Source organism: Dryobates pubescens, chromosome 21 (assembly GCF_014839835.1).
Source record: "Dryobates pubescens isolate bDryPub1 chromosome 21, bDryPub1.pri, whole genome shotgun sequence".
NCBI classification, from domain to species: domain Eukaryota; kingdom Metazoa; phylum Chordata; class Aves; order Piciformes; family Picidae; genus Dryobates; species Dryobates pubescens.
In genome coordinates, this window is record NC_071632.1 from 20,793,435 (window position 1) to 21,051,172 (window position 257,738).

General features: G+C 62.7%; 18 protein-coding genes across 20 annotated transcripts; 6 read left to right on the top strand and 12 right to left on the bottom strand.

The window, feature by feature from the left end:
- The first annotated feature begins 3,828 nt into the window (after positions 1-3,828).
- On the top strand, positions 3,829-14,797 carry ELP6 (elongator acetyltransferase complex subunit 6). Its single transcript, XM_054171470.1, has 7 exons — positions 3,829-3,908; positions 6,227-6,305; positions 8,917-8,987; positions 11,392-11,525; positions 12,261-12,453; positions 13,243-13,389; positions 13,933-14,797. The coding sequence occupies exons 1-7, from the start codon at positions 3,855-3,857 to the stop codon at positions 14,059-14,061; spliced, it is 807 nt and encodes a 268-aa protein (XP_054027445.1). The 5' UTR covers positions 3,829-3,854; the 3' UTR covers positions 14,062-14,797.
- Positions 14,798-17,454: 2,657 nt separating this feature from the next.
- On the top strand, positions 17,455-51,010 carry SCAP (SREBF chaperone). The gene is made up of 23 exons (XM_054171468.1): positions 17,455-17,646; positions 25,163-25,300; positions 28,888-29,008; positions 30,293-30,450; positions 32,302-32,522; positions 33,784-33,889; positions 35,083-35,255; positions 36,244-36,370; positions 36,920-37,032; positions 37,975-38,069; positions 39,237-39,335; positions 40,224-40,442; positions 41,643-42,052; positions 42,717-42,911; positions 43,407-43,608; positions 43,865-43,980; positions 44,098-44,662; positions 45,541-45,626; positions 46,006-46,088; positions 47,262-47,428; positions 48,409-48,489; positions 49,188-49,394; positions 50,730-51,010. Exons 2-23 carry the CDS (start codon positions 25,179-25,181, stop codon positions 50,973-50,975), a joined length of 3,912 nt encoding a protein of 1,303 aa, XP_054027443.1. The 5' UTR covers positions 17,455-17,646; positions 25,163-25,178; the 3' UTR covers positions 50,976-51,010.
- A 1,613-nt stretch (positions 51,011-52,623) lies between these two features.
- Positions 52,624-69,381, bottom strand: PTPN23 (protein tyrosine phosphatase non-receptor type 23). Its single transcript, XM_054171467.1, is given in 26 exon segments — positions 52,624-53,167; positions 53,240-53,356; positions 53,444-53,582; positions 53,671-53,775; positions 54,072-54,256; positions 54,559-56,532; positions 56,534-56,723; positions 56,929-57,108; positions 57,426-57,577; positions 58,959-59,113; positions 59,214-59,534; positions 60,032-60,177; positions 60,489-60,554; positions 60,997-61,111; positions 61,286-61,365; positions 61,836-61,894; positions 62,322-62,378; positions 62,528-62,575; positions 63,303-63,434; positions 63,575-63,655; positions 64,058-64,189; positions 64,545-64,594; positions 64,724-64,800; positions 66,161-66,288; positions 66,915-66,989; positions 69,270-69,381. Coding segments are annotated over 26 exon segments (5,355 nt in total). The 5' UTR covers positions 69,354-69,381; the 3' UTR covers positions 52,624-52,660.
- An 839-nt stretch (positions 69,382-70,220) lies between these two features.
- Positions 70,221-81,439, bottom strand: MYO1G (myosin IG). Its single transcript, XM_054171469.1, has 22 exons — positions 81,345-81,439; positions 80,482-80,690; positions 79,206-79,299; positions 78,923-79,088; positions 78,765-78,818; positions 78,355-78,450; positions 78,152-78,268; positions 77,507-77,713; positions 76,793-76,938; positions 76,226-76,340; positions 75,823-75,993; positions 75,684-75,754; positions 74,846-74,920; positions 74,622-74,754; positions 74,167-74,333; positions 73,707-73,914; positions 73,035-73,258; positions 72,437-72,581; positions 72,239-72,343; positions 72,025-72,138; positions 70,538-70,692; positions 70,221-70,442 (listed from the first exon to the last, which is right to left on the bottom strand). Exons 1-22 carry the CDS (start codon positions 81,437-81,439, stop codon positions 70,286-70,288), a joined length of 3,024 nt encoding a protein of 1,007 aa, XP_054027444.1. The 3' UTR covers positions 70,221-70,285.
- A 2,076-nt stretch (positions 81,440-83,515) lies between these two features.
- LOC104306792 (gastrula zinc finger protein XlCGF57.1) lies at positions 83,516-94,718 on the bottom strand. Of its 2 annotated transcripts, XM_054171463.1 has the most exons (6): positions 94,399-94,718; positions 93,108-93,234; positions 92,891-92,989; positions 92,634-92,744; positions 89,054-92,386; positions 83,516-84,579 (listed from the first exon to the last, which is right to left on the bottom strand). In XM_054171463.1, exons 1-6 carry the CDS (start codon positions 94,588-94,590, stop codon positions 83,561-83,563), a joined length of 4,881 nt encoding a protein of 1,626 aa, XP_054027438.1. In that variant the 5' UTR covers positions 94,591-94,718; the 3' UTR covers positions 83,516-83,560. The 2 variants fall into 2 exon arrangements, with proteins under 2 accessions (XP_054027438.1, XP_054027437.1); XM_054171462.1 differs by lacking the exons at positions 89,054-92,386; positions 92,634-92,744; positions 92,891-92,989; positions 93,108-93,234; positions 94,399-94,718 and adding an exon at positions 85,161-85,213 and having other exon boundaries at positions 83,516-84,924.
- LOC128898306 (zinc finger protein 517-like) lies at positions 85,287-86,387 on the bottom strand. Its single transcript, XM_054171465.1, has 3 exons — positions 86,307-86,387; positions 85,635-85,761; positions 85,287-85,516 (listed from the first exon to the last, which is right to left on the bottom strand). Exons 1-3 carry the CDS (start codon positions 86,322-86,324, stop codon positions 85,293-85,295), a joined length of 369 nt encoding a protein of 122 aa, XP_054027440.1. The 5' UTR covers positions 86,325-86,387; the 3' UTR covers positions 85,287-85,292.
- Positions 94,719-95,929: 1,211 nt separating the features above from the next.
- Positions 95,930-116,509, bottom strand: LOC128898295 (uncharacterized). The gene is given in 19 exon segments (XM_054171289.1): positions 95,930-96,162; positions 96,165-98,369; positions 99,401-99,511; positions 99,658-99,756; positions 99,875-100,001; positions 101,029-101,658; positions 102,037-102,151; positions 102,852-105,414; positions 105,662-105,772; positions 105,866-106,146; positions 108,160-109,687; positions 109,924-110,034; positions 110,181-110,279; positions 110,398-110,524; positions 111,552-112,168; positions 113,185-113,295; positions 113,298-115,937; positions 116,185-116,295; positions 116,442-116,509. Coding segments are annotated over 19 exon segments (11,862 nt in total). The 5' UTR covers positions 116,503-116,509; the 3' UTR covers positions 95,930-95,947.
- Positions 102,257-105,706, bottom strand: LOC104299225 (zinc finger protein 850). The gene is given in 3 exon segments (XM_054171457.1): positions 102,257-102,772; positions 102,775-105,414; positions 105,662-105,706. Coding segments are annotated over 2 exon segments (2,688 nt in total). The 5' UTR covers positions 105,350-105,414; positions 105,662-105,706; the 3' UTR covers positions 102,257-102,659.
- LOC128898305 (zinc finger protein 517-like) lies at positions 110,041-110,891 on the bottom strand. The gene is made up of 2 exons (XM_054171464.1): positions 110,398-110,891; positions 110,041-110,279 (listed from the first exon to the last, which is right to left on the bottom strand). The coding sequence occupies exons 1-2, from the start codon at positions 110,549-110,551 to the stop codon at positions 110,056-110,058; spliced, it is 378 nt and encodes a 125-aa protein (XP_054027439.1). The 5' UTR covers positions 110,552-110,891; the 3' UTR covers positions 110,041-110,055.
- A 397-nt stretch (positions 116,510-116,906) lies between the features above and the next one.
- On the bottom strand, positions 116,907-118,682 carry LOC128898296 (zinc finger protein 586-like). Its single transcript, XM_054171290.1, has 3 exons — positions 118,502-118,682; positions 117,617-117,778; positions 116,907-116,912 (listed from the first exon to the last, which is right to left on the bottom strand). Exons 1-3 carry the CDS (start codon positions 118,652-118,654, stop codon positions 116,907-116,909), a joined length of 321 nt encoding a protein of 106 aa, XP_054027265.1. The 5' UTR covers positions 118,655-118,682.
- Positions 118,683-128,528: 9,846 nt separating this feature from the next.
- Positions 128,529-130,036, bottom strand: LOC104299224 (zinc finger protein 620-like). Its single transcript, XM_054171466.1, has 4 exons — positions 129,972-130,036; positions 129,576-129,702; positions 129,206-129,283; positions 128,529-128,641 (listed from the first exon to the last, which is right to left on the bottom strand). Exons 1-3 carry the CDS (start codon positions 129,978-129,980, stop codon positions 129,222-129,224), a joined length of 198 nt encoding a protein of 65 aa, XP_054027441.1. The 5' UTR covers positions 129,981-130,036; the 3' UTR covers positions 128,529-128,641; positions 129,206-129,221.
- A 26,820-nt stretch (positions 130,037-156,856) lies between these two features.
- Positions 156,857-161,005, bottom strand: LOC104299220 (zinc finger protein 777-like). Its single transcript, XM_054171291.1, has 5 exons — positions 160,797-161,005; positions 159,475-159,585; positions 158,333-158,515; positions 158,113-158,247; positions 156,857-157,765 (listed from the first exon to the last, which is right to left on the bottom strand). Exons 1-5 carry the CDS (start codon positions 160,915-160,917, stop codon positions 156,879-156,881), a joined length of 1,437 nt encoding a protein of 478 aa, XP_054027266.1. The 5' UTR covers positions 160,918-161,005; the 3' UTR covers positions 156,857-156,878.
- Positions 161,006-162,222: 1,217 nt separating this feature from the next.
- On the top strand, positions 162,223-176,603 carry LOC104299219 (uncharacterized). Its single transcript, XM_054171292.1, has 13 exons — positions 162,223-162,737; positions 162,933-163,059; positions 164,174-164,281; positions 164,540-164,650; positions 165,645-166,637; positions 167,104-167,154; positions 168,508-168,681; positions 168,954-169,472; positions 169,588-169,689; positions 170,720-170,818; positions 172,040-172,141; positions 172,287-172,400; positions 174,762-176,603. The coding sequence occupies exons 1-13, from the start codon at positions 162,357-162,359 to the stop codon at positions 175,772-175,774; spliced, it is 3,894 nt and encodes a 1,297-aa protein (XP_054027267.1). The 5' UTR covers positions 162,223-162,356; the 3' UTR covers positions 175,775-176,603.
- A 4,770-nt stretch (positions 176,604-181,373) lies between these two features.
- Positions 181,374-219,340, top strand: LOC104299215 (uncharacterized). Its single transcript, XM_054171293.1, has 37 exons — positions 181,374-181,620; positions 182,958-183,377; positions 183,473-183,599; positions 183,988-184,101; positions 184,592-184,702; positions 184,788-184,907; positions 185,556-186,285; positions 186,589-186,611; positions 187,908-188,054; positions 188,161-188,788; positions 188,981-189,486; positions 190,265-190,408; positions 191,584-191,885; positions 191,968-192,538; positions 193,551-194,075; positions 194,246-194,359; positions 195,206-195,326; positions 196,367-196,841; positions 196,953-197,263; positions 197,382-197,541; positions 197,619-197,869; positions 198,196-198,292; positions 198,381-198,755; positions 199,062-199,220; positions 199,433-199,831; positions 200,711-200,837; positions 202,534-202,647; positions 203,197-203,307; positions 204,091-205,003; positions 208,410-208,497; positions 208,586-208,720; positions 209,020-209,640; positions 210,385-210,777; positions 213,058-213,184; positions 213,958-214,071; positions 215,177-215,431; positions 218,069-219,340. The coding sequence occupies exons 1-37, from the start codon at positions 181,393-181,395 to the stop codon at positions 219,160-219,162; spliced, it is 11,250 nt and encodes a 3,749-aa protein (XP_054027268.1). The 5' UTR covers positions 181,374-181,392; the 3' UTR covers positions 219,163-219,340.
- LOC104299217 (uncharacterized) lies at positions 187,807-194,104 on the bottom strand. The gene is made up of 4 exons (XM_054171461.1): positions 194,060-194,104; positions 191,720-192,354; positions 190,227-190,430; positions 187,807-189,337 (listed from the first exon to the last, which is right to left on the bottom strand). The coding sequence occupies exons 2-4, from the start codon at positions 192,255-192,257 to the stop codon at positions 188,304-188,306; spliced, it is 1,776 nt and encodes a 591-aa protein (XP_054027436.1). The 5' UTR covers positions 192,258-192,354; positions 194,060-194,104; the 3' UTR covers positions 187,807-188,303.
- LOC104299216 (tigger transposable element-derived protein 3-like) lies at positions 195,654-198,684 on the bottom strand. 2 transcript variants are annotated; one of them, XM_054171460.1, is made up of 3 exons: positions 198,425-198,684; positions 198,059-198,184; positions 195,654-197,917 (listed from the first exon to the last, which is right to left on the bottom strand). In XM_054171460.1, exons 1-3 carry the CDS (start codon positions 198,456-198,458, stop codon positions 196,143-196,145), a joined length of 1,935 nt encoding a protein of 644 aa, XP_054027435.1. In that variant the 5' UTR covers positions 198,459-198,684; the 3' UTR covers positions 195,654-196,142. The 2 variants fall into 2 exon arrangements, with proteins under 2 accessions (XP_054027435.1, XP_054027434.1); XM_054171459.1 differs by having other exon boundaries at positions 198,059-198,684.
- Positions 219,341-222,315: 2,975 nt separating the features above from the next.
- LOC104299213 (E3 ubiquitin-protein ligase TRIM7-like) lies at positions 222,316-227,445 on the top strand. The gene is given in 8 exon segments (XM_054171294.1): positions 222,316-222,432; positions 222,435-222,745; positions 223,669-223,755; positions 224,805-225,035; positions 225,312-225,334; positions 225,625-225,740; positions 226,009-226,041; positions 226,964-227,445. Coding segments are annotated over 8 exon segments (1,392 nt in total). The 5' UTR covers positions 222,316-222,323.
- A 1,849-nt stretch (positions 227,446-229,294) lies between these two features.
- On the top strand, positions 229,295-242,581 carry CDC25A (cell division cycle 25A). Its single transcript, XM_054171295.1, has 16 exons — positions 229,295-229,446; positions 231,715-231,800; positions 232,397-232,451; positions 233,565-233,600; positions 233,730-233,766; positions 234,097-234,195; positions 234,816-234,926; positions 235,902-236,021; positions 236,874-236,948; positions 237,687-237,839; positions 238,139-238,231; positions 239,021-239,083; positions 239,177-239,275; positions 239,932-240,062; positions 240,911-241,022; positions 242,376-242,581. The coding sequence occupies exons 1-16, from the start codon at positions 229,295-229,297 to the stop codon at positions 242,514-242,516; spliced, it is 1,563 nt and encodes a 520-aa protein (XP_054027270.1). The 3' UTR covers positions 242,517-242,581.
- Positions 242,582-257,738: the final 15,157 nt, after the last annotated feature.

Below are 257,738 nucleotides of genomic sequence, written 5' to 3' on the forward strand. Positions count from 1 at the left end.
AGCCTGGCCTGGAACACTCGCAGGGAGCAGCCATCCAGGACCCCCCCCTGGGCAGTCTGTTGCAGTGGCTAACCAAAAAAAGGAACCCAAATTGAGGGAGGAAATCTGACTGAGAGACAATGCAAAGCGGGGGGGAGGTCCCAGCAAGAAGTAACAGCAGCACCTCTCCTACCACAGAGGTGATCAGAGGAGGGCAAGCCCAGTGGCTTCTCCCCAGAAATAATCACATCAAGAAGGAGGTTGGTATCAGGTGACAGAACGAGAGGAAATGGCCTGAAATTCAAGGAGGACAGGGAACTGCTGGAGAGGGCACAGCACAGGGCTGCAAAGGTGCTGAGGGGACTGAGGCCTCTCTGCCAGGAGGAGAGGCTGAGAGGATTGGGGCTGCTGAGCCTGGAGGGGAGCAGCCTGAGGGGGATCTCAGCAATGCTTCAGGGGTGGCTGTCAGGAGGATGCCACCAGGCTTTGTTCTGTGGTGCCCAGGGACAGGACAAGGGGCAGTGGGCACAAACTTGGGCATGAGAAGTTCCATCTGAACGTGAGGAGGAACTTCTTTAACTGAAGGCTGCTGGAGGCCTGGAGCAGGCTGCCCAGAGAGGTGGTGGAGTCTCCATCTCTGGGGAGATTCCAGCCCCACCTGGTTGTGTTCCTGGGTGACCTTCTCTAGGTGCCCCTGCCTTGGCAGGGGGGTTGGGCTGGCTGCTCTCCAGAGGTCCCTTCCAGCCCCTGCCATTGTGTGACTGTGAAACTGTGCCAGGGGAGGGTTAGGTTGGATATGAGGAAGAATTTCTTCGCTGCAGGAGTGGTCAGGGACTGGCACAGGCTGCCCAGGGAGGTGGTGCAGTGCCCATCCCTGGGCACTTGGGGCCATGGCTTGATGGCCATGGTGGTGCTGGGCTCACAGCTGCATTCAATGACCTTAGAGACCTTTTCCAGCCCAAGCCATTGTGCAGGAAGTGTCCTCTCCCTAACCAGCATTTTCCACACGCATCAAGCAGCCCTCCCCTGCCACATGCTTGGGCTGGGCCTCAGGCACCACAAGGCTGTTTGGCTTTGTTCAGCTGGGGGTTGGCTTTTTATTTAATGCATGAATTGCCTTCCCCCCCTCCCCCCCCGGCCTGGCAGGGCAGAGCAGCTCCCCTGCAAGCAGCTCTGTCCCCTATGGATGCCATACAGCTCCTGCAGGCAGCGCTGGGGAGGTTTGCTGCATTGGGAAGGCTGCAGAGGAAGCAGGGAGCAGATGGGAGGGACAGGGGCAACAGTTTTCTAGCAGCGAAATTCTCCCTGCCTTCGCAGGGGAGCGAGTCAGGAGATGTGAGAAGGAATACATTAAGGAGGACAAGAGGTGTTTTGAGAGATGCAGCTGTACTTTGCATGTGGGTTTGGGCCCCTTCCCGCTGCAGAAAAGGAAGAGAGAGGATTTCACATTTCCTTTGCAAGGCTCTGCAGCTCCTGGTGGAGCTGGGAGGGGAGAGTGCTACAGAGAGCAATGTGACAGTGCAGACAAAAGGTGGTCTGAACGAGGCACATTCGCCAGCATACAAATGCGGCTCCGCAGACAGCTCCCAGGTAGGGACATCTCCAGGCTCTTTTCCCTCTGTGAACTCCCTTTGCTGTCATCTGTGCTGCAGAACAGGGCTCTGCAGGCAAACCCCGAGGAGCAGGAGGCCAGGAGCCAGACTGTTTCAAAGGGCAGGGAAGGAATTAAAGCTCTGGCTGCACCGACACAGAGCAGGGACTTAGCTGGTTACTGGACTCCCTGAGACCAGACCCAGGTTCCCAGCTCTCTGAAAGGGGAGGGAAACAAAAGCCAAGAGATTTGGAGTTTTAAAGAAGCTTTCAGCTCAGCTTTTACAGCAATGAAGCCATCAAAGGGTGAGAGAGGAAGTCCTTTCACAGCTGAACAACTGCTTGAAGGACGGGAAGCAAAGGGCTGACACAAACCATCAATTTCTGCAACCAAGAGGGATTTCAGAGGGGAGATCTGGGGGTCTGGGCTGGGAGCTGGTTTGTCCAGCCTGTTCCTGAGACTCCGGAGAGGGGATGGGAGGTGTGATGATAGATGTCACAGATGATACACACATGAAAGGCACACAGCTGCCACAGCTCAGCCAAACATCCACACAGCTTTTCTACCACAGGCATCTTAGCCACGAGGTGAGGCAGGAACCATGCCAAGGCAAACACTCCTTCTGTTCCCACAGCTCTTCTCCCAGACCCCTGCACTTTGCAGCTCAGGGACTGCTCAAGCCGGGGCTGGCCCTCAGGACGTCTCTCTTCCATGGACCTGGCCCCTTCTCCTCCCAGCTCACCCTCTTGAACCTTCCAGAGTGCTGATCAGTGGTTCTGAAGGGCTGAGCCACGGGGCCATCTCTCTCTAGCTTGGGGCTTGCCATTTGTTAGCATCGTTTGATGCCCCCTAATGCTCACAGCGGATGAGGCAGTACCAGGCTGGTGCCACCTCCCCCCCAGGTCCCCTGGTACAGCTCCAGCACACCTGTCCCCAGCTGGGCAGCTCGTGTCTACAGGAGGAAAAGCAAAGGTTAGAAAGGCTTAGCTGGGGCAGGGAAAGTGAACTCAGTGCTCCCCAAAGTGCAACCCCAGGCAGAAGGGCAAAGCTCACAGGAGTCGAGGGGATTCTTGTGGGTACAGGCTGGAAGTTTGCTGTTCCTACTGGGCTGCCGGTGCCAAATGAATGCTCAGCAGCACCCAAACGTGCTGGGACAGGACAGGGAACATTAGCAGACTAACTGACCCCTCTCAGGTACCCCACTGCCCCAAGGTGTGTGCTGTCTGCCACACCAAGCCGTGGTACAGAGAGGCACCTCAGGATGCTGACCAGTGCCACCGGGTCCAGCTGGGGCCGGGGACTGGGATCCAGTCCCACTCTGTACCTTCACTGGGACAGGGGCCATGGGCTGGAGAAATTGACCTGCAGGATTCCCCTGGAGCTGAACCCCAGAGGAAAGGCCAAATCCTGCGACAGGATGAACCCAAAGCACCAGGAGGGCATGGAGGCTGTCCAGGGGAAGCTTGCTGCAACCTGGGGTGGGGGTGACCACCCATGCTGACCACACTCTGGGATGTCTGAGGGGGAGTGTGGCTGGCTGGGCTCAGGCACAGCAGCACAGGCTGCCCTGGAAGATGGTGGCAATGTCCTCAGAACGGTTCAGAACCCGTCCCAGGGCACTGGCTGGGGCATGATAGCCATGGGCAGCCCTCAAGGCTCAGGCAGGCCCTAGAGGGGTGTGGGAAAGGACAGGTTGAGGTGATCTCAGTGTGTTGAAGGTTATGGAGCAGATACCTTGAGTGCTGTCATGAGGTATGGAGGTGCTGGAGTGTGTCCAGAGAGGGGCAACACAGCTGAGGAAGGGGCTGGGGAGGAGCAGCTGAGGGACCTGGGGATGTTCAGCCTGGAGAAAAAGAGGCTGAATGGAGGCTGGAGCCAGGTGGGGTTGGTCTCTCCTCTCAAGGAACATGCGACAGGACAAGGGGAAAAGTCCTCGAGCCGCCCCAGGGAGGCTCAGGCTGGACACCGGAAGGGAACTTCTTCACGGGAAGCGCTGAGCCGCTGTGCCAGGCTGCGCGGGGCAGTGCCCAGCCCCGCAGGGAGCCGTGGTGCCGAGGGGCACGGTTTCACATGGGGGGCAGGGTTTCACATGGGGGGCAGCGCCGCACTCGACGCTTCCGAAGGGCTCTCGCACCCCAAACCCTTCCACGCCCCCACGTGAGCCGCCGGCCCCGCGGCTCCTCGCCCCTCCAGCAGGCGGCGCCCTCCCGCCCCGCGCATGCGCCGCGCCGCCGCCATATTGCCCCCAGCCCCCCGGCGCGGGAGGCTCCCGCTCCCCTCCGCCATGTTCGCGGAGCTGAACCAGCTGCTGGGCGCTTCCCCGCAGCGGCCGGACACGGTGAGGGGAGGTGGAAGGAGGAGGCGGGGGGCGCGGCGGGGGCCGCGGCGGGGGCGCAGCGGCGGCGCGGGGAGCTCGGGCGGGGGCCGCCGGCAGGCGCGGGCCGCGCTGCGGGGGCCGCCGGGAGCCGCGCGGTGCATGCTGGGAGGGGCGGGGCCTGCGCGGGCGGCGGGGAGCGGCGGCTGGGGGTGGCGGGAACCGGGCACCGGGCACGGCGGGAGCGGGGCTGGGGGTGGCGGGAACCGGGCACGGCGGGAGCGGGGCAGGGGGTGGCGGGAACCGGGCACGGCGGGAGCGGGGCTGGGGGTGGCGGGAACCGGGCACGGGGCACGGCGGGAGTGGGGCTGGGGGTGGCGGGAACCGGGCACGGGGCACGGCGGGAGCGGGGCTGGGGGCACGGCGGGAGCGGGGCAGGGGCACGGCGGGGAGCGGGGCAGGGGATGGCGGGAACCGGGCATGGGGCACGGCGGGAGCGGGGCTGGGGGCACGGCGGGAGCGGGGCAGGGGGTGGCGGGAACCGGGCAGGGGGCACAGCGGGAGCGGGGCAGGGAATGGCGGGGAGCGGGGCAGGGGGCTCTGGGCTGTGCCCGGGCGCGGCTGCTGCAGCGTGCTGAATAAAAACCAGAGAATCAGTCAGGTTGGAAAAGGCCTCAGGGATCCTGCAGGCCAAGCTGTCACCCAGCACCTCCTGGCAGCTAAACCCTGGCTCCAAGTGCCACATCCAGTCCCCTCCTGAACACCCCCAGGGATGGGGACTGCACCACCTCCCTGGGCAGCACATCCCCAGGGCCAATCTCTCTTGCTGGGAAGAACTTCCTCCTCACCTCCAGCCTAAACCTCCCCTGGCACAGCTTGAGACTGTGTCCTCTTGTTCTGGTGCTGGGTGCCTGGCAGAAGAGCCCAGCCCCCCCTGGCTGCAGCCTCCCTTCAGGCAGTTGCAGAGAGCCTCCTCCAGGCTAAGCAACCCCAGCTCCCTCAGCCTCTCCTAGGCAGAGCTGGGAGAGAACCTCCTCACGCAGGGCTCCTGGGCCCCGGTGGTGAGTTGCAGAGGTTTCTTGAGTGGCATGGAGGGAAGGCCACTGAGCAGCTCCAGGCCACCCCCTGCACTGTGTGCTGCTGTGAGCTAAACATCCCCCGAGGGGGAGGCTGTGGAGCACTGCAGCTGAACAGTTAATGCCAGAGGTGCTTGTGGCACCGTGCCCCCTGGGCGTCCTGCTGGGTGCTGGGAGAACAAAAGCAGGCTCAGGGTGGTGATTTATTGTGTAAGCCTCAGTTCCTCCTTCACTGGGGAGTGGAGCAGGGCCAGAGAAGGGCAACAGAGCTGGGGAAGGGTCTGCAGAGCAGGGCTGGGGAGGAGCAGCTGGGGGTGCTGGGGCTGGAGAAGAGAAGGCTGAGGGGAGACCTCCTGGCTGCCTGCAGCTCCCTGGAAGGAGGCTGGAGCCAGGGGGGGCCTGGGCTCTGCTCCCCAGGAACAAGGGACAGGAAAAGAGGAAATGGCCTCAGGTTGCCCCAGGGGAGGTTTAGGTTGGACAGGAGAAGTTGTTTGTTGTGAGGCTGCTGGAGGCCTGTCCCAGGCTGCCCAGAGAGGAGGTGGAGAGCTTCCAACTCCCCCTGGGCATTGTGCCCCTGGGCACTGTGCTGCTGGGCTGGGTGCTGTGGGTGCCCTGCTGGAGCAGGGCTGGGGCAGCTCTATGGGAGGAGGTGGCTGCTGGTGGGCACAGGGTGGGGGCTCAGGCTGGCACCAGGGCCTGCAGCTGGTGGGCACAGTGTGGGGGCTCAGGCTGGCACCAGGGCCTGCAGCTGGTGGGCACAGGGTGGGGGCTCAGGCTGGCACCAGGGCCTGCAGCTGGTGGGCACAGGGTGGGGGCTCAGGCTGGCACCAGGGCCTGCAGCTGGTGGGCACAGTGTGGGGGCTCAGGCTGGCACCAGGGCCTGCAGCTGGTGGGCACAGTGTGGGGGCTCAGGCTGGCACCAGGGCCTGCAGCTGGTGGGCACAGGGTGGGGGCTCAGGCTGGCACCAGGACCTGCAGCTGGTGGGCACAGGGTGGGGGCTCAGGCTGGCACCAGGGCCTGCAGCTGGTGGGCACAGTGTGGGGGCTCAGGCTGGCACCAGGGCACATCCCTCCTCTTCCCCTGGGCTGTGTCTGGAGGAGCCCTCTGGTCAGAGGGCTGCCTGGGGCACTGCTTGTCCACTGCTCTCTCGAAGCCCTGCAGCTCTTCCCCCAGCCTGGGCAGACACTTAGCCTCCTAGGGCAGAGCTGGGAGCTCTCTGTGTCCCCTCCTGCCTCTGCTACCTTCTGTCACTGCTTCTTCTGCAGGGGAAGTTCACTCTGCTGCGAGACACCAGAGCAGATGGCAGCTTCCTGGTGCACCATTTCCTCTCCTTTTACCTCAGAGGTAGGGCAGCAGCAGGGGCCCCAAGGCAAAGCTTTGTTCCTTGGAGGTGCCTTCAGAGCCTGAGGCACCCATGGGTCAGCACACAGCTTTGGGTCAGGATTTGGCCCTGGGGGTGGTGAGGCCCTGGAAGGGGTTGCCCAAGAATGTCCTGGGTGCCCCATCCCTGGGGGTGTCTGAGGGCAGGGTGGGTGAGGCCCTGAGCAGGCTGGGCTGCTGAGGTGCCCCTGCAGAGGGCAGCAGGGCTGGGCCTGGCTGCCCTGGCCCCTTCCAGCCCCAAGCCTGCTGTGATTCTCTGATCTGTGAGTCCCAGTCCTGACTTGCTCCTGGCAGCTGCTGCCTCTCCCTGGTCCCACCCTGCAGACTGTGCACCCTTTGTCACAGCTGCTGTAAATCACCTGGGTGCCTGACAGCAGGGTGTGGAGCTGCCCTGCCACCACCAGCTGCCTGCCTGGCATGGCAGTGAAGGCATCAGGCACAGCTGAGTGGTGAGAGGAGAGCCAAAGGGCCTGCTGAGCTGCCTGCCTGCTGGGCTGCCTGCCTGCTGGGCTGCCTGCCTGCTGGGCTGCCTGCCTGCTGAGCTGCCTGCTGAGCTGCCTGCCTGCTGAGCTGCCTGCTGAGCTGCCTGCCTGCTGAGCTGCCTGCCTGCTGAGCTGCCTGCCTGCTGAGCTGCCTGCCTGCTGAGCTGCCTGCTGAGCTGCCTGCCTGCTGAGCTGCCTGCTGAGCTGCCTGCTGAGCTGCCTGCTGAGCTGCCTGCCTGCTGAGCTGCCTGCCTGCTGAGCTGCCTGCTGAGCTGCCTGCCTGCTGAGCTGCCTGCTGAGCTGCCTGCCTGCTGAGCTGCCTGCTGAGCTGGCTGCCTGCTGAGCTGGCTGCCTGCTGAGCTGGCTGCCTGCTGAGCTGGCTGCCTGCTGAGCTGGCTGCCTGCTGAGCTGCCTGCTGAGCTGCCTGCCTGCTGAGCTGCCTGCTGAGCTGCCTGCCTGCTGAGCTGGCTGCCTGCTGAGCTGCCTGCCTGCTGAGCTGCCTGCCTGCTGAGCTGCCTGCTGAGCTGCCTGCCTGCTGAGCTGGCTGCCTGCTGAGCTGCCTGCTGAGCTGCCTGCCTGCTGAGCTGCCTGCCTGCTGAGCTGCCTGCCTGCTGAGCTGCCTGCCTGCTGAGCTGCCTGCCTGCTGCTCTGCTGACACCCTGTGAGCAGCCTCTCAGCACTGGCAGAGCAGGCTGCTCACAGTGTGCATGGAGCTCTGGAGCACTCCTGCTGGCCAGGCACCTGCTGGGTGCTCCAAGCCTTTGGCCTCTACTGAGGGTTCAGAGAAGGCTCAACTGGAGCCACTGATTTGTGCCACTGCACATCCCTGCCCTGCTCTGGGAGAGGCAAACCCTGTCACAGGAGGGAGTCACAGAATGGCTTGGGCTGGAAGAGACCTTTAAGCTCATGGAGTCCAACCATGGCCCTCAGCACTGCCAGGGCAGCCCCAACCATGGCCCTCAGCACTGCCAGGGCAGCCCCAACCATGGCCCTCAGCACTGCCAGGGCAGCCCCAACCATGGCCCTCAGCACTGCCAGGGCAGCACCAACCATGGCCCTCAGCCCTGCCAGGGCAGCACCAACCATGGCCCCCAGCACTGCCAGGGCAGCACCAACCATGGCCCTCAGCCCTGCCAGGGCAGCACCAACCATGGCCCTCAGCCCTGCCAGGGCAGCACCAACCATGGCCCTCAGCCCTGCCAGGGCAGCACCAACCATGGCCCTCAGCACCACAGCTCTGAAACCCCTCCAGGGCTGGGGACTGCACCACTGCCCTGGGCAGCCTGGGCCAGGCCTGGACAGCCCTCAAGGGCAGAAATTGTTCCTCATGGCCAACCCAAACCTCCCCTGGGGCAACCTGAGGCCATTTCCTCTCATCCTGTCCCTTGTTCTTGGGGAGCAGAGCCCAGGCCCCCCCTGGCTGCAGCCTCCTTGCAGGGAGCTGCAGGCAGCCAGGAGGTCTCCCCTCAGCCTCCTCCAGCCCCAACCCCCCCAGCTCCCTCAGCTGCTCCTGCCCAGCCCTGTTCCCCAGCCCCTTCCCCAGCTTGGTTGCCCTTCCCTGGCCCTGCTGCAGCCCCTCTTGGAGTGAGTGACTCAGAACTGCCCCAGGGTTTGAGGTGTGGCCTCCCCAGTGCCCAGGCCAGGGGCCAGTCCCTGCCAATGCTCATACCCACCCTTCAGGCCAGGCTGTCACCTGCCAGCTTCCCCCCATGCCCTCCCTGGGGCCCTGGGCCAGGCTTCTCTCTCCTCTGTTGCTCCTCTCAAGGCCTCCTGCCCTGGCAGAGCCAGCATGGGGACTGCTGCCCCCAGTGCCCCTGGGAGTGTCCCTCCTGGCTGGCTGTTGGCCTCTCAGTAGCAGCAGCCAGTCGTGGCAGTGGTGCCAGGGCAGGCTGGCACAAGGCAGAGAGTGGCCTCCCCCTGCCCCCTGCCCTCACAGCCCCCTGGGGGCTCCCTGGGGGTGGCAGCCGAGAGCCCGGCCTGGGGAGGGGAGGGGCTGCCCCAGCCAGGCCTGGGGCCCGCTGCTGGGGTCTCTGCTGTGCCAGGGGCAGCTGGCAGCCTGGCAGGGCTAACCTGGCTCCTTCCTCCCTGCCCAGCTGGCTGCAAGGTTTGCTTCGTGGCCCTGCTGCAGTCCTTCAGCCACTACCGCAGCGTCGCCCTCCGGCTGGTGAGTGCCTGTGGGGCTGAGCAGCCCTGCCCTGGCTGCGGGCAGGGGGCAGGGGGCAGGGGCTGCCCAGCACGTGGCCCCCTGCCCCTGCCTGCACTGGCAGCCCTCAGCCTGCTGCTGGGCAGCGTGGGAGCACAGGGAGCTTTGGGAGACCTGAAAGGCCATCTGGGGCCAGCCCCATGGGCAGGGACAAGGCCTCAAGGCCTCATCCCCCCTGGCCTTGACCCTGCTGTCCATGGCCTCCACGGGGGGAGGGGGCAGTGGTGGTGTTTGCCCCACTGCAAGCCTGGGCTGGCTTTCAGTGCTTGCTGAACAAGTGCATTCCTGCTCACTGCTCACCCTCCAGGAGGAGAGCAGTGGTCTGAGAGCTCAGACCTGGGCCCCCAGGGAGCAGGATATGGAGAAGGGTAAGGGTGGAGGTTCTTCTGCCCCTCCACTCTGCCCTGCTGAGGCACAGCTGGGTGACAGGGTCCAGTCCTGGGCTGCCCAGCTCCAGGGGGCCAGGGAACTGCTGGGGAGAGCCCAGGGGGGGCTGGGGAGCTGCTGAGGGACCTGGAGCAGCTCTGGGAGCAGCCAAAGGCTGAGAGCCCTGGGGCTGAGAGCCTGCAGAAGAGCAGCCCCAGAGGGCAGCTGAGCAATGCTCAGCAAGAGCTGAAGGGAGCCTGGGGGGCAAGAGGCTGGGGCCAGGCTCTGCTGAGTGGTGCCCAGGGACAGCACAAGGGGCAGAGGGCACAAACTGGAGCCCAGGAGGTTCCATCTGAGCAGGAGGAGGAAGTTGTTTGTTGTGAGGGTGCTGGAGGCCTGTCCCAGGCTGCCCAGAGAGGTTGTGGAGTCTCCTGGTGTGGAGAGCTTCCAACCCCTCCTGGGCTGGGTGCTGTGGGTGCCCTGCTGGAGCAGGGCTGGGCTGGGGGAGCTGCAGAGCTGCCTCCCAAGCCCTCCCTGCTGGGATCTGGGGATCCTGTGGCTGAGCAGGGGGAAGCTTCAGCTCCCAGGCAGCTGCTCCTGGTGGGATGCCCCTGCAGAGCCAATCCCTCAGCTGAGCCAAGCCAGGCTCTGCAGCTCCACAGCCTCCTGGCCTCTGTGTGGCAGAGAGGAGATCCAGTGTGGGATCCCTGCCTGCTGTGGCAGCAGGGCTGGGCCTGCTGGCAGGTTGCTTCCCTGTGGAGCTCCCCAGCAGGAGGCCTTGCTTGGCCTAGGGGCTGCTGCCTCCTGCCCCTGGGGGAGCCTGAGGAGGGAGAGGCCCTGGGGCCGAGCTGGTGCCTTGCAAGTGGAAGTGATCTGCTGCTTCATCAGAAGGGTGCCTGAGCTGAGGGAGGTGCTGGAGCCAGCCTCAGAGGCTTCCAAACCTCCAGGGGCTGCCCCAGGGACCATGGGAGCTGCTTTCTCAGGCTCCTTGCTTCTGGTTCCCTGCCCCTGGCTCTCCTGCTCTGCCAGTCAGGCAGTGCTGCAGCCAGCTGCCTCCTGAACTCTTTCCAGGCCTCCTCTCAGCATCCTGTCCACCTCCCTGCTGCCTTGCTCAAGCAGCTCTGGGGCCAGGCTGCTGAGAGGCTGCCAGGCCTGGCAGCAGTGCTCCTTGGCTCCATCCTGGGGTGGCTCAGGCCCCTTGGGAGCTGAGCAGGTTCACACTGCTGCCTGCAGGGAAGGGCACAGGCTGGCAGAGAGAGCTTGGGGTGGTCATGGCAGCAGCAGCCACCAAATCCTCTCCTGAAGGGTGGCTTGGTGGAGCTAGCAGTGAGGAGAGTGCTGGCAGAGGTAGCCCTTGCTGGTTGGGAACAGAGAGAGGGTGAGGAAGGACCTGAGGAGCTGGGTCTGCAGCTCTGCCAGGGCATGCTCTGCCTGGGCTGCATGTGCCCAGCCCATGCCCAGCCTGTGGCTCTTGTGGGTGCCCTGATCACAAAGCAGAGCTGGGAGCTGGGCAGCTCAGCTGGAGTTGGAGTTGCAGCCTCAGGCAGCTTGCCATGGCCCTGCAGAGGGCAGCCAGGGCTGAGGCTGCTTCCCATGCCCTGTGCTGGGCATTGCACAAGCAGCAGGGTGCTCAGGGGTGGCTTGGGCTGGGAGTCATTGCCACAGAGGTGATGCAGAGGTAGGGAAGACAAAAGAGCTTTGCCAGCCAGGAAGGGAGGTGAGGAAACTGCTCCCAGCAGGGCCCCAGGTGCAGCTGCAGAGGTGGGGCAGAAAGCCCCAAGAGAAGTCCCTTGGCCTCTTTGCCTCTCTTCTGAGCTGAGGTCCAAATGAGAGCTGAGGCTGGGGCCAAGGTGGAGGCTCTGAAGGGTCTCCTGGCCCCCCCTGCCTGCAGCTCTGCCTTGGCACATGCAGAGCAGCCTTGCAGCAGGCAGCTGCTGAGCTGCTTGGGCCTGTTTGGCCCAGCCCTCCACAGCTCCTCATCCTCTTTCCCCCTCTCAAGGGAGTCAGTCTGACAGCTGCCAGGGAACAGGGCCAGCTTGTCTTCCTGGAGGGGCTCAAGTCCTGCCTTGACCTCTGCTTTGGAGAGGAGGAGCAGGAGCAGTCAGCAGGGCCCAGGCCTCTGCAGTTTCTCAGGTAAGCCTGAGTGCTGATTCTGCTGGGGGCCAGCAGGACAGAGCTGGGCTGAGCCCCAGCAGTGGGGACCCTGCCCCTCCGCTCTGCTGAGACCCCCTGCACTGCTGGGGCAGCTCTGGAGCCCTCAGCACAGGCAGGGACCTGCTGCAGCAGGGCCAGGGGAGGCCACAGCAGTGCTGGCAGGGCTGGAAGCCCTCTGCTGGGAGCCAGGCTGAGAGAGTTGGGCTTGGGCAGCATGGAGAGGAGAAGGCTGCAGGGAGAGCTTCTGGAGGCCTTCAGTGCTTCAAGGGCTGAGCAGAGAGCTGGGGACAGAGTTTGGAGCAGGGATCCTGCTGGGACAGGACAAGGGCTGGTGGTTTGAGCTGAGAGAGGGAGGGTCAGACTGGAGAGAAGGGAGAGGTGTTTGACACTGAGGGTGGTGAGAGCCTGTGCCAGGCTGCCCAGAGAGCTGGGAGCTGCCCCCTGCCTGGCACCAGTGCAGCTCAGGCTGGTTGGGGCTGTGAGCAGCCTGCTCTGGCTGCAGCTCTCCCTGCTGGCTGCAGGGACTGGGACTGGGGGAGCCTGAGCCTGGGAGCAGGGCAGGAGGGTTCCATGCCCACAGGAGCAGTGCCTGCAGGCCCTGGGCACTGCCAGCTGGGCAGGGGCAGCAGGGGGGCTGCAGGCTCTGGGTGAGGAGGGGGTGCACAGTGTGCTTGTGGGCCAAGGCCTTTCTGAGCCCTCCTCTTTCTCTTCCAGTGGGAGCACCTCGGACCTCAAGGCCTTGTTTGACTTCGTGCAGACATCCCTGAGCCCTGCTGGCAGCGCCCCCTGGGGGGCTCCTGTGCTGCTGGTGGATGACCTCAGCGTCCTGCTGGGGCTGGGGGCCTCACCGCTGGCAGTGCTGGACTTCATCCACTACTGCAGGGTGGCAGTGTGCTCCCAGCTGAAGGTGCTGCTGCCACAGCATGCCCCAGGCAGCCTGCAGCAGGCCCTGCCTGCCCCCTGTGCCCCTGCAGCAGGCCCTGCCTGTGCCCCTGTGCCCCTGCAGCAGGCCCTGCCTGCCCCCTGTGCCCCTGCAGCAGGCCCTGCCTGCCCCCTGTGCCCCTGCAGCAGGCCCTGCCTGCCCCCTGTGCCCCTGCAGCAGGCCCTGCCTGCCCCCTGTGCCCCTGCAGCAGGCCCTGCCTGCCCCCTGCCCCTCCATCTGGGCCTCTGCCACCTGCACTGGGCACTTCCCTCTGCCCTGGAGAGGACCTCAAATCCTGGGCTCAGTTTTGGGCTCCTCACCCCAACAGGGCCATTGAGGAGCTGGAGCAGGGCTGGGGAGGAGCAGCTGGGGGTGCTGAGCCTGGAGGAGGCTGAGGGGAGACCTCCTGGCTCCCTGCAGCTCCCTGAGAGGAGCTTGGCTCAGGTGGGGCTTGGGCTCTGCTCCCAGATCAGGTGAGGGAGTGAGAGGAAATGGCCTGAAACTGCCAGGGGAGGCTTGGGTTGGGCATGGAGAAAGATTTCTTTGGTGCAGGAGTGGTCAGGGCCTGGCAGAGGCTGCCCAGGCAGGTGGTGGAGTCCCCCTGCCTGGAGGGGGTGAGGAGCTGGGTGGCCATGGGGGGCTGGGCTGGTGCTTGCACTGGAGGGTCTCAGAAGGCCTTCCAAGGGAGACAGCTGTGAGAGTCTCTCCCCTCCCTCCCCCTGAGCTGCCTGGGAGCCAGCCAGGAGCTCAGGCTGTGTGGTGCTGTCCTTCCAGGGCAACATCGTGGTGCTGGTCCACAGCCAGCAGGACTCTGCAGATGAGGAGAATGAGCTGCTTGGGAGCTGCCTGTGGCACCACAGTGACCTCATCCTCTGGGTGCAGGGGCTGGCCACTGGCTTCTGCAAGGATGTGCATGGGCAGGTGAGGAGTGGGAGGCACAAGGGGAGCCCCATGGAGTGTCCCAGCCAGCACTGGGGGCAGGCCCCTGCCTGGGCAGACCTGGGCCCTCTGCCCTGCTGCAGGTGGCCCAGGGCCAGCTGGCTTTGAGGCAGGGCTCAGTGAGCAGCCTGGGCTCTGCTGGGGCACCCAGGCTCCTCTGGCTGGGCCTCAGGCAGTTGTGGAACTGCTTTGCTTGGAAGAGACCTTGCAGATCATCAGGCCCAAGCCTTACCCCAGCACTGCCAGGGCCCCCCCAGACCATGGCCCTCAGCACCTCATCAGCACAGCTTTGGAACCCCTCCAGGGACCCCACTTGAGGCCATTCCCTCTTGTCCTGCCCTTGTTCCCTGGCAGGACAGACCAACCTCCACCTGGCTTGCAGTGGTGGGAGGGGGCAGGGGGCTGCCAGCACAGGGCTGGTTAAGGGCAGCTGCTGGTTGGCATCATCTGCCCTCCCTGCAGGCCCAGAGGTGTGCTGGGGGAGGGGCAGCAGAGAGCTGATGGCCCTGCTCCTTTCCCTTGCAGATCAAAATCATCAGGAGAGTGTCCCTGGAGCTGCTGGGGGAGCAGGACCAGGTCCAGACCTACCAGTACAAGATCCAGGACAAGAATGTCTCCTTCTTTGCCCCAGGGCTGTCAGCTGCTGTCCTGTGAGCTGCTCTGAGGCCACCATGGAGCCAGGCTGGGGGTTCCTCTGGAGTGGACATGAGGGCTGCAAAGGTGCTGAGGGGACTGAGGCCTCTCTGCCAGGAGGAGAGGCTGAGAGGATTGGGGCTGCTGAGCCTGGAGGGGAGCAGCCTGAGGGGGATCTCAGCAATGCTGAGCAATGCTTCAGGGGTGGCTGTCAGGAGGATGCCACCAGGCTTTGTTCTGTGGTGCCCAGGGACAGGACAAGGGGCAGTGGGCACAAACTTGGGCATGAGAAGTTCCATCTGAACGTGAGGAGGAACTTCTTTAACTGAAGGCTGCTGGAGGCCTGGAGCAGGCTGCCCAGAGAGGTGGTGGAGTCTCCATCTCTGGGGAGATTCCAGCCCCACCTGGTTGTGTTCCTGGGTGACCTTCTCTAGGTGCCCCTGCCTTGGCAGGGGAGTTGGGCTGGCTGCTCTCCAGAGGTCCCTTCCAGCCCCTGCCACTGTGTGACTGTGCTGTGCCTCCAGAGCAGGCTGGGCCATGAGGGAAGATCCAGCACATGTTCACCTGCACCCCAAGGAGGGAACTGCCCTGCCCAGGGCTGGCTGCATCCCTCTGTCCTCCCACCCCGTTCCCAGGCCAAGAGGAGTGCCAAGGCTGGCCCTTGGAGCTTGTCCATGCAGGCAGGGGCTGCCCCTGGGCTGGGTGTGCCTCACCTCCTCCAGTGCAGCATGCCAGGCTCACCCCACCCTGCCCCTGGCATCTCCTGGCATTTCACTGGCACTGCAGGAGCTGAGGCACCAGGGGTGGAGGCAGGGGCTGGCAGGGTGTTGCCATTCTCAGCTGGCTGCCAGCCCTGGCACTGCAGAGGTTTCTTCAGCTCCCATCCAGAGGGCCATGTCCAGCCTGTGCTGAGAGCCCAGCTGCCCTCTGGGGAGCTCTCTTGTGCTGTTGCTTTGCCTCTGTTCATGAGCCTGGGTGAGGAGGGGGCTGTGGCCCTTGGATGTGAGGGCAGTGCCAGGAGCAGAGCTGGGGGCTGCAGAGCTCCTGGAGCTGCTCTGGCTGCAGTGAATCCTAGCTCTTTAGGGTGGCTGAGCCCAGCCACTCTCCAGCTCTGCCAGGGCTGCTGCTCAACCTCAGCACCACATCCCTGTGGCTTTGAGGTGTTCCACCAGCTCCTGTCCTGAGAACCCTTTCAATTAAGAGTTTCTTCTGATGTGCAAAATAAACCTTCCCTGGGGCAGCCTGAGGCCCTGCTCCTGCTCTGGGATCACTCAGCCCCCCTCAGCAGAACATAAGCTGAGAGTCCCTCTGTGGCTCCAGGTCCTGTCTCCATCCCCCCTCCCTCTGCCCCCTCCCAGCTCGGGTGGTACCTCCTGGGCCTCAGCCCAGCTCCAGAGTGCTCTGGGCCCAAGTGATCTTTGTTGGGTGAGCCCCAAGTGCCTGTGTGGCCCTGGCAGGCAGCCAGAGCCTGAGCTGCTGGAGAGCAGGTGGGTCCAGACCTTGTGGTGCCCAAACCTCCCTGTGAAGACAAAGCAGAGGACTCCACCACAGCCTGAGGCCCTGGGGTGCCCCTGGGCAGCACCCAGCCTGGAGCTCCCTGGGGAGGGTGCAGCTGGCTGGGGGTGGGTTCAAAGTGCTGTCCCCTGCTGGGGCTCAGCCTCCCCCTGTCCCCCAGCCCTCAGGCTGGTGCCTGCTGTGCAGTGCTGGGCTCAGGCGTGCTGGCTGCCAGCTGTGGAAGGGGCAGTGCCCAGCTGCAGTCTCCAGGGCTGAGCAGTCAGGCCCTGGGCCCTGCCCCTCTGCTGGGTACCTCATGGTGTGAGTGAGCAGCACCTGCAGGCTTGGCTTCCCCTGGGAGCCATCCCCCCCTGTCCCAGCTCCCTCCCCCTGAGCTGCTGCCTTCTGCCCAGTTCCTTGTGCTTGCACCCCAGCAAGAGAGCAGAGCCTGCCCTGGGCTGGGCACCACAGGCAGAGCAGTGCCAGATCCTGTCCCCAGGCAGGGGCACGTCGCTGCAGCATCCAAGGGCCTCCTGAATGAGCCTCTCTGTACCTGCACCCAGGACAGGGCAGGCAGCATGGACCTGGGAGATGCCTCCTGGAGGCAGGGAGGTGAAGTCTGTGGTGGCTTCTGGTTCCCAGAGGCCCAGGCCCAGAGTTTCATCCATCCCTGCCCACCCCCCCTGGTGCCATCAGGCAGGGAGTGTTGCAGGCTGGTCTGGCAGCTCTGCCCAGCCAAGGCCACCCCCTGTGGCCATGACCAAAGGCAGACCTTGCTCCAGAGCTGACGTTGCAGGGAGGCAGTGGAGATGAGGGACAGGGCTGAGGACAGAACAGGGTGGCCTTGGTTAGGGTCAGCCAACATCTGTGTGCTCAGAGCTCTTTGTTTGCAAGCCAGGAGCTTGTGCAACACCACAGCCCAGCCCAGAGGAAAGGGAGCACTTGGCCTGAGGTCTGGGGGCAGCAGCCTGGGCAAAGGCTGGCACAGGTACCCTGGGAGGGGCAGGTGTGGGGGTGGCAGGCAGGAGCTCAGAAGTGTCACAGCCTGACTCGGGCAGGAAAGGCTCCAGAAGAGGCACTTCTGTGGGGGGTGCTGAGCCCCAGGAGGTGACTGAGCTGGGGCTGCCTTCTGCTCATCTCTCCCTCTCTGGTTCCCCACCAGGAACCTGGCTTCTCAGGGCCACCCCCTCGCCACCTCTGTCCTCACAGGGCTCTCTCGGGATTTCAGGAGGGACAGTGGGAGCTGTGCCAGGGGTAACCCACCCCCGGCCCTCTGTGCCAGGAGTCCCAGTGCCTGGCCTGCTCCTGTTCCCAGCCACCTCCGGCCACGGGCTGCCGGTGCAAGGTCCCCTCCCTGCGGGACAGCTCTTCCCAGCTTGCCCCATAGCTCCCAGCTCATGAGCTGCCCTCCAGCGCCGCTCCCTTCCCCTCCAGTGCTCCTCTGCCCCGGGGCCCTCGGCCTCCCCGTGCCCGCTCCCCCGTGCCCAGCTCCGGGGGCCACTGTCCCCTCCTGAGCCCCCCAGGGCCCGGTTCTGGGGACCCCCCCCCCCCCGTGCTCCAGAGCCTTGCCCTTCCCCGGGGCTCGCTCTGACCCCTGACCCCCACTCCACGTGCTCCTGCCGCGAGCGAGCCGCTTCCGCTCTCCCACGGGTGCGCGCCGCGGGGGGCGTGGCCAAAGGGACAGGGGCGGGGTTGACAGTCAGGAGGGCGGGGTTATGCAAATAGAGCTCCAGCGGGGACCGGTTATGATAGAGCTTGGGCGTGGTCAACCAGCGAGGCGGAGGGAGCGGCGTGGTGACGTCGGCGCCGGGGGCGTGGTGACGTCGGCGCCGGGGGGGCGTGACCGACGTTCAGCGCTGCGCGCGCGCCTGGGGCCCGGCGGCGGCGGCGGCGGTGGCGGCGGGGGGAGGGCGGGAGGGGATGGGTTAGATCGAACCGGGACCGGAGAAAAAAGCCCAGGCGGAAAAGCAGCAAGAGCCTGGGGCTCGGGCGGTAGAACCTGCGCCCCTGCCCCCCAGGAAAGCCGAGGGGACCGGGAACGTTAATCCCGACCGGACGGACGGATCGGGGGGAGGGTCACAGGTCAGGAGCAGCCGATTCCCCGTCGGTAAGGTGAGGAGGAGCGCGAGCGGTCTGTGGTGGGCACCGGATTGCGCCCGGTGGTCCGGGGGGGGGGCGCGGATCCCCCCGCCACCCCCCGGGGGGGTCCGAGGCCTTTAGGCCGCTCCCCGGTGGGAAAGGTGAGGGCAGGCTCCGGGGGGTCCAGCCCCCGGGGGTGGGATCGCGTTTGGGGGGGTGGGCCGGGGCTGCCCTGTGAGCTGCCAGGCTCGCGGCGGTTCGGGGGGTGTCCTGCGGGGGCTGTGCGGGTCGCGGCTCCCTGGCGCTCGGAGGGCCGCGGGCTGTCAGCAGCAGGGGGCTCCCCCTCGGCAGCGCAGGGCTCCCCCTCGGCAGCGCAGGGCTCCCCCTCGGCAGCGCAGGGCTCCCCCTCGGCAGCGCAGGGCGCCCCGCGGAGCGCGGCCGGACGGGCCCCGCTGCCCGCCGGCAGGTGCGAGTGCTGCCTGGGGGCTGCCGGCTTGGGAAGCAGCCGGCAGCCAGACAGGGGGTGTTTAGGAGCCGGGAGTCAGCCTGAGTGTCAGTGTGCTGGAGGAGGCAGGAACGGAGGCAGGAACGGAGGGAGGAAAGGAGGCAGGAACGGAGGGAGGAAAGGAGGCAGGAACGGAGGGAGGAAAGGAGGCAGGAACGGAGGCAGGAACGGAGGGAGATCCTGAGGAAATGAGTCAGAGAGGTGGGGGGAAAGTTTTGGAGGGTCACTGGCGGTAGAGTGGGACCAGAGCAGTAAAGGGGCTGCGGTGCAGGGAGCCCTGCTGCAGAGTCAGCAGGACAGCCTCTGTGGGAAGGGAGCCAGGGCCCCCTGCTCCAAGGAGGACGTTGAGGTGCTGGAGCCAGCTCCAAGGAAGAGCATCTAGGCTCAGGAAGGGCCTTGGACAGAAGCCTTGTGAGGAGCAGCTGAGGGCCCTGGGGCTGCTTAGTCTTCAGAAGAGGAGTCTGAGGGGAGCCCTCGGCACCCTCTGCAACTGCCTGAAAGGAGGCTGGGGAGAGATGGGAGTTGGTCTCTTCTCACGTGGAACAAGCAACAGGACAAGAGGAAATGACCTCAGGTTGTGCCAGCTTGGGTGTGAGGAGCAATTTCTTGCAGAAGGGGTTCTCAGGCTGCCCAGGGAGGTGCTGGAGTCACCCTCCCTGGAGGCATCTAAAAGCCATGTGGAGGGAGGTGGTGCTGAGGGATGTGGCTGAGTGGCAGTGGTGTGCAGTTGGACCTGATCTCCAAGTCTGCTCCCAGGCTCAACAGTTCTGTGGTCCTGGGGTTCCAAGTGCCAGGGGTGAGTGGAATGTGGAGGGAAGGCCTCTGCCAGGGGGGCTGTGCACACCAGCAGCTTCCTGCCCCCTTGGGAGCCACAGCTCTGAGAGCATCACAGAAGGGTTTGGGTTGGAAAGGGCTGTAAAGATCATCTGATCCCGTGGGCAAGGACACTTCCCCCAGCCTCATCCACCCTGCCCTTGAGACCCTTCATGCAGAGGGCAGCCACAGCCTCTCTGGGCAGCCTGTTCCAGTGTCTCACCACCCTCTCCCCAGTCTCCAGTTTCAGTCCCCCCTCTTTCAGCTCCAACCCATTTCCCCTCACCCTGTCACTGCAGGCCCTTGCCCAGAGTCCCCCCCCAGCTCTCCTGTAGCCCCTTTCAGGTACTGGAAGCTCCTCTAAGGTTTCCCCAGAGCCTCCTCAGTGCCAGCTCTCTCATCCTGCCCCCCCAGGGGAGGTTCTCCAGCCCCCTGCTCACCTTCATGGCCTCCCCTGGACCCTCTCTGACCATCCCCTGCCCTTCCTGTGCTGGAGGCAGCAGAGCTGGACACTGCTTGCAGGGAGCTGCACTCTGGTGGTGCTGCAGGGACCCTTCCCTTTGCCTCATCCCCCTCATGCCTGGGGCAGTGTTCAGCTTAGATGAGGCTGGATGAAGGCTGAGGCTGTTTCCTGCTCTGATGAGAAGGAGGTGTTGGACTCCTGGGGTGCTGTGGTTGTGGGTTTGGGTTGGGAGAGCCCTGAGGAGAGGCTTGCTGCCTGCCTGCCACCTTCCTGGGCCCAGCCTCCACCCCTCCTGTCAGCAGGGGCTGCTGGAAGGCAAAACCTGAAGCTCCCCTTTGATGAGAGAGGCAAAGCTGAGGCATGAGCTCCCTCCCTGTGAGCCCCAGAGCTGTTGTGGCAGGGGACTAGGCTGATAGATGTGGGATTACAGGAGCTGTTGTGTAATGCAGAGAGGAGATTAGCTGGCTGGAGCTCAGGAGGAAGGAAAACACCCTGGGATTTGCTCTTCAGCCCAGCTCCCTCCAGCAGCACAGCTCTGCCCTTGCCAGCCTGCCCTGCTGCAGGTGCAGTCTCAGCACCAGAGCAGCAGGGCTCAGCTCTCCCCCTGGGGGTGTCACTGAAGGAGCTCTCTGAAGGCAGCTGCTGAGCTGCTCTGTGCTGGCCTCATTCAGTGGGCTGCCAGGGCCTGTGTGTGGCCTGGGCTCAGGTCATGATGGACAGAGAACTCCTCTGCCCCCTGGGTTTGAGGAGGAAAAGAGCTCTAGAAATAGCACAGCTACAGCAGGAGGGAGCTGCTGGGTCAGGAGGGAAGGGGAGGAGGGTGGCAGGCCAGGGAAGGGAGCAGCAGCAGTGCAGTGGTCCTGGGACCCCTCCTTCCTGCTGCACTTGGCTGATTGGTGGGGACAGACAGCTCTCCCCTGTCTGTCTGTCTGTCTGGGGAGGTGCAGAAGCCTTCTCCAGTTTCACAACAGGCTCCCTCCAGCTGGCTGTGGCAGTGTGGAGCCCTGGTGCTGGGCAGCACCACCCTGCCTGCCAGCTGCTGGCTGAGCCAGCAAGAGCAGAGGGCCTGGTCCCAGGTCCTGAGTGTAAGGCAGGGCTGGAGGCAGGTGGAGGCTGAGCTCCAGAAGTGTTCCTGGCTGTGATGTCTTCATGGAGCCACAGACTCAGAGCATGGCTGGGGGTGGAAGGGACCCCTAGAGATCAGCCAGCCCCTGCAGCCAGCAGGGAGAGCTGCAGCCAGAGCAGGCTGCTCACAGCCCCAACCAGCCTGAGCTGCACTGGTGCCAGGCAGGGGGCAGCTCCCAGCCCTCTGGGCAGCCTGGGCCAGGCTCTCAGCACCCCCAGTGGAAAAAAGACTCCTTCTCTGCAGTGTCAGTCTCCTGGCTTGGCTCAAACCATCAGCCCTTGTCCTGCCAGCACTGCTGTGGCCTCCCCCAGCAGCTCCCTGCCTGTGCTGAGCCCTCTGAGCTGCCCCAGCCCTGCAGGGAGGTCTCAGCAGAGGGGCAGGATCCCCTCCCTGCCCCTGCTGCCCACCCTGCTGGGGCTCAGCACAGGCTGGGCAGGCAGTGCTGGGTGCTGGCTCCCCTCCAGCTTCTCCCCCCCAGCACCCCCAGGTCCCCCTCCTCAGGGCTGCTCTGCATCCATTCCCCAGCCAGCCTGGACTGAGCCCAGAGGTTGCCCTGTGCCAGGTTTGTTGCTTCTGCAGGAGTGAGAGGAGCAGCAGGGGAGGCCTGGGGCATCACCAGGCAGCCCTGTGACCTGCTGCTTCCTCCTCTGCTGGACCTTCTCAAGCCAGAGAGTTGAAGGTGGTTGTGCTGAGTCCTTCTCTCTGTGTCCTGGGCTGCTGGCAGAGGCCTGGTGGCAGGGAGCAGCCCCTGGCCCCCTGCAGGATTCCCTGGGGGGAGCACAGCCTGCTGAGGCTGCTGCCAGGGGCAGTGGGTTCCAGCTGTGGCAGAGAGCTCTGCTGCAAGGGCAGGGCAGGGCAGGGCACTGTGGCCTCTCTGCTAACAGCTGAGTGAATCTTGTCTGGAGCCCTGGGAGGGGGATGCTGAGGGAATAATGGGGGCTGTTTGGAGGGGACAGTGTTGGAGCCAGGCTCTGGGGCTTGGCTGAGTGCCTTGGGCACTGTTTGGCTGCAGGGAGGAAGGAGCTCAGTGCTTTGCTGGTCTGAGGCTTCTGATCAGAGGTGATGAGAAAGGAAAGCATTTGGTTGTGTTGGTGGTGGGGATGACAGAGGCTCCCTCCTGGGAGGCCCTGCTGCTGGCTCCCCAAGCCCTGCTGCTGCAGCCTGGGCCCTGCTGAAAGCCAATCCCCCTGAGCTGAGTCACCTTACAGCCTCTCACCTTCCCCTCTGCTCTCAGGGAGCTCCTCCAGCTGCAGCTCTCCAGCTGCAGCTCTCCAGCTGCAGGCTCCTGTGTGAGGCAGGCTGCTGAGGTGGGAGGTTGGAGCCACGGTGAGGCTTTCATCTTAACTCCTGCTTGCTGCTCCCTGGCCTGAGCCACCAGGGCTGGTGCTGCCTCTGCTCCTTGTCCTTACCTCTGTCAGCATCAGCATCCTGCCTGGGGGGCAGTCCCTGCTGGCTGGTGCACACAGCCCAGGCCCAGCCTCCAGCACCTGGGGGTCAAAATGCCTCAGGAGCTGTAGGGAGGACTCTCTGGAGCAGGAAGCACAGTTCCTGAGAGCCAGAGGTAGGCTGTGGGCCTGCTGCCAGCCCCAGAGGCTTTAGGAACTGCTGTGTTGACATCTCTCAGGAGGAGCCCAGCAGCCAAATCCTCTTCCTGAGCTGGGAGCCCTTGGAGAGTGCTTTGGGTTGTTGCCCCCAGGGGTTTGTCAGGAAGATGGTGATGAGGGAGGCACAAACCTCCCTGGCTGCAGCTCTGTGTGCAGCTGCTCAGGAAACTGCTGCTGGGCTCTGGGCTGTGTTCTGGAAGCCTGCTGGAGCCTGGCAGTGACCTCAGAGCTATTTCTGAGCTGTGAGGAGGGTGGAAGTCTCTTCTAGGAGGCAAACAAGCCAAGAGAGGCTGGGAGCCAGCACAGCAATACTTGTGGTGCATCAGGGCTGATCTCCACAGCTCACTGCTGAGCCCAGCTCAAAGGGTGGTTGCAGAGTGGTGCCAGAAGGCACTGGGCAGGAGGGACCTCCTGCATGGCAAGGCAGCTCCACAGAGAAGGACCTGGCAGTGCTGGGGGACAGCAGGGTGCCCAGGAGCCAGCACTGAGCCCTCCTGGCCAAGGGTGTCCTGGGGGGCAGGGAGAAGAGTGTGGGCAGCAGGTTGAGGAAGGTTCTCCTCCCCCTCTGCTCTGCCCTGCTGAGGACACAGCTGGAGGACTGAGGCCTGTTCTGGGCTGCCCAGCTCCAGAGAGCCAGGGAGCTGCTGGGGAGAGCCCAGGGGAGGCTGGGGAGCTGCTGAGGGGCCTGGAGCAGCTCTGGGAGCAGCAAAGGCTGAGAGCCCTGGGGCTGAGAGCCTGCAGAAGAGCAGCCCCAGAGGGCAGCTGAGCAATGCTCAGCAAGAGCTGAAGGCAGCCTGGGGGGCAAGAGGCTGGGGCCAGGCTCTGCTGAGTGGTGCCCAGGGCCAGCACAAGGGCAGAGGGCACAGCCTGCAGCCCAGGAGGTTGCAGCTGAGCCAGGCAGAGTGGGAAATGGATGGGATCCCTCCTTGTGGGGCACTCTGCACCAGGCCAGACACTCCCTTGAGCTGAGAGGTGGCCTTGAGGGGAAGCCCTGGTGCCCAGCTCCTGTGGTGTTGCATCAGCCCTTTGGTGTTCTTAGGGCCCGGTGGTTCCCCTGCTGTTGGCTGTGGAGCAGCTCCCTGGGCAAACAGGCAGCAGGGGCTGGTTGCAGGGCGAGCATGGGAGGCTGCAGCAGCACATCAGGACAGTGCTGGCCCAGGCTGCTGGCCTGGCAGGGCAGTGTCTGCTGGCTGAGCCTGGGCAGTGTCCAGCCCAGGGCCAGAGTGCGAGTGAGGGAATGCTCTGGGTGCTGGCAGCCGGCGGTGTGTGGCTGAGGGGCTCCCAAGCCAGGGAGTGCCTGGGCCTGGCCGGAGCTGGGGCTGCTCCACTGCTGTCCAGCTGCTCCCTTCTCCAGCCCCCGTGCCATGGGCAGTGTCCTGGGGGAGAGACCTCCACAGCTCAGCTCTGTGTGTCCTGAAATCTCCCTCCCTGCTCAGACCACCGCCCCTCGTCCTGACCCAGCTCAGCCCCTGGAGCACTGAGGGCCTCAAAGGTCTCCCTGCAGCCTGCCCCTGCTGCACACAGCAGCATTTGCTCCTTGCTGTCTCACTGCCTCACCCTGGGCCCCTCCTGGCTGCACACAGTGCCCGAGCTGCAGGGGCTGGAGGCAGGGCTGCAGGGAGGGCTGCAGGGAGGGCTGCAGGGGCTGCAGGGAGGGCTGCAGGGCTGCAGGGGCTGGAGGCAGGGCTGCAGGGAGGGCTGCAGGGGCTGGAGGCAGGGCTGCAGGGAGGGCTGCAGGGAGGGCTGCAGGGGCTGCAGGGAGGGCTGCAGGGCTGCAGGGGCTGGAGGCAGGGCTGCAGGGAGGGCTGCAGGGGCTGGAGGCAGGGCTGCAGGGCTGCAGGGAGGGCTGCAGGGAGGGCTGCAGGGCTGCAGGCCCCAGAGGCAGGGCTGCAGGGCTGCAGGCCCCGGAGGCAGGGCTGCAGGGCTGCAGGCCCCGGAGGCAGGGCTGCAGGGCTGCAGGGCTGCAGGCCCCGGAGGCAGGGCTGCAGGGAGGGCTGCAGGGAGGGCTGCAGGGCTGCAGGCCCCAGAGGCAGGGCTGCAGGGCTGCAGGCCCCGGAGGCAGGGCTGCAGGGCTGCAGGCCCCGGAGGCAGGGCTGCAGGGGCTGGAGGCAGGGCTGCAGGCCCCGGAGGCAGGGCTGCAGGGCTGCAGGGCTGCAGGCCCCGGAGGCAGGGCTGCAGGGGCTGGAGGCAGGGCTGCAGGCCCCGGAGGCAGGGCTGCAGGGCTGCAGGGCTGCAGGCCCCGGAGGCAGGGCTGCAGGGCTGCAGGGCTGCAGGGCTGCAGGCCCCGGAGGCAGGGCTGCAGGGCTGCAGGGCTGCAGGCCCCGGAGGCAGGGCTGCAGGGAGGGCTGCAGGGAGGGCTGCAGGGCTGCAGGCCCCGGAGGCAGGGCTGCAGGGCTGCAGGCCCCAGAGGCAGGGCTGCAGGGCTGCAGGCCCCGGAGGCAGGGCTGCAGGGCTGCAGGCCCCGGAGGCAGGGCTGCAGGGGCTGGAGGCAGGGCTGCAGGCCCCGGAGGCAGGGCTGCAGGGCTGCAGGGCTGCAGGCCCCGGAGGCAGGGCTGCAGGGGCTGGAGGCAGGGCTGCAGGCCCCGGAGGCAGGGCTGCAGGGCTGCAGGGCTGCAGGCCCCGGAGGCAGGGCTGCAGGGCTGCAGGGCTGCAGGGCTGCAGGCCCCGGAGGCAGGGCTGCAGGGCTGCAGGGCTGCAGGCCCCGGAGGCAGGGCTGCAGGGCTGCAGGGCTGCAGGGCTGCAGGCCCCGGAGGCAGGGCTGCAGGGCTGCAGGGCTGCAGGCCCCGGAGGCAGGGCTGCAGGGAGGGCTGCAGGGAGGGCTGCAGGGCTGCAGGCCCCGGAGGCAGGGCTGCAGGGCTGCAGGCCCCGGAGGCAGGGCTGCAGGGCTGCAGGCCCCGGAGGCAGGGCTGCAGGGCTGCAGGCCCCGGAGGCAGGGCTGCAGGGCTGCAGGCCCCGGAGGCAGGGCTGCAGGGCTGCAGGGCTGCAGGGCTGCAGGCCCCAGGGCTGCCCAAGGCCCGAGCTGTGTGTGCTGCCTGCAGGTGATGCTGCTGGAGGATGCCCCTGACGGAGCGGCTGCGCGAGAGGACGTCGCGAGCCTTCTACAGCCACGGCCTGCGCTGCGCCTCCTACCCCATCCCCATCATCCTCTTCACTGCCCTCTGCATCCTGGCCTGCTGGTGAGTCACAGCCCCTGGCCTGCTGCTCCCTGCAGGGCTGCAGCCTCGGCAGCGTTCCCCTCCTGGCGGCTCCCGGAAGCTGCTCCTTGGTTTTCAGCCCGAGGCCGGAGGGGAGCTCCAGAGCTCACCCAGCCCAAGGCCCTGCCAGAGCACAGCCAGGCAGGTCCTGAGTACCTCCAGAGAGGGAGACTCCACACCCACCCTGGGCAGCCTGCTCCAGGGCTCTCTCATCCTCCTCCTGCTTCCATGGAGCTTCCTCTGCCTCAGCTTCCCCCACTGCCCCTTGTGCCCCTTGGGCATCCCCCAGCAGAGCCTGGCCCCAGCCTCTGGGCGCTCCCCCTGCACAGCTTTATCAGCAGCAAGGAGGTCACCCTCAGGCTGCTCCTCTCCAAGCTGCAGAGCCCTCAGCTCCCTCAGGCTGTCCTTGTGAGGAAGCTCTGCCCCTGCCTGCAGCATTGACAGACCTTTGTCTTTTTCTCCTGTGGGGCAACAGGGAAGGAAGGCAACTGGAGGCCATTTTCCCTTCTTCTGTGCCTTGTTCCTGGGGAGCAGAGCCCAGGCCCCCCCTGGCTGCAGCCTCCTTGCAGGGAGCTGCAGGGAGCCAGAAGGTCTCCCCTCAGCCTCCAGCCCCAACCCCCCCAGCTGCCTCAGCTGCTCCTCCCCTGCCCTGTTCCCCAGCCCCTTCCCCAGCTTCATTGCCCTTCCCTGGCCCTGCTCCAGCTCCTCACTGTCCTCCTTGGAGCAAGGGCCCCAAAACTGCCCCCAGGCCTCCCTGGTGCCAGGACATTGTGGGTGACATTGATCTTCATCATCTCACTCCCAGGGATCTCCCCCTGGCCTTTGCAGGGACTCTTGCCTGAGCCTGGGCTTTGCTTGTCCCTGGTGAGGTGGCCCAGAAGGAGCTGCTCCTCCTCAGCTCAGCTGACACCCAGCACTGCTCTTGGGCTTCCTGTGGCTCTGAAGATGACTTTTTAGCTGAAGAATGTGAGATCCAGCAGCTGGCTGTGAGAGGCAGGGCTGGGAGCCCTGCAGGGGCTGAGCCTTCCCTGGTGCTCATTGCTTGGCTGGAGCTCCAGGTCCTGCTGCTGAGGGCTGGCTGGAGGCAGAGCCCTCTGTGTGTGCACTTCCCTGGGGGTGCAGGCTGGGGCTGCTGGTGTGACAGCCACAGGGGCTGAGGTGCTCTCAGCCTCTCCAGCTTCCACACAGAGCCTCCTCTGGCACCACCTGATGAGGCCAGAAGGAAGCTCTGTGCCATGAGGCTCCTCTTCTGCTTGGCAGGGAGCACAGAGCACAGCCCTGGCAGCACAGAGCAGGGGGAATCTTCCCTTCCTCTGTGCAGGCTCTGCAGGGTCAGGGCAGAGCTCAGGAGCAGATCTGGCAGCATCACTAAGGTTGGGAAAGGCCTCTGAGATCATCAAGCCCAACCTTGTGTGTGTACTTAGCAGGCTGCCCAGGGCACTGCTGCTGCCAGGCTCTTCCCTCCCCTCTGCAAGGCTCCCTGGATCACTGCAGCTCCCTGGGCTCAGGCTCTGCTGGCTCTGGGGCACCTGGGCTGGAAATGGGCTGAAAGCTTCCTGCCCAGTCTGCAGAGTGGGGGTGGTAGCTATCTAGAGGCAAGATACCATCACCTCCCCTCTTACCTAAGACTTGGCAGCTCTCTGCTTCCCTTCATACTCACCAGCAGAGACTATTCTGGGGTGCTGGAGAGCTCAGCTTTGATTCTGAGGAGGAGGAGGAGGTTTGTAGCTCTGTGGTGTTGCCAGCTGCCTGGGGCTGACCTGGCACTTCTCCATCTTGGCCCTCTAAGCTGTCTTGGAACTATGTAAAGTAGCTGGGTGAACATTTTTGCTGGAGCCTGCCTCATGCCTGGTAACTGAGCTGCACTCCTCTGGCCTGCAGCCTGCAGCTCCAGCTGGGCTGTGTTCCCTTCAGTGTGGCTCTGCAGGAGGCTGGCAGGCTTCACTGCCCAGAGGCAGCCCAGAAGGGCCCAGAGCTTCCCCCTGAGCTTCCCTGCCACCTGCTTCAGGTCCAGCTTTTCCTCCCTGCTTCCTCTGGCCTGGTGACCAGCTCCTGTTCAGGTGGGAGCCTTTGTTCCTCATGGCCTGGCACAACTTGAGGCCACTTCCTCTGGGTTCCTTGGGGGAAGAGGTCAAATCCTCCCTGACTGCAGCCTCCTCCCAGGCAGCTGCAGGGCCTGTGGTGGCAAGGGAGCAAGAAGGAGTTTCAGAGCTGTGGTGGTGTTGTGCTGCTACTATCAAAAGCCCTTGGAGGCCCAATGCAAACCCTGGCAACAGTTCCAGTCTTGGGGGGAGATGAGGTGGTGAGGCTGGGGCTTGGCTCAGGGAGGCAGCCAGCTGAGCAGTCCTAGGATCATGGAAGGGTTTGGGTTGGAAGGGACCTCCAAAGCTCCCTGCACTGAGCAGGGACATCCTCCACTAGAGCAGGTTGCCCAGAGCCCTGTGGGGCCTCACCTTGACTCTCTCTTGCTTCCCTGGGCAGCCAGTTCCAGTGTCCCACCACCCTCCTGGTGCAGAGCTGGCTCCTGACATCCACTCTCCATCTGCCCTGCTCTCCCTCCAAGCCATTGCTCCTCATCCTCTCACTGCAGGCCTTTGCAATCAGTCCCTCTGCAGCCTTCCTGTAGCCCCCCTCAGGTCCTGGCAGGCAGCTCTGAGGTCTCCCTGGAGGGGAGGCTGAACAGCCCCAGCTCCCTCAGCCTGTGCTGGGGGAGGATGGTTGAGATGTGGCTGTGCTGGATGTCCCCAGCACTGCTGACTGAGGGCAGTGCTTTGGGGAGCTCCTGCAAGGGAGCAGCCCTGCTCCTGCCAGGATCCTGCCTCTCCCTTCCCCATGGAGGCAGCCCAGCTGCCCTGGGGGCTCAGCCCCTCTGCCCCTGTGCTGGGGCTCAGCCCCTCTGCCCCTGTGCTGGGGGCTCAGCCCCTCTGCCCCTGTGCTGGGGCTCAGCCCCTCTGCCCCTGTGCTGGGGGCTCTCAGCCCCTCTGCCCCTGTGCTGGGGGCTCTCAGCCCCTCTGCCCCTGTGCTGGGGCTCAGCCCCTCTGCCCCTGTGCTGGGGCTCAGCCCCTCTGCCCCTGTGCTGGGGGGCTCTCAGCCCCTCTGCCCCTGTGCTGGGGCTCAGCCCCTCTGCCCCTGTGCTGGGGGCTCTCAGCCCCTCTGCCCCTGTGCTGGGGCTCAGCCCCTCTGCCCCTGTGCTGGGGGCTCTCAGCCCCTCTGCCCCTGTGCTGGGGGCTCTCAGCCCCTCTGCCCCTGTGCTGGGGCTCAGCCCCTCTGCCCCTGTGCTGGGGGCTCAGCCCCTCTGCCCCTGTGCTGGGGGCTCTCAGCCCCTCTGCCCCTGTGCTGGGGGCTCTCAGCCCCTCTGCCCCTGTGCTGGGGGGGCTCAGCCCCTCTGCCCCTGTGCTGGGGGGGCTCAGCCCCTCTGCCCCTGTGCTGGGGGGGCTCAGCCCCTCTGCCCCTGTGCTGGGGGCAGGGTCTTGTTCTTCACAGCCATGCATTGGGGTTTTTGAGCTCTTCTGTCTACAGGCCTCATTAAGCCCAAAGCACAACCTGCCTTGCTTGTCTCCTACCCCCAGTTACCCCCTGCTGAAGCTGCCCCTGCCTGGCACAGGCCCTGTGGAGTACAGCACCCCGGTGAAGGACTACAGCCCCCCCGAGCCCGGCCCGCAGCCCGGGGACCTGGAGCGGCCTGACTGGGTGAGTGCTCTGCTGGGGCAGAGAGCAACCTCCTGAAGGTCAGCAAGGGCAGGTGTAGGGTCCTGCATCTGAGGAAGAACAACCCCAGGGGTCAGTGCAGGCTGGGGAAAGGGTCTGGGAGTGCTGGTGGCCAGCAGCATGGCCATGAGCCAGCAGGGTGCCCTCGGGGCCAAGAAGGACAATGGTCTCCTGGGCTGCATGAGGAAGAGTGTGGCCAGTGAGTCCAAAGAGGTTCTCCTCCTCCTCTAACACTGGTGAGGCCACATGTGGAGCACTGGGTCCAGTTCTGGGCTCCCCAGTTCTGGGCTCCCCAGTTCAGGACAGGGAACTGCTGGAGAGGGCACAGCACAGGGCTGCAAAGGGGATTAGAGGACTGGAACCTCTTAGGAAAGGATGAGGGACTTGGGGCTTTTAGTATGGACAGGAGAAGGCTGAGGGGGATCTCAGCAATGCTGAGCAATACTTCAGGGGTGGCTGTCAGGAGGATGCCACCAGGCTTTGTTCTGTGGTGCCCAGGGACAGGACAAGGGGCAGTGGGCACAAACTTGGGCATGAGAAGTTCCTTATGAGCATGAGGAGGAACTTCTTTAACTGAAGGCTGCTGGAGGCCTGGAGCAGGCTGCCCAGAGAGGTGGTGGAGTCTCCATCTCTGGGGAGATTCCAGCCCCACCTGGCTGTGACCTGCTGAGGTCACCCTGCCTTGGCAGGGCTTGGACTCTGAGCTCCAAGAGGTCCCTTCCAGCCCCTGTCACTGTGTGATTCTCTGACTCCCTGCTCTTCCTTCCACCCACAGATACAGCAGGGGCTGGGAGCCTCTGCCTCCCCAGCAGGGCAGACTGATGGCAGGGTGCTCAGTGGCCTCCCCAGCAGGGCAGACTGATGGCAGGGTGCTCAGTGGCCTCCCCAGCAGGGCAGACTGATGGCAGGGTGCTCAGTGGCCTCCCCAGCAGGGCAGACTGATGGCAGGGTGCTCAGTGGCCTCCCCAGCAGGGCAGACTGATGGCAGGGTGCTCAGTGGCCTCCCCAGCAGGGCAGACTGATGGCAGGGTGCTCAGTGGCCTCCCCAGCAGGGCAGACTGATGGCAGGGTGCTCAGTGGCCTCCCCAGCAGGGCAGACTGATGGCAGGGTGCTCAGTGGCCTCTCCCTGGGGAGCCCTCTCGTGGCTCACCTCAGCCCCAGCCCGGGAGAGCAAACCCAAGGCTGCCGTTGCCCCTGCTGAGGTCGCCCAGCCCTGCTCTGGCTGTGCTGAGCTCCCCTCACTCTCCCTCTGCTTCTCCCCACAGTATGTTGGTGCTCCTGTGGCCTACATCCAGCAGGTCCTGGTGAAGGCCACGGTGTCCCCCTGGCAGAAGAGCTTCCTCGCCGTGGACGTGTTCCGCGCGCCCCTCTCCCGAGCCTTCCAGCTGGTGGAGGAGATCAGGAACCATGCCCTGAGGGACAGGTGACTGCTGCCAGCAGGCTGTGCTCCCTCTCCACTCCTGCTCACGCTCACCTCCTCAGTCACTGCCTCCTAAAGCTGCTTCTCAGCTTCCAGCTGGGAACATCCCCAACCTGAAGGGAGGATGGGAGCTGCCTGCTGCTGAGTGGCCTCCTGTCTGTCCTGCATGGGCAGCTGGCCTGCACAGCCTCTGTGCTGACACCTTGCCTGTCCCCTGGGCACTGCCAGCCACAGAGTCACTTTGCTTGGAAAACACCTTCAAGATCATCCAGCTCAGCCCCTCTCTAACTGCCACAGCTGGTGCTAAGCCATGGCCCTCAGCACCACTGGCACTCTGAAGGCCCCCCAGGGCTGAGCACTCAGCCACCTCCCTGGCAGCCTCTTCCAGCTGGAGAATTTCTCAGTGAAGAAATTTCTTCTGATGTCCAAACTTAGCCTCCCCTGAGGCAACCTGAGGCTATCTCCTCTGGTCCTGTCCCTTGTTCCTAGGGAGCAGAGCCCAAGCCCCCCCTGGCTCAACCTCCTTGCAGGGAGCTGCAGGCAGCCAGAAGGTCTCCCCTCAGCCTCCTCTTCCCCAGGCTCAGCACCCCCAGCTCCCTCAGCTGCTCCTCCCCAGCCCTGCTCTGCAGACCCTTCCCCAGCTCGGTTGCCCTTCCCTGGCCCTGCTCCAGCTCCTCAATGTCCTTCCTGGAGTGAGAGCCCCAAAACTGACCCCAGGATTGGAGCTGTGGCCTCCCCAGTGCCCAGCCCAGGGGCACAATCCCTGCCCTGCTCCTGCTGTGAGTGTGGAGCTTGTCCTAGCAGCTCACAGAGCCTTGGCACTGCCATGCAGGCTGCTTCCAGCTCACCTTCCCCTTTACCATGTGTAACTAGGGAGTAATCTCTGCAGGGGCACCAAGTACCAGCTGGAACCAACTTGCTCCAAGGACCTGTCTTGTCTCCTCATCAGCTTCCCCTGGAGCTGGCCTTGGTGCACATGGAAGCAGAACTCAGCTTAGCAAAGCAGCAGCAGAAGCAGACCTGGGCCCTGGGCCTCGGGCTCTGCTCTTGGGGACTGCCCCTAGCTCTGAGATGAGTCCTGGAGGCTCAGGGTGCAAGGTCAGCTTGGATGGGGCTTTGAGCAGCCTGATCTAGTGGAAGGTGTCCCTCAGTTGGAACTGGATGATCTTTAAGGTCCTTTCTAAGCCAAAGCATTCTCTGGTTCTCTGGGCTGCAGGGATGCTGGTGTCCCTCCTGGCAGCTGCTTTGGGCAGGCTCCAAGTTCAGTGCTGCTGATGTCCTGAGCATGGCAACAGTGATTCTTTCAGACTCAAGAGTGGTCAGGCACTGGGATGTGCTGCCCAGGCAGGTGCTGGAGTCACCATCCCTGGAGGCCTTCAAGAAGCCTTGGGACGTGGCACCTGGGGTCGTGGCTTGCTGGCCACGGTGGGCTGGATGGGCTTGGAGGTCTCTTCCAGCCCAAACAATTCTGTGGTTCTGGTCTCTAAGAGCCCTCTGCACACCTTCAGTACTCCACCTCAGGAGGGCCAGTGAGGATCTCTGTAGACCTTCTCCTTGCTTGTGTGGCAGGCAGTTTGTGGAGGAGTTTAAGGGCTTGGAAGGGGAGTTGCAGGCAGAGTTTCTCTGGAGGCATCTTAAATGTGCAGCTGTGGCACCGAGGCTGAGTGCAGAGTGAAACCTGAGCAGCCAGAGGGCCTGCAGGGAGCTGAGAATGGAGCCCTGGAGCCTTCACCCTGCCGGGTGGGGTCCCGGCCTGGGGCTCCTGGGGCTCGGCTCGGAGGAGCCCTGGCAGGGCCCAGGGGCATGGCCCGGAGCGCCCCGGCCCCAGCGGCCTCTGCAACCTTTGCCTTTCAGTGCTGGTGTGAAGAGCCTGGAGGAGGTCTGCCTGCAGGTGACAGATCTGCTGCCTGGCCTCAGGAGGCTGCGGGGCCTGCTGCCCGAGCACGGCTGCCTGCTGCTGTCCCCGGGCAACTTCTGGCACAACGACCGCGAGCGCTTCGGCGCCGACCCCGACATCCTCAGGACCATCCAGCAGCACGAGCCAAAGGCTCTGCACACCTCAGCCACTCTCAAAGGTGAGGCCTGGGGCTGCTGCACCGCCTCTGGGGTTGGCCCCCGCTCCCACAGGGGCAGAGCAGGTGTGGTGCCCTTGGGTCCTGAGGGAGCTTTGCAGGTGTCGGGAAGCTGCTGAGAGAAGAGTGAGAGGAGAGGGTTTGGAGCCCTGCAGGCAGCTGCTTTGAAGGTTATGTTCTGAGCATCCAGAGGTTCTCCTCCTCCCACTCTGCTCTGCCCTAGGGAGGCCACAGCTGGATGACAGGGTCCAGTTCTGGGCTCCCCAGCTCCAGAGAGGCAGGGAACTGCTGGGGAGAGTGCAGGGCAGGCTGGGGAGCTGCTGAGGGGCCTGGAGCAGCTCTGGGAGCAGCCAAGGCTGAGAGCCCTGGGGCTGAGAGCCTGCAGAAGAGCAGCCCCAGAGGGCAGCTGAGCAATGCTCAGCAAGAGCTGAAGGGAGCCTGGGGGGCAGAGGCTGGGGCCAGGCTCTGCTGAGTGGTGCCCAGGGACAGCACAAGGGGCAGAGGGCACAGATGCCCAGCTGGCCATTGTGACCCTGGGCAAGCTGCTGGGGGTGGATGGCCTGGCTGACCTCCAGAGGTGCCTTCCAGCCCCACCATGGTTGTGGACTCTGTGAGAGCTCATGGGCTAGGATTGGAGGGCAGACCTTGCCTGCTGCAGGCCACCCAGGCAGGAAGAAGAGGAGGACAACATCCCCACAGACAGCAGTGATTAAAGGGAGTTTCCCATGGTTTAGGTCATGCCCATTGGCTCTTGTGCTGCCACTGAGAAGAGAAGGCTCCAGGGAGACCTTAGGGCAGCCTCCCAGTAGCTGAAGGCTGCCTACAGGAAAGCTGAAGAGGGACTTTTTACAAGGGCTTGTGGTGGTAGAATGAGGGGGGATGGATTGGAGCTGGAAGAGGGGAGACTGAGGCTGGAGCTGGGGAAGAAATTGTTGAGAGTGAGGGAGGTGAGACCCTGGCACAGGTTGCCCAGGGAGGCTGTGGCTGCCCTCTCCCTGGAGGTGCTCAAGGCCAGGCAGCCTGGGCTAGTGTGAGGTGTCTCTGCCCATGGCAGGGGGGTTGGAACTGGATGATCTTGAAGGTGCCTTCCAGCCCAAAGCATCTGTGATGCTTCTTCCCCACCATCAGGTACTCAGCCCCACCAGGGCTCCCCAGGCACTGTGAAGGTGCTTCCTGTAAGACCACAGCTCTCCTGCAGCTCCTGTGCCCCATCCTCCCTGTCTTGCTGTGATCCTGGTGTTTTGCTCATGCTGTCTGGTTGCAGATCTGTTGTTTGGGCTGCCTGGGAAGTACAGTGGGGTGAGCCTCTACAACAGGAGGAGAGTGGTGTCCTACACCGTCACGCTGGCCTTGCAGCGCTACGATGCCAGGTGAGCAGCTTCAGCCCCGCTGCCTCAGCGTGGCCTGGGGGCTCCTGCCCGTGCTGCAGGCCACCAGGATGCTGCCTGGGGGGAGCACTTGCTGTGTTGTAGGGCAGTAACATACTCCCAAGCTGTCAGCTGCTCTTCACAAAGGTACAGAACACCCAGAGCTGCCCCTGGGGCTCCTCAGGTGATGGCTCCCTCTGCACAGAGCTCAGTGTCGCAGCCAGGGTCTGGCTGGTCCTGTGCTGACCCAGTTCCTGGAGCACAGAGCAGTTTGCTTTCCAGTAGGCACAGATTCAGCTGGTACCAGCTGTGAAAGCCCTTCAGCACTGCTGGCAAAGCCACTTGGATTGAGTGGCTCTGCAGAGGAAACACTGCTCAGGATTCCCCACGGGATGCCTGGGACAGAGTGGGCAGCACAGGCACTGGGACTTGCTCTGCTGCTGCTCCTGCAAGAGCCCTTCAGCCTCCAGGACTGCCCTGTAGCACCTGCCTGGAGAAGAGGAGGCTGAGGGGAGACCTCCTGACTCTCTCCAACACCCTGATAGGAGGCTGGAGCCACATGGGGGTTGGTCTTTTCTCTGAAGGAACAAGTGACAGGATGAGAGGAGATGGTCTCAGGTTGCCCCAGGGGAGGTTTAGGTTGGACATGAGGAGCAATTTCTTGTCCTTGAGGGCTGTCCAGGCCTGGCCCAGGCTGCCCAGGGCAGTGGTGCAGTCTCCAGCCCTGGAGGGGTTTCCAAGCTCTGGAGCTGTGGTGCTGAGGGCCATGGTTGGGGCTGCCCTGGCAGGGCTGGGGGCCATGGTTGGTGCTGCCCTGGCAGTGCTGGGGCCATGGTTGGTGCTGCCCTGGCAGTGCTGAGGGCCATGGTTGGTGCTGCCCTGGCAGTGCTGAGGGCCATGGTTGGTGCTGCCCTGGCAGTGCTGGGGCCATGGTTGGTGCTGCCCTGGCAGTGCTGGGGCCATGGTTGGTCTCAGTGAGGTTAAAGGTCTCTCCCAAGCCAAACCAGTCTGTGATTCCATGGTGTTCAAATGCTGACAGAGTCCAGGGCTGGGAGGCTGCCCCAGCACAGCTGTGTCGAGTGCAGCGTGGGCCACAAGAGGCCTGCAGCAGGGCCTGGAGACAGCTGTCTCAGTGTGTGAATCCCTCAGCTGTGTGCTGGGCAGGGTGCAGCTGAGCCCTGTGCTTGCCTCCCCAGCTTCCTGGGCAGCCTGCGCGCTCGCCTCAAGCTGCTGCACCCCAGCCCCAACTGCTCGCTGCGGGAGGACAGCATCGCCCACGTCCACTTCAAGGAGGAGATCGGCATCGCCGAGCTGATCCCCCTGGTCACCACCTACATCATCCTCTTCGCTTACATCTACTTCTCCACACGTAGGTGTGGGGTGCAGAGCCCCGAGGGGCAGGGGCAGTTGTGCCCGGCCTCGGGGCGCGCGCCGGGGAGGCCCTTCCCCAGGCCGGGGAAGAGAGGCTCCTGGCTGGCAGCCTCCTGTGTCAGCAGGGGAGGTGCTGCTGGTGGGATCTGACCCTCACCTGCCACCTGGAGAGCTGGCAGCCCCTGTGATCTCTTCTGAGGGGTCTTCTGCCAGGGGCAGCTTTAAATCCCAGAATGATCACGTTTTGTCCAGCTCAGGGGGACTGACTCATTGTCAGATCAAACACATCTTCTGGCCTGGTGGTTCAGCCCTGACCAGTCCCAGCCCTGGCCTGGTGGTTCAGCCCTGACCAGCCCCATCCCTGGCCTGGTGGTTCAGCCCTGACCAGTCCCAGCCCTGGCCTGGTGGTTCAGCCCTGACCAGCCCCATCCCTGGCCTGGTGGTTCAGCCCTGACCAGCCCCATCCCTGACCTGGTGGTTCAGCCCTGACCAGTCCCAGCCCTGGCCTGGTGGTTCAGCCCTGACCAGCCCCATCCCTGACCTGGTGGTTCAGCCCTGACCAGCCCCATCCCTGGCCTGGTGGTTCAGCCCTGCCCAGCCCCAGCCCTGGCCTGGTGGTTCAGCCCTGCCCAGTCCCAGCCCTGGCCTGGTGGTTCAGCCCTGACCAGCCCCAGCCCTGGCCTGGTGGTTCAGCCCTGACCAGCCCCATCCCTGACCTGGTGGTTCAGCCCTGCCCAGCCCCAGCCCTGGCCTGGTGGTTCAGCCCTGCCCAGCCCCAGCCCTGGCCTGGTGGTTCCTGTTGGGGTGCCCTGGCAGTGCTGCTCTGGCACCAGTCTGGGCCCCCAGCCACAGGCTGTCCTCTGCCCCGTGTTACGAGGCAGGTAGAGCTGCAGAGCGTGAAGCTGGCTGCTGCAGGCAGGCAGGCAGGGGAAGCCTTGCTCCTGTGCTGTGCTGCTGGGTGACCAGGCCTGTGTGCTGCTCCCCAGGGAAGATCGACATGGTGAAGTCCAAGTGGGGCCTGGCGCTGGCGGCGGTGGTGACGGTGCTCAGCTCCCTGCTCATGTCCGTCGGGCTCTGCACGCTCTTCGGCCTGACGCCCACCCTGAACGGAGGGTATGCTTCCCCCTGCCTCCAGAGGGGCCAGGGGCTGGGCACAGCGGTGCAAAGCAGCTCTTGAATGCCTCGAGGTCACAGAACAGGTTGGGAGAGACCCTCGGGGTCACCGAGGTCTTAGAGGCTTCGCCTGCAAGAGGGGAGACTGAGGCTGGAGATCGGGAGGAAGTGCCTTGCAGTGAGGGGGGTGAGGCACTGGAACAGGGTGCCCAGGAAGATGCCCCCTCCCTAGAGGTCTTCAAGAACAGGTTGGATGAGGCCTTGGGCACCCTGGGCTAGTGGAAGGTGTCCCTGCCCGTGGCAGAGGGGTTGGAGCCAGAGGTAACTCCGATTCTCCCAACCCAGAGCAGGCAGCAGGTGCTGCAGCTCTGCAGAGCTGTGCTGTTGAAGCCCAGAGCCTTCCCTCGCTGTGCAGTGCTGCTGTCAGCAGGCAGCCAGATGCCTGCTCTGGCTGTTTCCTCACCTGCACTCTGTGTTTGCTGCTCAGCTTCTTCCCTCTTGTTCTTGGGCCACAGATCTCATTCTCCATTCTGGTTCTCTTCCCTCCAGAGAGATCTTCCCATACTTGGTGGTGGTGATTGGCCTGGAGAACGTGCTGGTCCTCACCAAGTCTGTTGTCTCCACTCCTGTGGACCTGGAGGTGAAGCTTCGCATCGCCCAAGGTACTGCACCTGCTCTGGGGGACCTGCAAGAGACAGCCAGGAGAGCCCTGGGGCTGGGAAGTGGGGAATGACCTTAGTCCTGTGAGGGAAGCCAGAACCCTGTGTGCTGAGGGGGAGCTGGTTTGGTCTGCCAAGGTCTGATACAGCCTGGAGCTGTGGGCACTGCTTCCTCAGGTCAGTGTCTCGAGTTCTGGCTAAACAAGCTCCAAAAAGGGTTGGCAAGAGAGGCCTCTGGGCCCTGCTGTGGACACTCAGCACCTTCTGGGCCCTGCTGTGGACACTCAGCACCTTCTGGGCCCTGCTGTGGACACTCAGCACCTTCTGGGCCCTGCTGTGGACACTCAGCACCTTCTGGGCCCTGCTGTGGACACTCAGCACCTTCTGGGCCCTGCTGTGGACACTCAGCACCTTGGCCTCTCATGTCTTGAGGTCAGAAGTTCTGCTGAGTCTGTGATAAATTTTCTCAGTGCACTCTGTTCCTGCATAAGGATTTGAGTGTGCTCAAACCATGGATAATGAAGGTTGAGGGCTTAAAAGATGTTTCTAAACATGAGAGGAGAGAGATTCTGGAGTGATGTGTAGAAAACCTGCCTGCTTCTGAAAGGAGCAGTGGTTTGTGTCCAGGATCAAACCTCAGTGCTCTGCCAGGCTTCCCAAGCTCTGTGTTGCCCTGTGCAGCACCCTCCTGGCAGTGCTGGGAGCTGAGAGTCCTCCTGAGCTGCCTTTGCAGTTAGTGACAGTCCCACTAACAAAGGCACTGGGAGGTTGTCCAGCCCCTGGGCTTAGATGTTCAAAAGAGATCAGAAGGATTCCAGCCTGGAAGTGCCTTTTGGGGCCTGGTGTATCCAGATGCCCAGTTCTGGGGCAGGGAAAGTGCTGTGCTTGTGGCTGTCCCCTGCTGACCAGCCTCCTCTCACCTGGCTCTGCACCTTCTTCCTCCAGGCCTGAGCAATGAGAGCTGGTCCATCATGAAGAACATGGCAACAGAGCTTGGGATCATCCTGATTGGGTACTTCACCCTGGTCCCAGCCATCCAGGTGAGTGTGGCTGAGCAGTGCAGCCAGGCATGGCTGAGTGCTGAGTCACTTAAGGAAGGGACCTCTGGAGATCTCTAACAATGAGAAATGGGAGGAGGATCAGAGTCCCAGCAGGGAGGGGTTGGGAGGGACCTCTGGAGCTCACCCAGTCCAAGCCCTGCTCCAGCAGGGCACCCACAGCAGCTTGCCCAGGAGCACAATGCCCGGGGCGGGGTGGAAGCTCTCCTGCCTCTGTGGGCAGCCTGGGACAGGCCTCCAGCACCCTCACACCAAAGAACTTTCTCCTCCTGTTCAGGTGGAACCTCCTGGGTTGCAGTTTGTGCCCTGTAGTGTTCTGCCACCTGTGATGCCACCCAGCCTCTCTTTCCTCGGAGGCAGAGCTGCACAGGGATGCTGTCTGTTAAAGCCTGGTGGCAGCTGTGCTGCAGGCTGGCCTCTGCCCCTTATCCTTGTCCCTGAGAGGGAAGGACACTGCACAGATAAGGTGCTGCACAGATAAGGTGCTGTATGTGCCTGGCAGAGTCCAAGGAACCTGGCAGGAGGAGAGCCAGGCCAGGAAATCCAACAGGGACCTCCCCTCCTGCTGCCAGGGGCAGCTCAGGGGCTGGGGGCTGCAGGGAGCAGCAGGAAGGAGGCTTTGTGCTGACAGCCCAGAGGGCCAACCACATCCTGGGCTGCAGCAAGAGATGCATGGCCAGCAGGTCAGGGAGGTGATTCTGCCCCTCTGCTCTGCTCTGGTGAGACCCCAGCTGCAGAACTGCAGCCAGCTCTGGTGCCCCCAACACGAGAAGGACCTGGAGCTGTTGAAGAGGGTCCAGGGGAGGCCATGAAGATGCTCAGAGGGCTGGAGCACCTCTGAGAGAGCTGGGGCTGCTCAGCCTGGAGAAGAGAAGGCTCCAAGAGACCTTACAGAGGCATTCCAGTAGCTGAAGGGGGCTGAAGGAGAGCTGGGGAGGGACTTCTTACAAGGGCTTGTAGTGACTGGATGAGAGCAATGGACTGGAGCTGGAGGAGGGCAGATTTAGACTGGAGATGAGGAAGCAATTCTTCAGAGTGAGGGTGGGCAGACACTGGCACAGGCTGCCCAGGGTCCAACCTTTAGTGTTTGCCAAGGTCCCCTTCTGCAGTCAGAGCAGCTCCCAGCTAAGCACTGTGTCCTGCCTGCAGGAGTTCTGCCTCTTTGCTGTGGTGGGGCTGGTGTCTGACTTCTTCCTGCAGATGTTCTTCTTCACCACCGTGCTGTCCATCGACATTCGCCGCATGGAGGTAAGGAGCCAGGGCCTTGCCTGGGGGATTCCCTCTCTGCTGGGGGGAGAAGGACCAAGCTGCTGAATCTGTGTGCTGGTTACACCCCCGGGGGTGGGACGGGAGAGCTGCTGGGACAGCACACCCCCAGGCACCGGCACCGCGGAGGGCTGGGGCAGAGGTGCTGCAGGGAGCCAGGAGTGGCCGGGTGGAGAAGTCTGTGCCGGAGGGTGGCTGGGGCTGGGCTGGGGGTGGAGCTGTGCTCTGCACCTGGGATCCATCCTGTGCCAGGGGCAGCTCCTCCAGGGCTGGGGGTGGAGCTGTGCTCTGCACCTGGGATCCATCCTGTGCCAGGGGCAGCTCCTCCAGGGCTGGGGGTGAAGCTGTGCTCTGCACCTGGGATCCATCCTGTGCCAGGGGCAGCTCCTCCAGGGCTGGGGCTGGGCTGGGGGTGAAGCTGTGCTCTGCACCTGGGATCCATCCTGTGCCAGGGGCAGCTCCTCCGGGGCTGGGGGTGAAGCTGTGCTCTGACCTGGGATCCATCCTGTGCCAGGGCAGCTCCTCTGGGGCTGGGGGTGAAGCTGTGCTCTGCACCTGGGATCCATCCTGTGCCAGGGGCAGCTCCTCCGGGGCTGGGGGTGAAGCTGTGCTCTGACCTGGGATCCATCCTGTGCCAGGGGCAGCTCCTCCGGGGCTGGGGGTGAAGCTGTGCTCTGCACCTGGGATCCATCCTGTGCCAGGGGCAGCTCCTCCGGGGCTGGCCTGGGGGTGAAGCTGTGCTCTGCACCTGGGATCCATCCTGTGCCAGGGGCAGCTCCTGGGGGCTGGGGGTGAAGCTGTGCTCTGCACCTGGGATCCATCCCGTGCCAGGGGCAGCTCCTGGGGGCTCTGACGGCTTCCTCCCCGCAGCTGGCGGATCTGAACCGGCGGCTGCCGCCCGAGGCCTGCCTGCCGCCGCCGAAGCCCAGCGGCCGCCCCCCGCGCCACGAGCGGCAGCCGGCCCTGCGGCCTGCCACCCCCCACACCATCACCCTCCAGCCCTCCTCCTTCCGCAACCTGCGCCTGCCCAAGCGCCTCAGGGTCATCTACTTCTTCGCCAGGACCCGGCTGGCCCAGAGGCTCATCATGGTATGGCCGCCTGCTGCGGGGCCCTGCTCCGGCAGCACAGCGCTGGGGAGGCAGCTCTGCAGCTCCCCCAGCCCTGCCCCAGCAGGGCACCCACAGCACCCAGCCCAGGGGCACAGTGCCCAGGGGGGGTTGGAAGCTCTCCACACCAGGAGCCTCCACAACCTCTCTGGGCAGCCTGGGACAGGGCCTGGGACTTCCTCCTCCTGTTCAGGTGGAACCTCCTGGGCTCCAGTTTGTGCCCTCTGCCCCTTGTGCTGTCCCTGGGCACCACTCAGCAGAGCCTGGCCCCAGCCTCTTGCCCCCCAGGCTGCCTTCAGCTCTTGCTGAGCATTGCTCAGCTGCCCTCTGGGGCTGCTCTTCTGCCCCAGGGCTCTCAGCCCCAGGGCTCTCAGCCTTTGCTGCTCCCAGAGCTGCTCCAGGCCCCTCAGCAGCTCCCCAGCCTGCCCTGCACTGTCTCCAGCAGTTCTCTGGCTCTCTGGAGCTGGGGAGCCCAGAACTGGACCCAGTCATCCAGCTGTGGCCTCAGCAGGGCAGAGCAGAGGGTGAGGAGAACCTTCCTCAACCTGCTGTCCACACTCTTCTTCCTATGCCCCAGAGGACCATCAGCCTCCTGGGCCACAAGGGCCCACTGCCGGCTCATGGGCAGCTTCTTGCCCACCAGCACTTCAGTTCCTTGACAGAGCTGCTTCCCCCAAGCCCTGTACTGGTGCTGGTGTCCCTCAGCTCTCCAGTCCCCAGCCCAGTCAGTGCCTGCCAGCAGCTGGAGCTCATTCAGCATCAGTCAGCCTGAGCCGTGGCTGCTGCAGGCCTGGCAGACTTCAGGACATGCAGTCACGGTGCTGAGGGACATGGCCTTGTGGTGACCTGCCAGTGCCGGGGTAATGGTTGGACTCCATGAGCTTTCCAACCCAAACTATCCTGTGGTTCCTTGAACCAGAGCCCTTCAGCCCCGCTGAGGGCCGCAGGCAGAGCCCAGCTGCCAGCGGGGAGTCTCGTCCCTGCCGTGGGAGATGCCAGCTGCTGACCCTCGGCTCGGGGAGTTCAGCGCCGGGGCCTGCGGTGCAGCCTGTCCCGGTGCTCTCAGAGATCAGTGCCTGCCTGCAGAGGGAGCATAACAGTGTGGGGTGGGTGGGAGGGTGCTGGTGAGCCCTGCCAGGCTTCGGAGGCCGGCTGCTAACCGGACTTGTGTGGTGCCGGCAGGCCGGGACGGTGATCTGGATCGGCATCCTGGTCTACACGGATCCTGCCGGGCTCCGCACCTACCTCACCTCCCAGGTCACCGAGCAGAGCCCCCTGGGGGACGCAGGTCTGCCCCCAATGCCCGTTCCTGGAGGGGTCCTGCCTGCTGGAGACCCCAAGATCGACCTCTCGGTCTTCCCGTCGGACTCGGTGCAGCTGTCGCAAAACCAGACGCAGCAGCGGGAGCAGAAGTCAGGGCTGGAGCCAAACCGGCACAGCTGGGCCCAGGAGGGCAGGGGGAACGGGCAGGCAGAGCTTGGAGCTGAAGCAGAGGTTACCTGGGGAGCAGAGGATGAGGAGATCTGGAGGAAGCTTTCCTTCAGGCACTGGCCATCCCTCTTCAGCTACTACAACATCACTCTGGCCAAAAGGCAAGTGTGCTGCGGTCCCTGCCAGGGCGCTGGGAGTCCTGCAGCTGGCCCCAGGCTGCCTTCCTGCTCCGCAGTTGAGTCATTGGTGTTCCACTTGGCTTCCTCCCGGTGTGTTCAGGAGGGGACCTGGGTGGTGTGCCCAGGGCTGCCTGCCCAAGTACCAAGGTTGTGTTTCTCTCTGTGCTTTTGGGGGTGTTTCTTGCTCATTGTCCTCCTTTGCCCTGGAGGCGACATCCAGAGCTTGGTAAAGCAGGATGTGGTCAGCTGTAGGTGTGGGGATGGTGCCTTGGAGCAGTGGAGACACCTGAGCCAGAGGCACCTCCTGGTGAGATCTTCTGGCCAGAGGATTCCAGTGCCCAGGAAACTTGACCTGGTCATTATATCCTCACTTTGATCCATTTGATCTCACCAGCAGTTCATTCTGCTGCTGGCTCTGACCCTCTCCCACAAAATTCAGGGTTAAATTCTGGGAGATGCCTTGAGAGGAGAACATTTCCTGGGAGCTCTTTGGCTCAGGGTGTCTGAAGCTGCTGGTCTGACCGTGCAGCCTGAGGGCCTCCCTCGGCCGCAGCGTTCGCCACGATCGGCTGGCTCACCTCTCAGGACCCGAGTGTCTCTTTGTGGTTGTTGTCCCTAAGCTCTTGTCACCTTTCCCTGCCTGCAGGTACATCAGCATCCTCCCAGCCATCCCAGTCACCCTCTACCTGAACCCTCAGGAGGCCCTGGAGCTGCGGCATCCCCAGGAGGCCAACCGCTACCAGCCCTTCCTGCCTGCCGGCGCCGGGAAGCTGGACGCTGAGCCTCGGCCTGAGCCAGCCCAGGCCAAGCTGCAAGGCCACCAGGATGTCACTCTCTACAAGTAAAGGCCTCCTTCTGACCATGCCTTACCTCCTGGGGACGAGGCTTGCTCTGGGGGCTCTTCTGGTGGGAGACCAGAAGGGCTTTGTGACGCTTCAGAGCAAGGTCCCACGGCGCTCAGGACGCTCTGGCTGAGCTGAGGCCTCTGCTGGCAGAGGCTGAGGTTGGGCACAGGTTGTGTGACCCTGGTCCCCATCCACTGCTGTTGCTGCTCTCTGAGTTGTGATGAGCTTACAGACAAGTCTGGGAAGCTGGGTTTTCTGCACATCCCCTTGGGTTTGGCAGCTCTCAGCAGAGAGCTTCAGACCACCAGCAGCAGCACCACGTGCTCAACTCTCACAGCAGCTTTCAGACTCCAGCCCTGAGCGAGGTCTCTCAGCCTCCCCTTCCCCAGGCTCCGCTCCCTCAGCTGCTCCTCCCCAGCCCTGTTCCGCAGACCCTTCCCCAGAAACGGGACCCTTCATCTCCCCTCCTTTGTGTGTGTGTGTCCCAGCAGGGTGGCTGCTCTGGGCCTGGCCTCGGGCATCCTGCTGGTGCTGCTGCTGTTCTGCCTGTACCGGGTGCTGTGCCCCAGGAACTACGGGCAGAACGGGCTGGCCGCCGGGCGCCGCCGGCGCGGCGACCTCCCCTGCGACGACTACGGCTACTCGCCGCCCGAGACGGAGATCGTCCCCTTGGTGCTCAGGGGGCACCTGATGGTGGGTGTGCCGCTGGGGCAGGCTGCCCAGGGAGCTGCTGCAGCCCCCGGCCCTGCAGGCGTGCCGGCAGCCTGTGGCCGTGGCGCCTGGGGGCAGGGCTTGACGGCCCTGGTGGTGTGGGGCTGAGGCTTGGGCTGGGTGGTCCTGGAGAGCTTCTCCCACCCGGGCGGCTCTGTGGTCTCTCTGGTTCCCGGGCCACGTGCAAGGTGATTGCCAGAGCCCAGAGGCCTCAGCCATGCTCGTCCTTCCTCCCCAGGACATCGAGTGTCTGGCCAGCGATGGGATGCTGCTTGTCAGCTGCTGCCTGGTGGGCCAGATCCGTGTCTGGGATGCCCAGACCGGGGACTGCCTCACTGTCATCCCCAAGCCAAGGTAAGTGGTGTCTGCTCCAGGGCACTGAGCTCCAGGCAGGTCCCTCAGAGGCAGCTGGAGCCAACCCCCTCCGTGGGGCAGAGGCAGGAGGGCTGAGCTCTTGTTGCTGTGCTGCAGGTTGCGAAGGGACAGCAGTGGCATCTTTGACTACCAGGAGAGCTGGGACCACAGCCCAGATGGGAAGAATGGGCTGGATGATGCCTTTGAGAGCAGCCACCAGCTCAAGAGGCTGCTCAGCCCTCCCCAGCCTCCCCTCTTCTGTGACCAGCCAGACCTCACCTCCCTCATTGACACCAACTTCTCGGAGCAGGTGAAGGTGGCCGAGTCGGAGCCGCGGCTGCGGGCCGTGGGCGGTCGCCAGAAGGAGACCGGCTACGACTTCAGCAGCCTGGTTGGCAGAGCCTATGAGGAGCATGGCACCTCCAGCTGCAGGAGCTTCTCTGGGCTGCCCTCCCTGCACGGCCAGGCCGGCTTCTGCGTGGGGAGCAGCAGCCCCCGGGGCTGCGGGGCCGAGGAGGGGGCCTGCGGCGGCCGCAGGAGGAGCCTGGGAGACGACTCCCTGGCAGGCTGTGAGAAAGCCTCAGCACCTCCCAGCTGGGGAGGAGACCTGGAGAGCTCTGTCTGGAGCCTGGACCTGCAGGGAAACCTGATCGTGGCTGGCCGGAGTAATGGGAAGCTGGAGGTGAGGATGAGGTCCTGGGGCAGCCCAGGCACAGGGGGAGCTGCCAGGCTGAGGCAGGGTAGAGATTGCTCTGTCCTTAAGTACAGAGGCATGGAACGGTCTGGCTTGAAGAGACCTTTGAAGCTCATCCACTCCAGCCCCCTGCAGCCAGCAGGGACATCCCCAACCAGAGCAGGCTGCTCACAGCCCCAGACAACCTGAGCTGCAACGGTGCCAGGCGTGGGGCAGCTCCCACCCGGGCCAGCCTCTCCCCACCCTCATGCTACAAAAGTTCCTCCCTTCTGCCCAGTCTGAAGCTCCCTCTCTCAGTTCAGACCATTCCCCCTCCTCCTGTCCCAGCAGGCCCTGCTCAAGACTCTGTCCCCAGCGTTCTGATGATCCTTGGAGGCGCTGTAAGGCCAGCAGCAAAGCCATGCAACAGGGCAGAGTTCGTGGCAATCCATGGGAGTGCTGCAGCTCCCCAAGCAAGCTGCACTCAGAAATGTTAATCTGCTCCACTGAGAGGCTTGCAGAGTTAGTTTAATTCTTAGTTTCCAGCCTGGCAGTGTTCAGGGTCAGGTGGTTTGGAGCTCTCAGCAAGCTGCTCTAGTTGCAGCTGTCCCTGCTGACTGCAGGGGGGTTGGAACTGGAAGACCTTCAAGGTCCGTTCCAGCCCAACCCTTTCAGTGGTTCTGTGGCCACCTGAGGACTCTCTGCTTCACTTGGAGGTGGATGGAAGGATGCTGGTGGCTGGAATCCCTGCTGCCTGCTGGGAGCTTCCTCCAGGCAGAGAGCTGAGGGGACAGGGAGTGTGTGGCACAGCTCAGCTGTGCTCTGATCTGCTGGGCCTGGGAGGAGCTGCTGGTCAGGATGACAACACTGAGCTCCTCTCCTTCCAGGTCTGGGATGCCATCGAGGGCACCCTGCGCAGCAGCAATGAGGAAGGTCAATCCGGCATCACAGCCCTCGTGTTCCTCAGCAACAGGTACCTGGGGGGCAGGGCAGGACCCCAGCCTGGGCCTTCTGAGGTGCTGGGGCTGGTCAGTCTGGAGGAGGCTGAGAGGGGATCTGATCAGTGCTATAAACACCTGAGGGGTGGGGGGCAAGAGGAAGTCAGTGGTGTCCTGAGATGGGACAAGGGGCAGGGGACACAAACTGGGACCCAGGAAGTTCCACCTCAGCGTGAGGAGAAACTTGGCTGGGAGAGGTCTGCAGCAGGCTGCCCAGAGAGGTTGTGGAGTCTCCCTTCTCTGGAGACTTTCAGGACCCATCTGGATGTGTTCCTGTGGGACCTGCCCTGGCAGGGGGCTGGGGTGGGTGATCTCCAGAGGTCCCTTCCAACCCCCCCGTGCCGCTCCCCTCAGGATCGTGGCCGCGCGGCTGAACGGCTCCTTGGACTTCTTCTCCCTGGACACACACACAGCCCTCAACCACCTGCAGTTCCGAGGTGAGCTCTGCTGCTCCCAGCCCCCCCAGCCTCTGCCTCCTCTCTCCCCCTCTCACTGACTCCTCCTCACACCCACTTCATGACGGTCCCTCGGAGCGCTCCGCTCCAGGTCACCCGGGGGCAGGGTGCCCAACCGGCCAGCTCTGGGAGCTCCCTGTGCAGGGAGAGCGTCCCAGGGGCTGGTTGCCTCCAGCACACAGCTCTGGAGGCTGGGACTGGGGCCCAGAGTCAGCTCTGCCCCACACCTCTGCCCTCTCCCACTTCTCACTGCTTTTCTCCCTCAGCAGGCTCTGTTCCCACCAGGGCCACGATGCAGCTCGGGGCCTCGGCCGTGCCGGTGCTCCTCTGCTCCTGGTGGCCAGGAGAGAAACTCTGGCAGTGCTCCAGCAGAGTGGTTACATGCCTGGAGGGATGTCCTGGGGCCTGCAGCATGTGGAGATGGGGAGCAGGCTCTGCTGGAAGGGAGATGCCTTTCCCTGTAGGGTGCAGGGTCTTGTGCCCAGCCTCTGAGGAGGGGAACCACAGCTCGTGGGCTTCAGGGGCCTCAGGGGCCAGCAGTCTGCAGCAGGGAGGTCTGCAGGGCTGAGGATGAAGGTGGCATGAGGCCAGGCTGGGAGAGTTGGCCTTGGGCAGCATGGAGAGAAGGCTCCAGGGAGACCTTTGGTGGCCTTCAGTGCTTCAAGGGCTGAGCAGAGAGCTGGGGACAGAGTTTGGAGCAGGGATCCTGCTGGGACAGGACAAGGGCTGGTGGTTTGAGCTGAGAGAGGGAGGGTCAGACTGGAGAGAAGGGAGAGATCTTTTGTAGCATGAGGGTGGTGAGAGCCTGTGCCAGGCTGCCCAGAGAGCTGGGAGCTGCCCCCTGCCTGGCACCAGTGCAGCTCAGGCTGGTTGGGGCTGTGAGCAGCCTGCCCTGGCTGCAGCTGTCCCTGCTGAGAGCAAGAGGTTGCATTGGATGAGCTTTAAAGGTCCCTTCCCACCCAAAGCAGTCCACGGTTCTGTGACCCTGCCCAAGACCCTCACTCCAGTTGCTCATTGGTGAAGCTGCAGCTGCTCAGGGCTGTGGAGCTGCTGCTGGGCTGGTTGGAGCAGCAGGTTGAGGCTGCTGCTGCAGCCATCCTCACCCCAGCCCCTGAGGCTGCAGCAGCCAGGCCTCAGCTGGGTGTCTCTCCACAGGAGCCCCGAGCCGCGGCAGCATCCCTTCCTCCCCTGTGCTCAGCAGCAGCGACCTGATCAGCTGCCAGCTCACCCACACCGTGTCCTGTGCACACCAGAAGCCGATCACGGCGCTGAAGGCCGCCGCCGGCCGCCTGGTGACCGGCAGCCAGGACCACACCCTGCGGGTAAGGCAGCCCTGCCCCCGCTGCTGCCCGCCCCGGGGCAGCTTCTCCAGCCCTGGGGTTCTGCTGCACCCAGGGCTGTCCCCTCAGGGGGAAGAGGGCCGAGCTCTGAGGTGTCTGAGGGCACAGAGAGGGAGGTGAGTGCGTGGAGGCCACCCCAGGGCGTTGCTGGAGCTCCTCGTGGGGTGAGGCTGCTCCCGAGGGTGGGAAGCACAGAGGTCACTGAGCTGCTGAACCCCTGGAGATCCTCCTGCCTCAGGGCTGGCTGACCTCGGGACTAGCAGGGTCTGGGCTCTCCTCTGCCCTGCCCACAGAACCATTTGGGTTGGAAGAGACCTTTAGGAAGGCCAACCACTAAGCCAGCACTGCCAGGGCACCACCACACCGTGGCCCCAGCACTGCCAGGGCACCACCACACCGTGGCCCTCAGCACTGCCAGGGCACCACCACACCGTGGCCCCAGCACTGCCAGGGCACCACCACACCGTGGCCTCAGCACTGCCAGGGCACCACCACACCGTGGCCCCAGCACTGCCAGGGCACCACCACACCGTGGCCCCAGCACTGCCAGGGCACCACCACACCGTGGCCCCAGCACTGCCAGGGCACCACCACACCGTGGCCCTCAGCACTGCCAGGGCACCACCACACCGTGGCCCTCAGCACTGCCAGGGCACCACCACACCGTGGCCCTCAGCACTGCCAGGGCACCACCACACCGTGGCCCCAGCACTGCCAGGGCACTACCACACTGTGGCCCTCAGCACCACAGCTCCACGGCTTTGAAACCCCTCCAGGGATGGGGACTGCACCACTGCCCTGGGCCTTGAGAGCCCTCCAGGAGAAGAAATTGTTCCTGATGTCCAACCTAAACCTCCCCTGGGGGCAACCTGCAGCCCTTTCCTGCCCTCCTGTCCCCTGTGAGCTCAGGAGGTGTTGCTCAGCAGCCCCAGGGACACTCACTGCTGCTCCCTGCCCTGCAGGTGTTCCGGCTGGAGGACTCCTGCTGCCTGTTCACGCTGCAGGGCCACTCGGGAGCCATCACAGCTGTCTACATGGACCAGGTGAGAGCAGCAGGGCTGCTGAGCCACTGGGGCAGCCAGGGGGACCCAGCTGGGGCCCTCTTCTCTTCTGCATCTGGGGGAGTTGATCTGTTGTCCTGTGAGGACTCAGAGGGCCCTCTGTAACCATGTGCTCACCCTGCCTGACCCCCTGAGCCCTGCAGCCTGTCCCCAGCCAGCTGGCTGGGAGCCCTTTCCCTGCAGCTGCTTTGTCTCCCTGCCCACACTGTGGAGCAGGAAAGCCCTGACCCTGCTGGACCCAAGCTGCTGGGTTGGGCCTCCTGACCTCTGGGAGCAGGGGGCTGGAACTGGTTCCTTGCCCCAGGGACGTCTGACCCCCTGGAGGCCAATTGTCTCCCGTCCAAAGCATGGGAAGGCACCAGGCTGGCAGTGGAGGTTTCCACCCCACGCTCCTGTGGCCTCAGGGGCTGGCAGAGGCTGCCCAGGGAGGTGGTGGAGTCCCCATCCCTGGAGCTGTTCCAGAAACCTGTGGCCGTGGCACCCGGGGCCAGGGCTTGACGGCCAGGGTGCTGTTGGGTTGAAGGCTGCACTGGATGGTCTGGGAGGGCTTCTGCAGCCCAAACAGCTCTGTGGCTGGGAGCTGGGAGCGCCGGAGCCGCTTCTGCTCGTCCGGCTGAGTGCCATGGCCGTGGCAGCGCCGTGCCGGCAGGGCCCCGTCCCTGACCTGGCTCTCCTCGCAGACCATGGTGCTGGCCAGCGGGGGGCAGGATGGAGCCATCTGCCTGTGGGATGTGCTGACCGGCAGCAAGGTCAGCCACATGTACGCCCACCGCGGGGACGTCACCTCCCTCACCTGCACCACCTCCTGCGTCATCAGCAGCGGCCTGGACGACGTCATCAGCATCTGGGACCGCGGCTCGGGCATCAAGCTCTACTCCATCCAGCAGGTGGGGGGCCAGGGAGCAGCCCAGGGGAGCTGCAGGGGCTGCCTCTCACCTTCATCAGTGAGCTGCAGTGACCCTCAGCAAGGCTGCAGAGGGCACCGAGCTGAGCACTGCAGGCTCCCAGTCACCTCTCCTGAGGGTGGGATCCAGCCAGAGGGAGCTGGACTCAGCTGGTGCAGTGGGACCCTCTGAACCTCCTGAGGTTCAAGGCCAAAGTTAAGGTCCTGCACCTGGGTCGGGGCAGCCCCAAGCACAAATCCAGGCTGGGGATGAGGGGCTGCAGAGCAGCCCTGTGGAGGACTTAGGGATGCTGGGGGGTGAGAAGCTGGAGGTGAGCCAGCACCCAGCACTGCCAGCCCAGCCTCAGCCTGTGCTGAGCCCCAGCAGGGTGGGCAGCAGGGGCAGGGAGGGGATTCTGCCCCTCTGCTGAGACCTCCCTGCAGGGCTGGGGCAGCTCTGGAGCCCTCAGCACAGGCAGGGACCTGCTGCAGCAGGGCCAGGGGAGGCCACAGCAGTGCTGGCAGGGCTGGAAGCCCTCTGCTGGGAGGCCAGGCTGGGAGAGTTGGGCTTGGGCAGCATGGAGAGGAGAAGGCTGCAGGGAGAGCTTCTGGAGGCCTTCAGTGCTTCAAGGGCTGAGCAGAGCTGGGGACAGAGTTTGGAGCAGGGATCCTGCTGGGACAGGACAAGGGCTGGTGGTTTGAGCTGAGAGAGGGAGGTTCAGACTGGGGAGAAGGGAGAGGTGTTTGACACTGAGGGTGGTGAGAGCCTGTGCCAGGCTGCCCAGAGAGCTGGGAGCTGCCCCCTGCACCAGTGCAGCTCAGGCTGGTTGGGGCTGTGAGCAGCCTGCCCTGGCTGCAACTGTCCCTGGCTGCAGGGGCTGGGACTGGGGGAGCTTTAAAGAGCTCTTCCACCCCCAACCAGTCTGTGACTGCTTCCCTGACCCAGCTGGGGAGCTGTGCCTGACTGCCTGTGTCCCAGCCACGGCCTGGGCTGCTGGGCACGGCCTGGGCGGGCTGCTGGGCACGGCCTGGGCAGGCTCCTGGGCACGGCCTGGGCAGGCTGCTGGGCACGGCCTGGGCAGGCTGCTGGGCACGGCCTGGGCAGGCTCCTGGGCACGGCCTGGGCAGGCTGCTGGGCACGGCCTGGGCAGGCTCCTGGGCACAGCCTGGGCAGGCTGCTGGGCACGGCCTGGGCAGGCTCCTGGGCACAGCCTGGGCAGGCTGCTGGGCACGGCCTGGGCAGGCTCCTGGGCACGGCCTGGGCAGGCTTCTGGGCACGGCCTGGGCAGGCTGCCGCCCGCGCCGGGCCCGGCTCTGACCCCGCGCCGCTCGCACGCAGGAGATGGGCTGCGGCGCCAGCCTGGGCGTCATCTCCGACAGCCTGCTGGTGACCGGGGGCCAGGGCTGCGTCTCCTTCTGGGACATCGGCTACGGCGACCTGCTGCAGACTGTGTACCTGGGCAAGAGCAGCGAGGCGCAGCCGGCGCGGCAGATCCTGGTGCTGGAGAACGCTGCCATCGTCTGCAACTTCGGCAGCGAGCTCAGCCTGCTCTACGTGCCCTCCGTGCTGGAGAAGCTGGACTGAGCTGCGGCAGAGGGACGGGCCCTGCAGCCTGGGGGGAGGAGGGCAGCGGAGCGGGAGGGCCGAGCCCCTCCTGCTGTTGAGGGCGGGGAGACGGCGGCTCCGTGGCTCTGCGGTGCCCCTCCTGGGAATGTTCTGGCGCAGCGCTCTGCAGGGCTGAGCCCTCCTCCTCTGCCCCCTCCCGCTGCAGTCGCAGCGGTGCTGCTCCCGGGCGAGCTGCAGGCACCGAGGTGCTGAGCTCCACCCCAGCAGCTGGGGCCTGGGGGGTGGCGGCTCCGGGGAGCTGCCTGAGGAGCTGCGGGAGCGCTGCTGCGGCTGCCCCTGGCCCGGCTCCGGCTCGGCAGCTTCCAGCTTGTTCTCGCCCCCAGCCTGCTCCCGCCCCACCTCCACGGGGGAGACCCAGTGGTGGCCACCCCAGGCCAAGGCTGTTACCCAGGGCACAGAGAACACCCTGGCACGCCCCGAGAGGGGCTGCCGGCCCTGGCACCGAGCACAGCGCTCACCGCAGGCCGGCCGCAGCCCCTTGGCACCGGCTCCTGCCAGGACAGGGCTGCCCCCAGCCGGGCACCGGGCTTGGCCTCCACGTGCCTTAGGGTGCAGGCAGGGTGCCCCCGTGCCGCAGCAGCCCCCTGCCCTATTTATTTATCTGCTGTAAATAGTTATTTATTGTGGCAGGAGAGCAGGCAGCAGCGCCCCGCGCCCAGGCCTGCTGCCTCCTGGGCCCCGTTTGCAGCAACAGCGCCACCCTCCTCCTCCTCCCAGGGGAGGCTTGTCTCAGGTTGGCAGGGGGCTGGCAGCCCTGGCTCCCATCCTCCCTCCAGGGACTGGGAGGAAGAAAGGTCCTTGGGGTGCGACACAGTGGGACCAAAGGGCCCTGCCACGGCCGGTGGCACCCCCCAGGTGGGGCCTCTCCATCCTGGGCCAGGATTGGGCAGGGGGCCTCAGCTCCCCTCCCCAGTTGCACTACAGGGCCCTGCTGCAGCCCTGGGCAGAGGGGTGGGACACAAACCCTGGGGGGGTGCAGGGCCTCAGGGTGCCCTCAGCTCGTGGCCAATGACAGTAACCCAACCCTGCTGATTGTAGAGGCGGTGCCACGGAGGGCACCGCAGGCCTGGGCGCTCCCTGGGCTGGGGGCGGGGGGTGGGCAGCCCCCAGCCCCTCCTTTTTGTTCATTTTAACCTCCCCCCTGCCTCCTCCTCGGGTGGCCTTAGCCCAGCTGTCCGCTTTGTACGGTACAGGGGACGCTTTTGTACCAGACTGTTTTATAACCTCTTCCCGGAGCCCATAAATGCAACTAACCCCAGCCGGCCTCTGCCTGCTCCAGCGCCGCCGCAGCCCCCCGCGGGCCCCTCCCCCGCGGGCCCCTCCCCCCCGCGGGCCCCTCCCCCCGCGGGCCCCTCCCCCGCGGGCCCCTCCCCCCCGCGGGCCCCTCCCCCCCGCGGGCCCCTCCCCCCCACCAGCTCTGCTGCAGATCAAATTCTCTTTATTGTGGTAGCAAAGAGCTGCAAAAGTCAGTTCCCAGTGGAGTCCAACTGCAGCCAGCTGTACAAAGCAGAGGGGCTGGGGGGCACAGGGAAGGCAGAACCCCCCCAAGGGCCCCGGGGGTGCTGCCAGCCCCAAAGCAGGGAGGGCAGGGCTGTAGGGCTGGGGGGGTGGCTCTGGGGTCACCCCCCCCACGCCCCCTCCCCTCACGTCTTGTTGAGTGTCCAGAGGGGGTCGAGCATGCTGAGGGGGTCGTCGCTGGGCCGGGGGCCCCGCAGCCCCTCCCCCAGCTGCGCCTGCAGGAAGTTCTGTTTGTTCATCCGCTGCTTGCCCCGCAGGGAGGCGTCCAGGCTGAAGGCCTCGGGCGTGAGGGAGGCCAGCAGCTCCAGGGAGGAGGAAGGGGCGGCAGGGGGCGCCGCCGGCTCCCCCCCCGGCGCCTCCGGGCTCTCGGCTGCTACGTGGCTGTTGCTGGGGGCGGCCGCGGGAGGCTCTGGCGGCGGTGGGGGCGAGGGGGCGGGCTCGGGGGCAGCGCCCCCCTCCGGCAGCCCATCGGGCAGCGCCGCGGCCTCCCCCGCCTCGGGCAGAGGGGCGGCCTCCAGCTCCCCCCCGGCCCCCCCGGGCCTGATGCTCAGCTTGGCGATGGTGGCCTGGATGGAGCTGATGGGCATGTCCCCACCCAGCACCAGGTCCTGGGCGTCCTGCTGGGAGTAGAGCTGCGGGAGAGAGGCCTCGTCAGCCCTCCGGGGGGGCTCCCCGCTTGCAGCACCCCCCAGCCCCGCACCCACCTTGGGGGAGGCACTGTTGGTGGCCTTGGGGAGGGCGGGGGAGCTGCCCGCGCCGTGGCGCTGCAGCACCTGCTCGGCGTGCAGCAGGACGGCCTCGTAGCAGAACTTCAGGTGGAGCTGCGAGGGAGAAGGGCAGGGTGAGCGCCGCAGCAGCGGCCCCCAGCCCCAGGGCAGGGCCCTCGGCCCCGTGGGGGGCAGCGGTACCTTCTCCTGCAGCATGTGCTTGCGCTGCTGCCGCAGGCGCTGCACCAGCAGGCCCAGCTCGGGGATGCCGTTGCCTGCCTCCACCTCCTGCACGGCCGCGTAGAGCAGGCAGAAGGCGCCGGTGCGGCCCACGCCGGAGCTGCAGGGAGACCCCGAGCCCAGAGCTGTGACAGGCCCCGTGGAGGGGGGCACCCCCCCCCCAGCTGCCTCCCCCAGCCCCTGCTCACCTGCAGTGCACCACGATGGGGGTGTGGAGCGGCCGCTGGTGCAGGTAGTGGCCGTGGACCTCCTGGATGAAGCGCAGGAGGCTCCCCTTGCTCTCAGGCAGGCCCCTGAGGGGAAGCGGGAGATAGTGGGTGGGGTCCCGGCCAGGGTCCCACCCCTAACCCCCCTGCAGGGGCAGTGCTACCCCAAACCCCCTCCCCACATGGGGGTTAGAGTCCTGAGGTCCCCACCGGCAGGCAGAGTCCTCATGAGACCTCCCACACGGGGTCTGGAGCTGTGAGGTCCCCACCAGCAGGTGAAGAGCCACCACGGGACCTTCCCACCCTCCCCAGCTGCAGCAGGACCACCCCCCCCACACACACATAGTTCTCCCAGTGCCCCCTAGTGCCCCCTAGTGGCATACAGCTCTGGCCAGGAGGTGAACTGGAGGTGGACGACGGTGCGCTTGAGGCTCTGGTCGCGGTACTGCAGGGTGATCATCCTCTCCACGTGGGTGGGGGTGACCTTCAGGCTGGTGAGGAGCAGGGTGACTGCTCCCTGCACCATGGGCTGGCCCCGCTCGGCGGGGAAGTACCGCAGCACCTTCTGCTGCGGGGAGGGAAGGGGGCACCAGTCAGGCAGCCCCCCGGCACCCCAGCCAGGGCCGCCGCCACCACCTCCCCAGGGGCCCCTCCTGTCCCCCGTGGAGCTGCCACAGGGTGACATCAAGGCAGAAGGAGGGCTGAGGACCCCTCTCCCAGCCAGCACCATGGCCCCAGGGGGCATTTGGCTGCCGGGGGCAGCGGTGCTGGGGCGGAAGGGCAGAGCAGGGGAGCTGGCAGGCGCCGTCTGCGGCCCCCCCAGCCCCAGCCAGCTGCAAGGAGCCAGCAGGTGCCCAGGGCAGGTCCTACCTTGTCCAGCTCCTGCTCCGACACCAGCATGACCACGACAGAGACCTTCTGCTCGTAGATCATCAGCCAGAAGTCGGCGGCGGTGCCCAGCAGCGGGGCCTGGGTGGCGATGATGGAGGGGCAGTAGGGCGAGAGGTCCTCCACGCGGCTGGCGTTGATGTAGTCGTCCTTGCCCGAGCGCAGCAGGACGCGGTTGCGGTCGTAGGGCATGATGTCCTGGTGCCGGTTCTTCATGGAGTAGCAGCGGGCGATGGCGATGGAGAGCTGCCGCGCGTCCCTCTCCTGCGCCTCCTGCAGCTCCTTCCACAGCAGGTCCAGCTCGGCGCCGCCGCCCGGCCCAGGCCGCTCCAGCCTCTCCACCAGCCCCCGGAAGCGCTCCAGCTCGGCCAGCAGCCGCAGGACGCGCTCCGGCTTCTCGTAGGGATCGGCCTCGATCAGCTGCAGGGCCTTGGGCTTCTGCCCCTCCTTGGCGTCCGCCTTGGTGGGCTGCAGCAGCCCCACGGCCGCCTTGGAGCCGCCGTGCTGGCTCTCGGGGCTGGAGGACAGGAGGTCGTCGGTGGAGGAGCTCTGCCGCTGGAAGGAGGCTTCGCTCGGCGTCAGCGAGGGCGGCGGCCGCTGGGGCACGCTGCCGGAGCTCGGCACCGGCGCCGGGGGCTGCATGGGCAAAGCTGGCTGCGGGGAGGGGGCTGGCGAGGGAGCCAGGGGGCCCTGCACCACTACTGTGCCTGGCAGCTGGCCCAGGCCAGGGCTGGGCGAGGGGGGGAGGTGGTGGGGGGCAGCCTGGCTGGCAGGGGTGGGTGGAGGGGGGCCCATGGCCATGGTCCCGGGGGGCAGCTGGCTGCTGGGGGGAGCAGGGCTGGGGCAGAAGGGCAGAGCAGGGGAGCTGGTGGGCACCGTCTGCAGCCCCCCCAGCACGGTAGAGTGCAGGGGCTGCCCAGGGGGGCCACTTGGGCAGGGTGCTCTCTGGAAGGGCAGGGTGCCCGGCTGCGGGGCAAGACCCTGAGGGGGCAATTTGTCCTGCCCTGGGAGCTGGTAAAGCTGTGGGGGCAAGGGGGGCTGCCCTGAGGCTGCGGGGGGCAGCTGCCCCCCGGGGCCAGTGAACTGGGCAAACTGGGGCTGGGGGGGCCTCTGGAAGGGCAGTGGGACCTGGGCTCTGCTTGGGGACATGAAGGGGGCTTGGGGGAACTGCTGGGGGCCCTGGGCCCGAGCAGGCACCTCCATGCCAGGCTGCAGCTGCGCGGTGGAGGTGAAGGTGTGGGGGTGCTGCCCAGGAGGGAAGGAAGGCTGAGGTGGCTGCCCAAAGGGCTGCAGCCCTCCCTGGGCATAGGGGAAGGCGGCTGGGGACACCCCTGGGCGCTGTGGAGCCAGGAAGGGGCCGGGGGGCCGGGGGGGAGCAGTGCAGCTGGAGATGGGGCCCTGGATGCTGTCCACCGTGGTGGTGGCTGGCCGGGGGCCCGCGGCCAGTTCAGGGGCACCCATCGGCAGCTGGGCACCCATGGGTGCCGCGGGGCCCAGGGCAGAGGGTCTGAGGGGGCTGGCCGCGGGCACCCCGGGCTGGCCTAGGCCATAGGAGGCAGTAGGAGCAGGGCTGGGGCCAGGGCCGGGGCCGTGCTGTGGGGATGAGCGGGCAGGAAGCACGTGGGGCCCCACGAAGCCTGGCTGCACCGGCACCGCGCCGGGCTGCACCGGTGCCCGCATCAGTGGGGCAGCCGGGAAGAGCTGGGGGGCAGCAGCTGAGATGGGGGCAGGCCCGGTCACCTGTGGGGCAGAGGGCTGCAGGAGCGGGGCTGGGAAGGGGCCCGGCCCCGAGGCAGGCGCCGCCGGCAGCCGGTAGTGGCCGGGGAGGGAGGGGGTGCCCGGGAAGCGGGCAGGGGCAAAGGGCGGCAGCGGGGCGCTGGCCAGGAAGGGCTCGGGGGGCCGCGGGCCGGGGGCCAGGGCCGGGTTGAGGGCGAGGGCAGCCAGGGAGGGGGGGGGGCAGGCGTGCCAGGTGCCCGGCCAGCACGTCCGGGGGCAGGCTCCGCAGCTCCTCCGGCAGCTCCGGCAGCACCAGAGAGCCCAGCGGCAGCTCGCCGCCGTCCAGCCCACCGCCGGCTTCCGGCTCCAGCTGCTTCTTCTGCAGGGGCTTGGGGGCCGTGGGCCGAGGGGGTGGCTGCTTCTTCATCTCCCTGCCAGGGTGGGGGGCGGGGGGCTCAGCACAGGGCCACTGGCACCCGGCAGGCCCAGATGGGTGCTGCCCCCCCGGTCACCACGGTGACACCGAAGCCTCCAGCCACAGCCCAGAGCCCCAAAGGTGCCTCCCCACCTCCCAGGGAGCGTGACTCCCCCCTCAGCCCCGGTGAGAGGCTGCAGGGCAGGCCCAGCACCACCTACTTCTCCAGGATCTGCTGCCTGTGGGCCTCGGCGGCTCGGCAGGCGGCCCGGGCCTTCTCCAGCAGCTTGGCCGCTTTCCCCTCCAGGTCGGTGTAGAAGTCCTTCCCCTCCTGGGATTTCTTCATCAGGTCCTCATAGGCTTCATAGGAGGCCACCAAGGTCTGCACAGTTGTGTTCCACCTGGGGACAGGGCAGAGGGGCGGAGCAGAGATGCAACACCAGGCCGAAAGTAGGTGTCCCTGCTCCTGGGCCCCAAGGAAGCCAGCTGGGGTCGGCACTGCCGGAGCACCAACAGCCGCCAGCGGCCCCGGGGCAGTGGGGCAGGACAAGGGCTGTGTCTTGGCCCCACGTCCCTTGACTAGAGAAGCCAGCGGCGACCCCACCTGGGGTGGGGTAAGGGCCGTTCCCACGCACCTAGGCCCGACCAGGGCACCCAGAGCCCACCAGGGGCTGCCTCTCCCCCCCGCCCTGACCCCATCCGGCCCCACAGCACTCACTTGTGCTCCACCTCAGCCAGGACCTTGCGCACGGCTGCGTACTTGACGTTGGCGTCCGTCAGGGCCTTCAGGACGTTCTCCTGGGCGGCCAGGTTCTGCTCCAGGTACACCTTGAGCTGGTCGTACTTCTTCAGCTGCTCCTCAAAGAGTTTCTGACCAGGGAAACGAGAAGCTGAGGGGCCAGGGCTGCTGCGGGGCCGGGGCTGCTGCAGGCACAGCTCTTGCTGCGGGGCCGGGGCTGCTGCGGGCACAGCTCTTGCTGCGGGGCCAGGGCTGCTGCGGGGCCGGGGCTGCTGCGGGCACAGCTCTTGCTGCGGGGCCGGGGCTGCTGCGGGGCCGGGGCTGCTGCGGGGCCGGGGCTGCTGCGGGGCCGGGGCTGCTGCGGGCACAGCTCTTGCTGCGGGGCCAGGGCTGCTGCGGGGCCAGGGCTGCTGCAGGGCCAGGGCTGCTGCGGGCACAGCTCTTGCTGCGGGCAGAGCTCTTGCTGCGGGGCCGGGGCTGCTGCGGGGCCGGGGCTGCTGCGGGGCCGGGGCTGCTGCGGGCACAGCTCTTGCTGCGGGGCCAGGGCTGCTGCGGGGCCAGGGCTGCTGCGGGGCCAGGGCTGCTGCGGGCACAGCTCTTGCTGCGGGCAGAGCTCTTGCTGCGGGGCCGGGGCTGCTGCGGGGCCGGGGCTGCTGCGGGGCCGGGGCTGCTGCGGGCACAGCTCTTGCTGCGGGGCCAGGGCTGCTGCGGGGCCAGGGCTGCTGCGGGGCCAGGGCTGCTGCAGGCACAGCTCTTGCTGCGGGCACAGCTCTTGCTGCGGGGCCAGGGCTGCTGCAGGCACAGCTCTTGCTGCGGGGCCAGGGCTGCTGCGGGCACAGCTCTTGCTGCGGGGCCAGGGCTGCTGCGGGCACAGCTCTTGCTGCGGGGCCAGGGCTGCTGCGGGGCCAGGGCTGCTGCGGGGCCAGGGCTGCTGCGGGCACAGCTCTTGCTGCGGGGCCAGGGCTGCTGCGGGGCCAGGGCTGCTGCGGGGCCAGGGCTGCTGCGGGGCCAGGGCTGCTGCGGGGCCAGGGCTGCTGCAGGCACAGCTCTTGCTGCGGGCACAGCTCTTGCTGCGGGGCCAGGGCTGCTGCAGGCACAGCTCTTGCTGCGGGGCCAGGGCTGCTGCAGGCACAGCTCTTGCTGCGGGGCCAGGGCTGCTGCAGGGCCAGGGCTGCTGCAGGGCCAGGGCTGCTGCGGGGCCGGGGCTGCTGCGGGGCCGGGGCTGCTGCGGGGCCGGGGCTGCTGCGGGGCCGGGGCTGCTGCGGGGCCGGGGCTGCTGCGGGCACAGCTCTTGCTGCAGGGCCAGGGCTGCTGCGGGGCCAGGGCTGCTGCGGGGCCAGGGCTGCTGCGGGCACAGCTCTTGCTGCAGGGCCAGGGCTGCTGCAGGGCCGGGGCTGCTGCGGGGCCAGGGCTGCTGCGGGGCCAGGGCTGCTGCGGGGCCGGGGCTGCTGCGGGCACAGCTCTTGCTGCGGGAGGCGCAGCAGGCAGGGGCCGCCCCGGCGCCGGAGCTACCTTCATCTCGGAGCGGTCGGCGGTGACCAGCGCGGTGGTGATGTCGTCCTTCTGGATCATCTCCCGCAGCTGCTGCTCCAGCGTCGCCCGCTGCTCCCTCATCTCCTGCACCTTGGCCAGGATTCTCTTCAGGTTCTGCAGCACCTGCTTGTCGTCTGGGAGCGGGGGGCGCACCCCGGGGGTCAGCAGCCAGCCTGCGCCCCGTGTCCCCGCACCGCGGCCCCCTTTGGCCCACGGGCCGGGGCCCTGCCTCACCTTCGCTCAAGGAGGGGGAGGGCAGCGCGGCGCGGACCTGCTCCAGGGGGCCGCCGAGCAGGCGCAGGTTGCTGATGTGCAGGTTCATGGCCTTGTGGAGCTCGGTGTTGGTGAAGCTGGCCTTCTCGTGCACCTCCAGGTACTTGGAGCACTCCTTGCTGACCTCGGCCAGCCCTGGGGACGGCGCTGGCGGCGACCCCTGGGGGGCTGGGACCTTCCCAAGGAGCTCCTGCAGCTTCCGCTCCTGAGCCTCATCCTCCTCAAGGAGGTCTCGGATCTCCTTCAGGGAAGCCTCCACGTCAGTGAAGACCCCAGAGAGCACTGGAGGGGAGGGGAAAAGAGAGCTGAACCACCACCTGCCAGCAGCTCTCCAGGCCCCTGCCTGCCTCCTGGAATCACTGAGGTTGGAGGAGACCTTCAAGCTCAGCCAAGTCCAACCCTTACCCCAGCACTGCCAGGGCAACACCAACCACGGCCCTCAGCACCACAGCTCCAGGGCTCTGAAACCCCTCCAGGGCTGGGGACTGCACCACTGCCCTGGGCAGCCTGGGCCAGGCCTGGACAGCCCTCAAGGGCAAGAAACTGTTCCTTGTGTCCAACCTGAACCTGCCCTGGGGTAATCTGAGGCTGTTTCTTCTCACCCTGGGCCTTGTCCCCTGGGAGAAGAGACCAACTCCAGCCTCCTTTCAGGGAGTTGCAGAGAGCCAGAAGGTCTCCCCTCAGCCTCTTGCTCCAGGCTCAACAATCCCAGGTCCCTCAGCTGCTCCTCACAAGACTCCTGGCTCTAGACCCCTCCCGTGCCCAGGTCCCTGTCTCACCCTGCATGGACTGGACGAGGTTCTTGACGGTGTCGGGGCGCACGCTGAGCGCCGCACACTTCTCCATCAGCACGGGGGGGATGTGGCTGTACATGTCCAGGTTGTCCACAGTCTCTGGATCCAGCTGCATGGAGTCCATGAACTGGCTGCAGGCAGGAGAACGAGGCCCTGAGCAGTGGGGAGAATCTCCCCTACCTCCCTCTCCCTGCAGGTCCATCCCCCCCCAAAGCATGGCCAGCCCTGGGCCCAGCACCGCAGGATCTCCCCCAGGGCCCTCGGCAGAGGGAATCTGGGGATCAGTCACTGGGACCGGCAGCCCCTAGGGTCAAATCCCAGTTCTGGGGGGGACAGGATGGGGATGTCTGTGCCCCCTTCAGTGTGGGGGTGGGGACAAGCCTGTGGCAGGCCAGAGGGAGGCCAGCAGCGGGGCCTGGCTCCGGGCGGCGCTCGGACGTACTCCAGCACTTCGTTCTTGGCTTCGATCTTGGCCATCACGTCCCTCAGCAGCTTGGCCTTCTCCTCACTGCCAGGGGGGAGGAAAGACATCCTTCAGTGCTGTGAGAGGGCTTGGGAACCTCCAGCCCTGAGCCACCAGGGGATGGGCTGCAGTCTCCTCCACCCCAGGCCCTTTGGGGCAGCTCCAGCTGCTGGGAGGGACCCTGAAGCCTGGGACAGCCTGGGGCTGGCGGTGGCTCTCCAAGGACACCACCGTGGCTGGCTTCACAGACCCACAGGCTGCCCTGGGTTGGAAGGGACTCTCAAGGGTCATCTTGTTCAACCCTGCTGCAGTCAGCAGGGACACCTCCAATTAGGTCAGGCTGCCCAGGGCCACATGGAGTTGGATCTTGAGTGTTTGGCTCCCAGCAGCTCCTGGAGAGGCTGGGCTGGGGGCTCCTTGTTGAGCTTGGTGCGCCCCAGGCTGTGTCCATGGCTGTCCTACGCCTACAGCACAGCCCAGGACTCACCTGTAGAGGGAAGAGGCCTCATGGGCAGCCATGGGCACCAGCTTGGCAAAGATGTCTGGGCCAGTAACAGCTGGGTCCGTGGGGTTGACCGGGAGGGCTTTGACCAGCGGAGCACCTGGGGGGCAAACACAAACACTGCCTGAACCCCCCAGGGATTCCTGCTCAGCACCTTCCCTGCTGCCACAGCCCTGGAGACCACAAAGCTCTACCAGCCCTGAGGGCCCCAGAGCCTCCTGGATTCCCCACAGGTGCCCCCCTGCCCTCAGGAGCTGGCACTGCCCCTGCTCACCCTTCACAGACTGCAGGGTGTCCAGGGCAGGCACAGCTTCGTGGTAGATGAAGTCGTTGTCCTTCTTGGCCGAGTTGTACCTAGGAAGGAGCAGGGAGGTGCTGGGGAGGAGCAGATGGAGCCCCTGGCCCCTCCAGCTCGCTCCCAGCACTCTCACAGGACCACAGCACCTCTGCACATCAAGTCCAAGCCCCTGCCAAGGCAGAGTCACCTAGGGAAGGTCCCAGGGGGACACATCCCAGTGTCTGGAATGCCCCCAGACTCCACCACCTCTCTGGGCAGCCTGCTCCAGTGCTCTGCCACCCTCAAGCAAAGAAGTTCCTGCACAGGTTTAGATGGAACTTCCCATGCTCAAGTTGATGCCCACTGCCCAGGGTCAGGCCCTGGATCCCTCAGGGGAGAGCAAAATGCAGCTCCCACACCCCCTGAGCCTCAGGCAGGTCAGGGTGCTCAGCTCTGCATGTTGTGGGGACACTGAGGATGCTCCCCAGGCACCTGTGACCCACAGGGCAATGACAGAAGGCCCAGAGGTGCCCAGTGGAGGACTCACTTGCCACCAATGACATCCATGGTGAATCTCAGGGCTTCCTGGACGGTTTCTGGCTGCCCCTGTGGAGGTCAGAGCAGGTCAGAGCAGGCAGGAACAGGCATCAGTGGCCCAGCAGCCCTGGCCACAGCCCCAGAGTGCCCAGGAGCCAGCAGCAGCTGAGTCAGCCCCAGAAGCTCTCCTTGTGCCCCACAGCCCCAGATCCTCCCTGTCCAAGCCTCACACTGCCCTCATGGCACCAACACCAAGGGCCCTGAGGGGAGCCCACAGTGACACAGCCAGCCCCCTGCCAGAGCTGCCAGCCTGCCCCTGAGTGGTTCTCACCACAGCCACACAGCCCTGGCAGACCAAGCAGCCAAGAGACACCAGAGCCTTGGCAGAGGGAAGCCACCAGAGGTTGCCAAGCTGCTGAATGGCACAGGCTGACATCTTCCCAGCCTGGCAATGCCAAACCCAGGCACTGCTCCACCAGATGGAGTGGGCACAAACCTTTGCCAGCTTGATGGCTTCGTTGAGTTTATCCAGAGCACTCTGGAAGTAGATGACCTGCAAAGAGAGCAGGAATTAGGCTGCCACATGAGCAGGTGCCCAGGAACACCACCAGCGGTGCCTGAGGGACACACTCCTGTCCTGCTGGACCTCCTCCTTCCCCCCAGGGCAGGCCCCTGCTGGGAGCCTGGCAGGGCTCTGCTTACCCTCTCCCCAAACTTCTGCTGCTCCTCAGCCTGCTTGCCCATGTGCAGCTGCAAGAGAACACAGGGGGTGGTGGCAGAGCCCCTTGGCTCTGGGAAATGCACAAGAAAGCCTCAGAGTGGCCACAGCCCTTTGCTGGTTGTGGTGTGGCTCCACAGGGGGTCAAGAGAGGCTCTTCCCTCCCCCCCTTCTCTGCCCTGGTGAGACCACATCTGGAGTATTGTGTCCAGGTCTGGGCTCCCCAGCTCAAGAGGAACAGGGAACTGCCAGAGAGGCCTCCAAAGGAGGCTATGAGGATGATGAAGGGACTGGAACAGCTGTGTGACAGGGCAAGGCTGAGAGCCCTGGGGCTAGTCTGGAGAAGACTGAGAGGAGATCTTATCAATGTTCAAAAGGATCTGCAGGGAGGGTGGCAAGCAGCAGGGGCCAGGCCCTGTTCAGTGCTGTCCTGTGACAGGGCAGGGGGCAGTGGGTACAAACTGGACCCCAGGAGGTTCCACCTCAACGAGGAGAAATTCTTGGCTGTGAGGATGCTGGAGCCTGCAGCAGCTGCCCAGAGAGGTTGTGGAGTCTCCTCTGGAGAGATTCCAAACCCACCTGGCTGTGTGACCTGCCCTGGGTGCCCCCGCTCTGGCAGGGGGCTGGACCCAGTGATCTCTGGAGGTCCCTTCCTACCCCTCCATTCTATGACTCTGTGAGCAGCCCAGCCCAGGGTGGGGCAAAGGGCAGGTGCCCCCCCAGTCAAGCAGCACCCCTCAGGCTGATCCCCCCACTCACATGGGCCACAGCAGCAAAATAATAGATCTTCATCTGCACCAGCTTCTTCCAGTCCTTCTGGATCTTGCCCAGCAGGGAGGCCGTCTCCGAGTTCTCCAGGGCCCGGCAGGCCTCCTTGTAGTAATCCACCACCTGTGGAGAGAGGGATGGGTGCTGGAGCCCCCTGAGAGCCAGCCCCTAGGTGCAACTGGGAGCACTGGGGGGAAGGAGGCTCCAGCACCGGGGCAGAGGCAGCCAGAGCTCAGCACAGCAGGAGCTGCCCAGGAGCTCACCTGGGCGCTGATCCGGGCCACGAGGAAGCTCTTCCTGTTGTCCAGCATGGACTTCTCCAGCAGGCACTCCTGTGCCTGGCCCTGCCCAGGACAGGGAGGGGGCAGGCTTGCTTTCCCTGCACCTTGCCACAGCCCCTGGCACCCAGCGGCTCAGCCACTTTCTAGAGCGGTCCCAGCAAACAGCAGCCCCGAGGGAGGGCTGGGCCACCCCAGGGGGGGCAGAGCGGCCCAGAGCCTTCCCTCTCCCTGCTGAAACCTCCTTCCCTCCCCAGGAGAGAGCTCCTCAGGCTCACAGCAGCCCAGACCCACGGACCACAGCCCCCACGGGGCACCAGGGCCCTGTCCCAGCTGTCTCCAAGCACCAAGACCCCGCAGGGAGCACCCAGCCCTAGCAGCACTCTCTGGCAGGCAAGCAGCAGCTCCCTTCAAGGTGCCACGGGGCAGTGAGCAGTGCCCCAGCAGAGGCAGAAGCCCAGCTCCTACCAGCATGAGGTTGATGTTGAGGTTGAGGATCTGGTGGCTCATGTCCACGCTGTAGGAGTGGGGGAAGTGGTCCCGCAGGTAGGTGAAGGCGCCGGCGGCGCACTGGAAGTGGGTGCAGGAGACCTTCATGCCCTGAGGACAGAGACACAGCAGCAGTGTGGGCAGCCTGCTCCAGCTGAGGGGGACTCCCCTGGGGCCCTGAAGAGCTCACAGCTTCCCCCAGGCTGCATCAGAGCTCTCTGCTCCTGGCCCTGCACGCTGAGGGTGGAAGTGCAGCAAGCAGGCAGAGCCTTGCTGGAGCAGGGATGGCAGTGCCAGGGCAGGAAGGGACACAGCCATGAGGGAGGTGACCCCTCCCACCACTCTGCAGCAATCCTGGGTGACAGCAGGCACCCAGCCTGGTGTGGCATGCCTGTGGCACCCAGGTGGCACCAGCTCCTGGCTGTAACCACGGAGGAGAGGCCGGGGCGGGCCGGGGCACGGTTACCTCCTCGGACACTCGCTTGTCCATGGCTCCCAGCATGGAGTGCAGAGCCCCTGTGGAGAGAGGAGACCCTGCCAGCCCCACTCACCACACCTGCAGCAGCCAGCACCTGTGGCAAGGTGGCCACAGACACCCAGCAGGGAGGGAGGGGGAGGGCTGTGCAGGGGGCAGCTGCCTCTTACCCAGGTTGTAGAGGATGCAGGCCTGCTCGTACTTGATGTCCTCGTGGGTCACTGTCTTGCCTGAGAAGATCTCAGTCCTGCAAGGAGGGAAGCTCAGACACTGCTGCAGGCACTGCTGCTCCTGGGCATGGGCCAGGGAAGCACTCCCAGCTCCACAGCAGGGCTCCTGCACCCAGACCCAGGTGCTGGAGGGGGTGGGAGCTCCTTTGGACACCCAGGCATCGTTTACACACAGCCATGAATCTCTGCCCCCACAGAGGCCTCAGCACTGTCACCTTGTCCTTGGGCAGCTCGGAGCCAGCCATGCTGCCTGACAGCTTGCCCCAGCTGTCCCCAGGGCAGCACATCATTTCCCAAGGGATACCCAGGGACTGCTGCTGGGCTTCAAATCCTGAGGCCAGTTTTGGGTCCCTCACTCCAAGAAGGACATTGAGCAGCTGGAGCAGGGCCAGGGAAGGGCAACAAAGCTGGGAAGGGTCTGCAGAGCAGGGCTGGGGAGGAGCAGCTGAGGGAGCTGGGGGTGCTGAGCCTGGAGGAGGCTGAGGGGAGACCTTCTGGCTCCCTGCAGCTCCCTGAAAGGAGGCTGGAGCCAGGTGGGGCTTGGGCTCTTCTCCCATGGAACAAGTAACAGGATAAGAAATGACCTCAAGTTGCCCCAGGGGAGGTTTAGGTTGGACATGAGAAGCAATTTCTTCCCCTTGAGGGTTGTCCAGGTCTGGCCCAGGCTGCCCAGGGCAGTGGTACAGTCCCCTTCCCTGGGGAAGTTTCAAAGCCCTGGAGCTGTGGTGCTGAGGGCTGTGGGTTGGTGGTGCCCTGGCAGTGCTGAGGGCCCTGGGGTGGTGGTGCCCTGGCAGTGCTGAGGGCTGTGGGTTGGTGGTGCCCTGGCAGTGCTGGGGCCGTGGGGTGATGGTGCCCTGGCAGTGCTGAGGGCCCTGGGGTGGTGGTGCCCTGGCAGTGCTGAGGGCCCTGGGGTGGTGGTGCCCTGGCAGTGCTGAGGGCCCTGGGGTGGTGGTGACCTGGCAGTGCTGAGGGCCCTGGGGTGGTGGTGACCTGGCAAGTCCAACCAAAACCATTCTGTGATTCTGAGGGTCTAGGAAGCATCAGACACTGCTGAAGGAGATGGGCAGGGGAGCACTCACTCTGCTTTGGATCAGCCTGAACATTTCAGGAAGCTCCTGCTGAGCTCAGCATAAAGAGGAAGTTCTGTAAGGGTCCCAGAGCCCTGGGCCAGGCTGCCCAGAGGGGTTGTGGAGCCTCCTCTGGAGCCTTTGCAGCCCCCTCTGGATGTGTTCTGTGTGACCTGTGCTGGATTCTGAGCTCCAGCTCTGGCAGGGCGTTGGACTCCCTGATCTCCGGAGGTGCCTTCCAGCCCCTAACCGGCTGTGATCTGTGGCCCTGAGCTGAGAGGCAGCCCCCAGCGGGGCAGGAGGCTCTCACCAGGCGATGGGGATGGCTGCCTCCTGCTGGGCACCCATGGGGATGCGGCTCTGCAGGTAGTGCAGCTGGCCGAAGTACTTCCGCAGCGTGCTGCAGCCCTCGAAGTCCCGGGGCACGTTGACAGCGCTCTGGAAGGGAAGAGGGGAGAGGAGGGAGAGGAGGAGGAAGCCACCCCAAGGAAGTAAACAGGAGGCACTGGGGAATGAGTGCCAAGGGGGTGTCCTGGGAGCTGCTGCTACGGCAAAGCTGTGCTGGGAGCAGGAGAGCCCCGCAAAGGCCTCTGGCCCCTCCAGGTGGTTTCCTCACCCATGGCTGAGGCAGCTCCGAGCTGCTCAGCAGCCCCACGCTGATGTCCCCAGTGACTAACAGTGATGTGGGCAGCAGAGCTGAGAGCAAAGGGCTGATTCATTCCCTGAGGAGACCTCAGGCACCAGCTGGACAAAGCAATTCCTTCCACCCAACAGGGAACTTGGACTCCACACAGAAGCCCCCAGGCCCGGGGAAGCAGACGCAGCCGAGCCCCCCGCAGCCTCGGCACACTCCCTGCAAGCTGCAGCCATCTGGGGAGCCCAAGGCTGCTGAAGGCCTCACCCGTGGGCCAAGGCGAGGGACAGGAGCAGCCCCAGCAGCCCCAGCACAAGTCCTGGCGCAGGGAGCCGGAGGGAGGCAGCAGACACAGCCTCAGGCACGGGGTGGGAGCTGCCCCAGCCCCAGTGTGGCTCTGGCCGGCGCTGGGGGCCGGAGCGCAGCTCACCTGCCGCAGCAGCTCCAGCTTGCGCAGCTCCTCGTTGTAGCTCTCGGGGTTCTCCCCATAGTTCTTCAGGACAAACTGCAGAGGAAAGAGAGGGGATGAGGGGCTGGCCCTGCCCAACACCCCCAGACGCCCTCCCAGCACTGGAGCTCCCCAGGGAGAATCCCCACAGCCAGCCCAGCAGCACGAAGCAGCTCAGGGCCTTCCTGCTCCAGAGCTCCCCCAAAAGCCCCAGGTCTGGGCCGGTTCCTGCTGAACCCCAGCTTAACACAAAGCCAGAGCACAAGGTCCTGCAGAGACACAGCCTGGGGACAGGGACCTCAGAACTGGGGTGGAAAAGCTGGAGCCAAGCAGGTGTGAGGTCCTGAGGCATCAGCGGCAAGCAGGAGAGGCCAAACTGAAGTCACTCCGGATTCACACCCCATGCCCCAGGGTGAAAACAAAGCCACTTGCCAGCCACTGGGGGCTGCCCAGGAAGGCAGCTCACAGCAGCAAGGGCCAAAAGGGAAGCAAAATGGGGCAGTGCAGAGCAAAGAGGAACAGCACAGTGCCACAGTCCCCACCAGAGGCTCTTCAGGCAGAGGAGCTGGCCTGGGGCTTGGCCAAAAGCGTTCAGCATCCCTGAGGAAGGTGCTTGGTGATGAGCTCCAGCTCCCCACCACCATGGAGGGAGCTGGAGGGACCGAGTTCCCCAAGCCTGCCCCAAGATCCCTCAGATCACAGCGCTGTGGGGGAGCACAGCACTCCCCAAGCTTTCATCCAACTTCCCTGGCAGCAACAGGGTGGAGCTGGGGATCCACAGCCCCTCTGCCCCAGCTTGAGGGTTTGGTCCACCCCAGCAGCTGCTGTGCACACCCCTAAACCACCCATTCTCGATGTCACCATCCCCTCTGCCACAGCTCCCCGTGGGGTGTCACCCCGAGGCCCGCAGCCCCAGCAGCCGGCCGGCAGAGCATGACTCAGCTCGGCGCTCCCGCGGCACCTTCCTCCCGCCGCAGGGACGGCCCCGCCGACCGAGCACCTCTGCCGGGCTCCAGCAGGACACCAGCGCCCCTCGGCACCCCAAAACCAGCGGGGCTGGCACAGGCGGTGGCAGAAATACCAGAGGCACCACCCCCCTCCCCCAGCACCATCCTCACACAGCCACAAAGCCCGACTGGCATCTGCGGGCGGCACTCGCAAGGCCAGCTGGAGGTGCAGCCTGTCTACAGAGGCTTCATCGAGCCCTTCCCCTCCCCGAAGCCACCAGCTCGGGGCAGCAGCAACAGCTCATGTCCAGAGCCCACTCGCGGAGGAAGGCTCCAGGGATTGCCCTCCCCGCACTCCTGCTCCCCAGCAGCAGAGTTTGTAGGCACCTGCTGAGCGCCCTCCGGAGGCAGCGCAGGGAGCAGGGCCGGGCTGGGGGTGACAGCAGCACGACTGCGTTTGTGGCTTGCTCCCCCTGTGCCACCACACAGCCATCGGGTCTGACCCCACTCCCTGCTCCATCGCACCAAGAAGCCCCCCAGGGCCCTGCCCCAGCCCTCCCCATCTTCACACACAGCCTCCCTGACCCCCAGACATCCCCAGCCTTAACTCCCTGTTCCCCCAGGCCCCCTCAAGGCACCCCCCCCAATGCTCCACACACCTCAAACATCCCCCCACAGAGATCCCCAAGTCTCCCTGCCCCACATCCCTTGAACTCTCCTCCCTCACAGACCCCAAACATCTGCAGAGCTCCTCTAGCCCTCCTCAAGCCCTCCTCACCCTCAGAGACCCCACATACTCTCACTGAGCCACTAACACCATCCCCTCTGCTCCACACTCCAAGCCCTCCCTTCCCCTCACAGCTCCCCTCAAAGCACTCCTTTCCCTCAAAGACCCCAAACACCCTTCACGGAGCCACTGGCACACCCCTGCCCCACAGTCCTCACGAGCCTCACCCACCCCTCCAGCTGTCCTCTCACCTACCTCACACGCCCACCCAGAGTCCACGACACCCACCCCCCGACACGCCTCCCCTCACAGGCTCCCCATATCCCCTTTTCCCCACAGCTCAGGCTCTCCCTCACAGACCCCGTCTCCCACCCCTCAGTTCCTCTCGTCCTTTCTCAGCGACCCCCAGGTCCCCTCACAGATCCCTCCCCAAGCACTCTCCTTCCTCCCAAACCCCTCACGGAGCCACTGACAGTCCCCAAGCCCTCTCCTCCATCACCGATCCCAAATTCCCCTCAGAGATTCCGCTGCTCCCCCCTCCGCTACCCTTCAAGCCCACCCCTCCCTTGCCAGGCCCCTCCCGCTCCGCCCCTGCCAGGCCCGCTCCGCCCCTCCCCGGAGCCCCACTCCGGGCCTCAGCCGCCCCCTGCGCGTTCCTTCTACCTTTTTGACGGCAGGGTTGAACGCGAACTCCCCGGCTTCCTTAAGGTCGAGCCAGATCATGGGCATGCGGGGCACGGCCTCCATCCCGGCCTGCGCCCGCCGGAACCGCCCGCCCGCCGCCGCCGGAAGTGAGCGCGGAGCCTCACGGGAAGCCGAGGCCGCGAGCCGCGCCGCGAGCCGCGCCTGTTCCGGCGCCACGGCCACGCCTCCTCGCGGGGCCTGCCAATGGCGATGCCCCCGGCCCCCCCCCCCGCCCTCTCGCGCCAGGGACGAGCCCGTCCCAGGGGCGGGGCAAGAACTGTTCCCATGGCGACGCCTCGCTCTCTGATAGGGCGAGTCGCGGTTGCCATAGAGATGTCCCGCCCCCAGCCGGGGAAACCGGGCGGTTCCCATGGCAACGGCTGTCCCCTGTCGGGGCTAGCCCGGTGCAAGCCCCAACTGCACCGGGCCCGGGCGGTGCTGCGTCTGGTTCGGTTCCGAGCGCCCTCTGTCCTCGGTGTCCCCCCACGGCCTGCCCCGGGCCTGGGCTGGAGCCTGAGGCTGAGCCCCGGGAAGGACAGGGGGCAGCTGGGAGCAATTTGGGAGCCATTTGTGAACCCCTGTGGACTCCACTGCTGCCCAGCCGAGCCCATCACCCTCCTTCCTGCTCCGGAGAGCACTTCAGTAGTTAATCAGCTCTCTTAAGTACCCTTTTCCCCTTCATCTCCTCTGCTTTCCTCCCAGCATCATCCCACTGACTTAAATTTAAGGTCCCCGGTCCACAGCCCACCGGTGGGGTTCCCCCTTCTCCCCTGGGACACCACCACCTCTGTTCTAATAATTATCAGGATAATTAAAAGTTTTTTCCCATGCTACCATCTGCAGCCCACCTGCCCCTGCCAGCCGGCTCTTTATTCCCAAAGGCTTCGGCATCATCCGGGGGGGAACATAACGTTGGGGGTCACGGGGTTTTGGCGGGGTCAGTGGGACAGAATGGGGCCAGGGGGTGACAGGGCAGCTGCGTTTGCCCTGACACCTCATCTCCCAGGCCAGTAAAGCACGAAGCCGTCTTGGCTCTTGCCAAAATCGGGGCCGGCCGCCTCCGGCTGCGTTTTCACCGTCAGTACCTGCCGGCGCCTGCGGAGGCTCAGCTGGATGCGGTCGGAGACCTGGACCTGCAGCTCCCGCTTGGTCCTACGACATTCCAGCATCGATGGGGAGGGGGCTGGTGGGGTAGCAGCACCCCTCCAACCTCACTCCAGCTCCCAAACCCGAGCCCCCCAACTCACGCTCGGCAGTGCTCCAGGAGGACGCCCACCAGCTCGCCCACGCGGTTGTCCCCCGCCGGCTGCATCTTGTGGAGGCACACGGCCAGGTCCTCCTGGCTTTGGGTGTGGAACACCACCAGCTGTGCCAGGCAGCTTGTCACACTCAGCCCTGTCACCTGTGGGGACAGCGAGGCGCCACTGCTGCAGGTGTGACTGCAGGGGGTCTTGAGGTTACAGTGTGAGCAGTGAAGTCACAGAATTAACCAGCTTGGAAAAGGCCTTCAAGATCATCCAGTCCAACCTATCCCCCAGCACCATCTGATCAACTAACCCATGGCACTGAGTGCCTCATCCAGGCTCTTCCTAAACACTTCCATGGATGGTGACTCCACCACCTCCCTGGGCAACCTGTGCCAGTTTCTCACCACCCTCATGGGGAACAACTTCTTCCTGACATCCAATCTGAATCTCCCCATGTCTAGTTTTGCTCCATCCTCCCCCCGACCTATCACTCCCTGACACCCTAAAAGTCCTTGCAGGCCCCTTCCAACACCAACGATTCTATGATTCTAGAACAATTGTGTAGTTTGGGCTGGATGTGAGGAAGAAATTCTTCCTAGAGAGGGAGATTGGCCACTGGAATGTGCTGCCCAGGGAGGTGGTGGAGTCACCATCACTGGAGGTGCTCAGGAAGAGCCCGGATGAGGCACTCAGTGCCATGGGTTAGTTGATCAGATGGTGTTGAAGGATAGGTTGGCCTTGATGATCTCAAAGGTCTCTGCCAACCTGGTTAATTCTGTGCATAGTAATCAGAGGACTGTACCAGATAAGGCAACCTTCCCTTTCACATTCCCTTACAGTCCTAAGTCCGGCAACTTCCTCCTTCGGTTCAGCCACTAGGTGCGAGCAGCTCGGTTATCTGCTTCGCCTAATGCAGGTGGTGTCACCACCGCCCTCCATTCCAAGCGCCAGGCTGCAGCACTCTCTGCAGCCAGCTGCCTGAACGTTCAACCTCAGTCTGGGTCGATACAGACCTTGTGAAAGCAGCTTTACGGCGAGTTGCAACCATCCCTGTCCCTGCCTGTGTGACCGAGCTGGGGAACCCTACAGCACCGAGCCGCCGGCACCCAGCACCTCCCCGCGGCGCAAGCGCTGCCGCTGCAGCAGCCTGCGCCCAGCCGCGCCGGCCGCTCGGGAGGGGATGTGCCGCCCGCCGCCCCGGTCCTGCCTCGGGGCGCTGCAGTTGCAGATCAGTGTGGCGCAAGGCGTCATGGACAGGGCACCAGGGCCGGCATGGAGGGAACAACAGGGCACGGCCGGCATGAGGGGACAGCATCCCATCTGTCCCAGGACATTTCGCCCCATCACAAACCCATGGAGACCGGGGAGCGCTCTTCAACCTCCGGGCAGGAGCAGGACAGCCACAATATCTGGGCCCCCCTAACCCTAGCCCACCAGGACAAAGTGCAGGAGGTGGCCTTGTCCCCCCATCCCCTGGGGACACTCACGGTGCTGAGGGGCACTGCCCGCATCACCCGGTACTGCTTGCGGGGGTCCAGCTTGTAGAGGTGCTGGTCCGTCACCAGGATGGCCCTGTCCCGGCTCTTCCCGAAGCGGCTGATCTGCAGGGACACCAGCAGGGCAGGAGGCACCTCGGGGAGGGGACACCTCGGGGAGGGGACACCTCGGTGCTGGCTGTGCGGGGCTTCCCCTGCCCCTCACCTTGCGGACATGGCAGGAGAAGAGGACGGAGCCGAAGTGCACCTTGTCCTTGAGGGTCTGGAGGCGGCGGGCGAAGGAGAGTGCCAGCCCTGGGTTCTCCACGGGCTGTGGGGAGCCATGAGGTGGGGTCAGGCTGGCAGCTCAGCGTAGGGCCGGTGGCACCCTGGGGTGCACCCCCAGCCCCCCACCCCCGCTTACCGAGGAGAGGTAGTCCTGCGCCCAGGCGCGCCGGCAGCCCCAGTCCTTGCGCAGCCCCCCCAGCGCCTCCATGGCTGCCACCTTGGCACGGATCTGGCCCATGGCCGAGGGGGGAATGTTCTTGATGATCTGCCGTGCCCGCCACCTGCAGTGCACTCACCTCAGCGTCCTGGCCCCTGCCGCCCTGGCCCCTGCCGCCCTGGCCACGTTCCCATCCCACATCCCTGTCCCACGTTGCCATCCCTCCTCTACGTTCCATGCCCACATCCCAGTCCCGTGTCCTTGTCTCATGTTCCACATCCCCATCCCTAGTTCTTGTCCTGCATCCCTGTCTCCATCCCTCGTTCTCATTCCACGTCCTCATCCCATGTTCCCATCCCACACCCAGTGTCCCATGTTCCCATCACACATCCCCATCCTGCTCTGTGTCTCCATCCCTCATTCCAGTCCCACATCCCCATCTAAAGTCTCCATCCCACATCCATGTTCCCATCCCACATGCCTGTCCCACATCTCCATCCCACGCGCCAATCCCATCCCTATCCCTGGCCCGCGCCCCGGTGCCCGCGCCCCGGTGCCCGCGCCCCGGTGCTGGTACCTGCGGAAGAGGCCCTGGCTGGCCTCCTGGAATCGCTGCAGCACTGCGGGTGGCTCCGGCCACGGCAGGCTCTTGCCGAAGTCGGGCAGGCTGCGGACGGGCTGGAAGCGCCGGAGCAGGTCCCACAGGTAGGCCCTCACCTTGTGCCGCTTGTAGCAGGCCATGATGGTGTAGGCGGCACGCAGGGCCCGGCAGCGCCGGCGTGCCAGGGCACCACGCCACGCCTGCCCAATGCCGACGGTCAGAGCGGGTGCTACCCCATGGATCCCCCCCAGAGCGGGGCTGGGGCACCAGGGGTAGGCACCATGGGGCCCCCAAACGGTGAACCCCACTGGTACAGCTCCAAAGCAATTCCCTGTGCCAGCCCCATATCCTGCCCCGTGGCATGCCAAGGCCCAGCAGTGCCCTATTCTCTGCCCCATGCCATGCTCTGTACCATGCCCTATGTCACCTCCATGTCATACCCCGTCCCCTACCCCACACTACACTTTACCCTTTGTGCCACCCTGTGCCCCAACCCCTGCCCCATGCCGTGCTCAGCACCCCTCCAAGACCACCAGCAACTCCTAGTGCAGGCAGAGCCTCGGCTGCCTTCTGGCCTTGCCGCCACCACGACTACCCACCCTGTCGCTGGCGTGTCCCCAGGTCACCCTGCCGTGCCACGATGCCCACCTTCTGCAGCAGCAGGACAATGATGGGGATGAGCTGTGCCCGCTCCTGCTCGAGGCAGAAGAGGGTGCGTGGCGTGCGGATGAAGACCTTGGTGTGCCCGTAAGCCACGTCACCCTGGAAGCCATGCTGCTCCAGGAGGGCTTGGGTGGCCTCCTGGTCACTGGCCATGAGGTGGTTGGGCCACGTGTACTCACAGGTCATCTTGTACCTGCAGGGCACAGCAGGAAGAGGCGGCTGGGAGGAGCACTGCGTCCCAGCATCCCTGTGTCCCAGGCTCCCTCTCTTCTGGGGCTCAACATCCTTGGCACTTCATGGCCTCAGTCTTTATGGCACCAATGTCCCCGGACACCCAGCGTCCCCATGGCCTGGTGCCTCCATGTCCCAGCTCCCAACAACCCTGACACCCAGCATCCCAATGTCCCCAGTCGCGGTGCCCCGGCGGCGCCGGTGCCGGGCGTACCGCTGGAGGAAGCGGTGGTAGGGCTGGCGGTAGGCGAAGCCGGCGCGGCGCACGCGGACGTTCTCCAGCAGCCCCAGGTAGCAGACTTGGTGGCGGCAGAGCTCCCGGTCGAAGAGCGCCGGCGACTTCTGGTCGTTGGGTTTGATGCAGCGCACGTAGTAGGGCTCCTGTGGGGACGTGGGGGTGGCACTGAGATGGCAGCCACCAGTGGTACTAAGCACGTGGGCATCCTGGGCTGGGAACACCTTGGCTGGGGTAGGGATGTGCCAGGATGGCTTGGGGACATCTTGGCTGTCTGGAGATGTGCCAGGCAGGCACAGGGATGTGACTGTGTGGCTTGAGGCCATGCCCAGCTGCCATGGAGGTATACCAAGATGAGCTGGGGACGTGCCCAGTTGGCACAGGGACACACCAGGCTGGCACTAGGATGTGCCCAGCTGTCCCCAGTGCCCTACCTTAGAGGCGAGGTTCTCCACCAGGGCCACGATGGAGTTCTTGAAGAGCGTGGCAGTGGTCAGGGGGCGCTTGGTGACCTCGGTGATGCTCTGCTCGCCCTCGGGCCACATGGCACGCAGCACGGGGTCCTCGCTGGGGACAGCATTGGTGTGGGGATGGTGGCACTGGGCACCCTGCTCCCGTTCCACAGCTGTGCCCCCAGTTGCCCAGCCGTGCCCCCAACCTGTTGTAGAAGAGGCGCTTGAAGTCCTGGAAGAGCGTGTCCTTGTTCTTGTCCAGGAAACCCTCCACCGAGTACCTGAGGGAGGAGAACATCACAGTGAGGCCTTCTCCAGCCACCTTGGGGGCATCCCAGGGGGCACCCATGGAGCGCAGGGGACTCTGGGGTTCAGTGCCCATGAATACAGAGTCCCCTTGGCCCTGTCCCTGGGCTAGGGGTGTCCTCCACAGCCCGTTCTGCTGTGCGTGGCCTCTGGGGACGTCCCAGACTACATGAACCTCAGTGGACCCTCGATGGCCTCACGTGGTCCTAAATGACTCCACACAATCACCCACAGGTCCTCAAAGCCCCACAGTCAACCAAGGCCACCCCACGGTCCCTCAGGGGCCTCTATGACCCCATGGCCCTCCGTGGCTCCAGGTGGCTCCCACACCCTCCCAGCGCAGCCCCAGGGCCCTCCGTGTCCCTCCATGGTTCTCCACAGCCCTCACAACTCCACAGCCACTCATCATGACCATAGCTCCCAATGGCCACCCACGCTCCCATGGCCCCAAGCACCCTCTGCCAGTCCCCCATGGTGCCCACGATGCCCACAGCCCAGCGGTGCCCTGTGAACCCAGACCACCTCCCACAGGTCCTCACTCCCCCTCCGTGCTTCCACACAGCCCCCTGGGGTTCCCCAAGGCCCTGTGGTCAGCTGTAGACCCTCAAGAGCCCCTGGAACTCCGTGGTCTCAGGTGGCCCCCCCATGCCCCCTCCATAGCCTCCTAAAGTCCTCCACGGCAGCCCACAGCCCCCCGAGGATGCCCGCAGGGCACTGCCGCCTGCCGGCTGCCCTCACGTCACGTCTCCGGCGTAGTGCTTGACGCGGAAGTCTCGCTCGAACTCCAGGCTCTTGTCTGTGGGGCAGAGCTGTGGGGCAGAGTGGGGTCAGTGCCCCACCCAGGGCCCCCCCCGCTGCCCCCGGGCCCCCCAAGCACCTTGCGGCTGGTGTAGTGGGGGTGGTGGCCCAGGCGGGCGTCCATGGAGGCCAGGAAGAGGGCATCGGTGACGGTGCCCGCGGCCAGGCAGGCCTCGTCCAGCAGCGCCAGGATGCCGCGGTGGGGCTGCTCCACCAGCTCCACGATGGGCTCGTTGCTGAAGTACTCGATCTGGTGGGGAGAAGCAGGGGGTGGGCACCACGAATGGCACACCCCCGGGGAACCAAATTCACCCCCTTGCCCCCCGGATCTCACCACGGCAGGCGGTGGCATCCGCGTCCCACCACCACATTCTTGTCTCCCTGTCACGCTCGGCCAGGTGATGGCCCTCGTGTCCCACCATATCCCCTCACATGCTGCCCTCCTGCCCCCACCATGTCCTCGTGTCCCCGTGTCCCCTCACGCTCTGCCAGGTGATGCCCTCCCGTTGGTACTCAGCCTGCTCCTGCCTCAGGATCAGCTCAATGAAGAGCTGCTGCAGCTTCTCGTTGCAGTAGTTGATGCAGAACTGCTCGAAGCTGTGGGCAGGAGGTCAGCACAGTCATTGCAACTCCACCATGTCCCCTCTCCACCTCCCCCAAGCCACACAGCCCTTCTGGGGACCTCCTGCTGCAGTCCCTTCAAAGGCTTCCTCCTGGTCCTGGCACCTCCACGTGTCCCTTGCGGCCCTGTCCCCTTCCACATGTCCCTTGGGCATCCTCCCCTCCGTGTGTCTCTCCCAAGCCCTGTCCCTTCCATGAGTCCCCTCCCAGGTCTTTTCCCTTCCTCTTGTCCATCCTGGGTCCTGTCACCTCCCTGTGTCTCTCCCAAGCCCTGACCCTTCCATGAGTCCTCTCCTGGTTCTCATCCCCCTCCTGCATCTCTCTCGAGCCCTGTCCTGTCCCTGTGTCCATCCTGGGTCCCAGCCCCTCCCTGCGTCCCTCCCAGGTCCTGTCCCCTCCCCACGACGCCCAGCCCTGGGCCAGCTCGCCTGTTGGTGTCGAAGATCTCAAAGCCGTAGATGTCGAGGACGCCGATGACGGTGCCCTTGCCGTGCCGGCGCGCGTCGCGGCCCCGCGTGGCGATGCTGGCGTTGATGCGCCCCACGAGCCAGCTGAAGAGCCGCTGGTAGATGGCCTGGGGGACAGAGCACAGGGCACAGCCTGGTGCCAGGGCATCTCATGGGTTGTGGGGGGACACAGAACCATAGAATTGGTTTGGTTGCCGATTGGGTCCAGCCTGCAACCCAGCACCACCCTGGCCATCAAACCATGGCCCCAGGTGCCATGCCCCAAGGCTTCTTGAACACCTCCAGGGATGGGCACTCCGCCACCTCCCTGGGCAGCCTCTTCCACTCTCTGACCACTCTTGCAGCGAAGAAATTTTCCTTCTGATCTCCAACCCAAACCTCCCCTGGCACAATTCCAGGCCAGTTCCTCCCTTCAGGGAGCTGCAGAGAGCCAGAAGGTCTCCCTCAGCCTCCTTTTCTCCAGGCTGAGCACCCCGGCTCCCTCAGCTGCTCCTCCCCAGCCCTGTTCACACCACTGCTGATCCAGGCCAGGCTGTTGGTGGCCTCCTTGGTGGCCTGAGCGCACTGCAGGCTCATTTGCAGATGGCTGTCAATCAGTACCCCCAGGTGCCATCTGCTCTGCCCCCGGCCCGCAGGTTGCCTGGAGCCATCCATCCCCCCCTGCTGCCTGCTCACCTTGGCACAGGCGTCCCGGGCGTAGGCAGCCTCCCTGGGGCTGTGGCCCTTCTGGATGAGCTCTCCGCCGCCGGCCGCCACGGTGCGGCTCAGCAGGGCCTGGCGCAGGGTGTCCGGAGCCGTGGCCGTCAGCTCTGCCAGCGCCAGCAGCTGCCCCGCGTCCGCCACCGCTGCCACCTCGCCCTCCGCCACGAACTCCACATTGCCCTGAGGTGACCCCAGCCGGACACGGTGCTGGGTGAAGGTGGGGGGACACCCAGGAGACCCCAACACGGGGCTGGGGTGTCCCAGCACCAGATGCTCACACACCCCAGGGCTGGGCTGGGTCACAGAAGGCGGTACTGGTTTGTACTGGGCTGTGCTGGGTCATACTGGGCTGTACTGGTTTGTACTGGGCTGTGCTGGGTCATACTGGGCTGTACTGGTTTGTACTGGGCTGTGCTGGGTCATACTGGCCTGTATTGGTTTGTACTGGACTGTGCTGTGTCATACTGGGTCGTACTGGGCTGTACTGGGTCGTACTGGGCTAGGTTGGTTTGTCTTTGGCTGGGTCATACAAGGTTGTAATGGTTTCTGCTGGGCTGTGCCGTGCTGGGCCGTGCTGGGCTGCACTGGGGACGGGGTCTGTACTGGCAGGGCTCTCACCAGGAGCAGGACAGCGGCCAGGATGCGGTGCAGGGATCCAACCTCCTCCGGGGAGAAGCCGATGGTGGCCATGGCCTCCTCCACTGCGCGGTAGCCAGCCACGTCATCCCTGCAGGCCTGGGGGGCAGCAAGGGGTGGGGTGAGGGAGGTGGGTCCTGGCCCTGCCCCACCCTGCTCCACCCAGCCCCACCTGCCCCACTCACAGTGTCCATGGTGCCCCCCCGGGTGTAGCGGTAGGTGCCAGGGTCGCGCTGGAGGTGCAGTGAGGTCAGCAGCGCCTCAGGGGCTCCCAGCAGCAACTGGGGAGTACAGGATGGGGGTCAGCACCTGGCCCAGCGACCTCCTGGCCACTCAGTGTCCCCACAAGCTGGAGAGTCCAGTTCTGTTCCTCCCCATCTCATCCTTACCCAGTCTACCCCAGAGCCCATCCAGAGCCACCCTGGTTATCCCAGCACCCCATCCCATTCACCCATCCTATCCCATCCTGTCCAGCTCACCCATCTCACCCCACAGATCCCATCCACATCCATCCCACAGATCCCATCCCAACCTTCTTGTCCCACCCATCACACCTCACTGATCTCCACCCCACCCCACCCCACCCCCAGCTCACCTGATAGAATGCATGGAAGTTCCTCTCTCCTGGCTGCTGCTGGAGGACTCGGGACTGGAGGAGGGAACAGGGGCTGGGTGCCAGGTGGTGCCCGGAGGGGCCAGCACCCTCCCACCAGTTGGCCCCACCCACAGCCCCACCCACGGCCTTGCCCACACCTTCTCCAGGAGGTAGTTGTGGATGTGGCCACCGGTGGGGTCCCCCTTGAAGTCGAAGTTGATGTCCATGTAGCGGCCGAAGCGGCTGGAGTTGTCGTTGCGCTTGGTCTTGGCATTGCCAAAGGCCTCCAGCACGCAGTTGGACTTGAGCAGCACGTTCTTCACCCTGGGCAGGGTGGCACCACATGGCATGGCACAGCATGGCACGGGTAAGCATGGGATGGGATGGGTTCCTCGTGCCCCAGCAGCCATCCCTCCAGTTGGCAGCATGGCCAGGGCCTACCTCTCGACCTCCGCGCGCTGGCTGGGGTTGGTGATGGCAGCGATGTACTGCATGATGTACTTGCTGGCCTCTGTCTTGCCAGCCCCACTCTCACCTGGCACAGGACAGAGCAGGGGCTGGGCTGAGGCACCCACCTGAGGGTGACCCTCAGCCAAGCACCACAGAATCATAGAACCATGGCACTGTCCTGGCTGGAAAAGCTCTCCAAGATCACTGAGTCCAAGCATCAACCCAGCCCTACCATGGCCGTCAAACCATGGCCCCAGGTGCCATGGCCACAGGGTTCTTGAACACCTCCAGGCATGGGGACTCCACCACCTCCCTGGGCAGCCTGTGCCAGCCCCTGACCACTCTGGCAGCAAAGAAATTGTTCTAATCTCCAACCTAACCCTCCCCTGGCACAATTTCAGGCTGTTTTCTCTCATTTTATCACCTGATACTAGGGAGCTGAGCCCAAGCCCCACCTGGCTCCAGCCTCCTTTCAGGGAGCTGCAGGGAGCCAGGAGGTCTCCCCTCAGCCTCCTCTCCTCCAGGCTCAACCCCCCCAGCTCCCTCAGCTGCTCCTCCCCAGCCCTGCTCTCTAGACCCTTCCCCAGCTTCGTTGCCTTTCTCTGGACCCACTCCAGCCCCTCAGTGACCTTCTGGGATCAGAGGACCCAAAACTGAACACAGAATTCAAGCTGTGGCCTCCCCAGTACCCAGTCCAGGAGGACAATCCCTGCCCTGCTCCTGCTGCCCACACCACTGCTGATCCAGGCCAGGCTACTGGTGGCCTTCTTGGCCCCCTGGGCACTGCTGCCTCATGTTCAGCTGCTGTCAAACATCACTTGGGTCCTTTTCTGCTGGGCAGCTTTCCCAGGCCCCCAGCCTGGAGCCTTCATGGGGTGGTTGTGACCCAAGGGCAGGACCTTGGTCTTGTTAAACCTCAAGCAGCTGAGCTTGGCTCACGGATCCAGCCTGGCCAGATCCTTCTGCAGAGCCTTCCTGTCCTCAAGCAGTTCAACTCTCCCACCCAGCCTGGGGTCTGCACACTCACTGAGGGAGCCTCAGTGCCCTCATCCAGATCATTGATAAAGGCATTAAAGAGCCCTGGGGAACACCACTGGTGGCTGGCTGCCTGCTGCACTCATCTCCATTCCCCTCCACTCTTCATGCTCAGCCACCCAGCCCCTTCCTAACCCCTCCAGCTGCCCACACAGCCAGGCCCCAAGCAGCCAGGGGCTCCAGGGGGATGCTGTGGGCAAGGGCAGCGCTGGCTGCCCCGGCAGGCCCCCACCTGAGATGACGATGCAGGTGTCCTTGGCACGGCGCTTCATGGCCTTGTAGGCGGCGTCAGCCAGGGCGTAGAGGTGCGGAGGGCGCTCGTAGAGCTCGCGGCCCCGGTACCGCTCCACCACCGGCGGCCCGTAGAGCGGCAGCGCCCGGTACGGGTTGACGGCCACCACCACCTCCCCGATGTAGGTGTAGATGCGGCCCTCAGAGAACCTGCGCACAGGGAGGCTGTGGGGAGGGCTGGAGGGGGGCTGGCTGGAGGGGGGGTGTTGGGTTATGGGGTGGCATCCTGGGCCACGGGGCAGAGCAGCACCATTTAGGATGCTGTGCCATGGGGTGGCACCCATAGGATGCAGCATCGTGGCGTGAGGTGATGCCATGCAGAGTGCTGTGCTAGGGGGTGGTCAAACCCCCCTGTGCCATGGGGCAGGGTGATGCTGTCCATGGGCTGGCACCCTGTGGGGTGACTCTCCATGAGCTGCTGTGTCACAGGGCAGGATGCCACCCTGTGGAGTGCCGTGCGGTGAGGCAGCATCCTGTCGGGCTGGGCGGAGCTGTGGGGCAGCACAGGACAGGAAGGCCTCATCCGCACCCTCGGCCTCCCAACCCACCCCACGGAGCAGAACTGCCTCGGTGGCCTCCACGGCAGCAGGGCACCACCCAGATGCTTCCTGCAGTGCCAGGGTTTGGTGGCCCTTCCAAATCCCTTACTGGGCCTCACATTCCCTGCTGCCTCCCGTCACCAGGACACCACACCCCAGCTGCCACTGGGGTGATGCCGAGGTCCTTGGTCACCCCAAACCCAGCCGGAGGTGCCGAGGTGGCCCTTGGGGTGCCCGCTCCCTGTGCCCCCAGCAGTGCCCATACCGCAGGCGCAGGTTCTCCAGGAACTGCTCCATGGTCACCTCATCCAGGAGGACAAAATCTGCTTTGCCCACCTCAGGGCCCTCCAGCTCTGCCATGTCGCCCTCACCGCCGCCGAGCACCCACTTCCCCCCTTCGCCCGCAGCTTCCTGCACCCGCCTGCGGCGCAGGCGTGTGTCACTGTCACCTCCCATGCCGCTGGCTCTGGGGCTGGTGACACCCAGATCTGGGGGGTGGGAGCCCCACAGCATCCCCAAGGGCAGGGATTAAGAGGCTGGGGACAGACTCTTGTCGGTGCCCAGTGCCAGGACAAGGGGCAATGGGCACAAACTGCAACCCAGGAGGTTCCACCTCAACACGACCGTTGCCCCAGGCTGCCCAGAGAGATTGTAGAGACTCCATCTCCAGAGAGATTCCAAACCCCACTGGGCATTGTGATCCTGGGCAAGCTGCTGTGGATGCCCTGCTTCAGCAGGGGGTTGGACTGGATGATCCCTTCCAGCCCCATGCTGGGGTTCTGGGATGCTCTGAGGGGTATAACGAATTAGGCCCCATCAGGACGGAGCACGTGCACCGAGCTCGATGTGATTTTCAGTCACAGAAGGGTCCTAGCAGGAGGTGACCCTGCCCGTGGCAGGGGGGTTGGAACTGGATGATGGTTAAGGTCCCTTCTGTCTCCAGCCATTCTTTGAAATCCTGTCTGCAAGACATCCTGACACTGCTGCTGTCTGAGCTGACAGAGGCTGAGCTGTGATTTCTCTGCCCTGCAGAAGCCAAGTCTCAGCTCTGGGTGTCAACTGGCTTCACACACTGGTGACAAGCACCCTTCTTGTGGGCACTACACTGGTACCAGCTGGGAGGGCTCCCAGTGTGCTCCATACATAAGCCCCATCCATCAGTGCCTTTGCTGTTGGCTGGGCATCATGCTGGATAAACTAAGCAAGAGCTGAATCCTGTGGGCCTGAATACTTGGGCCTCAGAGGCTGACAGGGCTCAGTCTGGCTGGGCTTCTCTCCTAACAGCACAGCTCATGTTTGCAGTGACCTGATCAGCAGGACCAAGGGGGAGAAGGGGAAGAATGGCACCATGCAGCCACCATCTCACTCCACATTCCTCCTCGGTGCCATGGAGACACGGAGCACGGCATGCCCGGCCAGCCTGTGCCCGCTCTGCTCACCACGTTTCTCAGCAGTGTTCTCTGCTCCCAGCAGGGTGCACAGGGAGCACTGGGGGAAGGATTCTCCAGCATAGCAGCAGCAGAGTGTCTTGGTCCAGTGGAAGAGCAAGACTTGTTCTTTTGGAAGCACCCCTGTGTGTGAAATCAAGGCACAAAGCAGGCCCAAGATCAAAAGCCAGGCTGTTTATTGAAGGACAAAGTGAACAAACAAGAGGAAGGGAGAAAAGGGAGAGAGAAAAACTGGAGAAACAGAGAGAGAAGGAAATTCTATTACCAGCTTTGGCCAGAGCAGAGAGCAAGCAAGGTCTCAGAGTTCTCCTTTCCAGCTTGTGCTGTTCAAGGGTGTGGTGTCTCCAGCTGAGAAGAGGAGGGGGAGACATCCCAGGATCCTGTCCTCCCTCAATGGGTTTCCTCCTCCGGTGTGTAGTGTTTTCAGCGGAGCTCTCCTCTCAGCAGGCTCCAGCAGGTCCTCCTTTGGTGGGGGGAGCAGGGAGAGATGTCCTGGGCTGCTGCCTCCAGCTGGAGATGCCTCTGGTGGTTTCCCCTGCAAGCTGCTATAGCTCAAGGCTTTTATTCAGTTCTTTAATCAGAGTTTCCTCCTGGCCCTTCACCCTTGTGATGTGTCCAGGTGTTGCCTCTAAGGGCTCTTGATGCATATTCCTGTGTGCTTGAAGGGGTCTGGTGCCAGGGTAGGCCTCCACCCCCTCCTTTGTCTCCTACCTGTTCACACACCACTACACATCCCTGGGCTTACCAGGCCAGGGGGAGCTCTGCTGCACAGCCCAGGGGTCTTTCCACCATCCCCTCTCCCAGAGCAGCTGTGGTCTTGATGGACAGAGAGGATCTTCTCTTTGTTGAGACATTCTTGAGCTGCTAATGTAATCGCACGGTGAGTCACACCCAGACAGAGAGGACCTGGGCGTGCGCGGTGCGGCGCACCGTCACTCCTGCTGCGCCCAGGGCAAGGGCAGAGTTGTGGCTCTGCAGGGCCGAGGTGCTGGGCTGAGGCTGGAGCTGCGGCACAGCGGGGGCAGGCAGGGTGTCACTCGGCGAGGTGGCTGCGCCGATGCACGAACAAGCGATCGACGCGGTTGAAGCCCCTGCCGCAGTCGGGGCAGGAGAAGGCCTTCTTGCCGGTGTGTGTGTGCTGGTGGGTGACCAGGCGGTCCCGGCGGTTGAACCTCTTGCCACAGTCGGGACAGGCGAAGGGCTTCTTGCCGGTGTGTGTGTTCTGGTGGGTGACCAGGCGGTCCAGGCGGTTGAACCTCTTGCCACAGTCGGGACAGGCGAAGGGCTTCTTGCCGCTGTGGCTGTCGCGGTGCCGAATCAAGTCGGCCCTCTGGCTAAAGCTCTTGCCGCACTCGGCACAGGCGAAGGGCTTCTCGCCGTTGTGGATGCGCTGGTGAGTGACCAGGGTGTCGCTGCGGTTGAACCTCCGGCCACACTCTGGGCAGGCGAAGGGCTTCTCGCCGGTGTGGATGCGCTGGTGGGACAGCAGGTGGTCGCTGCGGCTGAAGCTCTTCCCGCAGTCGGTGCAGGCGAAGGGCTTCTCGCCGGTGTGGCTGCGCTGGTGGATGATCAGTTTGTCGCCGCGGCTGAAGATCTTCCCGCACTCGGTGCACACAAAGGGCGTCTCCCCGCTGTGCAGGCGCTGGTGGCAGACCAGGCTGCCCTTCCCCGTGTAGCTCTTGCCACACTCGCTGCAGGCAAAGGGCTTCTCGCCGGCGTGGCGGCGCTGGTGGGCAACCAGTTTGTCACTCTGCTTAAAGCTCTTCCCGCACTCAGAGCAGGTGAAGGGCTTCTGGCAGGTGAGGAGGCGCTGGTGGTTGACCAGGCTGATTTTGTGCCTGAAGCTCTTCCCACACTCCGTGCAGGCAAAGGGCTTCTCTCCAGTGTGCAGGCGCTGGTGGGTGACCAGGCTGCTTTTGTGCCTGAAGCTCTTCCCACACTCGGTGCAGGCAAAGGGCTTCTCGCCGGTGTGGATGCGCTGGTGGGCAACCAGTTTGTGACTGTGTTTAAAGCTCTTCCCACACTCGGAGCAGGCAAAGAGCTTCTTGCCAGCGCGGGTGCGCCGGTGGGAGACCAGGCTGCGTTTCTGGGGGAAGCTCTTGCTACACTCAGGGCAGGCAAAGGGCTTCCCACTGCTGCGGGCACGATCGTCCCGAATCAGGGAGGTCTCCGGGCTGAAGTGCTTCCCACACTCATTGCAGATGAAAGGACTTTCGGCCATATGGTTGTGGGCAGTGCCCATGCTGCAGGCTGAGGGAGGGATCAGCCCAGACACACACACTGGAGCAGTCATCTTCTCCAGGCAGAGACCCTGTGGCTCAGAGGACAAAGCCCCCTGGCTCTCCGCCAGCTCTGCCATGGCTGTTGTCAACTCCTCCTTGAGCCTCCACTTATTGTCTGCCAAGAGAAGGAAGCTGTGTCTTTAACTGCAGTTCCAGGGCCTGCCCAGAGACCCGGCAGCCCTGGCCCCTCCCAGTACACAGGGAGTGAGGATCAAGAGATGGCCACAGCATGCTGCCAGCTCTGGGTGGGATGACCTGCTCCAGGTGGCCATGTGCCTGGTGAGAAGCCTTCCCTTGCTCCAAGCCCAGCACACTGGGACACTCCCCTCCTTCTGTCCCTCCAGGGCTCACCTGCTCCAGCACCATGGCCAGGGCCCTCTGGGTCACCGGATCCATGCAGACGCCTCCTGTACAACTCCTCTTCAGGTTCCACCTTCACAATGACTTCAGGAACAGCATCACCTGCATGCAGACAGCACAGTGCTACAGCAGGCACCGGCAGGGCACAAGCAGCCACGGACAGGGGCAGCCAGCACACAGCCCTCCTGCGCCGACAGCCTGCCAAGCGTTTGGTCCACCTGGCTGTGTCCCACCCCAGCCCCACTCACGGTCAGTGGGCTGCTGGGACACCTCCTCCTGCCGGGAGCCAGGATGGTGACCTCCAAACATCTCATGCTCAGTTCCCAGCGGGGGCTCTGCCTGGATGCCTGCGGGGGGAAAGGCACAGTGTGTACAGCCGCTGGAAACTGCCGCAGTCAGACACGGTGGAACCCCAGCCCCAGCCCCCCACGGCCAGCCGAGCCCAGGAGCTGACGCTGTGTTTACCCAGGGATCTCAAGAGCTCGCAGACATCCAGCATGACGCTGCGGTACAGCTCCTGCTGCTCCTCGCTGATGGCCTCCCACTCGGCACGGCTCAGGTAGACGGCGACGTCCTCGAAGGTCACCGGTACCTGCCACACACCGACCCCAGCCTCCATCACGCGCGGGGACAGCCTCAGCCACGGGGGAGAAGGGGCTTGGCCGGCATTTATGAGCCAGGGGCTGCAGCCAGCCGGGGCAGAGCGCCCACCGGCAGAGGCTTAGAGCATCAGCAGCACCTCCGGGGGACAATTCTGCATCTTCCCAGAGCAGCAGCACAGTCAGACACTGCCTGCAGCTGGCGCCGGTTCCGAGGGCAGCCCCCGGCCAACCCTGCCCTGGGGAGGGGAGCACAGAGCAATGGAATTAAGGAACGCTTCAGACTGGAAGGAACCGGCCCTCCCAGCAGCTTGCCAGCAGCCACTGCACTCTCTCCAGTAGTTCCCAATCTCTCCGGCACTGGGGAACCCAGGGCACAGTAGAGGGGGAACTGCACGTAGCAGCCAGCCACAGCGCACAGCCAATGTCACAGAGGGAACAATGTCAAAGCGCGGAGCAGGGCAGGGAGCTGGCGAGGGGGCAACAGCGGAGGAGAGCTGGAGAAGGCACGGTCGTGCAGGGGCTGGGGCAGACATACCGGGACGGGGAGCGGCATAACGGGGGGACGAGGAAATCAGAGCGATCCAGGATGTCGGCTGCCGAGTGAACACAGCACCACCCCCCCCAGCGAGGCGTCAGGGGGCCGATGTCCGGCGGCGAGGAAGCCAGGGCCGGGTCGGTCCCCTGTCAGCCAGGGCCGGGGACCCGCTTCCTACCTGCGTCTGCCCTGCCACGGCGGATGGGCAGGCCCCGGCGGGGGGGTCCCCGCTCCTCTCCGGGGCTCCTAGCTCCCCGCCGGTCGGGATCCTTAGTCCTTCCGGGAATCCTCGCTCATCACGGCGCTTTCCCTGCTCCCCTCCGGGAGGCATCGTTCTCCTCGGGTACTCCGCTCCCCACGCTGCCCCCTCTGGCACCGGCGCCCCCGCAGGCTCCGCAGCGCCAGGGACGCTTCGCTCCCCAGCCTCGCTCCCGCCCCCCGCAGCCACTTCCGGCCCCAGCCACGCCCCTCCCGGAAGTTCTGCCGGCAGCACGTTGCCGGCCCCGCCTGAGCCCCGCCCTCCCCGCCACGTGACCTGCAGCGCCGCCGCCATTGGCCCCCGGCAGCTGCCCAGCCCCGCCCCGGGGCGCTGCTGCCGCTTGGCTGTCTATGGCTCATCCCCTCCGGCCGTGCGCACACCGGACCCGCTGGACAGGCGGGAGGCTCTACGGAGGGCTGTGGCCTTGCCGGAGCCGTGGCTGGCGGGTGCAGTTGGCATGGAAGGGCTTCCAGGGATGGGGGACGTTGAGAAGCAGCTCTGAGTGACCCACTGTGCCACGCGAAGCGATCGTACCCACGTATGTACAAAGCAAGCACAGTGCCCACCCTGCCAGCCTCCCCGAGGCAGAACGGGGAGCACTCCCCAGAGACTAAAGGCTGCAGCTCTGCCTGCGGGGTCTGTGCCTTTTTATGCAAGGTGGCTGAACCGCAGGAGATGGTGAAAAGGCTGCGTGACCACCAGGGAAGCACAAAAGGAAATAACTGGACCCATGAGCAGGCTGTAGGTAACCTGCAGCCTGTGATCAGCCACCAGCTCCCCCACCAGATCACACAGAAAAGAGAGGACATGAATGCAGAGGAATGGAACCTATGGTACCCATACAGAAGAGATGCTCAGCAGACTGAACAGGACAACCAACCTTCAGTCAAGTCACTGGAGATGTGCAAGGGAACCCCATCAGTTCCCCATGTAACACTGAGCATAACCAAGAAAAACAGAAGGGTTAGAGTAGTGGCAGTTCCCTTCCTTGGGGTACAAAGGCTCCCCTGTGCTCACCTGACCCAGTCTCTATAGAAGTTTGCTGCTGCCTCAGGGCTCCTATCCAGGATGTGACTGAGAAACTGCCATGCCTTGGACAGCCATCTGACCACCAGCCACTGCAGCTGTTTCATGTGGGCACCAGTGATACAGCTAAGAGTAGTTTGAGGACTGTCAAGAAAGATTACAAAGCACTGGGAGCAGTGGTGAAGGCCTCTGGAGCACAGGGAGTCTGTTCATCGATCCTTCTGGTGTAAGTAAGGGGCATGGAAGGGGCTCAAATGACTTTATTGCCTCTGACTTCAATGGTAAGGGCTCTAACCACACCACCTGAGTTGCAGAAGGCAAGGACAGGGACTGGGAGAAAGAAGATCTTCCCACTGTAATAGATCAGATTTCAGACCATCTAATGAACCTGAAGTTGCACAAGTCCATGAGACCTGACAAGATCCATCCACAGTCCCAAGGGCACGAGCAGATGAAGTTGCAAAACCATTTTCAATCATGGTGGTCTGGTTCCCACTGACTGGAAAAGAAGAAACCTAACCTCTATTTTCAAGAAAGGGAGATAAGGAGAACCTGGACATCTACAGGCTGGTCAGTCTGCTCTCTGTGCCTGGCAAGATCATGGAGCAGATCCTCCTGAAGACTCTGCTGGAGCACGTGGGAAATGAAGAGGTGGTTGGTGGCAACCAACAGCTTCACCAAGGGCAAATCCTGCATGAAAGCTTTGCTGGCTTTTTATCATGGGGGCACAGCATGGCTGAATAAGGGAAAACCAACTTACATCATCTTCCTGGGCTTCTATAGAGTGTTCAACACTGTCCTGCATGACAACCTGGTCTGTAAATTGCAAGGACAGAGATCTGAAGGATGAAGCACTCACTGGACATGGAATTGGTTGGGTGGTTGCTCTAGAAGGGTTGTAATCCATAGCTTAGTGTTCAAATAGAGACCTGTGTCAGGTAGAGTCCCTCAGGGGTCAGTAGTGGGACCAGTGCTGTTGAATATCTTTGTCAGTGACATGGACAGTGGGATCAAGGCACCCTCAACAAGCTTGCTGATGACAACAAGCTGTGTGGTGCAGTTTACACACTGGAGGTAAGGGATGGCATCCAGAAGGACCTGGACAGGCTGGAGAGGAGGGCCCATGCCAACCTCATGAAGTTCAACTAGGCCAAGGGCAAGGTCCTGCACCTGGGCTGGGACAATTCCCAGCACAAACCCAGGCTGGGTGACAAGTGGATTGAAAACAGCCCTGCAGAGAAGGACTTGGGGGTGCTGGTGGATGAGGCACTTGACATGAGCTGGCAAAGTGCACTGGCAGCACAGAGAGCCAACCGTGTCCTGGGCCGCATCGAAAGGAGCTCTTGGCACACCCAGGGCAGGCAGAGTGTCACTCACTGCTGTGAGTGATCTTGTGGCATAGCAGGAGAGCACTGTTACAGAAGCTCTTGCCACAGTCTGCAGTCAAGGGGCTTCTTGCTGGTGTGGATACGTTGGTGGTAGAGCAGGGTGCCTTTCTGGGTGAAGCTCTTGCCACACTCCGAGCAGCTGAAGGGCTTCTCCCCGGTGTGGATGCGCTGGTGGTTGACCAGGCTGTGTTTGCGGTTGAAGCTCTTGCCACACTCAGGACAGGCAAAGGGCATATTGCCACTGTGGATGCGCTGGTGGGTGACCAGGCTGCCTTTACTCTTGAAGCTCTTGCCACAGTCTGTGCAGGCAAAGGGCTTCTCAGCGGTGTGGATGCCCTGGTGGTTGACCAGGCTGACTTCGTCGCGGAAGCTCTTGCCACAGTCTGTGCAGGCAAAGGGATTCTCACCATTGTGGAAGCGCTGGTGGTTGACCAGGCTCATTTTGTGGTTGAAGCTCTTGCCACACTCAGAGCAGACAAAGGGTTTCTCACCCGTGTGGATGCGCTGGTGAGTGACCAGGCTGATTTTGTGGTTGAATCTCTTGCCACACTCTGGGCAGGCAAAGGGCTTCTCCCCGGTGTGGATGCGCTGGTGGCTGATTAGGCTGCGTTTGTTGTTGAGGCTCTTCCCACACTCAGAGCAGACAAAGGGCTTCTCACCAGTGTGGAGGCGCCGGTGGTTCACCAGGCTGATTTTGTGGTTGAAGCTCTTGCCACACTCGGTGCAGATAAAGGGCTTCATTCCGGTGTGGAGGCGCTGGTGGTTGACCAGGCTGATTTTATGGTTGTAGCTCTTGCCACACTCTGTGCAGGCAAAGGGCTTCTCCCCGGTGTGCAGGCGCTGGTGGGTGACCAGGCTGCTTTTGCGGATGAAGCTCTTCCCACACTCTGTGCAGGCAAAGAGCCTCTCACTGTTGTGGATACAGCAGTGCTTGACTAGGTTGATTTTGTGGTTGAAGCTCTTCCCACAGTCAGTGCAGGCAAAGGGCTTCTCGCCGGTGTGGATGCGCTGGTGAGTGACCAGGTTGCTTTTCCGGTTGAACCTCTTGCCGCACTCAGTGCAGGCAAAGGGCTTCTCCCCAGTGTGGATGGGCTGCTGGGAGACCAGAGTGATTTTATGGTTGAAGTTTTTGCCACATTCAGCAGAGACAAAGGGCTTCTCATCAGTGTGGGTGCACTGGTGGAAGGCCAGGGTGATTTTGGATATGAAGGACTTGCCGCACGCCGGGCAGGCGAAGGCTGTACTGCTGCTGTGGGTGCGCTGGTGGGCAACCAGGTTGCTTTTCTGGCGGAAGCTCTTCTCACACTCTGGGCAGGAAAAGGGCTTCTCACAGGTGTGGATACGCTGGTGGGCGACCAGGCTGCGCTTATCATTGAAGCTCTTCCCACACTCAGAGCAGACAAAGGGTTTCTCACCCGTGTGGATGCGCTGGTGGCAGACCAGGCTGATTTTGTGGTTGAATCTCTTCCCACAGTCACTGCAGGCAAAGGGCTTCTCTCCGGTGTGGATGCGCTGGTGGCTGATGAGGCTGCGTTTGTTGGTGAGGCTCTTGCCACACTCATTGCAGGTAAAAGGCTTCTCTCCAGTGTGGATGCGCTGGTGAGTGACCAGGCTGATTTTGTGGTTGAATCTCTTGCCACACTCGGTGCAGGCAAAGGGCTTCTCCCCGGTGTGGATGCGCTGGTGGCTGATCAGGTTGCGTTTGTTGTTCAGGCTCTTCCCACACTCATTGCAGGTAAAAGGCTTCTCCCCAGTGTGGATGCGCTGATGGTTGACCAGGCTGATTTTGTGGTTGAATCTCTTGCCACACTCAGTGCAGGCAAAGGGCTTCTCGCCAGTGTGGACGGCCTGATGAGTGACCAGGTTGCTTTTCTGGTTGAACTTCTTGCCACACTCAGAGCAGGCAAAGGGCTTCTCACCATTGTGGATGCGCTGGTGTTTGACCAAGCTCACTTTGTTGTTGAATTTCTTGCCACACTCAGAGCAGGCAAAGGGCATCTTGCCAGTATGTGAGTGCTGGTGGGCAACCAGACTGATTTTGTGGTTGAATCTCTTGCCGCAGTCACTGCAGGCAAAGGGTTTCTCACCAGTATGGATGCGCTGGTGGCTGATCAGGTTGCGTCTGTTGTTCAGATTCTTTCCACACTCAGCACAGGTGAAGTTCTTCTCACTAGTGTGGGCATGCTGGTGGTTGACCAGGCTGATTTTGTGGTTGAAGCTCTTGCCACATTTAGTGCAGACAAAGGGCTTCTTGCCAGGGTGGATCACCTGGAGGAAGGCCAGGGTGCTTTTGTATGTGAAAGGCTTGCCACACTCAGTGCGGGTGAAGGGCTTCTTGCTGGTGTGGATGGCCTGGTGGGTGACCAGGCTGAATTTCTGGCTGAACCTCTTGCCACATTCGGGACAGGCAAAGTGCTTCTCCCTGGTGTGGATGCGCTGGTGGAAGGCCAGGGCACATCTGTGCATGAATGGCTTGCCACACTCAGTGCAGGTGAAGGGCTTCTCCCCGCTGTGGCTGCGCTGGTGGGACACCAGGCTGCTCTTCTGGCGGAACTTCTTGCCACATTCATTGCACGCAAAGGGCTTCTCACCAGTGTGGATGGTTTGGTGGTAAGCCAGGCTGGCTTTATGCTTGAACCTCTCACCACACTCAGCGCAGGAGAAAGGCTTCTCCCCGGTGTGCAGGCGTTGGTGTAAGACCATGGTGCTTTTGTACATGAAGCACTTGCCACACTCAGCGCACCTGAAAGGCTTCTCACCAGTGTGGACTTGGAAGTGTGTGACCAGGCTGAGTTTGTGTTTGAACCTCTTGCCACACTCAGTGCAGGCAAAGGGCTTCTCACTGCTGTGGCTGCGCTGGTGGGAGATCAGGTTGCCTTTGTGATTGAACCTCTTGCCGCATTCTGTGCAGGCAAAGGGCTCCTCACCAGTGTGGATGCGCTGGTGAGACACCAGGGTGCTTTTGTGGTTGAACCTCCTGCCACACTCGCTGCAGGCAAAGGGCTTCTCCCCGGTGTGGAGGCGCTGGTGGCTGATCAGGCTGCTTTTCTGGTGGAAGCTCTTCCCACACTCGCTGCAGGCAAAGGGCCTCTCGCTGCTGTGCGTACGCTGGTGCCGAATCAGTTTGCTCTTCAGACTGAAGCTCTTCCCACACTCGCTGCAGGCAAATGAACCTTTGCCTGCATGGCCATGGGGAGGTGACTGCTTGGAGACAGAGACTCTGGCTGTGCCCATCCTGCAGACAGAGGGAGCAGTCGGCACACCGCTGGATGCTGGAGCTGACACCTTCTCCAGGCAGAGACCTCTGGGCTGGGGACTGTGGGAATCCCTTGAGGACAACATCCTCTGGCTCTCCACCACCTCTGACACCACTGCTGTCACCTCCTCCTTGGGCCTCCACTTGTCACCTGCCACAAAAAGGGAGTTGTGTCTTTAGCTGTGGCTCCAGAGCCTGCCCAGAGATCCCCTGCAGCTGTGTCCAGGCCTTCACCACAGACCTGCTCCCTTCCAGAAGATGTGAGCTGACCATCAAGAGCTGCCAGCTCTGGGTGGGATGACCTGCTCCAGGTGGCCATGTGCCTGGTGAGAAGCCTTCCCTTGCTCCAAGCCCAGCACACTGGGACACTCCCCTCCTTCTGTCCCTCCAGGGCTCACCTGCTCCAGCACCATGGCCAGGGCCCTCTGGGTCACCGGATCCATGCAGACGCCTCCTGTACAACTCCCCTTCAGGTTCCACCTTCACAATGACTTCAGGAACAGCATCACCTGCATGCAGACAGCACAGTGCTACAGCAGGCACCGGCAGGGCACAAGCAGCCACGGACAGGGGCAGCCAGCACACAGCCCTCCTGCGCCGACAGCCTGCCAAGCGTTTGGTCCACCTGGCTGTGTCCCACCCCAGCCCCACTCACGGTCAGTGGGCTGCTGGGACACCTCCTCCTGCCGGGAGCCAGGATGGTGACCTCCAAACATCTCATGCTCAGTTCCCAGCGGGGGCTCTGCCTGGATGCCTGCGGGGGGAAAGGCACAGTGTGTACAGCCGCTGGAAACTGCCGCAGTCAGACACGGCGGAACCCCAGCCCCAGCCCCCCACGGCCAGCCGAGCCCAGGAGCTGACGCTGTGTTTACCCAGGGATCTCAAGAGCTCGCAGACATCCAGCATGACGCTGCGGTACAGCTCCTGCTGCTCCTCGCTGATGGCCTCCCACTCGGCACGGCTCAGGTAGACGGCGACGTCCTCGAAGGTCACCGGTACCTGCCACACACCGACCCCAGCCTCCATCACGCGCGGGGACAGCCTCAGCCACGGGGGAGAAGGGGCTTGGCCGGCATTTATTAGCCAGGGGCTGCAGCCAGCCGGGGCAGAGCGCCCACCGGCAGAGGCTTAGAGCATCAGAATCATGAAATGCTTCACATTGGGAGGAACCTTTGAAGGGCGCTTTGTCCAAGCCCCTGCAGTCAGCAGGGACATCTGCAACTAGAGCAGGTTGCTCAGAGCCCCAAGCAACCTGACCTGCAATGGTGTCAGGGATGAGGCACCTATGACCATCAACATGGTTACTGTGACAGGTCCAGGTGGTCAGCAGAAGGGGCAGTGATTTATATGAACTGGCAATACAGTTACAAAACCCCCATCTATCATTTCCTGCCAGCCAGCAGAACCTGCCAGCCGGCCCACAACCACTTCAAGTGAGGAAGCACCCACAGCATGCTGCTGATGAAAGGGACCTCTGGAGATCACCCAGTGCAACCAGCCCACCACAGCAGGGTCACTTACAGCACACCAGCCAGGATCACATTGTCCAGGTGGGCTTCGAATCTTCCCAGAGGAAAACTCCAAAGCCTCCCCAGGCAGCCTGGGCCAGGGCTCCAGCACCTTTGCACCAAAGAATTTTCTCCTACTGTTCAGATGGAGCCTCCTGGGTTCAAGTTTGTGCCCACTGCCCCTGGTGAGTAGTGCATATTGGTACCCCACAGACCCTGCAGTTCTCGCTGAGCATTGATCAGATCCTCCCTCGGGCTGCTCTTCTCCAGGCTCAACAGCCCCAGGGCTCTCAGCCTCTCCTACTAACAGAGACGCTTCCGGCCTCTCTGCAATTGGCCATAGGACATAGCCGGTGTCACAGAGGGGACACTGTCAGCAAGCGGGAGCGGAGCAGAGGGCTGGCGGGGGGCAACAGCACAAGAGAACTGGTGAGGGCCATACCGCGGAGGGGCTGGGGACACAAAGATCGGGACGGGGATCACCTGGATGCGGGGACGAGGAACTCAGAGCGAGCCATGATGGCGGCTGCTGAGCGCACGCAGCGGGACCCGCCCCAGCGGGGCGGCAGCGAGCCTAGCGGGCTGCATCCAGAGGCCCGGCGGCTAGGAGGCCTGGGCCAGGCCGGGTCGACATCAGGCAGGGGTCGGCTCCTACCTGCGTCTGCCCTGCCATGGCGGACCGGGAGACCACAGCAGGGGCTCCCCGATCCTCTCCGGGGATCATCTCTCTCCGCAGAGGGGGCCTCTCTTCCTGCCGGGGATCCCCGCTTCCCGCCGACAGGTTCCCGCTGCCCCCCGGCAAGCCTCGCTCATCACGGCGCTTTCCCTGCTCCCCTCCGGGAGGCATCGTTCTCCTCGGGTACTCCGCTCCCCACGCCCCCGCTGCGCCCTGCCTCACGCTGCCCCCTCTGGCACCGGCGCCCCCGCAGGCTCCGCAGCGCCAGGGACGCTTCGCTCCCCAGCCTCGCTCCCGCCCCCCGCTGCCACTTCCGGCCCCAGCCACGCCCCTCCCGGAAGTTCTGCCGGCAGCACGAGCCCCGAAGGAGCTGCCGGCCCCGCCTGAGCCCCGCCCTCCCCGCCACGTGACCTGCAGCGCCGCTCCCATTGGCCCCTCCGCCGGCGCCGCGCGGGGCAGCCTCCCCTGCCGCGGGGCCTCACCGGCTCCCCTCAGCGCCACCGGCAGCGCTTCCCGCCACCGCCACCTGCCCTCGCCCGGGACTCTGCTGCCACTTGGCTGCCTGGGGCTGATCCCCTCCCGCACACTGCCCGAGGCTGCGGGAAGTGCCTAGCACCTGGGGCAGGCGCGGGGGGCAGACCGTGTAACACCGAGTGCGACCACGACACAGAGAAGGAACGACCCTGGAATGGGAGAACTTCTTAAACAAGAAGCAGCATTTCCTTTTATTTACTGCTGAGTAAGGCACATGGGGGCTTGCTCCCAGGAGTCCCATGGGCCCTGAGGTGAAGTTTTCCTGGCCCTTCCCGCAGGACCTTTTACAAAGTCACACCTACCTCATACAACTATTCCTCCTTCCTACCACCGGCTCACGGTCTAGGACTCACCAAGGCAGTTGGACGCCTCTGCAAACAGTCTGGGGCCTCTCCAACCCCCTCCACCACGGCCACTCTCTCACACTTCAGACTTACTTATGTTTCAACTCACGCAGTAACCGAAGAAAACAGCAGTGGGAGAAAACAAATCTGTGCTGCGCCGTGGGGGGAATCTTCCCACATACTCCAAAGCAGGTAGGGAGCTCATGGGAAACAGAACCTTGCTTCTGAAATGCAAGGCTGAGGAGTGGAAGCTCACACCAATACAAGAGGCTTAAGGCCTGATGTCTGATTGGCAAGAGTAGAGGGCAACTCTCCTCCAAGGTATACAAAGCCTCCCATTTGCCAACCTGACCCAGTCTCTATAGAAGTCTGCTGCTGCCTCAGGGCTCCTATCCAGGATGCGACAGAAACTGCCATGCCTTGGACATCTGACTCTTTGGTGCCATGGAGACACAGAGCACGGCATGCCCAGCCAGCCTGTGCCCGCTCTGCTCACCACATGTTTCTCAGCAGTGTTTTCTCTGCTCCCAGCAGGGTGCACAGGGAGCACTGGGGGAAGGATTCTCCTGCATGGCAGTGATAGAATATCCTGTCCTTGCAAGCATGCTATAGTGCACCATCAGTCCTGATGAGTGAAGACCTTGCTGTGCTCAGGGCAGGGGTAAAGCGGCTCCAGTGCATGGGTGAGGTGCCAAGTTCAGGCTGAAGCTCCTGACACACTGGGAGAAGGCAAAGGTCTTCTCTCTGACGTGGATGCATTGGTGAGTGACCAGGTTGCTTTTCTGCTTGAACCTCTTGCCACACTCACGGTAGACAAAGGTCATCTTGCCAGTGTGGATGGGCTGTTGAGAGACCAAAAGATTTCATGGTTGAAGTTTTTGCCATATTCAGTGCAGACAGAGGGCTTCTAATCAGTGTGGGTGCGCTGGTGGCTGAGCAGGTTGCTTTTTTGATTGAATCTCTTGCCACACTTGGTGCAGGCAAAGGGCTTCTCATCCGTGTGGATGCGCTGGTGGCTCACCAGGCTGCTTTTGGTCTTGAATCTCTTGCCACACTCGGTGCAGGCAAAGGGCTTCTCCCCGGTGTGGTTGCGCTGGTGGTTGACCAGGCTTTTTTTGTAGTAGAATCTCTTGCCACACTCATTGCAGCTGAAGGGCTTCTCTCCGGTGTGCATGCGCTGGTGAGTGACCAGGCTGGGTTTGTAGGTGAATCTCTCGCCACACTCGGTGCAGGCAAAGCGCTTCTCCCCGGTGTGGATGCGCTGGTGGCTGGTCAGGGTGCATTTGCTGGTGAAGCTCTTCCCACACTCCGAGCAGGTAAAAGGCTTCTCTCCAGTGTGGATGCGCTGGTGGGTGACCAGGCTGACTTTCTGCGTGAACTTCTTGCCACACTCAGTGCAGGTAAAGCGCTTCTCACTAGTATGGATGCACGGGTGGCGGACCAGGGTGCGTTTCGTCTTGAAGCTCTTCCCACACTTGGTGCAGGTGAAGTTCTTCTCATCAGTGTGGACGCTCTGGTGTTCGCCCAGTCTGCTTTTCTGGCTGAATCTCTTGCCACACTCTGGGCAGGCAAAGGGCTTCTCCTCGGTGTGGATGCGCTGGTGGATGATCAGGTTGCCTTTACTGGTGCATCTCTTGCCACACTCATTGCAGACAAAGGGATTCCCATCACTGTGGAGGCGCTGGTGGATGATCAGGTTGCCTTTGTTGGTGAACCTCTTGCCACACTCATTGCAGACAAAGGGATTCCCATCACTGTGGAGGCGCTGGTGGCTAATCAAGCAGAGTTTCTGGGTGAAGCTCTTACCACACTCTTGGCAGGTGAAGGGCTTCTTGCCTGTATGGATGTGCTGGTGGGAGATCAGGCTGGATTTGTGGTTGAATCCCTTGCCACACTCAGTGCAGACAAAGGGCTTCTCTTTAGAGTGGACAAGCTGGTGGCTGGTCAGGTTGCCTTTGGTGGTGCATCTCTTGCCACACTCAGTGCAGACAAAGGGCTTCTCTCCTGTGTGGATGCGCTGGTGGGTGGCCAGGCCGCTTTTCTGGCCGAACCTCTTGCCACATTCAGTGCAGACAAAGGGCTTCTCCCCGGTGTGGGTCAAGTGGTGGATGGCCAGGGTGTTTTTCTCCAGGAATGACTTGCCACACTCATTGCAGACAAAGGGCTTCTCCCCAGTGTGGATGCGCTGGTGGTAGACTAGTCTGGATTTCCTGATGAAGCTCTTGCCACACTCATTGCAGACAAAAGGCTTCTCACCAGCGTGGATGTACCGGTGGCTAATCAAGCAGAGTTTCTGGGTGAAGCTCTTACCACACTCTGGGCAGGTGAAGGGCTTCTTGCCTGTATGGATGTGCTGGTGGGTGACCAGGCTGGATTTGTGGCTGAATCTCTTGCCGCACTCAGTGCAGGCAAAGGGCTTCTCACCAGTGTGGCTGTGCTGGTGGCAGATCAGGCTGAGTTTCTGGGTGAAGCTCTTACCACACTCTGGGCAGGTGAAGGGCTTCTTGCCTGTATGGATGTGCTGGTGGGAGATCAGGTTGCTTTGGTGGCTGAATCTCTTGCCACACTCAGTGCAGGCAAAGGGCTTCTCACCAGTGTGGATGCGTTGGTGGCTGATCAGGCTGCTTTTGGTGGTGCATCTCTTGTCACACTCGGTGCACGCAAAGGGCTTCTTGCCAGAGTGGATCACCTGGTGGATGGCCAGGGTGCTTTTGTGGTGGAAGCTCTTCCCACACTCGCTGCAGGCAAAGGGCCTCTCGCTGCTGTGCGTACGCTGGTGCCGAATTAGTCTGCTCTTCAGGCTGAAGCTCTTCCCACACTCGCTGCAGGCAAATGAACCTTTGCCTGCATGGCCATGGGGAGGTGACTGCTTGGAGACAGAGACTCTGGCTGTGCCCATCCTGCAGACAGAGGGAGCAGTCGGCACACCGCTGGATGCTGGAGCTGACACCTTCTCCAGGCAGAGACCTCTGGGCTGGGGACTGTGGGAATCCCTTGAGGACAACATCCTCTGGCTCTCCACCACCTCTGACACCACTGCTGTCACTTCCTCCTTGGGCCTCCACTTGTCACCTGCCGTAAAAAGGGAGTTGTGTCTTTAGCTGTGGCTCCAGAGCCTGCCCAGAGATCCCCTGCAGCTGTGTCCAGGCCTTCACCACAGACCTGCTGTGAGCTGACCTGAGGTGAGCTGACCATCCGTGAGAGATTAAATCTTGTCTCTTTCAATGTGACTCAACAAAGATAAACTCACCTTTGCTGCTTGCCCAGACAAAAGCTGATGTGTATTGGGCATTTGTCACTGGCTAACAACTCTGGAAGGTGCATAGATAAAATTGCTCACCAGACTGCAGCTGCCCTGGAAATACTGGACAGAAGCCTCTGCTATCCATACTCTCAGGAATATACACACCTAAAAACTGTATTGAAGATCTGAGCAACTAATGGCTCAGTAGAAGGAAAACACAGGAGAAGGAAAGCACAGAAGGAAAAGACTGGGGCAATGCTGAAGAAAAACGGAGAGAATACCAGGACAGAGACATCCCCATGGAGCCTGGAAGCAGCAGACCTAGAGGAAAGCTCTCTCTGTGTCCTGAGTTCCGCCTGCTGCAACCCATGGAGCAGAAGAGGCTGCTCAGAGGACAACACAGCCAAGAAGGACAGCATCTCTTCTACAGCCAAAACTGCAGCACCCTTCCTCTACAGAAACAACATCCCCTCTACATCCAAAATTGCAGCACCTCTTCTTCCACAGACTAAAACTATCTTGGGTGGTGAGATAATATAATTCCTTTCCTCTTCTCTCTCCCTCTTATGTCTCTCAATCTCTATTCAGTCTCTCTCTCTTTCTGATCCATCCACTTTATTTGTGCAATAAATAGTCCAGCTGATAATATTTTGGCCTCATTTGTGCCTCTAATTTCATAACATGGCAATATTCAAAACAACTGAGTCTCTTTCCCCCTGGGACCATGATACCATCAAGAGCTGCCAGCTCTGGGTGGGATGACCTGCTCCAGGTGGCCATGTGCCTGGTGAGAAGCCTTCCCTTGCTCCAAGCCCAGCACACTGGGACACTCCCCTCCTTCTGTCCCTCCAGGGCTCACCTGCTCCAGCACCATGGCCAGGGCCCTCTGGGTCACCGGATCCATGCAGACGCCTCCTGTACAACTCCCCTTCAGGTTCCACCTTCACAATGACTTCAGGAACAGCATCACCTGCATGCAGACAGCACAGTGCTACAGCAGGCACCGGCAGGGCACAAGCAGCCACGGACAGGGGCAGCCAGCACACAGCCCTCCTGCGCCGACAGCCTGCCAAGCGTTTGGTCCACCTGGCTGTGTTCCACCCCAGCCCCACTCACGGTCAGTGGGCTGCTGGGACACCTCCTCCTGCCGGGAGCCAGGATGGTGACCTCCAAACATCTCATGCTCAGTTCCCAGTGGGGGCTGTGCCTGGATGCCTGCGGGGGGAAAGGCACAGTGTGTACAGCCGCTGGAAACTGCCGCAGTCAGACACGGCGGAACCCCAGCCCCAGCCCCCCACGGCCAGCCGAGCCCAGGAGCTGACGCTGTGTTTACCCAGGGATCTCAAGAGCTCGCAGACATCCAGCATGACGCTGCGGTACAGCTCCTGCTGCTCCTCGCTGATGGCCTCCCACTCGGCACGGCTCAGGTAGACGGCGACGTCCTCGAAGGTCACCGGTACCTGCCACACACCGACCCCAGCCTCCATCACGCGCGGGGACAGCCTCAGCCACGGGGGAGAAGGGGCTTGGCCGGCATTTATTAGCCAGGGGCTGCAGCCAGCCGGGGCAGAGCGCCCACCGGCAGAGGCTTAGAGCATCAGAATCATGAAATGCTTCACATTGGGAGGAACCTTTGAAGGGCGCTTTGTCCAAGCCCCTGCAGTCAGCAGGGACATCTGCAACTAGAGCAGGTTGCTCAGAGCCCCAAGCAACCTGACCTGCAATGGTGTCAGGGATGAGGCACCTATGACCATCAACATGGTTACTGTGACAGGTCCAGGTGGTCAGCAGAAGGGGCAGTGATTTATATGAACTGGCAATACAGTTACAAAACCCCCATCTATCATTTCCTGCCAGCCAGCAGAACCTGCCAGCCGGCCCACAACCACTTCAAGTGAGGAAGCACCCACAGCATGCTGCTGATGAAAGGGACCTCTGGAGATCACCCAGTGCAACCAGCCCACCACAGCAGGGTCACTTACAGCACACCAGCCAGGATCACATTGTCCAGGTGGGCTTCGAATCTTCCCAGAGGAAAACTCCAAAGCCTCCCCAGGCAGCCTGGGCCAGGGCTCCAGCACCTTTGCACCAAAGAATTTTCTCCTACTGTTCAGATGGAGCCTCCTGGGTTCCTACTAACAGAGACGCTTCCGGCCTCTCTGCAATTGGCCATAGGACATAGCCGGTGTCACAGAGGGGACACTGTCAGCAAGCGGGAGCGGAGCAGAGGGCTGGCGGGGGGCAACAGCACGAGAGAACTGGTGAGGGCCATACCGCGGAGGGGCTGGGGACACAAAGATCGGGACGGGGATCACCTGGATGCGGGGACGAGGAACTCAGAGCGAGCCATGATGGCGGCTGCTGAGCGCACGCAGCGGGACCCGCCCCAGCGGGGCGGCAGCGAGCCTAGCGGGCTGCATCCAGAGGCCCGGCGGCTAGGAGGCCTGGGCCAGGCCGGGTCGGCATCAGGCAGGGGTCGGCTCCTACCTGCGTCTGCCCTGCCATGGCGGACCGGGAGACCACAGCAGGGGCTCCCCGATCCTCTCCGGGGATCATCTCTCTCCGCAGAGGGGGCTTCTCTTCCTGCCGGGGATCCCCGCTTCCCGCCGACAGGTTCCCGCTGCCCCCCGGCAAGCCTCGCTCATCACGGCGCTTTCCCTGCTCCCCTCCGGGAGGCATCGTTCTCCTCGGGTACTCCGCTCCCCACGCCCCCGCTGCGCCCTGCCTCACGCTGCCCCCTCTGGCACCGGCGCCCCCGCAGGCTCCGCAGCGCCAGGGACGCTTCGCTCCCCAGCCTCGCTCCCGCCCCCCGCTGCCACTTCCGGCCCCAGCCACGCCCCTCCCGGAAGTTCTGCCGGCAGCACGAGCCCCGAAGGCGCTGCCGGCCCCGCCTGAGCCCCGCCCTCCCCGCCACGTGACCTGCAGCGCCGCTCCCATTGGCCCCTCCGCCGGCGCCGCGCGGGGCAGCCTCCCCTGCCGCGGGGCCTCACCGGCTCCCCTCAGCGCCACCGGCAGCGCTTCCCGCCACCGCCACCTGCCCTCGCCCGGGACTCTGCTGCCACTTGGCTGCCTGGGGCTGATCCCCTCCCGCACACTGCCCGAGGCTGCGGGAAGTGCCTAGCACCTGGGGCAGGCGCGGGGGGCAGACCGTGTAACACCGAGTGCGACCACGACACAGAGAAGGAACGACCCTGGAATGGGAGAACTTCTTAAACAAGAAGCAGCATTTCCTTTTATTTACTGCTGAGTAAGGCACATGGGGGCTTGCTCCCAGGAGTCCCATGGGCCCTGAGGTGAAGTTTTCCTGGCCCTTCCCGCAGGACCTTTTACAAAGTCACACCTACCTCATACAACTATTCCTCCTTCCTACCACCGGCTCACGGTCTAGGACTCACCAAGGCAGTTGGACGCCTCTGCAAACAGTCTGGGGCCTCTCCAACCCCCTCCACCACGGCCACTCTCTCACACTTCAGACTTACTTATGTTTCAACTCACGCAGTAACCGAAGAAAACAGCAGTGGGAGAAAACAAATCTGTGCTGCGCCGTGGGGGGAATCTTCCCACATACTCCAAAGCAGGTAGGGAGCTCATGGGAAACAGAACCTTGCTTCTGAAATGCAAGGCTGAGGAGTGGAAGCTCACACCAATACAAGAGGCTTAAGGCCTGATGTCTGATTGGCAAGAGTAGAGGGCAACTCTCCTCCAAGGTGTACAAAGCCTCCCATTTGCCAACCTGACCCAGTCTCTATAGAAGTCTGCTGCTGCCTCAGGGCTCCTATCCAGGATGCGACAGAAACTGCCATGCCTTGGACATCTGACTCTTTGGTGCCATGGAGACACAGAGCACGGCATGCCCAGCCAGCCTGTGCCCGCTCTGCTCACCACATTTCTCAGCAGTGTTTTGTCTGCTCCCAGCAGGGTGCACAGGGAGCACTGGGGGAAGGACTCTCCTGCATGGCAGTGGTAGAGGATCCTGTCCTTGGCAAGCATGCTGCAGTGCACCATCGCTCCTTTTGGGGGAAGACCTTGCTGTGCTCAGGGCAAGGGTAGAGCTGCTGCACTGCATGGGTGAGGTGCTGGGTTCAGGCTGAAGCTCCTGACACTGTGTGCAGGCAGTGTCACCCAGGGGTGTGGGTGTGCTGATGGGTGACAAGTTGGAATTCGTGGGTGAAGCTCTTGCCACACCCCGGGCAGGCGGAGGGCTTCTCGGCGCTGTGGAGGCGCTGGTGGTGACCAGCTTGCTTTTATATTTGAATCTCTTACCACACTCGGTGCAGGCAAAGGGCTCCTCACCAGAGCAGCCAGCCTACGGCGAGACCACAGCGATAGTATGGTTGAAGATTTTGTCACATTCAGTGGAGACGAATGGCTTCTCATCAGAGTGGGTGCGCTGGTGAGTGACCAGGTTGTTTTCATGGCAGAAGCTCTTGCCACACTCATTGTAGGCAAAGGGCTTCTTGCCAGCGTGGATGCACTGGTGGATGACCAGGCTGCGTTTCCACTTGAAGCTGTTGCCACACTCAGGACAGGCAAAGGGCTTCTCACCTGTATGGATGTACTGGTGGCTGACCAGGCTGCTTTTGGATTTGAATCTCTTATCACATTCTGTGCAGGCAAAGGGCTTCTCACCAGTGTGGACACGCTGGTGGGTAACCATCTGGCTTTTCTGGTTGAAGCTCCTGCCGCACTCAGAGCAGGCAAAGGGCTTCTCACCTGTATGGATGCGCTGGTGGCTCACCAGGCTGGCTTTGTGGCAGAAGCTCTTGCCACACTCGGTGCAGGCAAAGGGCTTCTCCCCGGTGTGGATGCGCTGGTGGCTGATCAGGTTGCGTTTGTTGTTGAGGCTCTTGCCGCACTCTGAACAGGCAAAGGGCTTCTCCCCAGTGTGGATGCGCTGGTGGTTGACCAGGCTGATTTTGTGTTTGAACTTCTTGCCACACTCAGTGCAGGCAAAGGGCTTCTCCCCAGTGTGGATGGGCTGCTGGGAGACCAGAGTGATTTTATGGTTGAAGTTTTTGCCACATTCAGTGGAGACAAAGGGCTTCTCATCAGTGTGGGTGCACTGGTGAGTTACCAGGTTACTTCTCTGGTTGAAGCTCTTCCCACAATCTGGGCAGGCAATAGGCTTCTCTCCAGTATGGATGCGCTGGTGGCTGATCAGGTTGCCTTTGTTGGTGAATCTCTTGCCACACTCAGTGCAGGCAAAGGGCTTCTCACCAGTGTGGATGCGCTGGTGGCTGGTCAGGCAGATTTTGTAGTTGAATCTCTTGCCACACTCTGGGCAGGTGAAGGGCTTCTCGCCTGTATGGATGCGCTGGTGAGTGACCAGGCTGGATTTGTGGCTGAATCTCTTGCCACACTCAGTGCAGGCAAAGGGCTTCTCGCCAGTGTGGATGTGCTGGTGGCTGAGCAGGCTGTGTTTGTGATGGAAGCTCTTGCCACACTGATTGCAGACAAAGGGCTTCTCTCCTGTGTGGATGCGCTGGTGGCTGACCAGGGTCTGTTTGTTGTTGAATCTCTTGCCACACTCAGTGCAGGCAAAGGGCTTCATGCCAGTGTGGATGCGCTGGTGGCTGATCAGGCTGCGTTTGTTGTAGAAGATCTTCCCACACTCTGAGCAGGTGAAGGTCTTCTCACCAGTGTGGATGTGCTGGTGGTTCACCAGGGTCTGTTTGTGGCTGAATCTCTTGCCACACTCTGTGCAGGCAAAGGGCTTCTCACCAGTGTGGGTGTGCTGGTGGCTGATGAGGCTGCGTTTGTGGTAAAAGATCTTCCCACACTCTGAGCAGGTGAAGGTCTTCTCTCCAGTGTGGATGCGCTGGTGGTAGACCAGGCGGATTTTGTAGCTGAAGCTCTTGCCACACTCAGTGCAGACAAAGGGCTTCTTGCCAGAGTGGATCACCTGGTGGAAGGCCAGGGTGCTTTTGTGCATGAATGACTTGCCACACTCGTTGCAGACAAAGGGCTTCTCCCCGGTGTGGATGCGCTGGTGGCTGACTAGTTTGGATTTCTGGATGAAGCTCTTGCCACACTCGGGACAGGTGAAAGGCTTCTCGCCGGTGTGGAGGCGCTGGTGGAAGGCCATGGTCCATTTGTACATGAAGCACTTGCCACACTCAGCGCAGGAGAAAGGCTTCTCCCCGGTGTGCAGGCGTTGGTGGAAGGTCATGGTGCTTTTGTACATGAAGCACTTGCCACACTCAGTGCAGCTGAAAGGCTTCTTGCCAGTGTGGACATGCTGGTGGGCAACCAGGCTGATTTTGTGTTTGAACCTCTTGCCACACTCAGTGCAGGCAAAGGGCTTCTCACTGCTGTGGCTGCGCTGGTGGTTGACCAGGGCCTGTTTGTGGTTGAACTTCTTGCTGCACTCCGTGCAGGCAAAGGGCTCCTCACCAGTGTGGATGCACTTGTGGGTGACCAGGGTCTGTTTGTGGTTGAACCTCCTGCCACACTCTGGGCAGGCAAAGGGCTTCTCCCCGGTGTGGATGCGCTGGTGGCTGATCAGGTTGCGTTTGTTGTTGAGGCTCTTCCCACACTCTGGGCAGGCAAAGGGCTTCTCTCCTGTATGGATGCGCTGGTGGGCGACCGGGCTGAGCTTGTGTTTGAACCTCTTCCCACACTCACTGCAGGCAAATGAACCTTTGCCTGCATGGCCATGGGGAGGTGACTGCTTGGAGACAGAGACTCTGGCTGTGCCCATCCTGCAGACAGAGGGAGCAGTCGGCACACCGCTGGATGCTGGAGCTGACACCTTCTCCAGGCAGAGACCTCTGGGCTGGGGACTGTGGGAATCCCTTGAGGACAACATCCTCTGGCTCTCCACCACCTCTGACACCACTGCTGTCACCTCCTCCTTGGGCCTCCACTTGTCACCTGCCACAAAAAGGGAGTTGTGTCTTTAGCTGTGGCTCCAGAGCCTGCCCAGAGATCCCCTGCAGCTGTGTCCAGGCCTTCACCACAGACCTGCTCCCTTCCAGAAGATGTGAGCTGACCATCAAGAGCTGCCAGCTCTGGGTGGGATGACCTGCTCCAGGTGGCCATGTGCCTGGTGAGAAGCCTTCCCTTGCTCCAAGCCCAGCACACTGGGACACTCCCCTCCTTCTGTCCCTCCAGGGCTCACCTGCTCCAGCACCATGGCCAGGGCCCTCTGGGTCACCGGATCCATGCAGACGCCTCTTGTACAACTCCCCTTCAGGTTCCACCTTCACAATGACTTCAGGAACAGCATCACCTGCATGCAGACAGCACAGTGCTACAGCAGGCACCGGCAGGGCACAAGCAGCCACGGACAGGGGCAGCCAGCACACAGCCCTCCTGCGCCGACAGCCTGCCAAGCGTTTGGTCCACCGAGGTGGCCCTTGGGGTGCCCGCTCCCTGTGCCCCCAGCAGTGCCCATACCGCAGGCGCAGGTTCTCCAGGAACTGCTCCATGGTCACCTCATCCAGGAGGACAAAATCTGCTTTGCCCACCTCAGGGCCCTCCAGCTCTGCCATGTCGCCCTCACCGCCGCCGAGCACCCACTTCCCCCCTTCGCCCGCAGCTTCCTGCACCCGCCCGCGGCGCAGGCGTGTGTCACTGTCACCTCCCATGCCGCTGGCTCTGGGGCTGGTGACACCCAGATCTGGGGGGTGGGAGCCCCACAGCATCCCCAAGGGCAGGGATTAAGAGGCTGGGGACAGACTCTTGTCGGTGCCCAGTGCCAGGACAAGGGGCAATGGGCACAAACTGCAACCCAGGAGGTTCCACCTCAACACGACCGTTGCCCCAGGCTGCCCAGAGAGATTGTAGAGACTCCATCTCCAGAGAGATTCCAAACCCCACTGGGCATTATGATCCTGGGCAAGCTGCTGTGGATGCCCTGCTTCAGCAGGGGGTTGGACTGGATGATCCCTTCCAGCCCCATGCTGGGGTTCTGGGATGCTCTGAGGGGTATAACGAATTAGGCCCCATCAGGACGGAGCACGTGCACCGAGCTCGATGTGATTTTCAGTCACAGAAGGGTCCTAGCAGGAGGTGACCCTGCCCGTGGCAGGGGGGTTGGAACTGGATGATGGTTAAGGTCCCTTCTGTCTCCAGCCATTCTTTGAAATCCTGTCTGCAAGACATCCTGACACTGCTGCTGTCTGAGCTGACAGAAGCTGAGCTGTGATTTCTCTGCCCTGCAGAAGCCAAGTCTCAGCTCTGGGTGTCAACTGGCTTCACACACTGGTGACAAGCACCCTTCTTGTGGGCACTACACTGGTACCAGCTGGGAGGGCTCCCAGTGTGCTCCATACATAAGCCCCATCCATCAGTGCCTTTGCTGTTGGCTGGGCATCATGCTGGATAAACTAAGCAAGAGCTGAATCCTGTGGGCCTGAATACTTGGGCCTCAGAGGCTGACAGGGCTCAGTCTGGCTGGGCTTCTCTCCTAACAGCACAGCTCATGTTTGCAGTGACCTGATCAGCAGGACCAAGGGGGAGAAGGGGAAGAATGGCACCATGCAGCCACCATCTCACTCCACATTCCTCCTCGGTGCCATGGAGACACGGAGCACGGCATGCCCGGCCAGCCTGTGCCCGCTCTGCTCACCACGTTTCTCAGCAGTGTTCTCTGCTCCCAGCAGGGTGCACAGGGAGCACTGGGGGAAGGATTCTCCAGCATAGCAGCAGCAGAGTGTCTTGGTCCAGTGGAAGAGCAAGACTTGTTCTTTTGGAAGCACCCCTGTGTGTGAAATCAAGGCACAAAGCAGGCCCAAGATCAAAAGCCAGGCTGTTTATTGAAGGACAAAGTGAACAAACAAGAGGAAGGGAGAAAAGGGAGAGAGAAAAACTGGAGAAACAGAGAGAGAAGGAAATTCTATTACCAGCTTTGGCCAGAGCAGAGAGCAAGCAAGGTCTCAGAGTTCTCCTTTCCAGCTTGTGCTGTTCAAGGGTGTGGTGTCTCCAGCTGAGAAGAGGAGGGGGAGACATCCCAGGATCCTGTCCTCCCTCAATGGGTTTCCTCCTCCGGTGTGTAGTGTTTTCAGCGGAGCTCTCCTCTCAGCAGGCTCCAGCAGGTCCTCCTTTGGTGGGGGGAGCAGGGAGAGATGTCCTGGGCTGCTGCCTCCAGCTGGAGATGCCTCTGGTGGTTTCCCCTGCAAGCTGCTATAGCTCAAGGCTTTTATTCAGTTCTTTAATCAGAGTTTCCTCCTGGCCCTTCACCCTTGTGATGTGTCCAGGTGTTGCCTCTAAGGGCTCTTAATGCATATTCCTGTGTGCTTGAAGGGGTCTGGTGCCAGGGTAGGCCTCCACCCCCTCCTTTGTCTCCTACCTGTTCACACACCACTACACATCCCTGGGCTTACCAGGCCAGGGGAAGCTCTGCTGCACAGCCCAGGGGTCTTTCCACCATCCCCTCTCCCAGAGCAGCTGTGGTCTTGATGGACAGAGAGGATCTTCTCTTTGTTGAGACATTCTTGAGCTGCTAATGTAATCGCACGGTGAGTCACACCCAGACAGAGAGGACCTGGGCGTGCGCGGTGCGGCGCACCGTCACTCCTGCTGCGCCCAGGGCAAGGGCAGAGCTGTGGCTCTGCAGGGCCGAGGTGCTGGGCTGAGGCTGGAGCTGCGGCACAGCGGGGGCAGGCAGGGTGTCACTCGGCGAGGTGGCTGCGCCGATGCACGAACAAGCGATCGATGCGGTTGAAGCCCCTGCCGCAGTCGGGGCAGGAGAAGGCCTTCTTGCCGGTGTGTGTGTGCTGGTGGGTGACCAGGCGGTCCCGGCGGTTGAACCTCTTGCCACAGTCGGGACAGGCGAAGGGCTTCTTGCCGGTGTGTGTGTTCTGGTGGGTGACCAGGCGGTCCCGGCGGTTGAACCTCTTGCCACAGTCGGGACAGGCGAAGGGCTTCTTGCCGCTGTGGCTGTCGCGGTGCCGAATCAAGTCGGCCCTCTGGCTAAAGCTCTTGCCGCACTCGGCACAGGCGAAGGGCTTCTCGCCGTTGTGGATGCGCTGGTGAGTGACCAGGATGTTGCTGTGGTTGAACCTCCGGCCACACTCTGGGCAGGCGAAGGGCTTCTCGCCGGTGTGGATGCGCTGGTGGGACAGCAGGTGGTCGCTGCGGCTGAAGCTCTTCCCGCACTCGGTGCAGGCGAAGGGCTTCTCGCCGGTGTGGCTGCGCTGGTGGATGATCAGTTTGTCACCGCGGCTGAAGATCTTCCCGCACTCGGTGCACACAAAGGGCGTCTCCCCGCTGTGCAGGCGCTGGTGGCAGACCAGGCTGCCCTTCCCCGTGTAGCTCTTGCCACACTCGCTGCAGGCAAAGGGCTTCTCGCCGGCGTGGCGGCGCTGGTGGGCAACCAGTTTGTCACTCTGCTTAAAGCTCTTCCCGCACTCAGAGCAGGTGAAGGGCTTCTGGCAGGTGAGGAGGCGCTGGTGGTTGACCAGGCTGATTTTGTGCCTGAAGCTCTTCCCACACTCCGTGCAGGCAAAGGGCTTCTCGCCAGTGTGCAGGCGCTGGTGGTTGACCAGGCTGATTTTGTGCCTGAAGCTCTTCCCACACTCCGTGCAGGCAAAGGGCTTCTCGCCAGTGTGCAGGCGCTGGTGGGCAACCAGTTTGTCACTCTGCTTAAAGCTCTTCCCGCACTCAGAGCAGGTGAAGGGCTTCTGGCAGGTGAGGAGGCGCTGGTGGGTGACCAGGCTGCTTTTGTGCCTGAAGCTCTTCCCACACTCGGTGCAGGCAAAGGGCTTCTCGCCGGTGTGGATGCGCTGGTGGGCAACCAGTTTGTGACTGTGTTTAAAGCTCTTCCCACACTCGGAGCAGGCAAAGAGCTTCTTGCCAGCGCGGGTGCGCCGGTGGGAGACCAGGCTGCGTTTCTGGGGGAAGCTCTTGCTACACTCAGGGCAGGCAAAGGGCTTCCCACTGCTGCGGGCACGATCGTCCCGAATCAGGGAGGTCTCCGGGCTGAAGTGCTTCCCACACTCATTGCAGATGAAAGGACTTTCGGCCATGTGGTTGTGGGCAGTGCCCATGCTGCAGGCTGAGGGAGGGATCAGCCCAGCCACACACACTGGAGCAGTCATCTTCTCCAGGCAGAGACCCTGTGGCTCAGAGGACAAAGCCCCCTGGCTCTCCGCCAGCTCTGCCATGGCTGTTGTCAACTCCTCCTTGAGCCTCCACTTATTGTCTGCCAAGAGAAGGAAGCTGTGTCTTTAACTGCAGTTCCAGGGCCTGCCCAGAGACCCGGCAGCCCTGGCCCCTCCCAGTACACAGGGAGTGAGGATCAAGAGATGGCCACAGCATGCTGCCAGCTCTGGGTGGGATGACCTGCTCCAGGTGGCCATGTGCCTGGTGAGAAGCCTTCCCTTGCTCCAAGCCCAGCACACTGGGACACTCCCCTCCTTCTGTCCCTCCAGGGCTCACCTGCTCCAGCACCATAGCCAGGGCCCTCTGGGTCACCGGATCCATGCAGACGCCTCCTGCACAACTCCTCTTCAGGTTCCACCTTCACAATGACTTCAGGAACAGCATCACCTGCATGCAGACAGCACAGTGCTACAGCAGGCACCGGCAGGGCACAAGCAGCCACGGACAGGGGCAGCCAGCACACAGCCCTCCTGCGCCGGCAGCCTGCCAAGCGTTTGGTCCACCTGGCTGTGTCCCACCCCAGCCCCACTCACGGTCAGTGGGCTGCTGGGACACCTCCTCCTGCCGGGAGCCAGGATGGTGACCTCCAAACATCTCATGCTCAGTTCCCAGCGGGGGCTCTGCCTGGATGCCTGCGGGGGGAAAGGCACAGTGTGTACAGCCGCTGGAAACTGCCGCAGTCAGACACGGCGGAACCCCAGCCCCAGCCCCCCACGGCCAGCCGAGCCCAGGAGCTGACGCTGTGTTTACCCAGGGATCTCAAGAGCTCGCAGACATCCAGCATGACGCTGCGGTACAGCTCCTGCTGCTCCTCGCTGATGGCCTCCCACTCGGCACGGCTCAGGTAGACGGCGACGTCCTCGAAGGTCACCGGTACCTGCCACACACCGACCCCAGCCTCCATCACGCGCGGGGACAGCCTCAGCCACGGGGGAGAAGGGGCTTGGCCGGCATTTATTAGCCAGGGGCTGCAGCCAGCCGGGGCAGAGCGCCCACCGGCAGAGGCTTAGAGCATCAGAATCATGAAATGCTTCACATTGGGAGGAACCTTTGAAGGGCGCTTTGTCCAAGCCCCTGCAGTCAGCAGGGACATCTGCAACTAGAGCAGGTTGCTCAGAGCCCCAAGCAACCTGACCTGCAATGGTGTCAGGGATGAGGCACCTATGACCATCAACATGGTTACTGTGACAGGTCCAGGTGGTCAGCAGAAGGGGCAGTGATTTATATGAACTGGCAATACAGTTACAAAACCCCCATCTATCATTTCCTGCCAGCCAGCAGAACCTGCCAGCCGGCCCACAACCACTTCAAGTGAGGAAGCACCCACAGCATGCTGCTGATGAAAGGGACCTCTGGAGATCACCCAGTGCAACCAGCCCACCACAGCAGGGTCACTTACAGCACACCAGCCAGGATCACATTGTCCAGGTGGGCTTCGAATCTTCCCAGAGGAAAACTCCAAAGCCTCCCCAGGCAGCCTGGGCCAGGGCTCCAGCACCTTTGCACCAAAGAATTTTCTCCTACTGTTCAGATGGAGCCTCCTGGGTTCCTACTAACAGAGACGCTTCCGGCCTCTCTGCAATTGGCCATAGGACATAGCCGGTGTCACAGAGGGGACACTGTCAGCAAGCGGGAGCGGAGCAGAGGGCTGGCGGGGGGCAACAGCACGAGAGAACTGGTGAGGGCCATACCGCGGAGGGGCTGGGGACACAAAGATCGGGACGGGGATCACCTGGATGCGGGGACGAGGAACTCAGAGCGAGCCATGATGGCGGCTGCTGAGCGCACGCAGCGGGACCCGCCCCAGCGGGGCGGCAGCGAGCCTAGCGGGCTGCATCCAGAGGCCCGGCGGCTAGGAGGCCTGGGCCAGGCCGGGTCGGCATCAGGCAGGGGTCGGCTCCTACCTGCGTCTGCCCTGCCATGGCGGACCGGGAGACCACAGCAGGGGCTCCCCGATCCTCTCCGGGGATCATCTCTCTCCGCAGAGGGGGCTTCTCTTCCTGCCGGGGATCCCCGCTTCCCGCCGACAGGTTCCCGCTGCCCCCCGGCAAGCCTCGCTCATCACGGCGCTTTCCCTGCTCCCCTCCGGGAGGCATCGTTCTCCTCGGGTACTCCGCTCCCCACGCCCCCGCTGCGCCCTGCCTCACGCTGCCCCCTCTGGCACCGGCGCCCCCGCAGGCTCCGCAGCGCCAGGGACGCTTCGCTCCCCAGCCTCGCTCCCGCCCCCCGCTGCCACTTCCGGCCCCAGCCACGCCCCTCCCGGAAGTTCTGCCGGCAGCACGAGCCCCGAAGGCGCTGCCGGCCCCGCCTGAGCCCCGCCCTCCCCGCCACGTGACCTGCAGCGCCGCTCCCATTGGCCCCTCCGCCGGCGCCGCGCGGGGCAGCCTCCCCTGCCGCGGGGCCTCACCGGCTCCCCTCAGCGCCACCGGCAGCGCTTCCCGCCACCGCCACCTGCCCTCGCCCGGGACTCTGCTGCCACTTGGCTGCCTGGGGCTGATCCCCTCCCGCACACTGCCCGAGGCTGCGGGAAGTGCCTAGCACCTGGGGCAGGCGCGGGGGGCAGACCGTGTAACACCGAGTGCGACCACGACACAGAGAAGGAACGACCCTGGAATGGGAGAACTTCTTAAACAAGAAGCAGCATTTCCTTTTATTTACTGCTGAGTAAGGCACATGGGGGCTTGCTCCCAGGAGTCCCATGGGCCCTGAGGTGAAGTTTTCCTGGCCCTTCCCGCAGGACCTTTTACAAAGTCACACCTACCTCATACAACTATTCCTCCTTCCTACCACCGGCTCACGGTCTAGGACTCACCAAGGCAGTTGGACGCCTCTGCAAACAGTCTGGGGCCTCTCCAACCCCCTCCACCACGGCCACTCTCTCACACTTCAGACTTACTTATGTTTCAACTCACGCAGTAACCGAAGAAAACAGCAGTGGGAGAAAACAAATCTGTGCTGCGCCGTGGGGGGAATCTTCCCACATACTCCAAAGCAGGTAGGGAGCTCATGGGAAACAGAACCTTGCTTCTGAAATGCAAGGCTGAGGAGTGGAAGCTCACACCAATACAAGAGGCTTAAGGCCTGATGTCTGATTGGCAAGAGTAGAGGGCAACTCTCCTCCAAGGTGTACAAAGCCTCCCATTTGCCAACCTGACCCAGTCTCTATAGAAGTCTGCTGCTGCCTCAGGGCTCCTATCCAGGATGCGACAGAAACTGCCATGCCTTGGACATCTGACTCTTTGGTGCCATGGAGACACAGAGCACGGCATGCCCAGCCAGCCTGTGCCCGCTCTGCTCACCACATTTCTCAGCAGTGTTTTGTCTGCTCCCAGCAGGGTGCACAGGGAGCACTGGGGGAAGGACTCTCCTGCATGGCAGTGGTAGAGGATCCTGTCCTTGGCAAGCATGCTGCAGTGCACCATCGCTCCTTTTGGGGGAAGACCTTGCTGTGCTCAGGGCAAGGGTAGAGCTGCTGCACTGCATGGGTGAGGTGCTGGGTTCAGGCTGAAGCTCCTGACACTGTGTGCAGGCAGTGTCACCCAGGGGTGTGGGTGTGCTGATGGGTGACAAGTTGGAATTCGTGGGTGAAGCTCTTGCCACACCCCGGGCAGGCGGAGGGCTTCTCGGCGCTGTGGAGGCGCTGGTGGTGACCAGCTTGCTTTTATATTTGAATCTCTTACCACACTCGGTGCAGGCAAAGGGCTCCTCACCAGAGCAGCCAGCCTACGGCGAGACCACAGCGATAGTATGGTTGAAGATTTTGTCACATTCAGTGGAGACGAATGGCTTCTCATCAGAGTGGGTGCGCTGGTGAGTGACCAGGTTGTTTTCATGGCAGAAGCTCTTGCCACACTCATTGTAGGCAAAGGGCTTCTTGCCAGCGTGGATGCACTGGTGGATGACCAGGCTGCGTTTCCACTTGAAGCTGTTGCCACACTCAGGACAGGCAAAGGGCTTCTCACCTGTATGGATGTACTGGTGGCTGACCAGGCTGCTTTTGGATTTGAATCTCTTATCACATTCTGTGCAGGCAAAGGGCTTCTCACCAGTGTGGACACGCTGGTGGGTAACCATCTGGCTTTTCTGGTTGAAGCTCCTGCCGCACTCAGAGCAGGCAAAGGGCTTCTCACCTGTATGGATGCGCTGGTGGCTCACCAGGCTGGCTTTGTGGCAGAAGCTCTTGCCACACTCGGTGCAGGCAAAGGGCTTCTCCCCGGTGTGGATGCGCTGGTGGCTGATCAGGTTGCGTTTGTTGTTGAGGCTCTTGCCGCACTCTGAACAGGCAAAGGGCTTCTCCCCAGTGTGGATGCGCTGGTGGTTGACCAGGCTGATTTTGTGTTTGAACTTCTTGCCACACTCAGTGCAGGCAAAGGGCTTCTCCCCAGTGTGGATGGGCTGCTGGGAGACCAGAGTGATTTTATGGTTGAAGTTTTTGCCACATTCAGTGGAGACAAAGGGCTTCTCATCAGTGTGGGTGCACTGGTGAGTTACCAGGTTACTTCTCTGGTTGAAGCTCTTCCCACAATCTGGGCAGGCAATAGGCTTCTCTCCAGTATGGATGCGCTGGTGGCTGATCAGGTTGCCTTTGTTGGTGAATCTCTTGCCACACTCAGTGCAGGCAAAGGGCTTCTCACCAGTGTGGATGCGCTGGTGGCTGGTCAGGCAGATTTTGTAGTTGAATCTCTTGCCACACTCTGGGCAGGTGAAGGGCTTCTCGCCTGTATGGATGCGCTGGTGAGTGACCAGGCTGGATTTGTGGCTGAATCTCTTGCCACACTCAGTGCAGGCAAAGGGCTTCTCGCCAGTGTGGATGTGCTGGTGGCTGAGCAGGCTGTGTTTGTGATGGAAGCTCTTGCCACACTGATTGCAGACAAAGGGCTTCTCTCCTGTGTGGATGCGCTGGTGGCTGACCAGGGTCTGTTTGTTGTTGAATCTCTTGCCACACTCAGTGCAGGCAAAGGGCTTCATGCCAGTGTGGATGCGCTGGTGGCTGATCAGGCTGCGTTTGTTGTAGAAGATCTTCCCACACTCTGAGCAGGTGAAGGTCTTCTCACCAGTGTGGATGTGCTGGTGGTTGACCAGGGTCTGTTTGTGGCTGAATCTCTTGCCACACTCTGTGCAGGCAAAGGGCTTCTCACCAGTGTGGGTGTGCTGGTGGCTGATGAGGCTGCGTTTGTGGTAAAAGATCTTCCCACACTCTGAGCAGGTGAAGGTCTTCTCTCCAGTGTGGATGCGCTGGTGGTAGACCAGGCGGATTTTGTAGCTGAAGCTCTTGCCACACTCAGTGCAGACAAAGGGCTTCTTGCCAGAGTGGATCACCTGGTGGAAGGCCAGGGTGCTTTTGTGCATGAATGACTTGCCACACTCGTTGCAGACAAAGGGCTTCTCCCCGGTGTGGATGCGCTGGTGGCTGACTAGTTTGGATTTCTGGATGAAGCTCTTGCCACACTCGGGACAGGTGAAAGGCTTCTCGCCGGTGTGGAGGCGCTGGTGGAAGGCCATGGTCCATTTGTACATGAAGCACTTGCCACACTCAGCGCAGGAGAAAGGCTTCTCCCCGGTGTGCAGCCGTTGGTGGAAGGTCATGGTGCTTTTGTACATGAAGCACTTGCCACACTCAGTGCAGCTGAAAGGCTTCTTGCCAGTGTGGACATGCTGGTGGGCAACCAGGCTGATTTTGTGTTTGAACCTCTTGCCACACTCAGTGCAGGCAAAGGGCTTCTCACTGCTGTGGCTGCGCTGGTGGTTGACCAGGGCCTGTTTGTGGTTGAACTTCTTGCTGCACTCCGTGCAGGCAAAGGGCTCCTCACCAGTGTGGATGCACTTGTGGGTGACCAGGGTCTGTTTGTGGTTGAACCTCCTGCCACACTCTGGGCAGGCAAAGGGCTTCTCCCCGGTGTGGATGCGCTGGTGGCTGATCAGGTTGCGTTTGTTGTTGAGGCTCTTCCCACACTCTGGGCAGGCAAAGGGCTTCTCTCCTGTATGGATGCGCTGGTGGGCGACCAGGCTGAGCTTGTGTTTGAACCTCTTCCCACACTCACTGCAGGCAAATGAACCTTTGCCTGCATGGTCATGGGGAGGTGACTGCTTGGAGACAGAGACTCTGGCTGTGCCCATCCTGCAGACAGAGGGAGCAGTCGGCACACCGCTGGATGCTGGAGCTGACACCTTCTCCAGGCAGAGACCTCTGGGCTGGGGACTGTGGGAATCCCTTGAGGACAACATCCTCTGGCTCTCCACCACCTCTGACACCACTGCTGTCACCTCCTCCTTGGGCCTCCACTTGTCACCTGCCACAAAAAGGGAGTTGTGTCTTTAGCTGTGGCTCCAGAGCCTGCCCAGAGATCCCCTGCAGCTGTGTCCAGGCCTTCACCACAGACCTGCTCCCTTCCAGAAGATGTGAGCTGACCATCAAGAGCTGCCAGCTCTGGGTGGGATGACCTGCTCCAGGTGGCCATGTGCCTGGTGAGAAGCCTTCCCTTGCTCCAAGCCCAGCACACTGGGACACTCCCCTCCTTCTGTCCCTCCAGGGCTCACCTGCTCCAGCACCATGGCCAGGGCCCTCTGGGTCACCGGATCCATGCAGACGCCTCCTGTACAACTCCCCTTCAGGTTCCACCTTCACAATGACTTCAGGAACAGCATCACCTGCATGCAGACAGCACAGTGCTACAGCAGGCACCGGCAGGGCACAAGCAGCCACGGACAGGGGCAGCCAGCACACAGCCCTCCTGCGCCGACAGCCTGCCAAGCGTTTGGTCCACCTGGCTGTGTCCCACCCCAGCCCCACTCACGGTCAGTGGGCTGCTGGGACACCTCCTCCTGCCGGGAGCCAGGATGGTGACCTCCAAACATCTCATGCTCAGTTGCCAGCAGGGGCTCTGCCTGGATGCCTGTGGGGGGAAAGGCACAGTGTGGTGGGTTTGGTATTCAGCTCTCAACAACAATTTGTAGAATTACCCCAAAATAAATCCTGAGAGTAGCTCAGAAGGTTTTTTAAGGCAGTGAAGCTATCTTTACAAGCAATCTAGTATCTAGAAACATGAAATGCAATGAGTTTGTACAAGATATTTATAATACATCATGAACACAAAGACCCTCCTCTGGATGAAACCAGGGGGGCTAACAATAGCTACCCCTCCCCACCCCCCACGCTGTACAAGGAGAAATCGGAGAACGTAGCTTTGTTAGTGCTTAGCCACAACAAAGAACACAGCCAAGGTCAGCACAGCCAAGCAGAAGCCACCAGCTAGGATCAGCTAGAGCTGAGAAAAGAGCCAGGACACACTATGCACTAATTGCATGCCAGTCACCAGACCAATGCCTTGCCATTATTCCCCTTTTACATCCAGTGGGAATTTATTTACCTTCCCGCTGTTTTCTGTGGGGTTGTCGTAGGCATCAGCCTAAAACTACTTGTGGCAGGTTTAGGCTGCACCCAGGAGATTTTCCACAGATGGAGCAGTAAAGTAGTGGAATGTAAATAAATGACCCTAGGGTGTAAAAGGGAAAATAATGACAAGGTCTAAGGAATCTCATTGGCCTGAAATCTAACAGAGATAGTTGTGTACACTGACTCTCTCCTCTGCCTTCGCTCCAGCTGGTTGTAGCTTGCTGCTGACCTTGAATGCATCCTTGTTGTGCCCAAGCACTAACAAAATATTCTCTGGTGGGGGAAGGGAGCAGGGAGGAGGAAGCTGTTTCTACCCCCCTGGTTCTGTCCAAGGGGGTTCTTGTGTCGTTCATAAATTGCAAATGCATGTGACTATTGTACATTTTGTCCACATTCTTTGCATTTGATACCTCTAGATTGTGCTTTTGGTGTCAATACAGCTTCATCTGCCACCAGCTGAGCTGCTCTGGCAATTTCACGTTGGGGGGGAAATTTCAACCCACCACATTACCAGGCACAGCCTGTACACCTCGTGGAAAATATGGTGGAACCCCAGCCCCAGCCCCAGCCCCCCACGGCCAGCCGAGCCCAGGAGCTGACGCTGTGTTTACCCAGGGATCTCAAGAGCTCGCAGACATCCAGCATGACGCTGCGGTACAGCTCCTGCTGCTCCTCGCTGATGGCCTCCCACTCGGCACGGCTCAGGTAGACGGCGACGTCCTCGAAGGTCACCGGTACCTGCCACACACCGACCCCAGCCTCCATCACGCGCGGGGACAGCCTCAGCCACGGGGGAGAAGGGGCTTGGCCGGCATTTATTAGCCAGGGGCTGCAGCCAGCCGGGGCAGAGCGCCCACCGGCAGAGGCTTAGAGCATCAGCAGCACCTCCGGGGGACAATTCTGCATCTTCCCAGAGCAGCAGCACAGTCAGACACTGCCTGCAGCTGGCGCCGGTTCCGAGGGCAGCCCCCGGCCAACCCTGCCCTGGGGAGGGGAGCACAGAGCAATGGAATTAAGGAACGCTTCAGACTGGAAGGAACCGGCCCTCCCAGCAGCTTGCCAGCAGCCACTGCACTCTCTCCCGTAGTTCCCAATCTCTCCGGCACTGGGGAACCCAGGGCACAGTAGAGGGGGAACTGCACGTAGCAGCCAGCCACAGCGCACAGCCAATGTCACAGAAGGAACAATGTCAAAGCGCGGAGCAGGGCAGGGAGCTGGCGAGGGGGCAACAGCGGAGGAGAGCTGGAGAAGGCACGGTCGTGCAGGGGCTAGGGCAGACATACCGGGACGGGGAGCGGCATAACGGGGGGACGAGGAAATCAGAGCGATCCAGGATGTCGGCTGCCGAGTGAACACAGCACCACCCCCCCCAGCGAGGCGTCAGGGGGCCGATGTCCGGCGGCGAGGAAGCCAGGGCCGGGTCGGTCCCCTGTCAGCCAGGGCCGGGGACCCGCTTCCTACCTGCGTCTGCCCTGCCACGGCGGATGGGCAGGCCCCGGCGGGGGGGTCCCCGCTCCTCTCCGGGGCTCCTAGCTCCCCGCCGGTCGGGATCCTTAGTCCTTCCGGGAATCCTCGCTCATCACGGCGCTTTCCCTGCTCCCCTCCGGGAGGCATCGTTCTCCTCGGGTACTCCGCTCCCCACGCTGCCCCCTCCGGCACCGGCGCCCCCGCAGGCTCCGCAGCGCCAGGGACGCTTCGCTCCCCAGCCTCGCTCCCGCCCCCCGCAGCCACTTCCGGCCCCAGCCACGCCCCTCCCGGAAGTTCTGCCGGCAGCACGTTGCCGGCCCCGCCTGAGCCCCGCCCTCCCCGCCACGTGACCTGCAGCGCCGCCGCCATTGGCCCCCGGCAGCTGCCCAGCCCCGCCCCGGGGCGCTGCTGCCGCTTGGCTGTCTATGGCTCATCCCCTCCGGCCGTGTGTCCTAGGCTGTGCGAAGTGAGCGGCTGAAGGGCTTGGCTGTCACGCTGGGTGCCGTGCTGGCTGCCAGCCCAGGTGCCAGAGTGAAGTGGAGGCATCAGAAACCCCTAATGAGGGCCGAGGGTCCCACAACTTCCACCCGAGACCTGCAGCTCCCACTGCAAGGGACGGTGAGCCAGGGTGACCAGGAGCAACACAATGTAGCAGAAAACCATTTTATTAAACTTTATTTTTCCTCTGTTAAGTACCTTCTAATTTAGAAAAGAATCCAGAAGAGAGATACAAATACACATGGCCTCACTCACTGCACCCCAGGGCTTACTGGAGGGTGCTCCATGCTCATCTGCCCCCTGAGCCCTCCCTGGTCCCAAGCAGTGGTAATGGTACCCATGGTCCTGCCCTCATCCTCCCTTGGGACTCTGAATGGTCAGGAAGGGGTTAATCCCCCCACACCCACCTTGGTGGGGAGCTACCACAGGTAGTTCACCTCCCTTTTACAGGTATGGAAACATGGAAGCAAGAGCATGATGAGCATTACCTTGACTGAGAGAGATGGTTGGGACCCCTCAGTGCCACCCAGTGCCTGTCACTCCCCTGTCCTCTCAGAATTCATGTGGGGACATAGGAATGACAACTCCTAGCTTCAGAGTCATCTCTTTGGGGTCTCTTTGCACAAGACAAGGGGCAGCTGGAGAGTTGCAGGGGGTTGGGGAGTGAATGGAGTATGGTGTCAGGGACAGAAAATGCAGTGAAGGGACAGAAAACCTGGCAAGGGGACAGCCTAGAGCGCAGGGACAGCCTGGTGTGAAGTGATGCCAGTCTTCTAGGGGACTCACAGCGACTCTTGGGGAGTAATTATGATGAAGCCCCACCATGACCTAGGGGAGTGAATGGCGGCAGCTTGAGGCCAGAGCACCAATCCCAGCCCACCACCAGAGCAGGGATGACTCCTCTGGCACTGCCAAAAACTCACAGCATCCCTGAGGACTCACCACAGCACCCAGGAGAACCACCAGCACCAACCTGCCAGCAGCCCTGTAGCAGGCCCAAGTCTCCAGCAATGACCTGGTTCCTCCTCTCGCCACTCCAGCTGCAGGGAGGACACCAGCGCCACCAGCCCTCAGACTTGTACTTGGCCAAGGTTGTCTAGCACTGGTCTGGTTCCTTCCGCCGCTGCTCCAACCGCAGGGACATGCCACAGTGGAGACAGCAGCACCACCAACCTCCCTACTTGTACTTGGCCAGGGCACCCAACTGCACGGGGAGCTGGGCACGGGACACGAGGAGCGGGTGCACAGGGAGGAAGGGGGGGAAGGACCCTTCCTCACGGTAGCAGGAGAGGATCCTCTCCTCGGTGTGTACGCCCTGGTGCACCGTCAGCTCCTTCTTGTGGCTGAAGACCTCGCCGCACTGGGTGCAGGGGTAGACCCTCTTCACCGTGTGGGTGAGGCGGTGGGTCCGGAGGTTGCCCTTGTACTTGAAGCTCTTGCCGCACTCCAGGCAGGCGAAGGGCCGCTCGCCGGTGTGGATGCGCCGGTGCTTCCTCAGCGTGGTCTTCAGGTTGAAGGTCTTGCCGCAGTCGGGGCAGGCGAAGGGCCGCTCGCCGGTGTGGATGCGCCGGTGGGTGACCAGGGTGCCTTTGCGGTTGAAGCTCTTGCCGCACTCGGCGCAGCCGAAGGGCTTCTCTCCGGTGTGGATTCGCCGATGCTTGACCAGCTCACCGGTGTGGCTGAAGCTCTTGCCGCAGTCGGGGCAGGCGAAGGGCCGCTGTCCACTGTGGATGCGCCGGTGCCGCGTCAGGTCGCCGTTGCGGCTGAAGCTCTTGCCGCACTCGGCGCAGCCGAAGGGCCGCTCGCCGACGTGGATCTTCTGGTGGAGGACAAAGGTCTTCTTGGCGCAGAAGCCCTTGCCGCACTCGGCGCAGAGGAAGGGCCGCTCGCCCCGGTGGATCTTCTGGTGGGTCAGGAAGTTGGCCTTGCGGTTGAAGCTCTTGCCGCACTCTGCGCAGGAGAAGGGCTTCTCGCCCGTGTGGATGCGCTGGTGCAGGACGAAGGTCTGCTTGGAGCAGAAGCTCTTGCCGCAGGCGCTGCACTCGAAGGGCTTCTCGCCGCTGTGGGTGCGCTGGTGCCTCATCAGGTCACCCTTCTGGCTGAAGCTTTTGCCGCACTCGGTGCAGGCGAAGGGCCTCTCCCCGGTGTGCACCCGCAGGTGGGTGACCAGGTTCCCGCGGTGCTGGAAGCTCTTCCCGCACTCGCTGCAGGCGAAGGGACGCTCGGCAGCGTGGCCACGGGGACGCCGTGCCGGCTCAGTGCCGTTGGCTGCGCTGGTGCCCTTCCCACGGGTAGATGGGGCGTTGTCCCCAGCGCTGCCCATTGGTGCCACCGGAACCATCACCTTCTCCAGGCAGAGCCCCTGGGGCTCAGGCGCTGCCAGGCTGTGCTGGAGCTCAGCCGCAGCGCCCTGCACCTGCCACACCGTCCACTGGCTGATGCGGGGCCGGGGGCCAAGAGGTCCCCCCGAGGACACAGCCCCCTGGCTCTTCACCAGCTCTGCCGAGGGCAGAGTCACCTGCGCCTCCTCTGGCTGCTCGGAGCACCGCTCGCTGTCACCATCTGCCAAGGGAGCCATGGGATCTGTCTCATTAATTGCTGTGGCTCCAGCGCCTGCCTGGAGACCCTCACAGCCTCTCCCCACAGCCCCTCTCTCTCCCAGACCCCTGGCTCTTCACCACAGGTCTGGCACAACCCACCACAGCCAAGCCAACATGCTGAGCTGGACCAGCCAGGCTCTGGGTGAAGCTTTCCGCTTCCATCAGCTTCCAAACTCCCATCCCAACCCCTCCAGCAGCCTTCCTGACCACCACCTCTGGTGCTCCACAGGGAGCCATGGGGACATTTTGGCCCAACCCATTGCCTGGGCAAGCCATGTCTGCCCCACTTCAGGTACCTGGGGCAGGATCCCCTGCTCCAGCCCCCCCCATGTCAGCAAGCAGCCTTCCCTCACCCAGTGCCCAGGGAGCCAGGGCACTCATTTCTCCCCAGAGCCACTACAGTGCCCACCTGCTCCACTGCAGTGCGTGGGACCTCCTGGGTCACCCGAGCCTTGGGGACACCCCATGTACGATATCTCCTCTGGTTCCACCTTCACAATGACCTCAGGACTGGCACCCCCTGCACACAGAGAGTGTGGTGCTATGGTAGGCACTGGCAGGACCAGAGCAGCTGCAGATGCTGGCACCCAGCACCCAGCTCTCCTGCACCAGCAGCCTGGAAAGCATTTGGTCCCCCACAGCTGTGTCCCTCCCAGCCCCACTCACAGGCAGGGGGCTGCTGAGACACATCCTCCTGCTGGGAGTTGGGGCAGTGAGCACCAAATGCCTCATCCTCATCCTCGCTTTTCACCGTGGGCTCCACTTTGATGCCTGTGAAGGGAAAGGCACAGTCTGTGTGTCCAGCTCGGGCAGGATCTGCAGAGGGATCTGGCAAGGCTCCACTCTGGGGCCTTGCACTCCCAGCTGCCCCACAGCAAGCTTAGGTTGGACATGGTTCTATGGTAGGCTGAGAGAGGTGGGGTTGTTCAGTCTGAGGAGGAGAAGGCTCCAAGGAGAGCTAATTGTGGACTTCCAGTATCTGAAGGGGGCTCCAGGAAAGCTGGGGAGGGACTTTTGAGGGTGTCAGGGAGGGATAGGACTGGGGGGATGGATCCAAGCTGGAGGAGAGAGGGTTTAGATTAGACATCAGGAAGAAGTTGTTCCCCATGAGGGTGGTGAGAGCCTGGCACAGGCTGCCCAGGGAGGTGGTGGCAGCCTCATCCCTGGAGGTGTTTGCAGCCAGGCTGGAGGTGGCTGTGAGCAACCTGCTGCAGTGTGAGGTGTCCCTGGCCATGGCAGGGGGGTTGGAACTGGCTGAGCCTTGAGGTCCCTTCCAGCCCTGACAATTCTGTGATTCTTCTCATGAGCTGTCAAGGCCTGGCCCAGGCTGCCCAGGCCAGTGGTGGAGTTCCCATTGCAAAGCCGTGGAGCTGTGGTGCTGAGGGCCATGGCTTGGTGGTGCCCTGGCACTGCTGGGCTCAGGGTTGGACTCTGTGATCCCAAAGGTCTCTTCCAACCCAAACCATTTGGATCAGCCTGTGTGGGACAGGAACTAAATTCTGGGGGACTGCAAGGTCCTTCCAAGCTCCCAGCCCTGTCCCTGCAGCCACTCACCGACGCTGGAGGCGCTGGGCATGGTGGCAGGCCCTGTCCCCAGGCCCTGGGGACACCCAGCACAGGACTCATCCTCCGGCTCCACTTTCACCTCGATCTCACACTCGATGCCATCCCAGCCCTTTCCTGAGGGAGATGAAGCTGCTCTGGGGGTCCTGGGCAGCATGGGCAGCCTGGCATTGTGCTGGCAAATGCGAGCTGTGCCACCACAGGCACCACGTGCTGAGCACAGGGGCATGAACCCTCCCCCATGGGCACTGCGGGGGGCAACCGGGGGCTGAAGGCACAGACCTGCACCCAGCCATGTGCCTGTGCCTCCCAGCAAGGACCCTGACCCAACCACAGCCATTGCAGTGCCCAGTGCTGGGCATAGCACTCCCCACCCCAATGCCTGTGGGACATCCAGGGGGTCCTGGAGGCCCCAGGGCCTGGGTGGAGAGGGCAGGCTGCAATGTGCCTTCAGTGCCAGGTGAGCCAGATCCCTGCTTTTGGCAGCCTCACCTGTGCTGTTGGTGAGGCTCATGCCCAGCAGATCCTCCCTGAGTGGCTTCTCCTCCTGCTCCATCCTTGGGTGTCCAGGGCCTCCCTCCAGAAGAACCTGCCCAAGGGATGAGAATGTTTCCTTCCAGCCTGCCCTGGATGTGGGAAGCACCTGCTGGCACTTGGGTGCTCCAATTGATGCCAGCCTCTGGGCTCCACAGTCCAGCACAGCCTGGCTGTGCCAACTCCATGCCTTCCCCAGATCCCAGGCACCCCACATCTGCTCCAGGAAGCTCCTCAGCAAGGCAGAGGAGGATGCTGCAAGGGCAACATGGTGCAGAATGGTACAGGATGGATGCCAGGGCACCACATCCTCACCCAAATCACTACCCCAGCCACTTCTTCCAGCCTGGCAGCCACAGTGGCTGGGGTGGGGGTGAGGCACAGGGTCAGAGTGATGAAGAAACAAAGAGTGAGAGCAAAAATGGTGCAGAAAAGGGCTGCTCATGTCCAGGGAGCCATGCTAGTTAGCAGAGATGGAGGAAGGCTGCCCTCCTCCTCCTCTTCCTGCCTTGCATGCTCCTAGGGCAGCCTCCTTAGTTGGACAGGGTTGTGCCCAGCACCCCCTGCCAGCAGCTGGAAGGGCACAGGAGTGGGTGTGGAGGATGCTCAGAAGCAGAGTGCTGGGGGTTGGGAATGGGATCTCTCCTCGGGCCCCATCCTGCTCCTGAGCGCCTCCACGCCAGGGGATTCAGGTGAGCTTGGGGATGCCACACAGCCTGCACCTCCCTCACACCCTGCAGCCATGAGCCCACCCTCCATGCTGCTGGGGACACCACCCAGGGCGTCCCGCAGGGCATGGTGCCTATGGCATCCCTGTGCCCACGCTCTGCCTGCAGCCACCCCTGGGCTCCGGGCGGGTCTGGAGTGGCACCCTGCACCTGCGCCCACCGGCGCACCGCCTCTTGAGCCCCACGGTCCCCGGGGCTCCTTTTTTGGGAGGGGTGTCGGAGGGGTCTGGGGGTGCTCAGTCCTGAGAGGGGCCCAGCAGACACCGGCCGCTTCCGCACCCACCGGGACAGAGGGACAGGGCGCGGGCAGCGGCGGGGGCCTGGCACGCACTCCCCCCGGTGTCCCCATCCTCGGCTCTGGCCCCGTCTCCCGCTGTCCCCCCGCTCCCGGTGCCCTCCCGTGGTGACATGCCCCCCCCGCCTGCCCTCGCCTGTCTCGGTGCCTCCCCCCTCGGTATCCTCCGCTTGTCCTGGCGCCTTCCCCTCCCGGTGGTCCCCACCCGCTCGGTGTCCCCATCCCGCTGCCACATCCCCTCCCGCCGCGGTGCCCTCCATCCCCGGGCGGTCTCGGTGTCCCCAGCCCGGTGTGCCACCCCCCCCTTCCCGTGTCCCCGCTCTCACCGGGCGCTCAGCGGGGCGGTGCTCGCCCAGCCCCACCGATGGCCGCGGGAGCGCACCGGGGCCAGGCAGACAAAGGGGCCCCGCCCCGCTGCCTACCGGGAGCTGTAGTCCGGTTCCGCCCCCGCTCCGCCTGGGTCCCACGGTCCGGTCCCCTTCGGCTCGGCGGCCGGAGGCGAGGATGGACGAGCCGCCCCCACCGAGTCCCCGGTGAGAACGGGACACCGGGAGGTGATGGAGACACACCGGGTCAAGCCCGGGGAGGAACCGGAGCGGGAGGGGGGCACCGGGACGGGCAGGGCAGGCACCGGCGAAGCCCCGGAGGGGGAACCGGGCACGGGCACACCCGCTCGGTGCTGCAGCTTTCCTTTTGGCCGGGACAGAGCTGGGTTTGCTCGGTGGTGTAGTCCCCAAAGCAGATCCAGCAACCGGTGTGCAGAGACCGGGAGCACCCCGAGGGCAGAGGCCAGCGTGCGCTGGCAGCTAACCCCGCCAGCACCTCACCTTCCGTTCAGTGCTCAGGGTAGTTTGGTCTGGAGTGGAGTCGACCCTAAAGGTCTTTTTCAACCTCAATGATTCCATGACTCTGTGGTCACTGTGTTATCCTGATGGGGTCATGTTCAGAACCCCCCAGACCAAAGGCAAATGTAAGCTGATGGAGCCAGGACTGCTTTCAGCAACGGACTTCAGCAACATCCTCAAGATCAACAACTTCAACCCACAGATCATGAGCTTGGACCCCATGAACATGGAGCCACAAGCTCCAACTGGAACCTGCATCCCCCCTCCTGCCTCAGAAGTGCCTTCATGCCAGACAGAAACCCAGAGTCATGAACCAAAGGAACCCCACACATGTGCAGGATGAGGGCACAGGGGAAGGGGTGGGGATTGATTGGGATGCACTGGAAAACGTGGACCCTGTGCCTGAGGTACCTGGTGTGGAACAAGGAGTGGACACTCTCTGGGGCTTGGCCAAAGCAGAGTGAATTTTCCTTCTTGCTGGCTTCATCAGGGCTGTGCTTTGGATTCAGGATGAGAACAGCACTGATAACACCCAGATGGGTTAGGCTGTTGCTGGAAACCAAGGCCATCCCCAGCTGCTGGGCAGGTGCTCCGGAGCCAGCAGGGAGCGAGGGGCCCAAACCGTCCACCTCACACCAGGTCACCTCGTGCTGGGAGAGGGGACAAGGGGGGCTGTGGCTCTGCTGGGATCATGGCTTTGGGATTTGCTCTTCTCTAGGATCTTCCCTGGTTTGGGGCCTGTCCTGCTCTGGAAGTGCGGGTTCAGGAGCTGCTCTGCTCTGGGATCACAGCTCCAGGACCTGCTCTGCCGCAGGATCGCTCACCGGGAACAGGCTGGGCTGCAGCTGAAGGGTGAGAGCTGCACCCTGCCTCCACTCCTGTTAGCAATCATTGGTTTATTGTATTTCAATTATTAAACTGTTTCTACCTTGCCCCACAAGCCCCCTTGCCTCCACCCCTCTCCTTCGTGCTGTCAACAAAGTTTGGTCAGCAAACCCTGAAGAGGGGAAGGACAAAACTGCTGCACTCTGTGCTTCCCAGGAGCCTCACTCCTCACCCATGTCAGTGCAGCACTAAAACACAGCTTGAGCTGAGAAGCTCCTTGTTCACACAGCCACCCCTCCCAGAGCAGACACAGCACAAGCAACAGCACCCCGAGATGGAGATGAACAAGAGCTGTGCAGTGTAATGGAGCAGGAATGTGCTTAGAGAGCAAAGAGAAAGGTTTGTGTGTCCTGGTTAACAGAAATGCCCTAGGTGGCTGTAACCACTCGTGCCAGCTTCCTGGCACCTCTTTTGCACACAACTGCAATGAAACATTCTACTCCCCTTCTGCTCTGCCCTAGTCAGAGCACAGGCTCAGTTCTGGGCTCCCCAGATCAAGAGCCAGAAAACTGCTGGAGAGAGTGCAGGGCAGGCTGGGAAGCTGCTGAGGGGCCTGGAGCAGCTCTGGGAGCAGCCAAAGGCTGAGAGCCCTGGGGCTGAGAGCCTGCAGAAGAGCAGCCCCAGAGGGCAGCTGAGCAATGCTCAGCAAGAGCTGAAGGGAGCCTGGGGGGCAAGAGGCTGGGGCCAGGCTCTGCTGAGTGGTGCCCAGGGACAGCACAAGGGGCAGAGGGCACAAACTGGAACCCAGGAGGTTCCACCTGAACAGGAGGAGAAACTTCTCTGGTGTGAGGGTGCTGGAGGCCTGTCCCAGGCTGCCCAGAGAGGCTGTGAACCTGCTCCAGTCCCTCAATGTCCTTCTTGAAGTGTGGGGCCCAAAACTGACCTCAGGATTCGAGGTGTGGCTTCACCAGTGCCCAGCCCTGCTCCTGCTGGCTTCACTGTTGCTGATCCAAGCCAGGGTGCTGGGGGCCAGCTCGGCAGCCGGTGTCTCCAGAAGACAGAAGCAAGAAAGTGTCCAAAGCTCTCCTGGAGTCCACACTGACTAAGCAGGTCAAGCCCCAGGGGTGAGTCAGCAGCAGCAGCAAAGTCACGTCCCACGGTGGGGCAGAAGGAGGCCACTGCTACGCTTCAGAGCAGCTACTGCTGGCAGGCGCCGTTCACGAGGGCCCCGGCGCCGTTCACGAGGGCCCCGGCGCCGTTCACGAGGGCCCCGGCGCCGTTCACGAGGGCCCCGGCGCCGTTCACGAGGGCCCCGGCGCCGTCTGCGTGCATCTGGAGGTGCCGCCGCAGCTTGCTCTGGGAGCTGAAGCCCAGGCGACACTGGGCGCAGCCGAGGGTCTTGTAGCGGCGGTGGAGCCTCTGGTGCGTGGTGAGGTTGGCCTTGTTGGCGAAGGCCTTGCCGCAGAGCGGGCAGGCGAAGGGCCGCTCGCCCGTGTGCACGCGGCGGTGCATCAGCAGGTTGCCCCTGCGGCTGAAGCCGCGGCCGCAGTCGGGGCAGCGGTGGGCGCGCTCGGGAGCGTGGCTGCGCAGGTGGATCAGCAAACTCTCCCTCCAGCTGAAGCCGCGGCCGCAGCGCTGGCACACGAAGGGCTGCTCCGCCGCGGGGCAGGCGGCGCCGTGCCGGCTCAGCTCGGCCTCGTCCGCGAAGCGCTGGGCGCAGTGCGCGCACTGGTGCGCGGCGCCGGCGGTGTGCTCCCCGTGGTGCGCCAGCAGGTGGCGCTGGCGGCGGAAGCGGCGGCCGCAGAGCGCGCAGCAGTAGCCGCCGTGGCTCGCCCGGTGCCGCAGCAGGTCGCCCCTCAGGCAGAAGGTTCTGGCGCACTCGCCGCAGGCGTGCCGCGACCAGCCCCGCTGCTTCTTGTGCGTCAGGAGGTTCCGGTGGCGCCGGAAGGCTCTGCCGCAGGCGCTGCACCGGTAGGAGGGTGCGGGGTGCGGGGGCTCCTCCTGGTGCGCCCTCAGCTCCGCCTCGTCCTCGAAGCTCTGTCCGCAGACGCCGCAGATGAGGAGGGTCCTGCTCCCCGCCGCTGGCTGCTCCCCCAGGGGGTCCCCGGCCCAGGCCCTCTGGTCGGCGTTGCCCCAAAGCGTGGAGCAGGAGTGCTCGGCCGGCTGGGCTGGGGACGCGCACAGTGCCAAGCGCCCCCTCTCATCCTCCCGGGACAAGTCCTTGCCGTCCGTCCTGCCCCAGGCAGCTGTCAGGAGCAGAGGTGCAGCCACGATGAGGGCTGCCCCGGCACAGGGGGGGACCTGCCACAGTCCCCACACCCACAGCACCATCCCCTCACCCACCAGAGCCTCCCCTCGCCCCAGCAATGCCTGTGGGACAACTGGGCTGGGGACAAGGATAAGGTGGGTTACCCAAACCCACCCCGGGAGGATGGCAGATGGGACCCCAGCCACTTCGTGCCAGACCTGGGGCTTCCATTTCTAATTGATTAAGCCAGCATCAGTTTCCCAGCCCAGTGTCCCTGTGGTCACTCACAGGTGCCAGATGTCAGGAGCACCACTGTGCCCCCTGCCAGGGTAGCAACCCCCTGTGAGCCTCCTCCCCGAGCTCCCTTTTGCAGATGAGCTTGAACTGGGGGCTTGTGCAGGAGAAAGACACCCCCAGGCCACCCCAGTATCAGCACTGTGCCCAGGGGGATGTCAGGGTCAAGAAGCTGCCATGTCCAGGCCCCTGGGCAGTTGCCAGGGCCAACTGTGGTAGCAGAGAACCGTGGCACAGCAGGGTGGGGAGCAGCAGGCTTGGGGGGTACCTGGAGCTGTTATTCCTCACGCACCGGAGATGGCCCTGGAAAGGCTGGGGAGGGCAGCGAGCACCCCGTGGCCCTGCTCTGCACAGAGAGACAGCAAGGTGGGCTTGGGCTGTGGACTCCCAGCTAAGCCTCTGGACCCCCAGCCCAGCCTCCAAACCCCACGCAGAGCCTCCAGACGAGCCTCTGGACCCCTGGCCGAGACTCTCCACTGCTGCCCCAGACTGTGGACCCCTGGCTGACCCTCTGGACCCCCGGCAGAACCTTAGATCGCCCAGCAGAGCCTCTGGACCCCTAGCCCAGCCTCTGGCCACACTCCCAGCCCAACAGGGATGCCAGCTCCATGCTGGGCTCTCGGGGGTCACATCCTTACCCAGGCTAGCGACCAGGTCATAGTTGTCCATCATCACCTCCTGGTAGAGCTCCCGCTGCCACGCCGCCAGCTCCACCCACTCCTCGGGGGAGAAATAAATGGCCACGTCCTCGAACATCACCGCGGCCTGAAACCAGAGCAGGGGCTGGGGGGCACTTGGGGACCCCGGGGGAGGTGGGACACCGCTTCTCCCGGGGGCTGCGGTGACCCACGGGCTGTCGGATCCCGCACCCCTCGCTGTGACCGGAGGATCTGGACTGCCCCCGGGAACGGTGGCGAGGGGGGACGCCTGGGACCCTCCACGCTCACAGCGGCTGCACACCCACAGCTCAGCACCCACCACGCCCTCCCGCCGCCCCGCTCCGGGGGTGTTCAGGGGGCCTCACTCGCTCTTACCCGCTGCATCTCTGCCGGGGCCGGCGGCGGCAGGCAGGCGGGAGCGCTCCGGTGCGCAGGTCCGCGGCGGCAGGCAGGCAGGCGGGAGCGCTCCGGTGCGCAGGTCCGCGGCGGCAGGCAGGCAGGCGGGAGCGCTCCGGTGCGCAGGTCCGCGGCGGCGGCGGCAGGCAGGCAGGCAGGCGGGAGCGCTCCGGTGCGCAGGTCCGCGGCGGCGGCAGGCAGGCAGGCAGGCAGGCAGGCGGGAGCGCTCCGGTGCGCAGGTCCGCGGCGGCGGCGGCAGGCAGGCAGGCGGGAGCGCTCCGGTGCGCAGGTCCGCGGCGGCAGGCAGGCAGGCGGGAGCGCTCCGGTGCGCAGGTCCGCGGCGGCGGAAGGCGCTCAAGGGGACGGCGAGGGGCGGGACGGCAGCAGCGGGTACGCTGTGCACGCACCCCCGGCAGCATCAACCGCGCGGCACCGGGAATCGCGAGGGTGGAGGGACGAAAACTCTGCCCGGAACGAAAGTTGCGTTCGGCGTTCCCGGGCGGGGCACAAAGCAAAGGTCTCGGGGCCGGGCGGCCGCCGCAGCCGGCGCCGGGAGGGCTGCGCCCCGCAGGCGCTTCCGGCCAGGGCCGGCGGCCGGGAGCGGAGCAGCGCGGAAGGGTTTGGGCTGGGAGCTGTTGCGGCAGCGGCAGGAACGCTTCCACCAGCCTTGGAGCTCCTGCCGACAGCTGCCAGGGAGGCTTCCCCGGGCCCCTTCCAGCCTCTGCTGGATTTAGGGAAGGGTTTTTCCCGTAGACTCCCCCTGGCTTCCTCCCCTAACGCTCCCACGTTCCTCACCCTGCCAGCTGAGCCCGAGGCTCGGTGCAGGCTCAGGGAGCTGCCGACTCACCAGTGAGAGTCTGGAGCAGCTTCCTTACCTTCAACAGAACTGCTCACCCTGCAGCTCATCACCTTTCCTCCTGCAGCTCATCTCTGGGCTACAGCTGAGGCTGACAGAGAAGCGCAGATGTGTTCTGTCTTACCTCAATAAACCCCAAAGCCTAACAAACTTCTACTGAACAAAGCATCAAAAAGAGATTTAAGCTCCTGGAGTCCAACCACGGCCCCAGCACTGCCAGGGCAGCACCAAGCCATGGCCCTCAGCACCAGAGCCAGGAAACCCCTCCAGGGATGGGGACTGCACCACTGCCCTGGGCAGCCTGGGACAGGCCTGGACAATCCTCAAGGACAAGAAATTGTTCCTCATGGCCAACCTAAACCTCCCCTGGGGCAACTTGAGGCTGTTTCCTGTGATCCTGTCACTTGTTCCTTGGGAGAAGAGACCAACCCCACCTGGCTCCAGCCTCCTTTCAGGGAGCAGCAGGGAGCCAGAAGGTCTCCCCTCAGCCTCCTCCAGGCTCAGCACCCCCAGCTCCCTCAGCTGCTCCTCCCCAGCCCTGCTCTGCAGACCCTTCCCCAGCTTCATTGCCCTTCTCTGGCCCTGCTCCAGCTCCTCAATGTCCTTCTTGGAGGGAGTGACCCAAAACGGGCCCCAGGATTGGAGCTGTGGCCTCCCCAGTGCCCAGCCCAGGGGCACAATCCCTGCCCTGCTCCTGCTGCCCACACCACTGCTGCCCCAGGCCAGGCTGCTGGAGGCCTTCTTGGCCCGCTGGGCACTGCCGGTTGATCTCCAGCTGCTGTCACCAACCCCCCGAGGTGCTTTGCCGCCAGGCGGCGTCCATCAGCTCTGGCCCCAGCCCGGCGTGTGCCTGGCGCTGGTGTGACCCTCGGGCAAGGCCCAGCGCTAGGGCTGGCGGAGCCGCATCCCCTTGGCCTCGCTCATCGACGCAGCAGGATCAGAGCTGCTGCTGCAGCGGACGCAGCGCGGACGCAGCCCGCACGCAGCTCCGTGCCGCCCCCCCCGCGCCGCTGGGCCGCCCCCGCTACCGGGACCCCTCCCGCGGCACCCGCGGCGCAACGCCGCCCACGGGCCAATGGCGGCGCAGCTGAAGGTCATGCGGGGGGGGAGGGGGGGGGGGCGGAGCTCAAAATGGCGGCGCCGGGTGCGGTGGGGAACCCGCCGGCGGCCAAACTTCCGGGAGAGGCGGGGCTAGAGCCGGAAGTGACCTTGTGGGGGCGGGCGCGAGGCTTGCGCGAGGCTTGCGCGGGAAGCGCGCGGCCCCTTGGCTACGGCAGGTCACGTGGTGTACTTCCGGTTCGCTGTGTCGCGCCGGCCGCGCGCCGGAAGCGACGCCGTGAGCCCCGGGACGGCGGCCCGGCAGGGGATGGAGGCCCCGGGGGGCGCAGGGACCCCCAGCACGGCACAAGTGCCCTGCGGCGTCGAGTGAGGGCCCCGGAGCGCAGCGCGGGTCCCGCGTCGGGGCCTCGCCGCCGCCATGGCAGGGCAGGCGCAGGTAGGAAGCAGGCCCTGGAGGAGGGTCCCGGCCCAGTCCTCAGCCCTCCCCAGCGCCAGGCCCCTCAGTGTCTGACTCTGGACGGGGCCCTTCCCCCCTCACCGCCCGCTGGGGCCTTCTCTCGGTAGCTGCCATCGTGGCTCGCCCTGGCTTCCTCCTTCCCCAGGGCTTTATCTCCCCCAGGCCTAGCACACGCTGCCCCCAGCGCCCCCCTGTGCTGTTCGCCCCTGCTCCGGCACATTCTGGCGCCCCAGGACCTCCACTTCCGCCCTCAGCCCTTCACTGCTTCGCTCTCCCCCATGGCGTCGACTCCCACCCCTGACACGGTTCCTCTCCATCTGGCTCTGTCCTCCTCCTCTTTACAGCAGCCCCATGGCAGAGCAGAGCCTGAGTCCCTTACTCCCTTCCCAATGGCAGACCTCCTCGGGGCCTTGGTGGGATGGAACCACGCAGGGTCCCAACGGGCGCCAGCTGCAGGCAGTGTCTGACTGTGCTGCTGCTCTGGGAAGATGCAGAATTGGCCCCCGGAGGTGCTGCTGATGCTCTAAGCCTCTGCCGGTGGGCGCTCTGCCCCGGCTGGCTGCAGCCCCTGGCTCATAAATGCCGGCCAAGCCCCTTCTCCCCCGTGGCTGAGGCTGTCCCCGCGCGTGATGGAGGCTGGGGTCGGTGTGTGGCAGGTACCGGTGACCTTCGAGGACGTCGCCGTCTACCTGAGCCGTGCCGAGTGGGAGGCCATCAGCGAGGAGCAGCAGGAGCTGTACCGCAGCGTCATGCTGGATGTCTGCGAGCTCTTGAGATCCCTGGGTAAACACAGCGTCAGCTCCTGGGCTCGGCTGGCCGTGGGGGGCTGGGGCTGGGGCTGGGGTTCCGCCGTGTCTGACTGCGGCACAACCTTGCGGTGCTGCAAGAGGCAGATCGGCAAGGTTTGAGCTGTGGCTGCGGGGCTGGGAGAATGGCTCAGTCCTAGGGGAGGTTAGTGCTGGCTAAATGAAGGATTTGAATCCGAATTGTTTGGCTTGGAAGAGACCTTTGGGATCACGGAGTCCAACCCTTAGCCCAGCACTGCCAGCTCACCACTGAACCGCTCAGCACCATATGTCCATGGCTCTGAAACCCCTCAGGAATGGGGACTGCACTGCTGCCCTGTGCAGCCTGGGCCCAGCCTTGACAGCTCTCAAAGGGAAGAAATTTTTCCTCATGTTCAGAGTAAACTCTCCCTGGGGTAACTTGAGGTGATTTCCTATTGTTTGTTCCTTGGTAAGAGAGACTGAGCCCCACCTCACTGCAGCCTGCTCAGGCTCTTCTGGTGCTGGTGAAGTGCAGCTTGGATGTCACAGAGATTTATTTTCTTGCATTAACATTTTCTTCCTACACTTTGCATCAGTATAACAACTTCTGCTCCATCTTCCAGGTCACCCTGGCCCCAAACCTGACATTTTATACTGGCTGGAGCATGGGGAAGAGCCATGGGTCTGCACATCCCAGAGCCCCATGACATGGGACAGACCCAAGAGTCCCTCTCCAGGTGAGCAGGACCAATCCAACCCATGTAAGACCACTGACCTCAACAGCAGGGAGTGCTGGCACCCTCCAAAGGTTGTTACAAGTTCCTCCCTGCACAGGCAGTGCTGGACTGTGCTTCCTCTCCTCCAGTCCTATGGCTGTGGGGCAGAAGAGCTTTCCCAGAGAGGAAGGCTGATGTGCCTTTGGTTTCTTTGCAGGACATGATGGTGTCCCGAGCTGCCTGGAGGAGCCTCCAGCAGCCCGGTGGCTTGGTACTGGCAGGTACTTTATGCCAGAGGAGATGGCACAGACCCCCTACAAAGGTAAGCCCTGGTTTCCCTCTTCCTCACCACCAGGCTCTGGAGCAAAGAGCCTGTGGTGTGCTCCAGCCCTGTCCCCAGCTGCTCCCAGTCATTACTGCCAGGACTTCTCCCACCCATGAGCAGATAGAGCCTGGCTCTCCTGCCCATCAGTGTGGATCTCAGGTGGCCCCTGCCCTGGGGAGAATGGGTTTTACTGGTTGGGAGCATCTCCCCCATTCCTTCAGTGTGGCTTCTCTTTCCCTGCCCCATCCCAATGTCCTGTCCAGGACGAAGGCAAACTCCTGCTGCTCTCTTGGTAGGGGGACAGCGTGTGCCGTGGCGTCTTCACTTGAGCCAGCTGTTGAGGAAGTTCAGCTGCCTTGAGAGTGGGGAAATGTTGCCAGAAGAGGTGGCTGGGACAGGAGTGGAGCCAGTAGAGAGCCCAGACCAGGCATCAGAGGTCTTGTTGCTTTGGAATGGAGAAGCTGCAGAGGATCCACAAGGGGACAGGTCAGACATAGCCCAAAGCAGAACATTGCCTCTTCATCCTGAGGGGGAGCAGCAGGTCGGAGAGGCAGAGCCTGAGGAGGAGCAGCAGGTCGGAGAGGCAGAGCCTGAGGAGGAGCAGCAGGTCGGAGAGGCAGACCCTGAGGGGGAGCAGCAGGTCGGAGAGGCAGACCCTGAGGAGGAGCTGCAGGTCAGAGAGGCAGACCCTGAGGAGGAGCAGCAGGTCGGAGAGGCAGACCCTGAGGAGGAGCAGCAGGTCGGAGAGGCAGACCCTGAGGAGGAGCTGCAGGTCAGAGAGGCAGACCCTGAGGAGGAGCAGCAGGTCGGAGAGGCAGACCCTGAGGAGGAGCTGCAGGTCGGAGAGGCAGACCCTGAGGAGGAGCAGCAGATCTGGGAGGCAGACCCTGAGGAGGAGCAGCAGATCTGGGAGGCAGACCCTGAGGAGGAGCAGCAGATCTGGGAGGCAGACCCTGAGGAGGAGCAGCAGATCTGGGAGGCAGACCCTGAGGAGGAGCAGCAGATCTGGGAGGCAGACCCTGAGGAGGATTTGCCTGGCAGCTCCAGGGAGGGCTGTCAGGACACTCAGTGCACCATGGGAGAAGGGACATTTTCCCAGGGAGACAGGGAACTGTCTCTTGAGAAGCTGGAGTCCATTTCTGAGGATCACTGTTACGCTGTGGGGAACAAGATGAAGCTGTGGCCTTGGACCGTGCAGGAACACAGCTACTGCAGGAGCGGGCCGGGCAGTGCCGGCGGGGCCTGGGACCACGGCTACAGCCACCTCACGCGGGTGCGGTACCCGGGCAGCGTTTACAAGGAGGTTCCTTACCCCGGCAGGGCTCGGGCCAAGTTTCACAAGCTGACAAAGCAGTGCTGCTGGCTGCGGCGCATCGTCAGGAAGGCCACCCAGGTGCCCTGGCTCTGCCGGCCCTGCACCTGCCCCAGGTGCCCCCTGCGGAAGAGAGCCACCGCCCCCAGCTGCTTCCGCCTCATCACCCCTGCCGCCGGGGCCAGGGACGGCCCTCTCGAGGCGCCCTGTGCCGTACGCTGGCCTCAGCAGCTGCAGGCTGCTCCCCCCTGGCCTCAGCACCGCTTCCAAGCGCTGACTTCAGAAGCCCTTCCTGCCCCCGTGGTGGCTTCTGAGCCTGCGTCCTGCAGCAGGGCTGTGGATGTGTTGACGCAGCACAGGGCGCAGAAGGCACAGCCGGGCCCCAGGCAAGGCTTGGAAGGAGGTGGATTTGCCACCTGCACCTCCAGGTCGGCGCGGGAGGCCTACAGGATGGTGCTGCAGAAGGTCGACCGCATGCTGGGCTCTGAGTGCAATGACTGCCTGCAGCCCAAGGACGTCAGGGTCGTCAGTTTCGATGGACTACTGGGTGGCAGCCAGGTGCCTGTCCCTCTAGGTGCGTGGGCAGGACAGGCCCTGGAACAAAAGGAGGTGTTCTGAGAGCTGAAACTCTGCACAGATCTCGTGGAGGTGGAGCGGAGTCACGGAACACCGGCGTGGAAGGGACTGCCAGGGTCATCTGACCCAAGTGTTCTTGGGAAAGTGGTATCCAGCTTGGGAGGTTGTCTAGGAAGCTGCAGGGAAAGGCAAAAGGAAGGATTGGTGTGGAGAAAGCTCAGGGAAGGACAGGCAGGGAGGTGTGAGGAGCAAGATGGCTGTTCTGCAGCCAGGCTGGCCCCATTGCTGCTGACTCCTCATTAAACTGCTTCATTAGTCACATTGTCACACCCTCTGCTTCGTCCATCACACAGACAGGAGCTGCTGCTTGCTAGGCTGGGCAGAACCCTGCAGCATTGTTTGTAAAAGCACTGGGAGAGAAGCACTGCTTGGCAGCTCTGCTGCTGTGCTGGTGCTCGCCACCAGCCTTCCAGAGGAGGCCCCTGGCCCAGCACTGCCAGGGCACCACCAAGCCATGGCCCTCAGCACCACAGCTCCATGGCTTTGAAACCCCTCCAGGGATGGGGACTGGCCTCAGTAACCTGGGCAAGGCCTGGACAACCCTCAAAGCAAAAAAATTGTTCCTCCTGTTCAACATTAACCTCCCCCAGGGCAGCTTGAGGCCATTTCCCCTGCTCCTGGCACTTACTCCTTGCAGCTCTGCCACTTGTGGTCTGGCAGGAGTGCAGGAACAGGGCCCGGATGCCACCTTCGGCTAGCTGAGCCCCTCCCAGGCAGAGCTCCTGCCTTACCTGGGGGCTGTGAATCGTTGGTGATTGCTCAGGGGCAGGCAAGGAAACCAGGAGCATGACCATGAAGGCTGCCAGCGCAGCCAGTGTGACACGGGAGTGTGTGCGCACGGGAGTGTGTGCGCACGGGAGTGTGTGCGCACGGGAGTGTGTGCGCACGGGAGTGTGTGCGCACGGGAGTGTGTGCGCACGGGAGTGTGTGCGCACGGGAGTGTGTGCGCACGGGAGTGTGCCGCAGCGCAGCACAGGGATGGCTCCCGCGGGTAGGGGCCTCTATGGGCCACGCTGCCAGCCCATGGCGGCCACAAGAGCGCCCCGGCCGAGCCGGGCAGGCCTCGCCTCGCCTCCGTCCGCCATGGCTGGGGCTGACCTGCGGCGCAGCCCAATGGCAAAGCGCTCCCGAGGCCACGTGGGGCTCCGCGCCACTCGCGGCCAGCCGCGGACGCAGCCGCCCAGGAGCGCCCCAGAATGGCGCTGCCGGTGAGAGCAGCCAATGGCGCGGCCGGGCTGTGTCACGTGGTGGGGCGCAGGGAGCTCTGGGATAGCAGCGGGGCTTCCTGGCCAGGGGAGGCGCGCGCCTCTGCCGGGACCGCGCACCGGATGTTTACGCGTGGGAACGCGCCCCCCCCGCCGCCGTTGCCGTGGGGACCCGGACGCGGCCTCTGGCTTCCGGTGGGGCTCGGGTCACTGCTTCCCGATAAACGCCCTGGGGTCTGCCCTGCTCGCCCTCCGTTCGGGCCGGCCTCGCAGTGCCCTCTCAGGAGTCAGCCCAAGCCGAGCAGTGACCGTGCAGCTCTGGCCAGGCCAACAGGATGAGGTTCAGCCAGGCCAAGGGCCTCAGGTTACCCCAGGGGTGGTTTAGGTTGGACATGAGGAAAAACTTCTGACCCTTAAGGGTTGTCAAAGCCTGTCCCAGGCTGCCCAGGGCAGTGGTGGAGTCCCCATCCCTAGAGGGGTTTGAGAGCTGTTGGAGCTGTGGTGCTGAGGGCCATGGCTTGGTGGTGCCCTGGGTTAACGTAGGACTTGATGATCTTCAAGGTCTCTTCCAACCAAAACCATTCTATAATTCTGTGGTAAGAGGTTGGAGGAGGTGGAGGAGCCCCAGGATTCCATTTTGCTTCCCAATATTTCTTCTAATGCAGGCTTTGGAGTAGCAGAGGGGGCTCTGCTCCATCTCTTGTCCAGAAGTTATGGCTCTGTCTGCTCCTCCCTGTACCTCTAATCCCACTGAGGTCTCTCCTGGGTGTCCTGGGGCATCAGCTCATTCTGATCGACCGCAGCCAGCAGCCAGACCCTGGTCTGGACACTGACCTCAGGGGCCAAGGTCCAGGCAGGAGAGCAGAGAGCGGCAGCCCCGAGGCAGCCTGAGCCAGGCAGCCTGAGCCAGGCAGTGGTGCCCCAGCACAGCACCATGAGGCTGTGGCTGCTGTGCAGCTTTGCTGCTGCTGTGGCCATCCTGGCTGTGGCCGGAGCCAGCCTTGGTGACTCGAAGAAGGTGGCACAAGGAAGAGAGGTTGGTCGTGCGTGGGGTGAGGGTGGGCTGGGCAGAACTGGGGAGGGTCTGGGCACTGCCAGGCATTTCCCCATGCACGGTGGCAAGGGGGGCTTGCCAGACCTTCTTCTCGGGTCCCTGCTGGCACCTCCCTGCCTGTGCTCCCACTGCCCAGACTTGGGAGTGCCCACAGAGGTGCCAGCCACAGCAGCAGGCTGTGCCAGGGCCGGGAATGTCCTTCCCTCCGCAGGGGCTGAGCGTGGGGGGACGGCGCTGGCCGCACCGGCCCTGCTCTGGGTGCTTCTCCGTGCTGAGCGAGGTGAGCAGGCAGCGCCGCGCTGCGGCCGCACCGCCCCGGCCGGCACGGGCCGTGGGCACAGGAGGAAACGTGGTGCCACCAGCTCCTCAGTGTCACCCTGGTGGCCGCTCGGCACCCGTGTCTGTCCCTGCAGGAGTCGCGGTCGACGCCCTGGCACGGTGGTGAGGACAGTGAGGGGCAGCTGGGCAGCCGGGCGCCCATGGAGCCAGCGGCGCAGCCTGAAAGGTCTGGAGTGCCACGCGGTGCTGGGTGCCAGCCCCAGAGCTGCCAGGGGTTGGGGAGGCCACCACACCAGCCTCCTGCTGCATGTCGCCCCCGGGGTGATGCTGTGCTTGATCCCACAGGACGGAGACAGGAAGGAGGATGAGCAACCGACACGACCCACAAGGTACCCTGGTGGCATCCCGCAGCCGTGACAGGTAACGGCAGAGCCCCGGGGGGTCACTGCTCATCTGCTGGCAGCAGCCAGACCCGGGGATGGGGCTCCCAGCCACCGTGGGGACATCCCAGCAGCCCCCACTGTGTCCTGCAGGAGGTGGTGAGCACCTGGTCAGCGTGGCAAGGAGCGGTGCCAGGAGAGAGCTGGGGATGTGAACACCCCCAGGCTGTGCCCTGGGGCTCGGCTGCTCCCTCCCAGCCCTCAGGCAGCTGGAGGGGTCTGCAGGGCACAAGATCAGCCCCACCGCACCCCCCATGCACCCCCGAACTGCGCCCGTGCCACCAAATAAAGCCCGTGAGATGGAGCCATTGTAGGCCGCATTGGGTGCTGCTGGTCTGTACCGGGACCCCCCGCCGGGGCAACGGAACTGCAGCTCCTGCCGTCCCCTGCAGACCCTGCCGTGCTCCCCAGCCTCGGTGCTCTCCTGGTGCCACTCGCCGTGGGGCGGCCGTGGCTCGGCGGCGCGGGTCCGGTGCCCACTCTCGGACGGCGGGCGTGCGGCGGGGCTGGGGGACGCGGGAGCGGCGGGGGTTGGCACGGGGCTGCGAGGACAGGCTCAGTGGCACCGGCGGCCCGGCTGGTCGGTGGCACCGGCAGGGATCAGGAGCAGTCGGCCAACGGGGGCCAGAGTCTGTGCTACCTGGAGGTCAGGAACGGCCATTTGGGTGCAGGGTGGGTGGCCCCGCGGGACCGCGGGGTGGGTGGCCCCGCGCGAAGGTGTCGGTGGCGCCTGGCAGCCGGGGCGCTGCTGCCCGCTCGGGGCTGTGCCCGCGGGTCGCCTCCCGCCTCCGCTCCTCCCGGCCGCCAGGGGGCGCTGCAGCCCGCGCCAGGCCCTGCCCCGGGGGGCGGCGCTGCCGCAGGGCGCGCGGGGCCGGTGGCGGCGGCGGCGGCGGCCATGTCCCGCCGGGGCCCCGCGCAGGTGAGGGCCGCACCGGGCCGGGACAGAGCCCCGGGAGCGCAGGGAGCCGCCGGGCGGAGCTGCCAGCGCCCAGCGCCGGGACGGGTCCCCCGAGGTCGCGCAGCCCCGAGGAGGAAGGGGACGGAGGGGTCCCCCCGGGGTCCCGGGCCGTGGGGATGAGGAGAGGGCCCCGGGGCGGGGGACGGTCCCTTTGGGGGTCCCCGGGGGAGCGGCTCGGGAGCCCGGGGGTGCCCAGCGCTGCTGCTGCGGGGGCAGGGGGCTGGGGCAGGGGGCCGGGGCGGCCCCGGGGGTGCCTGTCCGTGGGGATGGGGCCGCCAAGGGATGCTGGCTCGGGCGGAGGAGGAGGGTCCCCTTGGGATGCTGGTGCTGGCGATCTGGGGCCAGGGGCGTCTTCGGGGCACGCTGGGTCAGGGGGGTGGGGCTGGAGGGCACCCCCAGAGTGCTGGTCCCTGAGGGGCTGGGGAGGGCTGGGGTGCCTTGGGGTGCCAGTTCGGGGGGATGAAGGGAGCCTCCCCCCAGAGGTGCCAGCCCTGGGGGATGGGCGGCTGGGGGGCTGCCAATCTGGGGCAGGTTCCCTGGGGCGTGTGGGGCCCTAGAGGGGTCACCTGTACCTGGGGGTACCAGCGTGCCCACAAGTGGGTGTCCGGGCTCCAGGCACCCCTGACCCCCGTGCCTGTGTCCCTGCAGTACCTGGGCTCCCTCAGGCCGCGGTCGGTGCAGGCCGTGGGGGCGCAGGCGGCAGGGCAGGCGGAGGCGCAGCAGCTGCAGGAGCTGCGCAGCCGGACGGAGAGGGCGGAGCGGCGGCTGCTGGCCTGCGAGAACCTGGTGGGGGAGCTGGGCAGCAACCTGGCCGCCCTGGGCAGCCTCCTGCAGGACTATGGGCAGCTCCAGCAGCGCCTGGACAACGTGGAGAACCTCCTGAGGAACAGGAACTTCTGGCTCCTGCGGCTGCCCCCCAACGCCCGGGGCGAGGTCCCCAAGGTAAAGGGTGTGCAGTTTGGCTCCTCCATGGCTGTGCAGGGGGGAGGTTAGCAGATGCCTGAGTGGTCCTGAGTGGCTGAGCACTGGTAAGTTCTGGGCCTGTGGGAGCCACCCAGCAAACAGCAGTGGCCACCCGGGATGCAGGTCTGCTGCAATCCAGAATGGGCAGCACGGAGCAGCTGGGGTGGGTCTGGGTGTCTGGGGAGCACAGCTCACAGCCAAGCCCTGGCTGTTGGGAAGGTTCTTTCTCATAAAGATGACTCAAGCTGTGCCCACACTCACTCACAAAAGAAGCTCCCACCCAGGGGTACCCACAGAAGGGATCCCCACGCCCCAAAGGGGTGAGGGCTCACTTAAGGGTGCATCCAGGATAACTGCTGCCTCACCAGAGCAGCTGGGGAAGAGCTCTCTCAGTCCTGGCAAATTTCCTTGGGTGGCCTCTCAATGCAAGGGAGAGTCTCCAGCTCCAGAGCTGCTGCTTCAAGGAGGAGCAGCTCAAACCAGCTCCCTTTGTACCCTGCTGGGCCTGCCCCGTGGTCCTTTGAGTGAGAGGAGAGCAAGTGTGCAAAAGAGGCACAGGGAAGGCAGGAACCAAAGTGAGCAGGTTCCACACTCGGCCCCAGCAGAGGTCACACCTAACACTGGGGTCAGTTTTGGGTCACTCCCTCCAAGGACATCGAGGGGCTGGAGCAGGGCCAGGGAAGGGCAATGAAGCTGGGGAAGGGTCTGGAGAGCAGGGCTGGGGAGGAGCAGCTGAGGGAGCTGGGGGTGCTGAGCCTGGAGAAGAGGAGGCTGAGGGGAGACCTTCTGAAAGGAGGCTGGAGCCAGGGGGGGTTGGGCTCTTCTCCCAAGGAACAAGTGACAGGATGAGAGGAAATGGCCTCAGGTGGCCCCAGGGGAGGTTTGGGTTGGACATGAGGAACAATTTCTGCCCCTTGAGGGCTGTCCAGGCCTGGCCCAGGCTGCCCAGGGCAGTGGTGCAGTCCCCAGCCCTGGAGGGGTTTCCAGGCTGTGGTGCCGAGGGCCATGGCTTGGTGCTGCCCTGGCAGGGCTGAGGGCCATGGTTGGTGCTGCCCTGGCAGGGCTGAGGGCCATGGCTTGGTGCTGCCCTGGCAGGGCTGAGGGCCATGGTTGGTGCTGCCCTGGCAGGGCTGAGGGCCATGGTTGGTGCTGCCCTGGCAGGGCTGAGGGCCATGGTTGGTGCTGCCCTGGCAGGGCTGGGGGCCATGGTTGGTGCTGCCCTGGCAGTGCTGAGGGCCATGGTTGGTGCTGCCCTGGCAGGGCTGAGGGCCATGGTTGGTGCTGCCCTGGCAGGGCTGAGGGCCATGGCTTGGTGCTGCCCTGGCAGTGCTGGGGGCCATGGTTGGTGCTGCCCTGGCAGGGCTGAGGGCCATGGTTGGTGCTGCCCTGGCAGGGCTGAGGGCCATGGCTTGGTGCTGCCCTGGCAGGGCTGAGGGCCATGGTTGGTGCTGCCCTGGCAGGGCTGAGGGCCATGGCTTGGTGCTGCCCTGGCAGGGCTGGGGGCCATGGCTGGACTCTGGGAGCTTAAAGCTCTCTTCCAAGATGTTTCCATGCCTGTGAACCGAATGCCTGTGAAGCTGATTGGCCACAGCTTGCTGCTCCCCAGCCCTGCTCTGGCCCGGCCAGGCTGTGCCCTGAGCTGTGCCAGCCAGGGGCTGATGCCCTGGCAGTCAGCAGCCGCTGTGCCCCCAGGTGCCGCTGACCTTCGACGACATCTCTGTGTACTTCAACGAGCAGGAGTGGGCCAGGCTGGAGGGCTGGCAGAAGGACCTCTACAGGGCGGTCATGAGGGGCAACTACGAGACGCTGCTCTCCCTGGGTAAGCAGCTGGGCTGGCCCCGGGGGCTGGCCGGGGCTGGCTGCTGGGGGCTGGCTGCTGGCCGGGGCTGGCTGCTGGGGGCTGGCTGCTGGCCGGGGTTGGCTGCTGGGGGCTGGCTGCTGGCCGGGGTTGGCTGCTGGCCGCTGGCCGGGGCTGGCCGCTGGCCGCTGGCTGGGGCTGGCCCCGGGGGCTGGCCGGGGCTGGCCGCTGGCTGGGGCTGGCTGCTGGCTGGGGCTGGGGGCTGGGGGCTGGCCGGGGCTGGCCGCTGGCTGGGGCTGGCTGCTGGCTGGGGCTGGGGGCTGGGGGCTGGCCGGGGCTGGCCGCTGGCCGGGGCTGGCCGCTGGCTGGGGCTGGCCGCTGGCCGCTGGCTGGGGCTGGCCGCTGGCTGGGGCTGGGGGCTGGCCGCTGGCTGCTGGCCGGGGCTGGGGCTGGGGGCTGGCCGCTGGCTGCTGGCCGGGGCTGGCCGCTGGCTGGCCGCTGGCCGCTGGCTGGGGCTGGGGGCTGGCCGCTGGCTGCTGGCCGGGGCTGGCTGCTGGCTGGCCGCTGGCCGCTGGCTGGGGCTGGGGGCTGGCCGCTGGCTGCTGGCCGGGGCTGGGGCTGGGGGCTGGCCGCTGGCTGCTGGCCGGGGCTGGCCGCTGGCTGGCCGCTGGCCGCTGGCTGGGGCTGGGGGCTGGCCGCTGGCTGCTGGCCGGGGCTGGCTGCTGGCTGGCCGCTGGCCGCTGGCTGGGGCTGGGGGCTGGCCGCTGGCTGCTGGCCGGGGCTGGGGCTGGGGGCTGGCCGCTGGCTGCTGGCCGGGGCTGGCCGCTGGCTGGCCGCTGGCCGCTGGCTGGGGCTGGGGGCTGGCCGCTGGCTGGGGCTGGGGGCTGGCTGCTGGCCGGGGCTGGCTGCTGGCCGGGGCTGGCCACTGGCCGGGTGTGGTGGGGCTGGAGGCCTGCAGCCAGCAGAGCCTCTCCTGAGGGCTCAGGGCCACACTGCCCTCCTTCCTCTTTGCAGGGATGAAAGATGCTTGTGAGGCAAATGTGGAGAAGCAATGCTGAAGGGAGGGACTTCTGAGAGGGGCTTGTGGTGACAGGAGGGGGGACAGTGGCTTTGAGCTGGGAGAGGGCAGATTGAGGCTGGAGATGAGGAAGAAATTCCTTACAGTGAGGGGGGTGAGACTCTGGAACAGGTTGCCCAGGGAAGGTCACCCAGGAACACAGCCAGGCAGGTGTGGAATCTCCCCAGAGATGGAGACTCCACCACCTCTCTGGGCAGCCTGCTCCAGGGCTCCAGCTGCCTTCAGTTAAAGAAGTTCCTCCTCACGTTCAGATGGAACTTCTCATGCCCAAGTTTGTGCCCACTGCCCCTTGTCCTGTCCCTGGGTGCCACTGATGAGAGTCTGACCCCATCCTCCTGGCAGCCACCCTTGAAGCACTGGTCAGCACTGATGAGGTCCCTCTCAGGCTGCTCTCCTCCAGACAGAAGGGAGGCTTTACCTCATGCTGTGCTCTTCAGGTGTTCCTTGCACTGGAGCTGCAGCTGTGCTCAGGGGTGGCACAGGGCCCAGAAAGCAGCAGCCCCTTCCCCACTGGGGCAAGGATCATTTGCTGTTTGCACTGCCTGCTCCCCCTGGGCTTGGGCAGAGCAGGGGCACCCTGAGAGCCTGGCAGCTCCTAGTGAACCTGCTGTCCACTGCTCCTCTGTCCCATGGGCAGACTATGCTGTGTCCAAGCCTGACATCCTCTCCAGGATGGAGAGGGATGAAGAGCTCTGCATCAGAGATGGTCAGAAGCAGCCTCAGACACACACTGGATACCATCAGGAGCCCTCAGAGCCATGTACCAGGGATCAGGAGCTCCTGCAGGCACCAGAAGCCATGGACCAGGCAGAAGAGGCTTTGGGAGATGATGAAGTCCCCAGAGAAGCTGCCACAGGTGAGGCTGGTGTGTGCCAGGAGGAGGTGGCAGTTCTGTCCCAGGTTTGTCAGGAGACCTCCCAGGAGAGTCTCCTAGAAAAGAACTGCTCTGAGGCTCTGTTGGCTGTGCTGACTGGAACTGCACAGGGCACTGACAGGAGGCTGGAGCCAGGTGGGGTTGGCCTCTGCTCCTGAGGAACAAGAGACAGGACCAGAGGAAATGGCCTCAGGTTGCCCCAGGGGAGGTTTAGGTTGGAGAGTCCTGAGTGTCTCTGAGGGCTGGTTTCATAGAGTCACAGCAGAACAAGCTGGAAGGACCTTGTCAGATGCTCCTGGGAAGAGATACAGAACCACAGCATCCCAGCAGGGAGGGACTGGGAGGGACCTCTGGGGATCACCCAGCCCCAGCCCTGCTCCAGCAGGGCACCCACAGCACAGTGCCCAGGGGGGGTTGGAAGCTCTCCAAGGAGACTCCACAACCTCTCTGGGCAGCCTGGGACAGGCCTCCAGCACCCTCACAACAAACAACTTCCTCCTCCTGTTCAGGTGGAACCTCCTGGGCTCCAGTTTGTGCCCTCTGCCCCTTGTGCTGTCCCTGGGCAGCACTGAGCAGAGCCTGGCCCCAGCCTCTTGGCTCCCTTTAGCTCTTGCTGAGCATGGAGGGGATCCCCTCTCAGGCTGCTCTTCTGCAGGCTCTCAGCCCCAGAGGGAAAAGCTGCTGCACAGACAGAGCCTTCCCCTCCCCTTTGTTCTGTTGCTTAGATCTTCTCTGTGGTACAGCTGTGCTCAGGGCTGGATCCTGCCAAAGGGCTGAGAAAGCAGCAGCACCTTCCCTGTTAGAGCATGGAGCCTGAATTTCATACAGCCACAGGATGGGGTGGGTGGAAGAGACCTTGAAGATCAGAGTCCAACCCTTACCCCAGCACTGCCAGGGCACCACCAAGCCCTCAGCACCACAGCTCTGAAACCCCTCCAGGGGTCTGGGCAGCCTGGGCCAGGCCTGGACAACCCTCAAGGGGCAGAAATTGTTCCTCATGTCCAACCTAAGCCTGCCCTGGGGCAACTTGAGGCCAAATTTGTGCCAGTCTGCAGTGCCAGCTGGGTCTGGGGTGGTGGAGAGAGAGTTGTTTTGAGAGGAACAGTGAAGGTGCAGCCTGTGCCTAACCAATCCCCTGTCCTCTGCTCTGCCCCCCGAGCAGACCATGCTGTGTCCAAGCCTGGCCTCCCACCCTGCAGCCAGAGGGATGAAGAGCTCTGTGTCACTGACAGACAGAAGAGTCCCCACACCCCCAGCAGCAGCAGCCAGCAGCCTCCACAGCCAGCCAGCCCAGACAGGGGGAAGCCACCACAGAGCAGCATCCCCCCCAGCCAGGAACACCCACAGGCAAGCATCAGGGGTGGGCTGAAGCCTCCCCAGACAGATGTCCCACACGGGCAGAGCCCCCCCCAGAGGAGCATCACAGCCAGGCAGAGAGAGGTCACAGAGTGTGAGAAGGCCTTGCAGACACCAGAAGAGACAGACCAGGAGGAAGAGGTCTTGGGAGCAGATGAAGTCCCCATAGAGGGTGACAAAGGTGAGTTCCACAGGTGCCAGCAGGATTTGCTTCCCTGGGCCATGCCTGTCCCAGCTCTCTCAGGTCTGCCAGCAGTGTCTGGCAGGGGGCCTGCAGGTGACTGTGCTTGGAGAACACCTCCAGGGAAAAGCAGAAGCCTTGGGGTTAGTCAAGGTGCTGCCAGGGAAAAGGGCAGGGGGTTGTGGCCCTGAACACTCCCCAGCTCCCCACTGCACAGCTCCATGGGTCCCTCATGGGAGGTGGAGAGGGAACTGCCCTTGAGCCTGTGCCTGTGGTGCTTGTTCCTGTGGTGCCTCGGTGGGCAGGGCTGGTTTGGGGCTTTTTTGGTGGTGGTGTCTTCTAAATGAAGGCTCTGGCTGGTCACTGCCAGGGCACCACCAAACCATGGCCCTCAGCACCACACCTCCAGGGCTCTTAAACCCCTTTAGTAATGGGGACTCCACCGCTGCCCTCAGCAGCCTGGGCCAGGCCTTGACAACCCTCCAGGGAAAGAAATTAATTGCTTACATCCAACCTGAACCTCCCCTGGCACCACTGGGTGTGACTCCTGAGCTGCAGCTCGCTCTGGTTCTTCTGCATGCTCCCAACAAAGGCCCTGGTTGGCAGCACAGCAGAGCAGGAGGTGTGAGCACTCCTCAGCTGCTGACAGCTCCTCTTCCTTGCTCTGCAAACAGAAGCCCCCATCGTGGTCATGAACATCGTGACCCTGGGCACACCGACACAGCAGCTGTGCAGGGAAGGTGAGCCTGAGGTGGAGGTGGAAGAGGACCCAGCTGGGTCTGACACAGGTGGGTAACCCTGTGCAGGGGAGACTGGGGCCCTGCAGCTCCCAGCCTGCTAACAAGCTGCAAATGGGGAGGGGGAAGAGCTTCAGGACTTTGACACCAGGCAAGGGAAGGGGCAGCAGAGTCAGAGAATTGTATCCTTGAATCCTGGGGCCAGCCCTGTGACCCTCGCTCCAAGGACACTGAGGAGCTGGAGCAGGTCCAGAGAAGGACAACAAAGCTGCTGAAGGGTCTGGGGAGAAGGTCTGGTGAGGAGAGGCTGAGGGAGCTGGGGGTTTCTAGGCTGGAGGAAGAGAGGCTGAGGGGAGACCTTCTGGCTCCCTGCAGCTCCCTGAAAGGAGGCTGGAGCCAGGTGGGGCTTGGGCTCTGCTCCCAAGGAACAAGGGACAGGGTGAGAGAAGAGCTGCCTCAGGTTGCCCCAGGGCAGGTTCAGCCCTGGCAGAGCTGGGGGAAGGGTTGGCCTCCACGATCTCTAAGGTCTTCTCCAACCAGCCTGGCTCTGCGATTCCTGGGGCAGGGGCTCTGTGCTCTCAGGGCAGCTCTGTGCTGGCTGCAGGGACCGTGGGCAGGACGCTGGCGGCTTCCGCACCTTCCCAAACCACGCTCGGCGCGCCGGGGCACGACCGGGAGCGCCCAAGCTGTGCTGTTGCCTTTCAGAGGACGCCGCACCGGAGGGCGAAGCGGCGCCCAGGGAAGCCTCTGCGGTCGGCAGGGTGAAGAAGGAGGAGCCTGAGGAACCGCAGGAGGCTTCTGCGGCCTCTCCCAGCTCGGAGGGCCAGAAGAGCCCCAGGAGCGAGCAGGCCAAGGCCAAGGGCAAGAAGAGGCCGAGCCGGTGCGAGAGCAGCAGGCTGCTGCTGGGCAGCTGCCGGCGCGGGCACGTGCGGGAGTGGGGACACCCCTGCACCGAGTGCGGGAAGCGCTTCCGCCTCAAGATCAACCTCATCATCCACCAGCGCAGCCACGCCACCGAGGGGCCCTACGAGTGCCCCCTCTGCGAGCTCAGCTTCCACAGCCCGCACCGCCTGCAGCTGCACCAGAGCATCCACATCAAGGACAGGGCCTTCGGCGCCACGGTCTGGGGCAACGTCCACCCCGAGCTGCGGACGCGGCCCCGGAGGAGGCTGGGGGGCGGCGCCCCCGGCCCGGGCGGCGGGGCCTACGCCGCCGGCGCCTCGCTGGGCCGGGCCAAGGAGGAGCCGCCGGACAGGGGCAGCCCGGGCGGCGGGTGCCTCTCCAGGCAGCAGATGCCCAAGACTGCCAAGAAGCCCCTGCTGAAGTGCAACCACTGCAAGAAGGTCCTGTCCTGCCCCCACTCCCTGCGCCGGCACATGCGGACCCACGCGCACGAGCGGCCGCACTGCTGCAGCACCTGCCTCAAGTGCTTCACCCGCAGGACCCACCTGGAGCGCCACCAGAAGATCCACGAGCGGCAGCGGGCCCCGGACGCCGCTCTCCGACAGCCCCCCGCGGCCCCGGCCGGCGCGGGCCCCGCGGCCGCGCCCCGGGCGGGCTCCCCGGAGCCGGAAGCACCGGCGAAGAGCGGCCAGGGCTGGGCTGGCGCAGCCATCCAGCCCGTGGTCAGGCTGGGGAGCAGGGCAAGGGTCGTGGAGAAGTGAGCCAGGAGAGGTGGCCGTGGCTGGAGAGGAACCGCTGAGCGTCGGTGCCGCAGACGGCAGGGCGCCGGGGCCGAGAGCCCTCTGCCTGCTGGGCTGCAGGAGCCTTCCTGGCTTGTGGAAGGAACCCAAAGCTTGGGTGCCCCACAGAGAGCCAACCCCAGATGCCTCCAGTGATACGAAACCACTTTGCATTCCTCAGGCTCTGCCGAGCTCAGCCGCAGCTGGGGCCGGCCCCTCGCGCCCAGCGCTGCAACAGCACAGGAGGAGGACGGAGGGGAACGGAGCTGATGGAGCCCCGTGGGGCTCTGCCCTTGGCTGATGTTTCTTGACCAAGATACCAGAGCAGAGTGTGGCATCCCCAAGGCGCCCCTCGGTGTCCTGGCCACCCGCCCTGGAGAGGACATGAGCCCTGACTGGGCTGAAAGCACTCAGGTGTTGCACTGAAAGAGGTGAATCGAATCGCGACGTTCTCTGCTCACAGAGGTGCCCTGGGACCCTCTGGAGTCCCAGCACCGCCCCCTCCCTTCACCCAGGGCCAGCCCATCAGGGCCACCAACACCCCCAAGAGTCAACCCCCTCAGGACCAGCCTGCACAGATGGAGAGTCACTTTACAGATGCCTCATGGGTGAGATTCCCCCTGAGCTGCAGGAGCTGCTGCCCTGGGTCAGGAGCTTGCAGCCCTCCTTGGGGCTTGGAGCTCTTTGGGGTTCAGTCCCCTTCCCTTGGCCCCTCACTCTCCAACCCCCAGGTGCCCTCCCCTTGAGTCACCTGCTGAACCCACCCTACCTAACCCCGTGAAGATGAGTTTTGCTACCTCAGAGGGCTGCAGGAGCGAGGCTTGCCCTGAGGCAGACAGGGAGCTGCTGCAAACCAGGCCAGGGGAGGCTCTGGTGTCCTCAAGAACCATTTGAACCGCTCATGACCACGGCCAGAGCCTGGCAGGTGTCCGGTGTGCTGCTGGGGGGCAGCAATGCAGACAGAGAGGGGGACAGGGGGCCTGGAGGCATCCCTCCTCAGAGCAGCTGCTGCTGGGGCTCTGGAGTTTAGTTGTCTGCTTTGTACTTTTCACTGAGTGGTCTGATGCAGTGATTTGAGGTCCCCAGGGCCCTGTCCCTCCCCTGGACACCAGCTCCCTGCTCATAGTTTTTCATTCCTGGCCACTCATGAGGTCTGCTGGGCTGCAGTGGTGCTTTGAACAGCAAGGAGATGCCCCACACCGCGTCCCAGCGTGAGCCTTGGCCACCTCCATGCCCCCTGGGAGGGACAGCAGTGTCAGAGCTGCTCCTTGGGGGCACACACCAGGTCCTGCTGCTCCTGTAGGCCCAATGCTTCATCAGTTCCTGTCCCCAGGACTGCAGGGCACAGGGAGTAGCTTTAGCCAAGGAGTGACTCTGGCAGATGAGTCGTCCTCGTGTCCCCAGTGCTGCTGCCGAGCCCCGAGGGCCACCAGCGGGGGCATGCCCTGTGGTGATGGCCTGGCAGCAAGGCTGAGCCTGGGCAGAGAGCCCAGTGCCCCCAGCTGGTGGGTGGCAGGGAGGGGCCAGCCTCTCCCTCGAGCTGCTGTGAGTGGGACCAGTGTGCCCTGTGAGGCCCCAGCTGCCCTGCTCAGGTCAATAAAAGATTTGGCTGTAGCTCTGCCTGGTCCTGGGGGTTGGAGCTGGCACCCTCAAGTGCTGACAGTGAAGGAAGGTCCGGGGGGGGCCCATGGTGGTCACTGCTGGCAGCTGTCCCCACCTTCTGCAGGAGGTGCTGGCCAGGGCCCCAGGAGTGTCCCACAGGGAGAGCAGGGCTGGACCTGAGGCCCTGCAGCCCTCAGGAGAACCTGGGCCCAGCCTCTGTGCTCCCTCCTGTCATGCCAAGGAGACCCTGAGGCACCTCAGGACAAGGACATTCTGGCTCTCTGCCACTGTCCCAGGCCTTGCTGGACGCCCCCAGTACACCCCAGTCGCTTGCACTGGGCCCAGAACCCTGCAGGTGTCCCTGGGGTGTTGTCACCCCCCAGTGTCCCCCAGGATGCCATCACCTGCAGCGCTCCCAGGAGGGTCACTGGCACCTGGGGCCCGGAGGGTTGAGCCCTGTGCAGCTGGAGGCTGATAGCCAAGGGGATGGGCAGGGCTGCAGGCAGGAGCTGCCAGGGAATCTCCTGGATCCCAGATCCTGCAGAATGGGGCTGGGGTTGGCAGCTCCACAGCCATAGAGTCATGGACTGGTTTAGGTTGGGAAGGACCTCAAGCTCAGCCAGGCCCAGCCCCTGCAGCCAGCAGGGACAGCTGCAGCCAGAGCAGGCTGCTCACAGCCCCAACCAGCCTGAGCTGCACTGGTGCCAGGCAGGGGGCAGCTCCCAGCTCTCTGGGCAGCCTGGCACAGGCTCTCACTGCCCTCAGCATCACAAATCTCAGTTCAAGCCCTCAGCCTTTGCCCTGCTCCAAATCTGTCCCCAGCTTTCTCAGCTCCTCCAAGCACTGAAGGCCACCAGAAGGTCTCCCTGGAGCCTTCTCTCCTCCAGGCTGCCCAAGCCCAACACAGCCTCACAGCAGAGGTGCTCCAGCCCTTGGATCATCTCTGCAGCCTCCTCTGGCCCCACCCCATCAGCTGGGGCGGCTCCTACCTTTCTCTGGGGCAGTGCCACATCCCTGCCCGCATGGTCAGAAGGCAGCTGCCCTGTCCTGTCCTATCCTGCTCCTCCCCAGGGCTCCACCACGCTCCTGGCTGCAGCTTCACATCAGTCCTGAGGACTCATCCCAGGGTGACCAACAGCAGGGTGGGAGCCAGGCCCTGCCCTCCCCAGCACAGCTGCTGCTGCCAGCGCCGGGCTGGGAAGCTGCGGTGACAGCAGAGCCGTGGGGCTGATGCTCCCCTCAGCCACAGCACAACAGGAGACCACATCAGCCCAGTCCTTTATCTGAGGCTTGCCAACTGCTGCCCACCCGCAGCAGCCCTCAGGTCACCTCCACGCTGCTGCCGCTTGAGTAACTGAGTCCCACAGCTCCGCGGCGCCGGCACAGCTGCTCCTCAGCCAGGTCCCCTCCTCACGGGGTCTCCATCTGCTGAGCCTCCTCTGCTGCCTTCCGGGCCAGGCTCTTCACCCCTCAGCACGGTGCCCTGCCCACGTGGCCTGTCTCTGCCCTCCTCCTGGAGACCCAGCCAGTCCAGAGCTCTCTGCAGCTGCCAGGAGCCCCACGGCACTGCGGAGAGCCCCACCGGGGTCTGGGCAGCCCCTGGCGGTGTGGGCGGGCTGGAGGTGGCGCAGGCAGCGGTGCAGCGGCGGCGGGAGGCCTGTGGAGGCGGCACACCGCGCGTCCTGTCCCCGCAGGCTGCCGCAGCCCTCCGCCTAGCGACCGTCCTGCGCCAGAACCTTGCAGGAGCCGGGCTGCAGCTGCCGCTCCCGGCCGGGCAGGCCGGCGGCAGAGCCGGGCACGGCGTGGATCTTCTGGTGGTGGTTGAGGGACTGGCGGTGCCGGAAGCTCTTGCTGCAGCCGCTGCACTGGAAGGGTCGCTGCTGGGTGTGGCGGCGCTGGTGCTCCTCCAGCGACGCCTTCTGGGGGAAGCTCTCCGCGCACTCGATGCAGCGGTAGAGCCGCTCGCCCGCGGCGCTGGCCCTCGGCGGCCGTCCCGCCCAGCCGCCGCGCAGCTGGGCGCCGTGGATGCGCTGGTGCTTCTGCAGGTGGTGCTTCTGGATGAAGCCCTTGCCGCAGGCGGCGCAGCGGTAGGGCCGCTCGCCCGTGTGGATGCGGTAGTGCTTGTTGAGGTTGGACTTCTCGTTGAAGCTCTTGCCGCAGGCGGGGCACTGGAAGGGCCTCTCGCCGGTGTGCAGGCGCTGGTGCCGCAGCAGCGCCGCGTGGTGCGCCAGGCTCTTGCCGCAGGCGGTGCAGATGAAGGAGCCGTTGCTCTTCCGGGCCTGGCTCTGCTGCTGCTGCTGCTGCTGCTGGGCCAGCAGGTTGCATTTCAGCCGCATGCTCTTCCAGCCCCCCGGCGCCTCAGGCTCTGCCCCCGCGGCGCACGGACGCTGCTCCTCCGAGCCGGGCTGCAAGGAAGTCGACTCTGCCATGGGGTCTGCTCCCGGCGGCACCCCCTGGGGCAGGCCGAAGGGCTGCTCGGTGCCCACCATGCCCAGAACGTGGTCTGTTGGGAAGGGCAGGCCCGGGGCCGGGTGAGCTTCCGCCGGCACCACCACAGGCTTGAACTCGGGCTCGGCGCCGTGGCTGCAGAACTCCCCCAGGGCCTCTCCGCAGCCCTTCTGCTCGTCCAAGCTGGCCTGGCTCTGCCAGGGCACCGGCTGACCCTGCCCCAGGGGAGCCTCCTCCTCCAGCCTCGCCGAGGCCGCCTGTGGCAGAGTCAGCATTTCAGACCCTTCCTCCTGGGGCTGCTGCTCCTCTGTCTTGATCACAATCTTCTCACCTGCCAAGGGACACAGAGTCACTCCTGCCACAGAAGCTTCTGAGGTCACACCTCGAATCTTGGGGTCAGCTCTGGGTCCCCTCACCCCAAGGAGGACAAGCTGGGCAGGGCTGTAGGCAGGAGGGGATCCCCCTGTCCACTCTCAGCACTGCCAGGGCATCCCATGGCTGTGCTTGGCAGCTCGATAGTCACAGAATGGGAATGGGTTGGAAGGGACCTTTCAAGCTCACCCAGTGCAAGCCCTGCAGCCAGCAGGGTCAACCAGAGCAGGTTGCTCAGCGCCCCAGACCTGCACTGGTGCCAGGGCTGGGGCAGCTCCCAGCTCTCTGGGACAGGCTCTCACTGCCCTCATTCTCCCCTCCATAGTGACAAGGAGGCTTTTCTGAACTCCAAGATTTGGTCTCAAGGAGGCCCAAGTGACAGTGGCTCAAATTCCCAAGAGTTTCTGACCCTGTGCAAGACTGGAAGCGCTCCCTGTGGGCACATGAGCTCAGCTGGCCCTGCCTCTAGTGGGACAGCAGCAGGAGCACTGCTGAAGGCAGGCTCCGGTCCCCCTCGCTGTGGGCAGCGCTGCCGCGACTCACCGACACCGAGGTCCTCCTGCGCCTCTCCATTCTCCAGCAGCCCCTGGCTCCTCGTCCCCAGGTCCTCCTCGTCCTCAGCCCCTAGTTTGGAGCTGATGTCCCCAAGCCCTGGGAAGGAGGAAGCACCAATAGTAGCTGTCAATAAGAGAACCCTGCCTTGATAAGGGAGTGCTCTCACACAGTGGGAGCTGTGGAGTGCCCAGAGGTGACCTGGGCTCCAAAAGGAGGGGTCCTGGACTTGTAGGACCCTCCAAAGAAGCAGGCTGCTGCCAGCCAGCCCACTGACCCCCAGAAGGGAGAGGAGGGCACTCAGCCTTTCCAATTTCAGCCCAAAATAATTAGTGACAAAACTCAGCAGCATCTGCAGCAAGCCCCTACGGCCCCTGCCCCGGCGCTGGGACACAGCTGGCAGGACACACATCACCTGCAGTCCCCACCAGGGACTGCCCTCCACCACGGGGAGGCCTCCAACTGACCCCACAGACACTGTGCCAACCCCTGGGACTCGTGCAGTGTCCCTGCTCATGGGGACAAAGCCTCAGGCCTGGCAGGGATGAATCTTGGCCCCCACTGCTGTGTTGGCAGCAGATGTTCTCCAGATACATGGCCTGAGCGTGAAGCACGGCTGCTGCCACGGCCGAACCTTCAACACGGGCAGGCATCACCTCTTGCTACCTCTTCTCCTCCACCCAGCCAACACAGCAACCCACAAGGGGTTCAAGCTGGATTCAGCCCAGGGGTGATGATGTGTCTGACACATGAGCAGAGAGAGATGCTCACCAAAAGAGACCACGGCCTCATAATTGCCCTTCATGGCAAGCCTGTAGAGCTCCTTTTGCTGGCTGTCCAAGCTCCCCCACTCCTCAGGCAAATTGGCTGCATCCTCTTCGCACGCCGCTGGGGCCTGAAACCACAGCAGGCAGTGGTGGCCTTGGTGCTTCTCCACCTCAGCCAACCTCCCCCAGCCCCTACCACTCCCCCAGGGAAGCAGACTGCAGGGTAAGGCAGTGTGGGCCCAGAGCTCCTATGGAAAGGAGCTGGGGCACAGGCAGAAGGTGGGTGGGTGAGGTGACCAGCAGGACCCAAGAGAGCTGAAAATGCTCATGGGGACTGTGTTCTGCTGCCCATCTTCACCAGGCACAGGGAGGTGCAGGCAAAGCACCACAGCAGCCTTGCCCGTGCTGCTGCCCAATGCTGCAGGTCACTGGCCACAGGGCCACCACTCCATTACCTTGGCCGCATGACCCTTAGCTGGGGCCCGTCCCCATCGCCCAGGGCTCATCCTCGGTACATTGGGCTGGTCCCTGTTACTTTGTGCTCATGCCTGCGACCTGGGGCTCGTCCCCATTACCTGGGGCTGGTCCCCACTGGGGCCCGGTCCGGCCGGGGGTGCCCCGTGCCCGCGGTGCTGGAGCTGCCGTTCGACGTGCTCCAGGCGCCGGGCGTTGTCGCGGAGCAGGGCGGCCAGCGCCGCCCATTTGCGTTCCAGGCGGGCGCCGAAGTCCCGCACGGCCCTCTCCAGCCCGGACACCTTCTTCTCGGCCGTCTCGGCGCGGCCCTCCAGGCTCAGCAGCCGCAGGGCCTGCGACTCCACCTTCCTCTCCACCGCCTGCACCGCCGCCACCACCGTCCACAGCGAGATCTCGGGCACCGCCGCCGCCGGTTTCTCCCCCTCGGGGCCGGCACCGGCGCCGGGACCGACTGCGGGGGGCTGCGGCGGGAGCCAGGCCTCGGGTCCCCACTCGTGCTCCTGCTGCGGGGAGGAGAGCGGTTGAGAAGGCAGAGGGTGCGGGGCCGGCCGGCGGGGCCGCGGGACCGGCCCGGCCCGGCCCCTCCCCACCCGTCAGGGCCCCATCCGGGCCCGCCGCCCCCCGCCTGATGCCGGTGCCGGCGTCCCCCGCCCGGCGGCAGCGCCCTCGGCCCGGTGCCGGGGGGTGCCGGGGAGGGGTGCCGGGGGGGCAGTAGGTGGAAGGGAGCCGCCGCCGCCCCCCGCCCCCTCCCCGGTACCTGCGCGGAGCCCCAGCGGGCCATGGCCGCACGCGCCGCTCTGCCTCTGCCGCCGCCGCCTCGCGGCGCCCCCTGCCGGCCCGCCGCGGAGCCGCACCCGGGCCGGTAACACCCTCCCGACGCCCCCCGCCCCCGCGGCTCACGCCGGCAACCGACGGGGCCCCCGAGTCCCTTCACGCCCAGGGCTCCTCCGGCATCGCTCCCTCAACGCATCCCACCGGCGGGATCCCACCGGCGGGATCCCACCGGCATTCCCGGGACCTCCGGTCATACATCCCAGTACGGGTGGGAAAGGATAGGCAGGACCGGATCTCCCCCGGCCCCGTGGCCCCTGCTGGTTCCTGCAGTCCCGCGGAACGCCCCCATCGCTTCATCCCATCGGGAGGATCCCACCAGCATTCCCGCACCCCCTGTTCCCCATGGCTCCCCCACCAGCATTCCCAGTACCTCCATCCCTTACTGCATGCCACCAGCATTCCCTGCACCCTCATCCTCCACATCCCCACCGGAAGAACCCCTCTAGGACTCCTCAGTATCACCCCAGTCCTCAGTACCACTCCTGTCCTCCACCACATCCCACTGGGAGGACCCCCTGGCATTCCTAGCAGCCCCCAAGGCCAGCCAGGGACAACTGGGCAGGACCAGGACCCCCATTCTCATCCCCACACTGGGATCCTGGCTCCTGCCTGCTATTCCATCCCCGTGAAGCCCCCATGCCGTTTTCCCCATCCCCCACCACTCCCCGACCACATCCCACCGGAAGGACCACACCAGCATTCCCCATCCCCCACTGCTTCCTCACCCTGGCCCCACCAGCATTCCCAGTGCCCCCCAGTCCAGCTGGGGACAGCTGAATCAGATGCCCTGGAACTGAAGGAAGCTGCACCCAGCATCCTGGTTTCTACATCTATTGGCGCTCTCCAGGAAAGAGACAACTCCTCCACCGCGCCCAGTCCCACTCCCAGTGTGCCCCCGGCGCTGGCGGCTCCGGTGGGCCTTGGGGACGAGCAGCCACCCGCCCTGGGGTGTGCTCTGTCCCCACAAGACGGCAGGAGCAACCGGAGGGTGCCACCCGTGCTCCGGAATGCAGCACGTCCCAGATGGAGAGAAGAAAAGTCCCACAGCGAGCTCTGCACAGCTCCCAGCTCCCCACCCCGCTCCCCCCACCCCCGGGCCAGCGGCTACACCGCGGCTGCCGGCACCGGGAGCTGGTCCCTGCCGGGGAAGGGCCTCTCCTGCCGCACGTGGATCCGCTGGTGGACGCTGAGGTGGTAGCACCGCTTGAAGGTCTTCTGGCAGATGCCGCACTGGTAGGGCCGGCAGCCGGTGTGGGACCAGTGGTGCCGGACGAAGGCCGAGGCGCAGGGGAAGCTGCGGTTGCAGCAGGGGCAGAGGATGCCGTGGTGCTTGGTGTGGCGGCGCTGGTGCAGGATCAGGAAGCTCTGGCTGGAGAAGTTCTCCATGCAGTCGCTGCAGCTGTACATGACTTTGGCGGGCGACCGCGGGCACCTGCCGGGGTTGGGCTTGCCCCAGACGCTCTGGCAGGGGGTGGCGTGGGGCTGGGGGGCCGGGCAGGGTGCCCGGCTGGGGCACTCCTCTCCCTCCGGGGGCTGGCAGCAGCCCTTCAGCGCCCGGGCGCGGAGGTGGCGCCGGATCTTCTTCTTGGCCATGAAGGTGCGGCCGCAGTGGGGGCAGGCGTAGGGCACGTCGTTGCTGTGGCCCCGCTGGTGGATGAGGAGGTTGATCTTCAGCAGGAAGTTCTTCTTGCACACCAGGCAGGAGTAGGACTTCTCTCGGCAGGAGCTGCGCTGGAAGCCGGCCGCTCGGCCCTCCGCCGGCTCTCCCGGGACGGCGCCGCCGGCATCCGCCCGGGCCACAGCTCCGCAGGCATCCGGCATCTGCCTGCCTGCCGCCGTGGGAACGTCTGCTGCCGGCGCCGGGCTGCCCTGCCCTGCACCTTTCACCTTCCCTTCCTCTTCTGGAGCCTTCGAGGCCGCTTCAGGCACTCTTGGCTTGCTTTCGGTCCCCTCCTCCGGAGGTACCTCCATGGGGATCCCCTCCTCGGCATCTGCTGGAGCAAAGAGAACCCAGAGGTCACTCTCCCCATGGATCTGTGAGAGGCCAAAAACTGACCCCAGGAGTCAAGCTCCGGCCTTACCAGTGCCCAGTCCAGGGGCACAATCCCTGCCCTGCTCCTGCTGGCCACACCACTGCTGATCCAAACCAGGCTGCTGGCCCCTTGGGCGCTCCCTGGCTCATCTCCACCAACCCCTCCAGGTCCTTTCCTGCTGGCAACTCTGCTCCCCAGGCCCAGAGTGAGCCCCATGCAAACCCTCTGCTGCTCCCTGGGCAGGCCAACAGCTCCTTCAAGCTGCTGGCCCCACCAAGGAGGAGTGAAGGGCTCTGCCCCAGTACCTGCTGCAGGAGGAGGCGATGGACCCCTGCTCAGACTCACTCCTTCATGACATTGTGTGGTGAGAGGGCAGGAAGGGGATGGAGCTGGCTGGCTGAGACCTGCAGGGACAGCAGTGGCTTCAAGTGGGACCTGTGCTGTGAAGGCAAGAGAAGGGATGGTGAGGCTGGGTGAGATACAGCCCAGGCTCCCTCACACCAGCTGCCTTTGCCAGCCACTTACATGCACTGCTGATCACTGCCACCATGGGGCTGTTCCTGTCCTCTAGGTGCTGAGACTTCTCATCACACAGTGCCACCACAGGGCTGCTCCTTTCCTCTAGGTGCAGAGAGGTCTCCATGCAAGACTCCTTTCTCTTCATCTCCATCAGACCATCACCACTCACACAGCTCAGGCACTCTGCTTCTGGAGAGGAGAATCACAAATCACAGAAAATCCCAGCATGGAGGGGCTGGAAGTGACCTCTGGAGATCATCCAATTCAATCCTCCCTGCTCCAGCAGGGCACCCACAGCACCCAGCCCAGGGGCACAATGCCTGGGGGGGTTGGAATCTCTCCACAGGAGACTCCACAACCTCTCTGGGCAGCCTGGGACAGGCCTCCAGCACCCTCACACCAGAGAAGTTTCTCCTCCTCCTCAGATGCAGCCTTCTGGGTTCCAGTCTGTGCCCTCTGCCCCTTGTGCTGTCCCTGGGCACCACTCAGCAGAGCCTGGCCCCAGCCTCTTGCCCCCCAGGCTCCCTTCAGCTCTTGCTGAGCATTGCTCAGCTGCCCTCTGGGGCTGCTCTTCTGCAGGCTCTCAGCCCCAGGGCTCTCAGCCTTGGCTGCTCCCAGAGCTGCTCCAGGCCCCTCAGCAGTTCCCTGTCTCTCTTGAGCTGGGGAGCCCAGAACAGGCCTCAGTCCTCCAGCTGTGGCCTCAGTAGGGCAGAGCTGAGGTTGAGGAGAACCTTCCTCAAGCTGCTGCCCACACTCTTCTTCATCTCCCTCAGGACACCATTGTTCTTCTCGGCCCCAAGGGCACAGTGCTGGCTCCTGGGCAACTTGTTGTCTCCCAGCATCCTCAGGACCTTCTCTGTGGAGCTGCTTCCCATCAGTTCACCTCCTCACCTGCTCTGGTACAGGAGGGAGCTGTTTTTGCCCAGGGGCAGGGGAAGGGCTGGGAGCTCAGAGAGGTGATCTCCCTCCCAGGCCCTCAGAGCATCTCTTCAGCACACAGCAGCTGCTGAGTCAGGGGAAGGCCCCAGGCTGCCGGAGTGTCTCAGTGTCCTCCCAGTGCAGACCACCCAGAGCCACCTCGTGGCTGAGGGCAGGGCCCACATCTCCCCCATGAAGCAGCCGGGATCCTGGTGCAAGGTTTCACCCACCTACAGCTGGTGCTGGGGACACATCTTTTGTCTCCAGGTTTGGCTCCACCGGCACGCTCAGCTCTCCTCCCTCCATCTGAGCTATGAGGTCAGGCTTGGAGAGGTCACAGTCTGCTCAGGAGCAAGGCAGACATCAGAGGTAAGGGGTGACAGCATCGCTGTGGATGCACCAGCAGCATGTCACATAGCCAGGCCTGGCCTCAAACAACCCCAGCTCCAACTCAGGGCAGTGCCAGCACACAGGGAGTTAGGGACAGGGACCAGCACCAGCAGCACTGCTTGGGGACACTCTGCAAAGCACCCCCTGGGACGTCTGAGAGCCCCCAGCACCAACAGCCAGACATCATGGAATCCCACACTGGGCTGGGTGGGAAGGGACCATTAAAGCTCCCCCAGTCCCAGCCCCTGCAGCCAGCAGAGAGCTGCAGCCAGAGCAGGCTGCTCACAGCCCCAACCAGCCTGAGCTGCACTGGTGCCAGGCAGGGGGCAGCTCCCAGCTCTCTGGGCAGCCTGGCACAGGCTCTCACCACCCTCAGTGTCAAACACCTCTCCCTTCTCCCCAGTCTGACCCTCCCTCTCTCAGCTCAAACCACCACCCCATGTCCTGTCCCAGCAGGATCCCTGCTCCAAACTCTGTCCCCAGCTCTCTGCTCAGCCCTTGAAGCACTGAAGGCCTCCAGAAGCTCTCCCTGCAGCCTTCTCCTCTCCATGCTGCCCAAGCCCAACTCTCCCAGCCTGGCTCCCAGCAGAGGGCTTCCAGCCCTGCCAGCACTGCTGTGGCCTCCCCTGGCCCTGCTGCAGCAGGTCCCTGTCAGTGCTGTGCTGAGGATTCCAGCACTGCAGGTGGGGTCTCAGCAGAGCAGAGGGGTGGGATACCCTCCACCACATCTCAGCACCTATTGTGGTGTCACAGAAACATCCAGGATGGAGCAGGCTTTTAACAACAAATCCAGGCGGACCTCTTGGAAGGCTCCACTGCAGCTGCCAGGGCCATGTGCCTGCCTGAACACCCAGCCTTGCCCCCCCCCCAAAAGCTGCCCCCTGAGGAAGCACAACCAGCTCCTCCCCACAGCACAACAATGGGAAGAGATCTGCAGAGATGGAAGAGGGAATTTCTGTGCTGAGGGCTTGGGGAGCTCAGCCTACCTGTCCTCCACGAGGAGAAGACACTGAGCACTTACTACCCACTCCTGCATGTACCTGCCAGCCTCTGAGGGGCAGGGAACAGAGCAAATCATCTGAGGGCTGGAGAATTCCCGGGAAAGGCAAAGAGGCAGAAAAGCAGCCCCGGGGGAGCTGCCCTGGGCGGGAACGGAGCCTACACAGGGACATCAGCATCTCGTAGTTGTCCTCCATGACGCTGCGGTACAAATCCCTCTGCTCGTCGTCCAGCTCGGCCCACTCCTGCCTGCTGAAGCGCACTGCCACGTCCTCGAAAGCCATCGGCACCTGGGAGCACAGGGCTGGGGCTGGAGGGGGCAGGAGGGACCCCCAGCCCCGCAGGCAGCCCCACTGGATTCACCTAGAAGCCACCTCGGGCAGACCTCAGGCAGCTCCCAGCCGCTCCACGCCCCCCGAAGCGACTGTCAGGCTCCCCCTCAGACCCCCTCGCCGACCCAGTAGCCCCTAAGTGGCCCCACAGGCTCACTCCCAGCCCCACAAGGGCCCTACAAGTGACCCCCGCTGCAGGCCCATTTCCAGCCCCCCTCACCCCACGGATCACTACAGCCCCCAGACACCCCTCAGCCCCGCACCACAGCCCCCCAAGCCACGCCTCAGGCTCCCTTCCAGCCCCCCAAGTAACTTCATGGCTTCTCACCAGCCTCCAGCCCTCTCTCAGCCCCACAATGAAGTCACCCCCCCGGCCCACCTCCAGCCCCCATCACCCCCTAACACCCCCCCCCCGGCTCACTACCAGCCCCACGCCAGCCCTCAGCCCCACAGCCGCCCCCTCCACGCCCCTTCCAGGGCACGCTGAAGCTCCCCCCGCCCCGCCGGGTACCGCGGGGATCGGCGGCCGCCAGGGGTGTCCGCTCCTCAGCGCCGCCTCCGCCCGCTCCAGCCGCTGCTCCAGCTCCCGCAGGCGGCCCCGCAGCTCCGCCATGGCCCCGCCGCGGCGGTCGGGCAGGTCTCGGGGCAGCCCGGCCGCGCGGACCCCCTGCCCCACCGGCCGTGGCACCACCCCGCGCCCGCCGCACCGCGCGGCGCCCTCTGCCAGCGGGAGGACCGAGCCGCACACCTGCCCGCACCGGTAACGGGGGGGGGTCTGCGTTACCCCAGGCTGGGCTCTCCCCGCCGGCCGCCCGCCTGTGGCGGCGCTGGGGGGCGCGCTGGGGGGCGCGCTGGGTGGTCTCTCCCGCAGCTGGCGGCGTCCCTCCGGCTCCCCGTAGGAACCGGACACCTTGCGGAGGCTGACAGCCGTCAGGCACCGCTGCCGCCGCCAGGGGGCGCAGTGGCGAGCGGCGGAGGAAGCGACGCCCCCTGGCGGCGCGGTACGGCCTCCATCGCTCGGTAAGGCTCCGGTACTCGGTGAGGCTCAGGTGGGTTACTGCCAGAGTGGACACAGAGGGGAAGGGTCCGAGGCCGTGACCGCGGAGGGGAGGGGAAGCCCGGGCCGTGCGCGCCGGGGCTTCCGGCCCGGGGGAGAACCGGGCTCGCTGTGCGGTGCCCCGGACAGGGAACGGAGCACCGGGCCCGCTGTGCTGCGGCCCCAGGGCGAGCGAGGAGGCCGAGCCCGGTGTCCCGCGACTGGACCTGACCCAGTTCCCTTTCTGCCCGCCCCCAGCAACGAGCAGCACCGGTGGACGCCCGGTGGACGCCGTGCGGTAGCCCCGGAGAACAGCCAGTAGCAAGCTCGGCTCCGGGCAGAGGGAGGAGCGGGAATGGAGTCCCTGCACCCCCGGAGCTTCTGCTTCCCCGAGGCTCTCCCGGGCGCCCCGGCCAAAGCCCCGTGTCCGAGCGGCGCCAGCATCTCGCTGTGGACGGTGGTGGCGGCCGTGCAGGCGGTGGAACGGAGCGTGGACGCCCACACCTCGAGGCTGCTCAGCCTGGAGCACCGGGCGGTGACCGCCGAGAAGAAGTACTTGGACTACGAGAAAACGGTGGTGGATTTCGGGAACCAGCTGGAGAGCAAACTGGCCGTGCTGGGCACCCTGATCCAGGAGTACGGGCAGCTCCAGCGGCGCCTGGAGAACGTGGAGAACCTCCTCAAGAACAGAAACTTCTGGATCCTGCGGCTGCCTCCTGGGGGGGAGGTCTCCAAGGTAACAAATGGCTCTTAAGGGCTCGGGGTTGGAGGGGCACAATCACCCACCTCGAGGAGCTGCTTGTGTCGCAAGGTCATCCCCAGGCAGGACTTCTTCCTCCTTTCAGTCCTTGATGGGCAGCAGCGATAGACACCAGGATGTCTCCCAAGGATTTTGTCGGCTCCAGGTTCTGGATCTGTGTCCCCTTTGCAGTTGCAGGCCCTGGTGGAGAGCAAGGTCACATCCTTCTCTCCTGAGGAGTGGGAGAGTCTGGAGAGCTGGCAGAGGGAGCTGTACACCAACGTGCTCAGAGGGAAGAATGAAGCTCTCATCTCCCTGGGTAGGTGTCCCTGGGTCCATCAGGCATCAGCACTTCCAGAGCAGCAGCTCTGCTCTGGGAACTTCTTCCTCTGAGAAGCAGATTCAGAATCATGGAATGTCTTGGGTGGGAAGGGATCTTTAAAGCTCATCCAGCCCAGACCCTGGAGTCAGCAGGGACATCTGCAACTGCAGTAGGTTACTCAGATAACCTGCTCTGCACTGGTGCCAGGCAGGGGGCAGCTCCCAGCTCTCTGGGCAGCCTGGCACAGGCTCTCACCACCCTCAGTGTCAAACACCTCTCCCTTCTCTCCAGTCTGAACCTCCCTCTCTCAGCTCAAACCACCAGCCCTTGTCCTGTCCCAGCAGGATCCCTGCTCCAAACTCTGTCCCCAGCTCTGCTCAGCCCTTGAAGCACTGAAGGCCTCCAGAAGCTCTCCCTGCAGCCTTCTCCTCTCCATGCTGCCCAAGCCCAACTCTCTCAGCCTGGCTCCCAGCAGAGGGCTTCCAGCCCTGCCAGCACTGCTGTGGCCTCCCCTGGCCCTGCTGCAGCAGGTCCCTGCCTGTGCTGAGGGCTCTAGAGCTGGATGCAGGAGAAACCCGGAGAAGCTGACGCCTGTTGCTGCGAGCCCAGGTCACATCCAGCCCCTGTGGTGCCTGGTGCCAGCACAGCCTCTTGGCCCACAGGGTGTGCCTACAGCTGGCTTGCCAGAGGTGGAAGCTGCCATTTCCTAGCTGCCAAACTGTGTTAGAATCAGAATCATCTTGGTCAGAAGAGAGCTTTAAGCTCATGGAGTCCTACCCTTACCCCAGCACTGCCAGGGCACCACCAACCCATGGCCCTCAGCACCACGTCTCCACAGCTCTGAAACCCTTCCAGGGCTGGGGACTGCACCACTGCCCTGGGCAGCCTGGGACAGGCCTGGACAGTCCTTTTGTAGAAGAAATTGTTCCTCACGTCCAACCCAAACCTCCCCGGGGGCAACTTGAGGCCCTTTCCTCTTGTCCTGTCATTTGTTCCTTGTGTTGTGGCCACCAGAGCTGGCCTCAGAGCACAGATGAGTCTCTGCTTCCCCTTGCACACAGTGGGTGTTGTGGTGTAGCACAGGAACTGTAATATTTCTGTTCCTCAACAGATGATGCAATCTCCAAACCTGACCTCCTGGCCCAGCTTCAGAGGGTGGAAGCTCCCTGCAATGAGATTGAGACGGCTTCGAGAGAGGCTCTGGCAGAACCAAGTGCAGGCAAGAGATGAATCACTCTTTGTTGTGAGGGTGCTGGAGGTCTGTTCCAGGCTGCCCAGAGAGGTTGTGGAGTCTCCTGGTGTGGAGAGCTTCCAACCCCCCATGGGCGTTGTGCCCCTGGGCTGGGTGCTGTGGGTGTCCCTTTAGTGGCAGGGTGGGGCTGGATGATCTCCAGAGGTCCCTTCCAACTCCACCATGCTGGGAGTCAGGGATTTTGCTGAGATAACCACTAAAGACTTTTCCTCTTTGCCTCAGCAGCCCACAGCTTCCCAGAGCTGAGCCCTGTGGGTGGTGTGAAGCAGGAGGCCGAGCCGTGTGTGGAGGAGCGAGAAGCCACGGAGGCTGCGGAGCTCACGGAGCTCAGTGTGGGTGAGTGCTCAGCACTGCCACGGTGCAGCTGGAGGGGGTGGAAGCCCCCAACACTCTTGCTGTGGGAGAGTGTGTGCTAAGACATGGGAACTGAGGAGGGGCAGGTGGGCCCCTCGTGGCCATCATTGGTGTCCTGGTTTTGGAGGTGGATCCTTTTGTGCCCCCAAAGGATGGCAGCACAGCAGACCACAGCCTGGGTCTTCCAGGTACAGGATTGTCCCCCTGGAGTGGGCACTGGTGAGGCCACACCTTGAATCCTGGGGTCAGTTTTGAGCCACTCACTCCAAGAAGGACATCAAGGAGCTGGAGCAGGGCCAGAGAAGGGCAACAAAGCTGGGAAGGGTCTGGAGAGCAGGGCTGGGGAGGAGCAGCTGAGGGAGCTGGGGGTGCTGAGCCTGGAGAAGAGGAGGCTGAGGGGAGACCTCATTGCTCTCTGCAGCCCCCTGAAAGGAGGAGTGGGGATTGGTCTCTTCTCCCAAGGAACAACCTAAACTTCCCCTGGGGCACATTGAGGCCAATTTCTGCCCCTTGAGGGCTGTCCAGGCCTGTCCCAGGCTGCCCAGGGCAGTGGTGCAGTCCCTGTCCCCAGAGGGGTTTCAAAGCTGTCGAGATGTGGTGCTGAGGGCCATGGTTCAGCAGTGCCCTGGCAGTGCTGGGTTCGTGGCTGGACTCCAGGAGCTTCAACTCAGCACAGCCACAAATCTCAGTGCTTAGAAGGAAGGTGGCTGGAGATGATTTTGGAAGTTGCTGCTCTCTGCTCTCTGGGAAAGGCAAACGCTTCCCTCTGCCCCCTGCCTGCTAGAGCCCACTCCAAGGGAAGTGTCCCAGTGCTTCTGGGCTGTGTTGTCCCTCTTGCTCCTGCAGCTGGCTGCTGCTGTGTGACAGCCTCCTGCCGTGCTCCCCCAGTCAAGCAGATGGTGGGGGGAGGGAGTGGGGGGATGGCAGAGGCCTCCTGTGTCACCACACTGAATGTTGCCTTTGTTGCTCTCTGCAGTTCCGGTGGAGGAGGTGGTGACGTTCAAAGTGGAGCAGCAGGACACTGAGGAATGTCCCCAGAGCTCCCAGCCCCCCCTGGCTTCATCAGGAGAGTCAGAGGAGCTGCTTTTCCAGGTTCCCAGCGGGGCACTGCCCTTTGATCATCAGAACAGCTCTCCTGTGGAGCAGGGAAACCAGAACATGAGCAGGCTGCTCTCAGCCACACCAGGGGGAGAGGACCTCAGTGACAGCAGCGCTGTCATCTTCTGCAGGCAGAACGGTGCCAGCAAGAGGCCTCACTCCTGTACAGCAGGTGGGAAGGGCTTCTCTCTAAGCAAGATGTGGGTGGCACCCCAGGAGAGCCACAGCACACAGTGGGGCAGAGAGCACACTGGAGATGAGCAGGGCTGCCTCCAGCCCCAGCACCCACTGCCCCATGTGGAAGGCAGGAGCCATGTGGAGCACAGGGCCCTCCTGCAGGATATGATCCGTGTGGATGGTGAGACCCATGTGGAGAGCGGGGCCTTCATGGAGGGCAGGACCTGCATGGAAGGCAGGACCCACGCAGCAGACAGGACTCACACATCCATGGAGAGGTTCAAGCAGACCCAGAACACAAAACCCCCCGCCGGTGCCCCAGCCCTGGAGGTGCCCAGCAGCCTCAGGTGCACGAAGAGCGTCGCCAGCGGCGTCAGCTGCAAGGCAGGGCGCAGGCTCCACCGATGGGGCAGGACCTACAAGTGTGACAAGTGCCAGGAGTGCTTCTCCGAGAAGAAGACCCTGGTGGTGCACCAGCGTGTGCACTCGGGCCGGAGAGGAGGGGTCCTGTGGTGCCCATACTGCGGCAAGACCTTCAGCCACCCCTCCAACCTGATCCGGCACCAGCGCATCCACACCGGGGAGCGGCCCTACCCCTGCCCCGAGTGCCCCAAGCGCTTCACCCAGAAGCAGCACCTGCTCCAGCACCAGAAGATCCACCTGCGCCAGCGGAGCTGCCCGCCCGCGCCGGGCAGCAGGCAGCCCGCGCCGGGCAGCAGGCAGCCCACGCCGGGCAGCAGGCAGCCCGCGCCGGGCACCAGGCAGCCCGCGCCGGGCAGCAGGCAGCCCGCGCCGGGCAGCAGGCAGCCCGCGCCGGGGACCAGGCAGCCCGCGCCGGGGACCAGGCAGCCCGCGCTGCACGGCTTTTAGGCGGCCCTGCAGCCACGGCAGGGAGGAGGAGATGGCCTACGGGCGGTCCCGCCAGAGGAGAGTGAGGATTGTCCTCGGCACCAGTGCCCATCTCTGGCCACAGAACCTCGTGTTGCCCTCAGAACCTCATAGCCTGCCCAGAAAGCTCTCCAGAATAAAAGCGGTTTGGGGCTCTGCGGGTTGTGAGTCGAGCTGTCTGCACTGGTTCTGGTGAGGCTGGGTTGCTTTGCAAGGTCTTGTTTCTCTGGAGTTTTCTTGTCTGCTCCCCTGGACCAAGTTCTGCTGTTCAGCTTCAAGGATGAGTCTGAGGCGCACGGAAGACTCCAGGCCGCTAGACGCAGGTATGGGGCCAGGCCTCGCTGGCACGTGCCCCCTGCAGCACGGAGGAGTAGCCAGCTGGTTCCCAGCTCTCTCCTCACACTGCTGCAGGCCAGGTGGTGTTTCCCACAGGAAGCTAGAGCTGGAAAGCATAGTTTTTGTTCGTAAAACCCTGCAATCCATTGGGCTGGTGAAGAAACCAAGCCCCACCTGGCCGCAGCCTCCTTTCAGGGAGTTGCAGAGAGCCAGAAGGGTCTCCCTCAGCCTCCTTTTCTCCAGGTTTAACAACCCCGGGTGCCTCAGCTGCTCCTCTCCAGGCCTGTCCTCCAGACCCTGTGTTGTCCTTCTCTGGCCCTGCTCCAGCTCCTCAATGTCCTTCTTGGAGTGAGAGGCCCAAAACTGACCCCAGGATTTGAGCTGTGGCCTCCCCAGTGCCCAGTCCAGGGGGCAATCGCTGCCCTGCTCCTGCTGGCCACACCACTGCTGCTCCAGGCCAGGCTGCTGGTGGCCTCCTTGGTCACCTGGGCACTGCTGCCTCATCTTTAGGCACGGTCATTGGCACCCCCAGGTCTCTGCACCAGGCAGTTTCCATCCACTCTGCCTCCACCCTGGAGTGTGATGTCACCCAAATTCCTTGTCACACTTCTACAAGTCTCCTGGGTGGGGAGAGGCCCTCTGTTCCTCCCAGGCTGAAGTGGATTTGGGGTGGCTTTCTGCTGACCACCTCCACATTAACTGTTCTTCTCTTTGTGCTGCATTCTTGCCTTCATCCTCTTCTCCTGGAGTGTGGTTCTTGTTCCTGGGCATCAACTTCCATCATATCCCAAATCATTAAGGAAAACATTCCCAGTGTTTAGCAGAGTGTCCAAACCCATGGTGCAGTCCCAGCTGTTTCCTGTTTTCAACCTCCTCCTCCTCCTCTGTGTTTTCCTCATCACTAACTGGGCTTTGGAAACCCCTCTGTCGCTTCCAGGTCCCAAAGTGCCTGTCAAGGGGAGGGTGCAGGTGGCTGGCTCATCCCCATGGCAACAGAAATGTTCCTCTGGCTGCTGTGGGAGATGTTTTAGCCTGGAAACTCCTTTGGCCAAGGAAAGAGATCTCTTTCCAGGTCTGTTACCGGCAAAGCATAGGTCAGGAACTCTCCTGTGCTGGTTTCAGAGCTGCTGAAGTTAATTAGATTCTTGCCCACAGCAGATGAGGTGAATCTCTCTGCACCCACCCCGTGGGAGCTCACAGAGCCACACATGCTGAAGCATCTTCAGCCAGGGCTGTTCTTGGTGCCCCAGCTCTCACCTTTTCTCATGCTCATGCTGCTGAGGTCTTTGATTTCCCAGCTCTCAGGTGAGTCTGCCTGTGGTGAGCCCCTCTCCATGCAGGTATCCATGGCCAGAGCAGGGACCTGTGCGGGCAGGGGGGTTCATGTGCTGTCACTTCTTGCTTGGTGGCCAAAGTGGTGAACAGTGACTGGTTCTGCTTTGCTGTGCTGAAGGAGAGTCCCCTGGCAGTTGGCATTTGGTACCTGAGGAGCCTGGGTCTCGTCCAACAAGCAGGTAAATTCCAGGGGAGTCCTGCTGCCCGCAGTTAGAGCAGAGCCCGTGAAGCAGGGAGCTGCTTTCTCTCCCGAGGTGATCCCTGATCCTCCCAAGCTCTGAGCGGCCCCCAGCGCCTGGTGGCTCTGAGATGATCCTCGATCCCTCCCAGCGCTCACAGGAGCTTTGAGCCCCCTGGCTCTGAGCTGTTTCCTGATCGCTCCCTGGATCCCCCATCCCTGCGTGGACTCCGCTGCCATCCTGCCTCCCTCCCGGCCCCGCCCCACCTCCAGGGGGCGCCGCAGTGCGTGTCACGGGCTGCGGCAGGGGGCGCTGCGGGACCGGAGCGGCGGGGCCGGGCCGGGGCTGGGCCGGGGCTGGGTCGGTGTCAGCGGCGGCGGGGCCGGGCTCGGCGGGCTCGGTGTGGATCGCTGGGGCCGGGCCGGGCTCGGCGGCCATGGCCGGTCCCCGTGTCGGGCAGGAGGAGGCGGTGGCGGCGCGGCTGCTCCGGTTGGAAGCCCGGTTGGCGCGGGCGGAGCGGCAGCTGCGGGCCGCGCTGGCTCTGCGGGGCCGGCTCCAGGCGCTGGAGCGGCGGCTGGAGAGCGGCGGCGGCGGCGGGGCGGCCCCGCGGGCGGCGGCCAGGCGCGGCCCCGGGCGGGAGGCGGCGCGGCCCCGGGCGGCGCGGGGCCCGGTGAGCCTGGAGGACGTGTGGGTGCAGTTCGGGCAGCGCGAGTGGCGGGCGCTGCGCGGCTGGCAGCGAGCCCTCAACCGCGCCGTGCTCCGCAGCAACGCCCGGCCGCTCCTGCCCCCCGGTAAGGCTCTGGCGAGGCGGGGAGGTGGGCAGCGGGAGGGTCCGCGATGTATCCCTCCACCCCTACCCCTCCAGCACCCCCCGGGGGCCCCTCACTTACCTTCCGCCCCCCGCAGAGCCTGGCACCCCCAGACGCGATGCCCGGGCCCGGTGGGAAGATGGGAACCAGCCCTGCGAGGATGAGAACGGGAGAGGTGACCCTGTGGAGAGTGGCAGCGGTGAGTGGCGTCGGGACAGGCAGGCTGTCGGGACGTGGATGGCCAAAACCCCACCAGCAGGGCTCTTCTGGGGGCGTCAGCCCCTCCCCAGGGTGCTCACGGTGTTGGATGGGGTCCTCCAGAGGTGGTTGTTGGGCAGCCCTGCCAGTCTTAATGGTTGTAAACTCAGAGAGATTTAGGCTGGGTAGAAGGAAGGAGTATTTGCCACTGAGAGTGCTAAGACTCTGGCCCAGGTTGCCCATAGAGGTGAGAGCTGCCCCATCCCTGGCATCACTCCAGGTCAGGTTGTCTGGGGCTCTGAGCAACCTGCTCTAGCTGCAGAAGTCCCTGCTGACGGCAGGGATGTAGTAAAGGTCCCTTCCAACCCAAACCATTCCATGAGTCCACCAGAACACTCCACCAAACCCCTTCTCTTCCTTGCCGGCTGCGGAGCTGCGTGCCGTGGCACGAGGCAGCCCTGCTGTCCCCCAGCAGTTGGGCCAGAGCTGCACTGCCAGGCAGAGGTGACACTGGCTTCCCCAGCCCGGTGGGAACGTCCTTGGTCTTACACATGAAGTGTGCTTCCTGGTGGCATGATGGAGGCATAAAGCTCATGAAGCCATCTGCTTTTCCTTGTTTTTTTACCATTTTTGGCTAAGTTTCATCCCTGACTCTCTCCAGTGTGTCTCTGCTGGGTCACAAGGCACACAGGCCTCACTGAGGGGGACTGAAAAGGCCATGGCAGAGAACGAGACCTCCGGCAGGGGAGCTCGGCTGGCACTCCGCTCCCCGGGGACCTTGCAGAGCATCCTCTCCTTTGCTGACAGGCACCACGACAGAGTGGTCTTTCCACTTGCCTGACAATCTGGGTGTGTTTCTGGGGCTCAGACATATGCTGAGGGGGTTATGCCAGATGTTTCAGGCCTGTTTAAGAGAGCAGTAGAATTGAGGTGAGGTTTTCTCCAGAGCCCAGCAGTGGTGCCTGGGATGGGTTGAGGACCGGAGTGAGTTTGGTGTGTGCAGCTAACCCAGCACTGGTTCCTGTTAACAGAGGACAGCATAATCCAGATTAAGCAAGAGGAAGAGTTGTGTGCTGCGGATCAGCAGGAGGAGGAGGAGGCTGGAGGAGCTCCTGAGGAGCCCTGCCCGGGTGAGTAACCACATACCTTGGAGCCAGAAGGAAACAGAGGATTAAATTCCAAGAGGTGGTTGTTGGTTGTTTTTTTTTCCACCTCCTCTCCTCTATTCCAAATCTTTCATGAAAAGCTCCCAGCTTGGAACAGACTCTGCCAGCCCTGGCGGGTGAGGGCTGCTGCTGCCTCCTTCCCTTCGCAGCCATTTTGGGGCATGCTGAGGCTGTGGCTGATTGCACCAAGCAGTATGGGGTAGGAAATGGTTTGTTCTCCCTTAAATCCCTTCCTTTGCTTCCTTCAGCTTGAGAGCTTGAAGCTGATGAGCTGTCTAGTGCAGGAGGAGGCACTTAGTCACGTTTTGGGGGCCATGGGTTGATTTGGAGGAGGCAGGGAGTGAGCTCTGTGGTTGGTGCCATGTGGCGGGGTGGAGGCAGGACTCTGCCAGCTTTCCCTGGCTGCAGGGGAACGGCATGGCTGTGGCACTCCTCAGCTCCACATCCCCTGCAGACATCTCTTGCAGGGCTGCAGCACCTCTCCTCCTGCATATCCCTGAGCCCCAGCATGTTAGGAGTTGGGAGGGACCTCTAGAGATCATCCAGTCCAACTCCCCTGCTAAAGCAGGGCACCCACAGCAGCTTGCCCTCCAGAAGACCATTTGCCTTCTGGGCCACGAGGGCTCCTTGCTGGCTCACGGGGAACTTGCTGTCCCCCAGCACTCCCAGCTCCTTCACAGAGCTGTTGCCCATCTGGTCAACCCCTCACCTGTACTGCAGGAGGTTGTTCCTCCCCAGGGGCAGGACCCCACACTTGCCCTTGTTGAACTTCATGAGATTGCAGAGGCTTCAGGTTGCCTTTTTCCTCCTCCCATCTCCTCCCTGGATGTTTGGTAAGCACACTGACTGCTGCTGTGTGAGGACAGCCCAGGGACCTGTTTGGTGCCTTCTCACTTGGTGGCACCTCTTTGTGTGACAGATAAAGTGTTCTCCTTTGTGCCTGTCAGTCCTTCCTCTTCACACAGAGCAGCAGCTCTGCCTGTGTGCTGCACTGTGGCTTCACTTGGCTTCCAGTGTCTGTAGAACTGGGAGGTTCAGACCTTTCCCTTAGGTTTCATTAAGAACCTGGGTTTGTGGGACCTTGGCCTGGGGGAGAACAAGCCCCAAAACACAGGCAGGCTTCACCCTTGTGAGATCCTGAGCTTGGGACATCAGGAGACCCTTGCTGTCCGTTCTCTCCTCCAGCAGAGCAAACGTTTTACGAGCCTGAGGCTTCAGGCCAGCCCAAGCAAGGCCAGGAGAGCTGTGCTGAGGAGGGCCAGGACCTCCCGAGGGACCCCGAGGCAGGTGAGGATTCCCTGGCAGAAGTTCCTGCTGTGGGAATGATCCCTTCTGGGGTGGTGTTTTCCAGCACTTTCCTTATCCTTGTGAGCTCCCCACTCTTCCATCTTTTGCCTCTTTCTCACCTGTGTCAAACCCTTCTCCCCAGCAGGGTTCCAGCCTTACCCAGCCCACGTTTTGTCCTGGATTAAACAAGAGGAGGAGCCACGGTGCCCTGAGCCACGAGGCCTGGAGAGAGAGGAAACCTCTGCAGGTGCAAGTGCAGGTTAGTGGTGGATTTCAGCAGAGGTTTCTGGGGCACTCAATCTAATTTGGAGTCTTTTGAGATGCTATATTAAATGTCACAACCTTGTAACTGAAGCCATGGAGGAGCCAGACCAAACCTCAGTCTGCTGGCTGAGAGTCGGTCACCGAATGTCAGCTGAAGGGGCTCCTAAAAGTGTCTGAGGTGCTGCTTGGGGTTGTGCTTGAGCCCATGCAGAGCAGCATCATGTTTGAGGTGGAGTTAATGGAGGGAGATTCATAGTATTATCTTTGGTTGGAAAAGACCTTGAAGATCATCTTTGGGCCAGGGCTTCTCTGGGAGTGCAGATATGGATGGGGGTGTTAATTAAATGCAGTCTTGGCCACAGCCTGGGGCTGGTTGTGCAGCACTGGGGGTGTGACTGAGGAGGGGGTGCAGAGGAATCTTTTGGGTGGGAATCAGTTGGCATTCCTGGCACCTGGTGAAGTTCCTGTAGAGCAGACCAAGGAGTGAAATCTCAGTGTGCATGGGGATGTGACAGGGAAGGACTCGGCCATCTGGACCATTGCCATGATGTAAGGCTGGATCACCTCCACCTCACTCCTTCTCTAGGAAGACCTCTTGCAGCTGCTCTGGGGGAGTTCACAGGGTGAGCTTCTCAGCCAGCTAGTCTGTTCCTGACCTTGCAGCCTGTTCTTAGGCACAGCCTAAAGTTTCTGGTGTGAGAGAACGTGCTTAGGCAGTTACTGCAGAGCAACCTTTTCCATCCAGGCTTTAGCATGGCCTGTGGGAACATGTTTGTGTGCAGATGTGAGAGAAAAAAGAGCTCAGGAGGTTTATGCAGCACAGATAACTTTGGGCTGGGCTGGTTGGTGCTGCTGAGAGGCCTTGTGGTCCTTCCTGATGGGAGCAGGCTGCCCAGGGCTGTGGTGCAGTCCTCATCCCCCGTGGGGTTTCAAAGCCATGGAGCTGTGGTGCTGAGGGCCATGGTTTGGTGCTGCCCTGGCAGTGCTGGGGTGAGGGTTGGACCTGATGATCTGTGATGCTCAGTGGAGTCTTTCTGCAGCTCCCAGATGTTGGAAGGGTCACAGATCCTGAGGGGACAGAAAAAAAACAGGCAGTGTTGCAGAGCTGGGCTGAAAAGCATTGGTGAAAATCATCAGGCAACACTGGGGATTTGTCCCAGGAAACAGGAATTCCAGGAGGGAATTTGCAGGTCAGCAGAACAGTTGGTCCCAGGGCAAATCATAGAACCACAGAAAGGTTTGGGTGGGAAGGGATCTTTAAAGCTCAGCCAGGCCAAGCCCCTGCAGCCAGCAGGAACAGCTGCAGCCAGAGCAGGCTGCTCACAGCCCCAACCAGCCTGAGCTGCACTGGTGCCAGGCAGGGGGCAGCTCCCAGCTCTCTGGGCAGCCTGGCACAGGCTCTCACCACCCTCAGCATAGAAAATGTCTTCCTAGAGTTATATCAACATAGCTCAGGTAACAGGTCCCATTTTGGGTGAGGTTGGAAGGCCAGGCTGTGGAGACAACTGTTCAAGCAGAAGGGGACTTCCATACTGAGCTGAGCTGGCCCCAGTGCCTCAGCTTGGGCTTCTCCAGATCCTCACTGGAGTGTCCAGGGAGCAGCTGACACACTGAGGTGACACAGTGTCTGCTCAGTCAGGGAGCTGAGACCTCACATTTCAGACACCTGGATCAGGACATTGTGTGAGGGAATTTTTGTGTAGATGGGGGGAAAAAAAAGATTGCAAAAAGATTACTGGAGAGAGTGCAGGGCAGGCTGGGGAGCTGCTGAGGGGCCTGGAGCAGCTCTGGGAGCAGCCAAGGCTGAGAGCCCTGGGGCTGAGAGCCTGCAGAAGAGCAGCCCCAGAGGGCAGCTGAGCAATGCTCAGCAAGAGCTGAAGGCAGCCTGGGGGGCAAGAGGCTGGGGCCAGGCTCTGCTGAGTGGTGCCCAGGGACAGCACAAGGGGCAGAGGGCACAGACTGGGGCCCAGGAGGTTCCACCTGAACAGGAGGAGGAAGTTGTTTGTTGTGAGGGTGCTGGAGGCCTGTCCCAGGCTGCCCAGAGAGGTTGTGGAGGCTCCTGGTGTGGAGAGCTTCCAACCCCCCCTGGGCACTGTGCTGCTGGGGTGGGTGCTGTGGGTGCCCTGCTGGAGCAGGGCTGGGGGAGCTGCTGAGCTCCCTTCCAATCCTCACCATGCTGGGATTCAGGGATCTATTTTCATGAAGGTTTTCTTTCAGTGGAACACTGCTGCTTGTTCCCTTCTCAGTGTTAAAACCTCCCACTGCATTTACCCTGCCTGTTAGTGTGACCTGGCTGTAGGCTCTGAGGGATCCTCTGGAGGAGATTCCTTAATTGGTTCTGAATTCTGTGTTTCAGTGCACGATGAGAGCTCCAAGACAGACCCCCCAGCAGATTGCTTTGAAAGCACAACCTGTGAGCCAGAGCTGCCAGTAAGACCTGCAGAGAAGTTTTCCAAGGACCCTAGCCCTGGAGTGACATGGGATGGTCAGTGGCCTTCAGAAATGATGGAAGCCAGCAGCAGTGGGAGCGGCCTCGGGGCCGAGGCGCGGTACGAGCGAGGCTTTGCCGAGCACCTGGATTTCTTCAGCGCTCAGGAGAGCAGCCTTGGGAAGAGACCCTGCCCCTACAGCAGAGGTGAGAGGGGCTCCAGCCAGCTGGAGCAGCTCCAGCCTCCCGTGGGAGCCCGAGAAGGGGAGGCATTCCCAGGCCCCACGTGCGAGAGGAGTCTCAGCGAAAGGGTTTTCCACCTGCTGCACCCCCAGCCCTGCGCGCAGGGCGAGAGGGAGGCGGGGCTGGGGGCTGCCAGCGCCCCCTGCGGGGGGCTGCAGCCTGTGCGCGGCCAAGCCCCGATGGACAGAGCCAGGCTGGCCGCCCACGAGGGGCTGAGCGCAGAGGAGCAGCCCTCAGTAGAAGGAGAGGAGAACTTCCCGGGGGAAAACCCCTTGGGCAGCCCCTGCTGGGACCACCCCCCGGACAAACCGGAGGGCTGCCTGCGCTGCCGGCAGCCCCGGGGCAGCCCGGCCAGCCAGCAGCAGGGCCAGGGCAGGGGCAAGTCCTACATCTGCAGTGACTGTGGGAAAAGCTTCGTGTGCCACTCGTGGCTGGTCCGGCACCAGATGACCCACACGGACGAGCGGCCCTACAAGTGCTCCGAGTGCGACAAGAGCTACCGGCGCAAGGACTACCTCCTGAACCACCAGCGGCGCCACTCGGGGCAGGGCCTCTTCCAGTGCCCGCTCTGCAGGAAGAGGTTTGTGCTCAGGAGGAGCTTCATGAAGCACCAGGAGAGCCACGTGCAGGAGACACACCTGAGCCTGGCTGGCTGGCCCTGCACGGAGATCAGGGGGTCTGTGATGCACTCCATATAGAAACGCCCAGCCAGGCCTTGGCCCTCAGCGCTGCCGGGCTGGAAGCAGGCTTGTGGCAGGATGCCCCAGCTCTGAGGTGGACCATGAGTGGGAGGTGGGAGGCTGCCCGACGGCCATCCTGAGCCCCTTCCCAGGTAAAGGGAGAAGGTTGAGGAGGTTATTTTCCACTGCAGAGCTGTTTGATGGCTCTCACCGGTGCCTGGGGCTGTTGGGGATGTGGTGGAGCTTTGGAGGAAGGTCTGTGGCACTCAGTAATGAATCCACGTGAGGAAGAAGTCACCCGCACATGGAACAAACTCTAATGCTCCAAGCTGGAGAAGGTCTGGAATGTCATGCCTGTGCTGCTGAGGGTTCCTGGGCAGGGCTCAGAACGAAGCCACTAATTGTCCATTCACAAGAAAAACAGCTCCAGGAAACCCCCTCTGGGTGTGAAATGCTTCCAGAAAGGAAGTGTTGAGCCTGTGGCTGTTTGAGAAAAGCCTCTTCAGGAAGAGGGGAAGCAGAGCCTGAGAGGCAGCCTGTGGGGCTTTTGGGCTGCCAAACCCTGAGGAGGGGTTCCTGAAGTCTGGGATTGTAAGATGAGCCTGGAATGTGGTTTTCATTCTGCATAGCCTTAAAAGTTGTGTTGCACTTAGCTTTACCACCTTGTTCTAGGGCTCCTGCCTTGGTTCAGTGTTCCAAATCCTGTGAAAACAGAACGTTTGGAGAGCTCCTTACAGGTTCCCTGCCAGAAAACTGTGGTTTTGCTCAGAGTCAGTGTCCCTGCAGGCTGCTGAGAGCATGACATGTCGTGACACTGCAAGGAGATGATTCATTTGGTAATAAAATAGTTTGGACAGAGGATCTGTCACCTTGTGGATGGTGTTGAGCCTCGTGGAAAGCCAACAGAGAAGCAGCAGCCAGTGGCTGTGTCAGGCAGGAGCCATTTTGGCTCCCTTGCTGTCAGACAGTTGTGACAAGTGTGGTTAAACAGCCTTCTCCTCAGTGTGTTTCTTCAGATGTTTTCTTTTTTGGTTTTGGTTGGTTTGTTTGTTTTAAAGTCGTTGGAGAAGTGCAGTGGGTTATTTGAGGGAGAAGAGGCAGGCTGGAGCCAGAGGAGAAACTCCAGGTCTGCACCTCCCAGGTACCCTTTTCCCACGGCAAATCTTGGCTGTGGAAATGACGGGCAGTGGAACAGAATCAGAGGCCTGCCGCAGCAACTCAGTGGGAAGCGCTGGGCTCTGCTCAGCCTGGGCCGGGGCTCGGCCCCGGGCTCCCCTCCCCTCCCGGCAAGGGGAGCCTGACGGTGGCGGCACAGCCGGGCCGGCGTGCTTTGTGGCAGCGCATCGCTCTTCTCGCGTCCCTCCTCAGGTTCCCGGGAGGCCCTCCCCGCCGCGGGTGCTCCGTGAGGAAGCTCTGGGCCCACGCTCCCGCACTGGCCTGGCCGCGGCCGGGCCCCGCTGCAGCCCGGCCCCGCTCCGCCGTTGCTGTGACAACGAGAAGGCGCGGGCTCGTATTCCCCACCTCCTCATGGCGTCACACTCGCCTCCTCCAATCAAGCGCCCTGATCTAGCCTTCGCTGGCCAATGGAAATCAACCTAACCCTCCTGGTGGGGGCAGCGCCACAGCTGCCCGTGGTGATTGGCTGCGGTGGAGAAGAATGTACTTATGGAAGGGCGGGGCCAAGTGGCAATCGACCAATAGCGAGAAAGGGTGGGCAGGCTCGCTCCACTCGATTGGCTGCTGCCCGGGCGAAAGGCGGGACGTGGCGCCGCTGCTGAATATGGCGGCGCGGCCGGGCCGGTGAGCGGCTCCGAGGCCCGGGGCACTGGGCGTGCACAAGCGTCTGGGGCCTCTCCCGGGGCCTCCGAGGTGCGGGCTCCCTGAGGAGAGGCCCCGGGCAGCAAGGGCCGGGGAGGCCGCTGTCAAACTGCCGTGCCCCGGGCGCCGGAATGGCTTTTGCAGCCCACCGGGACACGGTGTGCGGTCTCCAGAGCTGCCCCAGCGCTGCAGGGGAGGTCTCAGCAGAGCACAGCAGAGGGGTAGAATCCCCTCCCTCCACCTGCTGCCCACACTGCAGAACAGGCTGAGGCTGGGCTGGCAGCGCTGGGTGCTGGCTCATGTCCAGTTTCTCACCCCCCCCCAGCATCCCTAAGTCCTCCACAGGGCTGCTCTGCAGCCCTTCATCCCCAGCCTGGGTTTGTGCTTGGGGTTGCCCCGACCCAGGTGCAGGACCCCGTACTCAGCCTTGTTGAACCTCAGGAGATTGCCATGGTTCCACTTCTGCAGCCTGTCCAGGTCGCTCAGGATGGATCCTGTCCTTCAACTGTGTTGCCTGCACCCTCAGCTTGGTGTTGCCTGCAAATGTGCTGAGGGTGCCTCGGTGTCTCTGTCCAGGTCATTGATGGAGACATTAACCAGTACCGGTCCCAGCATGGACCTCTGAGGGACACCACTTGTCACTCATCTCCATCTGGACGTGGAACCATTCACCACCACCCTCTGAGTGTGACCCTCCAACCAATTCCTTGCTGCTGAGCACTCTGGCTGTCAGATCCAACTCTCCCCAATTTAGATAGAGAAGGATCTTGTTGGAATTGTGTCAGAGGCCTTCCAGAAGTCCAGATAGAAAACATCAAGAGCTCTTCCACCGATGACGTCGCTTCAGCATGGAAGGCCACACACGACTGGTCAGGAAGGACTTGCCCTCACTGAAGCCAATGCTGGCTGCCTCCTATCACCTCCCTGTCCTCTGTGTGCCTTAGCAGAGCCCTTAGCAGGATGTCTGTGGAGCAGACGTTACTTTAAACCTGCAGAGTCATGACCCATTGAGCTGATTTGAGGGATTTTTGCCTTCAGCAGCAGATGAGGCCAAGCCAGTGGGAAGCAGAAGGCAGGATGGCTCTCTTGAGGAAGGACAACCAGATGAATTCAGAGTTCCTGCTTCATCAGCAAGCCCATGAGGGAGAAAGACTCCTTCTGTGCACAGAATGCCTGGAGAGCGTTAAGCTGGAAGCTGGTCTTGTGAAGCAGCTTCACACCAAAAGGTCTCTGGTGTCCTCAGACATCTGCACAAGCTGTGGGAAGAGCTTTGGCCACCACGTAGACTTGATCCCCCACCAGAGAACTCACACTGGGGACAGGCCCTACAAGTGCACCCAGTGTGTGGCAATAGCTTCATGGAAAGAGCCAGGCTCACCAGTCACTTGAGAACTCACAAGGTTCATGTGTGACCCCTATCCCAGAAGCTGTCCTGGGCTCTTTCCACCCTGTTATGACCAAATCTTTCCTTGTCCAGAGAGAATGGCTCATACTTATGCGTGACCTGGTTGGTCTGGAGCCTTGGCTGGAGAGGAATCTCATGGAGTTCAACCAGGGCAAGTGTAGGGTCCTGCCCCTGAGGAGGAATAATGCCCTGCACCAGTAGAGGTAAGGGGGTGTCCTGCTGGGAGGCAGCTCCAGGGAGAAGGGCCTGGGAGTGCTGGGGGACAGCTTGCTCACTGTAAGCCAGCAGCCTGCCCTTATGGCCAAGTAGGCCAATGGTGCCCAGGGGGCATGAAGAAGAGTGTGGGCAGCAGGTTGAGGGAGGTTGCTTCCAGGGTCTGGAGGTTCCCTCTGTGAGGCCAGGCTGAGAGAGTTGGGGTTGTGCAGCCTAGAGGAGAGAAGGCTCCAGGGAGACCTTCTGGTGGCCTTTCAGTGCTTCGAGAAAGCTGGGGCCAGACTTTTGAGCAGGGCCTGTTGTGACAGGACAAGGGCTGATGGTTTGAGCTGAGAGAGCAAGATTCAGACTGGAGAGAAGGGAGAAATGTTTGACACTGAGGGTGGTAGACTACACGAAATTTAAAGGTTCTCTCCCACCCAAACCACTCCAAGGTCCTCTACAGAGAATCTCCAACCTCTGTATTTCTTTATTCAAAGCTTTAGGTCTTGTTTCATCCACAAGCATGAAGCTCTTGCTGCTCTGTGTCACCATGCCAGGGGCAGCAGTGACAAAAGCCCCCTCTGAACAGCAGAAGCAAGACCAGGATGCTGCACCTGAACCCCAGGACCCCTGTTTGGGTTCCAAGTGAGTCCCAGCACCTCAGGGATGCTGCTGAATCCCAACTCCTCAGGGATCCAGCTGAATCCCAGCACCCCTCAGGTCCGGATGGTTTCCAGCACCTCAGATCTAGGTGAATCCCAGCTCCCCTGGGATGGGATCCAGGTGGACCCCAGCTCCCCTGGGATGGGGATGGAGCAGGCAGTGCTGGGTAGGGGGCAGCTCTGTGCACCCAAACAGGCTCAGTTTTCATTTTGGCTCTCCCTTTCCCATGCCCTCCCCGGTGGGAATGAGCCCTGACCGAGCTGCCCCCCACAGCTTTGGGTTGCCCCCGTGAGGCTTCCGCAGCCCCCCGGCAGCTGCCACCTTTGGGGTCCCAGGGGACGCCGCCAGCCCCTGGGACCTGCTGGGCGCCACCTGCCCCGGCTCAGCCCCGAGGGCTGCCGGACACCGCCGGGGCGCTGGGCCAAGGGGACCGGGGGGGATTCACGGGAGCGGAGCCTCCAGCGGAATGTCCGCTCGGCCTTCCGCCGCGTCGCGCCGCCCGGTAACACACCCGGTCCCGGTCCCGGTCCCGGTCCCGCTGCCGCAGCCTGGGTCGCGCTCCGGCGCCCCCGCCTGAGCCGAGCCTGGGTGCGGGGGAGGTGCAGGCGGAGCCGTGGCGATCTCCTTGGCCTCCCACCGGCACCAGTACCGTATGGGTAGGACCGAAGGGTCCCGGGGTGGCGGTGAGACCGCCCCAGCCCTGACTCCTTCCTATGCAGGACTGGGACCCCCAGGTAGCCAGCAGGGCCGCGGGGCTGAGTGGCACCGCGGGGGCTTGGGACACCCCCTGGGCTCGGGGCTGGTGATACTGGGGCTGGGGGCTGATGCTGGTGCCAGGGCCTGGGCTCGGTGCTGAGACTTATGGTGATACTGGTGCCCATGATGCCAGTGTCAGTGCCAGAGCTTGGTGCTGGTGGCAATGCCGCTGCCAGTGCCACCTCTGGTGCTGATGCTGCGTACCGATACTGCTGCCTGTGCCAGTGCCACTATTGGTGCCGATGCCAATGCCCATGCTGATGCTAGTGCCAATGTCTGTGCCAGGGCCACTGTGCCAGTGCCAATACCAGTTCTGACACTGCTAATGGGCTTGTTACTGGTGCCGGTGCCCACACCGGTGCTGCTGGTGCCGATGGTCATGCTGACACCAGTCCCAGTGCCTGTGCCAGTGCTGGGTTGATGCTGGTGCCCGTGCTAGGTCGATCCTGGTGTCCAGTCTGGTGCTGGTACCAGTGCCCATGCTAGGCTGACCCTAATCTCATCCCAGTGCCAACGCCAGTGCTGATGCCCATGCCGATGCCCATGGCCGTGCCCGGTGGCAGTTGGGTCGTGGCTGCCGCTGGCGGGGAGCTGCCGGTGGCGGTGCCGGTGGCGGGGCATCGGCAAAGTCGGTGGCGGGGCTGCCGGTGCCGGTGCCCGGTCGCTGCCGGTGCCGCGGCGGGGCGGTGCCGGTGCCGTGGCGGGGCGGCCGGGCTGCCGGTGCCGGTAGGCGGCACTGCTCCGCTCTCCGCGCTCCGCCGCTCCCCCCTCCTGCCGCCGCCGAGCCCGGAGGAGGCGGATGCAATTCCCCGGCTGCCCCTGGCTCCTCGGCGGGGCGGCGGGGCCCGGCCCGCAGCGCGCAGCTACCGACAGCGGCCCCGCTCCCGCTCCCGGTCCCAGCCCCGGCGCTGCGGAGGGCGGCAGCGCGGCCCCGCTCCGCTCCGCGCTCTCCCCGCCGCGGCCCGGCCCCAGCCACCGGGGCCCGGCCCAGCACCGCGGGGCCATGGCCGAGTGGGCGCCCGCCCAGGTAAGCGCGGCCCGGCCAGGCCCGGGGGGGGACACCGGGACCGGTAACCGGAGGCGGAGCCGCCCCGCCCGCCGCTCTCCGCCGCCGCCCCGGGCCGGCCCGTGCGCCCCGGCCGGGACCTCCCGCGGTGCCCCTGGGCCTCCCCCGGCACCCTCCGACCGGGAGCCCCGGAGACCCTCTGCGCCCTCCATCCCCGAGCTGCCCCGGGGGGACTTGACCTGCGACGTCCCTGCGTCCCCGGGATGGCACCGGGCACCGCTGAGCCGGGATGTCCCGGTGCCCCCGGAGTGTCCCCTGGTCCCCGAGATGTGACCGGGCACTACTGACCCAGGATGCCCTCATGGCCCTTGGATGTGGCTGGGCACCGCTGACCTGGGATGTCCTGGTGCCCCCAGGATGTCCCTGTGCCGTCAGGATGTGACCAGGCAGTGCTGACCCAGGATGGCCGCAGTGCCCCTGGCATGGCCCCAGACACCTCTGGCCCGGGATGGCCGCAGTGCCCCTGGCATGGCCCCAGACACCTCTGGCCCGGGATGGCCGCAGTGCCCCTGGCATGGCCCCAGACACCTCTGGCCCGGGATGGCCGCAGTGCCCCGGGGTGTGCCCAGGCTCCGCTGACCTGGGATGTCCCTGTGTCCCCACGGTGCTCTGTGCAGGCTCCAGCCCTGGGCTGCGCTGGGCACCTATGATGCAGGCTGGCCCTGTGTGTGCCCAGGATGTCCCCAAGGCCCCCTAGTGCGGGTGCCCTGTGCCCCCAGCTGCTCCCTGCCCACATGGCCCCATCCTTCTGGTGGGGGTCCTACAAGGGGTAGGGGGTACAGGGGTGCCAAGGTGGGGGTTGCCCCCATGGCATGGTGACCTGCCTGGTGCTGGGCAGTGTCTTCCAGAGGACAGTGATCAGCACTGGCCCCGTGGCCGCCATGCCTGCACCACAATTCCTCCCCAGTCCAGCATGTCCTGCCCAGTGGCACTGCTGGGCTCTCTTCATCCTGGTCATCCCCTTGGGCCCGTGGCACTCCTCTGCCTTGTCCCCTTTAGGAGCTCAGAGTGGGCACCAGCAGCTCCTTCCTTGTCTGGGCAGCACCAACTGTCCCAGGGGCCAGACACTGCCAGGCCATGTAGCTGGCATGGGGTGGGCACGGTGGTGGTGCTGAGGGGGTGGTTCCTCAGTGGTACCCGGGGCTGCGAGGACTATGGGCATCACACCTGGGCATCCCTGGCATGGGGTGGCAGGTGGCGATGGTGGCCAAAGGCTCTCAGATCAGGGCGAGTGGCACTTGCCACAGGGGCTCTGGGCATGCCCCAGAGTGGGTGACCCTGGGCTGCCTCCCACCCAGGCGCTCCCCGCGGTTCAGGTGCAGGAGTGGAACGTGGAGGCCCCGCACCTGATGCCGCTGCAGCCGCCGCTGCTGCCCGAGCGCGCACACGTGCGGGAGGCGCAGCTCCACTCCGCCGAGGCCTCGCTCTGGACCGTGGTGGCCACGGTGCAGGCCATGGAGAGGAAGATCGACCTGCTGGCCACACGGCTGCTCAGCCTGGAGGGGCGATCCGGCACGGCCGAGAAGAAGCTCCTGGACTGCGAGAAGACAGCCATGGAGTTTGGGAACCAGCTGGAGAGCAAGTGGGCCGTGCTGGGCACCCTGATCCAGGAGTACGGGCTGCTGCAGCGGCGCCTGGAGAACGTGGAGAACCTCCTCAAGAACAGGAACTTCTGGGTGCTGCGGCTGCCCCCCGGCCCCCGCGGGGAGGTCCCCAAGGTAATGACTCCCAGGGGGGCCGGGGGGCTTGCAGGGGGACCCTTGGCTGCCCGGGGAGCCGGCGCGGCTGAGCTGCCAGGGGCCTGTCCCCGCAGGTGCCGGTGACGTTTGTCGACATCGCTGTCTACTTCTCGGCGGAGGAGTGGAAGAACCTGGAGGAGTGGCAGAAGGAGCTGTACAATAACCTGGTGAAGGAGAACTACGAGTCCTTGATCTCCCTGGGTAAAGAGCCCTTTCGCCCTCTCCCTGGCGGCGCTGGCCGGTGGCTGCATCTCCCCACCCGGCCCTGCTTCCCCGTGGGCGGGTGGTGGTGGCCCACACTGTGGCCCTGGGACCTCCTGTTCCGGAGGGAACCCCGTGTGGCTCGTGCCACGGGGTGCGATGTGCTGTGCCGGTGCTGCCACGTGGGGCAGCCGGAGCCTCCTGGCCACAGGGAGCGTGTCCTTGTCTCCCAAGGCCTGAGCATCTGCGCTGATCTCCAGCCTGCAGGTCCTGCTGAATTTCAGCAGGTTCTCCTCCAGGGTTGATGCCAGGGTCTGGCAGCCTCTGGGTGCTGGGGAGGGATGTGTGGGCACAGCACTGGTGCCAGCTGCGCCGTCTCCCTTTGCAGATGGTGCCCTCTCCAGAAGCGAGGTGCAGCCCCGCAGCGAGCGTGGGGAGGGTCCCTGTGTCCCCGAGCAGAGGGAGCTGGAGCAGAGGGAGCTGCCACCGGACACCTGTGCGGGTGAGGCACTGGGTGGGCACCGGTGCAGTGCTGGGTGCCCCCCTCCCCACTGCCATGCTGTGTTTTCCCCACCCTTCTGTTCCCCAGCTCAGGCATATCCCTGTTCCTTCCCCAGTACTCTGACCCCCCTCCCAGGGCCCAGTTTTGGGGTTATATGACTAGGGCCCACCACAAGTGATCCCAGAGAGGCCCCTGGAGTGCTGGGGCTCTTGGGCAGCGGTTGCTGGAAGCTCTGTGCGTCCCTACTGCCACCATGCTGTGTCAGAGCCCATGGGCTGTTCCATGCTCACCCATCCCCAAGGGCTGTGCCATGCTCCCCGGTCCCCCAGGGCTGTGCTGTGGTTGCCTCATGCCCTGTGTTCCAGGGTCACACATCCCCACAGCTCCCCTGGGGGTGTCCCACGTGGCTGCCACACCCCGCGGCGAGCCGGCCGTGGGCTGTGCCAGGCGGCCACATCCTGGCCCTGACCAAGCCTCTCCCCGCGAGCAGAGTCGCTGATCTCCACCTCCGACATCCTGTCCCGCATCAAGCAGGAGGTGGCCTTCGTGGGGGAGCAGCAGTTTGCGGAGGAGCGGGCGCTGCCAGCTGACCCCTGCGCAGGTGAGCTGTGCCACACTCCTGCCCGCCGCCTCCCGGGCGCAGCGCGTGGCCCCGCGCCGCTGAGCGCCTGCCCCTGCCCCCGCAGGTGCGGACGCCCTGATCACGGCGCACGACTTCCTGTCCTGGATCAAGCAGGAGGAGGAGCCCTGCGTCCGCGAGCCCTGGGAGCTGCCCGACAGGGAGATGCTGACAGGTCCTGGGCCTGGTGAGCGATGCTGAGGCTGGGACCGTGGGGCTGGGGTGCGGAGAGGACCCATCCAGGCTGGGCTGGGGCATGGGGATGGCCCTGCAGTGTCTCTGGCAGGTGTTGGCCAAAGCCTTTCTGAGAAGGGCCAGTCCAGGGAGGGGTAATGAAGCTGGTGAAGGGTTCATTTTGGGGCCTCTCGCTCCATGAAGGAGCACTGAGGAGCTGGAGCAGGTCCAGAGAAGGGCAACAAAGGGGTCTGGAGAACAGGGCTGGGGAGGAGCAGCTGAGGGACCTGGGGATGTTGAGCCTGGAGGAGAGGCGGCTGAGAGGAGACCTTCTGGCTCTTGACAACTCCCAGAAAGGAGGCTGGAGCCAGGTGGGGATTGGTCTCCCAAGGAACAAGTGAGAGGACAGGAGGAAATGGCCTGAAGTTGCCCCAGGGGAGGTTCAGGTTGGACATTAGAAGAAAATTCTTCCCTGAAAGGGTTCTGAAACACTGTCCCAAGATGCCCAGGGAGGTGGTTCAGTCCCCATCCCTGGAGATGCAGAGCTGCAGAGATGTGGTGCTGAGGGCCATGGCCCAGCCCCAGCCATGGTTGGGCTCCATGATCTGGAAAGGCTGTTCCCAGCTAAAGCAATTCTCTTGACTGGTTCTCTCCCCTGCAGCCAGCGAGGGGATGCTGGTGAAGACGGAGGAGCGGTGCCCCCACGCCGAGCCCCCCGAGGAGGTGGGTTTGCCAGGGGGCTCTGGGGAGCTGCTCTTCCCAGGAGCGGGCTTCGGGAACCCCGAGGGACCGGCGGCGGCAGTGCCGACGGCCGTGGCCATGCCGGCGCAGCACAGACTGGCCAAAGCTCCGGCCCCAGAGCCGGGCCCCGGGGCCGAGCCCGCGGGGGTGCCCAGCGCCACGCCGGGCCCCACCGAGGAGCGTCCGCACGGCTGCGCCGAGTGCGGGAAGAGCTTCAGCGGCAAGAAGAGCCTGCGGATCCACCAGCGCAGCCACGCGGCCGAGCGGCCCTACCCCTGCGCGGAGTGCGGCAAGAGCTTCAACTGCCACTCGGGGCTGGTGCGGCACCAGATGATCCACCGCGGCGAGCGGCCCTACAAGTGCTCCGAGTGCGGCAAGTGCTACAGCCGCAAGGAGCACCTGCAGAACCACCAGCGGCTGCACACCGGCGAGCGCCCCTTCGCCTGCGCTGCCTGCGGCAAGAGCTTCATCCGCAAGCAGAACCTGCTCAAGCACCAACGCATCCACACCGGCGAGAGGCCCTACCAGTGCCCGGCCTGCGGGCGCAGCTTCCGCTACAAGGAGTCCCTCAAGGATCACCAGCGGGTCCACGGGGCCGAGGCGGGACCCCCGCCGCTGCCCCCTCCCGGTATCATGCCCCCCGGGGACTAGCGGATAGCCGGTTGCGGACTGAGACCCGCCCCGGCCCCAGAACCTGGGCTGGGGGCAGGCGCCGGCCACGCAGCTTCCTACCAAATAGAGGCGCCCCCTCCCCCAGCCCAGGGCTGTCCCCCCGCCACGGACGGACGCTCTTCAGCCCTTCCGCCGCGCTCTCCACCAGACAATCTTGCTGCACGGGGTGGGGAGCAGCCCCCCCACCAGGCATTTTTCCAACCCCTGCTGCCACCTCCCCAAGCCTGCTGCTCTGCTCCTTGCCCCCCCTCCCCCCCCGCTTATTTTTACTGCCCCCCCAGCTCGCCCCGCGCCGTCCTGCTCTGTACAGTGCTTGGGGTGTCGTTTTGTATGGCCCATACGATACAGAATAAAGTTGTGCTGGGCTGCATCTCCCCATTGGGGTCCCCAATCTCCCCCCTGGGGTCTCCCCAGCTCCCAGCCCCATGCCCAGGATCCTGTGCTCAGGAAGGCAGCGGCAGCGCCTGTGGGCGGAGGGAATCGCCGTGGCACATGGGGCAGCAGCACCCTGGGGTCCCCAGTGTTCCCCCAAAGTCCTCTCATCTCTCTGCTGTTCCTAACCCTGTCCCCAGGGCTCTGCACCCAGAAGGGCAGCAGCAATCTTAGGGATGGGGCTGAGGGAGTCACCATGGGACAGTGGGATTGTGGGGTTCCATCTCCTCACTGTGGTCCCCAGTCTGCACCCCCCCCAGCATCCCTTTATCTCCCCCCAGTTCCTAATCCCATCCCCAGAGTCTTGCACCCAGGAAGGCAGCTGAGAGCTCAGGGATGGGGCTGGGGGAGCCACCATGGGGGGGACAGCAGTGTGCAGGGTGAGTGGGACGATGGAATCGGTTGCAGGAGCTGCCAGGACTCCTGGTACCACCATCTGTGGTGGCCTTGCACTGGTTGGGCTGCACAAAGACACCCCCACACCTCCCACCTGCCCTGTCCCACCTGGGTGACAAGCTGCCACCTAGCAGGAATGTGGCCATGGGTCTCAGGTGCTATGGTTGGCAGGGAGTGGGACAGCAGCTCAGGGTGGGGCCTTCAGGTGTGCTGTCCCCTCCAGGTGGGCTGCAGCTGGGGCTCCTGGGGACACTGCCGATGCTAGGGGGACACCACACAACGTCTGCAGACACAGCACACTGCCTGGGCACACTGCATGCTCCCTGGGGGCACTGCACATGTCCTGGGGCCCTTGGACGCTGCTTGGGGAACACCACAGTGCTTAGGGACACTGCACGCTCCCGGGGGACCCTGCTCAGCATCCAACCCAGGCAGGCTGGGTGGCAGCAGGGGTGCAGTTGCTGGCCCCTCACCCCACCAAGGCCAGGGCCGCTTGGTGCCGGTGACGCTGCGGACACCAGCGGGGCGGCAGCCCAGGCTGGGGCCAGGCGGGCAGCACCAGCCCGTGCCGGGGGCGCACACACACAGAGCTTTTTCTGAGCTGTTTGGGGTTTTTCTGGGGGGATTTTTTTGGTGGGTTTTTTAGCACTTTTTTTTTAACAGACGTTTATGGTTATATGCAAATTAGGTCATTAAATGATTTGCATAAAAGGTTCGCACATCAGCGACTAAGTGTCCTAACCCCCCGCCCTCCTCCCGTGTCCCCCCCAAGGTAGTAATCCTACTCGACTAGCGCTGTCCCGCGGCCCCGCTGCCACACGCCTGCGCCCCGCTCGCTCACGGGCCCTGCCGTGGCAGAGGCACGGCCACGGGCACAGCCAGGCCTCCCTGGCGCTCGCCCAGCCTTACACACGCGTGTGTACAGCTCTAACCCCGCCCTGGGCACAAGTGTGCCCAGAGTCAGTCGCCCGTGCCCGCCTGTGCCTTCCCCACACTCACGGGGGGGGTCTGGGTGTGCCGGTCAGGCAGGCACCGAGCTGGCTCGGGCACACCACGACCCACGGACAACGTTTCCTACGTGCACGTCCCTCCGCCCACAGCCTGGCACCCACTGCGGGTGCCGGGAGGGCAGTGGGCACGCCGTGTCCTTGGCAGTCCCTGCCCATCCCTAGCTGTTGGCGAGGAAGAGCCGTCTGTGTCGGGAGGCGGAGCCGCGCGGCCGGCCCCGACGCCGACCCCGGCCCCGGTTTCCAAAGGGGCTTCGTCCGGGCACGGCGGTCTCTGCCCAGTTGGCAGCGCCAGCCTGAGGCTCGGGAAAGGCAGGCTCGGCCTTGGGCTGCTCGAGGAGCGGGCTGGGGTCCGGGCGCGGGTCGGGGGGCGGCGGCGCGGGGCTCTGGCGCGCGCCGGCGCGCTCCTGGCGCAGGTAGCGCAGCTCGTCGCGGATGTCCGTCAGGACGCCCAGCAGGCGGAACTGCAGCTCGCGGTCGCGGGCCCTCTCCTCGCGCTGGGTGGCACGCTCCTCCTGCCACATGGCCAGCTCCTGGTGGTACAGCTGGTCCCACTGCTCCTCCAGGTCCAGCAGGTGATGGATGTTAGTCCTCCAGCTCTCCCGGCGGTGATCCTCCCGCAGTCGGGAGCAGCCCAGGCCCCGGGGTGGGCCGGGGGCACTGGGGGCATCTCCTGGGGGGGAGGCAGAGGAGGGCAGCGACTCCTCGGTCAGGGCTCCGTGCAGTGGGGAGCGGGCCGGGGGCTCCTCCTCTGCTGAAGGCTTCTCCCAGGTGGGCCCCATCAGTACCCTGGGCAAAGCACCCATCTCGGGGCCTGAGCCCCCCGCGTGCTCCTCAGGGTGCGAGGAGTCGAGCCCGCGGCCCAGGGCGGGCAGGTCGGAGACCCCCTCGTGGCCCCAGTCCGAGTGAGCGTCCACAGGGTTGAGAGGGTCCTCGGGCAGGGAGGTGACAGAGCCCTGGGAGCTGCAGCGGCGGATCAGCATGGCCTGGCGCGACAGTTTCAGGTCTTCCTCCGCCGACGGGGGTGCTTCGGGCCCGGGCTGCGCCCCCGCGGCCGCGCTGTGGCCCCTCTCCCCCTCGCGGCCTTCCCGCTCCTCCTCCTCGGACATGGAGGCGTAGGACACGAGGGAGTCGTTCCGCAGGGACGGGGAGATGGCCGACACGTCTGGCGTGCGCAGCTCCGCGCCCGGCTCGGCTGGAAGAGAAGTCCTCTGGTGAGACCCAGCCGCTGCCCCAGCCCCTCGTCGACCCGCGACATCAGAGTCCCACTCATGCTCATCCCTGAGGGACGCAGCAGGCCACCATCCCCTGTCTGCGCAGCCCTCACGTTCCCCAGCTCCCCATGTGGGGCAGGGACAGCCATGGCCTTTGTCTCCCCTTGGATTTGTCTCCTTCTCCCCCCACAGGACAGCCCTTGAGAGCCACGGACCTGTGCTCCAGGTTCCCAGCTGGGCACCCGCAGCCCTTTGGGACCGGCAGAGCAGGAGATGGTCGCATGGGCTGGGCAGGTGCAGGGCACAAGTCTGGTGAGGAGCAGCTGGGGAACCTTGGGTTCAGCCTGAGGAAAAGGAGGCTGAGGGGAGGAGACCTTCTGGCTCTCCCAAACTCCCTGAAAGGAGGCTGGAGCCAGGTGGGGGTTGGTCTCTTCTCCCATGGAACAAGTGACAGGACCAGAGGAAATGGCCTCAAGGTGCCCCAGGGGTTGGACATGAGGAACAATTTCTTCCTCATGAGTATTGTCCAGGCCTGGCCCAGGCTGCCCAGGGCAATGGAGCAGTCCCCATCCCTGGAAGGGTTTCAAAAGCCTTAGAGATGTGCTGCTGAGGGCCATGGTTTAGTGGTGCCCCGGCAGTGCTGGGTTAAGGGTTGGACTCTATGACCTGAAGGGTCTCCTCCAACCACACCGATTCTGTGACTCCATGAAACCTCTCTCCTCAGTCTCTACCCCGCACTGCTGCCCCAGGGCCACATCCAGCCGCACCAGCAGCACGCTGCTGCGCCAGGATCGGCTTCTTGGCAGCAAACCGCCAGCCTCCACGCTCCATCCAGGCCCCCAGGCCCTCCCTGCCCCGCCGCAGCCCTACCTGAGCTGCTCTGCCCTTCCCCGCGGCTGTACTCGCAGACGGCAGCAGGGTCAGGGCTCTGCACCGCCAGCCGCGGCACCGCCGAGCCCTCCACATCCGGCAGCGCCGAGGGCTGCCCGTTGGTGTCGATGTAGATGCTGGGGTGGCTGACGCCGGGCTGCAGGTGCATGAAGGACTGCTTGGTGGCACCGGGGAAGAACAGGTCTGCGGGACACAAAGAACCCAGCCTCAGGCACCGCTGCCCCTGTGCCGGCAGCTCAGCAGCCTGCCTGGGAAGGGCCCCCCCAGGGGAAGGGTCCCAGGGGAATCTGTAGGTTGTGTGGGGGACACGGTGACATCGCAGTGCAGACACTCCTCCAGCATGGCTGGCCAGCCCAACTGCTCACCCTCAGCACCATCCTGAACCTGCCCTCACCCCTCAATATCCCCCAGGACTTCTTCCTTGCTATCTCCTAAAATGTCCCCAAGCCTTCTTCCTTGGCATCCCCTAGCTGTCCCCTCAGGCCTCTTCCCTGGCAACCCCTAAACATCCCCCAAGACTCCCTTCTTCCCCCCATGACATTTTCTTTCAGCCCACTCTGCAGAAACCCAGTTCAGAGACAAAGCCAAGCCTGAACCCGGGCCCCACGCTGCCCACCTGGCCCCACTGGAACCTGAGGAGCCAAGCGCAGAGGAAGGAGCCAGAACAACTAACCCTGGTGCGCTCCGGGGACAGAGACGTGTCCCCTTCACGGAAGTGAAAGGGCTGGGGAGCATGTTTGCCTCCTGACCAGGAGCAAAGCCCAGTTAGGGTGCACCCATAGGCCCAGCTCAGGACTGCTGTGAGGCTGAATCTTTCACTGGTGTCTTCCTGTTGAGCATCTCTCCCACAGCTGAGTTACCATGAGCAGGACCAGTAAGAGACAACAAGGTTTGCTATGCAGGTGACAAAGGGGTCAGAGGCAGAGCCCCCACCAAGAACCCCCACTGCAGGACACTGTGAGTTTGCACTGAAGCAGCTGCTCTCACTCCCTCTGCCCTCAGGTCACCATGGAGGGCACTGATCCCCCAAAGAACAGGAGAAATAAAGTCCTGTCCCGTCCTGGACCTGCTGCCCTTGGATGGTGTCCGGCAAGACCGAATTCTGCCAAACTAAAGACAAGCCCACAAAAGACTCTGTCCCACCAAGCCTGAGGTGTTCCCCTTAATCCCAGGTCACTTCCACACTGGAGGGACACCTCCACCAGCCCAGGCTGCTCAAGGCCTCATCCAGCCTGGCCTGGAACACCTCCGGGCAGAGGGCATCCACAGCCTCCCTGGGCAACCTGCGCCAGCGTCTCCCCACCCTCGCTGCGAAGAATTTCTTCCTAACCTCCAGATCCAAGCACAGAATGCGACGCCTGGCGGAGCCCAGGGGAGGCGCAGCCTGGTGACGCCGCCACGCCAGCCATCACCGGCAGCCCACGGCGGGGGGATGCAGCCGGAGCTGTCCCCAGGGAACCAGCGGCACTGACCTGGGTCCAAGATGATCTCGGGCTCCGAGTCGTGGCTGGCCTGCAGGAAGGTGGAAGCCACCATCTTCTCGAGGGGCGTGAGGCGCGGCTTGTGGAGCGGCCCGCCGGCGCGGTTCACGGGCAGGTGCTTCTTGGAGGTGATCTTCTTCTTGACGTCCAGGCGCAGGTCGCGCCACTTGTGCTTGAGGTCGTCGATGGAGCGCTCGGTGTAGCCCAGGAAGTTGACGCGGCTTTGGATCTGGGTCCAGAGCTGCTTCCGCCGCACGGGGTGCGCCCGCAGCGCCTCGGACCCGTACAGGGCGCTGAAGTGCCGCACCACATTCCAGACCAGCGTCTCGGTCTCGTCATTGGAGAAGTTGGCCTTCCTCTTCCGGCCAGACGCTGGCATCGCCTGCGAGGCTGCGGCAGAGGTGGAAGGGGCACAATTGAACCTCGGTCCCCACTCCTCTCTGTCGGCTCCTGGGGGGAACATGGGGCTGCGGGAGCCCGAGGGAGCCGCGGAGGAGGGAGCCGAAGCAAGAGCCCCCGAGGCATCCATGGCAGGGGAGGCTTGGGCCGGGGAGGATCTAAAGAGCCGCTCCGGCACACCACGCGGCACGGGGGCACCTCATCCCCTCGCCCCAGCTCGAGAGCACCTGGGAGGGGAGAAAAGGAAAGGGCAGCGGTGGGTGGCGGCGGCGTGGGGTGACAGCGAGGGCCCCTGGCCCTCTCCCAACCAGAGGAACCCGGGGCCCCCAGCCAGCTACCACGGGGGCCGCGGAGAGGGTCGCGGTCACAGTGACAGTGGTGGGAGCCACGGGCACGCAGTGAGGGGCCGTGGTGAGCCCCTCAGCTGTGGCAAGTGCCTCGGGGCCACGCCCAGGGTGCTGAGGAGCACCTCGGGGCCAGGCTGAGGGTGGTGGAGGGTGCCTCAAGGCCACAGTAAGGGCCTCATGGCCACGACAGCAGCGATGGGGAGCACCTCTGGTTGCACAGTGAGTGCCTCCAGGACACAGCCTTGGCAAGCATGCTGGCATCACAGCAGGGCCACAGCCATTGCCTCTGGGCTATGGGGAGTGCTGGCCATGGTCAGCACCTCATGTCCACAGCAAGGACCTTGGTGATGGCAAGCACCTCAGCACTGTGGCAGAGGGGGTCTCAGGGCTGCGGTGAAGGCCTTGGCCATGGTGAGGCTGGCAGCAAGGGCCCCAGCACTGTGACACAGACCTTGGCCATAGGACAGACCTAGGGGCTGTGGCAAAGGCATTGAGCAAGATGAGCATCTCAAGGCCAAGGTGAAGACTGTGGTCAAGATGCAGGCATTGGCAAGAACCTTGGTCGTGCTGAGAGCATCAAGACCCCAGTAAGCAACTAAGGTTCCTGGTGAGCACCTTGGAGTCACGGTGAAGTCCGTGGCCATGGCAAGCACCTCAAGGCCATAGCCAAGGTACTACAGAAGGCCGTAGGCACAGTGACTATGTCAAGCTCCCACTGAGGACCCTGGGGACATGGTGAATCCCATGGCCACAGCGAGTGCTTCAGGGTCATGGATAAGTCCTTAGAGGAGGCTTTGGTCACGGTGAACACCTCAAGCTCCCGTCGAGGCCCTTGGTGCCATGGCAAAGACTATGACAACAGTAAGTGCTTCTAGACCATGGTGAAAGTCTTGGCCATGCTGAACACCACAAGTTCTGACAAGGGCCTCACAGTACAGCAAAGACCAAGGCACATCAAAGATCCTGGAGAAGACCTTGACCACAGTAAACACCTCGAGCTCACCGTGGGAGCCTTGGGGACATGGCAAAGACCTTGGCCATGGTGAACTTCTCGAGCTCCTGTTGTGTGCCTCAAGCCCCCGGCAAAGCCCACGGCCGCAGTGCAGGTCTTGGGCCGATGGCAAAGCCCCCGGGCCCGGTGAAAGCCACGCTGCGGGCCCCGGGCAGGCTCTTGGCCGTGGTGCTTCCCTTGGCCCTGCCAACCCCCTCAGCCCCCAGCACCACCACGAAGTCCTCAACCGCCCTCAGCATCTCCAGGCCCCGGCAGGACCCCTCCAGCGGCCACCTCAAGCCCTTGCCCGAGCACCTCATCCTCCCAGCCCCCCTCCCCCCGCTCACAGCCGTGATGCCCCGGGGTGGGGGGGGCCGGGTGGTCAACCGGCTCCCGGCTGCGCCCCCGGGGCAGGGCCGGGGCCTTCCGCGGGCGGCTTTTGTTCGCGCTTCCGCCGGGCACCGGGGACAAAGGAGCCGGGGCTGGAGCCGGGGGGGTGGCCGGGGGCAGGCACCGGGCCCCGGCCGCAGGCCTTTCCCCCCCCTCAACCCGCCCTTCCTCAACACCCCCCGGGGCAGGGGCGGCGGCGCCTACCTGTGCCGGGCCGGGCGTGCGAAGGGGAGGGGAGGGGAGGGAAGAAGCGGGGAGAGGGAAGGGGAGGGGGGGGGGAGGGCCGGTCGGCGGAGGGGCCGGGCTCAGAGCGGGGCTCGGCTCCGGCGGCGGCGGCGGGTAATGGCTCCCGCCTCGGCGGAACTCGCCTGCATTTCCTCCGCCTCCCAGCGCCGCGGGCCCTGCGCGCCGGTGCGCGGAGCGGCGCCCCCTGGCGGTGCCGCCGCGCAGCTGCGCCCCGAGCCCGCGGAGAAAGGAGCAGCCGGGAGGCAGCCGCGGGGAGCGGTGAGGCCATGGAGCCGTGGGGACAGGCAGCCATTGGGTCATGGAGCCACTGGGGCGGGGAGCCGTGGAACCATTGGGTCATGGAGCCATTGGGTCATGGAGCCATGGAGCCACTGGGTCATGGAGCCACTGGGTCAGGGAGCCGTGGAACCATTAGGTCATGGAGCCATGGAGCCATTGGGTCATGGAGCCATTGAGTCATGGAACCATGGATATGGAGTTATGGCATAGAGTTATTGCAAAAGACCATGAAGATCAACCACTCTCTAACTCTGCCCAGGCTGCTGCTAAACCACATCCCTCAGCACTGCATCTCTGCAATACCGGGGACAGGGGTTCAGCCACCTCCCTGGGGAGCATGTTCCAAGTTGCTGAGAACCCTTTCAGTGAAGTTTCTTCTAATGTCAAACCCAAACCTTCCCTGGGGCAATTCGAGGCTGTTTCCTCTTGTTCTGTCCCTTGTTCCTTGGGAGAAGAGACCAACCCCCACGTGGCTCCAACTTCCTTTTCAGGGAGCTGGAGAGCGCCAGAAGGTCTCCCCTCAGCCTCCTTTTCTCCAGGCTGAACACCCCCAGTGACTGTGCCTCCCAGTGAGCACTTCTCTGGTCACCCTCGATTACCCTTCGCACCAGTGTGTCCCCCTCCCACAGCAATCACTGCCCCCCACAGCCCTCCAGGGGAACCCCATGTACCCCAGAGACTGTGCATCCCTGGTGGGCACCCCCCTGGGCACCCCGCCCACACCTCCCTGGGTGCCCCTTGCACCACAAGCCACGTTCACTCTGGCAGGCATCTGGCTGCCCCCTAGACCCCTAAGGGGGCCTTGGCACCTCCTGCATCCTTCAGGGTGCTCCTTGCACTCCGTCCTGTGCACACTGATGGTGCTCAAGTCCTCAGACACCTCCTGGTTCTCCATGCACACATGGAGGATCACCTCGTACCCCCCTCCCACTCCGGGGGGTCCTGGGTACAGGGGTCAGGGTGCACAGTGGGTACCTGTTAGGGTGTGCAGCACAGTGAAGATGGGGGGGGGCACTGTGCAGGGGACCCCCAGGGTGCACATGGGTGCCATCCACACCATGTAGACACCAGGGCTGGCACAGCCCCACCAGGGTCATCAGCCACATCCCCACTGCCTGTGGGTGCTGCCTATGTCCCTGGCATTCAGGGGCAGTCTGGATGCTGCAGGGGCCCAGCAGTGGCCACAGTGTCACCAGACCAGGTTGAGGGAGGGAAAGGGAAGGTGTGGGACATGACATTGAAAGATTCCAACCACCACCCATGATGTGCTGTGCTGAATGTGGCCTTTTTAATGCCTGTTGCAAACCTCTGGGCACCACATGGTGACAGCAGCCGGTGGCACCTGGCACCCCCTGAATCCTTGCGGCCAGGAGCCACGGTACCCAGCAAAGGGACACCCCAGCAACCACTCCATGTTCCCCCCCCAGCAAACAAACCCACACCACTCAGAGCAAACACCCAGCCAGGGGCAGCTCCACCACAGGTCCTGTTGGTTGTTGAAGCCACCCCTTGGGAGAAGGTTTGGAAGCAGGTTCGTGCCACCAGCATTGTCACTGCCCCAGTGGGTGCCACCCAGAGCACAGTGGCTTCGCAGTGCTCCCTGCCAGGCTGCTCACATGCAGACCCACAGCAAACCCCACAGCACAACTCAGCTGGCCCTGCTGCCGGAGGTGATGGCCAGGCTGGCCTGGTGACAGCCCTGCCGGGCACCGGTCGCTGTCACCAGCACCAGCAGGTCTGGCCCTGCGCTCGGCTGCTCCTCTCACTCCTTGGCAGCGCTGTCCGCGCTGAGGGCTTGCGCCGCGCTGGCTGACACCACGTGCAGCACATCCTCCAGCTCGTAGAAGGTCTGGAAGACGTCCGGTGAAGTGGCTCGGAACTCCAGGTAGCGCCGCAGCGTCGCCAGGCTGCCCCACACCTCCCTCTCCGAGGGGCAGGGCTGCACCGCCAGCTCTCCTGTGTCCTCGCCCTCCACCTCCCCCTCAGCCCCCTCCCCGGGCTCCCCATTGCGCTCCAGCTCCCGGTCCATCGGCCCGCGGTGCTCCGCGCTGAGCGGGCTGGGTGCCGGGGCCTCGGGGCCGGCGTTGAGGCTGAAGCCAGCGGCACGGAAGCAGCTGGCGATGAGCGCCGGGCGCACGTCACCCCAGGCTTGTGCCAGCATGTGCAGGACATCCAGGAGGGTCGGCTGCCCGGTGCCGCGCTCTGCCAGCTGCCACCTCAGCAGCCGGCGCCGGTAGTGGCCCTTGAAGTCGCTCATGATGCCACGGTCCATGGGCTGGGCCAGGGCGGTGGCTGGCGGGACAAAGACCATCCTGACGTTGGAGAGCTGGAGGTAGGGGTGTGCCTCGTGCTTGGTGAGGAGCAGCAGCACGCTCCTCCCCTGGCGCCGCATCCCCTCGTTGAAGTCCCGAAGCCACTCAGAGAAGAGCGGGGCGGTCACATCGGCCATGCTGCTGCCGCGGTAGCTCCAGGGCATCTGCTCCAGGTTGATTCCACGCAGGCAGCGGGGCCGGGGGCTCTCCCCCACCACCCACAGCGGGACCTTCTCTGAGCCGCTGGCGTTGGCGCACAGCAGAAGCATCAGCCGGTCGCTGGCGCTCTCAGCCCTGCTGGGGGAGCTGGCCAGGAGCAGGACGCCCGTCTGCCCGCAGGCGTAGATCTCAGAGGGGGCATAGCTGCGGAGGAGGCCGGGCAGCACCGTGCCAGCCCACTGCTCGGCCGTGGGCTGCTCCGCGTCCCCCCTCTCCGAAGGCGGCTTCTTGAAGGCGAAGCTGTGGTGCGTCTCGAAGCGAGCCAGCCAGCTGCCGCTGGGCTCCAGGCTGGGACGGCCCAGCGCCTCAGCAAGGTGTTTGGCCTTGAGCTGGAGAACCGAGCCGCTGATGGGCAGGTCGGCGGCACGGGCACCCTGCACCCAGCGCAGCAGGGCAGCCTCCAGGGCCACGTCCTTCCCCTCCCGCTTGCGTTTGCGCTCTGGGTCCCCGTTGCGGTGCCACTCGCTCAGGATCCGCTCCTTGTTCTTGATGATGCGGCAGATCTGGGGCTGCGACACCCCGAAGCGCTTGGCCAGCTCGCTCTGCGACACTTTGGGGCCCTCCAGCATCTCCAGCACCCGCACCTTCTCCGTCAGGGACAGCTCCTTCCTCTCCTTCCGCGGCGCTGCCGTACCCCCCTCGGCCGTGCCCACGGAGCGGCCGGCACACGGGGATGAGCGGCACATGTGGCTGCCCGTGGCCCCCAGCCCCACCGGCTCGCAGAAGCCTCTCCCACACCGGCCACAGTCGTAGCTGCCATCCCCGCCCTGTGCCAAACGGTGCCGCACCAGGTCCGGCTTATGCCCGACCCCGTGGCCGCACTCGGTGGTGAAGCCACTGTTACCGGCCCCGAGATTTGGCTCCGGCTCGACGACACCACAGTAGCTGCAGCCCGGTTCCCCCAGCGGGACGAGGATGTCGCCAGGGCCAGTGTGGCAGGACGGGGGGGAGCCAGGCGGTGGGGACACCCCCTCCTCGCTCTTCACCTCCTTCCCCAGCCAGTCCCCTGCAGAGACAGGAAGGTGTTGCGGCGCAGCCCCCTCACCGGGAACCCGCAGGACCAAGCCCACCAGTTTAGCAGTATTTGGTCTATCCCCCGGCCCCCATCCATTGTCCCATCCGGTGCCCCGTGTCCCATCCCACTCACCCTGGGAAAGGCCGGTGGGTGCTGCAAGTGGCCCGGGGCTCCGGTGCTCCACGTAGAGCCCCGCCGCTGCCACCTCCTCCCCTCGCTCCACCTCGGCCAGGATGTCGGGTTTGGTGACTGTGTAACCTGTCACGGAGACAAGAGGAGGGCCAGCCGGTGATGCCGCCACAGTCGCTGATCGCGACAGGCCAGGCCAGCCTTGGCAGCCCCCGCGGTGGCGAGCACGGGCAGCCGGTGTGGTCTCACCGTCACCCCGCTGCTGCCCCGCCACCAGCTGTGCTGGTGTCCACACCACCGTGCCCGTGGCCTCACTCACGGCTAGGCCGTGGCCGGCAGCTGGGACCGGGCAGGACCCGGGTGCCTCACCCAGGGCGACGGGACGCTCGATGTCCTCCTTCATGGCACCGCCACCGGCTCACTCCTCGGGGAGACGCGGCGGCTGCTAAAGGCGAGGCCCGCCCTGCGGGATGGACGGCGGGGGCTCAGTGATGCGCTGCACCGGGATGACGGCGCACGGCTGGCGGGAAGGGGAACGGGGCGTCGCCGCTGCCTGTGGGGCCGCCTGTGGAGCAGGGGGAACCGGTGCCGCCGCGCCCTGGTGGCTCTGGTGCCGCCGCGCTCCGGTGGGCTCCAGTACCAGTGGAGTAGCTGGGCCGGGCCCTGGCCCCTCCCGTGCGGTGGTGTCCGGTCGGGCTCGGTAAGGTCTGCTCGGCCTCGGTACAACCCCAGCGCGAGCACGAGCACGACCCCCGCCCCCGCCCCGCGCGGCCCCGCTCCTGGCAGCGGGAGCGCGCGCGTTATGCCCAGCCCCCACCCTCCGCTCTACACACCTATTGGTTAGCCCTCAGCGGCGCCGACTGGATTGGCCGCTCCTCCGCCCAATCAGCGTGGGGCCCGTGACTGCGGTGGTGGCAAGGGCCGGCGCCATTCATCTAGGCCCTTGCGCGGTCCTCCCGCCGCTAGATGTCGCTGTACCGGTGCCCGTTGCCGCCGCCGTTCCCAGCGTGCCCCGCGCTCTCGGCATGGCCGCTCTGCCCCGCCGCTGCTGAGAAGGCGCCGGGCCCGCTCCGCCGCCGCCCGTTCCGTTCCGCCGTCGTTACCGCCGCCGTTGCCGCCGCCCGCCGCGCCCCGCTGGGCCATGGCCGACTGGGCCCCCGCTCAGGTAAGCGCTGCCACCGCCCCGTCTCCTCCCACCGCCGGCCGCCGCCCCCCGGCCTAGCCCTGTCTCCCGTTCCGCCGGCGGCAGCTGGGCCTGAGGGCTTTCGGCGCCGGTGCGGGCCCAGCCCGGCCCCTACAGTGGCCTCTTCACGCCGCGGCCGCCCGGACGCTCCTCGCTGGGGCGGTGGAGCCCACGAGCCTATCTGTGTCCCGCAGGAGCTGGAGTGGGACATGGAATCCCAGGAGCTGGCCCTGGAGCAGCCTCTGGCCACCCCCGAGCAAAGCCCCACCGGGGAGGCCGAGCTGCCAGCCGCCGAGATCTCCCTGACGCTGGTCACCGAGATCCAGGCTGTGGACAGGAAGGTAAACATCCAGTCTGCCCAGCTGATGAACCTGGAGGGGAGGATGAGGATGGCGGAGTCCAAGCTGATCGGCTGCGAGAAGACAGCGGTGGAGTTTGGGAACCAGCTGGAGAGCAAGTGGACAGCTCTGGGCACCCTGATCCAGGAGTACGGGCAGCTCCAGCGGCGCCTGGAGAACATGGAGAACCTCCTCAAGAACAGAAACTTCTGGATCCTGCGGCTGCCCCCAGGGGTGAAGGGGGAAGTCCCCAAGGTAATGGTTCTCTGCACTGGTGCTTTGCCTTCCTCTGTGCTCACATCCCTGCTGCAGGGCATCTGCAGTGCTGAGCAGGACACAGCTTCCCTGCAGCGGTGTCTTTAGTGCTGCTCAAGAAGCACCAGCACAAGTTGCTTTGTGTAAGTCACACATTGTTGCTTACACTCCAAAATTACCTCTCTGGGCTCACCAGCTCCTTTGTGTGGCTTGAGCTGCCTTTGAGTTATGCAGAACTGCATGGCTCAGCCTAGTGTGCCTGGTGGGTTTGGTGCCATCCCTTGTTCAGAGGCAGCTGGCAGCAGAATCGTGTCAAAAGGGAGGTGGGAAAAGAGTCTTGTGTTGGATATTGCACAAAGGAGCCTGCAGCTCTCTCCAGCTCCCTGAAAGGAGGTTGGATTGAGGTGGTGGTCAGTCTCTTCTCCCAGGTATCAGGTTATAGAATGAAAGGAAATGGTCTGAGTTCATGCCAAGGGAGGTTTAGGTTGGACATGAGGAAAAATTTCTTTGCTGAAAGCATAGTTAGGGATTGGAAGAGGCTGCCCAGGGAGGTGGTGGAGTCACCGTCCCTGGAGGCCTTCAAGAAACCTGTGGCCATGGCACTTGGGGCCATGGTTTGATGGCCGTGGTTGTGCTGGGTTGATGTTGGACTGGATGCTCTTAGAGGTCTTTTTCAAATGAAACAACAATGTGATTCTATGAGGAAGTTGAGCAGGGAGGGAAAACCCCCTTGTGTCCCTTGTGGGCTGGGGTGAAGCCATCTGAGCCAGGTGTGTGGGACAGACCTGCATGGTGCTAGAGCAGTTTGACTGAGAAAACATCCCTGGCTGCTTCCTTCGAGAGACAAAATACCTGAGCCTAGGATGCTTCTCTGTGCAGGTCCCTGTGGCCTTCAACGATGCTTCTTTCAACTTCTCCGAAGAGGAGTGGAAGAGCCTGAACGAGTGGCAGAAGGAGCTGTACCGACACATCATGAAGGGCAACTACGAGGCCGTCGTCTCCATGGGTAAAGCTGAGCTGGGGTTTGCTCCCGAGAGCCTTCTGATGCGCCAGGTTCCCCTGGGGCCTGGAGGACGGAAGCACTGCTGTTGCCTGGCGGGGCTGGGGAGGGTGGGTGGTGCCTGGGAGTGCCCTTGTGCCGGCTTTCACCAGCTGTTGGCTGGGTCCTGGCCGGCGTGGGGTAGCGCCGGACGGATGTGCCGAGCGCCGCTGCGGGCACCGCCTCTGCCTGACGTTTCCTATGGGCGGTAGGAGCCAAGTGAGCACCTGGGTCCTGAGGAGGAGGGGAAGCCAGAGGACCCTCGAGCAAAGGAAAGGTGGGGAAAGGGAAGGTGTTTTTGTCACACACACACAAAAAGTACAAGGTCCAGAGATGCAGTGAGGGGGCTGTGGCAGCCCGCTTGCCGCGCAGGGCAGCAGAGCTGTGCCCTGCCTCTGAGGCTCTTTCCAGCTCTTTCTGGGGGGTGTCCGACCCCCAGCTGCAGGGCTTTTGGTAAAGGAGGAGAGAGGCTTTGTCAGCAACTCGGGGCTCTTCCTGGCCTTCCAGGGATCATCTCTTGCACAAGCTGCTGTGAAATCTGCTCCTAATGAGCTGGCCAAGGCAGGTTCCTCTTTCCCCTCCAGTGGCTGAGGGCAGCACGTTCATGGTTAAACAAACAAGTTCTGCTGGCTCTTCCCGCTCCTGGCTGCGGGGAGTCCCCCAGGGGGCACACTGCCTGTGTCCTGAGGCTGGCCTGGTCTGGCAGCACGGCCACAGGCAATGAGTGGAAGCACAGATGTGGTTCCTGCTAGGCTGGCATCACCTCCCCAGCTGCTGAGGCTGCTGGTGTGCCCAGGTCTGGGCGATCCAAGCCTTTTGGACTTCTTTTATCCCCCCTTTTTCCCTTTTTTTTTAAACAGACTTTTTCTTCAGTCCCTGTGTGCCAGGGATAAAGGTGAAGGTTAAACACTGTCTCCCCATTCTCTTCAAACACCTGTGTCCTGCTCTAGAGGTGCAGGAAGGGGGCAGTCCCCCGATGAAGGGGATCTGTGGATCTGAGCCTGGAGCTTAGAAAAATGTATCTGTGCTTCATCTGAAGGTTTCCTTTGAGTGAGGAGCTGTAGGGGCTTGGCCCTCGTTTTAAGGCAGCCGGATCCACCAGAGCAGCGGTGGGAACGAACACCCAGAGACTCACACTTGTTTGGAAAGGAAGTTTTGCTCTCTCCACCCTGAGGAGAGGTTGTGATTGTCCCCTTTCCCCCACCCAAATCCGCAAGCAGCCGGTGACTCGGGCGAGTCGGATGGAGCGGTCCTGGCTGGAGGGAACCGCATGGGGAGGGCACTTCCCCTGCTGCCGCTGGCTGAACAGCTCTGGTGCGGTCCCCGAGCTGAAGTCCCCATTGTAATGGATCCGCGGAGCTTAGCAGAGAGGAGAAGAAAGGAAGCCTGGAGGTAAGCACAGATGCATTTTCTTATTCTCCTCCTCACGCTGCAGGCTGGGAGGTGCTCCTCACCTGAGCAGAGTGTGCTCCTGCAGTCCGCTCATGTCCCCAGGGCCCAGACCAGGTGAGCACTGCAGATGTGAGAGCATCTTCTTAAGCCTCTCTTTCCATTACCTGGCGTCCCCAGCAGTGAAGGAAGGTTGGTGGGCCAAGGTGTGAGAGCCTCTGTCTCTTTCTGGCGAGGACAAAGCCTATGTTCTGATCTTCATTTTGCTGTGCAGATGCTGCCATTTCGAAGCCTGACCTCCTGACGAGGATCGAGCAAGGAGAGGATCCCAATGCGGAGGATCCAGATGACTCCGAGGGAGGAGAAAGCCCCACAGACCCCAGCACTGGTGGGCACTGGGATTCATAGATTCACAGCATGGGTGGGAAAGGGTCTTGAAGATCATCCACTTCCAACACCCTTGACATGGGCAGGGACACCTCCCACCAGCCCAGGTTGCTCAAGACCTCACCCAGCCTGGCCTTGAACACCTCCAGGCAGGGGGCAGCCACAGCCTCCCTGGGCACCACACTCACTGGGAAGAATTTTTTCCTAATCTCCAGTCTAAATCTCCCCTCCTCAAGCTTCAATCCCTTTGTCCTATCACTACAAGCCTTTGTCAAAAGGCTGCTCTGAGGTCTCTCTGGAGCCTTCTCTCCCCCAGGCCGAACAGCCCCAACTCTCAGCCTGTCCTCCTAGGGGAGGTGGGAGGCAGGGACGTGGCTGCAGCCTCGCACTTGCCTCTGCTGCTGAGTTTTGCCATCTCTGTCCTTGGGCACCAGGCTGACTTTGCTGTGCTGGTTGTCTCATACTTGAAGTGACCACCACTCCTGCAATCCTCTGTAGAGCAGCTGTTCCTGTGAGCCTGACTTGCTGTCCTTCTTTCCCTTGTGCACAGAGTTTTCCTTTCCTGGTCCTGATGACAGCTCATGGTGTAAACACGAGGAGACTCCGCTGGAAAGCCACGAGGGCTCTGACGAAGAGGAGGTCCCGGAGGTCCCTACTACATGTGAGTTAGAAGCCAGGTTGCAGGCTTGGTCATGCTTGAGGTGGAGATGAGCAGGTTGCTTTGAGTTACTGCCGTTTAAACCACATGAGTTCCTTCAGTTCCAGGCCCAGCACAAGTCCAGAAGGACAAGAGGTTTTATTCCCCTGCCTTGTATTTCTTTTCTGCCTTTATCCTAAACCAGATGTTCTCAAAGACCTGTTCCACCTCACCTCCTGCTGAGGAGCCCACTGCTGTCTTTGTCTAGCTGTATAGAGAGGTCTCAGCATTGTGCTGTCTGAGCTTTATCATGGCATGGGTCAGCACTGATGTGGCCAGCGTGACCAGAACAGGGATTAAGTTTAGGTTGGACACCAGGAACAATTTCCTCCCCTCGAGGGTTGTCAAGGCCTGGCCCAGGCTGCCCAGGGCAGTGGTGGAGTCCCCACCCCTGTGGGGGTTTCAGAGCTGTGGAGATGTGGTGCTGAGGGCCCTGAGGGCCCTGGTTTAGCAGTGATCTGTCAGTGCTGGGTTAAGGGTTGGACTCGATGATCACTGAGTGTTTTCCAACCTCAGTGATTCTCTTCCCACAGCAGTGATTCTGTAGTTCCAAGTTAAAACACTTTGGCTTTGTTTTTATTCCAGTGTGGCTCAGGTAGCTCTAAAGCAAGACTTGGAAGCCCACAGTGTCAGGTTCTGTCCTGAGGGGGCAAGGCAGAGGCCAGCTCTGCCCTGAAGGACGTGTGTGCTAAATAAGGAGGTGGTTCTTGTCCCAGAGAAATGACTCAAATGTCTCTGCCCTGCCAGATCCACAGCAGTGCGACGAGGAAGGTTCTGAAAGCCTTAAGCTTCCCAGCTCCTTGTCAGGAAAGTGGGAAGAGGTCTTCTCCGGCCCGGAGGAAGAGGTAAAGCCGAGCGGCAAGAACCCGAGCGGATCCAGCTCGCAGCAGAGAACCTCCGCGGGCAGTGGGCTGAGGCGCTCCTCCCGCCGTGGGAGAGACTTGGCCAAGAAGGACCTCCCCGAGGAGGTGGCCGCAGTGGAGGGTCCCTACATCTGCTGCGACTGTGGGCAGAGCTTCCTGGAGAAGGAGGAGTTTGCCAGCCACCAGAAAGCGCACTCCAGCGAGGAAGCCTGCACGTCCCTGGAGCACGGAGAAAGCCTCCGACCCAAATCCAAGACTCCCAAAGGCCAAGGCTCCTCCCGCTCCAAACCCTCCAAGCGCCCCGACGGGGAGAAGAGCTCCGAATTCAAGTACGGCTTTGTCAGGCACCAGGTGAACAACATGGTGGAGAGACCCTACACCTGCTCCCAGTGCAAGGAGAGCTTCAGCCTGGAGGTCAGCCTCATCCTGCACCAGAAGCTGCACACGGGGAAGGGCGACGGGCCGCTGACCTGCACCTACTGCGGGAAGGACTTCCGAGACCTCTCCAAGGCCATCCGGCACCAGCGCATCCACACCGGGGAGAGGCCCTACCAGTGCACCGAGTGCGGCAAGAGCTTCATCCGGCGCGACCACCTGCTCAAGCACTGGAGGGTGCACACCGGGGAGACCCCCTACCAGTGTCCCGTCTGCGGCAAGCACTTCCGCTACAAGGAGTCCCTCAACTGCCACCAGAAGATTCACTCTCGCAACCCCCGGCCCGCGGAGGAGTCGCAGCTCAGCCTGGAGTCTGCCACCCAGACCGGCAGCTACTGCGTCAAAAAAGAAACTCCTCAGTAGCGCTGCAGCAGGAGGAGGAGGAGGAGGAGGAGGAGGTGGTGGTGGGGTGGGGTTACCACCACGTGCAAGCAGGATGGGAGGTGAACTGGCGTCGCAGCTAATCTGTGTTGGTCATGCTGCAAAGCCTGCTGTGGCCAAGCATCCAAGGAATTCCTCTGAGAGAAAACAACAGGAACCCAACAGACTCTGCTCAAGGCACCTCTTGGACCCCACCAAGGGCTTGTGCTGGGACCTGCAGAGCAGCAGAGGCCTCGCCGGCCCCTACCTGGGTTCAGATTTTTGCCCGTAGAGAAGAATCCTGAGTGGCTCTGCGGGCTCTGTGTTTAGCAGGTGTTTCCCCACCTGGTCTTTGTGCATACCCAGGAGTGACCAGCTCTTGCTTGCTTTTTATCCACTCGTTGGGAGGGAAGGAAGGTGCCCTTGCCAGGCCTTTCCTGCCGCCGTGCCTCGGGTAGCAGCACCACGCTGCGAGGCCGGGGCTGGGATGGAGGGAAGAGAAGTGAGGCAGAGACATGGGTAGGGACATGATGAAGGATAAAAGAAACCCAGAAGAGAGTGACAAAGAGCAAGGTGAAAAAAGGAGGTGCAGGAGGAAAGGACAGGAAGGAAAAGGGGCTGAGGCCATTGGAGGAGTCAGGAAGGGCACTACGGTGGGAGCGACTCGCCTGAGGAGGACACATCTGTGTTCCGTGGATGTCGCTGGTCCCAGCTGGGTTGTGGTTTCCCCTGTGGCCTATCAGACAGACTCCTGTGGCTTGAAGGTGGTTTTGTTGTTTTATAACTGGGTTTGGTCTCACACTCAGGTAAGTCAGAGACGAGTGACAGCGACTTCTCATACCCCCTGTAAAGAGCTGTTTGGTTTTTAGTTAACCTAGGAGTAGTATGTTGTTATTATTACTGTAATTACTATTACTATGATGATGCTGATGCTCCAAGGCAACGTGTGGCACTATATTTCACAGTGGATCTTGAAACACTTCAAAGGCACCAGAGAGCTGCCCCGGCCCCCCGGCCCCTGGCCGTGCAGAGGGGCTGGGCGCCCTGGGCGCCGCTCGGTGTGGTCCCCGCCGTGGCTGTTCCGTGGTTGTCTCCTCCCCCCGCTCTGTGTCGTCGGCTCTGCTGCTTCGTGGTGGTGTTTTGTAAGAACCTTTTGTAAAGTCTGTCAATACAAAAGTTGTTTCCATCCCCGAGCTCGTCGTCGGGCGAGTGCTCCCCGGCCCCCGCTTGCCGCGCTGCCTGCGCCGCGCCGCCCGCCCGCCGCCGGCCTGCTGGTTAGTAGCTTCTGCCAGGTTAACTTCACAGCTGGTCAACCACGTGAACCAGGTTTAGCATCCAGGGAAGCAAGGACTGGTAAAATCTGGCTGCTTGGTGCAGCTCTGGGGCTGCTGTGTCTGGTGTCCAGCAAATGAGGCTGCTGTGGGGATGCTGCGGTCAGTGTCCGGCAAAGGAGGCTGCTCTGGGGCCACCATGGTTGGTGTCCAGCAGGTGAGGCTGCTGTGGGGATGCTGCAGTCAGTGTCCAGCAATGGAGGCTGCTCTGGGGCCACCATGGTTGGTGTCCAGCAGGTGAGGCTGCTGTGGGGATGCTGCAGTCAGTGTCCAGCAAAGGAGGCTGCTCTGGGGCCACCATGGTTGGTGTCCAGCTGCTGGTGAGGCTGCTGTGGGGATGCTGCAGTCGGTGTCTGGCTTTTGGGGTTCGTGTATTTAAGCTTTTTCTCTGCTGTGGCTCAATGCCTTTGGTTTGGACATCACTGCTCAGCGTGGCAGCTCCATGAGAGGCTGTGCAGTGGTTGAGGGGTCACCAGCCTCAGCTCTGGCTGAGCTGGGACAGCGCTGTGCCACAGGAGGCACCGCTGATGCCACGAGAAGCACCGTGTGGCTGGGATGTCATGGACTTGCCCTCTGGCATGGCTCTGCTGTGGGCTCATCTCAACAGATGAGGTGGCCTGGCCACGCAGTGCCCTGTGGCATTGTGGCAGAGCTGGGGGGGCCTTGGCACATGGAGGCTGAGGTGTGTTGGAGGGGCAGGCACCACATGGAGCCAGGCTGGGTTGGCATCGCCACGTCCTCGCTCGCGCTTACCCAAGCTCTTTGTACCGGGGCTGCCAATAAACTCTTTGTGCCAGGCCTGGCCCTGCCAGATGGTGCCAAGTTTTGTCTCAATGTGCCCTGGGTACAAGGGGCTGGTGGGGGGTGGCATACAGCAGGTGTCCTAGGAGGATCCTTGCCTTCTCCAGCAGTGCATCCACCTTCTGCTGTCATTCCCTCAGCTCACTGTGGGGACCTGCCAGGGTGGGGAGTGCCTCTTCTCCCCTGGGCTGTTTGCAGGGGCCAGATTGGCCCAGGTTTTGTGTCTGCACCCTCAGCTGTCCCTGTGTCTCCTCTTCCACCTTCCCCGCTCCCCTGTTGGTGACCAGCATGCTCTGCAGGATGGTGCTCACAGCTGCAGCAGATGGGTCTCAAGCCCTGCCTTAGAGGAAGCTCTTGATTCTCCCTCAGTCCCACCATGGAGCAGATCCAGGGCTCCTGCTCTCTGCTGCTGGCCATGCCAGGGCAATGCCACACACAGGGTGGTGGGGAGGGGGGAAATGTTGCCCTTCCAGCAGTTTCCCCCCAGACCAGCATTGCCCAGGCTATTCTCAGTTGGAGCATGGCACAGGGGGACAATCCCAGCCCTGCCTAGGATGCAACCACCAGAGCACCCCCAGAGCTCAGAGGGGCTGAGATGGACTTGGGATGAACCCCTCAAAGGGCTTGGGATGGACCAAAGGTGGAACTGAAATCTGTGCTTCAGGATGCCCACGGTGCTGGCATCCCCTGGTGGGAGGGGAAAGGATGGAACGGGACAGGGTAGATGGTACGGGGCACAGAGGATAGGACAGGAGGGGGTTAGGATGAGATGGGGAGGGGATGGCACAGAGTGGATGGAGTGTGGTGGGATGGGACATGGTGCAAGGGGCACATGGAGGGGTAGGACAGAGGGAATTGGATGAGACAGTAAGACATGGATGGGGCAGGCTGGGATGCGATGGGCTGGGACGTGACAGATGACAGAAGGGGATGGATGCAGAAGACAGAACAGGACTGACTGGGGGACACAGGATGGGACAGGAGGCCAAGACGGGACGGGAGGGGACAGTCCTGCCCCAGTGCCAGCCGGGAGGCAGCGATGTCTCGTCCCGGGGGGGTGTGTGTGTGGGGGGGGTCTGCTTGGTTGCCATGGCAACCCCACCCTCCGGCCGCCATTTCAGAGCCCGCGGGGCGCGGAGGGGACACAAGGAGGGGGGAAGCCCTGCTCTCGAGCGTGGGCCGCCAGGGGGCGCCCGCAGTAGCTCCGCCCCCGGCCATGGCGGCGCCCGACGGGACCCCCCGGTACCCTCCCCCAGCGCTGCCAGTGTCTCCCCAGTTCCCTGCCAGGGACTCCCCGCACCCCCGGCTGCTCCCGTGCCAAGCCAGGCCGCCCCCGCCTCTCCCATGCCCCTGCTCTTCCCTCGGTTAGCGCAGCGCCCGAGGGAGTGCCCCAGACCCCCCCCCCCCCCAATTCTTTCGGGGCCTTACCAGTTAGCCCTCCCCTCCCTTTAGCGCCTCCTCAGTCCTCCCCGGGTCACCCCTCCTCCTTCCCCCGTCAAGCCGCAGTCCTCGTCCTCCCAGTTACCCCAGGATCGGCCCCAGCTAGCTGCAGCCGCTGCCCAGCTCCGCGCCCCTCTCGCTAGCCCTGTCAGCCCAGCTGCCCCCAGCCCCTCCTCGTCTTCCCCCGCTCCTCCCTGCAAGCCCACTTACCCCTGGGGCTGCCCCAGGTACTCCAAGGCCCTCCACCGCTATCCCCATCCCTGCCCAGTCCCCCCCAGCTCCTTCCCAGCTGCCCACAGTCCTTCCTCAGTCCCCCCAGCTCCTTCAGTGACCCCAGTCCCTCTGCAGGCCCCCGTCCTGTCCAGTAGCCCCAATGCCTCTCCAGTCATCCCCAGCCTCTCCCCCGTTCCCCCCCAGTCCGTTCCTCTCCCGGTCCCCCCGCACAGGCCGGATGCCGCCGCCCCCCGCACGGGCGTCCCCGCTCCTTTCCCTCGGGGCAGCGGCAGGCCCGGAGCCGGCCGGGCAGTGCCGGCGGGGGGGGCCCCGACGGTGCGCGGCGGCGCGGTGGTGATGCCGTCGGTGCGACAGGGGGCGCTGCGGTGGCAGAGGGCTCCCCGCTCTGCCCCGCCCGGCGCGGCCCCCGGCGCGGCCCGCGCGCGACGGCGGCGTCCCGCCCGCCCCCTGCCGGCTCGGCGGGGCAGCGGCGGGGCCGGAGCGCCCAGCGCGGAGCGGCGGAGCCGGGACCCGGAGCCGCGCTCGGTCTCACGCCGCCGTCGCCGCCGCCCCTCCTCCTCCCCCGCCCCCTCCTTCGCCGCTTCCCCCCCCGCGCCTTTCCCCGACTGCTCTCCCCGGTCGGGCCGGGCCGGGCCGCCGCTGCCCCGCCCCGCCGCGCCTCCCCGCCGCGCCCCTCCACCCAGCTGCCGCCGCCCCGCCGCGCCGAGCCGCCCCGGGCCCAGCCCGATGCCCGGCGGCGGGCGGAGGTGAAGGAGCGAGCGGGCGCTGGATCCTCCCGGCCGCGGCCCCCGGGGCGGGAACAAAGGGCCATGGCCGAGGGGGCCCCCGCTCAGGTAAGGGCTCCGCACGCCGGTCGAGGCCCTGCCCGGAGCCCCGCGGGCCGCACGTCGGGGCGGGCCGCGCCGTCGGGGCCGCGGCGGGAGGTGGCGAGGTGGGCGGCGGGGAGGGAGGCCGGCGGGGGCTGTCAGTGTGCGGGGCCGCGGCCGCCCCCCCGGGGGAACGGACAGCGGTGCGCGCACGGCCGGCGGCGGCGCGGGCAGCCCCGGGGGCGCGGCGCGGTCGGGCCGAGGCAGGCCGGGCCGGGCCTCCGCGGCCGGCGGCGCCTGAGCTGCCGTCGGGGGCCGGGCCTGCCCGTCCTTCCGCGCCCCCGCCGGCCCCGGCGGCCGGGTCCAGCGGGCTGGGAAGCGGCTCCGCCGCCGCCCCCGTGACAGCCCCGCTGCCCTGTCGTTCCCCCCCTCCATGTCACCGCCCGGTCCCCATGGCGACGGGGCGTCCTTGTCCTGACAGCGCCCGCCAGCCCCCCGGGGTGTCCTTTCGCCGTGACCATGGCAACGAGGCTCGGCTGTCCCATGTCACATCCCCACCACCACCTCGGTGTCACCTCTGTCCCCACCGTGCGGGGTCCCCCTTGCCGTGGCGAGTCCTGCCCATCCCGTGGGACCTGCGCGGTCGCCATAAGCAGCTTAGCAGGGACACTGGGACGTCCTCGGGGACGTGGGGAGCGCTGAGCACTGCGGCAACCCCACCCCCCCGCGGCGGCTCCCCGTGCCGTGACCCCCACCTCTCTCTCCTCGCAGGCGCCGGAGCCGGTGCTGCCACCGCGCTGCCCCTCGCCCCTGCGGCAGGCGGCCGGCCCCGAGCGCACCTCGGAGCGGGAGACACAGACGGCCGAGCTGTCTCTGACGGTGGTGGCGGCTGTGCAGGCGGTGGAGAGGAAGGTGGACTCCCATTCCACGCGCCTGCTGGACCTGGAGGGGCGGACGGGGATGGCAGAGAAGAAGCTGATCGACTGTGAGAAGACGGCAGCCGAGCTGGGGAACCAGCTGGAGAGCAAATGCGCAGCTCTGGGCACCCTGATCCAGGAGTACGGGCTGCTGCAGCGGCGCCTGGAGAACATGGAGAACCTCCTCAAGAACAGGAACTTCTGGATCCTGCGGCTGCCTCCGGGCAGGAAGGGGGAAGTCCCCAAGGTAACGGTTCTCGTGGGGGTGCCGCTCCCCAGCCGCTGATGGAAGGCAGGATGGGGGCAGGGACACAGCGGGGAGCAAGGATGGCCCCAGCGCAGGGGAGCGCTCGCTGTCGGGAGCTGGATGCAGCGGAGGTGCTCCTCACACCTTCCCTGGCTGTCCCCTGCCAGCACCTGCCTGTCATGGGAGGGACATCCCTCCATGAGGGAGACCCAGGAGGAAGGTCCTTCCGTGAAGTGGAGCCCAAAGGAAGGTCCCTCTGAGAGGTAGACCCAGGAGGAAGGTCCCCACCATGAGGTGGACCCAGGAGAGAGGTCCCCCCATGAGGTGGACCCAGGAGAGAGGTCCCCCCATGAGCTGGAGCCCAGAGGAAGGTCCCCCCATGAGCTGGAGCCCAGAGGAAGGTCCCTCCGTGCTGCCTGCCTCGCTGCGCTGCCCATCAGCCACTGACTGCTTTTGTGTTGTTTTTTAACCACGGCTGGGTTGAAGCTCTGCAGGTGTGGGGCTTGTTTCTCTGACCACTGTTCAATTTACCACCTCGGTGCAGTGATGTGAGGGTGTCCTGGGGTGAGGAAGGAGCAAGCAGGAGCTGCTGCTGCAGGGAATGGGGGAAGGCAGAGGAGCTCCCTGTGCTCCCAGCTTGGTTTCGCTGAGCTCCAGGAGCAGCCCACCCACAATGGTCAGTTCTTGGTTTGTGTTTCATGACCCTCTCGCTAGAAGTTTGCAGATGGGACCCTGTATGACAAAACTCTGCTCAGTTTTGGGCCACTCACTCCAAGGACATTGAGGAGCTGGAGCAGGGCCAGAGAAGGGCAACAGAGCTGGGGAAGGGTCTGGAGAGCAGGGCTGGGGAGGAGCAGCTGAGGGAGCTGGGGGTGCTGGGGCTGGAAGAAAGGAGGCTGAGGGGAGACCTTCTGGCTGCCTGCAGCTCCCTGAAAGGAGGCTGGAGCCAGGTGGGGCTTGGGCTCTTCTGTCTAGTATCAGGTGTTAGAATGAGAGGATATATCCTGAAATTGCCCCAGGGGAGGTTTAAGTTGCACATGAAGGAAAATTTCTTTGCTGCCAGAGTGGTCAGGGCCTGGCCCAGGCTGCCCAGGGAGGTGGTGGAGTCCCCAGCCCTGGAAGTGTTCAAGAACCCTGTGGCCATGGCACCTGCGGCCACGTTTCGATGGCCAGGGTGGTGTTGGGTTGATGCTTGGACTCAGTGATCTGAGAGAGCTTTTCCAAGCCTAACAATTCTGTGACTCTGTGGCAAAGGGAAGGTCACTGCAGAGAGTGGAGGGGGTCTGGAACAGGGGGTTCAGGGCCCGACACCCCCTTAGTTCAGTCAGGGAGTAGAAGCTGAGCACAGCCCAGCTCGTGCATCCTGAATGTATCCTTAGGGATGATTGCCTGGCTCCAGAGCTGCAGTCTGCTGCTGGGCTAACCAGGAGCCCTTCAGGCCCTGGAGCTCTCCCTGGAGCTGTGGGGTAATTGAATCTGGGCTCTTGCGTCAGCTCATCCATAGAGATGAGGTCCTGCCCTAGTGCCCGATGTTATCTCCTTCATGCTCCCTCCTGGCAGTCCTAAGCCTGGTCACCTCTGGGGAGCCATCAAGAGGAAGAGGATGGTGTCATTTGGGGAGGTCACAGCCTGGGGTCATCACCAGGAGCCAGCCCTTTGGCTGAGACCTTTCATCTTGTAGAGATCCAGGTCTAGTGGTGGACAGGGACTTGCTGGAGAGGGCACAGCACAGGGCTGCAAAGGTGCTGAGGGGACTGAGGCCTCTCTGCCAGGAGGAGAGGCTGAGAGGATTGGGGCTGCTGAGCCTGGAGGGGAGCAGCCTGAGGGGGATCTCAGCAATGCTGAGCAATGCTTCAGGGGTGGCTGTCAGGAGGATGCCACCAGGCTTTGTTCTGTGGTGCCCAGGGACAGGACAAGGGGCAGTGGGCACAAACTTGGGCATGAGAAGTTCCTTATGAGCATGAGGAGGAACTTCTTTAACTGAAGGCTGCTGGAGGCCTGGAGCAGGCTGCCCAGAGAGGTGGTGGAGTCTCCATCTCTGGGGAGATTCCAGCCCCACCTGGTTGTGTTCCTGGGTGACCTTCTCTAGGTGCCCCTGCCTTGGCAGGGGGGTTGGGCTGGCTGCTCTCCAGAGGTCCCTTCCAGCCCCTGCCACTGTGTGACTGTGAGCTGTTTTAAATACAAAGCCCAGCCTGCTGATGGTTGTGGAGCAGGGGAGGCCTGGTGGTGTCCAGGCAGGGGCAAGGAGGCTGCTTGAGGCTGTGCTGCTTGTGCCTGCAGGTGCCGGTGACGTTTGACGACGTCTCCGTCTACTTCAACAACAAGGAGTGGGAGAAGCTGGAGGAGTGGCAGAAGGAGCTGTACAAGAATGTGATGAAGGGCAACTACGAGTCCCTGATCTCCATGGGTAAATACAGGGTGCCCCTGCCCTGGGCAGGACAGGTTCTGCAGGGCTCTTGGCTACCCACAGGCTTGGGCACCTTCTGAGTCCTCCTTGGAGATCCCTTTGAGCCCTGAATGTCTGACTTTAGAAGGAGACTTAAGCCAGAGGAGGAAGTTTCTAGTCTGGGTATGGGCATCCCTTGGGCAGTGCCTGGGTTTGTTCCCAGCTCAGGCCACGGTGCTGGTCCAGCTGTATGGAAGCTCCCTGTGGGTAGGTAGGCTGGAGACCTCCTGAGGCCCCTTCCAGACGGTTCCTTGGTGACAAACCAGCACTCTCCCCAAGGCTGTTGGAAGGGCTTTTCTTCCCCTGGGCTGCAGCAGGTACCAGCCCACACAGCCCTTTGGAGGAAGCTTTTGTCTGATGTGTCTTGGGTGTGCTCCTTTGGGGTATTTCCTTCTGCAGCTGCAGGAGAAATCCCAGCTCTGCTGGGGCCAGGGCTGAAACCCTTCTGGCTTCAGAGAGCCAGATACTTGGCTGGGAAGCTCTGAAACCTTGCCAGAAAAACACAGGCCTTGGGTTTCTTCTGCAAGGTAGTTCCTCTGTGGGTGGCACCTCAGCTCCTGCCTCTCAGCAACCCCTTCTGCCCCTCCAGGGAGCCTGGCACAGGGTTGTTCTGCCTGCAGACCCTTTGCAGATGCTCCTGGGTGTCTCCCCACGTGCCTTGCTGGGTCCAGGTGGGAGCTGCTGTTGGGATTCCCTGGGCAGTAAGCCCCCTGCACCCCTCTGTGTCTCCACAGACTACGCAATTTCCAAGCCTGGTGTTCTGTCTCAGATCGAGCAGGGGGAGGAGGCTGGGGCCAGGAACCAGCAGGACCTGGAGGAGAGCGAGATCATCACCGATGCCACCGCAGGTGAGAGGGCACCAGGGTGGCCCTAGGCTGCCTTCAGAGAGGAGCTGCTCACCCCAAGGCTAGAGCAGGTGTTGCTGAGGGCTGTGCCCCTGGAGGCTGTCAGAAGCCTGGTGTGCAGGCAGGAGGAGTCTGGCTGATGAGAGCTGTGATGTCCAGGTGCAGCTCAACATCTAAACCAGGGCACACGGAGCCCAGAGAGTTGGGCACTAGCCAGGAAGGGAAACATCTGCAACCAGAGCAGGTCCTCAAGGAGCCTGGCAAGAAAAGACAATTGAGTCCCACTGGGAGAAGCCATCCAGCCAAAAAAGTCCTCTCAACCCCTCTGCTTGTGTGGATGTGCCTGGGTTTATCCTTGGGTAGCTCACGCCCATCCTGGGCACTGGCACCTGGGGTGCTGAGAGGATTCTCCAAGGCAGAGAGCAGGGCAACAGGGAGTCCTGGAGCGAGGAGCTGAGGAGATGATGAGGTGGCCTAGAGGAGATGGTCCTAGAAGAGATGAGGTCAGCTCTGCTGCTGGGCTGGGGATGTGGGATTGGCCCTGCCCATGCCCTTGGGCAGCAGAGTGTTGGAGTTAAATCCAGGCCAGCAAGGGGAAGGATCACCTTAAGCTTGAGGGGAGTTTAGGCTGGAGATTAGCAAGAAATTCTTTACAGTGAGGCTGGGGAGACACTGGAATGGGTTGCCCAGGGTGGATGTCCCCTTCCTGGAAGCGTTCAAGGCCAGGTTGGATAAGACCTTGAGCAACCTGGGCTGGTGGGAGGTGGCCCTGCCTGTGGCAGAGGGCTTGGAACTGAATCATCTTCAAGGTCCCTTCCAACCCAAACCATTCTGTGAGGATATGGACCTGCCCAGCACGGTGGCCAGGGGCTGTGGGGTGCTGGGGTGCGCTGAGCTGCCCCCTCCCAGCGCGGGAGCCCAGATGAGAGGCAGGGATGTGGCCGGGGCGGTTGTAGGGCAGGAGCTAAAGGAGAGCAGGAGCAGGTGAGCCGATGAAAGCCCTCTGTTGGGAGCAGCTGCTGGGGGGAGCCGAGGGGGGCTGCGGGGAGCAGCCCCTGCGGCCTGGCTGCCGGGGGTGACGGCGGGCGGGGACCTTTCTCTTCTGCAGCCGGGATAAGGGTGGTGATCAAAACGGAGGAGCTGCTTCCCGAGGACAGCCCCGAGAACGCCGAGCTGCACGGGCTGTCGGGGCAGTCCGAGGGCAGCTTCCAGAGCCCGGACGAGGAGGCAGCCTGCGAGAGCCCCTACGGCTCCGTGTCCCCGCCCAGGGAGCTGCCGGGAACCAGCCTCGGGGACTCCTCCGAGTACGGAGCGGACTTCAGCGAGATCCAGAGAGTGATCGTCCACCACGGCGGCTGCGCGGGTGAGGGGCGCGGCGGGCCGGCCCGGGCGCGGGGGCCGGGGGCACGCCGGCGTGGGAGTGGGTCGGACGAAGAGGAAGCAGCAGCAGAGGGGGAGGTGCTGACTGCAGCCACCTCCAGAGCAGCGGTGGTCAGACCTCGGGGGGTGGGGGGAGGAGGCAGCACGCATGGTAGGCGCCAGAGTGTGGTGTCTGAGGACACCTGACCTGCTCCAGAGCAGGGGCTTGGGCCCCTGCCGCTGGGGGAGGTCTTGCTCCGGGTGGGGTGCAGGGCGGTTCGGCAAGGGCAAATGGAGGGTCCTGCCCCTGGGAAGGAACAACCTCCTGCACCAGTACAGGTGAGGGTGGACCTGCTGGGAAGCAGCTCTCTGAAGGACCTGGGAGTGCTGGGGGACAGCAAGTTGCCCAAGAGCCAGCAATAAGCCCTTGTGGTCATGAAAGCAAATGGTCTCCTGCAGGGCATGAAGGAGAGTGTGGCAGCAGGTGAGGGAAGTTCTCTTCACCCTGTTACTCTGCACCACTGAAGCTGCAGCTGGACTCCTGGGTCCAGTTCTGGGCTCCCCAGTTCAAGAGAGACAGGGAACTGCTGGAGAGAGTCCAGGGGAGTCTGCAAAGATGCTGAGGGACTCAGGAGCATCTCTGAAAGGCTGAGCCCTGAGGCTGTTGAGCCTGGAGAAGAGCAGCCCCAGGTGTGGGGGCAGAGGCTGGGGCCAGACTCTGCTCAGTGGTGCCCAGGGACAGCACAAGGGGCAGAGGGCACAAAGTGGAACCCAGGAGGTTCCACCTGAACAGGAGGAGAAAGTTGTTTGGTGTGAGGGTGCTGGAGGCCTGTCCCAGGCTGCCCAGAGAGGTTGTGGAGTCTCTTTGTGTAGAGAGCTTTCAAGCCGCCCTGGGCACTGTGCCCCTGGGCACTGTGCTGTGGGTGCCCTGCTGGAGCAGGGCTGGGGCTGGGTGATCCCCAGAGGTCCCTTCCAGCTCCTGCCATGCTGGGTTTGAGGTGCCAGAGCAGGGATAGCCTCTGGGTCCACACAGGGGAAACCACTGCCAGGAGGTGGGGAGGAGGAGCCCAGGGCTGCAGGTTTTCCCTGCTGAACCCCTCCATGGGTGAGGAGAGAGCTGCAGCCCTGACACATCCTGCTCCTGTCAGCTGCCTCTTGGGAAAGCCTGGCTGCTCTTCCTGGAAAAGTCCATAGGCTGGCCCAAAGTCCAGCTGGGAGTGACGTGTGAGGCATCCCTTCCTCCCACTGGCAAAAGCACCAGGTCACCTCTGTCGCACCAGATGAGCTCGTCGTTCCCACCACTCTCTGGGAGGAGGGAGGTCATTCCCCATGGTGGTTGCTGGGAAGCTGAGGGAAGGGGATGTTGCCAGGCAGGGTGCCTTGATCCAGGAGCAGAGCTGGGGACCAGGCTGTGGTGCCTCCAGCAGTGCCAGGCGTGGGCAGTGGTGCTGCCACCCAACCCTGCATCAGCAGATGGAGCTGCTCTGGAATGGTTCAGCCACCTGAGGCCTCACCTGTGCAGGGCACTTCTGGCCCTGCTCACAGCAGCATCCTGTGGTTGCAAAACCTTTTGATGGGGCAGGGCTCAGCTCACCTCCCAGAGGGTCATAGAGACGCTCTGTGGGAGGGGTATTGAGTCCAACCCCCCTGCCAAGGCAGGATCACCTAGAGAAGGTCACCCAGGAACACAGCCAGGCAGGTTTGGAGTCTCCAGAGATGGAGACTCCACCACCTCTCTGGGCAGCCTGCTCCAGGCCTCCAGCAGCCTTCAGTTAAAGTTCCTCCTCATGCTCATAAGGAACTTCTCATGCCCAAGTTTGTGCCCACTGCCCCTTGTCCTGTCCCTGGGCACCACAGAACAAAGCCTGGTGGCATCCTCCTGACAGCCACCCCTGAAGTATTGCTCAGCATTGCTGAGATCCCCCTCAGCCTTCTCCTGTCCATACTAAAAGCCCCAAGTCCCTCATCCTTTCCTAAGAGGTTCCAGTCCTCTAATCCCCTTTGCAGCCCTGTGCTGTGCCCTCTCCAGCAGTTCCCTGTCCTGAACTGGGGAGCCCAGAACTGGACCCAGTGCTCCACATGTGGCCTCACCAGTGTTAGAGGAGGAGGAGAACCTCTTTGGACTCACTGGCCACACTCTTCCTCATGCAGCCCAGGAGACCATTGTCCTTCTTGGCCCCGAGGGCACCCTGCTGGCTCATGGTCATGCTGCTGGCCACCAGCACTCCCAGACCCTTTCCCCAGCCTGCACTGACCCCTGGGGTTGTTCTTCCTCAGATGCAGGACCCTACACCTGCCCTTGCTGACCTTCAGGAGGTTGCTCTCTGCCCAGCTCTCCAACCTGTGCAGGTCATGCTGGATGGCAGCACAGCCTGAGGGGTGTCAGCTACTCCTCCCAGGAGGTGGTTTGTCTGTCTGGGGGCCGAGTTGGCCCAGGAGGCAGTTTGTCTCTCCTCCCTGTCAGAGGATGTGCCCCATCCCAGGGTGCAGGGCTGTGGGTGGCATCCGGCTCATGTCCAGGCGCCCCGGCAGGGCAGGTGCAGAGGCCTGTGCAGGTGTTTCTGCGGCACCCCCAGCCATACCAAAGGCCACTCTGTCCCACCCGATGACCCTAACTCCGCTCTGCCGTTGCCCCGCGCAGAGGACGGGATCGTGATCAAGACGGAGGAGGAGGAGGAGGAGGACGACGCCGACGTGGAGCCGTGTGCCATGTTCTCGGGCAGGACGGAGCCGCCGGCGTTCCCCAGCCACCACGACGCGGGGCTGGTCCGCGAGGTGCAGCGCAGCTCCAAGCCGCAGCCCCGCAGCCTGGCGGCCGCCCGCATCAGGAAGGGCCAAGCCTGCGAGCGAGACTCCGGCGAGATGAAGCCCAGCGCCGGCCAGCAGCGGAACCGGACGCGGGAGAGGCCCTACATCTGCCCCGAGTGCGGGAAGAGCTTCATGCTGAAGATCAACTTCATGATCCACCAGCGCAACCACCTGAAGGAAGGGCCCTACGAGTGCCACGAGTGCGACCTCAGCTTCCGCAACAAGCAGCAGTTCCTGCTGCACCAGCGCAGCCACAACCGCCGCGGCGTGGGGGTCCCGCGGCGCCCCGAGCACGGCCTCAAGCCCCCGGCGCGGCCGCCGCCCCCGGGGAAGCCCTACAAGTGCTCGGAGTGCGAGAGCAGCTTCAGCCACAAGTCGAGCCTCAGCAAGCACCAGATCACGCACGTCGGGGAGCGGCCCTTCACCTGCGGCGAGTGCCGGCGCAGCTTCCGCCTGCAGATCAGCCTCCTCATGCACCAGCGCATCCACGCCGGCAAGAGCGAGATGGCCTTCCTCTGCCCGCAGTGCGGCAAGAACTTCACCCGGCCGTCCCACCTGCTGCGGCACCAGCGGACTCACACCGGCGAGCGGCCCTACCAGTGCAGCCAGTGCGAGAAGACCTTCAGCGAGAAGTCCAAGCTCACCAACCACTACCGCATCCACACGCGGGAGCGCCCGCACGCCTGCGCCGTCTGCGGCAAGGGCTTCATCCGCAAGCACCACCTGCTGGAGCACCAGCGGATCCACACGGGCGAGCGGCCCTACCACTGCACCGAGTGCGGCAAGAACTTCACCCAGAAGCACCACCTCCTGGAGCACCAGCGGGCGCACACCGGCGAGCGGCCCTACCCCTGCACCGAGTGCACCAAGTGCTTCCGCTACAAGCAGTCCCTCAAGTACCACCTGAGGACGCACATGGGAGAGTGAGGGGCTGCCGACGGCTTCCTCTCCCTCCCTTCCCTCCCCTCCCTCCATCCCTTCGTCCCTCCTCTGCCTCCTCCTGGACTCCTCTCTCCCGCCCCCCCTCCGTCCCCTTCTCCTCCTTACCCCCGGCTCAGGGCACGGACACGACGGGAGCTGTGTGCGGTGGCGCCGCCGGCCTGGTGGAGACGGCTTAGGCTGATTGGGAAATAAATTAATGAATGAAAGCAAGCAGCGCGCGGCAGAGTTGAAGGATGCTCTGAATCGCTCTGTCCGGTTTGCCACAAGCAGCTGATGGCAGGGGGAAATCCTCACCACTGGGGAAAACAAAACCAAACCCAACAAAACACAGCAAAGAGCAGAAGAAACCTCTGCAGGGGGCTGGGCCAGAGTAGGACTCGGCACTGCTTTTTAAAGCCACTGGTTGGGTGTTTAATAAACCTGGAGGAACTTCTCACTGGAAGAGGAGGCTTAGGCTGGCCAGGATCTGGAGCTCTCCTTTGGTCTGACTGGGAGGTGGTTTGGTTGCTTTCTTGGGTCAGGTTTCTGGGGATTTTTTTAACGTTATTTTTTTAATTAGGTTTTAGGTTGCCCTGGAGGCTTCGTTCTGGCACAGTCCCTTTTGTCCAGCAGCTCTGCAGAGCTGCTGCCTGGTCCTGGCTCTGCAGGGCTGGGTGTGACAAGGAGCACCAAGGTGGGGAGGTGATTAGGATGCAGATGAGGAGGGCAGTTCTCTGTGTCCTAGGAGCCTGCCCGGCTCTGGGGGCTGTGGTGCAATCATCCAGTAGAATAAAAATCCTAGCTGCAGTAAAAGAGCCTTTTCCTGGTAGGATCCCCCTCGGCAAGGCTCCTCCACACTCTCATTTCTAGTGCTTGATCCTCACCTCCTCGGGTGTGTGGTGACCACCAGAGACCTCCTGCCGCCGCCAGAGCTGCACCACAGGCGCTGCCAAGCTGTCACGGGACGTAGGTCCTGGGTGCTGCAGGGTCATGATGGACCTGTGGGCAAGACCTTGAGGTCTGCTCTTCTGCTCCGTGCTGCTGCGAGCAGGACACCCTCACCTTTGCCAGTGGCATCAACTCCTGCCCTTGCTGGTGGCATTGACTGTGGCAGAGCAACAGGACTCCTGCCCCAGATGCATGAGCAGGTCCTGGGATGGCTCCAAGGAAAGCCATGACCAGATGGGGGCTGCCCATGGGAGACCTGGCTGCCAGGGTTCCCTGCCTGTTCCCAGGCTGTGGTGACAGGACACAGGTCACATCTCACTGCTGGTTTGAGCTCCTGTCTATAGTGGCTTGGTACTTGGTGGCTTGTCCTCCTCACAGCTTCTGTATTTGGGCTGGGTGAGATGCACCCAAAGGGCTGGGCCGTGGCTGAGGCAGTGCCAGCAGCTCCCCGCTGTGCACTGGGCTGCTGGCTGCTGGTGCTGTGGGGAGGGTGGGGTCAGGGCTGGTGTTGGACAGTGGCATCAATAAACAGAGTGATGATGGGAAAAGCTGTTGGGACCTATTAATGCCCTTGCAGAAGCCAAGTCCTTGCCCCAGGACTTACCAAGTGTATGAACCCCTCCTGTGCACCGGAGAGATGCTGCCAAGGGCCACCAGCCCCACGCCGCCGCCGTGAGGAGCCTGCTGCTGAGGTGGTGCCTGCAAGTCCCTGGGAGCAGTTTGGGCTTTCAGGGAATGGTGTGGAGTCTGAGGCAGGTTAAATGTGGTGTGATGAGGCTGGTTTGGGGCAGGGAGGTGCTGGTGTGGGACAAGAGGGCCTGGCAGCAGCCTCCAGCAGCCTTCTCACATCCCTCATCAGGGCTTGATGCAATTAGGGAGGGACAAATTAAGAGCAGAGCTGAGTGGTGCTCAGCAGCTTGTGTTCATCACGCTGGCAGCACCACAGGCCCAGCACTGTCCATTCTTCTCCTCCCCCAGATGGGTGGGTTCTGGTATTTTTTTGGCAAAGCAGCCACTGAGGTGCCCCTGGTGCCCCCTCCGTGGTGCTGAGACCTACCTGGGGTACCTTGAGGGCAGCCAGCCCCCTCCTCACCTCGGCGTGGCCAGGCTGGCAGCCCCCACCGGCAGCACTCACTCTTTGCTGGGCACTGCCAGGGTTTCACCATGGCCAGGTGACCTTCAGCAGCTCCAACGTCAACAGTCTGCAGCTGCAGCTCCCACGCGCGGTGGGGGCATGGCACAGGCACCGCAGCCCGCAGCAGGTGCCGAGCTGGGGGTGGCAGTGCCTCAGGAGTAACACAGAGGTGGTTGCGCTGCAGGGGGACAGCCTGGGGTGGCATCTGCCACCAGCAGCCTTGTCGTGCCCTGAGTCATCTGCAGGTTATTGGCAGCCACAGCCTGTGGGGTATCAGCTGAACAAGGCTTGGATCAGCAATGTGGGCAGCAGGAGCAGGGCAGGGCTTGTGCCCCTGGGCTGGGCACTGGTGAGGTCACACCTTGAATCCTGGGGTCAGTTTTGGGTCTTTCACTCCAAAGACATTGAGGTGTTGGAACATGTCAAGAGGAGGACAATGAGGCTGGGGAAGGGTCTGCAGAGCAGGGCTGGGGAGGAGCAGCTGAGGGAGCTGGGGGTGCTGAGCCTGGAGGAGGCTGAGGGGAGACCACCTGGCTGCCTGCAGCTCCCTGAGAGGAGGCTGGAGCCAGGTGGGGGTTGGTCTCCCAAGGAACAAGTGATAGGACAAGAGGAAATAGCCTCAAGTTGCCCCAGGGAAGGTTTAGGTTGGCCATGAGGAACAATTTCTGCCCCTTGAGGGCTGTCCAGGCCTGACCCAGGCTGCCCAGGGCAGTGGTGCAGTCCCCAGCCCTGGAGGGGTTTCAAAGCCGAGGGCCACGGTTCAGCGGTGACCTGGTTGGAGGCTCTGTGATCTGAAAGGTCTCTTCCAACCCAAACCATTCTGTGGCTGGCTGATAGCAGGGGCTTGTTTGGGCTGAGTGCTGCTCAGCCTCGGCCGAAGCGCTGCTCAGCTGTGGGAGTGAACAGCAGCGCCCCACGGCAGGACCTGCTCTCAGACACCGCACGTCCCACGCGTTTATCTCCGCAGCCCTCCCCAGCGCTCCCCGGCCCAGGCTGTGGGGAGCCGGCGGCGGAGGAGCGGCACCGACAGCGGCGCGGGGGGGCTGTCCCGCCCCGTCCGGTCCCGCCCCGGGCGGCCGCGGCCATGGCGGCGCTGGCGGAGCGGCTGCGGGCCGAGGCGAGCTGCTCGGTGTGCCTGGAGCTGTTCTCGGAGCCGGTGCTCACCGAGTGCGGCCACAGCTTCTGCCGCCGCTGCTGGAGGCGCCCGGCGCCGCCGCCTGCCCGCAGTGCCGGGCGCCGCCGGGCCCGGGCTCGCCGCGGCCCAACCGGGCGCTGGGCGCCGTGGCCGAGCTGGAAGCCGAGGCGGGGCGGCCCCGCTGCCGGCGGCACGGCGAGGCCCTGGGGCTGTTCTGCGAGAGCTGCCGCCGCCCGCTCTGCCCTCGCTGCTGGGACGAACCTGCGCACCGCCAGCACCCGGCGCGGCCCGCGGGGCAGGCGGCGCAGCGCCGGCGGCTGGGTCGCCCCCGCCGAGGGGCAGCAGCCCGCGGGGCCGGGGCCAGGGCCCCTGTTTGTCAGGGGCGGGGGTGCCCTCGGGGCAGGAGCTGAGGTCCCTCGGGGCATGGGCTTGGGTCTGCTTCAGGCGCGGAGTAGGGAACCCTCAGGGCAGGGGCTGGGGGCTGGTCAGGGGCTGGGGTCCCCACCTGGCAGGGGCTGGGGTCCCCACCTGGCAGGGGCTGCGGTCTCCTCTGGTCATGGGTTGGGGTCCCCACCTGGCAGGGGCTGGGGTCTCCTCTGGTCATGGGTTGGGGTCCCCACCTAGCAGGGGCTGCGGTCTCCTCTGGTCATGGGTTGGGGTCCCCACCTGGCAGGGGCTGGGGTCTCCTCTGGTCATGGGTTGGGGTCCCCACCTGGCAGGGGCTGGGGTCTCCTCTGGTCATGGGCCTCCTCAGGGCATGGGCTGGGGTCCCATATCCCCCCCCCACCCTACTGGGGCTGCTGTTTGTCTCATGGCTCCCTCATTGTTCACCACCTCCCCTCAGCCCACCCAGCATCTCTCCCCCCTTGCGGCCCCACACAGTCCCTGATGCCTCTCCAGCCAGGGACAGGGGACATCAACTGCACCCCTCAGTGTGGGCTGGGGTCCTCTCTGCTCTGCCTCTGGCCATGGCTGGGAGGAGCAGGAGGGAACTTGTGGAGTGTGGCTGAGGCTCAGCAGCCCTCTCCCCACAGATGTCACCACCCACACCACAAGTTATTTTTCCCAAGCCCAGACCACAGGCTTGAGGGTTTCCACATGAAGCTGCTCAGGAGCCAAACCAGCTGTGCCTGGGGATCTCCCTCACCTCTCTGGGAGAGGTGGAGCTGGCTCTGAGCTCTTCCAGCTGAGCTCAACCCCCCCTGCCATTACCCCACGGGGGCTGTTAGCTGACATCATCAAACTCCTGCCGGTGTAACCCTGCCAGTGACAGACTTCCCCCCCCTCTCCCCAGGAGATGCTCCAGAGTGACCTGGTGCTCATGCAGAAAGAGAAAGAAGATCTTAAGCCTGGAGGAGAAGAGCAAAGCGATGTCCTGCTGGTGTGTGGTTCCCCATGCCCCCACCTGCCCACCCACTTCTCTTCATGGGTGCATCTCTCCCCACAGCTATTTGCTCCTCTTCCATAACCACACTCTTCTCTCTCCCCCTCTCTTTGTCTCTGATCCCCAGTCTAACCTGCTCTCCTTCAGACTCCTCTAGCACCTTGGCTTCATCAGCATCCAGGCTTTGTCACCACTCTCCCTTCTCTGCTCTTCACAGAATCCCTCAAGCTCAGCATGGAAGGGTTGGAAGGGACCTCTGGAGGTCATCCAGTGCAGGGCACCCACAGCACAGTGCCCAGGAGCACAGTGCCCAGGGGGGGTTGGAAGCTCTCCACACCAGGAGACTCCACAACCTCTCTGGGCAGCCTGGGACAGGCCTCCAGCAGCCTCACAACAAACAACTTTCTCCTCCTGTTCAGGTGGAACCTCCTGGGGTCCACTTTGTGCCCTCTGCCCCTTGTGCTGTCCCTGGGCACCACTGAGCAGAGCCTGGCCCCAGCCTCTTGCCCCCCAGGCTGCCTTCAGCTCTTGCTGAGCATTGCTCAGCTGCCCTCTGGGGCTGCTCTTCTGCAGGCTCTCAGCCCCAGGGCTCTCAGCCTTTGCTGCTCCCAGAGCTGCTCCAGGCCCCTCAGCAGCTCCCCAGCCTGCCCTGCACTCTCCCCAGCAGTTCCCTGCCTCTCTGGAACTGGGGAGCCCAGAACAGGGCCCAGTCCCCCAGCTGTGGCCTTACTAGGGCAGAGCAGAAGGTGAGGAGAAGCTCCCTCAACCTGCTGCCCACACTCTTCATGCCCCCCAGGAGACCTTGGCCATGAGGGCACAGTGCTGGCTCGTGGTGAACTTGTCCCTAGTACTGCCAGGTCCTCCATGGAGCTGCTTCCCTGCAGGCCATTCTTCGTCTGTGTTGCTGCAGGGGGTGATTGCTCCCTAGAGGCAGGACTTTGCCAGCTTCTCCCCAAACCCTCTCCCCTCTGATCCTTGCCCCTCTCTCTGCATTGCTGGCTCCCTGAGCCCTAGAGCTCAACAGCCTCTGTGTGGGTTCCTTGCAGAGCCAGGTGGCCTTGGAGCAGCAGAGGCTGAGGGACACCTTTGAGGAGCTGCAGCAGTTCCTGCAGGAGCAGAAGGAGGTTCTGCTGGCCCAGCTGGCCCAGGCACACCAGGAGCTTGCCAAGCAGCGCAGCCACTACGTCTCCAGAGCTGCGGAGAGGAGGTCCCTGCTGGACAGGGCGATTGCAGAGATCGAGAAGAAACGTGACCAGCCGGCAGCTGAGTTCCTCATGGTGAGGCTGTGTCCCCCACCTGGCCCTGTGAGCCAGGTGCTGGGGACACCCACCTGGCACCCCAGCCTGGGGCCGAAGGGCAGTGTGGTGCCAGGGGCCGGGCTGGGACCCTGCAGCACCAGGTGTGGCTGAGTTGAGGATTTGAGTGACTAAGTCCCCAGGGGGATGGTGCCACCCCCCACTCCCCATCACCCTGCAGCCAGGAGGAGACTCCAACTGGGGACCGAGGTCCTTCTGGGCAGTGCCAGCCCTGAGCTGGAGCTTTCTCTCTTCCAGGATGTTGACAGAACCCTGAGCAGGTATGGAATGGGTTTGGCGTCGCTCTGCCCCCATGGCTCCTTCAGGCAGAGCTCTGGAGGCACTGCAGGAGCCAAGAGAGGGCTGGCTCGGCCCTCCTGAGCGTCTGGGGCTTCCTGTGACCTTGTCTGGGATCAGAAGTCAGCGCACCCCCTGCTCAGGATGGGGTTCCTGTGCCAGTGCAGGGGGATAGGTCCCCTGAGCTCAGTTGCTGTAGGAGGTCCTCCCCTGTTTCCCTCCTGGATGGTTCTTGCTGGGGTCTGAGCTCCTCCCCGCGCTGCTCTCCCCTCAGCTGCGAGGCAGCGAAGGTCCCAGTCCCGGAGCCAGTTTCACCAGAGCTGCAGAGGCAGGTGGGGAACCTCTGTGAGCTGAGCCAGCTGCTCACAGCCACCCTGGCCGACCTCAGAGGTAAGGCAAAGACACCGTGGGCGATGTGCCAGGCACCGCCGGCTCCCTGCGGTGCTGCCCCGGCCGCAGCAGGAGGTCCTCACTGCCTGGGTGCAGCTGTGCAGGGCTGGGGGCAGAGCAGCCTGCTCCAGCCAGGGCCTGTCCCCCAGGTGGGCTTTGCTGGACCCCGGGGCTGTGCAGGTGGGGAGGGAGCTCCGTGGCTGGTTGGTGTCCTGCAGAGATGCCACGAGAGCAGGAGAGGCTCAGTGTCTTCTTTTCCTTCCTCTAGGGAAAGTGCTGAGTGTGATGGACAGAGAAAGAGGTAAGTGGCTGGAGGTGATTGGCACAAATGAAAAGCATGGAATTGTGGAATGGTTTTGGTTGGAAAGACTTCTAAGCTCATGGAGTCCAACCCTTAACCCTGCACTGCCAGGGCACCACCAGAGCATGGCCCTCAGCACCACAGCTCCAGGGCTTGGAAACCCCTCCAGGGATGGGGACTGCACCACTGCCCTGGCAGCCTGGGACAGGCCTGGACAACCCTCAAGGGGAAGAAACTGTTCCTCATGGCCAACCTGAACCTCCCCTGGGGCAACCTGAGGCCATTTCCTGTCACTTGTTCCTTGGGAGAAGAGACCAACCCCACCTGGCTCCAGCCTCCTTGCAGGGAGTTGCAGAGAGCCAGGTCTCCTCTCAGCCTCCTTTTCTGCAGGCTGAACAATCCCAGGTCTCACAAGACTTGTGAGACTAGTTAAGCAGAGGGGCCAGCTGCATTTTGAGGTGGCTTTTAGGTGCAGAGTGGGGGCCTCGTGGCCCTGGCACCACTGCCCTCTCAGGGATGAGGAACCTGAGGTGCCTGTTTCCCTGGTGCTGCAGTGCCCTCCATGACCTAGAGTCCCATTAGCAGAGGACCTCGGGTGGTGGCAGGGTGCAGTGGCGCCTCTCCAGCCTTGTGGGATGGCCACGGGATGGCAGTAGAACACCCCAGGTGAAGGAGCAGCTCTGGCTCTGCCTGTGCCTGGGTGGAGCAGGGTTAGGAGCTGCTGGGTGTTGGTCACTGTCCCAGGCTGCCCAGAGAGGTTGTGGAGTCTCCTTGTATGGAGAGATTCCAACCCACCCTGGGCATTGTGCCCCTGGGCACTGTGCTGTGGGTGCCCTGCTGGAGCAGGGGGGTTGAAGTGGATGATCTCTGGAGGTCCCTTCTAACCCCCACCATGCTGGGTGCTGTTTCTCTCATGTGTTAGTGAGGGTGACGCTGGATCCAGAGACGATGAGCCCAGACCTGGTCCCCTCTGAGGACTGCAGGAGCGTGAGGCTGGGAGAAGGGCAGCAGAACCTCCCCAGCACCCCCAAGAGATTCTTGGGCAGCCCCAGCGTCCTGGGCTCCCAGGGGTTCACATCTGGGAGGCATTACTGGGAGGTGGGGGTAGGAAACGGGCCCAGCTGGGCCGTGGGGGTGGCCCTGGGCTCGGTGGGGAGGGAGGAGTCGCTCGGCGCGGCCATGGGGAAGATCTGGGCCCTGCGGCCGGGCTGGGACCGGCGGTACGCGGCGCTGCGGCGGCCGCCCCGCAGGATCCGCGCGCAGCCGGACTGCGACGCCGGCCGAGCGACCTTCCGCCACGCGGAGAGCACGGAGCAGCTCCTCCGGTGCCAGGCGTCCTTCACCGAGGTCTTCCCCTACTTCTGGCTCTGGTCCCAGGAGACCGTCACCCAGCAGTGCGGCTGACAGGGCAGACCCTCCCCGCCTCGCCCTGGGCCTGCTGAGCAGAGGGGAGGTGCGGGACCGCTGCAGCCTCGCGCCGCGGCCTCGCCGCCTGGACCCCTCTCTGCTTCGCTGCATCTCCTGCCAGGTCCTCTGGAGCATTAAAGATGTGTTGTCCTGCACAGAGGTGTCTGCCCAGGCCGGATGTCGCCGTGCCAGTGCCCCAGCTGGCCTTTCAGGCACTGAGGATGCACAGACAAGCGGGAGAGGGGCAGGCAAGAGGCTCTGGTTGCCCACGCTGCTCTTCGGCAGCTTTCATGGTGTGCTGTGCTGGGGCAGTGTGGGGATGCAGCCACCCCAGAGAGGGACTCGGGGTGGAGCCATGAGGTTGCTTATGGTGGTGGGGACTGCTCATGCAAGACTGTAAGAGCAGCCTTCTCCCTCCCACAGCACAACCACTGCCACCTTCATCCTGCTCCATGGCTGTGGGAAGAGGTAGGGAAGATGCACTCTGGGGAGCTGGGTGTGCATCCATTTTCAAGGCAAATAGCAGTGTTGGATAAGTATCACAGCTCCTGAAGGCAGAGGACACAGGCATGGCCTGCAGGGGTTATTTGGCCCAACTGTGCCTGCTTTCTGCTGCTCCCAGGCTGAGGTGAGCATGCTGTGCCTTCACTGCTCTCCTCTCCCACTCCATCACTCCAGGAACCCTGTCTCAGGGCTGTAGGCATAGAATCAAATCATGGAGTGCTTTGGTTTGTAAGGGACCTTTAACAGTCATCCAGTCCAACCCCCTGCAGCCAGCAGGGGCATCTGCAGACCGAGGTTGCTGAGGACCCCAACCAACCTGGCCTGGAATGGTGCCAGGCATGGGGCAGCTCCCAGCTCTCTGGGCAGCCTGGCACAGGCTCTCACCACCCTCATGCTACAAAAGATCTCTCCCTTCTCCCCAGTCTGACCCTCCCTCTCTCAGCTCAAACCACCACCCCTTCTCCTGTCCCAGCAGGATCCCTGCTCCAAACTCTGTCCCCAGCTCTCTGCTCAGCCCTTGAAGCACTGAAGGCCTCCAGAAGCTCTCCCTGCAGCCTTCTCCTCTCCATGCTGCCCAAGCCCAACTCTCTCAGCCTGGCTCCCAGCAGAGGGCTTCCAGCCCTGCCAGCACTGCTGTGGCCTCCTCAGGCCCAGCAGGTCTCTGTTTTCCCCTGGGCCTCTTGCTCTCAACACCTCACGTGAGCAGCTGCTGCTTCCCTTGGGGTTATTCGTCTCACAAAGATCTCATTCGAGGAAAAACGGCCAGGAGAGGTTCCTCGGCTCCCCGAGGCGCAGTTTACTTGCTGCGTTCATGCGTTTTTCCCCTCATCTGGGCTCAGGCTTAGGCCTTTGCTCGGGCGCAGGGCCGGCAGAGGCGGCGCAGTCTGAGCGGGAACTACACTTCCCAGCATGCAGCGCGGCGCCGGCAGCGGAGCGCGGCCCCCTCCCCGCGCTGCATCCTGGGAAAGATAGTTTCCCATTGGCGCTCGGTCCCGCCCCTCGAAGCCACCCCATTGGCTGGCTTCCCCATAGGGCAGGAGCGACGTCAAGCAACAGCCGGAGGCGGGGATTGGGGCAGGCGCCGCCACCCCCATTGGTGGGCGCGAGCGCAGTGGGCGGGGAGAACCACATAAAATTACCCGCCCCCGGGCAGCGGCGCGTTTCGATTGGCGGGGGGGAAGTTTGGCGCCAGCTTTGGAGCGGCAGACGGGGAGCGGCGGGGGCCAGAGCGGCGGGGGCCAGAGCGGCGGGGGCCAGAGCGGCGGGGGCCAGAGCGGCGGGGGCCAGAGCGGCGGGGGCCAGAGCGGCGGGGGCCGCGCTGACAGCGAGACCTTCGCCTGCCATGGATCCTACACGGGGAGGTTCTTATCGCCGCCGCCTTCTCCTCCTTTCTCCGACCTCTCCAGCTGCATCAGGTGTGGTCAAGTCTCTCTTTCCAGCCGACCTCTCGCCGGTCTCCGATCTTCGCCTCACCATGGAGCAGCTGGGAAGAAGGTCAGTCAAAGCCTGCCCCCTCCCCGCTTCCCTCGCTTCTCCTGGCGCCTACCCCCTCCTCCAATTCCCCTCCAAGGGCCCAGTCCTCTCTTTCTTCCCTTCTGGCCGCCAAGCGAGGCCTAGGGCAGCCGCTTCCCTTCTCGCCTCCCGCTATCCGAGGCCTCCAGGGCATCTCTCTTACTCCGGACCCCGGATGAGGCCCGGGGGAGCTCTTCTGCTTTTTCTTCTTTCCTTCGTTTCTTTTCTTTTCTTTCTTTCCCCTCCCCGGGGTAAAAGGCAAAACCCCAAAGCCTTGAGGAGTTTTTCTTCTCTTTCCGTTGCACCCTGCTCCCCTCAGTACTGGCACCTTGAGATTCTCTCCTTCTCCAACAAGGCCTCGAAGAGGTCTTGTCCTACACCCCCCGGGAAAGGTCTCTAGGAGGTCTTCCTCACAACCCCCCCAAAGTCTCCAGGAGGTGGTTTTGTGCCCACCCCTCAACTGCAGAACCTCGAGGAAGTTGCTTTCCCTGCCCCCTCCTCTTTCAGGGGCAAGGCCGCAGGGACCTCCTTTGCCCTCCTTCTCCCCCTCTAAACACTGAGGCCCCGTAGAGCTTTTCTTCTCCCTTCCAAAAGCAGGTGAAGCCTCGTGGATCTCTTCTCCTTGCCCTCCCCCCATCCTCCCCTAATGGAGGCCTGGAGGATCTCTCACTCTCCATCTCCCCTCAGAAGCAAGGCCTAGAGGATCCCATTCTGCCTTCTTTCCTTCTAAGTACCTCCCTGGGAGCTAAGGCTCCGGGGACCCCTCCTAACCCTCCCCACGGCAAGCCAGGCCTCGAGGAGCTGTTTCTCCCTGCCCCCTCCCCGAAATGAGGCCTCCAGGAGTCTTCCCCTGTGCCCCCTCCCCCGCCGTTGCAAGCCTGGGACCTCCACCCCTCTCTTGGCGCCCCCGGCCTCTGCTCCCACCCATTCCTGACGCCTCCACCCTGCGGCGCTCTGCTCTCCCCACCCCCCTTCTGCTGCCCCTCACCCCACCAAATCTCCTCTGCTGCCCCTTTCTTCTGGGGACCCTGAGCCTGGGCCACCCCTTCCCCAGCCCCGTGGCAGCCCCTGCTCTTCTGGCCCACGTGTGGCCACGGCTGCTGTCTCCTGGGCCATCTTCTCTCTGCTGGGTCCCACCATGTGCCACCATCTCCTGCTCTGGACTCTGCCTGCAGGCCTGGCTGCTTTTCCCACTCCCCCAAATTCCTGCTGGTCCTTTTGTGTCCCCTCTCCATGCCCTGTTAGCTGCATCAACTCTGCTCTCTTCTCACTCCCTGCTGCAAAGGGAGATCTGTGTCCCAAGTACTCCAACCCCTCTGCCACCCTCCCCTGGCTCCTGCACCCCATTCTCTCCAGTTTCACACAGGGGAACTGCTGCAGCCTCCGGGCTCTGGCTCTGCTGCTCCTCCCTCCCCACAGCTCCAGCCAGGCAGTTGCTCAATCCCATTTTGCTATTCCTCCAGACTCCAACTCATTATCCCCACAGTAACCTCTGCAGTTTGTCTCAGTTTTGCTCCTGTTTTGCCCTGCCCTTAGTGCTCCACCTGGTATTTCTCCTTCCCTTGCTGTTTCTGGCTCATGCTCCTTGCTGCAATCACCTGCTTGCTTTATGATCCTTCCCCTTTCAGATTCCTGGGATTCCTCTCTGCTCATTATTTAAGGCTGTAGCTTGCACCCTGGGGTGGGCTTTTGATTCACCCATGTGCTGGAGGAGCCACAGTAAGGGAGCTCTTCCCTACCTGAAGGTGATACAGAGTAAGGTTACATGTGGTGTGTGTCTGTACTGGAGCTGCTGTGGGCCCTCCCCACACAGGACATGGAGGTGTGATGGGGCTCAGCAGCTGGGCAGCAGCTGGGTCCCTGCCTGGGCTCGTACAGGCCTTGGACCAGGAGCTGCTGTCACTCAGGCTCTGGGTCACCAAATCCCAGCATGGGGGTGGCTTGGAGGGACCTCTGGAGCTCACCCAGCCCAAGCCCTGCTCCAGCAGGGCACCCCCAGCAGCTTGCCCAGGAGCACAATGCCCAGGGGGGGTTGGAGTCTCTGCACAACCTCTCTGGGCAGCCTGGGGCAGGGCTCCAGCAGCCTCACACCGAAGGCTCTCCTCGTGGAACCTCTGGGTGCCTGTTGCTTGTGGAGGCAGAAGCTCAGGACATAAACCTTTGGTGACCAGAAGGCAGCCAGGACAATTCCTGTCTGAAATGCCTCTCCCTGCCTGTGCTTTGAGGCCCAACACTTCCCTTCCCTTCCAGTGAGAGTGCAGATGCTGAGCAGGGGCTGGCGGGCAGGAGCCCCAGCGGCTTGCAGCGGACGGAGTCCTCGGAGTCCACAGACTCAGGTAGGCCTCTCCCAGCCCCCCCAGTGTCAGCAAGGCATGGAAGGCCTCCTGCATTTCCCTGGCTTCCAGGGACAGAGAACTGATCCCTGAATCCCATCGTGGTGGGGTTGGAAGGGACCTCTGGGGATCACCCAGCCCAAGCCCTGCTCCAGCAGGGCAGCCACAGCAGCTTGCCTGGGGGCACAGTGCCCAGGGGGGGTGGAAGCTCTGCACACCAGGAGACTCTGCAACCTCTCTGGGCAGCCTGGCTGCAGCACCCTCACACCAAACAAATTTCTCCTTGGCTTCAGGTGGAACCTCCTGGGCTCCAGTTTGTGCCTTTTGTCCTCTCACTGAGCACCACTGGCTTGAGTCTGGCCCCAGCCTCTTGCCCTTTAGATGCCACAGAGTCTCAGACTGGTTTAGCTTGGAAGGGACCTTAAAGATCATTTAGTTCCAACCCCTCCTACCATGTGCAGGGACACCTTCCACTAGTCCAGGTTGCTCAAGGCCTCATCCAACCTAGCTTGAAACACTTCTAGGCTTGGAGCCTCCACAGCTTCCCATACTTGCTGCTTCCTGGCTCTGCTCAGTAGATGAACTCTCTCTCTCTGCAGGTTGTGCTTTGGATTCCCCTGGACCTGCAGCCTCAAATGACATCATGGAGGAAACGTAGGTATCCAGATGTGCAGCCTGACTTCTGTGCTTCAGCTTCCACCACCCCCCAGCTGGGACTGGTGAGAGGCTGGAGGTGGCTTCTGCCTTGCTGGCACACATGCAGGAGGCTCTTCCTGAGCCTCCAGAAGCTGTAGTGCTCTGCAGGAGAGGTGCTGGGCTTGGGGCCTGTCTGTGTCCCAGAGTGCTTAACTAGCCTTGGGTCTGAGTTACTGTGGTGTTGGACCAACTGCTTGAGTGTGACATGGGCACCTTGCCAGGAGTCTGGGCTGCACCAAATTCCCTGTAAGCTGCAGTCTTCTCTCAGCTGAATTGGTGCTTTGTGCCTCAGCTGACAGCAAGCAGTTGCTGTGAGCTTGGAATCTGCCATTCTTAGCCTGGAATTGTCCCACCTGCCTGCAGAGCCTGGGCCAGCGTTTCAGAACCCTTCCAGTGGCCAACCTAAACCTCCCCTGGGGCAGCCTGAGGCTGTTTCCTCTTGTCCTGTGCCCTCTTCTTTGGGAGAAGAGCCCAACCTCACCTGGCTTCTGGCTCGCTGCAGGGAGCTGCAGGCAGCCAGAAGGTCTCCCCTCAGCCTCCTCTTCTCCAGGCTCAGCACCCCCAGCTCCCTCAGCTGCTCCTTCCCAGCCCTGTTCTGCAGACCCTTCCCCAGCTTGGTTGCCCTTCTCAGGGCCTGCTCCAGCTCCTCAATGTCCTTGGAGTGAGAGGCTCAAAACTGACCTCAGGACTCGAGGATGTGGCCTCACCAGTGCCCAGGGCTGTGGGGCCAGGGGAGCTGCAGGGAGCTGCTGCCCTCGGTCTCTGACTGCACCCAGCTGAGCCTCAGCTGTTGGTCCTTGCTTCACTGAGCTTCCCTTCCTTCAGCTGAGCTGCTCACCCAGGCACTGCTGGGAAGGATGTGTTGGAAGGGCTCTGGCTGGCATTGGAAGGGCTCTGGCTGGCGTTGGAAGGGCTAGGATGGGACAGGTGACTACAAATAGCTTCTGAGGAAGACAAAGTCATCAAGAAACTGTTGGCTTCTGCTCAGCAGAGCTCCCTGACTGAAGCAGGAGGTTGGTTTGGGGCTGCTGTCCTTGGGTGCTGACTGTGAGGCATCTCTCTTGCTTTTAGGTTTGAGAGAGCAATTCTCGAGTCCAGCAGGCTAAAGTAAGTACAATTCTGTTTGAACTGCTTTGGTGGTGAGCTGGGGCTTATGGAGGGGTGGGGAAAAACAAGTGGGTTCCACTCCCCTTGCTGCTGTGTTTGATACAAGCTCTTGGTTGTTTCTTCTTGCAGCCTCCGGATCCCCTTCAGAAGAATCCATTCCCTGCCGGTAAGGGAGGCTGCTGCTGGGCTGCTGCTGGCTGCTGCTGCAATGCTGGGGGACTCTTGTGTGGTTTAAGTGGGTTTTGGGTAACTCTGTTGCATAGCTGTATGAGTTTGCTGGCCTCAAGAAGAGCTGCTGTGTGGTACTTGATGAAAACTGCAGCTCCTAAGCTCAAAGCCTCGTAGCTGTTGGTGTGAAACCTCAGTGAGCTGGCTGTGTCCCCAGCAGAGCTGAGGTGCTTTGGTACCTGCAGCTCAGGACAGTGACACTGTTCACCTCTTTTGCAAAGAGGAGGCTGCACAAAACTGACCTGGCCCTTCTGTGTGCACCTTGTAGCAAAGCCTCCTGGGATCCAGCCCTGCTCTGAAGAGGAACCATTCTGACTCCCTGGAGAGTGACTTTAAACTGCTGGAGCAAGATGAAAATAAGGAGAATGTAAGTGCTGCTTCTCTGGTGGTGGAAGGGAACCTTCCTTTTGTCCTGTTGCTTGTGCCTTGGGAGCAGAAACTGTCCACTCCTTTAATTCCCACCAAAGGAATGAATTAGGACACCTGTCCAGCAGCAGATGGGGTAGAAAAGGGCTTCTCTCACTCTGCCTGGCTCTGGTTCAGCCACAGAGCTTTGCCTGGCTTCTCTTAGGGGAGCTCAAGGGATTGGCCTTGCACTTGTGGGTGATTCACAGAATGGTTTGGCTTGGAAGGGACCTTAAAGATCATCCACCTCCCACCAGCCCAGGTGGTTAAAGGTCTCAACCAACCTGGCCTTGAACACCACCAGGGAGGGGGCATCCACAACCTCCCTGGGCAGCCTGATCTTCCAACCTGAATGATTCTGTGTAGGTGATACCAAGAGGATAAAATCTTGATTAGCTTAAATAAATCCCTGGTGCACCATCCTGAGTCTGAAAACCTTCCCCTCCAGACTGGTGGCAGCAGGGAACTTCAAGATGCCAAATAGTTAGCCAAGAGCTGGAGTGCTGCACCAATCCCAGCAACTCCCAGAGTGTCTCATCTTGGGCAAGTGATCACTTTGCTCCTGTTCTTGTTTCAATCCAGGAATCATTTGAGTTTAAGAAGCCAACCAAACCAGCCTCTCGTTGTCCTGTGCATGTAAGGGAGGGCAAAGATGTTCCTGGCCCAAGGCAGAATTCATCTCAGGCTCAGCTGGTAAGTGCCACAGAGCTCTTCACAAGTTCTCACCTATTCTTCTGCACCCCAACCATCTGGGAGAAGGAAGCCACATCCTGATCCCCAGACAATGCTGCTAATCACCCCTCTGCATCTGCCAGCTGCAGCAGCTTCATAACTCGTTATCAAAGCTTCACAGAAGAGCAAGTGCTCAGGCTTGGCTGCTGGGGTGGTCAGAGGGTGGGAACTTGGAGTGTCCTGCAGCAGGATGAGTCACTGCAGAGGTCAGGGAAGTGTGGTCAGAGGTGTGAAATGCAGCAATTCACTCTGGCTTTGCTCTCACAGCAGATGTTCCAGGTGCCTCTGCCTCTAAGCAATGAAGCCAGCTGTGTGCCTCCCTGCTGTCCAGGGAGGAGGACAGTGTCTCCTTGTTCATATTCTGTTGCTTAGATGACTGGTCCTGGCACAGAAAGGGAGCTGGGGGCTAAGCTTTATGGGGATTAATTTCCTCCTTATTTAGAGGAGACCTTAGGAAGAAATTCTTCCCTGTGAGGGTGGAGAGGCACTGGAACAGCTTACCCAGGGAAGCTGTAGAAGCTCCAAGCCTGAAAGTGTTCCAATCCAGCTTGGCTGTGCCTTGACCAAGCTGATCTAGCAGGAGGTGTCCCTGCCATGGCAGGAGCTGGAATCTTTAAGGTCCCTTCCAACTCAAACCAGTCTCTGACCCTGCTTGGCACTCTTGGTCTTGTGCTTAGCTTCAGAGCTGGTGTGAATTCTTGTTGCTGTTGACACCATCCCTCTCACTCCTTTGCACCTGCCCTGCAGAGCTTCTGCCAGAGCAGAGGCCTGGTGCTGAGTGAGGTGAATGAAGCTCTCTGCTGGTGGAGAGGTCAAACAGAGGCACTGGCACTCAGTGTGGGGTCTCTGTTTGGAACTGTGCAGTGAGAGGGCTGCCTTCACTTCTGGGCTTACACCAACCTGCCCAGGAGTGTTGCTAAAACTCTCTCCTCTCAGCTGCCTGTGGGTGAACAGGAGAACTGCAGGTCAGCTTTTCTGCAGCACTCTTCTCTGCCTTCCTCTGAGAGTGAAGATGATGATGGCTTTGCAGAGCTGCTTGATGACCAAGACTTGAAGGTAGGAGGGAAGCAGGATGCACATCTTACACTTACAGTGAGAGTGGGGAGACGCTGCAGCAGGTTGCCCAGGCAGGCTGTGGGTGTCTCCTCCCTGGAGCTGTTCAGGGCCAGGCTGGATGAGGCCTTGAGCAGCCTGGGCTGGTGGAGGTGTCCCTGCCCATGGCAGAGGGGTTGGAACTGGATGAGCTTTAAGGTCCCTTCCAACCCAAACCATTCTGTGACATTTCCAGCTCAGCTCTGTCTGCCAGCAGTGTCTGTGGTACATGTGGGTTCTAGCAGAGCTCAGCATGGGAGCTCTAAACCAGCAGGGAGTCCTAGCTCTTCAGGTTTCAGTGTCTGTGCTGGTTCCTGGGGCAGGCAGTGGGGATTTACTGGGGATGAGCAGCAGCTGTGGTCAGAGCTCTTGCTGTTGGCAGATGAGGATTGCAGCAGGAGGATGTGGACATCAAAGTGCTGATGGTATTTGTCTGTAGCAACTTGCTGAAAGAGCTGGAGCTGACAGCTTGCTTTCCAGCCACTTCAATAGAGGACTGCTGCTAGCTGGGTTGGAAGTGCTTAGGGGTTTGGAGGAAGCTCCTTGTTAGCCCAGCAGCCAGCTGCTGGGGCCTGCCCCCCTCCCCTCCTGCAGCCCAGCAGCCAGCTGCTGGGGCCTGCCCCCCTCCCCTCCTGCAGCCCAGCAGCCTGCCCCCACCCTGCAGCCCATCTCTGTTCAGTTCCATTATTTCACTGATTGATTGAGTTAAATTCCCAGAGCTGCCCTGCCAGCCAGCAGCAGGCTTTGCTGCCCTCACAGTCTGACCTGTGGTGAGCTGGAGAATGAACTTGCTGCCTCCCTGCCTTCCCTCCCCAGCACGACGAGGAGCTGCCCTCCGACGTCTCGAGCCTGTGGACGGCGCCGCTGGTGATGAGGAGAGCAGAGAGCAGGGTGAGTGAGCTGGGAGGGCACAGGGGGCACAGCACACACACCTTGCTGCTCTGCCTGCAGTTCCTACTGCTGGGGCAAGTCCCCCCTGCTGACATCAACCCAGCATCTGGCATGAGCCCCTTCCACTGGCCCCTCCAGTGTCCTGTTATCTCCAAAGCCTGTTCCTGGAAGGCCTTGGCAGTGGGGAACAATGCCCATTGTGTGTGTGTGCAGGTAGTGACTTGATAAATGTGGGGAGATATTGGCTTCCCTTATCAGATACTTGTTGATATGCCTCCAAGACATCCTGCACAGCCTGACCTGAAGTGCCTGTAGCTCCACCTTCTGATAATAGATCATGAAGAGAGTTTAGATTCCTGCAAAACTCCTTAATCTGCTGCTACATTGTCAGCTAATGAGGATAAATCCCCAAACCCCATCAGGGTAGGGCTTGGAAGGGACCTCTGGTCCAACCTGGCCCTTGCTGAAGCAGGGGCACCCACAGCAGCTTGCCCAGGGGCACAGTGCCCAGGGGGGGTTGGAAGCTCTCCACACCAGGAGACTCCACAACCTCTCTGGGCAGCCTGGGACAGGCCTCCAGCAGCCTCACAACAAACAACTTCCTTCTCCTGTTCAGGTGGAACCCCCTGGGTTCCAGTGTGTGCCCTCTGCCCCTGGGCAGATCCTGCAGAAGGTTCCCTCTGTGGCAGGCTGGGAGCCTGAGCCTGGCTTGGTTCCTCTGACAGCTCTTCCTTGCAGGCCAAGCGCTGCAGGCTCTTCGGCTCTGCCGCCCTGCCTGGTGCTGCAGGAAGAAGCACCCAGAAGAGGATGGAGAGGTCCCAGGAAGAGAACTCTCCAGGGAAGAGCAAGAAGAGAAGGAGCCTGCCTGGAGCATCTTCTGAGGACTCCACGGTTGGTGGCCTGGCATCCAGCTTTGTAGCCAGGAAGTGGTCAGGAGGGATCTAACCTGGGTGTGTGCTGTGAAGGGTCACAGGAGAGCTTTGAGGGGGATTTCCAGCACCACTCTGCTGTCCCTGCATAGTGCAGGAGACTTGGGGAGCTGGTGGTGGTGTGGTGCTGAGCCTGAGTTCTGCCTTCATCCCAAGGCAGAGCTGGAGTTCAGGGCTTCAGAGTAACCCCTGAGGTTTTGCTGTGGGGAAAGGCCCTTTGCTGTCTGCTCTCATGTTGACCTTGAAGCTGTCTTCTTCCAGAGCTTGAAAATGGTGAAGACAAAGTCCTCCACAGCAGAGATTGAAAGCATTTTGGACAGTGACCAGAGAGACCTCATTGGGGACTTCTCCAAGGTAATTTGATGGCCAAGGGTTAATGTGGATGTTTCACTGGCCTCAAACCAGCTGAAGTAAAGCATTTCCCTTCTTCAGCAGTCCAAACCACAGGCTGGTGTGTGTTGGAAAGGACCTTCATGGAGCTCCAACCTACTGCCATGGGCAGGGACACCTCCTGCTAGCCCAGGCTGCTCAAAGCCTCATCCAACCAGGCCTTGAACACTTCCAGAGTTGGAGCTTCCACAGCTTCTCTGGGCAGTTCCAGTGCCTCACCACCCTCATGGGGGAGAATTTCTTCCTCATGTCTCATCTAAATCCAGCTTCTTCCAGTTTGAAGCCATCACCCCTCACCCTGTCTCTCTGCCTTTGTACAAAGTCCCTCCCCAGCTCTCCTGGAGCCCCTTCAAATACTGGAAGGCTGCTCTAAGGTCTCCCTGGAGCCTTCTCTTCTCCAGGCTGAACCACCCCACCCCTCTCAGCCTGGCCTCACAGCAGAGGGCTTCTAGCCCTGCCATCACCTTCATGGGCTGCTGAGCCTCCCCAGACACTGGTAGCAGATGCCTGGGGAAGGCTGTTGCTGAGCTGGGTGCTTTGTGCTGGGTGCTTTGTGCTGGGCACAAACCCAACTCAAACTCTTCAAAATCCCTTCAGCACAGCAGCCAGAACCAAGATTCTGTCCCTGGATGTTTAGAACTTGGTTTTAACCCTTGAGCTTGGCTGAAGAGCTTCTTGTCCACAAAGCCTGTTCCAGGATGGAGCCCAGGCTGTGTCCCCCATGGCTCACCCTTTGCTGTCTCTCTGCTGCAGGGTTATTTGTTCCACACCGTCGATGGGAAACACCAGGATTTAAAGTACATTGACTCAGAAATGGTATGTCCTGGGGGGCAGCAGGGAGGCTGCTCTGCTGGCTGAGGGGAAGGCACACAGGCATCTCAACCCAGCTGAGCTGTGGGTTTGTTTCAGATTGTGTCTGTGCTGACTGGGAAGTTTGCCAGCTCCATCAAGACGTGCGTGATCATCGACTGCCGGTACCCCTACGAGTACGAGGGAGGGCACATCAAGGTAGGGGTGTGGAGGTGTCTGAGGGTGCAAACAGGTCACCCAGCCCTGTGTGGGGCTGCTCTTGCCTCCAGTATCTGAGGCTGTGTGGGTGGTAGAGCCAAGGTGCCCCGCTGGGGTCTGATCCTGTGCAGCCTGAGCCTCAGGCCGCTGGGCTCACACTCGCTCTGCTGAGTGACTTCTCCCTCAAAAGGAAGGAGCCTTCCACTGGCCTTCAGCAGAGGAGGTGGCCTGTGTGGCAAGCAGGGAGATGGTTCCAGGATGCTTGGTGTCAGTATCCTGGCATCCAGGGAAGCCAGAATCAGGAGATCAAATGATTTAAATGGGATCATAGAATCTCTGATTCGTTTAAGCTGGAAAAGACCTTTTGAGATCCAGACCAACCATGACCCCAGCACTGCCAGGGCACCACTAAACCATGGCCCTCAGCACCACATCTCCACAGCTCTGAAACCCCTCCAGGGATGAGGAGGACTCCACCACTGCCCTGGGCAGCCTGGGGCAGGCTTGGGTTTGAAGCTGTTCCCAGTGGCTGGAGAGAGCTGCCAGAGCTCCTCCAGGACACAGAAGATGAGCAAACAGCTTGCAAGGACCTGGGATGGGTTTATTGGTTCTCCTTCACTTGCTGCATCTGCTCAGTGGTGCCTCTGCCTTCACAGGGTGCTGTGAACCTGCACATGGAGGAAGATGTGGAAGACTACTTGCTGAAGAAGCCAATCCAGCCCTCGGGCAACAAGCGAGTGATCCTGGTGTTCCACTGCGAGTTCTCCTCCGAGCGCGGCCCTCGCATGTGAGTTGTGCCTCACCCCTCTGGGGAGCACAGCTGCTGTGCCAGGGCTCCTGCTGAGCAGCTGCTGCTTGGCAGCCTGGCAGAGGTGTGGCACAGCCATGATGTGAATGGTGGTGGTGAGCTGGGCTGGCATCCTGGGGTTGGAGAAGGGTTTGGGTCGAGTCCAGCTGTAAGCCACCACTGCCAGGTCACTGCTAACCCATGGCCCTCCCTCAGCACCACATCTCCATGGCTTTGAAACCCCTCCAGGGATGGCTCCCCTCCAGCTGCTGGCACCCCCTGCCCTCACCAGGCACTTTCCAGCCACTCTGCCTCCAGCTTGGGGTGGTTGTGACCCCAGAGCAGGACCCTTGGCCTTGTTGAACCTCACCCCATTGGTGTCACTCATTGCTCCAGCCTGGCCTCCAGCAGACCACCACTGAGACCCAAACTGGACACCTGCAAACTGACTGAGGAAACCTCAATGCCCTCATGCAGGTCATGGATAAAGAGATTGAAGAGAGCTGGCCCCAGTGCTGAGCCCTGGGGAACACCACTGGTGACCACTCACTAACTGGAGTCCTCTCCATTCCCTACCACTCTGTGCTCAGCCAGCAGCTGGTTAAGCCAGCAAGATGTTCACCATGTGGGAGAGAGCAGCAAGAGCTTTACTGAAGTCCAGGCAGACACAGCCCCAGCCCCTCCCTCACCCACTTGTGCTTGGAGATGGGAAAGCACCAGCAGCCAGCCACAGCCTGTGGGCCTGCTCCTGGCTTCTGTAGCCTGAGGCGTGGGAAGGCTGGGTGGGAGCTGCTGGCCTGTGGTGCCTGTGCAGCGCAGGGCCTGAGGTGGCTTTGTCCCTGCTGCAGGTGCCGGTTCGTGAGGGAGAGGGACCGGCTGGGCAATGAGTACCCCAGGCTGCACTACCCCGAGCTCTACGTCCTGAAGGGTGGCTACAGAGACTTCTTCCTGCGCTGCCGTGTGAGTAACCTGCTCTTCACCCCTCCACACCGCCAGGAGAGGCCACCACAGCCAACCACTGCTGCATTTCCTGCTCCTTCCCCCTCCTCTCTGCAGCTGAGCTGCTTTTGCTGGTGGCTTTCCCTGCTCTCTTTGGTGCTGCTCTCTGCCCTGGGAGCAGTTCATAGGGCCACAGAATGGTTTAGGCTGGAAGAGATCTTAAAGCTCATCCAGCCCCAATCCCCTTGCCAGGGGCAGGGACACCTCCCAGCCCAGGCTGCTTAAGGCCCCATCCAACGTGGCACTGCACACCTCCAGGCAGAGGGCATCCACATTCCCCTGGCAGCCTGTTGCAGTGTCTCCCCACCCTCATGTAAAGAACTTCCTCCTAATCCCCAGTCTGAAGCTGCCATCCACTGCTGCACCTTCCAGTCTCTGATGCCCAAAAAAGAAACCAAATGCTCAGCAGCTCTTCCTGGTGCTCAGAGGTTGGAGTTTCACTGAGCTGCTGCTGCTTCAGCATGGCAGTGGCTGAACTCTTCTCCTCCAGCTGCTTCTCCCTGCTGCTCTGATGTCTGCAGAGGCCTCACTGGCACTTTGGTCCCATTCAGCCTCCCCCACTTCAGAGTGTCTCTGGGGCTCTGTCTCTTGGTGCCTGTTCTCAGAGGGATGTGAGACATCTGGGCCTCTCTGGAGCTGGCTGGGTGTGATTTCCTGGAGGGCTATTTGGTCTCCCAGCACTTGGGGTGCTGCTGTTGGCAGCAATGATTGCTGCCTGTGGGTTTGGCTCTCCCTGGCACCCGGCAGCAGTGGGTGCCCAGGTTTTGTTCTGGGGCCCTCTCCCGAGGTAGGAGGACCGAGGGCCTGAAGATGGCAGCATGGAACAGCCAACAGCAGCCTTCGATGCACTGCTGAGGGGAGCAGGAGCTAGCCAGCTCCCAGCCACCAAGCATTCCTCCAATCTGTGCTAGCTCCAAGTGAATGCTGACAGACTTGGGTTGTGTCTTGGTGCCTGCCAGGAGATCTGGGGTGAGAGCTGGGGGCTGGGTCCTTCAAGTCGCTGAGTTGGCTTCTGCAGTGGCTGTAACCTGAGCAGCACTTGGCTTTGCTATGAAGGCTTTACCCTGGGTGAGGGGGGCTGCTTCTGCTTATTCTGGTGGGCTCAGAGGAAGCCATGAAGCTGCTCAGAGGGCTGGAGCACCTCCTGTGAAGGCAGGCCCAGGGAGCTGGGGCCTCTTCTGGAGGCGTTCCAGGCACCTGTGGCCACGGCAGCTGGGGGCAGGGTTTGATGGCCACGGTGGTGCTGGGTTGATGCTTGGGCTGAGTTTTGAGGTGTCTTCCACCCCCAGCAATGCTCTGCTGCTCTCTCCCCAGAGCTTCTGCGAGCCCCAGAGCTATCGGCCCATGCACCACGAGGACTTCAAGGAGGACTTGAAGCGGTTCCGCACCAAGAGCCGCACCTGGGCCGGCGAGAAGAGCAAAAGGGAACTCTACAGTCGCCTGAAGAAGCTCTGAGAGCGGAGCCCCACCAGCACAGACTGCCCACCGTGCAGGGGGGGAGGCTGTGGTGGGAGGGGGACGTGGCCTGGTGGTTCTTGGGTGCCCTCTCTGCTCCTCTGGGTCTCGCAGGGAGCGGCCTGGCTGCTGCCTGGCAGCTGACTCTTGCTGACGCTGTTGTCAGGCTGCTGCCTGGGATCAGCTTCTCACGGACTGGGCTCCACCCCACAGCCTGCTGGGGTCGGGGAGGAGGCTGTCACCTGCCTGGGGGGCTCCATGGGTGCACAGTGGTGTGAGCAGTCTGCATTTTAGTGCCTGTTCTCTCCCTTTTTATTTTCTACCCCCCTTTATTTTATTTAAATACAGTCAAATGAAGCCAATGCTGCTGTGCATCCCCTGGCCTGTGCTTCAGCCTGCTCCCTGCTGCAGGGCAGCTGCTTGGCCTGGGGGTGCTGAATTCTTTTACTCAGCTGCAGGTCCTGTGGGGTTGTTTTTTGTAGCCTAATGGTTGTGGTGAAGTAAAAATGGGACAGGGATCGGTCCAGAGAGGTTCCCACCCTGCTGAGCTGCTCTCCAGGGGGGGAGGCCTCTGGAGGAAATGTTCTACCCAGAGATCAAAGCTGCCTGCTGCTTTCCTGGTCATTCGAGTTCAGGCTTTGGTGTTTCTGAGCTGGGAGCACTGGGCACTGAGGGCCCTTCAGCGTGGGGCTGGTCTGGCTGAGCCCAGAGGCAGCAGGTGCCACAGCTCTGTCCCCAGCAGCACTTTGCTGCCAGCGTGCTTCTGACGCTGCTCCTCCTCTCGCTGGGGCTTCGGCCACTAATCCAGCAGCACCTCCTGCCAGGACAGGCAGGGATCGAGGGGAGGCTGGGCCGGGGCCGGGGCCGGGGCGAGCTCCGCTGCTCCGCTGCCGTCTGCGTACCGGCGCTAGCCGATGCTAACTGGCGCCCCCTGGCGGCCGCTCGGCGGTTTTGCTCTCTTCAGCCCCCTCCCGTTTCTGGGGAGCCCAGGCATGCTCCTCAGGTCTCCCCTCACCCTCCTTCAGGCTAGACCATTCCAGTTCCCTCAGATGCTCCTCACCAGAACTGTTCTCTAGTCTCATTGCCCTTCTCTGTTCACACTCCACCACCTCAATGTTCTTGGAGTCAGGCCCAAAACTGGCCACAGTCTGTGGGATGCAGCCTCACCGCTGCCCTGTCCTGGGGCATGATCCCTGCCCTGCTCCTGCTGGCCACCACTGCTGTCAAACATCACTTGGGTCCTTTTCTGCTGGGCAGCTTTCCAGCCACTCTGCCCCCAGCCTGGAGCCTTCATGGGGTGGTTGTGACCCAAGGGCAGGACCTTGGTCTTGTTAAACCTCAAGCAGCTGAGCTTGGCTCACGGATCCAGCCTGGCCAGATCCTTCTGCAGAGCCTTCCTGTCCTCAAGCAGTTCAACTCTCCCACCCAGCCTGGGGTCTGCACACTCACTGAGGGAGCCTCAGTGCCCTCATCCAGATCATTGATAAAGACATTAAAGAGACCTGGGGAACACCACTGGTGGCTGGCTGCCTGCTGCACTCATCTCCATTCCCCTCCACTCTTCATGCTCGGCCACCCAGCCCCTTCCTAACCCCTCCAGCTGCCCACACAGCCAGGGGGATGCAGTGGCAGACAGTATGAAAGGCTTTATTGAAGCCCAGTTACCAACACCTGCAGCCTTTCCCCTGTGACCCTCATGCAGAAGGAGCTCAGGTTTCTCAAGCAGGACCTGCCCTTCCTGGAGCCAGGCTGGCTGGGGCTGAGCCCCTGGCTGTAGTACCCTGGGTCCTGCCTCTGGCCCTTGTAGCTGGGTGCCACCTTTGCCAGGCAGAAGGGCAATGAAGCTGGTGAAGGGTCTGGAGGTGAGGTCTTGTCAGGAGCTCTGAGTCCAGCTGCCCAGCAGCACTGGGGGAACAGGCAAGAGCCCTGCAGCCCTCCGCTTCCGGCTGGGACAGCTGGGGAGCCTGAGGAGTTCTGGCAGCCTGGCCCATGCTGGGGTCCCAGCACCCCTCCAGCTCTTGTGACAGGTTTTGAGTAGAGATTGAAACGATTTTCCTTACCGTAGGAGTTCCGTTTCCTGTGCCTCCTAGCCTCGAAGCTTAGGGTTGCCTGGTTACTCTGACTCAGAGGCACTGGGAGGTGTCTCTTGGTGAAGGAGCAGATACAGTTTGGCAATTAGAGACGCTTGATTTGTCATCTGAACGCAGAAACCCTCCGGAAGAGCAACCAGCCGTCGCAGCAGCAGTGGTGCAGCAGCGCTCAGCGCCTGCATGCTGCCGGTTTGCTTGCTGGAGGGAGGGGAAGGTCAGCAACAGTGGCTGCAATAATTAGCAGAGTTTGGGTTTGTTTTTCTCGGTGCTCAATTAATGGCCTCCTGTTCATAGGCTGCATGAATTGCAACTGTGATCAGAAAAGGCATTTTGGTCGAAGGCTTTCCCCACAGACTAACGCTGTAAAAAGCCTCCCTCCAGCTGGCAACCTCTGCCTGACAGGCTGCAGGTAAAGGGACAGGGTGCTTGCAGGTGAGGGCCACAGAGCAGGCAGCACAGCAAGGCAGGAAGGGTTGTGCCTGCCCAGATGTGCCCCTGTGTACAGACAGCATCAGAGCATTATGGAGGCTGGGAAAGACCTCTGAGATCATCGAGTCCAAGCTCTGACCTAGCACCACCGCATCAGCTAAACCCTGCACCAAGTGCCACATCCAAGCTTTTCTTCAAGCCCTCCAGTGATGGTGACTCCAGCACCACCCTGGGCTGCATCCCTGTCTCTAATTCCCCTTTCTGAGGCAGTGCTTCCTCATACCCAACCTAAACCTCCCCTGGCACAGCTTCAGGCCATGCCCTCTTGTCCTGTCACTGGTTGCCTGGGAGCAGAGGCTGACCCCCCCCGACTACAACTTGTTGTAGAGAGTGATAAGGTCCCCTCTAAGTCTCCAGGCTGAACACCCCCAGCTTCCTCAGCTTTTCCTCACACAACTTTCCCTCCAGACCCCTTGGTGGTGTTGGGTTGAACCTGTGCCCTCCCCACCACGCCGAACACAGGAGAAGGGCAGATGGGGTTGCACTGAGGGCTGGCTGCCGCAGCTCCCAAAGCAGCAGCCTGGCTGTGACCAGGACAAGGGTGTAAAACCTGGGCACCATGACAGAGATTCAAGAGGCAAGCCAACAGCAGTGCCACAGCTCTGCTGAGTGACTGGGCCAGCTCCCCAAAGCCCTCCAGAGCTCCAACCCCTGCCAGAGCAGGGGCACCCAGGGCAGGGCACCCAGGGGCACCCAGGGGCACCCAGGGCAGGGCACCCAGGGCAGGGCACCCAGGGCAGGGCACCCAGGGGCACCCAGGGGCATCGCCAGGTGGGGTTGGAAGTTCTCCAGAGAAGGCAACTCCACAAACTCGTTGGGCAGCCTGCTCCAGGGCTCCAGCACCCTCACAGCCAAGGAGTTTCTCTTCATGGTGAGCTGAAGCTTCCTGGGTTCCAGCTTGTACCTCTTGCTCCTTATCCTGTCGCTGGACACCACCAGGCAGAGCCTGCCCCCTTCATCCTGACCCCCACCCCTCAGCTATTGATAGACATTGATCAGATCCCCTCTCAGCCTCCTCCTTTCCAGACTAAACAGCCCCAGGGCTCTCAGCCTTTCCTCACAGGAGAGAGGGTCAGGTCCCTTCATCATCCTCATAGCTCTCCCTGGACTCTCTCCAGTCTCTCTTGAACTGGGCAGCCCAAATCTTTTTCCAGTCACGATCTGGCTTGCAGAAGCTGCCACAGCAGAGACTCTTCACATTCCCAGCTCGTCTTTCTCCAGCAAATGACCTAAACAAGGTATCCACAGGATTTCAGTGCTCCCTCTTGCAGAGGAGAGGAAAGACACAGTAACAGGAAAGTGGCAAGCCCAAGGCTGAGGAGGCTCTGCTCTTACCCTGCCATGGAATGCTTCTAGGTAACGCTGCAGCACCATGTGTTCCCCTTACACAGCCACAAGGAGACACACTAGCAGAGGCAGCAAAGCCTGCCAGATCCACAGCTGAGGGGAACAGAACACACAGCCTGGAGCAGATGCTCCCCAAGCACCAACCCTCTCCTCTCAGGTCAATGCAGCTGCAGCAGCCCCAGCCTGAGCTGCAGCAGCCCCAGCCTGAGCTGCAGCAGCCCCAGCCTGAGCTGCAGCAGCCCCAGCCTGAGCTGCAGCAGCCCCAGCCTGAGCTGCAGCAGCCCCAGCCTGAGCTGCAGCAGCCCCAGCCTGAGCTGCAGCAGCCCCAGCCTGAGCTGCAGCAGCCCCAGCCTGAGCTGCAGCAGCCCCAGCCTGAGCTGCAGCCCTCCAAAGGCTCAGGCTGGTGGCAGGCTGCAGAATTGGTTGCTGCACTTTGGATTTATTTGTAGCACGAGGAGAGGGTTTGAATGTTGCTCTTTCTTGCCTAATGAATGATCAGAGTTTGCCACATCTTTGGCTGGAATCATGCTGGGCTCATTTCCCGCCCCCAGCCCATGCCCACACGATGCATCCACAGCCTCCCAGGGGAGTACCATCAGAGGAGGCTGAGAGAGAGCACAAATAAAGCAGCGAGCTGAGGCTGTATGAAATGTACATCCCCTGCACAGCTGTGAGCTTCTGGCCTCATGCTTGCAGCTCCTTCTCCCAGGCTCACCCACAGCCTGGCGTGCTCCTGGCTGCCTGTGGTGAACCAGTGTACTCCTTTTTAGTCACTTCAGTACCTATCTGGTGCCTGTGAGTGACGATGTCAGCAAATGAGAGGAGCTGCAAACACCAGTGGTGGCAGAGACACAATCAGGGAGGAGAAGGAAGTTTCTAATGGGAAAATGGAGCCTCCCACAGAGGCTTCTGCTTAAAATACCATCTCTGACTAATTGCTGTGGCCACTGCTGTTGGGGACGTTGTTGTTTGGCACCTGATTTAAACAGTCAGGCATGGACTGTGAGGTGCTCATTGTGTTGCACAATTCGTTGCCCATCAGTGCTGGACAAAGAGTGCTTTAGAGACCCTGCAAGCAGCAACGCCCCGGCTGGGTGGGGACGGGCTGGGACCCTGCAGGTTTGCAGCCTCGGGGTGGGGGGTGGGGGTGGTGGGGGGCTAGCTACTCCCCCAGGTGTATCTGCTTGAAGGAAGGGTTGTGGTGTCCCCAGGGCCCAGTACTGCTGGCAAAGGGGGAGGTGAGGAGAACCAACCCCCCTGCCCAGGGAAGGGCTCTATCTGAAGCCTGCCGTGGGGCAGGGAGGGATTTGTGAGATGATTTCCAAAGTGAAGAGGGGAACAAAGCCCAGGCTGGGTTGCCCAGGCTGCTCTGAAGGGTTCAGTGCACACTGCTGCGGATTTTCTGGTGCCTGAAGCTATGGGTGCAGAGTGACAGCATTCACACGGGACCCCTGAGGACCCTTGGATCCATTCCTGACAGAAAGCAGGCTGCCTGTCCGTGTTGCTGCTCCTCTGCCATGACAGTAGCCTGCTCAGCGTTGGTTTTGCATAGCCACTCTTGCTGTGGCTAGCTGCAAAGCCTCCCAGCTTTAATTGCCTTCCCGTCTTTGAGCCTTTAGGATTCATGCTTTCATCCTCCTCCTTGCAGCTCTTTAATTCCTAGAAACTCACATAAAGGAAGGCTGAGCTTTTCCTCCTAATAAAGTCCCCGCATTTAGGTAGGGAATCCAGAGATAAATAGGTCTGGGATGAAATGTGCATTTCAAATGCTTCCTGCATTGTTATTTAAGGGAGAGAGGGAAGAAATGTGCTTCTGATTCAGCCATAGAGGTGCAAACCACCAGTAAAGTCTCCCCCCCGCACCTTCCCTAGCAAACAATGGTTCTTAAGCACAGCCTAGCATCACTTGTCTACCTTATTGATGACTTCCTCGGCATTAACTTTGAGGGAGAGAGGTAATGCCATGCAGTGGTCTGGCTTAGTGGGAGAGAGCAGCAATAGCTACAGGAAGCTCTTTCAAGCCCTTTTGAAAGCAATGTATCAAAGGGAAAAGCTAAGCCACAGAGCGCACCGATTGTGCCAGGACAAAAGCTCTGGAGCTGGCTGAGATTCCTTCTTGATGAAGCCTTTCACATTGTGCTCTTGCAGCCCAGAAGGTCAAGCCCACCCCAGGCTGCATCAAAGGAAGTGTGGCCAGCAGATGGAGAGAGGTGGTTCTGACACTTTGCTCTGCTCTGGTGAGACCTCACCTGGAATACTGTGTCCAGCTCTGGAGCCCTCAACACAGGAAGGACCTGGACCTGATGGAGCAGGTCCAGAGGAAGCCAAGAAAATGCTATGGGGTCTGGAGCACCTCTGCCACAAGGACAGGATGAGGGAGCTGGGCGTTTTCAGCTCAGAGAAGGCTGCAGGGACACCTTAAAGCAACCTTCCAGTACCTGAAGGGGCTACAGGAAGGCTGCAGAGGGACTGTTCCCAAAGGCCTGCAGGGACAGGACCAGGGGCAATGGTTTGGAATGAGAAGAGGAGATGGAGGTTGATGTTAGGAACAAGCTCTGCACTGCAGCAGGTCGAAAAGGGAGGTGGTTGAGGCCCCATCCCTGGAGTCCATGTCAGGCTCAACAGCCTGCTCTAGTGGAGGATGTCCCTGCTGCCTGCAGAGGGTTTGGGCTGGATGACCTTGGGAGGGCCCTTCCAACCCAGACCATTTTGTGACCCTATGAACCTTAACTGTGTTCAGCAGGATCTTAAGAGCATCCCCCAAGAGTCTGGCTGCAGTGACACAGGCATCTACAGCACTCGTGCAGAAGCATTTTGGAACGGCTCTGAACGGGAATGTTGCCATCCCCAGAGCCCTCCTCTACTCTGGGAGAACCCCGGTCAAGTGAGACCAACATGGCATTGCCAGCTTCAGCACTGAATCTTGTCCCTCAGCACCACAGCTGCAGATCTGCCTCCCAGGATGGTGACTGAACCCCTTGGCTTGTTCAGGGCTTTTCACAGTGCTTTGGGGGGGTTTATTTGCTCTCTTAGATGTGGAGTTTGGGACACAATTAGTCCCCTGCTAAACTTTGTAAAGGGGCCCTAAGGAGACTCACAGATGTTGGCTCTTCCCCAGCTGGATGCTAGTTTGGGTTGTCTCTGCAAAAAAAGGCTGTTGACACCCCCTGGGTTTCCTCCCTCGTGCCTCCCACACACCTTGCATGGTGGAGCTCTCTGTCTTGCTGGGTTTTTTGGCCAGCCCCTGCAGCACAGGAGAACCATGGCTCCTTCCTGCTCCTGATGCAAGACGTGGCCAGGACAGGGTGTGAGGGGTGGTCATTGGGGTCAGCAATTGTGTCCCATCTGTGCAGCAGGCCTGGCAGAAGGCTCTGCTGTGATTGCTCCACCTGCCTGCTCTGGGCTCAGCCCCTTCACCAGCATAGGATGCCAACAGCCCTCTGCCACATCTCCAAACGAGAGGAGAGGAGTCTGAGCAGCTGCAGCTGAGCACACCCCATGGAGTCACCCTTGGGAACACTGTGCCATCACTCTGCTCCTGAAGGAGGGAACTGACTCAGGAGTGCTGCCTTTGCACTTCTGTGTTAAATCCAGGGTTTGGCTGCGAGAGCCTTTGGAAAGAGGTCAGCTCTCACCTGCCTGTGGCTCCAGCTATCTGCTTCCAAGCCAGGGGGATATGGAGTCCTGGTGCTTCAGCTGCTACTGATGCACAGAGTTACTGCACTGCTGGCTGCTGTGGGCTGCAGAGCAAGCTGCAAGATGCATGTGCAGAGGAACATGTGGGTATCCATTCCCCAGAGAAAGGGGAGGGTGTTCAGCTGGGTGGTGGAGAAGCTTGGCTCCAGCAGCAGGCAGGCCAGCTCTGGGTGTGGGGAGGTGTGATCACACTGCATACATCACACCTGTGCTATGGCATCCAAGTGCCTGAGGAAGAGAAGGGACTGAAGTGCCTGAGTAGATGTGGGGCTTGGGGTTGGGGGTAGGTGTTGTCTGGGGGGCAAAAAGAAGGGAGGGGTTAGGTTTCTGAGTGGGTTGGGCTGTGATGTACCATTTGCACCCTCACCATGCACATGCTGAGCCTCCACCCCTCCCTGGGACTGCACAGTAACTGTCCAGCTCTCTTCACTTGTGTGTGGAGCATCTTTGAAGCCTCACTTTGTGTTGGGCAGGACCTGCCACAACTTTAGCATTGTGGCCTGTGGACATCCAGGTTTTCACAGGTGGCAACTTAGAGACCCCCAAATTCATCCCAGCCACATGAAGTATTTGCCAGTGCTGGAATCATTCTGTCCTACCTACCACTCCCTACCCATGAGCCTCAGTGCTCCCCTCACCACACACACACGTTTTGTCTGATACTGATACTGTGCTGCCACCCTTAATTTTAGTAATTTAAGGTATTCTTTCAATATTTAAACCCAATATCAGTTTCAAGTGAAATGGCAATCCATGTATTATTTAGAGTAATTTTAGTCTGGAGTCACTTTGGATGACATCATTGCAATTACATCCTTGCTTAATATATAGAGCTCTTACTCATGAAAGAGAAGGAGTTAGTCAGATGCAGAGAGTTTTCAAGGTCACTATGTTGTTAATAAAACTTGTTAAGTGACACAGGCATTAGTCATAAAGCTGAGTAAATGTAATGATTAAGCCACTCACAGCTCCTCACCATTCTGGTACATCCTGCCTCCTAAAGAGAGAAATGTATTTTAGGGCCTGGTTTAAACCTACTTAAGTCAAGGGAAAAAACTCCCTGTGGCTTCCCTGGTTCTCCTATCAGACTGCCACTGAAGAGCAGCAGCACACTGGGGAAAGGAGCAGACAACAGGTCGAGGACTCAGGCAGCCTCCTGCATGTCAGCTCCTGGCACAGCTCGTAGCTGTAACGCTCATCTCAGCAAAACAGATGGAGCTTGACCAGGCTCTAGGTGGGACTGTAATTACATTTCATTTTCAGGCACCTCTTGCTGCAGAAAGCACAGCACCTCCCTGCTGCAGAGAGGGGGAATAATTACTGCTGGGGCTTGCTGAGCTCCAGGGCTAGGGGTTCTGCAGTTGCAGGGTGCAAGGGACCACGTGAGGACATACCTGCAGCGTGCAGCCATGCAGAGTGTGCAATACACAGACCAGATGGAGACACTTCAGTGAAATCCCCTCTCAGCCCCTGGGAGAGATCAGCCCAGAGCAGCTCCCTTCTGGTGTGTGTGGCTTCTGCACACATTTCCACTCCGTAGTGAATACTAATGAGCATTCTGCATCCTGTTTAAAAGTGGGGGCTGTGTCTGGCCTCTGCCTGCTCTGCCTTGCTCAGCCAGCCACCCATGCTGTCAGATTGGGTATCTGACTGATCCTTGCCAGATGAAGAGTTGGGAGGCTGGAAGGAGGCCGAAGGCATTGTCAGTGCCAATACGTCCAGTAGAGGATGACTCACCTCCTATGTGGGATCCCACATCTCACCTAGGATGAGACATCTTGGATACTTCCAAGTCTGAGCAAGCCATCCTAATCTCCCTTTGGAAATGAAAAGGCAGCAGCTTCAGTGTGCCATTTAAATGGCCTCCTGCAGGCATTGTCTTTGGTGTGCAATGAACTGCGACTGCAGGGAGTGTGCTTGAATAGACCTCCCCTGACAGTCCCAGTCCTGTGCAACCTGCTCCAGGGGAACCTGCTCTGGCAGGCTTGGACTGGATGATCTCCAGAGGTGCCTCCCAGACTCTATCATTCTGTGACTGTGCCCACACAAGGGTCCTTTATGTGTAGGTTTCCACATGGTGAGATTCGTTCAGGACAGTCCCACCCAAAAGCAGCTGCTGCTGGGTGCAAGGCAGCAGAGAGACCAAGCTGCCAGCACACACTGGCACCAAACAGGCAGAATCTTTCCCTGGCAACGAGGAACCACTGCAACACAGCCCTTGGGAAGCACGGAGCCAAAGGCAGCACGAGAATCCTCCATCAGGAGGCTGAGTCCCGTGTTGGAGCAAGGGACAAGAGAAAATGTCCAGCTAAAGGGACAACTTGCTAAGCAGAGACCACTTAACACCAGTGCACACTCTCCAGAGAGTCAGGCCTCAAATATGCTGGGGGACAGGCAGCACCTCAACCAGAAAGCTGATCTGGGCAGGCTCAGCAAGACAGCCAAGTTTGTGTCATTAGATGGAGTCTCTGTGTGTGAATAGCACCAGTGTCACACAGCACAGGGACAACAGCAGCGAGGTGAAAGGACACCTCCTGGCAGGAATAATGAGAAGGCAGCATTTAATCCAAAGCCCAGGACCCCTGAAAGGTGCATCCAGAAGGTACAACAGAGCAGCAGCAGAGACCTTGCCCTTCAGTGTGATTGATTTATTAGCACCAGAGCCCTGCTGCCGCAGCTGCTCCCACACACAGCAGAGCCCAGGCCAGCCTGGTGCTAAGAAAGGAGAAGTCAAGGTCTGGGGAGAGGGAGCAGGAGCAGCAGTCTGTGCACAGGGTTAGAGGTCTGTCAGCAAGGCAAATTCCCTTCAGGATGTGCAGCTCATGTAAGCAAGCACAGGGGGTTCTGCCTTGCTGCAGAGGATGTGGCTCTGCATGGACACTTCCAGACCTCAGTCAACAGCATTAGGTCAATCTCTTAGAATTCATTTTAGATACTCTTAACAGAACTTGAATGGTATCTCCCTAGGCAAACACAGCAGGAAAAGAACAATTCTTTTCTGGTCATTATACCCAGGTGACAGCCACCCCCCTGCCTCATTTGCTTTTGTCTTTCTCTCCTCTCACCCTAGGCTGGACACTGAAAAGAACTAAACATCAGGAGGTGTTTTGGGTGCATTTGTGTACAGTACCTGGCTCAACCCACACTGGTGCAGTGGTGCTGCCCCTCCTGCCTTCTGCTGCTCAGAGAACACTGAAAGACTGAGGGGGGATGAGGCAAAGGGGGTGGTTCAGGCAAGTGGGCAGCAGTGCCTGGAGCCAAATGCCTGTGGTGGGGAGAAGAGAATTTAGAGCCAGAGTTGAGGGATGCTTGGGATGTAGGGATGGAACATGTGGTGGTTTTGAACCTGCAACACTAGGAGAAGCAGCAGGGCTGAGCAAAGGCACAAGTGCAGAGTGGAAAAGGCAGGGGAAAACTGCAGTGCAGACTTTGAGCCAAAGATGGAGACCATGGAATCACAGGGTGGTTGGAAGGGGCCTCTGAAGACCATCCCCAGCCTGCCAGAGCAGGATCACCTAAAGCAGATCACACAGGAACATGTCCAGGTGGGTCCTGAAGTCTCCTCCAGAGACGGAGACTCCACAACCTCTCTGCGCAGCCTGTTCCGCTGCTCTGCCGCCCGCAGCGTGGCAAAGCTCCTCCTCGTGGTTAGATGGAGCTTCCTGTGTTCAGGCTTAGAATAGAATTAACCAGGTTGGAAAAGACCTTTGAGATCATCAAGTCCAACCTATCACCCAGCACCCTCTGATCAACTCAACCATGGCACCAAGTGCCTCATCCAGGCTCTTCCTAAACACCTCCAGCAAAGGCGACTCCACCACCTCCCTGGGCAGGAGGGAGGCTTATGTCCTTTACCTCTTGTCCTGTCACTGGGGACCACTGAGAAGAGTCAAAGGCAAGGAAGGCCAAAGATAAGGACAAGCAAAGGCAAGGAAGCACACAGGAGAGACAGGGAAAAGGATTCCCCAAAACACCTCAGCTTTTGGTGCTTCTCTCTTCTTTTCAGTGTCCTACTTGGAAGCAACAAATAAAGCCAATGAAAGCCACTGGAGAAGAGCTCCCACGAGGCCAAGTAAGAGCTGGACAGCAGGCATGCAGCAGCTGTAAAAGAACTCTGCAGCCATGGGTTGCAGACACAAAGCAGCAAGTGTAGCATCTGAGCCCCTCAGGAAATGAGCTGCTTTTGAGCACTCTCTGTAAGGGAGGGTGCTGGAAAGGAGGATCAGGAAATGCACTTAAAGCTTTCCTCAAGACCTGGGTTTACTTTGCATGAAGGTTGTGCATTAAACTGGATGCTCCTGACAAGTTTAATCTCCACCTTGTGCCACAAGTTACCTCTCCTCTGAGTCTGTTCACAGATCTCAGCTATTTTAGGTAAGGATGCAAAGAGGAGCAGACTTTGACATTATTTCTTTGAATTTACCTGGCTCCATGGCACTGAGCAGGGATGAGGAGCTGCTGAAGTTAAACAGACATCCAAAACTGTACCAGAGATGCAAATACCAGAGATGGTCCCTGTGACATTTGGATAGTATTTGGAGGAGCCAGGAGGATTTCAGATTCACCCTTCATCAGTACACAGGGATGCCAAGGCAGCTGCAGCAAGCTGTGCAGGTGGGCAAGGGAGATCCTGGACAACTCCTGACACCAGTGCTACAACCCAGCAAGTATTAATTTCCTGTATTTGAACAGCTCAGGAGACCACAAGAACTTGAAGGTAGGCAAAGGTCAGGTCAGGTCAGCTTGGGGCTTGTCTGGGCTTTATCTGTTTTGCTAAGAGAAACCTCAAGTTATAGAGCAGCCAAAAGGAAGTTTGTTGACATTACCAACCAAGCTTCCATGACCTGCAAGCTGATCATCCCCTGCTCTGTGAGCCAACCTTACCACCATGCAACACTACACCATCCACTGCCACCTGCAGGCTGAGGAGCAGCATCGTGCTGGCGTGTTAGTGACACCAGCAGCATCTAAGACAGCTACCAGCTCGTGGCAGTGGTCAGCTCATACCCCCCCAGTAATGGAAAATCAAGGCACAGGGAGCCTGGCCTGTGAAAAAACCCTCTGCCTCCTAATGAGTCACCAAACATTGCCCTGGAAGCTCACAGCTAGGCAGAGAAGTGAGTGTGGCTTTGTCCTGCCTGGCTCAGGCTTAGGCCAGGGGACAGGTCTGTCACCAAGACAGCTCTGGTCTTTGATTCAAAACCCAAGTGTTTGGAGAGGAGGATCATAGTGCTGCCATCTGCCCAGCGCTTCAGCTGGGGACAGCAACTCTGGGTGATCAAAGTGGGCTAAAGAGCCAGGAGAAAGCTGGAAAAGGCTTTAGTTTGCAGCACAATGCTGCTGGCCTCTGGCTGAAAAGAGAACAAACCCAAACACAAGCCACTGGGATGCTGCCAGAGAAAAGGTGAACCTTTTGTACTGCCTGCAGGGTGGCAAAGGCCAGGCAGCAGCTGGTGGGACCACCAGCTGGAAAGCAGGAATGTGAAGGGGCAGTGGCAGCTCTGGTTCCTTGAATGATTTCTCGTGCCTTAGGGGTTTTGTAGCAGGTAGGCTGCTGACAGTAGGTTTCTATTTCCCTGGTAAGAATGTGAGCCAGATCCTGACCCAACACAGGGCAGCTCATTTGGTGGCCTACTGTCTATGTTTAGCTCCTATCTGGGGCTAAACTGCAGCAGTTGCTCTGTCCCCAGTGACCCTTCCCCAGCAGAGAAGGGGAGCAGCAGAAGGAGAGGAGAGCCACAGGTTGGAATGAGAATGGATCTGATGGAACAGCCAAGCTGGTACCAAGGTCTGCACAAAGTACATGGAGTGATACTCACCCAGCAAAGCTGCAGCAGCCACAACACCCAGGAAGGAAGGCACCAAGGGCAGGAGAGGGGCAGGAGAGGAGCAGGGTAAGGAGGAGGCTTCCTTCTCCCCAGCCAAATCCTCCCTTTGCACCGAGTGTGATGCTGCTGGGCTGGGGCTCACCGGTGGCCAGTTCAGCTCAGCTGTCCTGGCTGCCTGGGAGCTGCATAAACTGTGAAACTATTGCTCTCTGCTTCCAAACACAAAGACATCTCTGAGGAGCCTGCTGGCTTTGCAGTGAACCAGCTGAGCTGAGATGCAAATCAAAGTTTTGCAGCAAGTTGCTGTAAAGCAAATAAACAACACAGAGCTAACAAACTGCTGCCAGCGAGTGGAAACGGCAATGTTGTCAAATAAAAGCAGGGAAAGGAGCAGAAACATCACCATTAGGATCCCCTGCCTGCAGGGAAGCACCACCCAGCTCACACTAATCATCTGCTTTGGCCAACAGCTGCCTCACAAAATGTGACGTGGGAGCAGAGTTGGGCAGAGGTCCTCTCTGGTGCTGCTGTGGTTTCCCTGCAGTGAATTCTCCAAGAGGACTGCTTGGAACCACACAATCCCTGCAGCTTCAACAAAAATCCCCAAACCCAAACAAAACCAACACCAAAACCACCTAATGGGAGAAAAACTTCCTTATATGATACCATTTTTAGCCCAAGTATGTCAAGTCAGCCTGGTTTCCATCTGCAACCATTCCTTACAGTGAGGGTGGGCAGACACTGGAACAGGTTGCCCAGGGAGGCTGTGGCTGCCCCCTCCCTGCTGGGGCACAGTGGAAAATTGGAGCCAAGTCATAAATCCAGCAGTTTGATGGCAAGAGGTGCAGGGTTTGGTTTGTTTGTAACCCCTCCAGCAACTGGAAGAGCTAACTCAGGAATAAATGGGTAGGGGGAGGAAAGAAGAAAAATCACCTGCACACAGAGAGCTAATGTTCAGTGTTCCAAGTACCAAAGCAGCAGGAGACTGACTACTGCAAGGTGCTGACAGCCTGCCAGACCAAGGGAATCCAGCAAGGGCTTCTACTCAGTTTCTACCTTTACTTAAAGCTAATTTCCAAGTTGATGAAAAAAACCAACAAAGCTCCTTCAGAACTGCATAAAGTTTGCTGCCACCTGCCAAAATGCTGCTTTTTTACATGAAAAACAACCCCAAAAGGATACTTTATTAAAGACCAATTGCTGGGCTTGAAGTCACTCCTCTGCAGGCAGGCATGCAGCCCTGAACCAAGTCAGCTGCCCTGCTGAAGAACTGAACTTACCCAACCTGCCAACACTTAGAATTCCTCTACTGATTCCTTCAGACTGATCAAAAGGATCCTCCAGGTGTCAGAGGAATCCAGCAGCCTCCAGTAGCCTTCCCCCCCCCCCCAGGTATGGGTTTTTTCTTGTGGAAGATATTCTTTCAACTGTGCACCAGCTCAAGGCCATTCAGGTGAGATCTGTCTACAAGTACCTGAAAGAAGGCTGTAGAGAGGCTGCTGGTCTCTTCTCACAGGTGATTAGGGACAGAACAAGAGGCAATGGCCTCAAGCTGCCACTGGGCAGGTTTAGACTGGACAGTAGGAAAGAGAGTGGTCAGGGATTGGAATGTGCTGCCCAGGGAGGTGGTTGAGTCACCAACCCTGGATGGTGGTTTGGTGACTCAAATGTGGTGCCTGGGGCTATGGGTTAGGGCTGAGCCTTGTAGAGTAGGGTTCTGAGTTGGACTTGGTGACCCTGAGGGTCTTCTCCAACCTGAATGAATCTTTCTG

Excerpts from the sequence above, each read along its gene's own strand:
- LOC104299215 (XM_054171293.1), top strand. The coding sequence starts at position 181,393 with ATGCAATTCCCCGGCTGCCCCTGGCTCCTCGGCGGGGCGGCGGGGCCC. Across the intron at positions 195,327-196,366 it reads CCCACTCCGGGGGGTCCTGG|CCCCCTCCCCGGGCTCCCCA; the intron begins GTACAGGGGTCA and ends CCTCCCCCTCAG. Across the intron at positions 200,838-202,533 it reads CGAGGCCGTCGTCTCCATGG|ATGCTGCCATTTCGAAGCCT; the intron begins GTAAAGCTGAGC and ends TTTGCTGTGCAG.
- CDC25A (XM_054171295.1), top strand. The coding sequence starts at position 229,295 with ATGGATCCTACACGGGGAGGTTCTTATCGCCGCCGCCTTCTCCTCCTT. Across the intron at positions 233,601-233,729 it reads CTCGAGTCCAGCAGGCTAAA|CCTCCGGATCCCCTTCAGAA; the intron begins GTAAGTACAATT and ends TTCTTCTTGCAG. Across the intron at positions 236,022-236,873 it reads TTGATGACCAAGACTTGAAG|CACGACGAGGAGCTGCCCTC; the intron begins GTAGGAGGGAAG and ends TTCCCTCCCCAG.
- ELP6 (XM_054171470.1), top strand. The coding sequence starts at position 3,855 with ATGTTCGCGGAGCTGAACCAGCTGCTGGGCGCTTCCCCGCAGCGGCCG. Across the intron at positions 8,988-11,391 it reads GCAGCGTCGCCCTCCGGCTG|GGAGTCAGTCTGACAGCTGC; the intron begins GTGAGTGCCTGT and ends CCCCCTCTCAAG. Across the intron at positions 11,526-12,260 it reads AGGCCTCTGCAGTTTCTCAG|TGGGAGCACCTCGGACCTCA; the intron begins GTAAGCCTGAGT and ends TTTCTCTTCCAG.
- LOC104299220 (XM_054171291.1), bottom strand. The coding sequence starts at position 160,917 with ATGGCTTTCGAGGACGTGGCAGTGCGCTTCAGCAGGCAGGAGTGGGCC. Across the intron at positions 158,516-159,474 it reads GTCCCCAGCACCAGCTGTAG|AAGCAGAGTGCCTGAGCTGT; the intron begins GTGGGTGAAACC and ends TCTCCTCTCCAG. Across the intron at positions 157,766-158,112 it reads ATCGCCTCCTCCTGCAGCAG|ATGCCGAGGAGGGGATCCCC; the intron begins GTACTGGGGCAG and ends TTGCTCCAGCAG.
- SCAP (XM_054171468.1), top strand. The coding sequence starts at position 25,179 with ATGCCCCTGACGGAGCGGCTGCGCGAGAGGACGTCGCGAGCCTTCTAC. Across the intron at positions 43,981-44,097 it reads ACTGTCATCCCCAAGCCAAG|GTTGCGAAGGGACAGCAGTG; the intron begins GTAAGTGGTGTC and ends GCTGTGCTGCAG. Across the intron at positions 47,429-48,408 it reads GCCAGGACCACACCCTGCGG|GTGTTCCGGCTGGAGGACTC; the intron begins GTAAGGCAGCCC and ends CCTGCCCTGCAG.
- LOC104299216 (XM_054171459.1), bottom strand. The coding sequence starts at position 198,458 with ATGAAGGAGGACATCGAGCGTCCCGTCGCCCTGGGTGAGGCACCCGGG. Across the intron at positions 197,918-198,058 it reads ACCCACCGGCCTTTCCCAGG|GGGACTGGCTGGGGAAGGAG; the intron begins GTGAGTGGGATG and ends CTGTCTCTGCAG.
- MYO1G (XM_054171469.1), bottom strand. The coding sequence starts at position 81,439 with ATGGCAGAGCTGGAGGGCCCTGAGGTGGGCAAAGCAGATTTTGTCCTC. Across the intron at positions 77,714-78,151 it reads TGGCCGCTGTCCTGCTCCTG|GGCAATGTGGAGTTCGTGGC; the intron begins GTGAGAGCCCTG and ends GGGTCACCTCAG. Across the intron at positions 74,334-74,621 it reads TGGAGAACCTCGCCTCTAAG|GAGCCCTACTACGTGCGCTG; the intron begins GTAGGGCACTGG and ends ACGTCCCCACAG.
- LOC128898296 (XM_054171290.1), bottom strand. The coding sequence starts at position 118,654 with ATGCCTCCCGGAGGGGAGCAGGGAAAGCGCCGTGATGAGCGAGGATTC. Across the intron at positions 117,779-118,501 it reads CCGTGGCAGGGCAGACGCAG|GTACCGGTGACCTTCGAGGA; the intron begins GTAGGAAGCGGG and ends GGTGTGTGGCAG.
- LOC104299224 (XM_054171466.1), bottom strand. Across the intron at positions 129,284-129,575 it reads TGACCTGGTCGCTAGCCTGG|AGCAGGGCCACGGGGTGCTC; the intron begins GTAAGGATGTGA and ends CTCTCTGTGCAG.
- LOC104299219 (XM_054171292.1), top strand. The coding sequence starts at position 162,357 with ATGGAGTCCCTGCACCCCCGGAGCTTCTGCTTCCCCGAGGCTCTCCCG. Across the intron at positions 169,690-170,719 it reads CCCTGTGGAGAGTGGCAGCG|AGGACAGCATAATCCAGATT; the intron begins GTGAGTGGCGTC and ends TCCTGTTAACAG. Across the intron at positions 172,142-172,286 it reads CCCGAGGGACCCCGAGGCAG|GGTTCCAGCCTTACCCAGCC; the intron begins GTGAGGATTCCC and ends TCTCCCCAGCAG.
- LOC104306792 (XM_054171463.1), bottom strand. The coding sequence starts at position 94,590 with ATGCCTCCCGGAGGGGAGCAGGGAAAGCGCCGTGATGAGCGAGGCTTG. Across the intron at positions 92,990-93,107 it reads CGAGCTCTTGAGATCCCTGG|GCATCCAGGCAGAGCCCCCG; the intron begins GTAAACACAGCG and ends TTCCCCCCGCAG. Across the intron at positions 84,580-89,053 it reads CTACCACCAACGTATCCACA|CTGGCAAGAAGCTCTTTGCC; the intron begins CCAGCAAGAAGC and ends GGCGCACCCGCG.
- LOC128898305 (XM_054171464.1), bottom strand. The coding sequence starts at position 110,551 with ATGGAGGCTGGGGTCGGTGTGTGGCAGGTACCGGTGACCTTCGAGGAC. Across the intron at positions 110,280-110,397 it reads CGAGCTCTTGAGATCCCTGG|GCATCCAGGCAGAGCCCCCG; the intron begins GTAAACACAGCG and ends TTCCCCCCGCAG.
- LOC128898306 (XM_054171465.1), bottom strand. Across the intron at positions 85,517-85,634 it reads CGAGCTCTTGAGATCCCTGG|GCATCCAGGCAGAGCCCCCG; the intron begins GTAAACACAGCG and ends TTCCCCCCGCAG.
- LOC104299217 (XM_054171461.1), bottom strand. The coding sequence starts at position 192,257 with ATGGATGCCTCGGGGGCTCTTGCTTCGGCTCCCTCCTCCGCGGCTCCC. Across the intron at positions 190,431-191,719 it reads CGAGATCATCTTGGACCCAG|ACCTGTTCTTCCCCGGTGCC; the intron begins GTCAGTGCCGCT and ends TGTGTCCCGCAG. Across the intron at positions 189,338-190,226 it reads GGAAGGGCAGAGCAGCTCAG|CCGAGCCGGGCGCGGAGCTG; the intron begins GTAGGGCTGCGG and ends CTTCTCTTCCAG.